At 39.6% G+C, this 288,358-nt stretch overlaps 1 protein-coding gene across 1 annotated transcript; it reads left to right on the forward strand.

Moving 5' to 3' along the window:
- Positions 1 to 90,370: 90,370 nt before the first annotated feature.
- SMAD9 (SMAD family member 9) lies at positions 90,371 to 234,868 on the forward strand. Its single transcript, XM_053708436.1, has 7 exons — positions 90,371 to 90,642; positions 173,026 to 173,581; positions 203,771 to 204,028; positions 220,129 to 220,236; positions 224,717 to 224,938; positions 229,273 to 229,529; positions 233,142 to 234,868. The coding sequence occupies exons 2-7, from the start codon at positions 173,170 to 173,172 to the stop codon at positions 233,283 to 233,285; spliced, it is 1,401 nt and encodes a 466-aa protein (XP_053564411.1). The 5' UTR covers positions 90,371 to 90,642; positions 173,026 to 173,169; the 3' UTR covers positions 233,286 to 234,868.
- Positions 234,869 to 288,358: the final 53,490 nt, after the last annotated feature.

Below are 288,358 nucleotides of genomic sequence, written 5' to 3' on the forward strand. Positions count from 1 at the left end.
TGAGGCCTCCTCTGCTCCGTTACCAGTTTCTGTTGGGGTACCGCAAGGCTCTGTCCTCGGTCCCCTTCTCTTCTCAATCTACATGTCATAATTAGGTTCCCTAAAAAAGTCCCACGGGGTTCCAATATCATTTTTATGCCGGCACCCAAATCTACTTCTCTGCACCAGACCTATCTCCTTCCTTGCTAACCCGTGTCACTAACTGTCTTTCTCACATCTCTTCCTGGATGTCCTCTCACTACCTCAAGCTAAATCTCTCCAAAACTGAGCTCCTTATTTTCCCTCCTAATTCCAAAATCTCCACCCCCAATATCTCTATAACTGTCGACAACTCCATCATTACCCCTACCCCGCATGCCCAATGTCTTGGGGTCACACTTGACTCAAATCTTTCACTCCTTTTTTTGGCTTTTGTTTTTGGCTAAATCCTCCCGCTTCCACCTTAAAAACACCTCTAAAATTAGACATTTCCTTACCTAAGACACAACTAAAGGCTCCATTACATATGCGGCGTCGCCCGCAAAAGCCGGCGACGCAGTTTTTTACGTGGTTTTGGTATCCAATATACAGCGCCGCATATAAATGCAGCACGTATATTTCACCCATTGCCACCAATTTTTACTCCCATAAACTAACATGGGACCGCATCACAAATCGGTATCACATATTCAGCGCAAGGAGAAATTTTACTCCATTTTCACCTCACCACACAAAGGCAGCCACAGCAAGCCTTGCGCTGAGTATGTGAGCACTGTAACTCCCGTAACTGCCTGAAAATATAAACTAACACCTAACGCAAGTGCAATATCTATCTACCTGTCAACCGCAATCCCCCACCACAATCACTAATAAAGTATATTAACCCCTATATACGCCATCAAAACCACACCGCAACTAATAATTAAAATATTATCCCCTAAATCTGCCCACTCCAACATTGCAAGCTACCTAATAAAACTATTAACCCCTAATCCACCATTAATTGATTTGATCAGTCAATAGGATTTCAGTAGCTCTCATCCTATCCTCATCCTTGAATTCACTATTCAGTGTATGGCGGAGATCGTATGAAGATGATCCTCCACGCTCCATGGCTCCGCGGTCGCCGGTCTTCAGTTCCAGGGTCGCCGGTCTTCAACTCCACGCCGGCCTGTTCCTGGAAGTAAAAAGAAGAGGTTGACACTTGGAATAAGACTTCACCTCCTGGAACTGGACCTTCTCCGCTGGACTTCAGCAACCGTGAGTACCAACCTGGGGGTTAGACTTTGAATTTTTAATTTTTTTTGGGGGGGTTGTTTTATTTAGATTAGGGATGGGCACTTCTTAAGAGAGCTAAATGCCCTTTTAAGGGCAGCAAAAGAGCTAAATGCCCTTTTAAGGGCAATGCCCATACAAATGCCCTTTTCAGGGCAATGGGTAGTTTAGGTTTTTTAGTGTTAAGTTTTTTATTTTGGGGGGTTTGGTGGGTAGGGGGTTTTAATGTTAGGGGGGAGTTTGTTTATTTTTAATATAAAAGAGCTGTTTAACTTAGGGTAATGCCCTGCAAAAAAGCCCTTTTAAGGCATTAGATTAGGGGGTGTTTTTATTTTGAGGGGCTTTTTTATTTTCATAGGGTTTAGGTTTACATTTTTATTTTTGATAATTTGTTTATTATTTTCTGTAATATTAGATTTTTTTATTTCTTTCATGTAAGTGGCAAGGGTCCATGAGCTAGTGACGTATGGGATATACATTCCTACCTGGAGGGGGCAAAATTTCCCAAACCTCAAAATGCCTATAAATATACCTCCCACCTCACTCATACTTCAGTTTTACAAACTTTGCCTTCGTTGGAGGTTGGTGAAGCAAGTTGTGCTTGATTTCTTCTGTGAAAGGCACTTCTAAGCATTTTGAAGTTCCTCTCAAAGTACGGTGTTTGTCTGAGGGATGTGAAGGGAGTATTTGCCTAATGATGCCATGTTTTCGCCTATGGGAAATCCATTTTAAGGCTCTCTGTAAATTCGGTCATGCAGATTCATCTGCCACCTCCCTTTACAGATCGACATTATACTCCTCTACCATTACCTCTGCTGATATGTTTCAGTACTGGTTTGGCTATCTGCTATATGTGGATGGGTATCTTCAGGTAAGTATATATCTTTTGTTATGACACTCTCAGCTATGTTTGGTACTTTATATTTTTAAAGTTTTAAATATATATTGCATATATTTGCCATGAGTCAGGTCTATGTTTATTTCCCTTTGCAGTCTAACAGTTTCAGCATGGAAAATTATGTTTGGGAGAAATCTAGTATATTTTTTACTAACCTGAGGTTTCAGCTAGTTGTAATTTGGTCTGTTTTTTCAAATTTTTGCGGGCAAATTAGGCTTGCGATGGCGCAAAATACTTCTATTTATTGCGTCATTTTTGGAGCGAAGGTTGTGTTTGTTGTGACGCGAGACACTTCATTTCTTGCGTCTTTGTTGACACCATTTTTTTGGGCACAAAGTCACGCCTGTTATGATGCGAATTGTGTCATTTCCTGTTAACCTTGGCGACAAAAGTTTTTTCTCAGCATTTGCGTCATCTTTGTTGGTGTCATTTTTGGCGCCAAAAATGTTGTTATATTAAGTCTCTCCCTCTTTTGCTCTCTGCTTTTATTTGTTACAGAGGGTTATGATATTTGCTTTTTTTTCATATAAGCATTTTTTTCCCATTCCTGAAACTGCTATTTTGAGAAAATTGGATATTTTGTTTAAATGTTATATTTTCTTTTTTGTTAAATTTTTCAAGATGTCTCAAACTGATCCTCCCTCTGATGTTACTGTAGGAACCAAGTTGCCTGAAAACAAATCTACCAAAGATAAGTGTGTATGTTGTAAATTGGCTGATCTTCCTTCTTCAGCTCAAGTATGTGGCACTTGTTATGAGAAATTGTTTCATGCTGATAAAGTTTCTAAATACATCTACTGTTAAACCTTCACAGTCTAATGTACATGATATTCCTGTAGATATAAAAGATTATATTGCTGCAGTCATAGAGAAGGCTATGACACTATTCTGCCTTCAAATAAACGTAAAAGGTCTCTTCCTACTTCGTCATAATTCTGATGAAGTTTGTATTGACTAACAGCATACTAAAGTATTGTCTGCTGATGAGGATTTCTCTGGCTCAGAGGATCCTACTTCAGACTCTGAAATTGATACATCTTCCTTTCTTTTTAAGATGGAATATATCTGTTCTTTGTTAAAGGAAGTATTGTTTACTTTGGGTATTGAGGAATCTAGTCCTCTTGATAACAAGAATAGCAAACGTTTGAATTCTGTTTTTAAAACTTCTGAGGTTACTCCTGAAGTTTTTCCAATTCCAGATACTATCTAATATGATTACTAAGGAATGGTCTAAGCCTGGTACTTCTTTTAATCCTTCTTCTAGGTTTAAAAAATGGTATCCTTTACCTGTGTCTAATTTAGAGCTTTGGGAGAAAGTCCCTAAAGTTGATGGCGCTATTTCTACTCTTGCCAAGCGTACTAATATTCCTATGGAAGATAGTACTTCTTTTAAAGATCCCTTAGATAAGAAGATTGAATCTTATCTTAGTAAAGCATATTTACATACTGGCTATATTCATAGACCTGCTATTTCTATAGCTGATGTTGCTGCTGCTTCAACTTTTTGGTTGGACAATTTAGCAGAGCAGCTATTGGATACTGATTTGTCTAACATTGTTGTTTTACTTCAACGTGCTAATCATTTCATGTGTGATGCTATATTTGATATTATTAAAATTAATATTAAATCTATCCGCTAGATTTGGAGTTTTGTCGGTAACGACCCGAAAAACTAACGCCGGCTTTTTTGTGGCCACACCATAAAAATAACTCTGGTATTGAGAGTCCACATAAAGGCTGCGTTAGGCTCCAAAAAAGGAGCGTAGAGCATTTTTAACGCAGCTTCAACTCTCAATACCAGAGTTGCTTACGGACGCGGCCAGCCTCAAAAACGTGCTCGTGCACGATTCCCCCATAGGAAACAATGGGGCTGTTTGAGCTGAAAAAAACCTAACACCTGCAAAAAAGCCGCGTTCATCTCCTAACGCAGCCCCATTGTTTGCTATGGGGAAACACTTCCTATGTCTGCACCTAACACCCTAACATGTACCCCGAGTCTAAACACCCCTAACCTTACACTTATTAACCCCTAATCTGCCACCCCCGCTATCGCTGACACCTGCATTTTATTTTTAACCCCTAATCTGCCGCTCCGTAAACCGCCGCTACTTACATTATCCCTATGTACCCCTAATCTGCTGCCCCTAACACCGCCGACCCCTATATTATATTTATAAACCCCTAATCTGCCCCCACAACGTCGCCTCCACCTGCCTACACTTATTAACCCCTAATCTGCCGACCGGAGCTCACCGCTATTCTAATAAATGTATTAACCCCTGAAGCTAAGTCTAACCCTAACACTAACACCCCCCTAAGTTAAATATAATTTACATCTAACGAAATTAATTAACTCTTATTAAATAAATTATTCCGATTTAAAGATAAATACTTACCTGTAAAATAAATCCTAACATAGCTACAATATAAATTATAATTATATTGTAGCTATTTTAGGATTAATATTTATTTTACAGGCAACTTTGTAATTATTTTAAACATGTACAATAGCTATTAAATAGTTAAGAAGTATTTAATAGCTAAAATAGTTAAAATAATTACAAAATTACCTGTAAAATAAATACTAACCTAAGTTACAATTAAACCTAACACTACACTATCAATAAATTAATTAAATACAATTCCTACAAATAAATACAATTAAATAAACTAGCTAAAGTACAAAAAATAAAAAAGAACTAAGTTACAAAAAATAAAAAAATATTTACAAACATAAGAAAAATATTACAACAATTTTAAACTAATTACACCTACTCTAAGCCCCCTAATAAAACAACAAAGCCCCCCAAAATAAAAAATGCCCTACCCTATTCTAAATTACTAAAGTTAAAAGCTCTTTTACCTTACCAGCCCTGAACAGGGCCCTTTGCGGGGCATGCCCCAAGAAGTTCAGCTCTTTTGCCTGTAAAAAAAAACATACAATACCCCCCCCCCAACATTACAACCCACCACCCACATACCCCTAATCTAACCCAAACCCCCCTTAAATAAACCTAACACTAAGCCCCTGAAGATCTTCCTACCTTGTCTTCACCTCACCGGGTATCACCGATCGGTCCTGGCTCCGATATCTTCATCCAACCCAAGCGGGGGCTAGACATCCACTGAAGAAGTCCAGAAGAGGGTCCAAAGTCTTCATCCTATCCGGGAAGAAGAGGCGATCCGGACCGGCAACCATCTTGATCCAAGCGGCATCTTCTATCTTCATCCGATGACGACCGGCTCCATCCTGAAGACCTCCAACGCGGACCCATCTTCTTCCGGCGACGTCCAACTGAAGAATGACGGTTCCTTTAAGGGACGTCATCCAAGATGGCGTCCCTCGAATTCCGATTGGCTGATAGGATTCTATCAGCCAATCGGAATTAAGGTAGGAATATTCTGATTGGCTGATGGAATCAGCCAATCAGAATCAAGTTCAATCCGATTGGCTGATCCAATCAGCCAATCAGATTGAGCTCGCATTCTATTGGCTGTTCCGATCAGCCAATAGAATGCGAGCTCAATCTGATTGGCTGATTGGATCAGCCAATCGGATTGAACTTGATTCTGATTGGCTGATTCCATCAGCCAATCAGAATATTCCTACCTTAATTCTGATTGGCTGATAGAATCCTATCAGCCAATCGGAATTCAAGGGACGCCATCTTGGATGACGTCCCTTAAAGGAACCGTCATTCTTCAGTTGGACGTCGCCGGAAGAAGATGGGTCCGCGGTGGAGGTCTTCAGGATGGAGCCGGTCGTCATCGGATGAAGATAGAAGATGCCGCTTGGATCAAGATGGTTGCCGGTCCGGATTGCCTCTTCTTCCCGGATAGGATGAAGACTTTGGACCCTCTTCTGGACTTCTTCAGTGGATGTCTAGCCCCCGCTTGGGTTGGATGAAGATATCGGAGCCAGGACCGATCGGTGATACCCGGTGAGGTGAAGACAAGGTAGGAAGATCTTCAGGGGCTTAGTGTTAGGTTTATTTAAGGGGGGTTTGGGTTAGATTAGAGGTATGTGGGTGGTGGGTTGTAATGTTGGGGGGGGTATTGTATGTTTTTTTTTACAGGCAAAAGAGCTGAACTTCTTGGGGCATGCCCCGCAAAGGGCCCTGTTCAGGGCTGGTAAGGTAAAAGAGCTTTTAACTTTAGTAATTTAGAATAGGGTAAGGCATTTTTTATTTTGGGGGGCTTTGTTGTTTTATTAGGGGGCTTAGAGTAGGTGTAATTAGTTTAAAATTGTTGTAATCATTTTCTTATGTTTGTAAATATTTTTTTATTTTTTGTAACTTAGTTCTTTTTTATTTTTTGTACTTTAGCTAGTTTATTTAATTGTATTTATTTGTAGGAATTGTATTTAATTAATTTATTGATAGTGTAGTGTTAGGTTAATTGTAGGTAATTGTAGGTAGTTTATTTAATTAATTTATTGATAGTGTAGTGTTAGGTTTAATTGTAACTTAGGTTAGTATTTATTTTACAGGTAATTTTGTAATTATTTTAACTATTTTAGCTATTAAATAGTTCTTAACTATTTAATAGCTATTGTACCTGTTTAAAATAATTACAAAGTTGCCTGTAAAATAAATATTAATCCTAAAATAGCTACAATATAATTATAATTTATATTGTAGCTATATTAGGATTTATTTTACAGGTAAGTATTTATCTTTAAATCAGAATAATTTATTTAATAAGAGTTAATTAATTTCGTTAGATGTAAATTATATTTAATTTAGGGGGGTGTTAGTGTTAGGGTTAGACTTAGCTTTAGGGGTTAATACATTTATTAGAATAGTGGTGAGTTCCGGTCGGCAGATTAGGGGTTAATAAGTGTAGGCAGGTGGAGGCGACTTTGTGGGGGGCAGATTAGGGGTTAATAAATATAATATAGGGGTCGGCGGTGTTAGGGGCAGCAGATTAGGGGTACATAGGGATAATGTAAGTAGCGGCGGTTTACGGAGCGGCAGATTAGGGGTTAATAATTGAAGTTAGGTGTCGGCGATGTTAGGGAGGGCAGATTAGGGGTTAATACTATTTATTATAGGGTTAGTGATGCGGATTAGGGGTTAATAACTTTATTATAGTAACGCTCAGGTCCGCTCGGCAGATTAGGGGTTAATAAGTGTAGGCAGGTGGAGGCGACGTTGTGGGGGGCAGATTAGGGGTTAATAAATATAATATAGGGGTCGGCGGTGTTAGGGGCAGCAGATTAGGGGTACATAAGGATAACTTTGTTGGCGGCGCTTTGCGGTCGGCAGATTAGGGGTTAATAAGTGTAGGCAGATGGAGGCGACGTTGAGGGGGGCAGATTAGGGGTTAATAAATATAATACAGGGGTCGGCGGTGTTAGGGGGAGCAGATTAGGAGTACATAAGGATAACGTAGGTGGCGGTCGGCAGATTAGGGCTTAAAAAAAATTATTCGAGTGTCGGCGATGTGGGGGGACCTCGGTTTAGGGGTACATAGGTAGTTTATGGGTGTTAGTGTACTTTAGAGTACAGTAGTTAAGAGCTTTAGAAACCGGCGTTAGCCCAGAAAGCTCTTAACTACTGACTTTTTTCCTGTGGCTGGAGTTTTGTCGTTAGATGTCTAACGCTCACTTCAGAAACGACTCTAAATACCGGAGTTATAAAAATCCCATTGAAAAGATAGGATACGCAATTTACGTAAGGGGATCTGCGGTATGGAAAAGTTGCGGCTGAAAAGTGAGCGTTAGACCCTATTTTGAGTGACTCCAAATACCGGCGGTAGCCTAAAACCAGCGTTAGGAGCCTCTAACGCTGGTTTTCACGGCTACCGACAAACTCCAAATCTAGGTCTATGTCTTTAGCTATTCTATCTAGAAGAGTTTTATGGCTTAAATCATGGAATGCAGATATGGTGTCTAAATCATTATCTTTTCAAGGTAATAATTTATTTGGTTCTCAATTGGATTATATTATCTACACTATCACTGGGGGTAAGGGAGTTTTTCTGCCCCAAGATAAGAAATCTAAGGGTAAATTTAAAGCTCCCAATCGTTTTCGTTCCTTTCGTCAGTCTAGGGAACAAAAAAAACACTCCTTCCCCTAAGGCCTCTGGTTCCAATTGGAGACCATCCGCAAATTGGAATAAGTCCAAGCCTTAAAAGAAACCAAATACAGCCCCTAAGACTGCATGAAGGTGCGGCCCTCAATCCAGTTCAACTGGTAGGGGGCAGACTAAAATTATTTCAAGACATTTGGGCAAATTATCTCAGTCATCAGACTTTACATCCGGGAGAGTGGTCTCTCCATCCAGATGTGTTTTTTCAAAGGTGATCTCCAAGATCATAATGGAACAATCATTTGTGTTTCTGATAGCTCCAGCTTGGCCTCTCAGGTTTTGGTATTAGGACCTTGTCAAGAATTCCAGTTTGCCAACCTTGGCCACTTCCTTTAAGGCCAGACCTTCTGTCTCAAGGGCCGTTTTTTCATCAGGATCTCAAATCTCTAAATTTGATGGCATGGGAATTGAATGCTTAGTGCTTAGTCATAGAGTTTTCAAGGTAATAATTTATTTGGTTCTCAATTGGATGATATTATCTCCACTATCACTGGGGGTAAGGGAGTTTTTCTGCCCCAAGATAAGAAATCTAAGGGTAAATTTAAAGCTCCCAATTGTTTTCGTTCCTTTCGTCAGTCTAGGGAACAAAAAAAAAACACTCCTTCCCCTAAGGCCTCTGGTTCCAATTGGAGACCATCCGCAAATTGGAATAAGTCCAAGCCTTAAAAGAAACCAAATACAGCCCCTAAGACTGCATGAAGGTGCGGCCCTCAATCCAGTTCAACTGGTAAAGGGCAGACTAAAATTATTTCAAGACATTTGGGCAAATTCTGTCCAAAATCAATGGATTCAGGATATTGTTTCTCAGGGGTATCGAATAGGTATCAGATTAAGACCTCCCATGGGAAGATTCTTTCTTTCCCATGTTCCAACAAACCCTGTGAAGGCTCAGGCTTTTCTGAAGTGTGTTTCAGACCTAGAGCTTTCAGGGGTGATTGTTCCAGTTCCTCTACAGGAACAGGGTTTGAGTTTTTATTCAAATCTGTTCATTGTTCCAAAAAAGGAGGATTAATTCACACCAATTCTGGATCTGAAAACTTTAAATTGTTTTGTAAGAGTCCCATCTTTCAAGATGGTGACTATAAGGACTATTCTGCCTTTTGTTCAGCAAGGTCATTTCATGTCCACAATAGACTTACAGGACGCTTTGATTCACCCAGACCACTCTCAGTTTCTGAGATTCTCTTTTCTAAACAAGCATTACCAATTTGTTGCTCTTCCTTTTGGTCTAGCGACAGCTCAGAGAGTCTTTTCAAAGGTTCTCAGTGCCCTTCTATCTGTAATCAGAAAGCAGGGTAATGCGGTGTTTCCTTATTTGGATGATATCTTGGTACTAGCTCAATCTTTTCATTTTAGCAGAATCTCACACAAAACAACTTGTGTTGTTTCTTCAAAGACATAATTAGAGGATCAATTTACAAAAGAGTTTCTTGATTCCTTAGACAAAGGTCACTTTTTTAAGTTTCCAGATAGATTCAGTGTCCATGACTCTTTCTTTGACAGAAAAGAGACGAATGAAGTTAGTGTTAGCTTGTCTAAACCTTCAGTCTCTATCATTCCCTTCAGTGGCTATGTGCATGGAAGTTTTAGGTCTCATGATTGCAGCATCAGATGCGACCTCCTTTGCGCGTTTTCATATGAGACCTCTTCAGCTTTGCATGTTGCACCAATGGTTCAGGGATTATACTCAGATATCGCAGTTGATATACTTAAGTCCCAAAAATTTCTGTCTTTGTGGTTAAACCATAACCTTATTGTTCAATGGGCCTCCTTTATTCGTCCTTCCTGGACTGTGATCACAATGAATGCAAGTCTTACAGGTTGGGGAGCTGTCGGGGGGTCTCTAACAGCACAAGGGAATTGGGATACCTCCAGAGGCGAGGTTACCAATCAATAGTTTAGAACTCTGTGCTATTTTCAGAGCTCTTCAGGATTGGCCTCTATTGAAGAGAGAACTTTATATTCAATTCCAGACAGACAATATCACTACAGTGGCATATGTCAATCATCAAGGGGGGACTTGCAGTCCTTTAGCAACAAACAAAGTATCTATGATACTTTCTTGTCAAATTTCTGCGATTCATATCCCAGGAGTAGACAATTGGGAAGCGGATTATCTCAGTCATCAGACTTTACATCCGGGAGAGTGGTCTCTCCATCCAGATGTGTTTTTTCAAAGGTGATCTCCAAGATCATAATGGAACAATCATTTGTGTTTCTGATAGCTCCAGCTTGGCCTCTCAGGTTTTGGTATTAGGACCTTGTCAAGATGTCCAGTTTGCCAACCTTGGCCACTTCCTTTAAGGCCAGACCTTCTGTCTCAAGGGCCGTTTTTTCATCAGGATCTCAAATCTCTAAATTTGATGGCATGGGAATTGAACGCTTAGTGCTTAGTCATAGAGTTTTTTCTGACTCAGTGATTAGCACTATGATACAAGCTCATAAGTCTGTTTCCAGGAACATTTATCATCGGGTTTGGAAAACCTATATTTCTTGGTGTTCCTCTCATAATTATTCTTGGCATTCTTTCAGAATCCCTAGGATTTTACAGTTTCTTCAGGATGGTTTGGATAAGGGTTTGTCTGCAAATACTTTGAAAGGACAAATTTCTGCTCTTTCTGTCTTATTTCAAAGAAAGATTGCTAAACTTCCTTATATTCACTGTTTTGTTCAGGCTTTGCTTTATATTAAACCTGTTATTAAATCTATTTCTCATCCTTGGAGTCTCAACTTGGTTTTGACAATTTTGCAGGCTCCTCCTTTTGAGCCTATGTATTCCTTGGATATTAAATTACTTTCTTGGAAAGTGTTATTTCTTTTAGCTATCTCTTCTGCTAGAAGAGTTTCTGAGTTGTCTGCTCTCTCTTGTGAGTCTCCTTATCTGATTTTCCATTTTGCAGACTTCATTTAAATGTTTGCCTAAAGTTGTGAATTCTAACAACATTAATAGAGAAATTGTTGTTCCCTCTTTGTGTCCTAATCCTAAGAATGCTCTTGAAAGGTCTTTACATTCTTTAGATGTGGTAAGTGCTTTGTATTATTATGTTGAGGCTACCCCTAGAAAGACTTCTAGGGGCCTATCTATCAAGCTCCAAAAGGAGCTTGATGGGCCCGTGTTTCTGGCGAGTCTTCAGACTCACCAGAAACAGAAGTTATGAAGCAGCGGTCACAAAGAGCAGGCGAACAGGAATCGCCAGAAATCTTCCCGATCGAGTACGATCTGGTTGATTGGCACCCCCTGCTGGCGGCCGATTGGCCACGAGTCTGCAGGGGGCGACGTTGCACCAGCAGCTCTTGTGAGCTGTTGGTACAATGCTGAATACGGAGAGCATATTGCTCTCCGCATTCAGCGAGGTCTTGCGGACCTAATCCGCACTGTCGGATCAGGTCCGCAAGACCTGTGAAAAATAGAGGCCCTAGTCTATTTGTTATTTTTTCTGGTTCTAGGAAAGGTCAGAAAGCCTCTGCCATTTCTTTGGCATCTTGGTTGAAACTTTTGATTCACAAAGCTTATTTGGAGGCGGGGCCGTCTCCACCTCAGAGAATTACAGCTCATTCTACTAGATCAGTTGCCACTTCTTGGGCTTTTAAGACTGAAGCTTTAGTTGATCAAATTTGCAAAGCAGCAACTTGGTCTTCTTGGCATACTTTTTCTAAATTTTACAATTTTGATGTGTTTGCTTCTTCGGATGCCGCCTTTGGTAGAAAGGTTCTTCAGGCAGTTGCCTCAGTTTGATTCTAATGCCTTTGTTTTGAGTTTTTCTGACATTTTTAAGAAAACTTAATTATTTTTGGGATTTAATTTCCCAGAGGATTTAGATGTTTTTATTTTATCCCTCCCTCTCTAGTGACTCGTGGACTTAAACATCTTGGGTATTATATCCCATACGTCAGTAGCTGATAGACTCTTGCCACTTACATGAAAGAAAACATAATTTATGTTACCTGATAAATTAATTTCTTTCATAGTGGCAAGAGTCCATGAGACCCACTCTTTTTTGTGGTTATGATTTTTTTTTGTATAAAGCACATTATTTTGTCCAGTTCCTCTTTTTTGTATGCTTTTTACTCCTTTTTTACACCTCACTTATTGGCTATACGTTAAACTGAAGTATGCAAGAAGGGAGGACTTCCTGTGGGAGGAGCGTGAGGAAAGACGTGCACGCTAGAGCTCTGTGAGAGAGAGCTGCTGTTATCACCATACCCCGCCAAAATTGCTCCTATTGCCGGAGGTGAGAGCTCTGCGTGGGGAGACACAGTTCCACCTAAAGGGGGAAGTCTAAACCTACTGAAGTTGAGGCCGGTTGGTCCCGGCCAGGGACTCGCATCACAGTGCTTTGAAGGCCATACCGGATGTCAGACCGCGGCTTGCCCAATGAGTTCTGAGTGAGACAGTCGCCCTGGTAGCGACGAAAAACTTACCGATAACCACCAATCAAGACAACAGTGACCGTTACTTGCTCACAAGACCCAGCGCGGATGGGAGGTGTCCTGACCGCAGTCGGGAAGGTCGTGCAGCAGAGAGGGAGTCAAGAAGCGCAAGTATTGTATATTCTGAGATATTGGCGGTCTAAGTTTTATGTGTCTGTAAAAGGGGCCATAACTATATGCACACTTTATGTTGGCTTGTAAAACAGCAAGATACAAGGGGTTGGGGATAAAACAAAGTCTCCTGTTTATCTCAGACAAACAAACCTTAAAGGCAGAGCTGTGCAGTGGCAGAATAAACTGTAACTTTGAATATTTTCCCTGCTAGGAGAAGAAAAGGGGAAAAGAAAAGAAAAGGGGCACAGAAAAGATAATAGAGGGGATTACCCCATTAACTGTATTAGACTATGCTAATTTAATAAATGTGCCCTAGGCTATTAAACCTTTGAAGCATAAAAAGCGGCTTATATCAGTGGAATAATCCTTAAAGGGTGTACTACGGCATAAGAAAACAAGCTGCAATCCTGGAAGTTTTTTGTTGCAAGGAGTTAAGCTATACAGAAAGGTTAAGAAAGTAGAATATCACATGAACTTTACTGGACTGTGGTAATCAATCGAATATGCTTTAAATTAATAAGTCTTTTTAAGAAGAAAAGCTGTACTGGAAAAAATGTGATACAAGTATTGACTTTAACACTTCGCTGATACCAGTTCCAGCCTCTTGGACGTATTAGAGATAAAAATCTGAACGATCCTGATTTGGTAGTTGCTTGTTTACCTTAACAGTAACTTACTTCAAGAGTGATATAAAAGTGGAGCAGCATTTCCTGGCTTTTGAACGCTATACTAATTAAGTTAGAAAGATAGCAAGCAACCTGCTGTTTTTTTTAATGTTATTTTTTTTGTGTTGTGATTGTCCACGATGGTGGGCAACAGATCAAGTGATTAATGGAAACAGTAAAGAATATTGTTTTCTTTTCTTGTATAGAGTAAGACAGCAACAACTAATAATATTGAGAAATAATATAGGGTATTAATTATCTATAATATATTTCAAATATTATCTTATCCTTCTATGTTCTGGTGAAAGTAGATACTTTAGTCATAGGCCAGAATTTTAGATGTATATCAGCACTAAATAGTGCCATACGTAAGGTAATCTGACAGACTGATACTATATAAACTATCTGAGAAGGTCTGGCTCTTTATTAAATCTAACAAAGTTTAATTTGTAGGATATCTAAAAATCTGCCAGACAAGTGGTATTTTCAGCCTATCAGACGATAACGTTTTTCAGAGGGCTTTGATTTGAGTAGCAATTACGTTTTTCAGAGGGCTTTGATTTGAGTAGCAATTACTTGGAGCCGATTGGTATTTTGACTCAGGGGGAATATAAGGTGGGAAAGAGACATACTATATAGAACACATCAGCACAGATAGGAGATATTTTTTTTTTTTTTTTTTTTTTTCCTATCGTCACACAAACAATACACGCTTTGGACACAGCTTCCTACAAGCCAAAAGCACTATTCCGGACTAATCCGGTAATTTACAAGGACACACTATCCTTAAAACACAGGGAGAAAGAGAGAGGGGATCTTGTCTCTCTGATCTTCTTCCCCCTTTTTTTTTTTTTTTTTTTTTTTTTATATGAGCTACATCACTTTTTGGACAAAGTCCATCACAAGATATAAAGCACTGTCCTAAATTAGTACGGCATTACTAGCACAGTCAGGAGTTGTCTTTTTTCAGCCACATTCTTTTTTCTCTCGCTACATAAGCTATATCTCATTCAAGACACAATCTATTATAAGCCATTAAACACTGCTCCGGAGTAGGCCGGTATTTAAAAAGGGTACACTATTTTTAAATCACATTTAGGACAATTAACACTAAACAAGTAGAGGCACTTGCAGGTTTTTTTCCCCCACTTCTAGCATTAACATCTGTATATGAGACCCGGTCAAGTAAGTCAAACTGGAACTGTTCTAATTTGACCATTTGTATGCGTACACATAGTCACACTTATGGAAAAATACATACCTAACCTAAAAACAAGGTCTCCAGCTATGCCAGCGAAGAGAGACAAAAAAAATAAGGCAGCACAAGAGACAGCATTAGAGGGATCGATGGAAGCCACAGCAGATATCACAGAAAAACAAATTTCGAATAATCAATTAGCTGAACTAATTTTACCACAATTCGACTCTATCAAAAAAGAGATTATTACACTATCAGCAGAAGTTAGAGCTTTTTCTAATAAAATATCTGAGGTGGAAGATAGGGTTTCCGACCTTGAGGATAGATTCAGCACATATGAAACAAACTGGTCAAATTATGAGGAAAAGATTAAATTGATGCAACTAAAAATTGATGACTTAGAGGATAGATCCCGCAGGAATAACATCCGCATAGTGGGACTGCCTGAAAGTCCGGATATGGAGGACTTAATGTTATTTGGCTCAGTGACTTTACCCGCCCTGCTAGGGATGCAGGAAACTTCTGATAAAATAAGAGTAGAAAGGGCTCACAGAGTTGGAAACATTAACAAACATGCAGATGGGTCTATACGTCCAAGAATGGTGTTGATAAAATATTTGGACTTTCAGGATAAGATGACCATAATGAGACAGTATAGGAAAATTAAGGTTTTCAAAGTAGGCACCAAGCAGGTGTTTTTATTCCAAGATTTTTCTGTAGAAACTTCTTCTAAAAGAAGGATGATGGAACCCTTTTGCTCGAGTTTGATAAAAGCAGGAGTAAAAGCTACATTAAGATATCCTGCAAAAATTATAATAACAAATGCAGAAGGTGACAATATCCTTCTAAAGTCAGCTGCAGAAGCTCAAATATACTGTACAGAGAAGGGTATAGAGGTAGCTAAGGATACAAGGTAAATAGACTGACCTTGTATGTACAGATATTTAGGCCAGCGGATATGCTTATGTATGTGTGCAGGTACATCTCACCCCCCTCCTTTAATCTTTCTTTTTTTTTTTTTTTCTTCTCCCTATCTCTCTCTCCCCCCTGATTCTGTGCCGGGCGTGGACCCCCCCCCAGTTGGTAGAATTTTAGAAAACAAAAATTTTAGTAAATTCATTTTTAAACATTAAATGCTGAAGTTCGCTTCATGGAATGTTGGAGGCATCACCTCCCCTATTAAAAGAAAAAATATTTTTAAATTACTTAAACAACATCATGCTGATATTATATTTTTACAAGAGTTACATTTAAGAGAATCAGAAATAGCTAAATTAAAGGTTAACTGGATTTCTGAAATATTTGCGACCCCCTGTAATAGCAGAAAATGTGGTGTCGCCATTTTATTCAATAATAATTTAGTCTATAAACTCATTAGGTCAGAGTTAGACCCCTCAGGGAGATTCATAATTATGCAAATAGAAATTGAACAGAGAGTATGGACACTTTGTACTATATATGGTCCTAATGGATTCGATAGTGGCTTCTGGGCCAAAATGGTGAATAAACTCACACCCTATCTGGGTCAAAACATAATTCTGGCTGGGGATTTAAATGCTACAATGTATCCACTGTTAGACAGGTTCCATTTTAAGGGTAATAAACAGCATTTAAGGGAGGCAAAAATGTTAAGAGAATTAGCCAAAAAACTTAAATTAAAAGATGTCTGGTGATTACAACATCCCGATGAATGTAGTTGCTCCTGTGAATCAAAGGGCTATAAAAAAAATTCACGTATAGACATGTTTTTGGTCGAGGAAAGTGTGCTCTCTTGCGATCTTGTCTCTCAGGTAGCAGAAATACTAATATCTGACCATGCTATAATTACATTAAAATTAGAAAGTAAGAGGAAGAGAAATACGGGTAATATGAATTCCTTTGTTTTCCCTAAGTATATGATATTCGATGAGAAATTTCATATTTGGCTTACAGAGAGATGGAAAGAGTACTATACATTTAATAAGGCATATTTATCCAGAATAGAAACTTTCTGTGAAGCAGGGAAGGCGGCCCTAAGAGGGGAGATTAAAGCATATATGATTGAAAGAAAACGCAAGTGGAAGTATAGAGAGATACAGCTAGCTAACCAACTTAAAAACTCCTATCGTAAATATATCAGTGATCCCAAGGCAGAGACATGGAAAAAGTATAGTCAAGCGAAAAATGAGAGGGAGTTATATCTGAAAGAATCTTGGGCACGAGAGGATATGAAAACTAGAGAATTCTGTCAGGGATATCAGGGCATATCCGCTAAGTATTTAGCAAAGATTATTAAATTTAGGAAAAAAAGGAACATAATTCCCACAATTAAGGAGGGTCCCATAGTCCATACACAATCATCTGAAATACGGGAGGCTTTTTTTAGGTTCTATGAAAAATTATATTCTAAGGAGGAAATTGATCAGAATGAGAAAGTTAAATTTTGGGAATCAGTTAAAATGCCAAAAATGACTAGCGAAGCACTTCAACACATTAACCAAGAAATTACTGAAGAAGAAATTAAGAACGCGATAGAGAAAACCAAAGCAAATAAAGCCTCAGGTCCTGATGACCTTCCAGCGGAATTTTATAAAATATTAAAGGAGGAGGTAACGGGAATATTAGCCAGGCTATACAATAATTATTTTTTGCATAATAAAATTGATTCACCTTATTTTACAGATTCAATAGTTTCCCTAATTCATAAAAAAGGTAAAAATCCGGTAGAGTTGGGGTCATATCGCCTCATATCATTACTTAATTTAGATTATAAAATTTTCACGTCAATTTTAGCTAACAGATTAAAAAGAACAATAGGGGAACTGATACATACTGATCAAACAGGTTTCATACCTGGGCGGAATCCTGTACGTAATATGCGCAGGGTTCTAGTTATGGTAGACCATTTTTATAATAGAAACATTGATTCTAAGAAAGAGACAGTAAAGGATTTAGCCATCCTATCCATAGATGCAGAAAAAGTATTTGACACAATTGTATGGGACCATTTATTTACTGCCCTCAACAAATTGGGTATAACAGGGAATATAGCAAATGTAATTAGCAAAATTTACAGTAAGCCTAGATCGCAACTCCTAGTAAATGAAGAATTGTCCAAATATATCACACTACAGAGAGGGACAAGGCAGGGCTGCCCATTATCCCCATTATTATTTGACATTGCGCTTGAACCATTGGCCGCCCTGTTAAGACAAGGAATGTCTGGAGTTCCGCTGGGGGGCCAGTGGGTAACTATTTCACTCTACGCGGACGATATTGTTCTATTTCTCGAAGACACTAATGTAAGCATCCCCAAATGTTTAGGAATTATTAAGAGCTTTAGTCAATTTTCGGGATACAGAATCAACTCTAAGAAATCGGAGTTACTTTGGATTAAGAAAACGAGGCAAAGTTACGTTCAACATACATTTAGAGAAGTGGATTGCATTAATTATTTAGGCATTAAAATCAGCAAAAACCCCAAAGAGTGGTACCACTTAAATTACGGTGAATTTTTCAATAATTTACAAGAGAGACTAGAAAGATGGAATATATACTATTTGTCTCTATCAGCAAAAATTATGCTGATAAAGACAATAGTATTCCCTCAGCTATTGTTTCTGATGCAAAATTTACCATTCCTTATCTCTAAACAAGATATGGGCAGATATAAAAAAGCATGTAATAGCTTTATATGGGGGAAGAAGAGACCTAGAATAGCCATTGAGAAACTTACACAAGGTAAGAAATATGGTGGTCTCGCACTGCCCAGTATTAGTCACTATAACATTGCCGCACTTATTAAATTCGGGATAGATTGGATTGTAGAGGCAAATTATGTCACTTACTATGAGATAGAGTCTGCAATAATAGATCCATTTGATCTTAAGGCAATTCTACATCATTCGTACCGTAGATTACCAAGTAAAATAAGTAATCTGATTACGTTTTCTAGTGTGGTACAGGCGTGTCAAACATTCTGTATTCTCAGGGGCCAAGATTTTCAATTGTCAAAGTATCTGCCTATTGTTGGGACCCCAGACTTTTCATTTACCAACAAATAACTTCTTTGCATACTTGCAAGTTAGAAGCATCCTATAAGAAATGCTACGGAAGTACAGATTGGTTTGGGACCCTGGAATTGAATCAGGACTTAAATTATATAAGGCGGATAAACACGCATTATCCTACTGGTATCAGGGAATTCAGGCAGTATCAGGGGAAACACATTTGGATAACCTAAAAGAGAAATTAACAAAGAACTTTGAACCAATACATAGGGAGCAAATTATACAGAGTTTTAAGCGGGCCAGAGAAGCAACATCATTAGTAAGTTGGAGGGAATCGCAGTTTAAATTGATGAACAATTTTTACCTGACACCTTATAGAATTGCCAAATGGCGGCAGGGAGGGCAGAAAGAGAATTGTTCAAAGTGTAATCTTGAGAAGGCGGGGTTAAAACACTGCCTTTGGGAATGCCCGAAGATTGGGCAGTTCTGGCGCAAAGTGCAATACTGGTTAAACAGATTTTTACAGGAAAGAGTTGAAATCCTTCCAAGTGATGTATTCTTTTTAAGGAAAGACTCCAGAGCAATAGGGGACAGGTTACTTATAAATACGGCCATTTTGGCCGCACAGAACTTAATTTTTAGGAGTTGGAGGTCACCAGGTCCCCTTAGATTCAGAGAATTCATAAGCAGCATGAAATTACAGATGATAGTAGAAAGACATGGTTTAACGCATGCTGCTGAAAAACAGTTCAGAAGGTTCTTTGAGAAATGGAAAGAGATAGTTTTATCATGGCCATGCGAAACTCAGAGGCAGTTTATTGCTCCATTAAGGAACTGGCCTTTGTTGATTACGCTGATTGTAGAGGAAGTGTTGCCCCATAACTGGCTATAAAAGTTAGGAGGGGGGGCCCCGGTCTGGCGTGGAGGTTTCAGGGGGGGGGGGGGAGAGAGATTTTCTTTTTTTTTCTTTTCTTTTCTTTTTCTTTTCTTTTATTATTATTTTATTTTTTGTGTGCCCCTGTTAAGAGTGTAGAGTGCTGTATACAGATATCGAGAAATATTTATGGTTTGGAGGTTATTTTTAATAAGTACATAGATCAAAAGGAAGAAAGGGATATAGAAAAAAAGGAGAAAAAATAGGAATGAATAGAATCCATTCTCAGGGATAGGGTGAGCAGGAACATGTCTCGTTTGTTTAAAGAAGGTACAAATTATGTATCAAGGTGCTGTTATTTGTTTTCTTTCTTTCTATATATAAGAAGGTACTATGTATATGACGTTATCTTTTGCTTTTCTTTTGTCATTTATCCCGTGCTATTTGATCATGAGATTTTCCTTTCTTTGTTGTTATTTGAAGGATTCTTAATAAAATTGATTTAAAAAAAAAATAAATGAAGTATGAGTGAAGTGGGAGGTATATTTATATGCATTTTGAGGTTTGGGAAACTTTGCCCCCTCCAGGTAGGAATGTATATCCCATACGTCACTAGCTCATGGACTCTTGCCACTTTGAAAGAAATGAATTTATCAGGTAATTTCTTACATAAATTATGTTTTTCTGTAATTGTAAGTGATAGCAAGTACTCAACCGGAGGGCCATCATACTGTGCATCCAAAAGAAGATGCTTTTTAACTGCCAACAATCCCACACCATGTGGAATAATGGTGTACAGACTGTTGACGTCCAAAGTAACAAGAATGTCACCCTCTCGAATAGCTACATCACTTAATAATCTAATGAGTTGATTAGTGTAAAGGGTCACCTACAGTTTAAGCAAGTTAACTTTAAAACTAATACCAGATTTGTTGCTCTTTTGAATATGAACCCAAAGTAACAAGGTTAGGTTAAAAGGAGTTAAATTGAATGAGCAAATTACTCAGATGGAGATAGAGACTGCATTCAATTAGAGTTTGTATATAGTAGTAACTCAAATAATGCAGAGCTAGATTGCTAGAGTGTTTCTGCAGTTCCTCTGAATAAATAACATAAATATGAGCTATGATTCGTAAACCAGTTCAATAAAACTTAGCATAGTATTAGATGACTGAGAAGGTCCCAAAATATTACTATGATTGCAGGAATGATGAATGAGCGAAAAACAGAATTTATGCTTACCTGATAAATTACTTTCTCCAACGGTGTGTCCGGACCACGGCGTCATCCTTACTTGTGGGATATTCTCTTCCCCAACAGGAAATGGCAAAGAGTCCCAGCAAAGCTGGTCACATGATCCCTCCTAGGCTCCGCCCACCCCAGTCATTCGACCGACGGACAGGAGGAAATATATATAGGAGAAACCATATGATACCGTGGTGACTGTAGTTAGAGAAAATAATTCATCAGACCTGATTAAAAAACCAGGGCGGGCCGTGGACCGGACACACCGTTGGAGAAAGTAATTTATCAGGTAAGCATAAATTCTGTTTTCTCCAACATTGGTGTGTCCGGTCCACGGCGTCATCCTTACTTGTGGGAACCAATACCAAAGCTTTAGGACACGGATGAAGGGAGGGAGCAAATCAGGTCACCTAAATGGAAGGCACCACGGCTTGCAAAACCTTTCTCCCAAAAATAGCCTCCGAAGAAGCAAAAGTATCAAATTTGTAAAATTTGGCAAAAGTGTGCAGTGAAGACCAAGTCGCTGCCTTACATATCTGGTCAACAGAAGCCTCGTTCTTGAAGGCCCATGTGGAAGCCACAGCCCTAGTGGAGTGAGCTGTGATTCTTTCAGGAGGCTGCCGTCCGGCAGTCTCATAAGCCAATCGGATAATGCTTTTAAGCCAAAAGGAAAGAGAGGTAGAAGTCGCTTTTTGACCTCTCCTTTTACCAGAATAAACAACAAACAAGGAAGATGTTTGTCTGAAATCTTTAGTAGCCTCTAAATAGAATTTTAGAGCACGGACTACGTCCAAATTGTGTAACAAACGTTCCTTCTTTGAAACTGGATTCGGACACAAAGAAGGTACAACTATCTCCTGGTTAATATTTTTGTTGGAAACAACTTTCGGAAGAAAACCAGGCTTAGTACGCAAAACCACCTTATCTGCATGGAACACCAGATAGGGCGGAGAACACTGCAGAGCAGATAACTCTGAAACTCTTCTAGCAGAAGAAATTGCAACCAAAAACAAAACTTTCCAAGATAATAACTTAATATCTACGGAATGTAAGGGTTCAAACGGAACCCCTTGAAGAACTGAAAGAACTAGATTTAGACTCCAGGGAGGAGTCAAAGGTCTGTAAACAGGCTTGATCCTAACCAGAGCCTGAACAAATGCTTGAACATCTGGCACAGCTGCCAGTCTTTTGTGAAGTAAAACAGATAAAGCAGAGATCTATCCCTTCAGAGAACTTGCAGATAATCCTTTCTCCAAACCTTCTTGTAGAAAGGATAGAATCTTAGGAATTTTTATCTTGTTCCATGGGAATCCTTTAGATTCACACCAACAGATATATTTTTTCCATATTTTATGGTAAATTTTTCTAGTTACAGGCTTTCTAGCCTGAATCAGAGTATCTATTACAGAATCTGAAAACCCACGCTTTGATAAAATCAAGCGTTCAATCTCCAAGCCGTCAGTTGGAGGGAAACCAGATTCGGATGTTCGAATGGACCCTGAACAAGAAGGTCCTGTCTCAAAGGTAGCTTCCATGGTGGAGCCGATGACATATTCACCAGGTCTGCATACCAAGTCCTGCATGGCCACCCAGGAGCTATCAAGATCACCGAGGCCCTCTCCTGATTGATCCTGGCTACCAGCCTGGGGATGAGAGGAAACGGTGGGAATACATAAGCTAGGTTGAAGGTCCAAGGTGCTACTAGTGCATCTACTAGGGTCGCCTTGTCATCCCTGGATCTGGACCCGTAGCAAGGAACCTTGAAGTTCTGACGAGACACCATCAGATCCATGTCTGGAATGCCACATAATTGAGTTATTTGGGCAAAGATTTCCGGATGGAGTTCCCACTCCCCCGGATGGAATGTCTGACGACTCAGAAAATCCGCTTCCCAATTTTCCACTCCTGGGATGTGGATCGCAGACAAGTGGCAGGAGTGATCCTCCGCCCATTGAATTATCTTGGTCACTTCTTTCATCGCCAGGGAAGTCCTTGTTCCCCCCTGATGATTGATATATGCAACGGTCGTCATGTTGTCTGACTGAAACCTTATGAATTTGGCCTTTGCTAGTTGAGGCCAAGCTCTGAGAGCATTGAATATCGCTCTCAGTTCCAGAATGTTTATCGGGAGAAGAGACTCTTCCCAAGACCATAGACCCTGAGCTTTCAGGGATTCCCAGACCGCGCCCCAGCCCACCAGGCTGGCGTCGGTCGTGACAATGACCCACTCTGGTCTGCGGAAGCTCATTCCCTGTGACAGATTGTCCAGGGTCAGCCACCAACGGAGTGAATCTCTGGTCTTTTGATCTACTTGAATCGTCGGAGACAAGTCTGTATAATCCCCATTCCACTGTCTGAGCATGCACAGTTGTAATGGTCTTAGATGAATTCGTGCAAAAGGAACTATGTCCATTGTTGCAACCATCAATCCTATTACTTCCATGCACTGCGCTATGGAAGGATGAGGAACAGAATGAAGTACTTGACAAGAGCTTAGAAGTTTTGATTTTCTGACCTCTGTCAGAAAAATCCTAATTTCTAAGGAATCTATTATTGTTCCCAAGAAGGGAACTCTTGTTGACGGGGACAGAGAACATTTTTCTTTGTTCACCTTCCATCCGTGAGATCTGAGAAAGGCTAGGACGATGTCCGTATGAGCCTTTGCTTTTGACAGGGACGACGCTTGAATCAGGATGTCGTCCAAGTAAGGTACTACTGCAATGCCCCTTGGTCTTAGAACCGCTAGAAGGGACCCTAGTACCTTTGTGAAAATCCTTGGAGCAGTGGCTAATCCAAATGGAAGTGCCATAAACTGGTAATGCTTGTCCAGAAAAGCGAACCTTAGGAACTGATGATGTTCCTTGTGGATAGGAATATGTAGGTATGCATCCTTTAAATCCACGGTAGTCATAAATTGATTTTCCTGGATAGTAGGTAGGATCGTTCGAATAGTTTCCATTTTGAACGATGGTACCCTGAGAAATTTGTTTAGGATCTTTAGATCCAAAATTGGTCTGAATGTTCCCTCTTTTTTGGGAACTATGAACAGATTGGAATAAAATCCCATTCCTTGTTCTGTTATTGGAACTGGATGTATCACTCCCATCTTTAACAGGTCTTCTACACAATGTAAGAATGCCTGTCTCTTTATTTGGTTTGAAGATAATTGAGACCTGTGGAACCTTCCCCTTGGGGGTAGTTCCTTGAATTCCAGGAGATAACCTTGAGAAACTATTTCTAGCGCCCAAGGATCCTGAACATCTCTTGCCCAAGCCTGAGCAAAGAGAGAAAGTCTGCCCCCCACTAGATCCGGTCCCGGATCGGGGGCTATCCCTTCATGCTGTTTTGGTAGCAGTGGTAGGCTTCTTGGCCTGCTTACCCTTGTTCCAGCCTTGCATTGGTTTCCAGGCTGGTTTGGGTTGTGAAGTATTACCCTCTTGCTTAGAGGATACAGAATTAGAGACTGCTCCTTTTCTGCGAAAGGGACGAAAATTAGGCTTATTATTAGCCTTAAAAGACCTATCCTGTGGGAGGGTGTGGCCCTTTCCCCCAGTGATGTCTGAAATAATCTCTTTCAAATCAGGTCCAAATAATGTTTTACCTTTGAAAGGAATGTTAAGCAATTTTGTCTTGGAAGACACATCCGCTGACCAAGACTTTAGCCAAAGCACTCTGCGCGCCACGACAGCAAACCCTGAATTTTTCGCCGCTAATCTAGCTAATTGCAAAGCGGCATCTAAAACAAAAGAGTTAGCCGATTTAAGTGCTTGAACTCTGTCCATAACCTCCTCATACGAAGATTCTTTACTGAGCGATTTTTCTAGTTCCTCGAACCAGAAACACGCTGCCGTAGTGACAGGAACAATGCATGAAATTGGTTGTAGAAGGTAACCTTGCTGTACAAAAATCTTTTTAAGCAAACCCTCTAATTTCTTATCCATAGGATCTTTGAAAGCACAACTATCTTCGATAGGAATAGTAGTGCGTTTGTTTAGAGTAGAAACCGCCCCCTCGACCTTGGGGACTGTCTGCCATAAGTCCTTTCTGGGGTCGACTATAGGAAATAATTTCTTAAATATAGGGGGGGGGGAACAAAAGGTATGCCGGGCCTTTCCCACTCTTTATTTACTATGTCCGCCACCCGCTTGGGTATAGGAAAAGCGTCGGGGGGCACCGGAACCTCTAGGAACTTGTCCATCTTACATAATTTCTCTGGAATGACCAAATTGTCACAATCATCCAGAGTAGATAACACCTCCTTAAGCAGTGCGCGGAGATGTTCTAATTTAAATTTAAATGTCACAACATCAGGTTCAGCTTGATGAGAAATTTTTCCTGAATCTGAAATTTCTCCATCAGACAAAACCTCCCTCATGGCCCCTTGAGATTGGTGTGAGGGTATGTCAGAACAGTTATCATCAGCGTCCTCTTGCTCTTCAGTGTTTAAAACAGAGCAATCACGCTTTCTCTGATAAGTAGGCATTTTGGATAAAAGATTTGCTATGGAGTTATCCATTACAGCCGTTAATTGTTGCATGGTAATAAGTATTGGCGCACTAGATGTACTAGGGGCCTCCTGTGTGGGCATAACTGGTGTAGACACAGTAGGGGATGATGTAGTATCATGTTTACTCCCCTCATTTGAGGAATCATCTTGGGCAATATCATTATCTGTTGCATTACTGTCCTTACTTTGTTTGGACACTATGGCACAATTATCACATAAATTTAAATGGGGAGACACATTGGCTTTCATACATATAGAACATAGCTTATCTGATGGTACAGACATGTTAAACAGGCTTAAACTTGTCAACAAAGCACAAAAAACGTTTTAAAATAAAACCGTTACTGTCACTTTAAATTTCAAACTGAAAACACTTTATTACTGAATATGTGAAAAAGTATGAAGGAATTGTTCAAAATTCACCAAAATTTCACCACAGTGTCTTAAAGCATTAAAAGTATTGCACACCAAATTTCAGAGCTTTAACCCTTAAATTAACGGAACCAGAGCCGTTTTTACATTTAACCCCTATACAGTCCCAGAATGAGGCTCTGTCTATAACTAGAAAGGCCCCCATCTGAAAAAGGTGTCCAACACAGTGCCTGCCGTTTCTCTAAATGTTCCCCAAGATTATAATACCAATAATTAGTTAGAATCTGCATAATATGCCTAGTAAAGCAATTGTTTTAGCCCAGAAAAATGTCTACCAGTTTTAAGCCCTTTTTGAAGCCCTTTATTCTTTTATGTTTAACTAAGAAAATGGCTTACCGGTCCCCATGAGGGGAAATGACAGCCTTCCAGCATTACATGGTCTTGTTAGAAATATGGCTAGTCATACCTTAAAGGGACAGTCTACACCAAAAATGTTCTTATTTAAAATGATAGATAATCCCTTTATTACCCATTCCCCGTTTTTGCATAACCAACACAGTTATATTAATACACTTTTTACCTCTGTGACTACCTTGTATCTAAGCCTTTGCAGACAGCCTCCTTATCTAAGTGCCTTTGACAGACATGCAGTGTAGTCAATCAGTGAAGACTCCTAAATAACTTCACGGGAGTGAGCACAATGTTATCTATATGACACATGTGAACTAGTACAGTCTAACTGTGAAAAACTTTCAAAATGCTCTGAGCTAGGAGGCGGTTTTCAACTGTTTAGATATCAGTTTGAGCCTAGCTAGGTTTAGCTTTTCAAAAATACCACCAAGGGAACAAAGCAAATTTGATGATAAAAGTAAATAGGAAAGTTGTTTAAAATTGCATGCCCTATCTGAATCATAAAAGTTTAGTTTTGACTAGACTGTCGCTTTAAGCAGAAAAGACTGCTAACTGTTTCCCCCAACTGAAGTTACTTCATCTCAACAGTCCTGTGTGGAAACAGCAATCGATTTTAGTTACTGTCTGCTAAAAATCATCTTCCTCTTACAAACAGAAATCTTCATCCTTTTCTGTTTCAGAGTAAATAGTACATACCAGCACTATTTTAAAGTAACAAACACTTGATAGAAGAATAAAACTACAAAAAACTCTTAACCATCTCCGTGGAGATGTTGCCTGTGCAACGGCAAAGAGAATGACTGGGGTGGGCGGAGCCTATGAGGGATCATGTGACCAGCTTTGCTGGGACTCTTTGCCATTTCTTGTTGGGGAAGAGAATATCCCACAAGTAAGGATGATGCCGTGGACCGGACACACCAATGTTGGAGAAATATATATTCGTAGAATCCTCCTAATTACTGTTTAGATACATAAATACTTCAATTTGTATGCAACTTAACAGAAACAATCTTGATAAGACTTAAGAGAACTCTAGTATGCAGTAGAAAACACAGTCAGCGTAAGTCACTTTACCTTTATGTTGTATACATTCTTATGAAGCTGGGAGTCGGTAAACAATCTCCAATCCTGGAAGGCAACCACCTTCCGATGTTTTGCTTGACTTGAAACAGTTAATCTCCAATCCTGGAAGGCAACCACCTTCCGATGGTTTGCTTGACTTGAAACAGTTTAAGGCAAGTGCAGGCCGTAGGTCCGGAAGTATGAGAAGGGAGACTGGAATATTTGAGATCCGAGGATTGCGGTAACTTGATAGGTAAGAAAGCAGACTTGCCTGCAGTCCTTACACAGACATCAGGTGGAATCCAGGATGTAATCTGGAAGCAGATCGTAGAGATCTGAAGGAGAGTGGAATCAGCTGAGCTGTAGTGGTCATAAAGGTGCTGAGGATCGGAGCTGTAATGACCTGGAATAAAGCTGTAGAGAGTATTCACAAAGGAAACATGTGAAATGAACTACCATAATCAGGCAACAAATCTAGTAGGAAGGATAGTTAAATAGCAATGGGAAGTAGGTAGGAGCTAATATATATCTTAAAGGTATATCACAATTAGTGTCCAGTAAAAAGGAGCAGATCCGTCTAACTACAGGTTGAAGAAGGAAATCTATGTCTCGTGCCACAGGCTGTAAGAGAGAATCCACCGTAGAAAGGATAGGATGCCCGGGGGTTTGTCCAAGGTCTTATGAATCTTTGGAATGGTGTAGAGTATTGGAATTCTAGGATATTGAGTGATGCAAAAAATATAAATCTGTTCTGGTATGAACCCTTGTTCATATCCAAAAGACAACAGTGAATCCAATTTCCTCTTAAAGGGCAATGTTGGATCAAAGGTAAGATTTTTGTATGTGGTGTGGTCTGCAGGTTGCTGCCGTATGTCCTCTTTATAGTCCTTATAGTCCAAAAGTACAATGGCTCCGCCCTTATCGGAGGGCCTAATCACTATGGAGGTATCCATTTGCAGTGACTTAATGGTCGCACGTTCCTCATTTGTTAAGTTCTGTTAACATCTTAGGTGTTGTGCATCCTGCTCTAAGTCTTGGGTAATAAGCCTAGTTTAGGTTTTTATACTAGGGCTGCAACTGGTGGATTCAAATGAACTAGCCTTCTTAAAAGTACTGGGTATACATTCAGAGAAAGGGAGGAAGAGTGGATCATTTTTGTTCCTGTTACATGATAGCGTTGCTGCACCCAGGTGACTAACCCAGGAGGGAGAATTCATTTTCTACAGCTATACTAAATTACAAACGAAGTGCCCCCACTGCTTTAACCTTTTACTTCTTCCTCCCTTGCTCTGAATGTGATGGGTAACACTGTTTGCCTCTTTAACCAGCTTGACTCTGCTTACTTCATTACAAGCATAACTCCACTTGCTTTGACTTAATTACCAGCATTAACTTTGCCTTATTATCAGCATTAACTTTGCCTTACTACCAGAATTATTTGTTTCCATTGCCAGCATGCACTAATTGGAAGATGAGTGTGATTACCCTGTCTTTTTTACCATTAGCAGTATCAGCATAATTAGGACATTTGTTTCAGTGACTATTATAAGGAACTGTTGTTTTGTCTTTAGTTATGAATATGGATCAAGCTACTATATCCACACAGCCAATACCTTTGGATGAAATGGAACCAGAGGGGCCTAATGTTCAGGCCCAACAAGCTCAGAAGGGCACAGCATCATACACCTTGGAAGATGCGGCACGGATATTGTTTGCACCCTTCCAGCACCAGACTGGTGAAACCCCTATTAGCATTTGCTATGCTTTATTAAAACGTAAGTAACGTGAGATAGATCTAGCTTTGCATGGTAGCTATTTATCTGAGTATCATCAGTTATATCAAATTCCAAGAGGCTTTAGGGTTAAAAATATGCCCATTATTGGGAGAGATAATCCAGAATTCAGGAAGAAATGGTGTTTCATACTTAACAAGTGCTCCCTAGATCTTGTATTATTAGTCATTGAGGAGGTGACAGTATTACTTACAAAGGTTAGAAGTGACATTAATGTTTTTGAGGAAACCAAAAATACTATTCTAATTAATGATACACAGGAGAACTGGCTTAGTAAATTGAACCTACAAATAGAGAAATACAGAAATGACCTTGTTAATTTTAAGAACAGGAAGTTAGAAACTGTCAGAAGTGATTACACACAGTGACGAATATATAAATGGTTAACTGTAACACAAGATAACACAATGAGGAGAAGGCAACATCCTAGACGTGTTAGATTTGATACTGTTGACACAAGTGGTGCGGACTCGTCTGAAATTGAAAGGGACATAGATACCAGGACACATATGACTGTTTCAACACCAGGTAAACCCCAAAATATCCAGACACAAATGTATAGAGGACAGCATGGATGTGGACATTTTTTAGGGGTAACCACAAGGTCCAAAGAGGGAGGCACACCAGACCCCATATTAGGAGGGCAGGGTATACGGCACAGACCCCCACTGTAAGGATCACAGTTAGCTAGATTGTGGATCTCAGCTGCGGAGCTAATAAGTTTGAATGTATGCCAGTGAAGGTTAAATACGAAGCTATCTGTTGCTAAGTATTCCCAACAAGGCAAAAGGGAGTTACTGTAAGTGTCTATCCTGATCAGTATTTCTGAATCAGGATAAGAATAAATAAGGAAGTTCCCAGAGCTTTAGCTTAACTTGAATCAAAATTATTAGCAGAGCGTTCTTGGCTTCTGATGCAAGGAAACAGGCACCTGTGCAAACTGAGTTCAGAGTAAGACTGTGTTAGTGGTGAGTCTGTTCTGCCAGTGCTGACAGGCGTCTGTGCTGCAGAGGAATGGACACGCTGTGAGTAGTGTGTGCAGCGTGTAGCAGCTGCGTTCTGAAAATGGCAGAGGTGATTTGGAGAGAGCAGGTAATGAGAGCTCAAGTGCAGGTTACTTGTTGAAAAGAATCAGGAGGCTTTTAATACAACCAGAGGTCACAAGGAGGTAGGAATACTCAGCAAGGAGATGAAGTATTTAGTTAATAGCTCCGGTCTTACTTGTTTGTAGCAGGTGCTGCTGTAAAAGGTATTGATTCCTGTAATGGTTAAACGTAGATCCAGTTGGGAATTGTCTTTAAACACAAACAATCCTGTTCTGTGGTTATTGGAGGTAATCCGTGTAAATATGGAGAGCCTGGAAAGTTTCTCCTGCAGAGTATAGGAACTTGAACTAGTGAGCTCAAACAATACTGAAGCAAGGTGGAAGGGGCGTGACCAGGTTAATATAAGCTTGGAATCTGACTGCAGAGAATCCTTAAAGGGACATAGGTGATGAGCGAGTATATCAGGATATCATCTAAATAGATGACTACACAGACGTCTAATAAGTCGCGGAAGATATCGTTAATGAGATACTGGAATGTGGCTGGAGCGTTGCAGAGTCCGAATGGCATCACCTTGTACTCATAGAGTCCGTATCTGGTTCTGAAGGCGGTGAGCCATTCGTCCCCTTGTCGGATTCTTACCAAATTATACGCTCCACGGAGATCCAATTTGGTATAGACAGTAGCATGACTGAGTCTTTCGATGAGTTCTGGTATTAACGGAAGTGGATAACGGTTTTTTACCGTGCGTTTATTTAGCTCTTTATAATCGATTATAGGACGGAGAGAATGGTCCTTATTCTTAACGAAAAATATTCCTGCACCTGCAGGTGAGGTTGAGGGTTGTATGAAACCTTTCCGTAGGTTTTCAGATAAATAGGTTTTTAAATGTTCCAATTCTGGTTGTGATAGAGGGTAGATGTGTCCGAATGGAATTGTGGCCCCAGGTAGAAGTTCAATGGGGCAATCATAAGGCCGATGAGGAGGGAGAGTCTCTGCTTCCTTTTCACTGAAAACGTCCTCAAAATCTTGGTAATCAGTAGGTAGTTGGTTTGTAATAGTGCAACACAATGTAGGATGAGGAAAACAAGTGGTTTTGCAATAGTCAGAAAGGAACTGTACTTCCAAGCTATCCCAGTGAATGGTAGGTTGATGAGTTTGCAACCATTGCAGACCAAGGACTACTGGGAACATAGGGGATGAAATAACATCAAAAGAAATGTATTCTACATGTGTTGAGAGACTAGATACCTTAATAGGAACTGTTTGATGTGTGACAGGTCCTGAGGTGATAAAATTACCATCAATAACTCTAATGGAGACAGGTTTTGCTTTGAACAAGGTGGGTATTTTATTTACGGTGACAAACTTGGCATCTATATAGGAATTTTGTGCTCCTGAGTCAATGATGGCATCACTGATCACCTGCTGACGATCCCACTGCAAATTAAGGGATAGAGAACAATAAGCCACATGTTTTATGCTAGTGGATAAACATGTTGTGTCCAAAAAACACTTACGTCTCTTTTGTCTTGAGAGAATGGGACAGTCCTTTACGGTGTGTGTCTTGGATGCACAGTACATGCATAAGTTATTCATGCGTCTGCGGTTCCTTTCTTCTGGCTGAAGTGGTCCCTTTGTGAACCCGATATCCATTGGTTCAGTGGTGTGACTAGTAGGTGGTTTGTGATAAGAGACTGAAGGCCTGCTGGAAGTCTCAGTGGCTAGCTTTTCTGTTTTACGTTCTCTTAATCTTCGGTCTATTTGGATGCTTAAAGTGATCAATCCTTCTAATGATCTTGGCAACTCGGTACGTGCTAATTCATCCTTTAGAGCATCATTCAAACCTAAACGGTATTGATTCCTTAGAGCGATCTCGCTCCACTCTGTATCCTTACTGTACTGCTTGAATTCGCTAAGGTACTCTTCAACAGGTTTTTTACCTTGCTTGAGAGACCTCATCTTAGTTTCAGCAGTCAGCTGAATATTGGTATCCTGGTATAATACAGCCATTTCTTGAGAGAATGGGACAGTCCTTTACGGTAGAGAACAATAAGCCACATGTTTTATGCTAGTGGATAAACATGTTGTGTCCAAAAAACACTTACGTCTCTTTTGTCTTGAGAGAATGGGACAGTCCTTTACGGTAGAGAACAATAAGCCACATGTTTTATGCTAGTGGATAAACATGTTGTGTCCAAAAAACACTTACGTCTCTTTTGTCTTGAGAGAATGGGACAGTCCTTTACGGTGTGTGTCTTGGATGCACAGTACATGCATAAGTTATTCATGCGTCTGCGGTTCCTTTCTTCTGGCTGAAGTGCTCCCTTTGTGAACCCGATATCCATTGGTTCAGTGGTGTGACTAGTAGGTGGTTTGTGATAAGAGACTGAAGGCCTGCTGGAAGTCTCAGTGGCTAGCTTTTCTGTTTTACGTTCTCTTAATCTTCGGTCTATTTGGATGCTTAAAGTGATCAATCCTTCTAATGATCTTGGCAACTCGGTACGTGCTAATTCATCCTTTAGAGCATCATTCAAACCTAAACAGTATTGATTCCTTAGAGCGATCTCGCTCCACTCTGTATCCTTACTGTACTGCTTGAATTCGCTAAGGTACTCTTCAACAGGTTTTTTACCTTGCTTGAGAGACCTCATCTTAGTTTCAGCAGTCAGCTGAATATTGGTATCCTGGTATAATACAGCCATTTCTTTGAAGAAATCCTGAAGAGAGGCTAAAATGGGGTGGTCTTGTTCAAAGAATGCGTCTGCCCATTTTCGGGGTTCACTTCTTAAGAAGGAAATGACTGTCAGAACTTTGACACGTTCTGTAGAATATGTCTTGGGTTTTAAGTTAAACAATAAATTACAGGAGTTCCTAAACTGAGTAAATTGAGCTCTATCCCCCGCAAAGGTATCTGGCATAGACACTTGGGGTTCTGGGGTCGCAACAGCAGCTGCGGATTTAGTTATTGAGTCTTTTATAATGTTACTCAAGCTGTTGTTTTGTACCTGTAATTCCCTGAGTCCCTGACTCAATTGATCCACCCTCTGTGATAGTGCGTACACTATTTGGGGTAGCTCCGTTGGATCCATATTTAGGGCTTCAGTATTATGTAAGGATCACAGTTAGCTAGATTGTGGATCTCAGCTGCGGAGCTAATAAGTTTGAATGTATGCCAGTGAAGGTTAAATACGAAGCTATCTGTTGCTAAGTATTCCCAACAAGGCAAAAGGGAGTTACTGTAAGTGTCTATCCTGATCAGTATTTCTGAATCAGGATAAGAATAAATAAGGAAGTTCCCAGAGCTTTAGCTTAACTTGAATCAAAATTATTAGCAGAGCGTTCTTGGCTTCTGATGCAAGGAAACAGGCACCTGTGTAAACTGAGTTCAGAGTAAGACTGTGTTAGTGGTGAGTCTGTTCTGCCAGTGCTGACAGGCGTCTGTGCTGCAGAGGAATGGACACGCTGTGAGTAGTGTGTGCAGCGTGTAGCAGCTACGTTCTGAAAATGGCAGAGGTGATTTGGAGAGAGCAGGTAATGAGAGCTCAAGTGCAGGTTATTTGTTGAAAAGAATCAGGAGGCTTTTAATACAACCAGAGGTCAGTCACAAGGAGGTAGGAATACTCAGCGAGGAGATGAAGTATTTAGTTAATAGCTCCGGTCTTACTTGTTTGTAGCAGGTGCTGCTGTAAAAGGTATTGATTCCTGTAACGGTTAAACGTAGATCCAGTAGGAATTGTCTTTAAACACAAACAATCCTGTTCTGTGGTTATTGGAGGTAATCCGTGTAAATATGGAGAGCCTGGAAAGTTTCTCCTGCAGAGTATAGGAACTTGAACTAGTGAGCTCAAACAATACTGAAGCAAGGTGGAAGGGGCGTGACCAGGTTAATATAAGCTTGGAATCTGACTGCAGAGAATCCTTAAAGGGACATAGGTGATGAGCGACAAGAAACCCTGACACCCACGCAGGGGCCGGTATATGACATTGTCATCAATTTAAGTACACATTCCCTCACTACTTCCGAAAAGTCTCTGCTAAATAAAGGTCTTCCGCTTGTACCGTGTAGCAGACTTACTGAATTAGACCTTAAGTTGGATGTATATAAATTCCATACAAATCTTAAAATCAAAGAGATTTTTCAAGACAACCCAAACCCAGTTAATGACACACAGGGTATACCCAGTACTTTTAAGAGGTGGTGGTGTGGGATGGAGACATGGAACTAGCTAAAGAATTTGTTAGCAAGATCAATAACAATAACATGAACCTAAAATTTACATCACAGCATAGTATTGACCACACAGAGTTCCTAGATTTGGATGTAACAGTGGACATGGAACAAAAAATTGTAAACACCTCTATTTTCAGAAAGCCCACAGGGGGAAATATAATACTGAACTTTAAATCGAGTCACCCCTTACATGTAAAGAAGGCTATCCCCAAAGGACAGTACATAAGAACCAAGAGAATCTGTTCAGACATACATACATTTGAAACACAGTGTCAGATATTGGAGGATAGGCTCGCACAAAGGAATTACCCCATATCGTTACTTAAGAAAACGAAAGAGGAGGTGGACAATATCCATAGGGAGAATTTGTTGAAGTACAAACATAAAATCAATAAACAAAGTCTTAATACACAAGCCTCCAAAAAGGAAAGTAAACTTGTATTCAGCACACCATATAGTTTGGAGTATCACAACATTTGTGATATTATAAAACAATGCTTACCAATTCTTGCCACAGATACCAATTTAGAACAAATAGCAACAGAAGGTTGCAGGTATGTCGCGAGAAAAAGCAAAACTATTGGCAACATAATAGCACCCTCAGATTTAGCCAGTATAGGTACCCGCACATGGCTCCCACAAAGGTTAGGTTTCTTTAAATGCAGAGCACAAAGATGCAAGACCTGTAGTCATGTAGTGGAAGGAGTGAATTTTACTTCCACAGTAACAAAATGTACATACAATATTAGACACAAACTAAATTGCAAATCCAATCACGTCATTTATTTATTGACCTGCAGGGGGTGTAACATCCAATATGTCGGGAAAACCAAACAACTTGTCAGGGATAGGGCTCAGGAGCATGTCAGGGACATCGAAGACCCTGACACATTTACACCTGTTGCTAGACATTTCAAGACAGAACATTCAGGCAATGCGGCCCTCATGTCCATACAGGCAATAGACCATGTGCCACCACACAGAAGGGGTGGGGACAGAATTCAAAGACTAGATTATAAGGAGGCTCAGTGGATATTCCTACTCAATACCAGAATTCAAAGACTAGATTATAAGGAGGCTCAGTGGATATTCCTACTCAATACCAGATGTCCACAAGGTATCAATAAAGAGAGTGACGTTAATCTTTTTATTTAATTCTATAATTAGTTACATATTAGTCACTTTCCTCACATCATACTGTAAATTCCTTATCAAAGTAGGACAGCTCAGTACTAGGTATAGTACATAAAAACAAGACAAAATTGTACTTATATTTCCATACATAATTATTGTTTTTTCCTCTAAGTAATTGTGTGTTAAACTTTTATTGTAACTTTCATTGTAACCTTAAATTTGACTCAGGTTTAAATTAACATCTTTATATCTATCTCTATTATAAGTATATCTTGTCTTCAGTTAGGTATAACCCGTATACTGTTATCTGTACATAAAAGCTCTCAAAGTAAAAATGATAACTAGGGGTTAATTTTGTTTGTTTTTAATCAAAGTGTAATGTTCCTTTAAATTGGAGTAACAATGGCGGCAAATACTTAGCAGTGAACAAGTGTGCGTGAGACACACGAAACATGTCTGCTGTTGCTGCACTGTTACCCCCTTTTTGTCAGTGTGTAGAGCTTCGGCTCTTTATGTTTTTAAGTGCACACAATAAAGCTTACTTTCTACGATACCGGACTGACCCCTGCCTCATTACTTGGAAACAGTAGGTTTGTAGCCCTGTAGCCGTAACAGTTTTTGCACAATTTACTTTTAAGAAGGCTAGTTCATTTGAACCCACTATTTGCAGCCCTAGCATAAAAACCTACACTAGGCTTATTACCCAAGACTTAGAGCAGGATGCACAACAGCTAAGATGGAAGCAGAACTTAACAAATGAGGAACGTGCGGCCATTAAGTCACTGCAAATGGATACCTCCATAGTGATTAGGCCCGACGATAAGGGCGGAGCCATTGTCCTTTTGGACTATAAGGACTATAAGAAGGACATACTGCAGCAACTTGCGGACCACATCACATACAAACAACTTACCTTTGATCCAACATTGCCCTTTAAGAGGAAATTGGATTCACTGTTGTCTTTTGGATATGAACAAGGGTTCATACCAGAACAGATTTATCATTTGTGCATCACTCAATATCCTAGAATTCCAATACTCTACACCATTCCAAAGATTCATAAGACCTTGCACAAACCCCGGGGCGTCCCATACTTTCTGCGGTGGATTCTCTCTTACAGCCTGTGGCACGGTACATAGATTTCCTCCTTCAACCTGTAGTTAGACGGATTTGCTCCTTTTTACTGGACACTAATCAACTCACCAGATTATTAAGTGATGTAGCTATTCGAGAGGGAGACATTCTTGTTACTTTGGACGTCAACAGTCTGTACACCATTGTTCCACATGGTGTGGGAATGTTGGCAGTTAAAAAGTATCTTCTTTTGGATGCACAGTATGATGGCCCTCCGGTTGAGTACTTGCTATCACTTATTGATTTCTGCCTTCATCAGAATTATTTTCGCTTTGAAGACGATTTTTACCTGCAGACAGAAACGGCAATGGGGTCAAATATGGCCCCATCCTATGCCAATATTTTCATGTCTGACTTTGAAGACAGATTTATCTGGGTGGGAGAGATGTCATCTCTGGTATTTTATCGTAGATACATAGATGACATCTTCCTCATCTAGTGAGGTGGTCTTGACAACTTATTGATATGGTTTGAAAATTTAAACCAGGCGGACACAACTGTACGCTTCAAGATAACACATGACAATGAAAGTATACATTTTTTAGGTCTGAACATCTTTAGGGATGGTGATAGGGTAGGCACTACACTTTTTAAAAAACCTACAGACCGCAGCTCAGTTTTAAGAGCAGACAGTTGCCATCCACCCACTTTACTGAGAGGGATTTTAAAATCCCAAATGGTCAGGACGATTCGGAATATCACTAGTCATGCTGTAGGGGTTTCCCAGTTAAAAGAAATGGGTGAGAAATTCCTCCAGAGGGGATATAAACCAAGGATCATTGATCAAATTCTGGACACTGTCCAAACATACACCCAAGAGGATTTGATTAACAAATAGAGGGAGGATAAAGATGCCAAGAGGATGATCATGGTCACAACCTTCGGTCCAGGTATGGCTAATACTGGTAAAATCCTCAAGAAACATTGGCCCATCCTGGCATCAGATCCTAAACTTACATTCTTGAAGCAATGCACACCAATGGTGGGTTTCAAAAGGGGTACGAACCTTCGTGACCTGACAGATCCAAAACAGTGTTACCAGGATCACACAAGGGTCAATGTCAAGGGAAGCTACAGATGGACAGGGTGTGTAACATGCAATGGGCTGGTATCCACCCAAAGATTTCACCACCCTGATACAAATAAAATATACACAATCCGACATTCGATAACATGCACAACCACGCATGTGATATATTTGCTGGTTTGTCCTTGTTCGAGATTCTACATGGGCAAGACGAAGGGCATGCTCAGGGAACGAATAGCCAATCACAGGCTAGCCATACGACAAGCATTGGAGAAAGGATATTCCGATCAACCAGTAGCATGTCATTGTGCTGAAAGTAGACACTGGCCTCTAGTTATCAAGCTCCAGACGTACCTGCCTTCACCGGCCCCAATACGCTCGCCTAAGCTCGCCTCACATCGCCGCCGAGGACCTGAATACGTTCGCCAAAGTTATCAAAAAAAGCTGTCAAAAAGCCGCGCACCAAGTACGGGGCGATGAGCAGCGGACTGTGATAGTTATCACTCATCTGATCTCGCTGCTCTTCTGCTTTTTTACAGCTTTATTGATAAGCTGTCACTAAGCACCCACACTAACTATACTGTTCTACCCCCTATACCGTCGCCCCCGCAACTAAATAAAGTTATTAACCCCTAAACCGCCACAACTATAAAAAATATATTAACCCCTAAACCGCCACCCCCGGATCCCGCCGCCACCTACATAATACCTATTAACCCCTATCCTGCCCCCCCTATACCACTGCCACCTATAATAAAGTTATTAACCCCTATCCTGCAGATCCAGGACCCCGCCGCAACGAAATAAATTGTTTAACTCCTAAACCGCCGCTCCCTGACCCCACCGCCACCTATATTAAAGTTATTAACCCCTAATCTGCCCCCCCTACACCGTCGCCACCTATAATAAATTTATTAACCCCTATCCTGCCCCCCCTACACCGCCGCAACCTATATTAAAATTATTAACCCCTAAACCTAAGTCTAACACTAACCCTAACACCCCCCTAACTTAAATATTAATTAACCCCTTAACGACCAAGGACGTACGCCACACGCCCTCAAAAAAAATACAGTTAATGACCGAGGACGTGTGGCGTACGTCCTTGGTCTGGAAAGCAGCTGGAAGCGATCCTGCTCGCTTCCAGTTGCTTTCCGGTTATTGCAGTGATGCCTCGATATCGAGGAATCCTGCAATAACCTTTTTTAGCAATCCGGTGCAGAGAGAGCCACTCTGTGGCCCTCTCTGCACCGGACATCACCGGCTAAATCCGTTGGTGGGTGGGAGCCGGTTCGGGAGGCGGGTGGCGGCCATCGATGGCCCTGATGATGTGGAGGGGGGCGGGATCGTGGGCGGGGGTGATCGGAGGCGCGCACCGGCGCGCGCGCGTGCACGGGAGGGCGGGCGCGTGCACAGGGAGGGAGCGGGTGGGAACCGCTACACTACAGAAAAGTTATGTATTAAAAGTTTTGAATAGTAGCATATTTATATAAAAATGCATTAGTCAGGGGGTGGGGGATTTGTCTGGGGGGGGGAAGCTACACTACAGAAAAAGAACATAGCAATAAAAAAAAAACATTTTTCTTGCAAACTGGGTACTGGCAGACAGCTGCCAGTACCCAAGATGGCCCCCAAAAAGGCAGAGGGGGGGTTAGAGAGCTGTTTGGGGGGGATCAGGGAGGTTGGGGGCGAAGGGGGGATCCTACAAAGTAGCATGTGTAAATATGCTAAAAATTTATTAAAAAAGCAAAAACAAAACTTTTATTTTAGTACTGGCAGATTTTCTCCCAGTACTTAAGATGGCGGGGACAATTGTGGTGTGGGGGAGGGAAGGGAGCTGTTTGGGAGGGATCAGGGGGTCTGATGTGTCAGGTGGGAGGCTGATCTCTACACTAAAGCTAAAATTAACCCTGCAAGATCCCTACAAACTACCTAATTAACCCCTTCCCTGCTAGCCATAATACACGTGTGATGCGCAGCAGCACTTAGCGGCCTTCTAATTACCAAAAAACAACGCCAAAGTCATATAAGTCTGCTATTTCTGAACAAAGGGGATCCCAGAGAAGCATTTACAACCATTTGTGCCATAATTGCACATGCTGTTTGTAAATAATTTCAACATTTTAAATTAGGGGGAGATAAAAGGTGAGTTTAAAATCCTCAACTACGCACAAAATATAGAAAAAATAACTCATTGTGCAGTTCATTAACAAATCTAGACAGGCCCAGAGGCTTGTTTATCCACAGAAAACCTCTGAATTACATTGTTTCCAGTGCAGCAAAGGATTCTGGGTAAGATATGCAAATTAAGTGCACAATGACACACCTTTTTACTTCAGTCTGCTTTTCAGCAGGTTCCCTTTACGCCAAAGTATCGCTGTTCACACAGCTTATAGACTTAGCTAGGGGTTAGTGCAGTGATTCATAACCATCCCAGGACAGCTGTTTCGTGGTTTTTGCCACTCATCAGCTGGGAGTAGATTAGAATCACTGCTGGGTGAAGTTGATTCCGGGCAGAAAACAACATTTTAAATTAGGGGGAGATAAAAGGTGAGTTTAAAATCCTCCACTACGCACAAAATATAGAAAAAATAACTCATTGTGCAGTTCATTAACAAATCTAGACAGGCCCAGAGGCTTGTTTATCCACAGAAAACCTCTGAATTACATTGTTTCCAGTGCAGCAAAGGATTCTGGGTAAGATATGCAAATTAAGTGCACAATGACACACCTTTTTACTTCAGTCTGCTTTTCAGCAGGTTCCCTTTACGCCAAAGTATCGCTGTTCACACAGCTTATAGACTTAGCTAGGGGTTAGTGCAGTGATTCATAACCATCCCAGGACAGCTGTTTCGTGGTTTTTGCCACTCATCAGCTGGGAGTAGATTAGAATCACTGCTGGGTGAAGTTGATTCCGGGCAGAAAACAACAACATTTTAAATTAGGGGGAGATAAAAGGTGAGTTTAAAATCCTCCACTACGCACAAAATATAGAAAAAATAACTCATTGTGCAGTTCATTAACAAATCTAGACAGGCCCAGAGGCTTGTTTATCCACAGAAAACCTCTGAATTACATTGTTTCCAATGAAGCAAAGGATTCTGGGTAAGATATGCAAAGTAAGTGCACAATGACACACCTTTTTACTTCAGTCTGCTTTTCAGCAGGTTCCCTTTACGCCAAAGTATCGCTGTTCACACAGCTTATAGACTTAGCTAGGGGTTAGTGCAGTGATTCATAACCATCCCAGGACAGCTGTTTCGTGGTTTTTGCCACTCATCAGCTGGGAGTAGATTTATTAAATAAAGATAAATATACTTCTATATATTATTTAATAATATTTCAAATACCTTGACATTATTATGTCAGTATATTTATAAGAATCTTAGTAGTGCTATCCAAATAATATATCAGTTTATGGCAGGGTTATAAACACAATACAAAAAAAAAATAGAAACCCTAATTAACCATGCATCTACTAGACCATACAATTAATATAAATATCTGAATTCTTTTATTTAGTTAATATCCATAAACATATTGAAGTATATTCGCAATAAAAGGAAATGAAACAAAATGTATATGCGTTAAAACCAACTCTTAAGATATGCTATCCTTCTTACAAAACCCAGAAAAATATACCTTCACAATTCAGCCTTATTTATTTAATACAATGGGACTAAAACCTTTAACATCCAAGCAATACAATTCTAAACTGTGCTCTTTCAACAATAGGATAATATATATATATATATATACTGCTATTTAACTGCAATTTATCTTAATACAGAATTAACTTACAATATCAGAACTTGCACAGATGATTTACTTAGCAAATCAGATACAGATTTAAACAATATATATATATATATATATATATATATATATATATATATGCTGTGAAATGCTAACTAAAACACACTGTTTCTTTAAATCTATTAAATACAAATTGACTATGCATATAACTTATCTTATAATAAAACGTTTATATACATCACCAAATAACAGCAATCCAGTTTCCAATTTTCGCAACGGATCCAATTTCACACCTCATATAAAATAAGTGTAATTGCAATGGAATAGGAGAAATATGGCCCACTTTGTTTTTGTAGTTTGACTGTGTCCCACGCAAAACAGTTTCAGTCAGTTCAAAAAAACTGTAGCCAGTCCCTCTTCTTCCTTCTGCATCCACTATATAGTTTAATCATTGGTGTGAAATATGGGTGGCCCTTCGAAACCTTGTCCCTCTATTGGATAACTGGATATCCCATTTCCAACAGCCAAAAATCTTTCTGGCTGTAGTTCTCTTGTGGCAACACCGGGTGGCAGCATTATGAACAGGCATAGTAACATTTGAAACAACTTAAATCAGTATTTCTATGAAATGGTTATTAATTTTATCATAATTTACTGCGACAACTATTCATAATATTTGTTTTGGATAAGTTATATCTTAATGAATTTTCTGATCATTTTGATATGAAACATCACATATATCTAACATTATATTAAAATAATTTATATTTCATTTAGCCTAACAGAAAATGTATATCTCATAGTCATATCACATCAAAGTAGCTTCCATATCTTCATCTCACTATATTTTAAGAGATGTATTTAAAACTTTATAAACATTTGTTTCACATCTATATGATATGACTTATTTCACCTCACGCAGGCACTCCATCTGAAATAAAGTAATAAGTGTCATTAATTATTTCTTTCCAGGTCCACAAATATTTATTTAAAAACACAGAGGTTAAGATATTCAATGCTTTCAAAATATACATATATATATATTCATATCTATCTATCTATCTATCTATCTATCTATCTATCTGAAGAAGGGGATATTGTCCTCGAAACGTCACAGCTTTTGTTCTAAGTAAAAGTTTTTCACAAAAAGACCAGTGAGTGCAAGCATTTTGTTCCGTATATCTAAGTTTCACTAGCACCCTGGCAGTTGACGATAAGTGAGAGTGCACATCTTTGCTATAAATATATATATATAACTATATATATATCTCATATCCACTAAAATATATACAGTTGTTTTGAAATCATAATGTAAGCCATTTGTCTTCACTGTGTGCTGTATGTTCTAACTGCCCTTTCAGTAACTTCAGACTCCCTGTCTCCCATTCACTACATGGGGTCCCCTGCACCAAAGGGCAAATGCTGAAAATCTCACACGACTTGTCACCTGAGCTAGATTCCTAGGTACATTGGGAGGGGTAAATAGATTTTATCTCACATTCCCAAGCAATCATACATATTGTTAAATAAACTGTGTTATATTTTAGTTCCTTGCTAAATTATACAATTGCATAATTTAACATATTGAGTGTGTGAGATCTCCCAGAGATAATCCTTTGTTCTCATTTCAGTCAAGAATGTCTCCTGTGCAATTGGAGTGGGGGACATCTCTTAGAAATAATCCTTTGTCCTACAGACCATGTGCACATCCACAGATTTATTAAATAAAGATAAATATACTTCTATAAATTATTTAATAATATTTCAAATACCTTGACATAAATCCCCCTTTCTAATTCAAAAATATGTAGGACACATGTATTTGAATTGGATCAAAGTTAGTGGTATTTGGTGAGGATGTTGACCGTACACATCATCGACAGTCTTCTATGTAGATAGTCTGTCAATTTTGAACCTTCATGTTTATCAGTTAGGCATCTTTAAACTACAGTATGTCTTTAGTTCATTTGGGGATATGACACTTCATTCTCCCTCTATGACTTGTAGTTGGGATCTGGGATGACACGCTCGCAATTGATTGATATGGACCCATTTATCTATGAAACTTTCATTTTTGGGGATCCGTATTTTATAGGCCACTGGAGATATTTTGTCAGTAATGACGAAAGGACCTTTCCATGAGGGAAGAAATTTCTTCTCCCTAACCTGATCTCTTCCAAAGTTATAAAGATAAACTTTATCATTTATTTCATATTCCTTTTTGGATGTTTTGAGATCATAATAGGTTTTAGTGGCAGTTGCGGCTCTTTCTAAATTCCTTTGAGCAAATGCAAAGGCATATTGCAGGTGCTTTCTTAGGTTTTCCACATATTGATGTGTATTGGCAGCGTTTATCAAGTTTTGGTCTGATGTACGGTACAGCAGATGCTGAGGTAGAACCATTCTTCTACCAGTCATCAGTTCAAAAGGTGACATCTTGGTAGCACTACTTGGAGTTGCTCTTAATGCCATTAAGACTAGAGGTAGTTTTACATCCCAGTCTTTACCTGTTTCACTCACAAACTTTTTGAGGATTTTAACAATAGACTGGTTGTAACGCTCTACACCACCACTTGAGGCAGCTCTATAAGCAATATGGAGCTTTCTTTTAACCCCTAGTATTTTCCACATTTTTGTCATCACTTCGCTAGTGAAGTGGGTCCCCTGATCTGATTCGATTCTTTGGGGCAAACCAAATCTGGAAAATACATGGTTGATGAGCAATGCTGCACATGTTTCAGCACTATTGTTAGGTGCACTAATGCACTCTACCCATTTAGTGAACAGGCATGTCACTGTTAACATGTACTTGTTACCTCTTGATGACCTTGTTACCGGACCAATAAAATCAATTTGTATATCTGACCATGGCATTACCATCCCCCTTTTCTGCAATGGCGCTCTATGCGTTGGTGCAGTGGGTTGGAACTGTGGGCAGATTAAACACCCTTGACAGTAGGTTTGAACATCTTTCAACATGTGTGGCCAAAAAGCGTAATCACGCAATATTTCATATGTGAGTTTGGCACCACGATGACCAGATGTGGGAGCATCATGGGCATGTTGAAGCATTAGACCTCGGAACTTGGTGGGTACTACCCACTGCTGGATGCCAGTTTTGGAGGTTCTAATTAACAAACCATCCTGTAATTTGAATTGTGATTTAGATTTTATTAAGATTCTAAGATCTTCCTTGCCAATACAATCATCTTTTGAGATGGGGTTGCTTTCAGGATCTTCTATGTGTTTATAGAAGATGCCTACAATGGGGTCTTCTTTTTGACTAGTGATCAGGTCCTCACTAGGAGAATCCTGACTCCATTGTACCAAGTTAGGCTCACTCTGTTGTTTTGCCTGGTTTCTGGTGATGGCTTCTACCTGAATTGCACCCAATAAGTGGTCAATATTAAGGAGTTCTCCAGTTATGGCTCCTTGTTTGGCTAATGAGTCCGCAAGGTCATTTCCTTCCTTATCAGGACCTAGAACTCTGGAATGACCCTTGGTCTTTTTCCAGTGTATGGTTAAATCATTGGATACTACCAGATTATCAATCTCGCAGAACAACTTGCCATGCTTGACTGGTTTGTTATTGCTTTTCTGCATGCCATTTCTTTTCCAAGTTGGCAGGTATTCAACAAAACTGTCACGCACATAATTTGAGTCAGTTATGATCACAAATTCATGAATACCATGTTCAATAACCATTTCAATGGTTTTGAAAACAGCAGTTAGTTCTGCAACCTGACTGGATCTTGGTCCAATGTTGAAACCTATAGATATATTTGGGAATCCATTTGTCCCAGTTATACCAATGCCAGCGACTAATCTGCGCTCATTACCAATAGTGGCATGGTAAGAACAACCATCAACATATACCCAAGGTAATGTTTGACAATTTTCCTCATTGTACATTTTATATGGAGAAAGCAATTGTTCTTCCAGAAAATCATCTTCTGATAATTCTTCCCCAGGATCTCTAGCAGTACAGTCGTGGAGCTCAGCAAGCCCTTGTGCGACTGGATTCTTTTTATTCTGCTTGTAGTGAATTTCTAATGGCCAGCCTTGCAAGGAAAGAGTCCACGCTGTTATGCGGCTATTAGACAAATTCCCATCTCTTATTCTCTCACTTTGCAAATATAGCAAAGGCTGGTGGGCCGTTTCTACAATAATTTTCTCCCCTGTATATAGCTGCGGAAATTTTGTAGAGCCCATACGGTAGATAAGAGGGCTTTTTCGCAATCGTTAAACTTTATTTCTACTGGGGATAGATTTTTGCTTGCATAAGCAATGGCTTTGTTCAAATTATCATGCTTTTGGTATAAAACAGCACTCATGCTTACATCTGTGTACCCTGTTTCTAAGTAGAAAGGTTTGCCACCTTCAGGGTACGCTAAGCAAGGTGCTTGAGTGAGTTTTCTCTTCAGCTCTCTGATGGCTGTCTCTTGAGACTCACTCCAGTGCCATTTCACCTCTTTCTTTAGGAGAAGTAGTAGTGGTTTAGCTAATTCCGCATAATTATCAATGAATTTGCGAGAATAATTTGTCATACCCAGGAATGATCTCAATTCCTTTAAGTTAGTTGGGTTTTTAGAATTCACTATCGCTTCCACCTTTTTCTTCTGGGGATTTAATCCGTCAGAGTTCATGTCCCAAGAAGTTTGCACGAGTGCGGCACCATTGAGCTTTTTGCAGGGATAATTTGACACCTGCCCTTTTAAGTTGGCTGAGGACGTGTTTAAGCTCTGCGATGTGCTTTTCAAAGTCTGTGCTTTTGATTAAAACATCATCAACATAAGATAAGGTCCCCCTTTCCAGTGCATCAGGCATAGCCTTATGCATGAATACAGCAAATTCATGTCCAGAATTTATGTATCCAAATGGAAGTCTCTGGAATGCATACTGAACCTTTTGGAAGGAGAATGCTAGCTTATATTGGTCCTCTTCATGTACCTTTATGGTCCAATATCCCTGTGCACAATCAATGGCAGTGAATATTTTGGATCCCTGCATTTGTGCTAGGCACTGGTCAATGTATGGTACAGGCCAGCCAGACATGTATACTCGTTTGTTTAGCTGTCTTAAGTCAGCACACAAACGCCATTGTCCATTGGGCTTAAGGACACCTAGAATAGGATTATTATAAGAGCTGTGCACCTGTCTGATAATACCTCTTTCTTCCAAATTCCTTATGATCTCTGCAAGAGAATCATATGAGGCTAAGGGAAGTCTGTATTGTTTGACAAATACAGGTGGCACATCGGGATCTGTTTGTATTCTTGCAATGTGCAAGTCTGTAGTACCACAGTCATAAGAATCCTTAGCAAAAATATCCTTGTACTCCATCAGGAGTTCTCGCAGCTGTTGGCGTTCATCATCGCTGGAACAGCCATTAGCTAAGGATATTTGCTCTTCGACTATTTGCTGAAATCCTGGAAAGATTTCAGGCTGTCCTATTTCATAGGCTTCTTCCAGTCTAGAGGTGAGATCCCCTTGATTATAATTTACATTGCTCCCATGACTCTGGGTATTGGGGTAATCTTGCTGTTTGATTGGCTGATCAAACACTAGAGAGGCTTCTTCAATTTTACAGATGCCTTCCTCTGAGCTAAAGGGATAAATAGATTGAACATTAAATAAACCCTCTGGCATGGATGCAAAGGATTGTTCTATTAATTGTTCTTCAGTTAAGTATCCTTCAGGTATTAGCCCAATTACATTATTCTGGAATCCAAAAGTGTAATAACTTGATTCCAGTGCATATCCTATGGTAGTTCCCTTGGATAATGTTATATCCTGTGGGTTCAGGTTATGCACTATAATATGTATTGGAATAGTTCCAATATTCACCATAGGAGTGTAGGTCACTGTGACACCCAGATTTTGTATTCTATGGGAGAGGCAAATCAGTGTTTCAGAAGTTTTTAATTTCTGACCTCTCTTTACCTGTAAGGGTAAGAGAAATTTATCAGCCCCAGCAGGAATTATGATATCGCTAGATACCTGCATATTCACAGCATATGGCAATTGCTGGTTTGATTTCAGGGCTGCATTTTCATCCTGAAATACTTCAGGGTCCCCCTTTAACCTGCTCCAGAGGCAAGAGTTAATCAAATCTATTTGTATGGCATATCTATGTAAGATATCATTGCCAATGTATATTTGATTATGGGGAGTATTTAAAACTAAAAACAGGTGCTTCACTGACTTATTACCAATAGAGATAGATAATAAGCACTTAGCTGTGATGTTATAGCTTTCAGACCTGTCATCCAGGCCGTTGACACAGTGGTCTTGGGGAGAAAGATATTTAATCACTTTAGGTTCAGCTATTTGCGCTAATAAACCTTTGCTTATATAGCTAGCTTCCTGTTTTAAGTTTATTTTAGCATACTTGGTTTTACCAAGGTCATGCACTTGTATAGGGATAAATAGATCCTCTTTAACTCTCTCAATCCCTGTGAGGTATTGAGTGTGGCCTCCCCCCTTAGGGATTTTATGATCCCCCTTGTGGAGTGATATGGTTAATACATCGCCATCTAGGGAAATATTCGCTATCTTTCCAGGCGATATTTTAAAAGTATTACCATCAGAGCCACTAAAAGGAGTCTGATCATCTATTTGTAGAATAGTGATTTCAGGTGCAGAGTTATTCCTGAAATGAACCTCCACAGCATCTGGTTTCTCTTCCACCACGTGACAGCTATGTCGGGTGCGAGATATACCAGATTTTTCATAATTGATAGGCCGTTTAACTTGTGACCAAATTACATTATTTATGCAATCAATTATGGTGCTTAATCTTTTCAGGAGATCACTACCAATAATTAAACGATCAGTTGGCAGATCCACTATAATGACAGGGTGTCTTATGACCCTGTTCCCCAATTTAAATTTTAACCATGCAGTACCGTAAACTTTTAGGGAGTCACCCCCAACACCTATTAAAGAACCATCAAATTCTTTTATTTTAGGTTTGTGGGGTGTTAGCTCATTTAGCTGTGTGTAGTACCTGTGACCCAGTGTCAATTAATCCCCTGATAGGGTTGGAGACTGAATCTTGCAGCTCAACTAATACATAATATCTTCCTGCAGTTTCTACCATTTCACACATAAAATTGGCATTATCATACATTTGTGGGCTTCGCCACGTGTTACCTGAGTTTGCCATGTCATTCGATGCAGAGGAACCTTCATACCTACCTGTTTCCTCTATGACAGGGTCGGTTGGATTCTTTTGTACTGCATCTGTGGAGATAAGGTTAGGAGAGAGCTGCAAGGGAAGAGATCTGTTAACTTTTCCCGGATAAGGTTGCTTGTCACCACAGCTAAATTGTCCGTTTTCGGTCTGTGGGGAGAGAACATGATTAGTATCATTGATATTTATTATTACATTTTGTATATCTCTCCCCTCCCCTTCAGGTGACACTGCAGTATTTATGACTGTGCCTGTGGTCCACTGCTGACCACTGGCTGTACCCCTAAAAAAGTATTGTTCGGTTGCTGAGCCGTAGATTTTTGACTCATATTAGCGATTTGTTCGCTCAACCGATTTAACTGGGTAAACAGCATATCTACCTGATTGTACAAGTTACCTCTACCCCTGGGCCTATCTCCTGGTGCCCCATTGTACTGATTCCTGGACCATTGGGTTCCCTCAGAATCAGGGCCGTTATTTCTATTCTGGCGTGGTTGCCCCTGGGGTTCAGCTTGTTCAGCATAAGTATTTTGGGGAGCATTATATACCTGGGGTGTCTGGTTACCCTGAGAATATCTTCGCCGTCTATTGTATCTACCCTTGCGCGGATACCAATTATTTGGTGGGTATTCTCTTTGTGAGTAATTATTCACCTGATGATGTCCCCCACTTTGGTTATAGTCTCCCTGCGCCTCAACCTGTGTAGGGGGAGGGGCGGAATTAAACCTCTGTGGAGATGGCCTTTTTTGACTGGCCACCTCTGCATAAGTTCTGTTTTTAGACTCCAAATTGAGGGGTTTAGGTGACACCCTAGTTTCTGCTACAATTTTGGGTTTTGATTCCTTTTTAACCCCCTGCTCACTGGACTGCTGAATAGAGCATAATTTTGTACTCTCTTTGATCAGCCATTCCAATGAGCAGTCCTCATCAAAATCTCTAGCTAAGTTAATTTTTATGGGTGTAGGCAGGGCTTCAAAAAATAAATTTACAAATTCTGAGCCGTCAAATTTGGGATTATCTTCAGCCATACTGTACGCATTTTTCAATACAGAAAGGAATTCGATTGGACTCTGATTCGCACGACACTTTAAACCATATACCGCTATCTTCGCGGCAGTTTTAGTGCGATATTGCCCGAATTCTTTTCTGCATTGTCGTTTTACCCCATTCCAGGAATGAATATTCATATCCTTTAGTGAAGCAAAGAATTTGTGATGTTTACTGTCAAATACCCAAGGCAGAAATTCAATTTTCAATTTCTCACTTGTAACATTCATTATAGCTAACGCATTTTCAAAAGCCTCTAAATGATCAATTACAGATGTTGTTCCCTTATTGGAGAATATGGGTACTGCGCGTTGTACGAAGGTGATTATTTTATGGGAATCATAGACTTTATCAGATTTATTTTGGGATTCTCTGTTAGAGTTTCCCTCCCCCGTGCCAGCTGCGCTACAGCAATCCTCTGGATTTCCATCCTGAGGGGATTGTCTATTTGGGAAATCTACTTCTGACCCATTAGGGGTCATTTGTCTATGTTGTTCTATATATTTTTGTACCTCGTCCCTGACGCGTTCACTAAAGGAGTTAGCATTATCTGTATTATTCTCATTGTTAACATAAGGGTTTTCATTATGGCGATATGACCTTTTTAAATCGCTTAATTCTCTCTGGCTTTGCGCAAGCTGTTTATTTAAATGTTGTATCTGCGCGATTAAGTCCATATTATGTTTATCTAAGGTGGCTAGGTTTTGGGCAAATTCATCCATTTTATTTTTGGCTATTTATAAACCCTCTTCGCGTCTGCGTGAGGAACGAATACTATTTTCTAGCTCCTGTATTTGCAATTGTTTGTCTGTGACACAAAACGACATTTCGTCAATTATGCATATTAAAAGGGGCCAGCATTTTAGTATTAGTTCGTCTCGCTTTTTGAGAGCCTTGCATTGATTAATCATTCATAATTCCTGGAAGAATTCAATCTCTTCATTCCACATATTATTATTAACAGTAATATTTTTAGCCCTAGTTTCAAGCATATCCACAAAATCATTTAATTCACCAGCAATATTTAACTTCCCTTTAATGTAACTTAAGATATCTTTCTTAAGGACCTGACCTTTAGTAATGGGTATTGTAATGGGACCAATTTAATCGCTATGTATAGAATTAAATGAGTCACTTCTGGCTACAGACATTATTGTATTGGTTTAGTATTTATTTAACTAAAACGCTAATACAATTTTTGCCAATAAAAGAGAGAAGAGAAAAAAAAATTATGTTTAAAAAAAAATATTATTAATTTTGAAATATGAAAAATTAATAATTTTGATTAATTTTGAAAATATGAAAAATTAATATTTTTGATTAATTTTGAAATATGAAAAATTAATATTTTTATTAATTTTTCAAAATTAATCTTTAATAATATTTCAAGATATTATTATCAATCTCGAAATATGAAAATCAATATTTCAACTTTTCAAAAATTATATCTTCAAAATATTAATATCGAAATATGAATTTTTTTTTATTTATTTTTTATAATAATTTCTATTTACCTACAAATATATTATATCCAATATGATGGAATATTAATAAATCCCAGCGGTGCCTCCAATTATTATGTCAGTATATTTATAAGAATCTTAGTAGTGCTATCCAAATAATATATCAGTTTATGGCAGGGTTATAAACACAATACAAAAAAAACATAGAAACCCTAATTAACCATGCATCTACTAGACCATACAATTAATATAAATATCTGAATTCTTTTATTTAGTTAATATCCATAAACATATTGAAGTATATTCGCAATAAAAGGAAATGAAACAAAATTTATATGCGTTAAAACCAACTCTTAAGATATGCTATCCTTCTTACAAAACCCAGAAAAATATACCTTCACAATTCAGCCTTATTTATTTAATACAATGGGACTAAAACCTTTAACATCCAAGCAATACAATTCTAAACTGTGCTCTTTCAACAATAGGATAATATATATATATTCTGCTATTTAACTGCAATTTATCTTAAAGGGACACTCAGGTTAAATTAAATTTTCATGATTCAGATACAGCATGTAATTTTAAACAACTTTCCAACTTACTTCCATTAAAAAAAATGGGCACAGTCTTTTATATTTACACTTTTTTGAGTCACCAGATCCTACTGAGCATGTGCAAGAATTCGCAGACTATACGTATATGCATCTGTGATTGGCTGATTGCTATCACATGGTACAAGGGGAGTGGAAATATACATAACTTTGAAATTTGTTATAAAAAAAAACTACTACTTATTTGAAGTTCAGACTAAGTGCTATTGCATTGTCTAGTTATCTTGCATTTGTTGATTATGCAAATCTAATGTGTTGATTGGTCCTTTAATACAGAATTAACTTACAATATCAGAACTTGCACAGATGATTTACTTAGCAAATCAGATACAGATTTAAACAATATATATATATATATATATATATATATATATATATATATATAGGCTGTGAAATGCTAACTAAAACACACTGTTTCTTTAAATCTATTAAATACAAATTGACTATGCATATAACTTATCTTATAATAAAACGTTTATATACATCACCAAATAACAGCAATCCAGTTTCCAATTTTCGCAACGGATCCAATTTCACACCTCATATAAAATAAGTGTAATTGCAATGGAATAGGAGAAATATGGCCCACTTTGTTTTTGTAGTTTGACTGTGTCCCACGCAAAACAGTTTCAGTCAGTTAAAAAAAAACTGTAGCTAGTCCCTCTTCTTCCTTCTGCATCCACTATATAGTTTAATCATTGGTGTGAAATATGGGTGGCCCTTCGAAACCTTGTCCCTCTATTGGATAACTGGATATCCCATTTCCAACAGCCAAAAATCTTTCTGGCTGTAGTTCTCTTGTGGCAACACCGGGTGGCAGCATTATGAATAGGCATAGTAACATTTGAAACAACTTAAATCAGTATTTCTATGAAATGATTATTAATTTTATCATAATTTACTGCGACAACTATTCATAATATTTGTTTTGGATAAGTTATATCTTAATGAATTTTCTGATCATTTTGATATGAAACATCACATATATCTAACATTATATTAAAATAATTTATATTTCATTTAGCCTAACAGAAAATTTATATCTCATAGTCATATCACATCAAAGTAGCTTCCATATCTTCATCTCACTATATTTTAAGAGATGTATTTAAAACTTAATAAACATTTGTTTCACATCTATATGATATGACTTATTTCACCTCACGCAGGCACTCCATCTGAAATAAAGTAATAAGTGTCATTAATTATTTCTTTCCAGGTCCACAAATATTTATTTAAAAACACAGAGGTTAAGATATTCAATGCTTTCAAAATATACATATATATATTCATATCTATCTATCTATCTATCTATCTATCTATCTATATATATATATATATAACTATATATATATCTCATATCCACTAAAATATATACAGTTGTTTTGAAATCATAATGTAAGCCATTTGTCTTCACTGTGTGCTGTATGTTCTAACTGCCCTTTCAGTAACTTCAGACTCCCTGTCTCCCATTCACTACATGGGGTCCCCTGCACCAAAGGGCAAATGCTGAAAATCTCACACGACTTGTCACCTGAGCTAGATTCCTAGGTACATTGGGAGGGGTAAATAGATTTTATCTCACATTCCCAAGCAATCATACATATGGTTAAATAAACTGTGTTATATTTTAGTTCCTTGCTAAATTATACAATTGCATAATTTAACATATTGAGTGTGTGAGATCTCCCAGAGATAATCCTTTGTTCTCATTTCAGCCAAGAATGTCTCCTGTGCAATTGGAGTGGGGGAGATCTCTTAGAAATAATCCTTTGTCCTACAGACCATGTGCACATCCACAGATTTATTAAATAAATCTAGATTTGTTAATGAACTGCACAATGAGTTATTTTTTCTATATTTTGTGCGTAGTGGAGGATTTTAAACTCACCTTTTATCTCCCCCTAATTTAAAATGTTGTTGTTTTCTGCCCGGAATCAACTTCACCCAGCAGTGATTCTAATCTACTCCCAGCTGATGAGTGGCAAAAACCACGAAACAGCTGTCTTGGGATGGTTATGAATCACTGCACTAACCCCTAGCTAAATCTATAAGCTGTGTGAACAGCGATACTTTGGCGTAAAGGGAACCTGCTGAAAAGCAGACTGAAGTAAAAAGGTGTGTCATTGTGCACTTAATTTGCATATCTTACCCAGAATCCTTTGCTGCATTGGAAACAATGTAATTCAGAGGTTTTCTGGGGATAAACAAGCCTCTGGGCCTGTCTAGATTTGTTAATGAACTGCACAATGAGTTATTTTTTTCTATATTTTGTGCGTAGTGGAGGATTTTAAACTCACCTTTTATCTCCCCCTAATTTAAAATGTTGTTGTTTTCTGCCCGGAATCAACTTCACCCAGCAGTGATTCTAATCTACTCCCAGCTGATGAGTGGCAAAAACCACGAAACAGCTGTCCTGGGATGGTTATGAATCACTGCACTAACTCCTAGCTAAGTCTATAAGCTGTGTGAACAGCGATACTTTGGCATAAAGGGAACCTGCTGAAAAGCAGACTGAAGTAAAAAGGTGTGTCATTGTGCACTTAATTTGCATATCTTACCCAGAATCCTTTGCTGCATTGGAAACAATGTAATTCAGAGGTTTTCTGTGGATAAACAAGCCTCTGGGCCTGTCTAGATTTGTTAATGAACTGAACAATGAGTTATTTTTTCTATATTTTGTGCGTAGTGGAGGATTTTAAACTCACCTTTTATCTCCCCCTAATTTAAAATGTTGTTGTTTTCTGCCCGGAATCAACTTCACCCAGCAGTGATTCTAATCTACTCCCAGCTGATGAGTGGCAAAAACCACGAAACAGCTGTCCTGGGATGGTTATGAATCACTGCACTAACCCCTAGCTAAGTCTATAAGCTGTGTGAACAGCGATACTTTGGCGTAAAGGGAACCTGCTGAAAAGCAGACTGAAGTAAAAAGGTGTGTCATTGTGCACTTAATTTGCATATCTTACCCAGAATCCTTTGCTGTATTGGAAACAATGTAATTCAGAGGTTTTCTATGGATAAACAAGCCTCTGGGCCTGTCTAGATTTGTTAATGAACTGCACAATGAGTTATTTTTTCTATAAATAATTTCAGTAAGAAACCTAAAATTGTTAAAAATTTAGCGTTTTTTTTAATTTGATTGCATTTGGCGGTGAAATGGTGGCATGAAATATACCAAAATGGGCCTAGATCAATACTTGGGGTTGTCTACTACACTACACTGAAGCTAAAATTAACCCTAGAAGCTCCCTACATGCTCCCTAATTAACCCCTTCACTGCTGGGCATAATACACGTGTGGTGCGCAGTCGCATTTAGCAGCCTTCTAATTAGTAAAAAGCAAAACCAAAGCCATATATGTCTGCTATTTATGAACAAAGGGGACCCCAGAGAAGCATTTACAACCATTTATGCTATAATTGCATAAGTTGTTTGTAAATAATTTCAGTGAGAAACCTAAAGTTTGTGAAAAAAATTGTGAAAAAGTGAACAATTTTTTTTATTTGATCGCATTTGGCGGTGAAATGGTGGCATGAAATATACCAAAATGGGCCTAGATCAATACTTTGGGATGTCTTCTAAAAAAAAATACATACATGTCAATGGATATTCAGGGATTCCTGAAAGATATCAGTGTCCCAATGTAACTATCGCTAATTTTGAAACAAAGTGGTTTGGAAATAGCAATGTGCTACTTGTATTTATGGCCCTATAACTTGCAAAAAAAGCAAAGAAGATGTAAACATTGGGTATTTCTAAACTCAGGACAAAATTTAGAAACTATTTAGCATGGGTGTTTTTTGGTGGTTGTAGATATGTAACAGATTTTGGGGGTCAAAGTTAGAAAAACATAATTTATGTAAGAACTTACCTGATAAATTCATTTCTTTCATATTAGCAAGAGTCCATGAGCTAGTGACGTATGGGATATGACGTATGGGATATACATTCCTACCAGGAGGGGCAAAGTTTCCCAAACCTTAAAATGCCTATAAATACACCCCTCACCACACCCACAATTCAGTTTAACGAATAGCCAAGAAGTGGGGTGATAAGAAAAAAGTGCAAAAGCATATAAAATAAGGAATTGGAATAATTGTGCTTTATACAAAAAATCAAAACCACCACAAAAAAGGGCGGGCCTCATGGACTCTTGCTAATATGAAAGAAATGAATTTATCAGGTAAGTTCTTACATAAATTATGTTTTCTTTCATGTAATTAGCAAGAGTCCATGAGCTAGTGACGTATGGGATAATGATTACCCAAGATGTGGATCTTTCCACGCAAGAGTCACTAGAGAGGGAGGGATAAAATAAAGACAGCCAATTCCTGCTGAAAATAATCCACACCCAGAATAAAATGTTAATGAAAAAACATAAGCAGAAGATTCAAACTGAAACCACTGCCTGAAATACGTTTCTACCAAAAACTGCTTCAGAAGAAGAAAATACATCAAAATGGTAGAATTTAGTAAAAATATGCAAAGAGGACCAAGTTGCTGCTTTGCAAATCTGATCAACCGAAGCTTCATTCCTAAACGCCCAGGAAGTAGAAACTGACCTAGTAGAATGAGCTGTAATCCTTTGAGGCGGAGTGTTACCCGACTCAACATAGGCATGATGAAATAAAGATTTCAACCAAGATGCCAAAGAAATGGCAGAAGCTTTCTGGCCTTTTCTAGAACCGGAAAACATGACAAATAGACTAGAAGTCTTTCGGAAAGACTTAGTAGCTTCAACATAATATTACAAAGCTCTAATAGCATCCAAAGAAAGCAATGATTTCTCCTTAGAATTCATAGGATTAGGACATAATGAAGGAACCACAATTTCTCTACTAATGTTGTTAGAATTCACAACCTTAGGTAAAAATTTCAAAAGAAGTTCGCAGCACCGCCTTATCCTGATGCAAAATCAGAAAAGGAGACTCACAAAAAGAGTAGATAATTCAGAGACTCTTCTGGCAGAAGAGATGGCCAAAGAAACAAAACTTTCCAAGAAAGTAATATAACGACCAAAGAATGCATGGGTTCAAAAGGAGGAGCTTGAAGAGCCCCCAGAACCAAATTCAAACTCCAAGGAGGAGAAATTGACTTAATGACAGGTTTTATACAAACCAAAGGTTGTACAAAACAATGAATATCAGGAAGATTAGCAATCCTTCTGTGAAAAAGAACAGAAAGAGCAGAGATTTGTCTTTCAAGGAATTTGCGGACAAACCTTTATCTAAACCATCCTGAAGAAACTGTAAAATTCTCGGTATTCAAAAAGAATGCCAAGAAAAAAGATGAGAAAGACACTAAGAAATATAAGTCTTCCAGACTCTATAATATATCTCTCTAGATACAGATTTACGAGCCTGTCACATAGTATCAATCACAGAGTCAGAGAAACCTCTTTGACCAAGAATCAAGCGTTCAAACTCCATACCTTAAAATTAAGGTAATGAGATCCTGATGGAAAAAAGAACCTTGAGACAGAAAGACTGGTCTTAACGGAAGAGTCCACAGATGGCAAGAGGCCATCCGGACAAGATCCGCATACCAAAACCTGTGAGACCATGCTGGAGCTACCAGCAGGACAAACGAGCATTCCTTTAGAATATTGGAAAATACCCTTGGAAGAAGAACTAGAGGCGGAAAGATATAGGCAGGATGACACTTGTAAGGAAGAGATAATGCATCCACTGCCTCCGCCCGAGGATCCCGGGATCCGGACAGATACCAGGGAAGTTTCTTGTTTAGATGAGAAGCCATCAGATCTATTTCTGGGAGTTCCCACATTTGAACAATCTGAGGAAATACCTCTGGGTGAAGAGACCATTCGCCCAGGTGCAACGTTTGGCGACTGAGATAATCCGCTTTCCAATTGTCCATACCTGGGATATGAACCGCAGAGATTAGACAGGAGCTGGATTCCGCCCAAACCAAAATTCGAGATACTTCTTTCATAGCCAGAGGACTGTGAGTCCCTCCTTGATGATTGATGTATGCCACAGTTGTGACATTGTCTATCTGAAAACAAATGAACAACTCTCTCTTCAGAAGAGACCAAGACTGAAGAGCTCTGAAAATTGCACGGAGTTCCAAAATATTGATCGGAAATCTCACCTCCTGAGATTCCCAAACCCCTTGTGCTTTCAGATACCCCCACACAGCTCCCCAACCTGTAAGACTTGCATCTGTTGAGATCATAGTCCAGGTCGGAAGAACAAAGAAGCCCCCTGAACTAAACGATGGTGATCTGTCCACCATGTCAGAGAGTGTCGTATAACCAGTTTAAAGATATTAATTGAGATATCTTTGAGTAATCCCTGCACCATTGGTTCAGCATACAGAGCTGAAGAGGTCGCATGTGAAAACGAGCAAAGGAGATCGCATCTGATGCGGCAGTCCTAAGACCTAAAATTTCCATGCATAAGGCTACCAAAAGGGAATGATTGTGACTGAAGGTTTTGACAAGCTGATATCAATGTTAAACTTCTCTTGTCTGACAAGGACAGAGTCATAGACACTGAATCTATCTAGAAACCTAAAAAAGTTACCCTTGTCTGAGGAATCAATGAACTGATTGGTAAATTGATCCTCCAACCATGAACTTGAAGAAACAACACAAGTCGATTCGTATAAGATTCTTCGAAAATGAGAAGACTGAGCAAGTACCAAGATATCGTCCAAATAAGGAAATACCAAAACCCTGTTCTCTGATTACAGAAAGAAGGGCACCGAGAACCTTTGAAAAAAATTCTTGGAACTGAGGCTAGGCCAAACGGTAGAGCCACAAACTGGTAATGCTTGTCTAAAAAGAGAATCTCAGACACTAAAAGTGATCTGGATGAATCGGAATATGCAGATACACATCCTGTAAATCTATTGAAGACATATAATGCCCTTGCTAAACAAAAGGCAGGATAGTCCTACAGTAACCATCTTAAATGTTGGTATCCTTACATAACGATTCAATATTGATAGATCCAGAACTGGTCTGAAGGAATTGACCTTCTTTGGTACAATGAAGAGATAAAATAAAACCCCAGCCCCTGTTCCAGAACTGGAACTGGCATAATTACTCCAGCCAACTCTAGATCTGAAACACATTTCAGAAATGCTGAGCCTTTGCTGTGTTAACTGGGACACGGGAAAGAAAAAAATCTCTTAGCAGGAGGCCTTAACTTGAAGCCAATTCTGTACCTTTCTGAAACAATGTTCTGAAACCAGAGAATGAGAACGGAATTGATCCAAATTTCTTTGAAGAAAACGTAATCTGCCCCATACCAGCTGAGCTGGAATAAGGTCCGCACCTACATGGGTACTTAGGAGCTGGCTATAGGTTTCTATAAGGCTTGGATATATTCCAAACTGGAAATAGTTTCCAAACTGATACCGCTCCTAACAGTTGAGATAATAATTTATTACCCTGGAAAGAAAGGGAAAGCAAAGTTGACTTAGAAGACATATCAGCATTCCAAGTTTAATCCATAAAGCTTTTCTAGCTAAAATAGCTAGAGACATATACCTGACATCAACTCTAATGACATCAAAAGATGGTATCACCAATAAAATTATTAGCATGTTATAGAATAATAATAATGCTATAAAATTATGATCTGTGACTTGTTGTGCTAAAGCTTCTTAACCAAAAAGTTGAAGCTGCAGCAACATCCACTAAAAATATAGCAGGTCTAAGAAGATTACCTGAACATAAGTAAGCTTTTCTTAGAAAGGATTCAATTTTCCTATCTAAAGGATCCTTAAATGAAGTACTATCTGCCGTAGAAATAGTAGTACATTTAGCAGGAGTAGAGACAACCCCATAACCTTAGGGATTTTGTCCCAAAAAACTCTAATCTGTCAGATGGCACAGGATATAATTGCTTAAACGTTTAGAAGGAGTAAAAGAATTACCCAAATTATTCCATTCCCTGGAAATTACTTCAGAAATAGCATCAGGGAGATTAAACACTTCTGGAATAACTACAGGAGATTTAAAAACCTTATTTAAACGTTTAGATTTAGTATCAAGAGGACCAGAATCCTCTATTTCTAATGCAATTAATACTTCTTAAAATAAAGAACGAATAAATTCCATCTTGAACAAATACAAAGATTTATCAGCATCAACCTCTGAGACAGAAACCTCTGAACCAGAAGAACCATTATCAGTATCAGAATGATGATGTTCATTTAAAAATTCATCTGAAAAAAGAGAAGTTTTAAAAGACTTTTATGTAAACTAGAAGGAGAAATAACAGACATAGCCTTCTTAATGGATTTAAAAAATAAAATCTCTTATGTTATCAGGAACACTCTGAAAATTAGATGTTGACGGAACAGCAACAGGTAATGTAACAGTACTAAAGGAAATTTTATCTGCATTAATAAGTTTGTCATGACATGCAATACAAACAACAGCTGGAGAAACAGATACCAAAAATTTATAGCAGATACACTTAGCTTGGTAGCTCCAGCACCGGGCAGTCATTTTCCTGAAGTATCTTCTGACTCAGTTGCAACGTGGAACATCTTGCAATATGTAAAAGAAAAAACAACATATAAAGCAAAATTGATCAAATTCCTTAAATGACAGTTTCAGGAATGGGAAAAAAATGCCAGTGAACAAGCTTCTAGCAACCAGAAGCAATAAATAATGAGACTTAAATAATGTGGAGACAAAAGCGACGCCCATATTTTTTTAGCGCCAAATAAGACGCCCACATTATTTGGCACCTAAATGCTTTTGGCGCCAAAAATGACGCCACATCCGGAACACCGACATTTTTGGCGCAAAAGAACGTCAAAAAAATGACGCAACTTCCGGCGACACGTATGACGCCGGAAACAGAAAAGATTTTTTTTTTTTTTTTTTTTGCGCCAAAAAAGTCTGCGCCAAGAATGACGCAATAAAATGAAGCATTTTCAGCCCCCGCGAGCCTAACAGCCCACAGGGAAAAAGTCAAATTTTTTAAGGTAAGAAAAAATGATTGGTTCAAATGCATTATCCCAAATATGAAACTGACTGTCTGAAAATAAGGAATGTTGAACATCCTGAGTCAAGGCAAATAAATGTTTGAATACATATATTTAGAACTTTATAAAAAAGTGCCCAACCATAGCTTAGAGTGTCACAGAAAATAAGACTTACTTACCCCAGGACACTCATCTACATGTTTGTAGAAAGCCAAACCAGTACTGAAACGAAAATCAGCAGAGGTAATGGTATATATATAAGAGTATATCGTCGATCTGAAAAGGGAGGTAAGAGATGAATCTCCACGACCGATAACAGAGAACCTATGAAATAGACCCCGTAGAAGGAGATCATTGAATTCAAATAGGCAATACTCTCCTCACATCCCTCTGACATTCACTGCACGCTGAGAGGAAAACCGGGCCCCAACTTGCTGCGGAGCGCATATCAACGTAGAATCTTGCACAAACTTACTTCACCACCTCCATAGGAGGCAAAGTTTGTAAAACTGAATTGTGGGTGTGGTGAGGGGTGTATTTATAGGCATTTTAAGGTTTGGGAAACTTTGCCCCTCCTGGTAGGAATGTATATCCCATACGTCATATTCCATACGTCACTAGCTCATGGACTCTTGCTAATTACATGAAAGAAAAGTGTGTTTTTTTCCATTTTTTCCTCATATTTTATTTATTTTTTTTATAGTAAATTATAAGATATGATTAAAATAATGGTATCTTTAGAAAGTCCTTTTAATGGCGAGAAAAACGGTATATAATATGTGTGGGTGCAGTAAATGAGTAAGGGGAAAATTACAGCTAAACACAAACACCGCAGAAATGTAAAAATAGCCTTGGTCCCAAACGGACAGAAAATGGAAAAGTGCTGTGGTCATTAAGGGGTTAAATAAATCTAAATAAATATGAATCTTATTAAATTAGTTATTCCTATTTAAAACTAAATACTTACCTATAAAATAAACCCTAATATAGCTACAATATTACTAATAATTATATTGTAGCTATTTTAGGATTTATATTTATTTTACATGCAAATTTAAATTTATTTTAACTAGGTACAATAGCTATTAAATAGCTACCTAGATAAAATAAAGTCAAATTTACCTGTAAAATAAAAACTAACCTAAGTTACAATTACACCTAACACTACACTATCATTAAATAAATTATTCCTATTTAAAACTAAATACTTACCTGTAAAATAAACCCTAAGATAGCTACAATGTAATTAATAATTACATTATAGCTATTTTAGGGTTTATATTTATTTTACAGGTAACTTGGTATTTATTTTAACTAGGTACAATAGCTATTAAATAGTTAATAACTATTTAATAACTACCTAGCTAAAAGAAATACAAAATTACCTGTAAAATAAATCCTAACCTAAGTTACAATTAAACCTAACACTACACTATCGTTAAATTAATTTAATAAATTACCTACAAGTAGCTACAATTAAATACAATTAAATAAACTAACTAAAGTACAAAAAACCCCCACTAAATTACAGAAAATAAAAAAAGATTACAAGAATTTTAAACTAATTACACCTAATCTAAGCCCCCTAATAAAATAAAATAAAAAATAATAATAAAAGTCCCTACCCTATACTAAATTACAAGGTAACCAGCTCTTTTACCAGCCCTTAAAAGGGCCTTTTGTGGGGCATGCCCCAAAGTAATCAGCTCTTTTGCATGTAAAAAAAAATTACAACCCCCACCGCAACATTAAAACCCACCACCCACATACCCCTACTCTAACCCAAACCCCCCTTAAATAAACCTAACACTACCCCCCTGAAGTTCTCCCTACCTTGAGTCGTGTTCACCCAGCCGGGCCGAAGTCATCATCCAAGGGGCGCTGAAGATGTCTTCCATCCGATAGAAGTCTTCATCCAAGGGGCGCTGAAGAGGTCTTCCATCCGATAGAAGTCTTCATCCAAGGGGCGCTGAAGAGGTCTTCCATCCGATAGAAGTCTTCATCCAGGCGGTGTCATCAATCTTCATCCATCCGGAGCCATCTTCAAAGCAGCCGACGCGGAGCCATCCTTCTTCACCGACGCCTACTCGCCGAATGAATATTCCTTTAAGTGACGTCATCCAAGATGGCGTCCCTCGATTTCCGATTGGCTGATAGGATTCTATCAGCCAATCGGAATTAAGGTAGGAAAAATCTGATTGGCTGACCCAATCAGCCAATCAGATTGAGCCCGCATTCTATTGGCTGTTCCGATCAGCCAATAGAATGCGAGCTCAATCTGATTGGCTGATTGGATCAGCCAATCAGATTGAACTTCAATCTGATTGGCTGATTGAATCAGCCAATCAGATTTTTCCTACCTTAATTCCGATTGGCTGATAGAATCCTATTAGCCAATCGGAATTTGAGGGACGCCATCTTGGATGACGTCACTTAAAGGAATATTCATTCGGCGAGTAGGCGTCGGTGAAGAAGGATGGCTCCGCGTCGGCTGCTTTGAAGATGGCTCCACTCCGCTCCGGATGGATGAAGATTGAAGACACCACCTGGATGAAGACTTCTATCGGATGGAAGACCTCTTCAGCGCCCCTTGGATGAAGACTTCTATCGGATGGAAGACCTCTTCAGCGCCCCTTGGATGAAGACTTCTATCGGATGGAAGACATCTTCAGCGCCCCTTGGATGATGACTTCGGCCTGGCTGGGTGAACACGACTCAAGGTAGGGAGAACTTCAGGGGGGTAGTGTTAGTTTTATTTAAGGGGGTTTGGGTTAGAGTAGGGGTATGTGGGTGGTGGGTTTTAATGTTGGGGGGGGTTGTATTTTTTTTTACATGCAAAAGAGCTGTTTACTTTGGGGCATGCCCCGCAAAAGGCCCTTTTAAGGGCTGGTAAAAGAGCTGGTTACCTTGTAATTTAGTATAGGGTAGGGACTTTTATTATTTTGTTTTTTTTTAATTTTATTAGGGGGCTTAGATTAAGTGTAATTAGTTTAAAATTCTTGTAATCTTTTTTATTTTCTGTAATTTAGTGGGGGGTTTTTGTACTTTAGTTAGTTTATTTAATTGTATTTAATTGTAGCTACTTGTAGGTAATTTATTTAATTAATTTAATTATAGTGTAGTGTTAGGTTTAATTGTAACTTAGGTTAGGATTTATTTTACAGGTAATTTTGTATTTCTTTTAGCTAGGTAGTTATTAAATAGTTAATAACTATTTAATAACTATTGTACCTAGTTAAAATAAATACAAAGTTGCCTGTAAAATAAATATAAATCCTAAAATAGCTACAATGTAACTATTAGTTATATTGTAGCTATAATAGGGTTTATTTTATAGGTAAGTATTTAGTTTTAAATAGGATTAATTTAGTTAATAAGAGTAATTTTTATTTAGATTTATTAAAATAATATTTAAGTTAGGGGGGTGTTAGGGTTAGCGTTAGACATAGGTTTAGAGGTTAATTAGTTTAATATAGATGGCGGCGGTATAAGGGGGGCAGGATTGGGGTTAATAAATTTATTATAGGTGGCGACGGTGTAGGGGGGCAGATTAGGGGTTAATAAGTTTAATATAGGTGGCAGCAGGGTCCGGGAGTGGCGGTTTAGGGGTTAAACAATTTATTTAGTTCATGGAGTAACGTAAGAATCGATCTGTGTCGGACTGAGTCCGGCGGATCGAAGCTTACATCACTATATTCTACTTTTGCCGGTCTGTAGGGCTTGATAACTAAGGCGAATCAGCCTTGCCACAAATACGCTGCGGAATTCCAGCGTATTTGAGGTTAACGGCTTGATAACTAGAGGCCTCTGTGTCCTCCATATGATATACCTTGATTGACCACATTCCAAAACAGGACAGAGGTGGCGACCGGGACAAACTCCTACTTATCAAGGAAGCAAAGTGGATTTACTATTTGGGCACTATCTTCCCGGGAGGGTTGAACTCTGTACCAGACTTTAAGTGGCTAACATAATCTGTTACAAACCAGGGGTGCAATATGAGTAGTGTGGAGCTGGCTGGCATTGTTGTGTTGGCGGCTTCTGTTGGGGCTGCCGGCACACTTAACATGCCAGGGGGAGGTACTTATTTGGCAGAGGAGATCTGCTAGCAGGGCACCCTGATTGCCCACTTGTTCTACTGAAATATCACTCACTCTTCTATCAGAGACAGCCACGTTTTTGAGATCTGGGAGATAAATACCAATGGTGTACTATGATTTAATGGTCCACAATGTGTGTGGTGTGGCATTTTGTTCATGTTGGATTTAAAGGGACAGCTTACCATAGAATTGTTATTGTTTTAAAAGATAGATAATCCCTTTATTACCCATTCCCCAGTTTTGCATAACCAACACAGTTATATTAATATACTTTTAACCTCTGTGATTACGTTGTATCTAGGAACCTTCTTCCAGCCCCCTGATCACATGACTGGGACTGCTTATTATCTATTGTCTTAAATTTAGCATTGTTTTGTGCTAAATCTTAAATAACCCTCTGTGCCTGAACACAGTGTTATCTATATGGCCCACGTGTACTTTCTGTCTCTTTGTGTCGAAAAGAGATTTAAAAAGCATATGATAAAGAGGCAGCATCAAAGGCTTAGAAATTAGCGTATGAGCCTACCTATGTTTAGTTTAAACTAAGAATACCAAGAGAAAAAAGCAAATTTGATGATAAAAGTAATTTGGAAAGTTGATTAAAATTAAAAGTCCTATCTGAATAATGAAAGTTTAATTTATACTAGACTGTCCCTTTAACAACCAAGACAGTATTTTTTTGAGTCAACATGGGATGGGTTCCATTACATCCCATATGTAACATTAATCTGGCATACTTGGATATGCAGAATCTAATATCCATTCAGGGCTTTGTACAATCTTGATTTTATTTTTTGAATATGTATGATGTAATATCACCCTATGAAACAAGTGGGGATGTTTGTCACATTTATTATGACACTAGGATATAATGCACTGGGATATGGTGTAGTTCTCCAGCCTGCAATAAGGGGCTTGGCAATACCGTTATCTTTCAGGGTGATGTATTGTGTGATGAACACAGAGGATGTATATATTAGATCCAGAAAGCGTGACTACACATATGAGTATGTTAGACAAGTGTTGACTGGTTACCATGGCAACCATTTTTAATTGTTTTTATATTAGCCTCAGGGCTCTAAGAGTAGCATATTTGGAAGCACCTTGAAGGGGTGATGAGTGTACCACTAAGTAACCTATTTGCACAAGTGTGTTGTGCGGTTTATAAACTTTGTACATGAATTATATATTGATAACGATGATATCGGAAGTGACCTCAGAGGGGACTTCCGGTTCACCGTAGTTCTGGAACGCACTGATGCATTCCATTGTGATGTTTGCTGCAATTTGTGAAGTGGATGAAGGTATATTTCTGTTTAAGCACTGATTGTGAGACACTATATATTTTGCGATATTTGTATCATTTACACTTTTTATCTGATAAAAGAGACAACTTGTCTCTGAAACATCATCCAATAAAGTTGACACTGTGGTGTGAAAATCCTGAGAGTGCTTTATTTTTGTTCCTGTTATTTATATATATATAAAAGAATCCATATAGTGAAGGGCACTCTCAGGTTTTATATAGAATCCAATTTATTTACTCTATCAATAGTATCAACAGAACATGGTCACAAGCCTTTTTTTCCAAATGGGAGAGTGTTACAGAAGCATTAGTTATTTTGTTGTGAAGAGCTTATTTCCCAGCAGCAATGCCTGAACCAGCCAAGCCAGCGCCTAAGAAGGGCTCCAAGAAAACCGTAACAAGTATCATTTCATAAAGAGTTAACTTTTTTCAGCTTTTAGAAACTATTGCCTAAATACACATTTGCTGGCTTCAGCTCTAAGTTTAGTGATAACAAATCCCATTGTCTAATCACCTCCGGAGCCAGACTGCTAATTGATAAGATGAACTTGTAAACTTGTTATCTTAAGTACTGTAATCCTATTGTGGCCTGTCAAAGGACAGTGCTCTCTATCTAAATGTGTGATGGGGGATTTTGTGCTTCCCCCCCCCCCTCTCCCCCTGGGAGTGCCCTGTGTGCATTTAACCTTAATAAAAAGCAGGCTGGGCATCCCAGTCCTGAGTTCTTGTTTGACCCTCAATCGCAGCGTTGACTCGTTTTTGTGGGCAGAAGGGTATCCTAGCTGTACTGCAGCTAAGGGAGATTATTCTATATTTGCGAGACTCATATAGAATACTATGGAAAGCAGCTTCTCCCCTCTTTAGCAATAGGGATCCAGGCTACTAAGCGGTCCATCTCTCAGCGAGACTAAGGGTAACCGTAACATTTGGCGGCAGCGGCGGGATTTTCCTGGATTTCCTAGGAGAGGTACAGAACGGATGGAGAGCGCTTACGAAAAATTGAAGCGTACAACCCTAAAGGATTTACTTGAAAGCAGAGGGGGGTACGCCAGCAACCGGCCGAGGAGAGAGCTGATCGCAGAATTGACCGAACTGGATCAGAGCTTCACAATGGTGGAAACACCGACCACGATTAGTGACGAAAAAACCAGGATTGTTCGGGAAAGGCTCTCATTATACGGGCCGAACCCCTCCATGGAATTGGTACAGCAGTTGATGGCGGAGGCGGATGAGGATATACGAGAGACTCGAGCCCACGAACTCAACCTAGCGAACGCACACCGCAATGCTGAAGCCCCGCAGGTAATCATCCCTGTCGAAAATGCTGGGAGGCCCAAGATACCCTATGCGGCATTTCGACCCTTCCTAGAGAGCGAGACAGGGATTGATGAATATTTGTCGGACTTCGAAAGGCAATGTGCCCTGCACCAGATTCCCAACAGAGAGTGGCCCACGATATTGTCTGGGAAACTATCCGGGCGAGCCCTGGAAGCCTTTCGTACTCTGGGTGCTGAGGAAGTGACACAGTATGAGCTAGTTAAGGAGACACTGTTGCGACGGTACGCTGTAACTCCGGACACGTATCGCCGACAGTTTCGGGGCATGAAAAAGAAGCCTAACGATACCCATATGGAATGGGCGCACCGAATGCGGAGAGCGGCAAATCACTGGCTGAGCGGAAGTAAAGCGGTGACTGGTGAGGAAATTTTACAATTGTTTCTCTTAGAACATTTTTATAATGGCATGGAACAGCAAGGGAAGGAATGGCTGCTAGACAGGCGGCCTTCTACCTTAGAAGAAGCAGCCAAATTGGCCGATGAACATTATGACTCCCGTCTTCACGAACCCATGAACTACCGAGCTCCAGCACGGGTCGAACCCAGAGAGGTTTACCGTGCACCCCCTCGTGCTGAATTTCGAGCCCCAGTGCCCACAGGGCCCGTCCGACACTCAGGACCACCCAAAACAGCTCTGAGCGTCCCAGACCGACTTGCCACCGATGCAAGCAACCAGGGCATTTCATGGCTAGCTGCCCCCTTAATACGCACCAGACACCCAGGAATTACAATTACCCCTCTGGGTCCTATCGTCCGGCCCGGGCCCTCTGTGTTAACCAAGAGGCCCCTATGGAGGGATATGTGGGGCCGCTTCACGAGGCAGACCCTGTATATGCTGCCTCAGATAACCGCCAGCACCATCGGCAGAGGGTATGGCTCGAGGGGCGATCTACCGAGGGATTGCGAGACACAGGGGCTACTATCACGCTGGTACAGAGTCATTTGGTGCCAGAGCACAAGCGATCCGGACAGACTGTGGCCGTTAGAGTGGCGGGGGGGGATGTGTACAAAATTCCAACAGCTAAGGTGCATCTTGATTGGGGAGCGGGAAAGGGGGCTGTGAACGTGGGCCTAATGGATAATTTACCTGCCGAAGTACTACTGGGCAACGATTTGGGCCCCATGACTTCTGCCTATGCTCCAGTATGCAACAACGAGGCGGACCCAGTGACTACACGGGCCCAAGCCCGGACGGAGCGAGAGCTCTCACCAGTGCGGGAGACACAGGTAAGACCTACCCCGACCTTGCCTGACAGGTTAGGCCCCATACCCTGGGACACCCCAGATGCTTTCGAGGCAGAGTCTAAGACTGACCCGACCTTACAAAAGTACCGGGAACGAGCAGAGACCGGAGGGGGCGGGGCAGATAACGAAACATTCTTATGGGAAAAAGGGAAACTATACCGCTGGACAGAGAAAAGGGGACAGCGTAGGCGACAGCTGGTAGTGCCCCACAAATACCGTCAAGAAATCCTCAAAATAGGCCACGACATCCCCTTAGCAGGCCACCTAGCCGTAACCCGTACCCTACACCGCATTACTCACACGTTCTTTTGGCCAGGAGTGCACGCTGACGTTAGAACTTACTGTAACACCTGCGATGTGTGTCAACGAGTAGGAAGGCGAGGCGATCACCCTAAAGCCCATCTAGTAAATATGCCCATTGTAGAGGAACCCTTCAGCCGGGTTGCTATTGACCTAGTGGGACCACTGGCTACCCCTAGTCCCTCCGGTAAGCGCTACATTCTTACCGTAGTGGACTACGCTACCAGGTACCCAGAGGCTGTCGCCCTATCCAACATACAAGCGGATACGGTAGCGAATGCACTAGTACAGGTGTTCTCCCGGGTAGGATTTCCAAAAGAAATCCTATCCGACCGAGGCACCCAATTTACAGCTGAATTGACCCAACAACTCTGGCAGGTTTGCAAAATTAAGTCCCTCCTGAGCTCCCCATACCACCCCCAGACGAACGGGCTGTGTGAGAGGTTCAATGGGACCCTCAAGCAAATGCTCAAGACGTTCACTCAGGAATACCGAGACTGGGAACGCTTCCTGCCGCACCTCCTATTTGCTTATCGGGAGGTGCCCCAGGAAACGACAGGGTTCTCTCCCTTCGAGTTGCTCTATGGAAGAAAGGTACGGGGACCCCTCAACCTGATCCGGGAGCACTGGGAGGGAGAGATGGAGGCTGACGGTGTCCCCATTGTGCCATACGTGCTGGAACTCAGGGACCGAATGGAGCAATTAGCCAAATCCGTGCGGGCTAATCTCCAGTTGGCCCAGAGAAGACAGAAAGTATGGTACGATCGGGGGGCCCGAAAGAGAATCTTCACCATAGGACAAAAGGTGCTAGTACTTAAGCCGGTGAAGACAGACAAATTGCAGGCGTCCTGGCAGGGTCCCTACCAGATCGTAGAGAAAAGGGGAGACACCACTTATGTGATAGCTAGCTGCCACAACAACAATCTTAGAAAGACATTCCATGTAAACATGCTCAAGGAATATTTTGAGCGACCAGAGAACGTGACGGCCGTATGTTGTTCCCCTCAGGAAGACCCAGACAGTCTACCCATTCCAGACCTATTAGAAAAGAGTCTCCCCACAGGTATAGTGGCTCAGGTTCAGATAGGAGACCGACTTAGCCCCACTGAAAGGGAGCAGCTCAGCCAACTCCTCCAGTCCAAACACCTCACCTTCTCCCCGAAGCCAGGGTACACTACTTTAACCACCCACCAGGTAGATACTCCGGGACAAGCTCCCTTGCGCCAGGCTCCGTACCGAATCCCCGAAGCAGTTAGGACAGGAATGAAGAAGGAGATCGATTAGATGCTCCAGCTCAGGGTAATTGAGCCCTCCGATAGTCCCTGGGCCTCCCCAGTTGTCTTGGTGCCCAAGAAAGATGGGACCACCCGGTTCTGCGTAGACTATCGGAGGCTCAATGAAAAAAACGTGACGGACGCTTACCCTATGCCCAGGGTAGACGAGCTACTCGATCGTATAGCCAGGGGAAATTACCTGACCACTATTGACCTCTGCAAAGGTTACTGGCAGATTCCCCTGGCCCCGGAGGCTATCCCCAAGTCGGCATTCGTCACCCCATTCGGCTTATATCAGTTTAGGGTAATGCCGTTTGGGATGAAGAATGCCCCAGCTACATTCCAGCGCTTGGTGGATAGGCTCCTGGATGGCTTCCAGAGTTTTGCTTGCGCCTACCTGGACGACATAGCGATCCACAGTGAGTCCTGGGAGGACCACTTAGCTCATGTAGGAATGGTTCTGGATCAGATCCGGGCTGCTGGCCTGACTCTGAAGCCAGAAAAATGTCACTTTGGGATGGCCGAGGTACAGTACCTGGGTCACCGGGTGGGGTGTGGAAAGCAGCGACCAGAGCCGGCCAAGATAGAAGCTGTCGCCAATTGGCCCACCCCCATCACTAAGACTCAGGTCCTAGCCTTCCTGGGCACGGCAGGGTACTATAGACGGTTCGTACCAGACTACAGCACACTTGCCAAACCCCTGACTGACTTGACCAAGAAGAACTTACCTCGACAGGTCCTGTGGTCTCCCCACTGTGAAACGGCTTTCCAGGCTCTCAAAAATGCTCTAATTAACGCTCCTGTCTTGGCGGCCCCAGCCCTTAACAAACGTTTTATCGTCCATACAGATGCTTCCATGTTTGGGCTGGGAGCCGTCCTCAGCCAAGTAGGCGAAGATGGACGGGAGCATCCAGTTGCCTACATCAGCCGGAAGCTCCTGCCCCGCGAAGTCAGCTATGCAGCGGTCGAAAAGGAGTGTTTGGCTTTGGTGTGGGCATTAAAGAAATTGACTCCCTATTTATATGGGCAGGAGTTCACTCTGGTCACCGACCATAACCCGTTGGTGTGGCTGAACCGGGTCTCTGGAGATAACGGCAGGCTATTACGTTGGAGCTTATCGTTGCAACCCTTCAATTTCACCATTACTTACAGACCTGGGAAACAGAATGGCAACGCCGACGGGTTGTCCAGACAAACCGACCTCAGCCCCGCATAACCAGCGGTCTGGACAGCCTTAGTCTGCCCCGAAAAGGGGTCAGACCGTGTCTGCCAGAGTGTTCCACAGAAAAGGAGCACTGTTACAGAAGCATTAGTTATTTTGTTGTGAAGAGCTTATTTCCCAGCAGCAATGCCTGAACCAGCCAAGCCAGCGCCTAAGAAGGGCTCCAAGAAAACCGTAACAAGTATCATTTCATAAAGAGTTAACTTTTTTCAGCTTTTAGAAACTATTGCCTAAATACACATTTGCTGGCTTCAGCTCTAAGTTTAGTGATAACAAATCCCATTGTCTAATCACCTCCGGAGCCAGACTGCTAATTGATAAGATGAACTTGTAAACTTGTTATCTTAAGTACTGTAATCCTATTGTGGCCTGTCAAAGGACAGTGCTCTCTATCTAAATGTGTGATGGGGGATTTTGTGCTTCCCCCCCCTCTCCCCCTGGGAGTGCCCTGTGTGCATTTAACCTTAATAAAAAGCAGGCTGGGCATCCCAGTCCTGAGTTCTTGTTTGACCCTCAATCGCAGCGTTGACTCGTTTTTGTGGGCAGAAGGGTATCCTAGCTGTACTGCAGCTAAGGGAGATTATTCTATATTTGCGAGACTCATATAGAATACTATGGAAAGCAGCTTCTCCCCTCTTTAGCAATAGGGATCCAGGCTACTAAGCGGTCCATCTCTCAGCGAGACTAAGGGTAACCGTAACAGAGAGATGCAGCACAGCTGATCACAGATTGTAACTGTCTTGATGAAGGCCCAACTGAGGGCCGAAATGTCGACCATGTTCTTTTGATACTATTGATAGAGTAACTAAATTGGATTCTATATAACACCTGAGAGTGCCCTTCACTATATGGATTTTTATACTTGCTTTCTTTGAGGATTGCACCCAGGTCATTGATACACCCCCCAGGCTGGAGTGCTGGGCCACAGGCTAATTGACAAGATATATATATATATATATATATATATATATATATATATATATATATATATATGATACAAGGACAAGTGCACTCTCATGAACGGTATCACAAATGCCAGGGTGCTAGAATGTGGATGATGATATAACGGATAGAAGACAGCACTCTCTGGTCTTGAATGCAGAAAAAGATTTATTTCAATGACGTTTCGGGGAATACTCCCCTTCCTCAGACCAATGGAGAATACAGTGAGCCAAACATTTATGCACATACATGGAACACTCCCACTGCATGTTCTGTCCCGAAAACTGATATTGCATATTTTTAGACCGTTCAATCACGGTCACACAGAGCCTGGAGTTATTGATTGTTATGTTTCATACGGCCCTAACAGGTTCCTACCACTGTATTGACCAGTCCGCTATATTTTCTAGTTTGATGTAGATAAGGGTCCATATATACGTGTATCTTAGCCTATGCAATCTTGATGTTAACAGTAAAGACATTTTGTATATAATGTATATATATATATATATATATATATATATTTTTTTTTATCTGCAAGTGTGTAGCTAGCTATTTGATTGTTTCACTTTGTACACTTTTCTTATTTAATTTTTTGTTTACTTGCCAAGTATGTGTTGCCTAGCAACTATTTTTGGCCGTTTTTCTCACAGGGGGAGGGGTCCATGTATGTGTATAAATGTTTGGCTCACTGTATTCTGCATTGGTCTGAGAAAGGGGAGTAATCCCCGAAACATCACTGCAATAAATCTTTTTTCTGCATTCAAGGCCAGAGAGTGCTGTCTTCTATACGTTATATAAAAATCTGTAGTTTTCAACCTGTAATAAAAATCTAAAAATTTGTTTATTGGCATCCTCTGATTCAGCTAAGACCAATCATGTATATATTTTTGATTATTTTTATTTTAAAGTTTTAATCTGCATCTATGTCTAAAATGACGCAAAGCTGCCCAAATTCTCAAAATTGACCCCCCAAAATGTTATATATTTTTAAACTAGGAAACACAAAGTATTGATCTAAACCAATCTTGATCTATTTTAATGCCACCATTTTAACCACCAAATGTCATCATAGTTAGTGACAGGGTTAGCACACATAAAACCGTAATAATCTTAAAGCAAATTAATGAAATAAATAATAAAATTATTAAAACATACTGTAAAATATTTTAAATAATCCATAGAATATATATATATATATATATGTAATATTTAAATAGCGTGCCTTAAAGGGAAGTCTACACCAGAATTTTTATTGTTTTAAATAAAAATTGTTTTAAAAGATAGATAATCCCTTTATTACCCATTCCCCAGTTTTGCATAACCAACACAGTTATATTTATATACTTTTTACCTCTGCGATTATCTTTTATCTAAGCCTCTGCAAACTACCCCTTTATTTCAGTTCTTTTGACAGACTTGCAGTTTAGCCAATCAGTGCTGGCTACCAGGTAACTTCACGTGCATGAGCACAGTGTTATCTATATGAAACACATGAACTAACACCCTCTAGTGGTGAAAAACTGTTAAAATGCAATCTGAAAAGAGGTGGCCTTCAAGGTCTAAGAAATTAGCATATGAACCTCCTAGGTTAAGCTTTCAACTAAGAATACAAAGAAACAAAGCAAAATTGGCGATAAAAGTAAATTGGAAAATTGTTTAAAATGACATGCCCTATCTGGATCATGAAAGTTTATTTTGGACTAGACTGTCCCTTTAAGAATACTAATTTTTCAACTGCGTTAACACTAACGCGTTAAGCTCTAAATTGAGGGGGGCTGAGCAAGGAACCGAGCTTGCAAGACGCATCTTGAGGGAGCTCTTTACCTAAATATGGTTTTCACTGCTTTTTTTAAATAGAACACGTAAAAAAAATCACAGTCCGGGGGGGCGGAGCCAGCTGCCAAGCTTACTGGACGCATTTGTCAGGAGCTCCGGCTCATGAGTATACAATTGGGGGATAATTGATTATATTTATTGCTCCTATAGTGTTTCCAGTCGACTCTTACAAGTTTATTTGGTGAACTGTACACGGATCCCGAAATTGGAAGCGCGGGAGAGGTTTTCTTGCCTCATATCACATCCTTTGATATCGCCACGTGGGCGCAAAGGTATGCTGCAGTGTCCGGACACTTAGAACCAGATTGGCATTTAAACTCTTTGGCCACTACTCTGCTTTATGGGCAAAATGGCCCCGCCACACATAGACGATCCTCATGTCATGGCACAGACCCTGCTGGAGGAATTAGCAAGGCGGATGGATGAGGACTTTGCCATGCTCGTGGCGCTCCTGCAGCCAGCTACTTGCGACTTACCCGGCAGGCCCACATCACTTGGTGAGCATCTATTTGTGCCTGTGCAAACTCCCGGGGCGGCAGCTACTCTGTCTGCCACGGGAGTTACTTCTGATGACTATCCGTCAGATGGATCCTTGCAGCATAAGCCTGACCCTATAAAATCTGCAAGGTGCCAGGAACCCGGAGACCCGAAGTGTCAGATTAACGGCTCCCTTGCTACTCTCTACGATGGTGCGAAACCCTTTCAATCAACAGTCCTACCCAAAGTTTTACCACTCTTGGGAGCACTGGTGACCGGCCACAATGCGGATCCGAGCCCAACACCGAAGTTCAGCGCCGGCCTGTCTGCAATGGCGGACGATGTCCTCGCTATGCAATATGACGGGTTGGGGTTGTCGGTCATTGACATTAGAAGCAAGCGCATCTTTAAGGTTTGCTTGTGGCGGACTGACTGCTCTTTGCTGTCGAGACCCACCGGCACAATCGTGGTGCAGATTCCAGGCCGTTATCTTGCTACTGAGGTGTCCCTGGACCTCACATACACAGGCATGGCTTTCTCTAGACTGGGTGTTGGATGAGTTGGACTCTGAATATCTGCCTGAACCCTTACTTTACGAAGCTGGGCAAATGACTGGTACAATTTCTTTTTACAGAGTCCACTGAACTTTTATTTGTTTTTCTTAGTTGATACAGCTTTTCCCTTAACCGTAATCTATGTTTGCCTGCTCTTAATCTTCATAACTAATGGTGGCAGATATGTTAGATGTTGCTTTAGCAGTGTTTGGGCTAACATAATCTAGTCTTAGTTAAGCGAGTCCTGTTAATTATCTTGTTGAGGTTAGAGAGCTGCGAGGTAGACTCATTTAACAAATGCACTAATTTATTCACTGTAATGTGTATTAATGCTCCAGTTCATTATGTGCATTTGCATATCTTCATTTATATTTAGAGTGGAGACGTTGGTGTAATACTTGCGATTAGAGTTCTTAGTTGTGTAGGTCTAAAATATTAAGTTACATGCCCCTTTGTATCTGTATAGATCTCCATATATTGCCACATCACTGGTTATGTATATTGTGATAACTCCATATCTCCTAGTAGCTTCAAACTCAGCTTATATGGTCTGACAATTTATGATATTATTAAGAGTTACACTACTGCTATCTGTAATGTTCACCATGTATATAAGTATCAAAATAAGTATGTCTGTTCAGAGGAATTTTTTTGCGGGAAAGGGTCATGCTATGCCTTTGAAATCTGTATAGTTTTTACATATATCTTGACAGTTCTATTTATGTATGCTTTGTACTTTGATATTACCTAGCACTGTGTTCATAACTGCTTATTTCACTCTACTCTACTAACTATAGGTCCTAATAATATATTCTGATACCCTTAACATAGTGATGTATGCTGCTATATTCGTTGCGAGCACGAGTCGACCTGCCTATTGATTCTCATTTCTATAAAAATGCCAGTGTTGTAGACCCTTGCTCATGAAACCTATATCTAGATCTAGATCTTTTCTAAAGACATCCTAGCTGTTTAGATGCAAATCCGGTATATACTTTCAAATCATTCTGAGTCAGAAAGTCCACTATAGACACACTAATTGGATGTCAGGATGCTGCTGTGTGTATGGATACTGTATGTTTACTTAGAAGGGTTCTGTATGCTAATCTAAGCATGTTCTACTGGTTGCAGCCGGGCCAGCGGAATTGGCATTATTCCCAAGGAACCCGCCCGGGGCTCCTCTCCTCCCTTTCCCGCCGGTACTTGTTGCCTGCGGGTCATACCCCTATTCCATTTTCCCTTGTCGCCGGTAGATGGCATCTCCCTAGGAGAGGAGCTCCTCTGGAAGCCCCTTATATCTTATCTTATACCATGTTTCATATCATCTATCTTATATCTCATGTTACATACATCCTGATACCCTGCTGTGAGAATAATTGCTCCAGAATGTAATCTGCTCCATATTATACATAAAAGTCTAGGGACTTTGGGCAAGTTTTTACTTAAGTATATGTATAGAGTTCAGCTATAATGATGACAGCCTGGGAAACTTGTAAACTCCAATGGGACCTATGGCTCCGTCCCCCACCCTCACCTTTAGCTACTGTCCACCCTTATTTTAGGTGGACAAATAAGCGGTATTAACCCGCCATAGATATCGCTTTGTTATAAGTTGCTCTCAGCCTTCTGTCTATAAAGAAAATGAGTCATTTTGCCCTCCGTTCACGTGTATCTAATAGGAGCAACTTGTTATGACTCCCTATAATTTGTCAATCTTCAAATAATAAATACACTTATTTTATAATTTATATACCATTCTATAGGAAGTATAACTTTCTTGGGTTGTTTAAATTCTATCATTTTCTTATGTGTTTATATAGGAAACAAAAGGAAAAAAGAGGTAATGCTTGATTATATGTATTTGACTTTGTACTTGCATACAATGTTTTCTATATTTTTATGTTCTTTTATTGAGATACATATATAATACTTGAATTAAGATCTTTTTATTCTCTTATATGTAAAGGTTCCAGTGTCCAATGGATAAACAATGTCTTGTATGCAAAAATTACCAAAGTGATGCAAAATGTACATTATGTTCATGTTCTTTCTTTTTCTTGCACTGCCTCAATAAAAACCTTTGATTAAAAAAAAAAAAATCACAGTCCTTAGGTAAGTAGTCAAACAGATGTTGTATATATCGACCTCTACACTGCATCATTCTCTCCTGACTTCTTTGATCCTAGATCAACAACTTTGTCGCTATTTTCACTACTTTTAACAAGGATTCTTCCTACTAAAATGGAATACAAGGCCACCAAAGATGTGCTGATATAAACTGACCCTAAGAGAAACTCCAAGACTGCAAGCTAAACATCTGCTGTTAAACTACGCCACAAGCTCATAGGCTGCAATCAACAGTATACCTCCTCCATAGACACCGGGATAATTGAGCAGGCTGACTTGTTAATCTTACCAAATAACAATGAGTGTAGAGGCACTTGAAGATGAGGTATGCAACTTACTGAGAGATCACCTATCTGGATTTCATACACTAATAACACAGTGGTTGGAAAAATTAGCCACATGGCGTATCTGCCAAGAGGGCACCAGATCCCCGCTAAACATCATTAACCCGATTGAATCTTGCAACGCGAGCGCTGACACCCAGATCTGGGAGGGATACGATGAGACCATAGACATCTTGAAAATACCGAAGACTTATCCACTTGGCAAGTATCAGCTACCCAGTCAGAACTGTCACTCAATGCTCACACAGCTAGACAACGCAGTACCTTCCCGATTCACTCAAAAACAGAAATGAGAAGTCAGCTCATATGGAAGGCAACACTATGGCAGCTGTTAGAGGACTTTAAATTCCCAAATATTCACCCGCTGCAATAGGTGAGAGGAAGATTGACAGATCTGGTCTTATGATGGTGGCGATGGAGAAAGCAAATACGGCAACAGATTGGCCTCTAAACAGCTTCATTTCAATCTTAAAGCCCCCTTTATTCTGGTATTCCTTCTACACTTGATACTAGCAGAAGATGAATAGGCTAACTGTTCCCTACACAGTGGAACTTGCTTTCGCAGGCTGCCGGACAAACTGTGCAGAATTTTAACTGCTGATTCCACCTTAACTACATCTTCCTAACAAGTAAAAAGGCTATTAGCTTGATCTAAAAGATGACAAGTTTGTAGACTACTCATATTGTACCCTCCCTATTATACGGTTCAGAACAGTTAACTTGCAGTTACATGTTAGTTAAAGGGACATTCAAGTCAAAATTAAACTTTCATGATTCAGATAGAGCATGCAATTTTAAACAACTTTCCAACTTACTTCAATTAACAAAATATGAACAGTCTTAATTTGTCAGAAAAAAATCTACTACTCATTTGAAGTTCAGAGTAAGTGCTATTGCATTGTCTTTTTTATCATGCATTTGTTGATTATGCAAATAAATTGTGTTTACTGGTCCTTTAATATTGTATGGTGTTTAATGTTGTGTATTGCTGTTATTTATTACAGTAGGGCCTAAGATAAGCATTCTGACAGGTTGACCTCCCAATACTATATTTGAAACTACTTTATATGTAACATATATATATATAATATATATATTAGAAAAATCTAAAGGAGTGAGCATATAGAATGGGTCATGGACTCTCAAATACTCAAGTTTGGTCCAGGGATCAATATATGTCCATCTTTGATCCCCTTGATAGACTCATCTGAGTTATAGGTCCCCTGGATTCACAGAAAACAATGCCAGTCCAAGCTGACATTGAGACCCCTCGGGCTTAGTGTATTCAACTTGTACATCCATTTAGATTCTAGTTGTAGTAATGTCCGATGTCTATCCCCTCCTCTTGGGGGTACAGGTACATGGTCAATGATCTTAAATCTTAAGTCCTGGACACTATGTCCACTGATTGCAAAATGGTGTGCTACAGGTTGGTCACTGCCCCCTTTCTTGATTGCAGCTCTAATCGCTGATCTATGGTTGGCCATGCGGGTGCGGGCGTCGTCAACCGTTTTTCCCACGTAGAACAGCCCACATGGGCAATTGTTGAGATAGACCACAAAGGGTGTAGTACAAGTGAGATAGTGATGTATCTTGTAGTTAATCTCCTATTTTAGTAATATAGTTTAATAGTAAGCAAAGGGATGTCTTTGAAAAACTTGGTTACTGGGGTTGAACCCTAATACGGTTTCTGCTGTGTAAAGGTATCTATGTCCATCCAGGTTGTCTTTATCACGAGTAAATAGTTGATACTACACGTATCACAGTTTTGTTTACAGTTCACTTTAACCAGGGTGTTAAATATATAACAGATATATAATAGATTTACACTTAATTTTGTTGTGTGGTATATTTTCACTTATGTATGATGACAATAGTTTGACGCCATTATAATGAGCACACTATTAGAATTAATGCATTTATATTTTATTGCTCACATCTATTTGCTCTATATAATGATGTATTTGATTTATTTTATGCATACAGAGCTCCTTTGTTGTGTATTTTACACTAGGCTTTGGATAGCCAGTACTTGTTTATTGAGGATCACCATGACAACTGTTTTTTTAATTTTGGCGCAATTTTCTCACTGGGGGAGGGGCTAGTTGTGTTTAAATTTTCAGTTGAATGCAATTTTTGTTTATCTGAGGAAGGGGAGTGTGTCCCCGAAACGTCACGCTTGAATTATTAAAAATTCTTCATTAAAAGACCAGAGAGTGCTTTCCATTATTCATATATTCATATCTGCTAGCACCCTGGCATCTAATATCCTGGAAGTGAGAGTGCTCTCATTAAAACAATATATATATATATATATATATATATATATATATACATATATTCCCTATAGGCTCATATTTTTACCAGATGCCCTAGGAAAATCTATATTAACATTGTATATTCTACAAAGTTCTACAAAGGGCAACTAGACAAGGATGCCCACTCTCCCCATTACTTTTTAATATTTCGTTAGAACCAATGGCGATCTTTCTTCGCCAAATATTGGAGGGTATTCGATTAGGTGGGCACAAGTTGGTCTTATTACTTTATGTCGATGACCTATCATTGTTTCTGAGTAACATTAAAAGGAATCTGCCACATCTACTTGACATCATTTAAATGTTTGGCCTAATTTCAGGCTATAAAATTAATTTGCCCAAATCAGAACTTTTATGGCTACATAAAAAGGACTATACTATTAACCACCCATTTACTGAGGCATCCCAGATTACTTATTTAGGTATTAGATTAAGTCCTAGCCCAGAAGAGTGGTATAATTTAATCTTTCTTAAATGTTTTAACAACTTTAAAAAAAAAATAGAGGACAGGTTAAATCTTCCTATATCATTAACAGTGTGTGTTCGCCTGATCAAAACCTTACTTTTCACTAAATTATTATATTTAATTCAGAATATTCCGGTCCCTATTCATAAAGCGGATATTCTAAGATATAATAAATACTGTTCTAACTTTATCTGGAAAGGGGCCAATGTACGTATAGCTGTACATCGTCTTATGAATTCTAAGTCTGCTGCGGGTTTGGCTTTGCCAAATATCCAATTCTATAGCCTAGCTGCGCGTTTTAAGATAAGTATAGATTGGATTACTGAAAAGGAACAGGTCACCTCCCTCCCATGTGAGTCATTTCTGGTTGCTCCCTTTCATTTGAATGCTATTTTGCACTGTCCAATAACCGCTTTTCCTCCGTCGGTCTTCTCGTTAATGACCATTAAAAACATTGTTATAACATGGCAGAAGTTCTGTTCTGAAGTGGGCTCTTCTCCATATGTTTTGAAATTTCTTCCTATTACAGGCAACCCACATTTTACGTCTGGCTTGTCAAACGACAATGGTCTAGTAAAGGTTTAAAGTGGGTTACCCAAATTCTAAGTCCAGATTTATCTCCTGTAGCATTCTCTGATCTATGTAATCAATTTGGGCTTTCTAAAAGAGACTTTTATGCATATTTACAGTTAAGACATTTCTGTTCCGAGTTGAAACAAAAATTTGGGTTAGATTGGTCGCATAGTGAAATACAGTGTAAGATCAACTCATATCAATTGGGTATATATTCTATTTCCTCCCTTTACTCCTTACTTAATCAACGCCCCTCTTTGGTGCAAATAGATTATATAGTAACCAAATGAATACAATTCTTCCCTGGTATTGATGCACAGGTAATAATTGATAGTTTCAAAATAATAGAGAAGCTTGGGTTCTGACAGTGTGATATCATAACACCAGATATCCTATCTAGATGGTACAAGACAAACACTGTATGTTCTAGATGTAGTGCGTCCTCTGCTGACCTATTTCATTGTTTTTGGGCTTGCCCGAAAATTATGCAATTCTGGGCTAAAGTGACATAATGGATGAACTCAACTCTATTGCTGGATTTTCATATTTAGCCACTTGAGGTATTCCTTTTAGCGAAATTTCAAGGAATTTACAAAATTCTTTAAGCTAATTAATATAATTCTATTTTTAGGGCGTAATCTTATTTTAAGGACATGGAAAGCATATTCTGCACCGAAATGTATAGAGCTTAAAAATCCTCTGACTACACAATTTATGTTAGAACAGTGCAATCTACAGAATCCTACAGATGAACAACTAGCAGTATTTTTTAAACAATGGAAAGTGTTTATTCTGTCATTGCCTGTGACGGCTCAAATTTTGCTAGTTAAACCACTGAATCCTCTTATGTGCAATTGAATATATACGCTGGGCATTTACCCAGCGCATGGCTTGGTCCTGAGAATGGGTGAGTGAGGTGTGCCAGAGGATGGTTTGTGTGTTTTTTTTTTGTTTTGCTTTTTCTCCTTTTTGTTTTTTTTTGTTTTTCTCTCTATAGGTAAAAATCCCAGTAATGGAGATATAAGATTTTTAGTTATGGCCTGTTTGGTTCTTTTGAATTTAAGATTGTTCTGGTCCTGTGTGACGCCATTTCTATATTTTGACTCTTTATGCTGTAATGTTGCCCCCTTATTGGGTGATAAATAAAAGATAAAAAAAACCATTGTATATTTTGCTTTAAAGATATGATGGGAAGCCGTACACCTGTTAATTACCAATATACAGAGAGGATAATGTCTAGCTACACTTTGCCAGTATAATTTAGGTTCTGGCAGTATTACTATTTGATGCAAACTACCGCTAGTCATATTCTTTATATACTTGGCATTGTGCTGCCAGCGGCCGAGGCAGTGTGAATTTCATTTAAGTCAAGGCTTATGTTCCTAGATATTATTAAAGTTAATCATATGAGAAATAGATTTTATTCCTGACAATCGACCCTACCCTCATTCATAGAAAATAGTGTTGATTTATTTTGTGTGCCAGCTAAGTACCATCTATATAGGAATAACCTCATCTATAAGGTGACAGTATATTGCTTTTACTAGCAAACAAGTACCCATTTTATACTTTTTAGAGTCCATCAGACATTCTCGGAGACCTAAAACTAGCCTCCAGACTAATACATGATAAGGAATACCGGAAAGAATAGTAATAGTGTTGTTATTGTTTGCACCCATTAATTGCAATAAGTTCAATGGGTTTACTCCTTTTACTATTTTTAAATATGCCTGAACTTACATTACTAACTTTGCCTCTCCCACCCCACACCTATATAGTTTACTTAGGCCTAGATTTGGAGTTTGGCGGTAGATGGGCTGTTAACGCTACGCAGGCTTTTTTCTGGCCGCACCATAAAATTAACTCTGGTATCGAGAGTCCAAAAAAATGCTGCGTTAGGCTCCAAAAAAGGAGCGTAGAGCATTTTTACCGCAAATGCAACTCTCGATACCAGAGTTGCTTACGGACGCGGCCAGCCTCAAAAACGTGCTCGTGCACGATTCTCCCATAGGAAACAATGGGGCTGTTTGAGCTGAAAAAAAACCTAACACCTGCAAAAAAGCCGCGTTCAGCTCCTAACGCAGCCCCATTGTTTTCTATGGGGAAACACTTTCTATGTCTGCACCTAACACCCTAACATGTACCCCGAGTCTAAACACCCCTACCCTTACACTTATTAACCCCTAATCTGCCGCCCCCGCTATCGCTGACCCCTGCATTATATTATTAACCCCTAATCTTCCGCTCCGTAAACCGCCGCAACTTACATTATCCCTATGTACCCCTAATCTGCTGCCCCTAACACCGCCGACCCCTATATTATATTTATTAACCCCTAACCTGCCCCCCACAACGTTGCCGCCAGCTACTTACAATAATTAACCCCTAATCTGCCGACCGCAAAGCGCCGCCACCTACGTTATCCTTATGTACCCCTAATCTGCTGCCCCTAACACCGCCGACCCCTATATTATATTTATTAACCCCTAATCTGCCCCCCTCAACGTCGCCGACACCTGCCTACACTTATTAACCCCTAATCTGCCGAGCGGACCTGAGCGCTACTATAATAAAGTTATTAACCCCTAATCCGCCTCACTAACCCTATCATAAATAGTATTAACCCCTAATCTGCCCTCCCTAACATCGCCGACACCTAACTTCAATTATTAACCCCTAATCTGACGACCGGAGCTCATCGCTACTATAATAAATGGATTAACCCCTAAAGCTAAGTCTAACCCTAACACTAACACCCCCCTAACTTAAATATAATTTACATCTAACGAAATTAATTAACTCTTATTAAATAAATTATTCCTATTTAAAGCTAAATACTTACCTGTAAAATAAATCCTAATATAGCTACAATTTAAATTATAATTATATTATAGCTATTTTAGGATTAATATTTATTTTACAGGCAACTTTGAAATTATTTTAACCAGGTACAATAGCTATTAAATAGTTAAGAACTATTTAATAGTTACCTAGTTAAAATAATAACAAAATTACCTGTAAAATAAATCCTAACCTAAGTTATAATTAAACCTAACACTACCCTATCAATAAATTAATTAAATAAAATACCTACAATTACCTACAATAAAACCTAACACTACACTATCAATAAATAAATTAAATACAATTTCTACAAATAACTACAATGAAATAAACTAACTAAAGTACAAAAAATAAAAAAGAACTAAGTTACAAAAAATAAAAAAATATTTACAAACATAAGAAAAATATTACAACAATTTTAAACTAATTACACCTACTCTAAGCCCCCTAATAAAATAACAAAGACCCCCAAAATAAAAAAATTCCCTACCCTATTCTAAATTAATAAATTTAAAAGCTCTTTTACCTTACCAGCCCTGAACAGGGCCCTTTGCGGGGCATGCCCCAAGAAAATCAGCTCTTTTGCCTGTAAAAAAAACCATACAATACCCCCCCCCCCAACATTACAACCCACCACCCACATACCCCTAATCTAACCCAAACCCCCCTTAAATAAACCTAACACTAAGCCCCTGAAGATCTTCCTACCTTGTCTTCACCTCAACAGGTATCACCGATCTGTCCTGGCATCCGGTGCTGAAGAGGTCCAGAAGAGGCTCCAAAGTCTTCCTCCTATCCGGCAAGAAGAGGACATCCGGACCGGCAAACATCTTCATCCAAGCGGCATCTTCGATCTTCTTCCATCCGGTGCGGAGCGGGTCCATGTTGAAGCAGCCGACGCGGATCCATCCTCTTCTTCCGGCGTCTCCCGACGAATGACGGTTCCTTTAAGGGACGTCATCCAAGATGGCGTCCCTCGAATTCCGATTGGCTGATAGGATTCTATCAGCCAATCGGAATTAAGGTAGGAATATTCTGATTGGCTGATGGAATCAGCCAATCAGAATCAAGTTCAATCCGATTGGCTGATCCAATCAGCCAATCAGATTGAGCTCGCATTCTATTGGCTGTTCCGATCAGCCAATAGAATGCGAGCTCTATCTGATTGGCTGATTGGATCAGCCAATCGGATTGAACTTGATTCTGATTGGCTGATTCCATCAGCCAATCAGAATATTCCTACCTTAATTCCGATTGGCTGATAGAATCCTATCAGCCAATCGGAATTCGAGGGACGCCATCTTGGATGACGTCCCTTAAAGGAACCGTCATTCGTCGGGAGACGCCGGAAGAAGAGGATGGATCCGCGTCGGCTGCTTCAACATGGAACCGCTCCGCACCGGATGGAAGAAGATCGAAGATGCCGCTTGGATGAAGATGTTTGCCGGTCCGGATGTCCTCTTCTTGCCGGATAGGAGGAAGACTTTGGAGCCTCTTCTGGACCTCTTCAGCACCGGATGCCAGGACAGATCGGTGATACCTGTTGAGGTGAAGACAAGGTAGGAAGATCTTCAGGGGCTTAGTGTTAGGTTTATTTAAGGGGGGTTTGGGTTAGATTAGGGGTATGTGGGTGGTGGGTTGTAATGTTGGGGGGGGGGTATTGTATGGTTTTTTTTACAGGCAAAAGAGCTGATTTTCTTGGGGCATGCCCCGCAAAGGGCCCTGTTCAGGGCTGGTAAGGTAAAAGAGCTTTTAAATTTATTAATTTAGAATAGGGTAGGGCATTTTTTTATTTTGGGGGTCTTTGTTATTTTATTAGGGGGCTTAGAGTAGGTGTAATTAGTTTAAAATTGTTGTAATATTTTTCTTATGTTTGTAAATATTTTTTTATTTTTTGTAACTTAGTTCTTTTTTATTTTTTGTACTTTAGTTAGTTTATGTAATTGTAGTTATTTGTAGAAATTGTATTTAATTTATTTATTGATAGTGTAGTGTTAGGTTTTATTGTAGGTAATTGTAGGTATTTTATTTAATTAATTTATTAATACGGTAGTGTTAGGTTTAATTATAACTTAGGTTAGGACTTATTTTACAGGTAATTTTGTTATTATTTTAACTAGGTAACTATTAAATAGTTCTTAACTATTTAATAGCTATTGTACCTGGTTAAAATAATTACAAAGTTGCCTGTAAAATAAATATTAATCCTAAAATAGCTACAATGTAATTATAATTTATATTGTAGCTATATTAGGATTAATTTTACAGGTAAGTATTTAGCTTTAAATAGGAATAATTTATTTAATAAGAGTTAATTAATTTCGTTAGATTTAAATTATATTTAAGTTAGGGGGGTGTTAGTGTTAGGGTTAGACTTAGCTTTAGGGGTTAATCCATTTATTATAGTAGCGATGAGCTCCGGTCGTCAGATTAGGGGTTAATAATTGAAGTTAGGTGTCGGCGATGTTAGGGAGGGCAGATTAGGGGTTAATACTATTTATGATAGGGTTAGTAAGGCGGATTAGGGGTTAATAACTTTATTATAGTAGCGCTCAGGTCTGCTCGGCAGATTAGGGGTTAATAAGTGTAGGCAGGTGTCGGCGACGTTGAGGGGGGCAGATTAGGGGTTAATAAATATAATATAGGGGTCGGCGGTGTTAGGGGCAGCAGATTAGGGGTACATAAGGATAACAAAGGTGGCGGCGCTTTGCGGTCGGCAGATTAGGGGTTAATTATTGTAAGTAGCTTGCGGCGACGTTGTGGGGGGCAGGTTAGGGGTTAATAAATATAATACAGGGGTCGGCGGGGTTAGGGGCAGCAGATTAGGGGTACATAAGTATAACGTAGGTGGCGGTCGGCAGATTAGGGGTTAAAAAAATGTAATCGAGTTGCGGCGATGTGGGGGGACCTCAGTTTAGGGGTGCATAGGTAGTTTATGGGTGTTAGTGTACTTTAGGGTACAGTAGTTAAGAGCTTTATGAACCGGCGTTAGCCCAGAAAGCTCTTAACTCCTGCTTTTTTCCTGCGGCTGGAGTTTTGTCGTTAGAGCTCTAACGCTCACTTCAGAAACGACTCTAAATACCGGCATTAGGAAGATCCCATTGAAAAGATAGGATACGCAATTGACGTAAGGGGATCTGCGGTATGGAAAAGTCGCGGCTGAAAAGTGAGCGTTAGACCCTATTTTGAGTGACTCCAAATACCGGCGGTAGCCTAAAACCAGCGTTAGGAGCCTCTAACGCTGGTTTTCACGGCTAACGCCGAACTCTAAATCTAGGCCTTAGTAAGCTAAGGAAAATATATCCTAAGACCTATACCCCTAAATTGTGATTGTCGACACTTTATACTAATATCTCATTTACAGTCCCTTTCCCCTATACGCTATATAACTATTATACCAATTTACATCTACCACTAGTACTTCATTCAGCTTCATTATATATAATAACATTACTAAGAATTGAAAGTCCATTTATTATTTTACTGCTATTGGATAAGCTTCCCTCTTATGTACAGTCATTATATGGTTTACTTAGACCCAAGATTGGCCTCACTATTTGGAAGAGGGAAATTTACATATGTATAATAACTATAAAGAAAAATAAGGTGTGGTATTAAGTGCTAGATTTATTAAGCCCCTACGGCAGCAAGTTCTCTCAAGAACTTGCTCGCCGTCATTTATCAAGCAGCGGTCACCAGACCGCTGCTTCCTTAGCCTCTTCGCCACCTCTAATCTGGCGAAATTCAATCTCCTCGGTCTAGTCAGACCAAGGAGATTGACAGCTCCTGCCCGCGCGTGATTGGCTGTGCGCGGGCAGGGGGCGGGATTGCACGCGAGTGCAAAATTGCGCTCGTGTGCAATGCCGAATACCTGCGGGTATTTTCGCCCCGCCACAGGCGAGCTGAGGCATACAGGGGCGCATATACGCGCCCCTGTACGCCTCAGCTTTAATAAATCTAGTCCTAAGTGTTACATTTCTATGGTGTAAAACATTACTTTCTGATATGCTCAGGATCTAGGTTTGCTTTGTCTTATGAATAATTTCTTTGAGCCATTCCAGAAGTTTGTCAAAAATAACTTATGTACTACATGTTTTCCTTTTTATGTACAATATATATGTAATGTTTGCTCTAACACCTTAATAAAAATTATTGGAAAAAAAAAGTTCTAAATTGAGAAACACTATGCATAAAACGCATATTTTACATTCCTATGTGCTTCACATAGAAAATAGTGTAGTCTTTATTATTAAATATATATTTATATCTATATATGATGCTGTTTATTTATATTACATATCTATACATATATATCTATATAAATAGATATGCAGGTATACGTATATACACACACACATATATATATATATATATATATATATATATATATATATATAACTCTGTGTAGTTCATTAATAAATCTAGACAGGCCAGAAGGCTTGTTTTTCCACACAGAAAACCTCTGGAATACATTGTTTCCAATGTAACAAAGAATTCTGGGTAAAATATTCAAATTAGGTTCACAATGACACACCTTTTTACTTCGAGAGATTTATATGTTTTTTACACAGCTCTGTAGCATTTCACTCTGATGCAAATAAAACCAAAATATTTGCGAGTCTAAAGGGATATGAAATTCTAAATTAAACTTGCGTGATTCAGATAGAGCATTCAATTTTAAGACACTTTTAATGTCACTTATTTTCCAATGTGCTTTGTTCGCTTGACATCCCTTGTTGAAAAAGAATACGCACTTACCCTCACTTGTGAGAACCAGCTGCTGATTAGTGCCTGCACATGGCTCTTGTGATTGGCTAACTAGCTGCCAGTAGTATAATGCTGTTCCTTCAGCAAAGGATAACAAGATAATGAAGCACATTTGATAATAGAAGTCAATTGGAAAGTTGTTTAAAATTTTATGTTGTCATAGAAACGGTGAGATATCATTGGAAGCTATGTGCACAGATATCATATTGATTATTTAATTCATATAGGAAGCTATTTATATCAATTTTTATCGCAGCATGATACAACATTGTAGACAACACTGAAATGGGTGATGTCGATCCCCCTTCCTGTTGTCAGAGACACATTACAAGCCTGGCATGTCCCAATACATATGGAAGAAAGTATGTTTACTCAGACCTCCTGCTGTTCAGAGCTTCACAAGACAGGACTTCTAAAGAACAAACATTTGTCCCAAACTACAAAGAGTCTGTGTTCAATACCTTTGCTGTGATCAAAATCTATGACTTAAAGAGACAGTCAAGTCCAAAAAAAACTTTCATGATTTAAATAGGGCATGCAATTTTAAACAACTTACCAATTTACTTTTATCACACATTTTGCTTTGTTCTCTTGGTATTCTTAGTTGAAAGCTAAAACTAGGAGGTTCATATGCTAATTTCTTAGACCGTGAAGACTGCCTCTAATCTGAATACATTTTGGCCACTAGAGGGCATTAGTTCACATGTTTCATATAGATAACATTGAGCTCATGCACGTAAAGTGACCTAGGAGTGAGCACTGATTGGCTAAACTGCATGTCTGTCAAAATAACTGAAATAAGGGGGAAGTCAGCAGAGGCTTAGATACAAGATAATTACAGAGGTAAAACGTGTATTATTATAACTGTGTTGGATATGCAAAACTGGGGAATGGGTAATAAAGGGATTATCTATCTTTTTAAACAACAAAAATTCTGGTGTTGACTGTCCCTTTAAAAAATTGCCCTAATAAAGGTCCAAATAGATAACCCCATGCAATGACAACAGTCGCTCAGTCTGAGATGACCTTTGAAGCTAGCTGAATCTCAGGGGATGTAGGAATTAGCAATTGTGTGATATACAAATGGGAGTTCCTCTGAAAATCCAATACACAAAATTATGTCTGAAAGAGACACTGCCAGTTGAATGGGTACTGGGGCTTAAAGTTCAATTTTAAATATAAAATATTTTTAAGCTGCAGAAATGTTTAATTTGTACCTCAGTATCATCAGTATGGTATCACATGGCATCATTCCTGCATGTGCACTTCAATAACAAAAATGAATTCTGCAGCTATTACAAAGCTAATACTAAAGCAATTCACAGACGTGCACAGTGAAGGACAGTGTGAATCTCAACACTGTAGCTTTCCATGCTTTAAAAACAAATAAGTAAGCTATACATTTTGTATTAAAAGTACGTTTTACTAAAAGTTCTGCTTTTTTCTATATGGTTTTATATCTTATAAATGGCTAATCAAAGAAAGGTGCCATACACAATTTAGCAGTTTGTTTGTGACACACTTCTATTGTTTTAACAATTCTTCTAAAAGTTATTTCAGCTTATTTTCATCTAAGTGACAGACAGCAGTGGGATGCAATATATATATATTATCATTTTGATGTTTCAGTTTCTCTTACAAAAAAAGACAAACGTCAGTGGCCAGACGTTTTTTAGTTTTACTTTCTAAATGAAATAGAACTGTCCTACAATATTTGATTCAGCGTATAGACTTTTGATGGGTTTAGAAGTCGTACAGGACACCACCCCTTGGTTGTCTGACACCGAGCACCACTACCTTTGTACAATGCGAGGGTGCCAGGGCTTTCTGCGAGCAGTGGGTGTGTAGGTGTGTGTGCACTGTGTGTGCGTATGTGTGTGGGGGAGACGTGTCCTGGGTCGGTTCCAGCACTGCGCAGTAATACTCACTGACAGAGCAGGCTGTGCGGCTCCAGCCTGACTGACGCCTCGCGCTGTGCCTGTGTTGTTGCCGCTTCTAAACCTACTGCAGCCCTCGCTCCTTCACATGAGCTCGGCTACCGGGGAGACCAGCTCCAGACAAGGAGGGCCAGTCAGCGCACAGGTAAGACAAACACACTCGCACCAGACTCTCTCTTACTTTATTAATGACTCCCAACTTTAGTTGGTAAGAAGCAGAAGTGGTATCCCCTGCTCACGGATGACCTCATCCTACGCTGCAGTCCAGTCAGTGATATTATGACTGCACTGTAAGTGCTACAGGTCATGACACATGTCTGCAGCCTGAACTCTGGTCCTAAATATAGACGGGACATTCTTTCCAGATGTGCATGTTTATGATAACTTCTGTACCATTAAAGAAAACCGGTATCATTGTCAGAAAATACAATTGGCCATCACAAATGTTGATCGATGCTCTTGTTAGGGTTATTTTGCTGTAAAGTGATAAAATATCAGTAACTTGCTTTTGTACAGACAACCAGTAGAGGAAAAAGCAATTATCCCTATAGGATCTAATAACCATTGATCAGCATAGATCTACTTTAAAAACACACAATTGGGTTAACTGATGTATTATTTTTGTAGAGTTTATATGTAACCCTTTGGCTACCAAACGTTAGCTACAGCCCTTTTCTGGCAGCCAAATGGTTACATTAAATTAAAAGTCACGGTATAAAGAGCATGAAGATTGTTTGACATATTTGTAGCTGTACAGTGTGATAGATATTGGCAATAGGGAGGAGGGAGGGATAGGGCAGAGGAGACAAACTGACGCCAGTATTGTGATCAGGAGAGTAAGGGAAGGAGGAGCTGTCCACTAAGGACGCATTTCTTTCAGTGGCTAATCTCTAAAAAAATATTCAGCATCATTACTATGGAAATATTAAACTGTGACGCAGGGCAGGTTATATTTCCTTAATGTAGAATGGAAACTGATATTACTCTTTGTCCTATAAATTATATTAGTTTTAATCGCAACAATAATAAACTATTTTCACCTGTATTGGTTAGACAATTTCATATTTTATTTATATTCACAAGTGTAATATTATCTTGCAGGTAAATAACATGTTTGAAAGGTGTAACCTTTCCCCCCCCCTAGTGTTTTCAAACTGTGTGTGTGTGTATATGTATGTGTGTGTGTGTGTGTGTGTCTGTGTGTGTGTGTGTGTGTCTGTGTGTGTGTGTATGTGTGTATGTATGTATGTGTGTCTGTGTGTGTGTGTATGTATGTGTGTGTGTCTGTGTGTGTGTGTATGTATGTGTATGTATGTCTGTGTGTGTGTCTGTGTGTGTGTGTATGTATGTATGTGTGTGTGTGTATATGTATGTGTGTGTGTCTGTGTGTCTGTGTGTGTGTGTGTGTCTGTGTGTATGTATGTGTGTGTGTGTGTCTGTGTGTGTGTATGTATGTATGTGTGTATGCGTGTGTGTCTGTGTGTGTGGGGGGGGGGAGGGGGTATTTGATTTATAGTAGAGCTAGAATTCATAATAATTTAATCAATTACTTTTTCAACCAAAAATGTGATTTAATCACATGTCATATCAAAACAAGTAATGTAGAAGAATATATATATATATATATATATATATATATAAAAGCACAATGCAGAAAATAACAGCAGATAATAATAAAAACGAAGGTGCCAATATGCTTTAATAATAAAAGATATTATAAGAATTAATATTTTTTTCCCAATTCAGTAAAAAAAAAAATGAAATTGTTTTTAGAGCATACACTGATATAATATAAATGTTGTTAAATATTAGATTTATATTTATAGTTAGGGATGTTAATTTAATTTTCATAAATACAAGTATATTGTATATATCAACAAATAGCAGTTATATCAGCAGTTAAAGTGCTAGACAAATTTGCTTAAAATTTAGGAGTCAGCCCCAAAATTTAGGAGCCAGAGTATTTTCTGCAAAAAAAATCATTTCATATGTATGTGTGTGTGTGTGTTATATTCAATATATATATATATATATATATATATATATATATATATATATATATATATATATATATATATATATCAGTGACGTGCAGTGAAGTCAGAGGTTGGTGAAGCACTTGCTATGATATGCCCGACAAACCCATATATGAACCTAATCGATGTAGCTTAAATATACAAATAATTTAGCAGGTTGCACAAGGGCAATTAGCACATTAATTACAACACACACTTTAACTATATTTTATTTGCTGTTTAGAGAGGTTAAATGACATATACATATTTGTGTCACTGGCTGTGTAATTGTATTAATGGTAAAAAGAAATCAAATAATTGCCTGAGAGTGACAGATGACAGGCAGACGGCATTTCTGCACTGTGGAAAGATTCTCCACAGTGCAGAAATGGCGTCTGACTGTCATCTGTCACTCTCAGGCAATTATTTTATTTCTTTTTACCATTAATACAATTACACAGCCAGTGACACAAATATTTATATGTCATTTAACCTCTCTAAACAGCAAATAAAATATAGTTAAAGGGACATGCTCTATTAGAATCATGCAAGTTTTATTTTGAATTTCCTATCCCTTTAAAGGAATATGAAACCCATATTTTTTCTGTCATGATTCAGAAAAAAGCAGCAGTTTTAAGCATCTTTCTAATGTACTCCTATTATAATTTTTTTGAGTAGTACATTAGAAATTTGCTTCAAATTGCATGCTGTATCTGAATTATGAAATAAAAAAATATTGGTTTCAAATCCCTTGAAAGTTTTAAAGACACAAATGCTGCTGAGCATATCTAGATATTTTTATTTCAACAAAAATTAACAAGTGATCAATACTGCAAACACTACTGCTGCCACTCAAGAAACGCACATGCTCTATCCCACTAGGTATGCTTTTCAACAAAGGATTAAAAAAGAGTTAATTAAATAATAATACAATTACATTAGAAAGTTTCCAATTTTTATCAGAATCATGGAAGTTTAATACTTTAGCCAAGACAGTTAGCAAGCACGTGGCATGCTAAGTTATGTAAACAGTGCTACTGTTAACCCAAAATGTACCAATGAATATCATTAATATGCAATGAATACAACATCTCTAAATTGGATTGTACATTCAAAATGCTATTCCTCATTTTCAGTCCCCTATTTCAGTGATATGGGTCTCTTTTATGCTGTTAGAGTCTGAGTTCAGGGGGTTAACATTAAACAGAAAATAAACACATAAAGGAAGTTGCATCTAAAAGGAAGATGTCTTTAAAATGACAATGTCCTTTACATTATAGATGCATGAGCCATAACTGGTCACATTTATATTACATAATTCACATAAATGCGTATAGAAAGATTATATAATCTATTAAAGGCAGTTAAATACAGTGATATATTATTTCTGCAGTGCACATTAATTTTATTATTCTATCCCTTGATCATCATATCAGTCAGGACTAGTCTCTCTGGACAACATGGTATATTAAAAAAAGAAAAGCAAAACGGACCAAAAGCATCATTACATAACTACTATTTGTGCACATTATTTTTTATTATAATATACCTTGATTCATGATCAAGGTATATTATAATAAAAATAATGTGGACAAATAGTAGTATAACTATGTATTTCATTAACTCCCCTGCTGCTGCATCATTACATAACTACTATTTGTGCACATTATTTTTTATTATAATATACCTTGATTCATGATCAAGGTATATTATAATAAAAATAATGTGGACAAATAGTACTAACTCCCCTGCTTCTGCCTAGATGCGCTCTCCCGCTTTAAAAATGAAAGCATTAGCATAGACCCTTTCTGTTGTGACTTACCCGTAACAAATTAAGTTTATGGCCAGGCTCCGGTGCTCCGTCCCTCCGTCCGCGTCCAAGTGAACCAGAAGGGATGAGCTGATCAGGTGGCAACACACAGCCCTTCCTTCACAGACTTTGCCGCCAGCCTACAAGTCTCCAGTACTTCTGCGCTGCGCTCTGGATTCTTTCTTGCGCATGCGCAGGGAGCCAATCAATAACGGTCACGTTCTCCTGGTGTTGTCAATCACAGAAGAACATGACCGTCTGATTGGCTCCCTCTCTAAGAGGCATTACGAGTCATGCCTCCGATTGGCCAATATTTTCCTGGCTGACAATCAGTCAGCCTGTGACAGCCAGTGGGTGGTGTTTTGATCCTTCGCCGGTTATTTGAAAAATGCCATGATGTTACGCAATGGAGAGGTACAAAAGTACAGTGCCTCTCCATAGCGTAACTTGGGGAAAAAAAGTGAATAGTTGTGTTATGCCAGCAGGTGTCGCTAATGTTCATAATATGCACCCATGTTGCGCTATGGAGTATGTCTGCTCTGCATCTCCATAGCGTAACATGGGGGAGAAATTAAAAAGTACATTTTTTTTTTTTAACACAATTTTTTAATTTTATTTATATTATACATTTAAATAAACTTTGGGCCCATATGGCAGGGTAAGCTCTGCCTACCCTGCCTCCTATGACTGCACGTCCTTGATATATATATATGTATATATATATATATATATATATATATATAACAATTTTGGGCAAATACACTATATATATATATATATATATATATATATATATATATATCGCATCTTGTCTATGGCACAGTTAGTAAACAAAAGGAGTATTTACAAATAGACTTTAAACAATTTTGTTGTCAGAGAATATACTGAACATCTGGTATACAATAAGATATATAATAATTATTAGTTACTGCTACAACTCACAGACCGACAGACATCAAAGTGACAGATTGTAGAACATCACTAACGTGCTAAGTGTAACATGCATTGTGCCTCTAGATAGCACATGACTTGTTTTGTTGGAAAGTATTATTCATGTTCCTCCCTGCACACCCTGCAGTATGTGTAACTCACAAATAAAAACATGGCGGTGTTGGCAAACCTAAACCCAACAATGCACAGCGAGGCAGTAACACCGGGTGCTCATCCACACGGTAGGGACCTGGCAGGGCACAGCTCTGCAGTTACTGGGTCCTCATGCACACAGACTAATCTAGGGGCTAATCAGACCGGCTCTGGAAATTTTTGAAGACCGGCCTAACCCCTGCTCCCCCGGCCCAGCCAACCCAGCCAACTGGTCCAGCTCTCCCCTCTCCGGCCCAACACCTCCTGCATGTTGCCTTTCAACTTCTAGGAGTATATTGGCATTGAATAGATGCGCTATGCTGTGCACAAGGCTCGCTCCGTGTCCTGGCTGTGAGACACCCTCTGCCCAGGAGGTAGCCCTGCAACGCTGGCAGCCCACTTGGAAATCTCCCCGGATCCTGTTGGGCCAATGCTGGCCCTGGGGGCTAATCCAAAGTGTTGACAGGCAATGAAGCAGCAGCACCAGTGAAATCTGTAACAACTTGCATCACTGCATTCAGTGTTTTTTTAAAAAGTAACCATTTACAAAGCAATGCATTAGCCCTGGATCTGTAATGAACAGTGGTTCTGGGGGCAATCTCCCTACTCCCCAGACTTACCCACACCTGTTGCAAAAAAATGTCTGTGTAAGTGATCCTCTGTCACACTACACAACCAGTAGCATTGCTTCCAAGTTTACAGTACTGCTGTCAGGTAGATAAATGAAAAGCTTTGGACCACATAAATAAGTGGCTGCCTGTTGCCCTTTAACTGCTAATGCAATGTTCTAGCCGATTTAAAGATGAGTTTAAAAGAAAGTAATTTAATGTGCAAGGTGCTCGCTCACTGGGATAGGGAGCAACTAAGGAGATCTTTAGGGACCTCCCTCTGCCACTGAAAGAACGCTGCAAGCTCCCTTACTTCCCCAAACAGCACTAGGAACAGGCTCCATGGCTGGTGAAAATTCCCTTTGAAATTGAACTCAGCAGGCGAGTGTCAGGTGTTGTCTTCATATCTTCCACCACTGCAATGACCAGTGTATATTATGCACTAATTTTGCAGACTGTATTGCTGATGTGAAAAGCCCTCTCTCCAGCACAGCATGTTTAAAACTCAGCAGGTCGTCAACCGACTGTCACTGCAGGGACTTGCTCACACTATCCAGAGGTTTCTATAGCTCACAAGGCTTGGATCTCTCCCTCATTGGCTGCGTGGCCTCACTGGCCTCAATAGGATTCAACTACACCAAGCTTTAAGGGACATTAAACTGCTGTGCACAACTGCAGAAGAATAGTAACTCACTATGTTATTGCATTTCATTCTGTTCCTGCTGCTCTTTTCAATTAGTTTTCCTGTTTTAATAGCTTAAAGGTGCCAGATACAGAGCTCCGCCTCTTTGTATTGGAGGCTGCCGTCTTGGAGCTCAGGTATTCCCACAGCCTGTGACAGAAGCTGTGTACACTCACAGATCAGTAATGTTGCCTATTTTGTTTTTACAGCTGTTTAATGTGCTTCAGGTTAGGGTGCATGATATAAAGCAGGAAAGTGCTTTACATTTTTACAATAGCTGTATTGCTTTATATTATTGTTGATTGCTTTTTTATATATATATATTTTGTGTAATGGTAACACTGTGTAAAAAATGCAAAAATGTAAATCTCCTGCTTTGTATCATGCACACTAACCTGAAGCACATTATACAGTTGTAAAAATAATAAATATTACTGATTTGTGAGTGTCCACAATTTACAGTACAAAGAGGCGGAGCTTCAGTATCTGGCACCTTTAAGCTATTAAAACAGGAGAGCAGATATGAAAAGAGCTACAGGAACAGAATGAAATGCAATAACAAAGTGAGTAGTAACTTTTGTTGTTGTGCACAGCAGTTTAATGTCCCTTTAATTTAAGATACTGCTTGCATTGCATTTCATTATTGCATTAATGTGTAAATCTAATTATGGGCCAGATTACGAGTGAAGCACTATTTAACCCTCCCGTTCGAGCATTAACTGCGCTAGAAGTAAGCTTTTTGTGCACATGGGTTTAGCTCGTATTATGAGTTGAAAGTAAACAGTTTTCAATTGCGTGCTAACCCGATGAGCCAAAGTTCACTTATTCCACCATAGAAGTCAATGGAGAAAAACAAGTGAAAAAAACCCCCCACCCTACTTGTATGCAAAGCCATCACATATTAATGTGGCCTAACCCAGCATGAAAATATAAATATTTCACTTTCCAATCTTCTTCACATAGCATAATATGTTCTATTTATTCATAAGTAAATATTTCTACATATATCTCATGGTATTTTGGTATTATATATATATATATATATATATATATATATATATATATATATATATATATATATATATATATATATATAGGTAAAATATATACAGATATATATATAGGAATATCTATTTATAAATACATAGGGCATATTCTGCTATGTGCAGAACATTGGAATGTGAAATATTTACAGTAGATACATAGTTAACACCTGTATTGAAAATAATATTGCATAAATATGTTCAGGGACAGTCTACACCAAAATTGTTATTGTTTAAAAAGATAGGTAACACCTTTAATACTCTAAGCCACTTAAAGGGACATAATACTCATATGCTAAATCACTTGAAACTGATGCAGTATAACTGTAAAAAGCTGACAGGAAAATATCACCTGAGCATCTCTATGTAAAAAAGGAAGATATTTTACCTCACAATTTCCTCAGCTCAGCAGAGTAAGTTCTGTGTAAAAAGTTATACTCAGCTGCTCCCAGCGGCAGGTAAAAAAAATAAAAAAAATGAAGAAATGAACAGCAGCCAATCAGCATCAGCAGTGCTGAGGTCATGAACTCTTACTGTGATCTCATGAGATTTGACTTAACTCTCATGAGATTTCATAGTAAGCTTCCTTTACCTGATTGGTGAAATAATATGAGAGTGCACGATGCTAGTCCCTTCAGATGTCCCAGGACAGACACACTAAAATGCTGCTTAGAAATCCTTTACAATGGGAGGTGGCTACTGAGGAACTTTTGAGGTAAAATATCTTTCTTTTTTACATAGAGACGTTCAGGTGATATTTTCTAATCAGCTTTTTACAGCTATGCTGCATCACTTTCAAGTGTTTAAACATTTGGGTATTATGGCCCTTTAAGACAGCCTTTTATCACATGCTTTTGTATTTGCTTTTCACAACAGGGGAGTGCTAGTTCTTGTGAGTGATATAGATAACATTGTGCTATCGCCCGTGGTTTGTGGCAGACACTGCACTAATTGGATGAAATGCAAGTCAATAGATAATAAATAAAAAAGTCGTGATCAGGGGCTGTCAGAAAATGCTTAGATACAAGGTAATCACAGAGGTAAAAAGTGTATTAATATAAACATGTTGGTTATGCAAAACTGGGGAATGGGTAATAAAGGCATTATCTATATTTTTAAACAATAACAATTTTGAAGTAGACTGTCCCTTTAACTGCAAAAGAAAAAACATTGTTGTGCCAAAGTATTGTCATTGTCTCTTGTAATGTATCCCTGATTAGTGCTATATTACATCTTGTGATATATAAATAATAATTATTAGTAAAAATCAATTATTAGTATACCAGAATGTCCTTATAAACATAGTAAGTTGGATAGATCACTAAACAATTGTACATATTTAGTTACTTGAGAGAAACTTTCCCCAGATTTATTTTCCACAAAACTCTTTATTGGTTTCTTGTAGAAATTTGAAGAAAAAAATTCCACAGGTTATAAAATAAGGCTTAAGATGTTTTATATCTCATTTAACCTAACTACATAGTCTTAATGTGTTATAAAAATGTTTAAAGCTCAGCAGTAAATCATAAAAAAATATAAAACAAACATATACAAAGTAGTGACATTGTAGTGTTAATAATAACAAATAAATGCAAGTTACAATTTATCCCTTTAAAAAATGTTAATGCAAAATGTAATTCATTTGAAAACAATATTTATGTTTGTTTTGTTCTCACACAGAAGAGCATATAACATAGTTGAAAGGATGATTGATTAAAGTAATAAATTCCCACTAGCTTTTTAAACAGAAAGGGGATTCAAAACTGCTTCAATAGACATAAAACCATACAGAATACAAATAGATCAAGGGTCAACCATGGGTGTAAATCAAATAGAAAAGTACAGACTAGCTTGACAAATTTATTTGCAGTTTTGTACACTCATATATTAGTGGATTGTAGCCCTCTCTAAAACGTACATGTCTCAATGACAAATCATTAAAGTCACACTAAAGTCAAAATTAAAGGGATAGGAAAGTCAAAATTACATTTCAAGAATCAGATAAAGCATGTAATTTTAAGACACTTATAAAATAACTTCTATTTTCAAATGTGCTTCATTCTCTATCTATTGTTGAAAAAGAATACGCACATATCCTACACGAGTGGAAGCTAGCTGCTGATTGGTGCCTGCATACATTTGTCTATTGTGATTGGCTAACTATATCTGTTCAGCTAGCTGCCAGTAGGGCAAAGCTGTTCCTACAGCAAAGGATAAAAAGAGAATTAAGCATATTTGATCATAAAAGTACATTTGAAAGTTGTTTAAAATTGTATGCTCTACCCGAATCATAGATAAAATTATTGGGGTTTACTGTCCCTTTAAAGTTTCATGATTCAGATAAAGCATGCAATTTAAAGAAAAACTTTCCAATACACTTCCATTATCAAAACGTGCACACTCTTTTTATATGCACACTTTCTGAGGCTCCAACTCCTACTGAGCATGTGCAAAAGTACACAGTATATATGTATATGCATTTGTGATTGGCTGATAGCTGTCACATGGTACATGTGGAGGGAAAATTGGATTAACTGAAATTTGCAAGAACATATTCAGTTATGTCAGTTATTAAATTCTACTGTATTTTCCTAGGGAAGAAGAAAAATAAGGAGAAAATTGTGTTGTTTCCCCAACCCTTTAAATCTCAGAGAGGGCATCTGCAATCTATTACAGCCCTCTGTAACAATGAATGGGTTAATATTTGTTTGGTTTTTATATGGCAGCGTATCATTTTAGCATATTAATTAACAACCTCATTTGTGATCCTTAAAGAGACATGAAAGTCAGAATTAAACTTTCATGATTCAGCTAAAACATGCATATTTAAGAGATTTTTCAATGTAATTACACCCTTACATGGCACAGTGATTTGTTAAAAAAAAAAAAAAAAAAAACCCCATTATTCAAGGTTTTTAAAGGGTTTGCTAATGGAGTGCAAAAAACAATGCATATTTTTCTAACAAAATTACTATTTTTTAATCCTTTTAAAACATTTTTTCTATGTGTGGATATTTTTCAATGCTATAAATGATTTCTGATGCATAGTTAAAAATCGTAACTGATGTACCTTTAAGACACCTGCAATGTAAAGTGTGTGAAGAGTTTGCTTTTTAACATTATGGGCCAGATTACAAGTAAGAGCAGTATTTAACGCTCTTGCTCGAGCATTAACTCCGCTATAAGTAATCTTATCGTCGAGTTGCAAGTGTGATAACGTATTGGCCCAAAGAAATCAATGGAGCAAAAAAAGTGGAAAAAAGCCTAACACCCTACTCGTGCTAACCCGATTTCAAATTCTCAAGTGCGCTAACCCTGCATGAAAATATGAATATGTCACATTCCATTGTACTTCGATAAAAGAATATGTTCTATTTATTCTTAAATAGATAGATATATATCTGTGCAGGGAGATCGTAATTTGTCTTGAAGAAGGCCCATGATGGGGTCGAAACGTCGACATTCAAATTAATGTTATAACGCATTTGGAAATAAAGTTATATGATTTGCTTTAGAAGTCCTGTGAGGGCCCTCCTGCACTTGAAAGATTTGATCTAATCCCCATGAGGATTGCACCCAGGCGTTGATAACACCAGAGTGGAAGGAGTGCTGGGCCACCGGCTAAATATGAAATATATGTATGTATATATATATATATATGTCAGTATTTCAAATTCCAATGTTCATCACATAGCAGAATATGTAATGTATTTTAAAATAGATATTCATATATATATATATATGGGTATAAATATATAGTTATGCAAAAAAAACCATTATTTATATATATATATATATATATATAAATAATGTTTTTTTTTGCATAACTATATATTTATACCCATATATATATATATATATATATATATATATATATATATATATATAAATATCTATTTTAAAATACATTACATATTCTGCTATGTGATGAACATTGGAATTTGAAATACTGACAGCACACACACACAGTATAACACTTTATTAAAAATGAATATTGCATAAATATGATTTTACATGTTTTTATCTACTTAACTGCAATGAGCTCCAATGCACTTATATATACACTCACTGGCCACTTTATTAGGTACACCTGTTCAATTACTTGGTGTAACACAAATTGCTAATCAGCCAATTACATGGCAGCAACTCAATGCATTTAGGCATCTAGACGTGAGGAAGACGACTTGCTGAAGTGGAAACCGAGCTTCAGAATGGGGAAGAAAGGGGATTTAAGTGACTTTGAACGTTGCATGGTTGTTGGTGCCAGAAGGGCTGGTCTGAGTATTTCAAAAACTACTGATATACTGGGATTTTCACGCACAACCATCTCTAGGGTTTACAGAAAATGGTCCGAAAAATTGAAAATATCCTGTGAGTGGCAGTTGTGTGGATTACAATGCCTTGTTGATGTCAGAGGAGAATGGGCAGACTGGTTAGAGATGATAGAAAGGCTACAGTAACTCAAATAACCACTCATTACAACTAAGGTATGCAGAGTACCATCTCTGAACGCACAACACGTCAAACCTTGAAGCAGATGGGCTACAGCAGCAGAAGACCACACCGGGTGCCACTCCTGTCAGCTAAGAACAGGAAACTGAGGCTACAATTCACACAGGCTCACCAAAATTGGACAATAGAAGATTGGGAAAATGTTGCCTGGTCTGATGTGTCTTGATTTAAGCTGCAACATGGTAGGGTCCGAATTTGGCATAACAACATGAAAGCATGGATCCATTCTGCCTTGTATCATTGGTTCAGGCTGGCGGTGGTGGTGTAATGATGTGGGGGATATTTACTTGGCACATGTTAGGCACCTTAGTACCAATTGAGCATTGTTTAAATGCCACGACCTACCTGAGTATTGTTGTTGTTCATGTCCATCCCTTTATGTATACAGTGTACCCATCTTCTGATGGCTACTTCCAGCAGGATAATGCACCATGTCACAAAGCTCAAATCATCTCAAACTGGTTTCTTGAACAAGACAATGAGTTCACTGTACTGCAATGGCCTCCACAGTCACCAGATCTCAATCCAATAGAGCACCTTTGGGATGTGGTGGAACGTGAGATTCGCATCATGGATGTGCAGCCGGCAAATCTGCAGCAACTGCATGATGCTATCATGTCAATATGGACCAAAATCTCTGAGGAATGTTTCCAACACCTTGTTGAATCTATGCCACGAAGAACTAAGGCAGTTCTGAAGGCGAGGCAGTCCAACCCGGTACTAGCAAAGTGTACATAATAAAGTGGCTGGTGAGTGTATGTCTATGTGTGTGTACATATGTATTTATGTGTATATATGTCTGTAAATACATGCACACATAAATACATATCTATGCACACACACATACACACACACATACATGTATATATATATATATATATATATATACTGTATATATATATATATATATATATATACACATCTTTAGGCATGTATATGTATGCATCTCTATGTTATTATTATTATTATTATCGGTTATTTGTAGAGCGCCAACAGATTCCACAGCGCTATAAACAAAGGCGGAGTACAACAAGACAATTATAGGGATCAAATGGGTAGAGGGCCCTGCCAAGAGTTGCACTGTTGTAGTCAGCTCATAAGAAGGTGATCTACAAACAGCTGGACTCTTAGGCTTACATGCTAAAGGGGTTCAGGGGATAGCAATGGAGGAGAGGAACTGGTATAAAGAAAGGTTAGCGTAGGTTGTAGCATCCCTGAACAGTAGAGTCTTTAGGGAGCACTTGAAGCTTTTAAAACTAGAAGAGAGTCTTGTGGAGCGAGGCAGAGAGTTCCACAAGATGGGAGCCAGTCTGTAAACGGGAGTGTGATGAGGTGACAAGAGAGGAGGAGAGTAGGAGGTCATGAGCAGAGCAAAGGGGACGGGAGGGAGAGTATCTGGAGACAAGGTCTGAGATATAGGGGGGAGCAGTGCAGTTGAGGGCTTTGTATGTCAGAATGAGAATTTTGTGTTTGATCCTAGAGGCAAGAGGAAGCCAGTGAAGGGATTGGCAGAGAGGTGCAGCAGATGAAGAGCGACGTGTAAGGAAGATGAGTCTGGCAGAGGCATTCATTATGGATTGTAAAGGAGCTAGGTGGCAGTAATCGAGGCGGGAAAGAATGAGAGAGTGGATTAAAATCTTAGTTGTGTCTTGTGTAAGGAAGTGTCTAATTTTAGAGATGTTTTTAAGCGGCAGGCTTTAGCCAATGACTGAATGTGAGGAGTGATAGAAAGATCTGAGTCAAATGTGACCCCGAGACATCGGGCATGCGGGGTAGGGGTAATGATGGAGTTGTCGACAGTTATAGAGAGATTGGGGGTGGAGAGTCTAGAAGAAGGGGGGAAAATAAGGAGCTCAGTTTTGGAGAGATTTAGCTTGAGCTAGTGAGAGGACATCCAGTTAGAGATGTGAGAAAGAAAATTAGTGACAGGGGTTATCAAGGAAGGAGATAGGTCTGGTGCAGAGATGTTAAAGGCCTTTGTCTGCCTTTTTTTTTTAGCACCTGAGACCTCCTGTCTTTGAGCCCTTAAACTTTTTTGTGCAATATGTTTTTAAATAATTTTTATTAGATAGTGTTATTACGAGTGTAATTGTACTTTGTAATGTATTTTCGATGTTTTGTGACACTTTTTTGTTTTGCGAAACAGTTAACCAAAGCTCTTTGAGATGGTGGTAATCATTCTACTTTCAACTTCTAATATGAGCGGTAAACCCAATGCGTGCAAACACCCGCAATAAACTCTTTCGCTCTTGCGTAAACTGTTAGCACTCCACTCGTAATCTGGCCCTATATTATTGGCACCACATGCACAGACCTAGTGCCAATCTTTGAGCTTAAAAGGGTGTTGATTGCTAAGTATGCAACGTGCATCTCAATCATCAAAGGGCACAAAGCACACCTAGCAATCAGAGGCTCAGAGATTAATCACAGAATAAAATAAAATTTAGAAGCCAGAAATTTAACAGCTCTTACGGCACTCTGTGATGTCAGTATAATGGACAAAGCTTTTAAATTACTTTGCGGCTAATGAAAACGGATCTGCAGCATTAGCTAAAAATATTACTTTATCTAACAAGTTATACACTTCTGTATGACTGCAAATTACATGAATATTTTGATGGATGAAAAACAATTATCTTCCCTTAAGGAGATATAAAAGTGAAATATTAATTCTCAGTGATTGGCACCCTTTGATGCTGATACAGAGCTGCTGATTGTATTGTGCACAAGCCTGATCGGCAGGTAAGTAGGCCTATGGTGTGTATACACCAATCAGTGGTTGCCTAAGACTAGCAGCATTTTTAATGCATATAACTTGTCTTGGATATCTGCCCAGCATATTGAGTATAATGTAATATGTCAGTTTATCATCCAATCATGTAATTTTGATCCTTTTCTTATTAAAGGGACATTTTTCTCTTTAAAGAGACAGTCAACACAAAAATTGTTAATGTTTAAAAAAGATAATTAGCTAGTTCATGTAAGCCATATAGATAACATTGTGCTGATGCCCGTGGATTATAACAACACAACACTAATTGGCTTAAATGCAAGTCAATAGATAAAGTCATGTGATCCGGGGGCAGTCCGAAGATAATTAGAAAAAAGGTAATCACAGAGGTAAAAAGTGTATTAAAGGACCAGTCAACACAGTAGATTTGCATAATCAACAAATGCAAGATAACAAGACAATGCAATAGCACTTAATCTGAACTTCAAATGAAAAGTAGATATTTATTCTGAAAATTTTAAAAGTTATGTCTATTTACACTTCCCCTGTACCATGTGACAGCCATCAGCCAATCACAAATGCATATACGCTTATTCTGTGAATTCTTGCACATGCTCAGTAGGAGCTGGTGACTCAAAAAGTTTAAATATAAAAAGACTGCACTTTTTTTTAATGGAAGTAAATTGAAAAGTTGTTTAAAATTGCATGCTCTATCTGAATAATGAAAGTTTAATTTTGACTTGAGTGTCCCTTTAATATAACCATGTTTTCTGTGAAACTGGTGAAACTGGGGAATGGGTAATAAAGGGATTATCTAACTTTTAAAACATAATTATTTTTGAGATGACTGTCCCTTGTTTCCATCGGTGCATTGAACCTGCAGGTTTGTATTTAAAGGGACACTCAAACAAAATTAAACTTTCATGATTCAGATAGCGCAGCCATTTTAAACAACTTTCCAATTTACTTCCATTAACAAAATGTGCACAGTCTTTTTATATTTAAACTTTTTGAGTCACCAGCTACTACTGAGCATGTGCAAGAATAAGTGTGTATGCATTTGTGAATGGCTGATGGCTGTCACATGGTACGTGTATGCATTTGTGATTGGCTGATGGCTGTCACATGGTACAGGGGGAGTGGAAAAAGACATAACTTTTAAAATTGTCAGAAAAAAAATCTACTACTCATTTGAAGTTAAGACTAAGTGCTATTGCATTGTCTTGTTATCTTGCATTTGTTGATTATGCAAATCTACAGTGTTGACTGGTCCAGACATTGCCTCCCCTTTAATGTGTCCCCAATAGTCCATTTTACCTGCTTGAGTCTATTTAATTGTTTGAAAGCAGCTCTTTTACCTTTATTTTGTTATTTGCTGTTTTTGCCTGTAGAAACTACCTTTAGAAGAGCTATGTGAACAGAGTACAATAGCACTAATTATTTTCCCAGTGTGTGGCAGCTAAGAGAGAAACATTTTGTATCTGAAGTAACTGATTGTGCCCAGACATAATTAGCATGTCAATACCTAACTGATTAAACATAGATAACATTACCTGCAGAATCAGTCCATTTTATGGAAATGCCTTTGATAACAGAAGGTGATGGTTTTAATGCGAAAAATCAACTATTTCAAATATAAAAATAAATACAAAAGGTTAATTGTCCTTACATTTAATGCTCTGAAGTAAGTTTAACAAGTGACTTGGAACACAGTAAGGGGAATCATATTTTCTCTAATATTTTTTAGAGATCGTTTTGGATCTCAAATAGCTGGTTGTGCTCATTCAACCTCCCCGGCCACAATTAGCATTTCAATGACTGTGTGTTTAGAAATAGATAAATACTGATTAATTTCTCTTAAGTTTTTAATTGCATGATCAGCATTCTTATATAAAACTTAACTTAGTTTCTAGATTTACATTTATTAGTTAATAATATTAAGGAAGACCTTTTTAATGGGATATTTCATAGTAAATAAATGCTAGATATCATGATGTAATCAAATCAACAGTTAGCCTGACAATAAAGTAACTATTAAACAGGGATCCCTTTAGTATTGCTATTTTTTACACACGTTTTGTTTGCACATTTTATTGGTCCCTAACAGTGGCAGTTTAATGGGGGTGCTGGGGGGTTGCAATGGGAATTGGAAAGCACATCATTTCCCTAGTTAAAGGGACACTGAACCCAAATTTTTTTGGTGATTCGGATAGAGCAGCGGTTCCCAACCTTTTTTCTCTCCTGTACCCCTTGATTAGGCTTTTCATTTATGAGTACCCCCTCTCTTCATTACCCCCACCCATCCCTCAAAATAAAGGAAGCACTTTTTTATAGGGGAGGTAAGCTATACCTGAATTGCATACGACTGTACGTGTATCAATAGGATTAAAGCTCAGATCTTATTCTCAGGAGTCCTGCTGTGTGGCTGGTGCCCCTGGCAGCTGCCTGGTTGCTCCTAAACAAGGCCCTGGGGGGGAATAATGATCATAAAAATAAATATTTAAATTAGTAACCACCCAGCCACTATGAACATTTTTAGTGGGAAGTGAAGCAGTCTGAATCAAGCAAGCACTAGAAGCAGTACTTTACTTAATTTAACCGACCAATAAACAAGTGCTGTCCAGTGTACTGAACCAAAAATAACTTAGATGCCTTCATTTTCAAATAAAGATAGCAAGAGAACGAAGAAACATTGATAATAGGAGTAAATTAGAAAGTTGTTTAAAACTGCATGTTCTATCTGAATCACAAAAGAAAAAAATTGGGTTCCGTGTCCCTTTAACCCCTTAACGACCAACGACGTATGGGGTACGTCCTGCAAAAAAATGCAGTTAATGACCAAGGACGTACCCCATACGTCGTTGGTCTTTGAAAGCAGTGGAAGCGATCCTGATAGCTTCCAGCTGCTTTCATGTTATTGCAGTGATGCCTCAATATTGAGGCATCCTGCAATAACTGTTTTTAGCCATCCGATGCAGAGAGAGAGACACTCTGTGGCCCTCTCTGCATCGGCTATCGATGGCCGTTATCGTTGGTGGGTGGGAGCTCTTCCAGGGAGGCGGGTGGGCAGTCATTGGTGGAGGAGGGGGGAGGGATCTAGTGCGGGTGCGTGCGAGTGCACGGGCGCGCGCGTGCACTTGAGGTCTATGAAAACAGCATCAATATGCTGTAGATCTGGAGGGTGGGAGAGAGGACTGGGGAGGGTGGGATTTTAAAATCAAGGCATCTGGGAGAGGGTGGGGGGTTGGATGTTGAGGGGGGGGGGGCAGCTACACTACAGAAATAAATAAAATATTTAATAAAATAAAAAAAATAAAATACATTATTATTTTTCAAACTGGGTACTGGCAGACAGCTGCTAGTACCCAATATGGTGCCCAATAAAGGCAGAGGTGGGGGGGTTAAAGAGCTGTTTGGGGGGATCAGGGAGGTTGAGGACTAAGGGGGGTCCTACACAGCAGAAGAATTATTTATTTATTTTTTTTTTAAAAAAAACCTAAAACCCCCCAAAAAACTAAAATTTTTAGTACTGGCAGACTTTCTGCCAGTACTTAAGATGGCGGGACAATTGTGGGGTGGGGGAGGGAAGGGAGCTGTTTGGGAGGGATCAGGGGGTGGGATGTGTCAGGTGGGAGGCTGATCTCTACACTAAAGCTAAAATTAACCCTGCAAACTCCCTACAAGCTACCTAATTAACTCCTTCACTGCTAGACATAATATACGTGTGATGCGCAGCGGGATTTAGCGACCTTCTAACTACCAAAAAGCAACGCCAAAGCCATATATGTCTGCTATTTCTGAACAAAGGGGATCCCAGAGAAGCATTTACAACAATATGTGCCATAATTGCACAAGCTGTTTGTAAATAATTTCAGTGAGAAACCTAAAATTGTGAAATATTTAAAGTTTTTTTAATTTGATCGCATTTGGCGGTGAAACGGTGGCATGAAATATACCAAAATGGGCCTAGATCAATACTTAGGGTTGTTTATTACACTACACTAAAGCTAAAATTAACCCTACAAGCTCCCTACATGCTCCATAATTAACCCCTTCACTGCTGCGCATAATACACGTGTGGTGCGCAGTGGCTTTTAGCGGCCTTCTAATTACCAAAAAGCAACGTAAAAGCCATATATGTCTGCTATTTCTGAACAAAGGGGATCCCAGAGAAGCATTTAAAACCATTTGTGCAATAATTGCACAAGCTGTTTGTAAATAATTTCAGTGAGAAACCTAAAGTTTGTGAAAAAATTTGTGAAAAAGTGAACATTTTTTTTTATTTGATCGCATTTGGCGGTGAAATGGTGGCATGAAATATACCAAAATGGGCCTAGATCAATACTTTGGGATGTCTTCTAAAAATATATATATACATGTTAAAGGATATTCAGGGATTCCTGACAGATATCAGTGTCCCAATGTAACTAGCGCTAATTTTGAAAAAAAGTGGTTTGGAAATAGCAAAGTGCTACTTTTATTTAGTGCCCTATAACTTGCAAAAAAGCAAAGAACATGTAAACATTGGGTATTTCTAAACTCAGGACAAAATTTAGAAACTATTTAGCATGGGTGTTTTTTGGTGGTTGTAGATGTGTAACAGATTTTGGGGGTCAAAGTTTGAAAAAAAATGTTTTTTTTCCATTTTTTCCTCATATTTTATAATTTTTTTAATAGTAAATTATAAGATATGATGAAAATAATGGTATCTTTAGAAAGTCCATTTAATGGCAAGAAAAACGGTATATAATATGTGTGGGTACAGTAAATGAGTAAGAGGAAAATTACAGCTAAACACAAACACCGCAGAAATGTAAAAATAGCCTTGGTCCCAAACGGTCAACAAATGGAAAAGTGCTCTGGTCACTAAGGGGTTAAATTACAGGGAAAATAGGGTGAAATAAGCAATGAAAGGATATTGCAAAGTTGCTTTGTTACACATATCTAAACATTTAATACAATAAAAATGTATTGCATAGATGTTACACATAGTTAAACATTTTATACCATCTCAAAGTAGTTAAAAGGACAGTCAAGTCAAAATGAAACTTTAAAGGGACACTGAAGTAAAAAAAAAATAACTTTTATAATTTAGATAGAACAATCAATTTTATACAACTTTCCAATTTACTTCTATTAACAAAATGTGAACATTCTTTTTATAGTTACACCTATTGAGTCACCAGCTAAGCATGTGCAAGAATTTACAGACTATACGTATATGCATTTGTGATTGGCTGTCACATAATAAAGGAGGAGCGGAAATAGACATAACTGAAATTTGTCAGAAAAAAAATCTAGGGCGCGATCCGATATAGATCGTAGTTTGCGGCGCAAGCGAGGGAACCCGCGTCGCCCGCAGTTTCAGCTCGCAACTCGAGCTATCCCATATATGTCGCCATCAGATGCTAACGTGCCGTAAGTCTGACAAACCAGCGATGTCCAGAAATCTGCGCAAGTACAAATTTCTGGCGTCGCCAGTGACTTGCGGCACATTAGAAACTGCCGGCGCCTACAAAACCTGACTAAAGTCTAAATCACCCGCACTGTCTAACACGCCTCCCTAACATAGCCCGACACGTCTAACCCTCTATCCGCTATCCCCCCTCACTAGCCTAACAATAAAATATGTATTAACCCCTAAACCGCAGCTCCCGGAGCCCGCCGCTACCTAATAAAGTTATTAACCCCTAAACCGCCGCCAGCTATATTAAATCTCTAACCCCCTAAAGTGAGCCCCTAACACCGCCGCTATCTACCTTACCTACCCCCTAAAGTGAGCCCCTACCCCGCCGCTATCTATTTTAAAATTATTAACCCCTAATCTAATCCCCCTACCCCGCCGCCATCTATATTAAATTATTTAACCCCTAAAATACTAAACTATCCCTACCACTAAACCTAAGTCTAACCCTACAAATAGCCCTGAAAAGGGCTTTTTGCGTGGCATTGCCCCAAAGTAACAGCTCTTTTGCCAGCCCTTAAAAGGGCTTTTGGCTGGGCTTTGTCACAAAGTAAACTGCTCTTTTGCCTACAATCTACATCCCCCTACACCGCGGCCACCTATAATAAATGTATTAACCCCTAATCTAATCCCCCTACACCGCCGCCAGCTATATTAACCCTAATTATATTAGGGTTAATATAGTTATTATATTATATATATTAACTATATTAACCCTAATTATATTAGGGTTAATATAGTTAATATCGTTATTATATTATATATATATTAAGTATAATAACCCTATCTAACTCTAACATCCTAACTAAACTCTTATTAAAATAAATCTAATATTAATATTATTAATTAAAATATTCCTATTTAAATCTAAATACTTACCTATAAAATAAACCCTAAGATAGCTACAATATAATTAATAATTACATTATAGCTATGTTAGGGTTTATATTTATTTTACAGGTAAATTGGTAATTATTTTAACTAGGTATAATAGCTATTAAATAGTTATGAACTATTTAATAGCTACCTAGTTAAAATAACCCATTTACCTGTGAAATATATATTACCCAATTACCTGTGAAATAAATCCTAACCTAAGTTACAAATACACCTACACTATCAATAAATTAAAGAAACTACAAATATGTATCTAAAAATACAATTAAATAAACTAAACTAAATTACAAAAAAAAACAAACACTAAATTACAAAAAATAAAAAAAAGATTACAAGATTTTTAAGCTAATTACACCTATTCTAAGCCCCCTAATAAAATAATAAAGCCCCCCAAAATAAAAAAATTCCCTACCCTATTCTAAATTAAAAAAAGTTCAAAGCTCTTTTACCTTACCAGCCCTTAAAAGGGCCTTTTGTGGGGGCATGCCCCAAAGAAAACTGCTCTTTTGCCTGCAAAAAAATACACAATACCACCCCCCAACATTAAAACCCACCACCCACATACCCCTAATCTAACCCAAACCCCCCTTAAATAAACCTTACACTACCCCCCTGAAGATCTCCCTACCTTGTCTTCACCACACCGGGCAGAACTCCTCATCCGATCCGGGCGATGTGTTCCAGCAAGCGGCAGTGAAGTCTTCTTCCATCCTGGCGATGTCTTGAAGCAAGCGGCAGAGAGTCTTCTTCCATCGGCGATGTCTTCAAGCAAATCGGCATCTTCAATCTTCTTCCATCGCTCCTCCGCCGCGGAGCATCCTTCCGGCACGACGACTTCCCGACGAATGAGGTTCCTTTAAATGACGTCATCCAAGATGGCGTCCGTCGAATTCCGATTGGCTGATAGGATTCTATCAGCCAATCGGAATTAAGGTAGAAAAATCTGATTGGCTGATTGAATCAGCCAATCAGATTCAAGTTCAATCCGATTGGCTGATTGGTTCAGCCAATCGGATTGAACTTGAATCTGATTGGCTGATTCTCTGCCGCTTGCTTCAAGACATCGCCCGGATGGAAGAAGACTTCACTGCCGCTTGCTGGAACACATCGCCCGGATCGGATGAGGAGTTCTGCCCGGTGTGGTGAAGACAAGGTAGGGAGATCTTCAGGGGGGTAGTGTAAGTTTTATTTAAGGGGGGTTTGGGTTAGATTAGGGGTATGTGGGTGGTGGGTTGTAATGTTGGGGGGTGGTATTGTGTATTTTTTTGCAGGCAAAAGAGCAGTTTTCTTTGGGGCATGCCCCCACAAAAGGCCCTTTTAAGGGCTGGTAAGGTAAAAGAGCTTTGAACTTTTTTTAATTTAGAATAGGGTAGGGGATTTTTTTATTTTGGGGGGCTTTATTATTTTATTAGGGGGCTTAGAATAGGTGTAATTAGCTTAAAAATCTTGTAATCTTTTTTTTATTTTTTGTAATTTAGTATTTGTTTTTTTTTGTAATTTAGTTTAGTTTATTTAATTGTATTTTTAGATAGATATTTGTAGTTTCTTTAATTTATTGATAGTGTAGGTGTATTTGTAACTTAGGTTAGGATTTATTTCACAGGTAATTGGGTAATTATTTTAACTAGGTAGCTATTAAATAGTTCATAACTATTTAATAGCTATTATACCTAGTTAAAATAATTAACAATTTACCTGTAAAATAAATATAAACCCTAACATAGCTATAATGTAATTATTAATTATATTGTAGCTATCTTAGGGTTTATTTTATAGGTAAGTATTTAGATTTAAATAGGAATATTTTAGTTTATAATATGAATTAGATTTATTTAATAAGAATTTAGTTAGGGGTGTTAGGGTTAGATAGAGTTAATATAGTTAATATAAATACTATAGTAACTATATTAACTATATTAACCCTAATATAATTAGGGTTAATATAGTTAATATATATAATGTAATAACTATATTAACTATAATATACTTAGGGTTAATATAGATAATATAGCTGGCGGCGGGGTAGGTGGATTAAATTAGGGGTTAATAATTTTAATATAGATGGCGGCGGTGTAAGGGGTTCACATTAGGGGATAGATCAGTTAGATGGTGGCGGTTTTAGGGGTTCACATTAGGGGATAGATCAGTTAGATGGTGGCGGTTTTAGGGGCTCACAGTAGGCGGTTAGTTTATGTAGATGGCGGCGGTTTAGGGGTTAAATACTTTATTAAGTATTGCGGCGGGGGATCGCGGTTGACAGGGAGATAGACATTGCGCATGCTTTAGGTGTTAGGTTTATTTTAGAAGATCGCGGTTGACAGGGAGATAGACATTGCGCATGCGTTAGGTGTTAGGTTTATTTTAGAAGATCGCGGTTGACAGGGAGATAGACATTGCGCATGCGTTAGGTGTTAGGTTTATTTTAGCAGCCAGTTTAGGGAGTTACGGGGCTCCAATAGTCAGCGTAAGGCTTCTTACGGCTGCTTTTTGTGGCGAGGTGAAAATGGAGTAAGATTTCTCCATTTTCGCCACGTAAGTCCTTACGCTGTATATTGGATACCAAATTGCGCGGGTTTGGTATACCTGCCTATGGCCCAAAAAACTACGGGCGACGGCAGAAATATACGCGCGTAACTTCTACGTTACGCCGTATATAGGATACCAAACCCGCGCAAATATTGGCGTCGCCGACTTTTGCGGGCGACGATTTTTATCGGATCGACCCCCTACTACTCATTTGGAGTTCAGACTAAGGGCGCCATCCGATATAGATCGTAGTTTGCGGCGCAAGCGAGGGAACCCGCGTCGCCCGCAGTTTCAGCTCGCAACTCGAGCTATCCCATATATGTCGCCGTCAGATGCTAACGTGCCGTAAGTCTGACAAACCAGCGATGTCCAGAAATCTGCGCAAGTACAAATTTCTGGCGTCGCCAGTGACTTGCGGCACGTTAGAAACTGCCGGCGCCTACAAAACCTGACTAAAGTCTAAATCACCCGCACTGTCTAACACGCCTCCCTAACATAGCCCGACACGTCTAACCCTCTATCCGCTATCCCCCCTCACTAGCCTAACAATAAAATATGTATTAACCCCTAAACCGCCGCTCCCGGAGCCCGCCGCTACCTAATAAAGTTATTAACCCCTAAACCGCCGCCAGCTATATTAAATCTCTAACCCCCTAAAGTGAGCCCCTAACACCGCCGCCATCTACCTTACCTACCCCTAAAGTGAGCCCCTACCCCGCCGCTATCTATTTTAAAATTATTAACCCCTAATCTAATCCCCCTACCCCGCCGCCATCTATATTAAATTATTTAACCCCTAAAATACTAAACTATCCCTACCACTAAACCTAAGTCTAACCCTACAAATAGCCCTGAAAAGGGCTTTTTGCGTGGCATTGCCCCAAAGTAACAGCTCTTTTGCCAGCCCTTAAAAGGGCTTTTGGCTGGGCTTTGTCACAAAGTAAACTGCTCTTTTGCCTACAATCTACATCCCCCTACACCGCGGCCACCTATAATAAATGTATTAACCCCTAATCTAATCCCCCTACACCGCCGCCAGCTATATTAACCCTAATTATATTAGGGTTAATATAGTTATTATATTATATATATTAACTATATTAACCCTAATTATATTAGGGTTAATATAGTTAATATCGTTATTATATTATATATATATTAAGTATAATAACCCTATCTAACTCTAACATCCTAACTAAACTCTTATTAAAATAAATCTAATATTAATATTATTAATTAAAATATTCCTATTTAAATCTAAATACTTACCTATAAAATAAACCCTAAGATAGCTACAATATAATTAATAATTACATTATAGCTATGTTAGGGTTTATATTTATTTTACAGGTAAATTGTTAATTATTTTAACTAGGTATAATAGCTATTAAATAGTTATGAACTATTTAATAGCTACCTAGTTAAAATAATTACCCAATTACCTGTGAAATAAATCCTAACCTAATTTACAAATACACCTACACTATCAATAAATTAAAGAAACTACAAATATCTATCTAAAAATACAATTAAATAAACTAAACTAAATTACAAAAAAAAACAAACACTAAATTACAAAAAATAAAAAAAAGATTACAAGATTTTTAAGCTAATTACACCTATTCTAAGCTCCCTAATAAAATAATAAAGCCCCCCAAAATAAAAAAATTCCCTACCTTATTCTAAATTAAAAAAAAGTTCAAAGCTCTTTTACCTTCCCAGCTCTTAAAAGGGCCTTTCTCCAACATTGGTGTGTCCGGTCCACGGCGTCATCCTTACTTGTGGGATATTCTCTTCCCCAACAGGAAATGGCAAAGAGTCCCAGCAAAGCTGGTCACATGATCCCTCCTAGGCTCCGCCCACCCCAGTTATTCTCTTTGCCGTTGCACAGGCAACATCTCCACGGAGATGGTTAAGAGTTTTTTGGTGTTTAAATGTAGTTTTTATTCTTCTATCAAGTGTTTGTTATTTTAAAATAGTGCTGGTATGTACTATTTACTCTGAAACAGAAAAAGGATGAAGATTTCTGTTTGTAAGAGGAAGATGATTTTAGCAGACAGTAACTAAAATCGATTGCTGTTTCCACACAGGACTGTTGAGATGAAGTAACTTCAGTTGGGGGAAACAGTTAGCAGACTTTTCTGCTTAAGGTATGACTAGCCATATTTCTAACAAGACCATGTAATGCTGGAAGGCTGTCATTTCCCCTCATGGGGACCGGTAAGCCATTTTCTTAGTTAAACATAAAAGAATAAAGGGCTTCAAAAAGGGCTTAAAAACTGGTAGACATTTTTCTGGGCTAAAACGATTGCTTTACTAGGCATATTATGCAGATTCTAACTAATAATTGGTATTATAATCTTGGGGAACGTTTAGAAAAACGGCAGGCACTGTGTTGGACACCTTTTTCAGATGGGGGCCTTTCTAGTTATAGACAGAGCCTCATTTTCGCGCCATTAATGCGCAGTTGTTTTTGGAGAGCAAGGCATGCAGATGCATGTGTGAGGAGCTAAGAATCACTGAAAAAGCTTATAGAAGGCGTCATTTGGTATCGTATTCCCCTCTGGGCTTGGTTGGGTCTCAGCAAAGCATATAGCTGGGACTGTATAGGGGTTAAATGTAAAAACGGCTCCGGTTCCGTTATTTTAAGGGTTAAAGCTCTGAAATTTGGTGTGCAATACTTTTAATGCTCTAAGACACTGTGGTGAAATTTTGGTAATTTTTGAACAATTCCTTCATACTTTTTCACATATTCAGTAATAAAGTGTTTTCAGTTTGAAATTTAAAGAGACAGTAACGGTTTTATTTTAAAATGTTTTTTGTGCTTGGTTGACAAGTTTAAGCCTGTTTAACATGTCTGTACCATCAGATAAGCTATGTTCTATATGTATGAAAGCCAATGTGTCTCCCCATTTAAATTTATGTGATAAGTGTGCCATAGTGTCCAAACAAAGTAAGGACAGTAATGCCACAGATGATGATATTGCCCAAGATGATTCCTCAAATGAGGGGAGTAAACATGATACTACATCATCCCCTAATGTGTCTACACCAGTTTTGCCCACACAGGAGGCCCCTAGTACATCTAGTGCGCCAATACTTATTACCATGCAACAATTAACGGCTGTAATGGATAACTCCATAGCAAATCTTTTATCCAAAATGCCTACTTATCAGAGAAAGCGCGATTGCTCTGTTTTAAACACTGAAGAGCAGGAGGGCGCTGATGATATTTGTTCTGACATACCCTCACACCAATCTCAAGGGGCCATGAGGGAGGTTTTGTCTGATGGAGAAATCTCAGATTCAGGAAAAATTTCTCATCAAGCTGAAACTGATGTTGTGACATTTAAATTTAAATTAGAACATCTCCGCGCACTGCTTAAGGAGGTGTTATCTACTCTGGATGATTGTGACAATTTGGTCATTCCAGAGAAATTATGTAAGATGGACAAGTTCCTAGAGGTTCCGGTGCCCCCCGACGCTTTTCCTATACCCAAGCGGGTGGCGGACATAGTAAATAAAGAGTGGGAAAGGCCCGGCATACCTTTTGTCCCCCCCCCCTATATTTAAGAAATTATTTCCTATAGTCGACCCTGAAAGGACTTATGGCAGACAGTCCCCAAGGTCGAGGGGGCGGTTTCTACTCTAAACAAACGCACTACTATTCCTATCGAAGACAGTTGTGCTTTTAAAGATCCTATGGATAAAAAATTAGAGGGTTTGCTTAAAAAGATTTTTGTACAGCAAGGGTTCCTTCTACAACCAATTTCATGCATTGTTCCTGTCACTACGGCAGCGTGCTTCTGGTTCGAGGAACTAGAAAAGTCGCTCAGTAGAGAATCTTCGTATGAGGAGGTTATGGACAGAGTTCAAGCACTTAAATTGGCTAACTCTTTTGTTTTAGATGCCGCTTTGCAATTAGCTAGATTAGCGGCGAAAAATTCAGGGTTTGCTATCGTGGCGCGCAGAGCGCTTTGGCTAAAGTCTTGGTCAGCGGATGTGTCATCCAAGACAAAATTGCTTAACATTCCTTTCAAAGGTAAAACATTATTTGGACCAGATTTGAAAGAGATTATTTCAGACATCACTGGAGGAAAGGGCCACGCCCTCCCACAGGATAGGTCTTTTAAGGCTAAAAATAAGCCTAATTTTAGTCCCTTTCGCAGAAACGGACCAGCCTCTAATTCTGCATCCTCTAAGCAAGAGGGTAATACTTCACAACCCAAACCAGCCTGGAAACCAATGCAAGGCTGGAACAAGGGTAAGCAGGCCAAGAAGCCTACCACTGCTACCAAAACAGCATGAAGGGATAGCCCCCGATCCGGAACCGGATCTAGTGGGGGGCAGACTCTCTCTCTTTGCTCTGGCTTGGGCAAGAGATGTTCAGGATCCTTGGGCGCTAGAAATAGTTTCTCAAGGTTATCTTCTGGAATTCAAGGAACTACCCCCAAGGGGAAGGTTCCACAGGTCTCAATTATCCTCAAACCAAATAAAGAGACAGGCATTCTTACATTGCGTAGAAGACCTGTTAAAGATGGGAGTGATACATCCAGTTCCAATAAAAGAACAAGGAATGGGATTTTACTCAAATCTGTTCGTAGTTCCCAAAAAAGAGGGAACATTCAGACCAATTTTGGATCTGAAGATCCTAAACAAATTTCTCAGGGTTCCATCGTTCAAAATGGAAACCATTCGAACGATCCTTCCCACCATCCAGGAAAGTCAATTTATGACCACCGTGGATTTAAAGGATGCGTACCTACATATTCCTATCCACAAGGAACATCATCAGTTCCTAAGGTTCGCTTTTCTGGACAAGCATTACCAGTTTGTGGCACTTCCATTCGGATTAGCCACTGCTCCAAGAATTTTCACAAAGGTACTAGGGTCCCTTCTAGCGGTTCTAAGACCAAGGGGCATTGCAGTAGTGCCTTACTTGGACGACATCCTAATTCAAGCGTCGTCCCTGTCAAAAGCAAAGGCTCATACGGACATCGTCCTAGCCTTTCTCAGATCTCACGGATGGAAGGTGAACAAAGAAAAAAGTTCTCTGTCCCCGTCAACAAGAGTTCCCTTCTTGGGAACAATAATAGATTCCTTAGAAATGAGGATTTTTCTGACAGAGGTCAGAAAATCAAAACTTCTAAGCTCTTGTCAAGTACTTCACTCTGTTCCTCGTCCTTCCATAGCGCAGTGCATGGAGGTAATAGGTTTGATGGTTGCAACAATGGACATAGTTCCTTTTGCACGAATTCATCTCAGACCATTACAACTGTGCATGCTCAAACAGTGGAATGGGGATTATACAGACTTGTCTCCGATGATTCAAGTAGATCAAAAGACCAGAGATTCACTCCGTTGGTGGCTGACCCTGGACAATCTGTCACAGGGAATGAGCTTCCGCAGACCAGAGTGGGTCATTGTCACGACCGACGCCAGTCTAGTGGGCTGGGGCGCGGTCTGGGAATCCCTGAAAGCTCAGGGTTTATGGTCTCGGGAAGAGTCTCTTCTCCCGATAAACATTCTGGAACTGAGAGCGATATTCAATGCTCTCAAAGCTTGGCCTCAACTAGCAAAGGCCAAATTCATAAGGTTTCAATCAGACAACATGACGACTGTTGCATATATCAATCATCAGGGGGGAACAAGGAGTTCCCTGGCGATGAAAGAATTGACCAAGATAATTCAATGGGCGGAGGATCACTCCTGCCACTTGTCTGCGATCCACATCCCAGGAGTGGAAAATTGGGAAGCGGATTTTCTGAGTCGTCAGACATTCCATCCGGGGGAGTGGGAACTCCATCCGGAAATCTTTGCCCAAATAACTCAATTATGGGGCATTCCAGACATGGATCTGATGGTGTCTCGTCAGAACTTCAAGGTTCCTTGCTACGGGTCCAGATCCAGGGATCCCAAGGCGACTCTAGTAGATGCACTAGTAGCACCTTGGACCTTCAACCTAGCTTATGTATTCCCACCGTTTCCTCTCATTCCCAGGCTGGTAGCCAGGATCAATCAGGAGAGGGCCTCGGTGATCTTGATAGCTCCTGCGTGGCCACGCAGGACTTGGTATGCAGACCTGGTGAATATGTCATCGGCTCCACCATGGAAGCTACCTTTGAGACAGGACCTTCTTGTTCAGGGTCCATTCGAACATCCGAATCTGGTTTCCCTCCAACTGACGGCTTGGAGATTGAACGCTTGATTTTATCAAAGCGTGGGTTTTCAGATTCTGTAATAGATACTCTGATTCAGGCTAGAAAGCCTGTAACTAGAAAAATTTACCATAAAATATGGAAAAAATATATCTGTTGGTGTGAATCCAAAGGATTGCCATGGAACAAGATACAAATTCCTAAGATTCTATCCTTTCTACAAGAAGGTTCGGAGAAAGGATTATCTGCAAGTTCTCTAAAGGGACAGATTTCTGCTTTATCTGTCTTACTACACAAACGACTGGCAGCTATGCCAGATGTTCAAGCATTTGTTCAGGCTCTGGTTAGGATCAAGCCTGTTTACAGACCTTTGACTCCTCCCTGGAGTTTAAATCTAGTTCTTTCAGTTCTTCAAGGGGTTCAGTTTGAACCCTTACATTCCGTAGATATTAAGTTACTATCTTGGAAAGTTTTGTTTTTGGTTGCAATCTCTTCTGCTAGAAGAGTTTCAGAGTTATCTGCTCTGCAGTGTTCTCCTCCTTATCTGGTGTTCCATGCAGATAAGGTGGTTTTGCGTACTAAGCCTGGTTTTCTTCCTAAAGTTGTTTCTAACAAAAATATTAACCAGGAGATAGTTGTACCTTCTTTGTGTCCGAATCCAGTTTCAAAGAAGGAGCGTTTGTTACACAATTTGGACGTTGTCCGTGCTCTAAAATTCTATTTAAAGGCTACTAAAGATTTCAGACAAACATCATCCTTGTTTGTTGTTTATTCTGGTAAAAGGAGAGGTCAAAAAGCGACTTCTACCTCTCTTTCCTTTTGGCTTAAAAGCATTATCCGTTTGGCTTATGAGACTGCCGGACGGCAGCCTCCTGAAAGAATCACAGCTCACTCCACTAGGGCTGTGGCTTCCACATGGGCCTTCAAGAACGAGGCTTCTGTTGACCAGATATGTAAGGCAGCGACTTGGTCTTCACTGCACACTTTTGCCAAATTTTACAAATTTGATACTTTTGCTTCTTCGGAGGCTATTTTTGGGAGAAAGGTTTTGCAAGCTGTGGTGCCTTCCGTTTAGGTGACCTGATTTGCTCCCTCCCTTCATCCGTGTCCTAAAGCTTTGGTATTGGTTCCCACAAGTAAGGATGACGCCGTGGACCGGACACACCAATGTTGGAGAAAACAGAATTTATGCTTACCTGATAAATTACTTTCTCCAACGGTGTGTCCGGTCCACGGCCCGCCCTGGTTTTTTAATCAGGTCTGATGAATTATTTTCTCTAACTACAGTCACCACGGTATCATATGATTTCTCCTATATATATTTCCTCCTGTCCGGTTGAATGACTGGGGTGGGCGGAGCCTAGGAGGGATCATGTGACCAGCTTTGCTGGGACTCTTTGCCATTTCCTGTTGGGGAAGAGAATATCCCACAAGTAAGGATGACGCCGTGGACCGGACACACCGTTGGAGAAAGTAATTTATCAGGTAAGCATAAATTCTGTTTTTGTGGGGGCATGCCCCAAAGAAAACTGCTCTTTTGCCTGCAAAAAAATACACAATACCACCCCCCAACATTACAACCCACCACCCACATACCCCTAATCTAACCCAAACCCCCCTTAAATAAACCTTACACTACCCCCCTGAAGATCTCCCTACCTTGTCTTCACCACACCGGGCAGAACTCCTCATCCAATCCGGGCGAAGTGTTCCAGCAAGCGGCAGTGAAGTCTTCTTCCATCCGGGCGATGTCTTGAAGCAAGCGGCAGAGAGTCTTCTTCCATCGGCGATGTCTTCAAGCAAATCGGTATCTTCAATCTTCTTCCATCGCTCCTCCGCCGCGGAGCATCCTTCCGGCACGACGACTTCCCGACGAATGAGGTTCCTTTAAATGACGTCATCCAAGATGGCGTCCGTCGAATTCCGATTGGCTGATAGGATTCTATCAGCCAATCGGAATTAAGGTAGAAAAATCTGATTGGCTGATTGAATCAGCCAATCAGATTCAAGTTCACTCCGATTGGCTGATTGGTTCAGCCAATCGGATTGAACTTGAATCTGATTGGCTGATTCAATCAGCCAATCAGATTTTTCAACCTTAATTCCGATTGGCTGATAGAATCCTATCAGCCAATCGGAATTCGGCGGACGCCATCTTGGATGACGTCATTTAAAGGAACCTCATTTGTCGGGAAGTCTTCGTGCCGGAAGGATGCTCCACGGCGGAGGAGCGATGGAAGAAGATTGAAGATGCCGATTTGCTTGAAGACATCGCCGATGGAAGAAGACTCTCTGCCGCTTGCTTCAAGACATCGCCCGGATGGAAGAAGACTTCACTGCCGCTTGCTGGAACACATCGCCCGGATCGGATGAGGAGTTCTGCCCGGTGTGGTGAAGACAAGGTAGGGAGATCTTCAGGGGGGTAGTGTAAGGTTTATTTAAGGGGGGTTTGGGTTAGATTAGGGGTATGTGGGTGGTGGGTTGTAATGTTGGGGGGTGGTATTGTGTATTTTTTTGCAGGCAAAAGAGCAGTTTTCTTTGGGGCATGCCCCCACAAAAGGCCCTTTTAAGGGCTGGTAAGGTAAAAGAGCTTTGAACTTTTTTTAATTTAGAATAGGGTAGGGAATTTTTTTATTTTGGGGGGCTTTATTATTTTATTAGGGGGCTTAGAATAGGTGTAATTAGCTTAAAAATCTTGTAATCTTTTTTTTATTTTTTGTAATTTAGTATTTGTTTTTTTTTGTAATTTAGTTTAGTTTATTTAATTGTATTTTTAGATAGATATTTGTAGTTTCTTTAATTTATTGATAGTGTAGGTGTATTTGTAACTTAGGTTAGGATTTATTTCACAGGTAATTGGGTAATTATTTTAACTAGGTAGCTATTAAATAGTTCATAACTATTTAATAGCTATTATACCTAGTTAAAATAATTAACAATTTACCTGTAAAATAAATATAAACCCTAACATAGCTATAATGTAATTATTAATTATATTGTAGCTATCTTAGGGTTTATTTTATAGGTAAGTATTTAGATTTAAATAGGAATATTTTAGTTTATAATATGAATTAGATTTATTTTATAAGAATTTAGTTAGGGGTGTTAGGGTTAGATAGAGTTAATATAGTTAATATAAATACTATAGTAACTATATTAACTATATTAACCCTAATATAATTAGGGTTAATATAGTTAATATATATATAATGTAATAACTATATTAACTATAATATACTTAGGGTTAATATAGATAATATAGCTGGCGGCGGGGTAGGTAGATTAAATTAGGGGTTAATAATTTTAATATAGATGGCGGCGGTGTAAGGGGTTCACATTAGGGGATAGATCAGTTAGATGGTGGCGGTTTTAGGGGTTCACATTAGGGGATAGATCAGTTAGATGGTGGCGGTTTTAGGGGCTCACAGTAGGCGGTTAGTTTATGTAGATGGCGGCGGTTTAGGGGTTAAATACTTTATTAGGTATTGCGGCGGGGGATCGCGGTTGACAGGGAGATAGACATTGCGCATGCTTTAGGTGTTAGGTTTATTTTAGAAGATCGCGGTTGACAGGGAGATAGACATTGCGCATGCGTTAGGTGTTAGGTTTATTTTAGAAGATCGCGGTTGACAGGGAGATAGACATTGCGCATGCGTTAGGTGTTAGGTTTATTTTAGCAGCCAGTTTAGGGAGTTACGGGGCTCCAATAGTCAGCGTAAGGCTTCTTACGGCTGCTTTTTGTGGCAAGGTGAAAATGGAGTAAGATTTCTCCATTTTCGCCACGTAAGTCCTTATGCTGTATATTGGATACCAAATTGCGCGGGTTTGGTATACTTGCCTATGGCCCAAAAAACTACGGGCGATGGCAGAAATATACGTGCGTAACTTCTAGGTTACGCCGTATATAGGATACCAAACCCGCGCAAATATTGGCGTCGCCGACTTTTGCGGGCGACGATTTTTATCGGATGGACCCCTAAGTGCTGGAAAACAAGATAGAACACAGATCGCAACCCACTCTAAGTGTAAAATCATTTAATATCAGACAATAAAAAACGTGTAAATCGCACGTACAGTGTAACAAAGTAAAAAGGCACAATAGACAAATCCCAGATTATATCACCAAATGTCAGGGGTGTGATGTCCGTCACCTCGAAGCTCAAAATCCCCAAAGCGGCTTCCGGATCGCCGTGTGCGAATTCAGCTTATGCCGAGGGATACTCCAAATGGCATTGGTAACAAAAAAGCTGGGAGAAGTTCCTTTTGTGCAGCCTCGACGCGTTTCCTCAGGCTACGACCTGACTTTCTCAAGAGGATGTTTGGAGTGACGTCACTTCAGTCTTTTAAGCAGTCCCGGTAAGGCATGCCTCTCAAAGGAGTCATATCATTGGTTATGACTCATCAATGATGTTTAGGTAAGTCTTGCACATTAATAATAAACACAAAGTCCTTTCTGAGTAGGCTATAAAAATATAAAAGGACTTAGTATCAATGCAGTAACACTTGACAATATAGTTATTAAATAAAAAATGCTATACTTAAAATCATGTATTAATACATTTTGAAACGAGTGATAAAAAAACTATTAAAATATACCATGGCAAAGTATAAAAAGTAGCGAGGAATGTAGATACTTTCAAACTAAATAGAATCCTAGTGGAGCCTTACGATTTAGACTAAATGACCAAAAGTTTTTTGACGGAATTTTTTTAGCTAATAAGGACACAATGTGAATTTAACACGGATAGCTTCAGAAGAAGTTGCCCATTTTTATGAGGAGTATCTAGTATTTTGTTACATGAATGCTTGTAAATCTAGGTCTATATTAAGACCCAGATTGCTTACAGTATTCAGAGATTGAAGTTCGTGGATCCAGTATGTTTCGCGTTGCCTTAAGCTCCTTAGTCTATTTTTACAACTATTAGGAGGGATCCAATCTAGGACCATAATGCGTAATCCAGAATTATTAGCATTATGGTAGTTTAAAAAGTGATATGGTACGCTGTGATTCTCAACTTTGTTTTTAATATTATTAAGATGTTCGCTGAACCTATTTTTGATGTGTCTTTTCGTGCGTCCTATATAAACGCATTTACAATCGCACATGAGGAGATATATCACATACGTTGATTTGCAAGTAAATTTATATTGTAGTTTGAAAGTTTTTGAGTTATTCGCATCCTTAAAAGTATCCCCTCTAATGATGCGGTTGCACATATTGCAGTTTTTGGTTCCACATGGCCAAGTAGAAACAATGGCACTTGGCCATGTGGAACCAAAAACTGCAATATGTGCAACCGCATAATTAGAGGGGATACTTTTAAGGATGCGAATAACTCAAAAACTTTCAAACTACAATATAAATTTACTTGCAAATCAACGTATGTGATATATCTCCTCATGTGCGATTGTAAATGCGTTTATATAGGACGCACGAAAAGACACATCAAAAATAGGTTCAGCGAACATCTTAATAATATTAAAAACAAAGTTGAGAATCACAGCGTACCATATCACTTTTTAAACTACCATAATGCTAATAATTCTGGATTACGCATTATGGTCATAGATTGGATCCCTCCTAATAGTTGTAAAAATAGACTAAGGAGCTTAAGGCAACGCGAAACATACTGGATCCACAAACTTCAATCTCTGAATACTGTAAGCAATCTGGGTCTTAATATAAACCTAGATTTACAAGCATTCATGTAACAAAATACTAAATACTCCTCATAAAAATGGGCAACTTCTTCTGAAGCTATCCGTGTTAAATTCACATTGTGTCCTTATTAGCTAAAAAAATTCTGTCAAAAAACTTTTGGTCATTTAGTCTAAATCGTAAGGCTCCACTAGGATTCTATTTAGTTTGAAAGTATCTACATTCCTCGCTACTTTTTATACTTTGCCATGGTATATTTTAATAGTTTTTTTATCACTCGTTTCAAAATGTATTAATACATGATTTTAAGTATAGCATTTTTTATTTAATAACTATATTGTCAAGTGTTACTGCATTGATACTAAGTCCTTTTATATTTTTATAGCCTACTCAGAAAGGACTTTGTGTTTATTATTAACGTGCAAGACTTACCTAAACATCATTGATGAGTCATAACCAATGATATGACTCCTTTGAGAGGCACGCCTTACCGGGACTGCTTAAAAGACTGAAGTGACGTCACTCCAAACATCCTCTTGAGAAAGTCAGGTCGTAGCCTGAGGAAACGCGTCGAGACGGCACAAAAGGAACTTCTCCCAGCTTTTTTGTTACCAATGCCATTTGGAGTATCCCTCGGCATAAGCTGAATTCGCACACGGCGATCCGGAAGCCGCTTTGGGGATTTTGAGCTTTGAGGTGACAGACATCACACCCCTGACATTTGGTGATATAATCTGGGATTTGTCTATTGTGCCTTTTTACTTTGTTACACTGTACGTGCGATTTACACGTTTTTTATTGTCTGATATTAAATGATTTTACACTTAGAGTGGGTTGCGCTCTGTGTTCTATCTTGTTTTCCAGCCACTTCCTAAGACCAGGATCGCAGCCCTGTGTCATCACTTGGAGCGGCACCCACCACTCTCAACACTATTGGGAAGTATTGTTATCTTCTCTAAACTTATTTTACGAATAGTGATTTGAGTTTTGTGTTATAACAGCAATTTACATTCCTCTGTATAGGACCATTGCTCTACTTAAAATATTTGTTTAAACCTTCCATCATTTTTAAACCATATCTCGATTGATTTACCATAATATATTATATATTGCTTTACCTATTAGGCAATTTCCACTTAGACTATTTACATAGCCTTTTTTGATTTACTATTTGCCTTTAATAGAGAAGCGCTGCTGATTTGGGTTTCACCTATCTCTGTTTGTAGACCCCTAAGTGCTATTGCATTGTCTCTTTATTGTGCATTTGTTGATTATGCAACTCTACTGTATTTACTGGTCCTTTAATGATTCAGATGGAGCACACAATTCTAAACAACTTTCCAATTCACTTCCATAAGATAAATGTGCACAATCTTTTTTTATATGCACACTTTCTTAAACACAAGCTCATACTGAGCATGTGCAATGTTCACAGGATATATATATATATATATATAGAAAACAAATCTACTTATTTGAAAGTCAAACTAAGTGTTTTTGCATTGTTTTTTTATTATGCATTTATTGATTATGTAATTCTACTGTTCTTTTGAAACTGTTGATCAAAACAGCTGAGTGGTCATAAATTATTTAGATTTTGTGACACTGCATTGCTTTGGTGTACACTTTTAAATGTCACTTATCTCCTCTTCTGATGCCAGTAAGAAAAAGCTATACATTAGACTGTAGCATGCTTAGGCTTGTGAAGTCTGGAGTATGCACTGCCAATTGTTATGGGAATTGCAAAACCTACCATTTTCAGATATAAAATTCCAGGAAAAGATGGCAAAATAAACAATAAAAGTATAACACTCTGTTTCTACTAAACTATGTATAATAAATATATTGTAATACATTTTATTTTACATTGTCCAAGATTATTCTGACTGCATTGCTGTTTTTCTAATACCCTGTATTCATTACACTTAAAGGGATACTAAACCCAAATGTTTTCTTTCATGATTCAGATAGAGCATGCAATTTTTTACCAACTTTCTAATTTACTCCTATTATTAAGAGCCGGCCCATTTTTAGTTCAGCACCTGGGTAGCGCTTGCTGATTGGTGACTAAATGTAACAAACCAATCAGCAAGCTCTACCCAGGTGTTGAGCCAAAAATGGGCCGCCTCTTAACCTTACATTCTTGCTTTTTCAAATAAAGATAGCAAGAGAACTAATAAAAATGGATAATAGGAATTCATTAGAAAGTTGTTTAAAATTGAATGCTCTATCTGAATCATGAAAGAAAAAAAATGGGTTTTGTATCCCTTTAAAGCTCAGGTTAATACATGAAAAATAGCCATGCTTTGTAAACTGATTTCGAATGTATATGAAGTGCAAAAGGCTTTGGTTTCAGAATGCTATTTATGGTAGATCTTTTTTAAAGTTGCAAGAAAAGAAACAAGAAAATTTGATTTACAAATTGTGCTAAAACATAAAGCTGAGATGTCCTAAACTGTGTAGCCCCTGTAGCACTAATAATATACATATACAGTTTGTGGATAAAAACATCTGGACACATCCACATATATATAAAGGGAGCAACTGGCAGACATATCAATCCACATACAAAGCAACTGTGCTGCAAAGAGATGAACTAGTGAACTTAGAAAGGTGCATGGTGGTTGGATGCCTCCTTAGTAAGCAACCAGTATGTAGCACTCTTCTGGGATTCCTAAAATCCACTTTCTCTTGTTAAGTGTAGTCAGTCCACGGGTCATCCATTACTTATGGAATATATCTCTTCCTAACAGGAAGCTGCAAGAGGATCACCCAGCAGAGCTTGCTACATAGCTCCTCCCCTCACATGTCATATTCAGTCATTCTCTTGCAGCCTAACTAGATAGGTCGCTGTGACAGGTCTGTGGTGTTTTTTAACTTAGTTTATTTCTACAATCAAAAGTTTGTTATTTTAAATGGCACCGGAGTGTGCTGTTTATTCTCAGGCAGCATTAGAAGAAGAATCTGCCTGCGTTTGCTATGATCTTAGCAGACGTAACTAAGATCCACTGATTGTTCTCATCTGAGGAGTGAGGTAACTTCAGAGAAGGGGAATCGCATGCAGGGCCCCCCTGCAAATGAGGTATGTGCAGTAATTATTTTTCTGAGGAATGGAATTGACTGAGAAAATACTGCTGACACCAATGTAAAGTAAGTTCAGCCTTAAATGCAGTGATAGCAACTGGTATTAGGCTGATGAGTGTGTGTACACTGAATGTATTTTTCTAAGGAATGGAATTGACTCTGAAAATACTGTTAATACTGAAATAATGTATGAGCCTTAACTGCAGTAAAAGCGACTGGTAGCAGGCTTATTAATAACAATTCATAACTTTTCAAATGTTTGTTTAAAACGTTTACTGGCTTGTTAATCGTTTTTTGTAAGGTACTTGGTGATAAAACTTATTGGGGCATGATTTTTACCACATGGCCATCTTTGTTTTCTGCATAGAAACAGTTTTCTGAGCTTCCCCACTGTTGTAATATGAGTGGGAGGGGCCTATTTTAGCGCTTTTTTGCGCAGTAAAAATTCAGTCACAATCTGTCTACTTCATCCTCCATGATCCAGATCGTCTCTAGAGAGCTCAGGGGTCTTCAAAATTCATTTTGAGGGAGGTAATCAGTCACAGAGACCTGTGACAGTGTGTTTTGACTGTGAGAAAAACGTTAATTATTATATTGTTAATCCGTTTTTGGGTATTAAGGGGTTAATCATCCATTTGCTGGTGGGTGCAATCCTTTGCTAACTTAATACATTTACTGTGAAAAATTGGTTGCTATAACTATTTTGGTTCATTGTTATTTCAACTGTGACAGCTTTTTGTGCTTCTTAAAGGCACAGTAGCGTTTTTTATATTGCTTGTAAATTTATTTAGAAAAGTATTTCCAAGCTTGCTAGTCTCATTGCTAGTCTGTTTAAACATGTCTGACACAGATGAATCTCTTTGTTCACTATGTTTAAAGGCCAATGTGGAGCCCAATAGAAATTTATGTACTAATTGCATTGATGCTACTTTAAATAAAAGTCAATCTTTACATGTAAAGAAATTATCACCAGACAACGAGGGGGAAGTTATGCCGACTAACTCTCCTCACGTGTCAGTACCTTCGCCTCCCGCTCAGGAGGTGCATGATTTTGTGGCGCCAAGTACATCAGGGAGGCCCTTACAAATCACTTTGCAAGACATGGCTACTGTTATGACAGAAGTATTATCTAAATTGCCAGAATTAAGAGGCAAGCGCGATAGCTCTGGGTTAAGGACAGAGCGCGCGGATGAGGTGAGAGCCATGTCAGATACTGCGTCACAGTTTGCAGAACGTGAAGACGGAGAGCTTCATTCTGTGGGTGACGGATCTGATCCAGGGAGACTGGATTCAGAGATTTCTAATTTTAAATTTAAGCTTGAGAACCTCCGCATATTGCTAGGGGAGGTATTAGCGGCTCTGAATGATTGTAACACGGTTGCAATTCCAGAAAAATTATGTAGGTTGGATAGATACTATGCGGTACCGGTGTGTACTGACGTGTTTCCTATACCTAAAAGGCTTACAGAGATTATTAGCAAGGAGTGGGATAGACCTGGTGTGCCCTTTTCCCCTCCTCCCATATTTAGGAAAATGTTTCCTATAGACGCCACCACACGAGACTTATGGCAGACGGTCCCTAAGGTGAAGGGAGCAGTTTCTACTTTAGCTAAGCGTACCACTATCCCGGTGGAGGATAGTTGTGCCTTTTCAGATCCAATGGATAAGAAATTAGAGGGTTACCTTAAGAAAATGTTTGTTCAACAAGGTTTTATCTTACAGCCCCTTGCATGCATTGCGCCTGTCACTGCTGCGGCGGCATTCTGGTTTGAGTCTCTGGAAGAGGCCATTCACACAGCTCCATTGGATGAAATTATGAACAAGCTTAAAGCACTTAAGCTAGCTAACGCATTTTTTTTTTGATGCCGTCGTACATTTAACCAAACTTACGGCTAAGAACTCCGGATTCGCCATCCAAGCGCGCAGAGCGCTATGGCTTAAATCCTGGTCAGCTGACGTGACTTCTAAATCTAAATTGCTTAATATTCCTTTCAAAGGGCAGACCTTATTCGGGCCCGGCTTGAAAGAAATTATAGCTGACATTACGGGAGGTAAGGGCCATGCTCTACCTCAGGACAGGGCCAAATCAAAGGCCAAACAGTCTAATTTTCGTGCCTTTCGTAACTTCAAGGCTGGAGCAGCATCAACTTCCTCCGCTCCAAAACAGGAAGGAGCTGTTGCTCGTTACAGGCAGGGCTGGAAAGTTAACCAGTCCTGGAACAAGGGCAAGCAGGCCAAGAAACCTGCTGCTGCCCCCAAGACAGTATGAAGAGAGGGCCCCCTATCCGGAAACGGATCTAGTGGGGGGCAGACTTTCTCTCTTCGCCCAGGCTTGGACAAGAGATGTCCAGGATCCCTGGGCGTTGGAGATCATATCTCAGGGATATCTCCTGGACTTCAAAACTTCTCCTCCACGAGGGAGATTTAATCTTTCAAGGTTATCAGCAAACCAAATAAAGAAAGAGGCGTTTCTACGCTGTGTACAAGACCTTTTACTAATGGGGGTGATCCACCCAGTTCCGCGGACGGAACACGGGCAGGGATTCTATTCAAATCTATTTGTGGTTCCCAAGAAAGAGGGAACCTTCAGACCAATCTTGGACTTAAAAATCCTAAACAAATTTCTAAGAGTTCCATCATTCAAAATGGAAACTATTCGAACCATCCTTCCCATGATCCAAGAGGGTCAGTACATGACCACAGTGGATTTAAAGGATGCCTACCTTCACATACCGATTCACAAGGATCATTATCGGTACCTAAGATTTGCTTTCCTAGACAGGCATTACCAGTTTGTAGCTCTTCCCTTCGGATTAGCTACGGCTCCAAGAATCTTTACAAAAGTTCTGGGCTCACTTCTGGCGGTACTAAGACCGCGAGGCATAGCGGTGACTCCGTACCTAGACGACATTCTGATACAAGCGTCAAGTTTTCAAACTGCCAAGTCTCATACAGAGATAGTTCTGGCATTTCTGAGGTCGCATGGGTGGAAGGTGAACGTGGAAAAAGAGTTCTCTATTACCACTTACAAGAGTTCCCTTTCTAGGGACTCTTATAGATTCTGTAGAGATGAAAATTTACCTGACAGAGGTCAGGTTATCAAAACTTCTAAATGCTTGCCGTGTCCTTCATTCCTTTCCACACCCGTCAGTAGCTCAGTGCATGGAAGTAATCGGCTTAATGGTAGCGGCAATGGACATAGTACCATTTGCGCGCCTGCATCTCAGACCGCTGCAATTGTGCATGCTAAGTCAGTGGAACGGGGATTACTCAGATTTGTCCCCCCTACTAAGTCTGGATCAAGAGACCAGATATTCTCTTCTATGGTGGCTCTCTCTGCCACATCTGTCCAAGGGGATGACCTTTCGCAGGCCAGATTGGACGATTGTAACAACAGACGCCAGCCTTCTAGGCTGGGGCGCAGTCTGGAACTCCCTGAAAGCTCAGGGATTATGGACTCAGGAGGAGAAACTCCTCCCAATAAATATTCTGGAATTAAGAGCAATATTCAATGCTCTCCTAGCTTGGCCTCAGTTAGCAACTCTGAGGTTCATCAGATTTCAGTCGGACAACATCACGACTGTGGCTTACATCAACCATCAAGGGGGAACCAGAAGTTCCCTAGCGATGTTGGAAGTCTCAAAGATAATTCGCTGGGCAGAGTCTCACTCTTGCCACCTGTCAGCGATTTACATCCCAGGCGTAGAGAACTGGGAGGCGGATTTTCTAAGTCGCCAGACTTTTCATCCGGGGGAGTGGGAACTTCATCCGGAGGTCTTTGCTCAACTGATTCTTCGTTGGGGCAAACCAGATCTGGATCTCATGGCGTCTCGCCAGAACGCCAAGCTTCCTTGTTACAGATCCAGGTCCAGGGACCCGGGAGGGGTGCTGATAGATGCTCTGACAGCCCCTTGGGTCTTCAACATGGCTTATGTGTTTCCACCATTCCCGATGCTTCCTCGTTTGATTGCCAAGATCAAACAGGAGAGAGCTTCGGTGATTCTGATAGCGCCTGGTATGCAGACCTAGTATGGACCTGGTATGCAGACCTAGTGGACATGTCGTCCTGTCCACCGTGGTCTCTACCTCTGAGACAGGACCTTCTAATTCAGGGTCCTTTCAAACATCCAAATCTAATTTCTCTGAGGCTGACTGCATGGAGATTGAACGCTTGATTCTATCAAAGCGTGGCTTCTCGGAGTCGGTTATTGATACCTTAATACAGGCTAGGAAGCCTGTTACCAGAAAAATTTACCATAAGATATGGCGTAAATATTTATATTGGTGCGAATCCAAGAGTTACTCATGGAGTAAGGTTAGGATTCCTAGGATATTGTCCTTTCTACAAGACGGTTTAGAAAAGGGCTTATCTGCTAGTTCGTTAAAGGGACAGATTTCTGCTCTGTCTATTCTTCTACACAAACGTCTGGCTGAAGTTCCAGACGTTCAGGTTTTTTGTCAGGCTTTAACTAGGATTAAGCCTGTGTTTAAGACTGTTGCTCCGCCGTGGAGCTTAAACTTAGTTCTTAATGTTCTTCAAGGCGTTCCATTTGAACCCCTTCATTCCATTGATATCAAGCTGTTATCCTGGAAGGTTTTGTTTTTGATGGCTATTTCCTCGGCTCGAAGAGTCTCTGAGTTATCTGCCTTACATTGTGATTCTCCTTATCTGATTTTTCATTCAGACAAGGTAGTTCTGCGTACTAAACCTGGGTTCTTACCTAAGGTAGTTACTAACAGGAATATCAATCAAGAGATTGTTGTTCCATCACTGTGTCCTAACCCTTCTTCAAAGAAGGAACGACTTTTGCATAATTTGGACGTAGTCCGTGCCCTGAAGTTCTATTTGCAGGCAACTAAAGATTTTCGTCAAACTTCTTCCCTGTTTGTCGTTTACTCTGGACAGAGAAGAGGCCAAAAGGCTTCGGCTTCCTCTCTCTCTTTTTGGCTTCGTAGCATAATACGTTTAGCCTATGAGACTGCTGGACAGCAGCCTCCTGAAAGGATTACAGCTCATTCTACTAGAGCTGTGGCTTCCACCTGGGCCTTTAAAAATGAGGCCTCTGTTGAACAAATTTGCAAGGCTGCGACTTGGTCTTCGCTTCACACCTTTTCAAAATTTTACAAATTTGACACTTTTGCTTCTTCGGAGGCTATTTTTGGGAGAAAGGTTCTTCAGGCAGTGGTTCCTTCTGTTTAATGTTCCTGCCTTGTCCCTCCCTTCATCCGTGTACTTTAGCTTTGGTATTGGTATTCCATAAGTAATGGATGACCCGTGGACTGACTACACTTAACAAGAGAAAACATAATTTATGCTTACCTGATAAATTTATTTCTCTTGTAGTGTAGTCAGTCCACGGCCCGCCCTGTCTTTAAGGCAGACCTAAATTTTAATTAAACTCCAGTCACCACTGCACCCTATGGTTTCTCCTTTCTCGTCTGCTTTGGTCGAATGACTGAATATGACATGTGAGGGGAGGAGCTATGTAGCAAGCTCTGCTGGGTGATCCTCTTGCAGCTTCCTGTTAGGAAGAGATATATTCCATAAGTAATGGATGACCCGTGGACTGACTACACTACAAGAGAAATAAATTTATCAGGTAAGCATAAATTATGTTTTTATTGATGTTCTCTATTAAACAATAGCAGATGGTGTCACTACAGTGACGCTGCACTATGGGAGGCGGTGCAAACTAATTGAGGTGCCAAACAAACCTTACTGTTTAATGTAAAGAACTCACCCACATTCTCGGCCATATACTTGGCTATGTTATACAAGCCACTGGAAAAGCTGTTTACACCAGGATGAGCTGCTGGGAACAGCACGCCTACGGTTACCTTGCTAGGTCAGCCCTACATCTTTCCATGGAAATTCAGATGAACACTGCATTTGTGTCTATTTTATTAATCTGTGGACTACTCATTTGATTTGAATATGGCAATTTTCTGTGGAGTAGGGAAGTTTCCATTGTGAACAGTCAGCCCTTTAGTTGTGGCACCTACCAGCCTTATGGTCAAAAGGTACCAAGAAATTTGGGTCTATTCTGCACTGCCTATGCAGATCCATACCTATTTTATCCTGACTGTATACCTTGCCAGATTGCAGGGCCTGTCCACAATGATTTTCAAGTGATAATTTGGCAGGTCCATAGTCCAGATCTTAATCTAAATCCAACAGAATATCTGTAAAACTAAATCTGATCACAGCCATTAAGATCTGACAGCATGTTTGAAGGAGGAATGGAGGAAAACTCTGATACAGACCTACTAGCATCTCCTGTGGAAAATATGCCTGGAAGGGTCACTTTAGTCATTATAACTGAAAGTGGGTCAACTGCGTTCTGATATTTGGCTAATAAATTCCCTTGTTTACGTTTGACCTATGTGTCTGAATACTTATGTTCCCATAATGTGTAATATATAATTGCTGGATTTTGTTTAGCAATATCACATATTTTCACTGCTATGTAAACCATAAATTATATATAAACTACATACAAAGTTAAAAAAAAAATGGCAGAAGTTATATACGGTCGTTACTTTATTCCACTGCCCCCTAAATTCTGGCTTAAAGTCATAAACTGTATGTCAGAGTTTATCTGGATTAACAAAATTAGTCAGACTATTACAAAAAGGCAAATAAAGGCAGCTCTTTATGTAATAAACTATGAGCTCATAGTGCTTTCAGAGGTGTAATTAATCAGCATTTGTCACAGGAGCAGTAATTTATACTTGACAAGGGAATTAGTGATTGAAAAGTACAAATAGATTTGCTGCACTATGAAGCAATTTAATGGTATGTTTATTCTACATCTTTTTTAAGTTTGCTTACAATTTACTACCATTTTATATTAACCCTCTACATACCAGTACAACAAACAAATGGTTAAATTGCTAATCTGCCCTAGCATGTATTCATTTTTCTGGTGAAATAGTTCGACAGCTGGTAGGCATTTTCTAGTACACACATAATGCTCTTTATTCATTTATTAGACTTTTTCATTTTTAATGAAGATAATTAACATATATGTCAGGAGGATGACAAATTTATACAAACAGAGGACCAGTAAAGGATTATACAAATAGCTATATGTAAAATAACCCAAATGTTCAAATTAGAAGTAACAGCTTAAGACCACAAATGCACAGGTTATGTGAAGCTGTGTTTTCTGGGGAAAAGAGATTCTAAGATGAAAATAAACTATTCAAATCAAAAGAAAAAAATATTAGGAGTTAAAGGGAAAGCAAACATATCTTGCATTTGTGAAAATTGCCTAAACCACACTAGTTTGTAAAACAGACTGTAGGGGGCGCTCTTTTCACAATACTAAACAAAAACAATGTTTCTTTCCAATGGCATGGAGAGTCTACACATATATTCAATAACTAGTAGGAGCTCAACTCCTGGCCACCAGGTGGAGGCAAAGAACACCCCAGCAAAGCTTCAAGTATCCTCCAATTACCCGCAATCCCCAGTCATTCTTTGCTGGTGTAACATTGTAGTGATGTGTGAAGGTGTCTGAAGAAATCAAGTTGTTGTTAATCCTTTAATGGATACTTTTCCCTGCAAGCAAGGATTGGGGTTATACTGTGTTTTTTATGTAATTCTCTTTAGTAAGAGTAATGGGGGCTTTTAGCAGTTAGAAGACGGCAAGGTGGTCTTTGCTTACCTTCCAACATTTTTGCTACCCCAATATAGAAAACCAGGGTTGGTTACTGTTTTTACTTTATCTACAGGTCTATGTCAGTGAGCATTCTGTCACACCTTTTTGCTGTACCTGCCCTACAGCAGATCCACAGGTAAGTGTTTTTTACCTTCTAGGTCAGAAAGATACTTCGAGAACAAGGTGGATCGTTATGGGACTGAATATCCCTTTCAAAGGTTGGGGATTTATTGGGCAGCAGTTCAGGGCAGTTCAAGGCACTGATCTGTCATATGAAGGCTTTTGATTTTGCCTATGGGGATTTGTTTATTTAGTTTGGGTTATATCTCTTTAAGAGAGTTGTTAGACCTCACCTTACTTTTGAATTTGTGATCATGTGACCGCTCTGTTACTTCCTGAGTGCTGAACAGTTTGTTTCTAGCCGGCTGTTTGGAAGCTGGATTTTCAAGGAGACAGACCGGATTCTCTGGCATTAGATCGTTTTTCCTGCCTGTCGCTTCTCTCTGATGTTTGCAGCTTTCTAGGATCTGCAGTTTAAACAGGACTTATCTGCTGGTGTGGATTGGATTCCTGGTTACCAGTTGGGTGAGTCCCTCCAGCATGGCTGGGGTGTAGAGGTGGCGGTTTTAATAACTATTTATCTATGCTTAGAATTTTATTCTAATTTTTTTTATATTGATATTAGAGTATAAGGGAAATAAAGGGTTTTTTTATTTACTATGGATGCCGATCCCAAGCTTTCTCTGTCATTTGATAAATGTCTTTATTGTGCAGATGCCCAGGTTATACCTCCTGTGCAATTTTGTTCCCCTTGCCTTAATAAAGTTTTATCTAAGGATAAGGATCCTTATCTGAGCCTTCTTTTTCTCAGGATAATGCTGTTCAGGGGTTGTCTCAGCCTTCTGCTAACATGTCCCAGTCTTTGACAGATTCACATGCAGTGACTTTATTTGGTCCTGGTCTGGCAGAGATCATTTCCATGGTTACTGGGGGAAGGGGTTACCACAGGATAAGTAGAATAGACCCAAGGGTCATCAAACTTCTAATTTTCATTCCTTTCGTAACTTTAAGGGACAGAGATCTTCCTCGTCTTCTAAATCTGAGCAAGCCAAGACTTCTTGGAGAGCTAGCCAGCCCTGGAACAAGGGTAAGCAATCCAGAAAGCCTTCCATTGAGGTTAAGTCAGCATGAAGGGGCCGCCCCTGAGGGTCAGTTTATGACCACCATAGACCTAAAGGATGCATATCTTTATGTTCCTATCCATAGGGAACATTTTAGGTTCCTGAGGTTCGCTTTTTTGGATCAACATTTCCAATTTGTAGCCCTTCCTTTTGTCCTCGCCACTGCTCCTCGAATCTTTATGAAGGTTCTAGGGGCTCTTTTGGCTGTGGCAAGATCTCTAGGGATTGCGGTGGCTCCTTTCCTGGATGATATCTTGGTCCAGACACTATCTTTTCAGTTAGCAAGGTCCCATACAGATTAGGTATTCTCCGCTCTCACGGGTGGAAGGTGAATGGTAAATGACAAGCGTCTACTTTGTTTATACATTTACCATTACTCCTATCAGAACAGACCTAGGATGTTGATGTAGCCCCAATCAAACATAGATACAAAGGAGGTGTGACACTACGTCATATGTAAACCTCCTATGGCCACTGGATACGTCATTCCTAGTGATACCAATAGGAGACAGCTAAGACGTTGTCCTTGGTAACACCTATGAAAATCGGACACGTCAGTGTGTAGTAAAAGTTTGATCAATCTAATGCACAACAATATAGTCATCGTATATTTTTATTTTACACAATGAAACTATGTTGAAACAAACTAACGAAACAATAGATGTATGACCCCAAAAAAACTTTGAGAGGGAAGTTATATTTTGATTTGAGACGCGTATCGCTTATAATTATGTAAATATCCATGAGAGCGCCATCACAGAGGATAATACTTTCTGACTAAGTGAGTTAAGAGAAAAAAGGTAGGATGTGGACTAATCTGATAATGGGGACCGGAACTGAATGTAAATATTGATTCTGTTTTTTACCGGTTATCAAATTAAGTGCTGGAACATTTCCAATGTATTTCTCAATATGCTATAAATTGTTTATGGAGAAATGTGTAAAGGGATATTGCTGTATATGATGTTTACTTGTGGGATCGTAGGAGTGCAGGAGATAGTATTGTATTAACTTAGATGTGACATGAATGTTATTTACAAACACCTGACAGTCATGTGATCAATTAAGAGAAACCAGGGTGTGTTTGTTAAACAGCCATTTTTATTGGTTAGTAGAGGGTATATTAAGTAGCAAGATTTGTATAGTTTTATTCAGCCTGAGGAAACAGTACATGATACTGAGAAACGCGTTGCTGTGTTTTTAATGTGTTTAAATAAACACTTTTATTGATACAAACTTGCTACATTGCTTCTTATTTGGATATCCCTGTTTGGATTAACTCTCCAATTGCTGGAGGAGTTATAGTGCCTTTCCTGACATCCATACACCTTAACGTTGCTACTATCCTGGCTGCTGGGAGCTTTAGCCTGAGAGGAGAGTTTACCGGACAACTCTGAGGTTCCGGTTTGCCCAGTCAGCACCACATCTTGGTGCTTTCTTACACGTGAGTGCATTTGAGCTACCACTTTTAATTTGGTATACCATACGGAATTATGCTATGTGGCGCCTTCTCTGTTTCTTTATAGATTAATTCGTTGTGGACGGCCTTATACATCGAGGAGAGCTGCCTTACACCCCCATAACCATTGGGGACTCTGATAGAACTTTTGGACTTTTGATTTGTCTATTGGGACATTATCATTTATACAGGTTCTTTTTTCTGTAACCTTTTATATATTTTATATGCTTGTATGCCTATACAAATGTGATACTACTTTCTGATAATAATTAATATATTAAGAACTGTGTTTATCATCATCCTTGTATATCTAGTTACTTGGCATATTTAGATAGCGCCCCTATTTTATATATAATATTGTATTGCATATACCTTTTAATTGGGTGTGTATATATATATATATATAATTTTCAATCGGACATCACTTCGGTGGCGTATATCAACCACCAAGGAGGAACTCGGAGCATGTTAGCTATGAAGGAGGTTACTTGCATTTTTCAGTGGGCAAAGTCTCACAATTGTCATCTCTCTACCATTCATATCCCAGGGGTGGACAACTGGGAAGCGGATTATCTAAGCAGGCAGACATTTCATCCAGGGGAATGGGCTCTCGATATTAACCCTCAAATGGGGAGTTCTGGAGCTGGATCTGATGGTATCTCGTCTAAACGTCAAGCTTCCGAGATACGGTGAGGATCTAGAGATCCTCAAGCAGCTCTGGTAGATGCCCTGGCAGTGCTATGGGATTTTGGTCTAATTTATCTGTTTCCTCCGATTGCCCTCCTTCCTCGGGTAATAGCTTGTATCAAACAGGAGCAGGTTTTGCGGACCTACCGAGGATGTCGTCATTTCCCCCGTGGAAATTGAATCTGAGGAAGGATCTTCTACTTCAGGGTCCCTTCCTCCATTCGAACTTAGTCTCTCTGAAGCTGACTGCTTGGAGATTGAACGCTTAGTCTTGTCCAGACATGATTTTTCTGTGAAGGTTATTGAGACTATGATTCAGGCTCGTAAGCCTGTTACTTGCAAGATTTATTATAAGGTATGGCGTAAATACCTACCTTCATTGGTGCGGATCTAGGGGTTTTTCTTGTAGTCAGATGAGAATTCCCCGTATTCTATCCTTTCTTCAGGAGGGCCTGGAGAAAGGTTTATCAGTCAGTACCCTAAGGGGTCAGATTTTGGCTCTGTCGATTCTTCTGAAAAAGCGTCTGGCAATTTTGCCAGATGTTAAATCTTTTGTCCAGGCTTTGGTTAGAATCAGGCCTGTGTTTTAGGTCAATTGCTCCTCTTTGGAGTCTTAATCTGGTTCTTAAAGTTCTGCAGCAGGCTCCATTTGAGCCTATGCTTTCTGTTGATATCAAGTTTTTGTCCTGGAAGGTTTTATTTCTGCTGGCAATTTCCTCTGCCCATAGAATTTTGGAGCTTTCGGCTCTACACTGTGATTCTCCTTATCTTATTCTTCATGCAGATAAGGCGGTTCTCCATACTAAATTAGGATTTTTACCTAAGGTGGTTTTCGAACGCAATATTAACCAAGAAATTGTTGTTCCTTCATTTTGTCCTAATCCTTCCTCTAAGAAGGAGCGGTTGTTGCACAATCTGGATGGTGTGCGTGGTTTAAAGTTCTATTTACAGGCTATGTAAGATTTTCATCAATCTTCTTTTTGTTGTCTTTTCTGGTAAACGGAGGGGTCAGGGCCACTTCTTCTACTCTCTCCTTCTGGTTCAGAAGTGTTATTCGATTGGCTTATGAGACAGCTGGAAAGTAGCCTCCAGATAAAATTACAGCTCATTCCACTAGGGCTTTCGCTTCCTCTTGGGCCTTTAGAAATGATGCTTCTATGGAACAGATTTGCAAGGAGGCCACTTGTTCATCATTGCATACTTTTTCCAAATTTTATGTTTTTGCCTTAGCTGAGGCTTCTTTTGGGAGGAAAGCTCTTCAAGCATTGGTGCCTTCTGTTTAGGTTCGCCTGTCTTTTGTATCTCTCCCTTCCATTCTGTGGACTATAGCTTTGGCATTGGCTCCCACTAGTAATTGAATGGATTTGTGGATTCTCCATGCCATTGGAAAGAAAACATAATTTATACTTACCTGATAAATTCTTTTCTTTCCTAGCATGGAGAGTCCACAGCCCGCCCTTATTTTTAAGATGGCTTTTGGTCATATTTCTAAACCTCAGGCAACTCTATACCCTTTGTGTCTTTTCTTTCCATAATTCCTCAGCTGAATGACTGGGGATTGTGGGTAATGGGAGGATACTTGAAGCTTTGCTGGGGTGTTCTTTGCCTCCACCTGGTGGCCAGGAGTTTAATTCCCACTAGTAATTGAATGGATGCGTGGACTCTCCATGCCAGGAGAACAGAATGTAATCATTAATATAATCTAGATACTTTAAAGAAATATCATAATAAAAACAGTTCTCAATAGGATTACATATTTTCAAGAATTGTTCAGTTAAAGATTCATCTTTATTATTGATATGGTATAATGTTTTAAGTGACTGTTGATAGAAATACTAATTGATCACAGAGAAAAATTGGAGACAAGGTAGGGAGGGAAATTTAGCAGATACAAAAAAATCTTAAGATCTTTCAGAATCATGAAAACTATGATCTAACTCATTCATGGTAAAGATAACAGACAATTTCTAACAAGAAATTATTAAAAGTAAGCAGAAAAAAATGCAGAGGGTTGATGAAGTTTTATCAAAAGGGTGAAGTATATAAATGTATTAGGACCAATAGACTTAGTAAGAATGATTATCAATGGTCAGCAGTGCAAAGCAAAAGGAGATTTAACTCTAGATTGAGTCATTCAATTTATCCAAGTAGGAATGGGGGGGGGGGGTTAAAGAAAACAAAGGTAAACATGAGTGGCTGTCTACTTAATCAGATTTGTTTAGAGAAAGCCACCAGCAATCTAGCACCATTATGGAGAAAGACCCCTTGCATAACCCATGTTCAAACACTAGAGGGAAGCAGAAGGCTCAACAGAAATGGGGTCGAAGAGAGTGAGGTAAAATCTCATAAAAGGAGAAATTAGAGAAGGGTAAATGTATCCTCTCTTCCCACACCCTTACAGATGATGAAGTAAGGGTGTTAGGAAATTATCCCTGCAAAGATATTTTGACTCCAGACAATTAAAAAATAAAAGGATATAAGGATTTCCTATTCTTATCAACTACTTGGATAGTAAGAAAGATCAAATGTTGATATATAGTAATCCTGATGTTCTAACAGAACAGTTGTTTGAGGGTTATATCCATAATGATGTCACTTTGCCTTCTAAATTCAATCAAATTAAAGAAGGGGGCCCCTATTTAAGAAAGGTCTTGCGGACCTGATCCGACACTGCGGATCAGGTCCGCAAGACCTTGCTGAATGTGGAGAACAATACGCTCTCCGTATTCAGCATTGCACCAGCAGCTCACAAGAGCTGCTGGTGCAACGCCGCCCCCTGCAGACTCGCGGCCAATCGTCCGCCAGCAGGGGGGTGTCTATCAACTCGATCGGGTTGATTTCTGGCGATTCCTGTCCACCTGCTCAGAGCAGGCGGACAGGTTTATGGAGCAGCGGTCTTTAGACCGCTGCTTCATAACTGCTGTTTCTGGCGAGTCTGAAGACTCGCCAGAAACACGGGCCCACAAGCTCCCTACGGAGCTTGTTAAATGGGCCCAGAGGTCTCTTATATAGATTTATTTCAGTCTTTATTTGTGAAAGACTTGAAATCAATTGCAAAACATTTTTTAGGTAGACAAAATATGAGGCCTAAAGAGAGGAAAACATTGTCCAATTTGATGAGTGATCCCTCCCTAGTCATCTGGCAAGCAGACAAGGGAGGAGGTATTGTTTTACAATATTGAAAAAGCTAATAACATTTTGTTTGATATTAATTATTACAAATAATCAAGACTATCAAATGTTATTTCAGTGATAATATATGTGCCAGAGAAACAAAATATATATCTGTTGGATACACTTATACAGGCAGATACACACACACTTATGCATGCAGATTCACACACACTACATAGCATACACTTACACATGCAGATACACACACAAACACTACATATCATACACTTATACAGGCAGATACACACACTACATAGCATACACTTATACATGCAGATACATACACACACTACATAGCTTACACCTATACATGCAGATACACACACACACACACACTACATAGTATACACTTACACATGTAGATACACACACACACACACTACATAGCATACACTTACACATGCAGATACACACACACACTACATAGCTTACACTTATACATGCAGATATACACACACACTACATAGTATACACTTACACAAGCAGATACACACACACACACTACAAAGCATAACTTACACATGCAGACACACACAAACACACTACATAGTATACACTTATACATGCAGATACACACACACTACATAGCATACACTTACACATGCAGACACACACACACTACATAGCATACACTTATACATGCAGATACACACACACACTTATACATACAGATACACACACACATACACTACATAGCTTACACTTATACATGCAGATACACACACACACTACATAGCTTACACTTATACATGCAGATACACACACACACTTATAGATACAGATAGACACACACACACTACATCATATATGGGTAGCTGTAATTCAGTGTATGGGGTCCTGGGGTTGGCAAGCACATTGGCTGGCAGTCTGAGGCTGCCACTGTTCGTCGTCACTACCAGAGGTTAGAGGTCACCATTACCTGAGGTCAGAGGGTATACAGCCTTCTTACTCCTGCTTAACCCACACACCATTCCTTTTCCACAGGGAATCTAACAGGTATATAATCCTGTGAGAGAAAAAAAATGCTGCTTCTGAGTATGGGCCCAATAGAATAAAAAAAAATGTTTTTTTTTTTAATGCATGGGGCAATGCGGGACAGATGGCTTGCAACCTGGGACAGCGGGACAGACCCCTAAAATCGGGACTGTCCCGCGAAAATCGGGACAGTTGGAGGTATGTGTGTGTATATGTGTGTGTATGTATATATATATAAAAAGATGGTAGTATGGGGATAGGTGTAGAGGGTGAGTAGCATGAGGCGTTCTAAAATATATTGTTCTGTAGGGAACCAACATCAAATGGTCTAAATGCTCCAAAAAGCCCAACTTTCACCTATTTCACTTTATATTATTTTTTTTCATAGTTTATATATCTGGCTCAGTTACTAACCAACAATATTTTTTTATTTTTTTTAAAGAAGTAGCTGGCATAAGAGCAGCTTATTTGCTCTCAATTGATATCGCATAACAAGTACTATGTTGGTTAAGCCCTACTTGGGCTCCATTCCCAATGACAACAATGGTATTCTAGTTCACATTGATGTCATTGGCGAGGTATTTTATTTGAGTGAAAGAGATAAATGTGCCAAAATAGTCTTCGACACAGAACAAAAAAAAAAGTTATAAAAAATAAAACATATTTTGTATAAAAAAGGTGTGTTAAAGACTTTCTTTAGCAGTATATAAAACTTTGAAAGAGTGTCTATGCTGTTACTACTAAATTGTGGTAAAAAAATTAAATTGTAAAATACACCATGAAGAGTTTAGTAATTGCAGTAACTATGGGCGCGATTACATAGCCGTTTTTTAGTCAGGTATTGCTATCAAATATACGGCGCCGCATATAAATGCAGCGTGTATATTTCACCCGTCGCCCGCTAATTTTAATCCCATAAACTAACATAAGACCGCGTTGCAAAACAGTATCACATATTTAGCGCAAGGACTTATGCTGCGAAAATGGAAACATTTAACTCCATTTTCACCTCGTCACACATAGGCAGGCACAGCAAGCCTTGCGCTGAAAATGTGAGCACCGTAAATCCCTGGAAGTTTTAACAAACACCTAACGGATGCCTAGTATCTATCTACCTGTCAACCACCATCCCCCACTGCAATAACTAATAAAGTATATTAACCCCTAATCCGCCAACCCCCACATCGCAATATAGCTAATAAACATATTAACCCCTAATCCGCCACCCCCCCACATCGCAATCTACCTATTAACCCCTAATCCGCCAAACTCCCACAACGCAATAAAACTAATAAATCTATAAACACCTAAAGCACCAACCCCCACCTCACTATTAATCTAACTAAGCTATTAACTCCTAAACTGCCAACCCCCCACTACGCAATTAACCTAATTAAGCTATTAACTCCTAAACCACAAAAACCCCACAACGCAATTAATCTAATTAAGCTAGTAACTCCTAAACTGCCAATCCCCCACAAAGCAAATAACATACAGCTAGAGATTTCAGCGCTATAGGGAAATTAACGACTGCCACAAAAGCGGCGTTATTTCACCTTCCTATAGCGCTGCTATTACAAGTTTTAAAAAAGCAGGCTTGTGCGGGGGATATGGTTGCGTTGAGCTCCATACCGCACCAAAAACAAGCGCTACTTTGACGTGCTCGTGCACGATTTCCCCATAGACGTCAATGGGGAGAGCCGGCAAAGAAAAAGCCTAACACCTGCGATCTCGGAAACAAAAGCTCCGTAACGCAGCCCTATTGATGTCTATGGGGAAAGAAAAAGTTATGTTTAAACCTAACACCCTAACATAAAAACCACATCTAAACACCACTAATCTGCTGCCCCCAACATCGCCGCAACCTGCATAATGTTATTAACCCCTAATCCGCCGCCCTTAACATCGCCGCCATATAAATAAAACTATTAACCCCTAATCTGCCGCTCCTGATATTGCCTCCACCTACATTACAGTTATTAACCCCTAATCTGCTGCCCCCAATGTCGCCGCCACTATACTAACGTTATTAACCCCTAAACATCTGGCCTCCAACATCACTAACACTAAATAAATATATTAACCCCTAAACCTAACCCTAAGCATAACCCTAACCCTAACACCCCCTAACTTAAATATAATTAAAATAAATCTAAATAAACCTTACAATTATCACCTAAATAATACCTATTTAAAACTAAATACATACTTACCTGTAAAATAAAACGTAAGCTAGCTACAATATAATTAATAGTTATATTGTAGCTATCTTAGGTTTTATTTTTATTTCACAGGTAAGTTTTTGTATTTATTTTAACTAGGTATACTAGTTAGTAAATAGTTATTAACTATTTACTAACTACCTAGTTAAAATAAATACAAAGTTACCTGTAAAATAAAACCTAACCTGCCTTACACTAAAAACTAACATTACAATAAAATAAATTAAATTATTAAAATACAATTTTCTAAATTACAAAAAAAAAATAAACACTAAATTACAAAAAATAAAAAACGAAATTTTCAAAAAATAAAAACGAATTACTCCTAATCTAATAGCCCTATAGAGGGTGCAAAACGAACACAACAATAGTTGCGTTATTTCACCCTCCATAGCGCTGCCATTACAAGTTTCTGAAAAGCCACCTTGTGCGTGCGATATGGTGGCGATAAGCTCCATCCTTCATAAAATCCAAGGGCTGCTTTGACGTGCTTGTGCGCGCTTTCCCCATAGACATCAATGGGGAGAGAGTGTTAGAAAAAAAACTAAAACCTGAAGTGCGGATTGGCGATCGCCGTAACGTAACCACATTGATGTCTATGGGGAAAAGAAAGTTACGTTTAAACCCTGACATAAACCCCAAGTCTAAACACCCCTAATTTGCTGCCCCCGATATCGCCAACACCGAAATAAAGTTATTAACCCCTAATCTGCCATTAAATAAAGTTATTAACCCGTAAACCTCTGGCCTCCCACATCACCGCCACTAAATAAACCTATTAACCCCTAAACCGCCAGCCCTCCCCTAAATTAAACTTTTAACTCCTAAACCTAACAACCCCCTAACTTTATATTAAAATTACAATATTCCTACCTTAAAATAAATAAAAACATACTTGTGAAATTAAAAAAAAACTAAGTTTAAACTAACAATGAACCCAACATAACTATTATACTAAAATTAAAATAACTACCAATTAAATAAACTAAATTATACATTAAAAAAACCAAAACTAACACTACTAAAAAAAATTACAAAAAATAAAAAATACTAAATTACGAAAAACAACAAACTAAATTATAAAAAATGAAAACAATTGGGGGCTGAGCTAACAGTCAAAGTGAGCAGAGGTGTCTTGGCTGAGCTCCGTTTGTAAATCACACATTTAAAGCTTATTCAGATAGTTTTTTGGGATCTTAACTCACAAACACCCTGCCTCATTGAGTGCCAGACCTGCTCAACATTGCCATATACACGGCGACTGGCAAATGCCAATTGTGCGGTTAGAGTAGAGAGCCGCAGATCGAGGACGAATCCATCACTGGACCAGCCTAACTGCAAAACCTCGTTGCGCAATTAGCATTACAGGGAGCAGAACCGGAGCTGTAGGTACACCTCTTAACTTTTTTTTTTTTTTTTTTTAAATATTTTTATTTTGAGCATACAAAAAAGAAAAAGTACAACAAACAGAGAGAGGGTACAGAGTCATGAACTTCTCCAGCTTAGACTTTTTAACACATTGTAAAAAGGAAAAAAACTGAAAAAAAATTACATTTACAAGTCTCTGTTCTCCCAGGACGAATAATAGTCCATATCTCTATCTCTCTCTCAAGATTTCCATGGCTCAGTTTTCCATTTTCTATTGTTTGAAATACCATATCATCGATACCAGATATACAAATACCAACAAAATTTACACCGCAATTAGTTTACCTTTACAATTTTGATGAACAGTGTATCTTAATATTTTTCCACTAATCGCATCCTATTCACCCAAGAATTGCAATACCTCAGTGAAAAATAAATCTTATCTTTCTTTACTCCCTTCTTTATTTCTTTTCTTCCCTTCTTTTTTGGAACTTCCCCAATCATAAAAATAGCCACACACAACAACAACGACAACAAAAGAAAAAAAAAAAAAATGTTTGCTACTCTCTCTCCCTCTCCCCATCCCCCCCGGGCCCCCCCCCCCTTCCACCCGCCTGCCTTATATTTCCATGATTATTCTGTTTAGTTTAGCCATTGTATAGGTAATACTTCTGCTGCAATTAATTCAATAAATGGAACCGTATTTCTAAGTGGCTCTGTAAATTGTATTTGTTGCTCTATTGGCCATGAACAAATATACTTCTTCCATTTCTTGAAAAATTTTATAAATGTTTTTCGGGCATCCACTCTCAAGTTGTGTCTTTCAATAATCATCTGTAACTTTATGTTGTTAACTAGTTCACTTAAACTGGGAGCTTGTTTATTTTTCCATGTCTTAAATATTACATTGCGTGCAAGTAAAATCACAATATTCAGTAGTTGCCTGTCCCCCACTTTCTCCTTGTGGCACAAAAAGAATATTGCTGTGGAGTCTAATACCACCTTGTCACTGAGATATTTATTAACCCAAAATTGTACCTTTAACCAGTATTGTTGTACCTTGGGGCAACTCCAAAGGCAATGTAATATATTAGCCCTATCTTCACTGCATTTATGGCACACATTTTGTTGTGTGGTTACCCATTTACTCATTCTTTCCGGTGTTAAGTAATAGTTATTTATTAACTTGCGTTGTGATTCTCTCAGATTGACCCTGTCTGTAGTCTCTTCTGCTCTTTTAATACTACTTGTTATGTCCTCTTCTTGTATATTACCAAAATATTTCATGAGTTGGTGTTTCAGTTTATTTATATGTTGTTGTCCTATATTTTTCAGTATCTGCTGGTACCAGTATGATATTGATCTAAAGCCTGCCTTATATAATTTTAAACCTGCCTCCGTAAACTCTTGCCCCCAGTCCGTCCCATGTTCACTGTTTTTTGTTTCTATGTAGTGGCGAGTTTGTAGGTATGCAAAAAAATTCTTCGCCGGGAGTCTATATTCTGTTGCTAAATTTTCATATGTTTTAATCCCGGTGTTATCCAACATCTTTAGTTGTACAAATTCTTTAATACCTTTTTCCTGCCATTCCTGGAATACTATATTCTGAAACCCTGGTTGAAAATCCACGCACCCGATTATTGGTAATATTTTAGAGACCTGGTAATTTTGTCTTAAGATTTTACAATACTTCTGCCATGCGAGCACTACATTTGAACATGTTAGTAAATTGCTGATATTACTTGGTAACTTCTTGTGTGGGCAGTGTAATATGGCTTTTAAATTGAATGGTTTAGCCATTTCTGCTTCCAACTTATAATATGTGACATAGTTTGATTCTGTGAGCCAGTCAAGGCCAAACTTTACTAGGGTAACAATATTGTAGTATTTGATACTTGGTAAGGCAAATCCCCCTACTTGCTTATTTTGTATTAATTTTTCCATTGACATACGCCCTTTCTTCTTCCCCCAAATAAACCTTCCACATGCCCTGTTATATTTATCCAGATCCTTTCTAGAAATAAAAATGGGAAGATTTTGCATCAAAAACAGTATTTTTGGAAAGAAGATTGTTTTTAACAGCATAACCCTAGCTGATAGGGATAGATAGTACATGTTCCATTTGTCTAAATCTAGTTGTATATTATCAAAAATATCTCTATAATTTAACTGGTACCATTCTCTGGGGTCCCTGCTTATTCTAATTCCCAGATAATTAATATAGTTTACTTCCTTGAATATGCAGTTTCGACTATATCTGTTTTTTTCCACCCACATGAGTTCTGATTTATTAGGGTTAATTTTGTATCCTGTAAAGGAACTAAAATTGCCTATAATTCCCAGCACCAACGGGATACTACTAACAGTATCTTTTAAAAACAATAATATGTCGTCAGCATATAAAGATATCGTCATTTTTTGGCTACCTATTTCTACCGCTTGTACTTTCTGCCTGATATAAATTGCTAGGGGCTCCAGCGCTAAGTCAAACAGCAAGGGTGATAGTGGACACCCCTGCCGCGTACCCTTTCCGAGCGTTATATACTGTGATAATTCCCCATTTACTAGTAATTGTGATCTTGGTTTGTTGTATATTGACTCTATCAGCTGTATAATATTTCCTGAAAACCCAAACTTTTCCAGGGCTGAAAACAGATGGTCCCATACGATGGAGTCAAAGGCCTTCTCGGCGTCAATTGTGATGACTGCAAGATCCCCAACTCCATCGCATGGGACCCGCCGTCCCCCCCCTTACCTATATAATTGTAGTAATCTAGCATTGTTAGGACTCTTCGCATATTTCGTACTGCGTTTCTCCCTGGTATGAAGCCTGCCTGATCGGGGTGTATTAGTTCCCCTATAATTCTTTTCAATCTCTCTGCGATAACCGCCGTTAAAATCTTATAATCTTGGTTTAACAATGAGATTGGACGATATGAGGCTAGGTCCTCTGGATCTTTACCTTTCTTGTGGATTAATGTGATAACTGAATCTGCAAAATATCGCGAGTTCATCCCCTTGTTCATATAATATTCATTATATAGCTTGATAAGTGTCGGGGTCACCAGTTCTACTGTTGACTTATAGAACTCTGCAGGAAGACCATCTGGCCCTGCCGCTTTCCCTACTTTGAGTTTTTTAATAATTTTTACAACTTCTGTCTCTGTGATTGGTGTATTTATTTTGAGCAGTGCCTCTCTTGTTATTTGGGGTAACTTAATCCCTTGCCAGAATTTCTCTTTCTCCTCCTGATTTATCTGCTGTTTGGAATAGAGATTTGAGTAATATATAAAAAATGCCTGCCTTATTTCTGAAGAGGAATTTAACACTCTGTCCCCTATCCTGATTGTTGTTATTATATTCTTCTTACTGCGAAATTTGATTAACTTAGCAAGATGTTTAGCATTTATACCTTGTTGTCCTTGATAGACCGCCCTTGCTTTTACGTCTTCTCTAACCCATTTTTCTTTGAGAAAGTTATCTCGCTCCGCTTTTTTAGATATATAACTGCCCCATGTATCTTCATTTGGGTTTCCTTTATACTGCTCAAATGCATTTCTGAGCTGGTTAGCCAGTTGCATCTCCCTAGCCTTATATTTGCGGGTCAGCAACACCATATGCGCCTTTACCTCCCCTCTGAGGACAGCCTTGCCTGCCTCCCACAGGATTTCCGTTCTATTCATATATTCCTTATTATTCGTAAGATATTCTTGCCACGTTTTCTGCAGCCAATTTACAAAATGTGGGTTGTTATACATAAACCCTGGGTAATGGAATGTGTTTTTATTTTTGCTGGGTCTAGATGTGGTTGAAATCTTGAGTGAAATTATTGCGTGATCTGACAATATTATGTCTGCTATGCTTGTTTTTAATTCTAGTTTGAGTAATTGTTCTTCTACTAAGAACATGTCAATACGTGAGAAGTTTCTGTGTGCCTTAGATTCACATGTGAATGTTCGTTCGTCCGGATGTTGCAGCCGCCAAATGTCATTTATTTTTAGTGTCTTAGCAAAATGTCTCAGATACTTTGCTTCCCTGTAATTTGCCTGTTTACTTCTGATTTTAAATTTATCTATACCAGGGTATAATGTCATGTTCATATCCCCTGCAATTATCAGATTTTGTCCCAGATATGGTGTTACTTTTTGTTTTATCTTTTGCCAGAAACCCTTATCTAGACCGTTAGGGCCGTATATATTACATATGGTCCATATCTCATTCCCTGACTTTATTTGTGCAATCAAATATCTCCCATCCGGGTCTACTTCTTGCTTTAATATACTGTAACTCAGATTTTTATTGAAGAGTATCGCTACCCCCCTTTTGCGTTTATTACACGGTGTGGCAATTATCTCCGTAATCCAATTTGTCTTTAATTTCTCTATCTCTGGTCTTTTCAGGTGTAATTCCTGTAGGCATATGATGTCAGGTTTACCCTTTTTAAGCATTTTTAAAACATTTTTACGTTTAGCCGGGGAGGTTATCCCTCCCACATTCCATGATAATAGACTTAGTGTATTAGGTGTAGCATTCATTCCTTACCTAAGTTGTATATTTTGACTTAAAAAAGGGGGCAGGAGACACCCGGACGGGTAAGAAGAGAGGAGAGAAGCCAACCCCGAGGGAGGAGGGGAGGAGCGTGAGAGGGGAGAGAACAGAAAAAAAAAAAAAAAAAAAAAGGGGGGGGGAAGTTCCCTCCTATACATACCCAAAACTTCTGTTATAATGTTATTTTTATACATTTAATTGATAATATTGTTTCAATCAGTATACTGTGCTGAATTAAATTTTACACTGCAATATTATTTTCCTCGCAAAAGGCTTTTGCTTCATTCACCGAGTTTAAAGCAATGTTACCCTCCATACTTAGCACCGTTATTTTGGCTGGATACCTCATGTTTGCCTTCAGCCCTGCTTTAATCAGTGCTGTACAGAAGGGCGCCATTGCCCTACGCCTGGTGGATGTCTCTTGGGAGAAATCTTGGAACAGGTGTACCTGTTTGTTCTCAATTATGAAAGGTTGTGCTCTTCTATAGTGACTCATCACATTAAACTTATCCTGAAAATTTAAATATTTGATCAATACCATTCGTGGGCGTACATTCCCATCTATGGACTCTTTGCTATTCCCTATTCTGTGTGCTCTTTCGACTTGTAATTTTGTATTGCCTAACTGTATCCCTAGCAGGCTAGGCAGAATTGTCTCCCCAAACCTTAATAGATCCGTATACTCCTTTGTTTCTGGGAGTCCCACTATTCGCACGTTGCTGCGCCGTGACCTGTCCTCAAGGTCATCTACCTTGGACTGCAACGTTTTAATTTTATCTGTGTATAGATTCATATTTGTTTCCTGATTGTACATTTTGTCCTCTAGGTCTGAGACCCTATCTTCAACTTCTCTCATTCTGACCGCAAATTGCTTCACCTCTTGAGAAAGATCCGCTATCTCTCTTTTGATTATCTCAAATTGCGGTAAAATTAAGTCAGCAAGTTGATTTATTGTTAACTGTGTCTCAATTTTTTTTCCTGGGCTCTCTGGATCTATTTCTGTGCTGCTTTCCTGCAGAGCTTTCAACTTTTTGTCTTTCTTGACCGGCATATTAGGGGATCTGTTTCTCATATTCGTGATGTACTTATCCATAAAAGGAAGTGTAAAAAAAAACGTGGATAAGAATGGGTATGTGCCAATACTATTTTCCTTCTACTTCTGTGATATTACTCCTTTACTATACTTTAACCTCACTTGACCTTAATATTACTTGGGGTAGAGAAAATGGTTTTGTCTCTTAACCTATATGCTTAAGTGCTTTGTGCCCCCAATTATCCCAACCCCTTCTGCGTGTCTTTGGCCCTACCCTTTAAGATTGTGCCTGAATTAGTGCTCTTTTCTTACTCAACGCCTCTGTGACTCAGAACCTTTAATACTTGTGTGCGCTTAATGGTTATCCCCTCCCTTTAGAGGGCTAACCTTATCATGTGTTATCTAGAATATGTAAAACCCACTTTTAGCCACTTAAGGGTTTTGCTCCTTTCTACTTTTCACCTGTATTTTTAAATATTCTAATTGTTAGATCTGCTTTCTGGCTTTATTGCCTTTGGCTACTGTTTTTCCTGTAGAAAAGCCAAAGATCAATTTTTAATCCACTTCTATCCTGTTATGGGAATAAAGTTTTTTATTTGCCTGGCTATACTACACGCCCCACATGATGTACATAATATTCCCTTGTACAACCATTCATATAAGGCCTTTTTGCAGACTGACATATTGCATTATTACCAACTTCATTCCCTGAGAAACAAAGAAAAGACAAAAAAAAAAAAAGAAAAGAGAAATAGAAAAAAAACTGACAGGTGAATATAAATAAATCACTTTTTAAACGTGTCCCCAAAAAGGGAAAAAAGAAAAAAGTCCATAAGTAGCGTCCACACTTTTTAAGCGTAATGTCCTGCTTTTACTGCTTTTACTTTTCCCTTTTCTTCCACCTTTAATATTGCGCAGTGCTGGTTCACAGGTCTCTGTGTAGCTACTATCTGGCCTTTACCAGACCTTCATGTTCTGCAAGAATTTGCGCCCGCTCTAGGGCGTAACTATTCGTTAGTTCCACATAGAAAGTTCAGTGTGTGCTGTGCCTATATATAAACATTCTTTCTGTACTGCACACTTTCACTTTAAATCCACCTTGTTTGCAATATTGTCGTATGAGACACGATCTGTCACAGTCAATAAACTTTTTGCTGTACCGAGTCCAAAGTGTCTCTCTTCACCACATACCCACACTGCTTTTCTGCCTCAAGCAACCAGACTGTATGTTTGCAATATTGTCTTGTGAGACACATCCTTTCTCAGTCAATAAACCATTTGCTGTACCGAGTCTATGGTATCTCTCTTCACCACTGACACACACTGCTTTTCTGCCTCAAGCAACACAACTTTATGTACCATTACACTTATCTTATGATACTTGCGATTTTGCAGCTCTGGTACTTGCGTGTCTGTCCCCGGCTTTTAATCCTCGACTCCGGACCACTTCACCGTTAGTTTATATCCTCCCCACATCAGGCACGATACCTCGCATCCGGTGTAGGGCTGCTCCGTCACACGGGTCATAGAAACGGAATTATGAAGATTTTTATGGTTTACCACTCAGAGTCGCGCCTGCAGACTGTTAACTTGCCAACCTTGCCTGTGCGTTGCGCCTTTTTTCCTTTTTCATGTGTCTGGCTCAGTGTGTGTCAGGGCCAGTACCGCCCGGCCTTTGTGCGGTTGTAATGGGGCTTCCGGCACCTCCGCTCGCCTGACTTCAAGCTGCTCCCTGTGCAGAGCTATAATGCCCCAAAATAGGAGTCTACGGTTTAGGCAGGATCTTCTCTGGCTAGTGTTTAGCTGTCGGTTCCTCCACGAGATGCTCCAGCGTCGTGCTTAGTGTTTGCCACGCCTACCGGAAGTCACACCTCTTAACTTTATATACATATATAGAAGCGGGCACCTATAAATCTACAGAAAGTGTGACGCCAATATGGAAGCGCTGGAGATATGGGAATGTTCAACCCAACAACTTGTTACTCAGCATCTCCAGAGCTTCTGCGTCTCTACAAGTACTATTCTCGCCACAAGGTACCGATATCTCTAATTCCATTCAGGGTGATAGAATTCACATGAAACCAATACCCACTGACCAGAAGGGCTATAGCAATCTGTCAGACAGTCCTATGCAGCCCACCACACGGCTCAAGTTTCGGCAAACTTCGGACATCAGCTGCTTGCTGCTTGCAAGCCTGGTGGCTAGTCTGATGCTGGGAGAGATGCTGGACCCTGGAAATCCACTGGTGCAAGCAAACAAACTGCCCATGGGACTATATGCCAATGGACATACTGCCCTCATCGAAATAGCTCAGCGTGAGACAGATGTAGACTCAACCACTCCTGAATATGAAGTTTCCTCTGGAACGTTCACGAATCTAGACTTAGTGGAATTGCGCTACACAAGGGCCTCTGTTAATCCCAAGGAGGGCATACAGCTTTACATGACTCAAGACTATGGGGCATATTTATCAATCTCCACATGGAGCTTGACGCCCTGTGTTTCTGGCGAGCCTTTAGGTCTAAAGACCGCTGCTCCATAACCTGTCCGCCTGCTCTGAATTGGGGGACAGACATCGGCGGAAATCAACCCAGTCGAATACGATTGGGTTGATTTACACCCCCTGCTAGCGGCTGATTGGCCACAAATCTGCAGGGGCGGCATTGCACCAGCAGTTCACAAGAACTGCTGGTGCAATGATAAATGCCGAGAGCGTATGCTGTCGGCATTTATCGATGTGCAGCGGACATGATCCGCAATATCGGATCATGTCCCCTCGCACAATGATAATTCGGCCCTTAAACCTTTACCAGAGGCAGACTTCCATACTCTAAAGTGATATATCCCTCTATATGTGTCATACAGGACTCTGGTGGAACTCAGTCCTTTAAAAAAAAATATTAACATGGGATGCACTGCATCTGAACTATTCTGATCCAGGATAAGTAAAAGATATCGCTTATGTAGTCAGCTCTGATACAGGTTCACACTTTAGGCTCTGGTGCTTGTTATGTTTGGTTTTGATTTATTGTACTCTCTTTCCACTCTCTGACTTTTTTTTACGTTTTTTAAATCTAGGGTGTCCTATATCTACAAGACTTTACTACTACAACTGAGAGAAGATATGTACTGCCTACACAAGCCCATACCAGATATACAGTCTAGTTGTGTTTCCCAGTCCACCTTTCACATCCCTATATGAGTAAAATGTATAGCTATATTATATGTTATTGAAAAGTTATTATAAAGGTATTTTTCAGGGCAATGGGTAGTTTAGGATTTTGTTAGAGTTAGGTCTTTTAATTTGGGGGGTTGGTTGGTCGGTGGGTTTCACTGTTGGGGGGTCTTTGTATTTTTTTTTTTACAGGTAAAAGAGTTTAATTCTTTAAGACAATGCCCTACAAAAGGCCCTTTTAAGGGCTATCGGTATTTTCTTGTAGGCTAGGGATTTTTTTTATTTTGGGGGGGCTTTTTTCTTTTTATAGGGCTATTAGATTAGGTGTAATTGTTTTTATTTTAGATAATTTCGTTTGTTATTTTTTGTAATTTTAGACGTAATTTTTTTAGTAGCGTTAGTTTTTTTTTTTTAATGTGTAATATAGTTTATTTAATTGGTAGTTATTTTAATTTTAGTATAATAGTTATGTTAGGTTAATTGTTAGTTTAACCTTAGTTTTTTTTAATTTCACAGGTAAGTTTTTATTTATTTTAAGATAGGGATATTTTAATTTGTATTTAAAGATACACGGTTGTTAGGTTTAGGGGTTAATAGTTTAATTTAGTTTGCGATGTGGGGGGCTGGCGGTTTAGGGGTTAATAGGTTTATTTAGTGGCGGTGATGTGGGAGGCAGAGTTTTAGGGGTTAATAACTTTATTTAGTGGTGGCGATGTCGGGGAGTGGTGGAATAGGGGTTAATAGGTTTATTATAGTGTCAGCGATGTCGAGGAGCGGTGGAATAGGGGTTAATAACTTTTATTAGTGGCAGCGATGTCGGGAGCGGCAGATTAGGGGTTAATACGTTTTAAATAGTGTTTGCGATGCGGGAGGACAGCGGAATAGGGTTTAATAGGTAGTTTATGGGTGTTAGTGTACTTTGTAACATTTTAGTTATGAGTTTTGTGAAACATTTTTGTTGTTTGCGCAAAACTCATAACTACTGGTCTTAGATAGCGGAACGGATCGTGTCGGTATAGGCTGGAACGCAACCTGTAATACTGGTACTATGGAAATCCCACGCAAAAACGTTATTTTTTTGAGTGCGGGATTGACGTTGCGTTACAGGCTTAAATGCTTGCAGTATAGCTATATCAACAAGACTCGTAATGGCTGTGTTACTATTTTTACGCTGAAATTGACATTTTTTCAGCGTTAAAACTGTAACGCAAAACTCGTAATCTAGGTGTTAGTTATTTGCGTTGTGGGGGGTTCCGGGTTTAGGAGTTAATAGCTTAATTAGGTTTATAGCGATGTGGGGTTTGGGGGTTTAGGGGTTAATAGTGTAATTAGCTTTATTGAATGACAGATAAGGGGTTAATAGTTTAATTAGGTATATTGCGTTGTGGGGGCTTGGCGGTTTAGGGGTTAATACTTTTATTATTAGTTGCTATGTGGGGGGATTGCAGATACAGGGGTTTTGAAGTCTCGGGTTTATTTTTGGGAGGCGTGTTAGACGTTTACGGGATATTTTTATTTTATGCGCCGGCAGTTGAAGCGCAATAAAACAGGTATGCCTGCATATAGATATGACTATTAAATAAGCCAGCAATCTTTTTCAGAAGGCACCACCTTGTTTTATTAACATCCCATGTTAATGTGAAGCCCTAAGTTACACTTGTGGGTTACCATGTGCTACCATGTCATGTATATTTGGAAGGTTAAGTAAACCTCAGCATATTGAAGGATTGTGCTATGATGACTTATGAAGCCATATTTCACAATGTGCTGTTATTTATTCATTCTTACTTTGGTGTGTTGCTGCCATGTTTTTTTGCTTGCTAGAGGCTGGGGACATTTTTAGACAAAAATCAGATAATTTACCTTAATTATTTAAATTCATATCTGTGTGTGTGAGTGTTTATGTGTGTGTGTGTGCGTGTGTGTGTGAATTTGTGTGTGTTTGTGTTTGTGTGAGAATGTGTTTGTGTGAGAATGTGTTTGTGTGAGAATGTGTGTGTGTTTGTGTGAGAATGTGTGTGTGTGTTTGTGTGAGAATGTGTTTGTGTGATAATGTGTTTGTGTGAGATTGTGTGTGTGTTTGTGTGAGAATGTGTGTGTGTGTTTGTGTGAGAATGTGTTTGTGTGATAATGTGTTTGTGTGAGATTGTGTGTGTGTTTGTGTGAGAATGTGTGTGTGTGTTTGTGTGATAATGTGTTTGTGTGAGAATGTGTGTGTTTGTGTGATAATGTGTTTGTATGAGAATGTGTGTGTGTGATAATGTGTTTGTGTGAGAATGTGTGTGTTTGTGTGATAATGTGTTTGTGTGAGAATGTGTGTGTTTGTGTGATAATGTGTTTGTGTGAGAATGTGTGTGTTTGTGTGATAATGTGTTTGTGTGAGAATGTGTGTGTGTGTTTGTGTGATAATGTGTTTGTGTGAGAATGTGTGTGTTTGTGTGATAATGTGTTTGTATGAGAATGTGTGTGTGTGATAATGTGTTTGTGTGAGAATGTGTGTGTTTGTGTGATAATGTGTTTGTGTGAGAATGTGTGTGTTTGTGTGATAATGTGTTTGTGTGAGAATGTGTGTGTTTGTGTGATAATGTGTTTGTGTTAGAATGTGTGTGTGTTTGTGTGATAATGTGTTTGTGTGAGAATGTGTGTGTGTTTGTGTGAGAATGTGTGTGTTTTTGTTTCATGTGTTTGTGTGAGAATATTTGTGTGATAATGTGTTTGTGTGAGAATGTGTGTGTGTTTGTGTGATAATGTGTTTGTGTGATAATGTGTATGTGTTTGTGTGATAATGTACGTGTGTTTGTGTGAGAATGTGTGTGTGTGAGAATGTGTGTGTGTGTGAGAATGTGTGTGTGTTTGTGTGAGAATGTGTATGCGTTTGTGTGAGAATGTGTGTGGCATATAAAGCCATGTTTCACAATGTACTGTTGTTTTTCATACTTATGCAAGACAAACAGGATTATTTTAGAGACCATCCTGGAGTCATTTGATGATCATCAAAATACTTTAGAAGTCATTTGCACATCATCAGACATCATCAGGCTTGTAAAGTCATCTAAGGTTAAAAAAAAATTCTGGGTGATGACTTCCGAATGATTAGCCGATTACTTTACTTTATGATTACTTCACAAACATGAACAGCGAGTGAATGACTCTTTAAATCTCCTTTAAATATTTCGGCCTGTAGGTATCACTGCTGCTGACTACTCCGGAGTCATTGGTTACTTCAGAATGACTCTAGGAAGATCATCCATTTTGACTAGGGTACTTTGTATTGCTGCAATATTTTATGATCACTTGCATGCAAGTGTCTGGGGAAAATTACCCAAATCAGATGATGGACTTTATATTTTTTAATTCAAGTGTGTGCTTGTATGAGAATGTGTGTGTGTGCGTGATATTTGTAGACATTAACCAAATTCGGACCTTGCTTTTTTAAATTCAAACCCGTGTGTTTATTTGTGAGTGTGTGTAAAAGAGCGTGTGTGTAAACATAAGTGTGTGTGTGTGTGAAAGAGAAAGAATGTGAGTGTGTAAGAGAATGTGTGTGTGTGTGAGAGAGTGCGTGAATGTTTATTTGCAAATTTATGTATATATATTACTACATTAACAATATTTTTAAAGGGACAATGTACACTAGATTTTTCTTTGCATAAATGTTTTGTAGATAAACCATTTATATAGCCCATTTTGGAGTGTTTTTGTAACAATGTATAGTTTTGCTTATTTTTAAATAACATTCGCCTAGATTACGAGTTTTGCGTTAGAAGCTGTGTGGCGCTATCGAGCAGTTTATGCTCACCGCTCACTTACAGACAGCGCTGATATTACGGGTTTTTACAAACCCGGCTTTAGCCACAAAAAAGTGAGCATAGAGCAAAATTTTGCTCCACATCTCACCTCAATACCAGCGCTGCTTACGTTAGCGGTGAGCTGGCTAAACATGCTCGTGCACGATTTGCCCATAGAAATTAATGGGGGGAGAGCAGGCTGAAAAAAAACCTAACACCTGCAAAAAAGTAGAGTAAAGCTCCTAGCGCAGCCCCATTGATTCCTATGGGGAAATAAAAGTTATGTCTACACCTAACACCCTAGCATGAACCCCGAGTCTAAACACCCCTAATCTTACACTTATTAACCCCTAATCTGCTGCCCCCGACATCGCCGACACCTACATTATATTAGTAACCCCTAATCTGCCGCTCCGGACACCGCCGCCACCTACATTATAGTTATGAACCCCTAATCTGCTGCCCCCAACATCGCCGAACCCTACATTATATTTATTAACCCCTAATCTTCCGCCCCCAATGTCGCTGCAACCTAACTACATTTATTAACCCCTAATCTGCCGCCCACAACGTCGCCACCACTATAATAAAGTTTTTAATCCCTAAACCTAAGTCTAACCCTAACACCCCCCTAACTTAAACATTTAAATAAATCTAAATAAAATTACTACAATTAACTAAATAATTCCTATTTAAAACTAAATACTTACCTATAAAATAAACCGTAAGATAGCTACAATTAAACTAATAGTTACATTGTAGCTAGCTTAGGGTTTATTTTTATTTTACAGGCAAGTTTGTATTTATTTTAACTAGGTAGAATAGTTATTAAATAGTTATTAACTATTTAATAACTACCTAGCTAAAATAAATACAAAGTTACCTGTAAAATAAAACCTAACCTAAGTTACAATTACACCTAACACTGCACTATAATTAAATTAATTCCCTAAATTAAATACGATTAATTACAATTAAATAAAATTATCTAAAGTACAAAACCCCCCCACTAAATTACAGAAAATAATAAACACAATAAACTAATTACACCTAGTCTAATCCCCCTAACAAAATAAAAAATCCCCCCCAAAATAAAAAAAACCCTACCCTACACTAAATTACAAATAGCCCTTAAAAGGGCCTTTTGCGGGGCATTGCCCCAAAGTAATCAGCTCTTTTACCTGAAAAAAAAGTACAATTCCCCCCCCAACATTAAAACCCACACAACCAAACCTACTCTAAAACCCACCCAATCCCCCCTTAAAAAAACCTAACACTAACCCCTTGAAGATCACCTTACCGGGAGACGTCTTCATCCAACCGGGCAGAAGTGGTCCTCCAGACGGGCAGAAGTCTTCATCCAACCGGGCAGAAGTGGTCCTCCAGACGGGCAGAAGTCTTCATCCAGACGGCATCTTCTATCTTCATCCATCCGGCGTGGAGCAGGTCCATCTTCAAGACATCCGACGCAGAGCATCCTCTTCTTTCCACGGCCGAGAAGATGGACCCGCTCCACGCCGGATGGATGAAGATAGAAGATGCTGTCTGGATGAAGACTTCTGCCCGTCTGGAGGACCACTTCTGCCCGGTTGGATGAAGACTTCTGCCCGTCTGGAGGACCACTTCTGCCCGGTTGGGTGAAGACGTCTCCCGGTAAGGTGATCTTCAAGGGGTTAGTGTTAGTTTTTTTTAAGGGGGGATTGGGTGGGTTTTAGAGTAGGGTTGGTTGTGTGGGTGGTGGGTTTTAATGTTGGGGGGGGAATTGTACTTACTTATATTGTAGCTATTTTAGGATTAATATTTATTTTACAGGCAACTTTGTATTTATTTTAACTAGGTATAATAGCTATTAAATAGTTAATAACTATTTAATAGCTACCTAGTTAAAATAATTACAAAATTACCTGTAAAATAAATCCTAGCCTAAGTTACAATTAAACCTAACACTACACTATCAATAAATTAATTAAATAAACTACCTACAATTATCTACAATTAAACCTAACACTACACTATCAATAAATAAATTAAATACAAATAAATACACTAACTAAAGTACAAAAAATAAAAAAAGAACTAAGTTACAAAAAATAAAAAAATATTTACAAACATTATAAAAATATTACAACAATTTTAAGCTAATTACACCTACTCTAAGCCCCCTAATAAAATAACAAAGCCTCCCAAAATAAAAAAAATGCCCTACCCTATTCTAAAATAAAAATAGAAAAGCTCTTTTACCTTACCAGCCCTTAAAAGGGCCTTTTGCGGGGCATGCCCCAAAGAATTCAGCTCTTTTGCCTGGAAAAAAAACATACAATACCCCCCCCCCAACATTACAACCCACCACCCACATACCCCTAATCTAACCCAAACCCCCCTTAAATAAACCTAACACTAAGCCCCTGAAGATCTTCCTACCTTGTCTTCACCACGCCGGGTATCACCGATCGGTCCAGAGGAGGCTCTGAAGTCTTCATCCAAGCCCAAGCGGGGGCTGAAGAGATCCATCATCGGGCTGAAGAGGTCCATCATCGGGCTGAAGTCTTGATCCAAGCGAGGCTGAAGAGGTCCATAATCGGGCTGAAGTCTTGATCCAAGCGGCGGCTGAAGAGGTCCATCATCGGGCTGAAGTCTTGATCCAAGCGAGGCTGAAGAGGTCCATAATCGGGCTGAAGTCTTGATCCAAGCGGCGGCTGAAGAGGTCCATAATCGGGCTGAAGTCTTGATCGAAGCGGCGGCTGAAGAGGTCCATCATCGGGCTGAAGTCTTCTATCAAGCGGCATCTTCAATCTTCTTTCTTCTGGATCCATCTTCATCCCGCTGACGCGGAACATCCATCCTGCCCGACGACTTCCCGACGAATGACGGTTCCTTTAAATGACGTCATCCAAGATGGCGTCCCTCGAATTCCGATTGGCTGATAGGATTCTATCAGCCAATCGGAATTAAGGTAGGAAAATTCTGATTGGCTGATGGAATCAGCCAATCAGATTGAGCTCGCATTCTATTGGCTGTTCCGATTAGCGGATTGAACTAAGGACTTGGATTACTGGAACCATGTCCTGTGCTCCCATGAGACCAAGATAAAATTATTTGGTTCAGATGGTGTCAAGTGTGTAGCGGCAACCCAGTAAGGAGTACAAAGACAAGTGTGTCTTGCCTACAAAAAAGCATGGTGGTAGGAGTGTCATTGTCTGGGCCTGCATGAGTGCTCCTGGCACTGGGGAGCTACAGTTCATTGAGGGAACCATAAATGCCAACATGTACTGTGACATACTGAAGCAGAGCATGATCCCCTCCCTTCGGAGACTGGGCCGCAGGGCAGTATTCCAACATGATAACAACCCTAAATACACCTCCAAGATGACCACTGCCTTGCTAAAGAAGCTGAGGGTAAAGGTGATGGACTGGCCAAGCATGTCTCCAGACCTAAACCCTATTGAGCATCTGTGGGGCATCCTCAAACAGAAGGTGGGGGAGAGCAAGGTGTCTAACATCCACAAGCTCTGTGATGTCATCATGGAAAAGTGGAAGAGGACTGCAGTGGCAACCTGTGAAGCTCTAGTGAACTCCATGCCCAAAAGGGTCAAGGCAGTGCTGGAAAATAATGTTGGCCACACAAAATATTGACACTTTGGGCCCAATTTGGACATTTCCACTTAGGGGTGTACTCACTTTTTGTTGCCAATGGTTTAGACATTAATGGCTGTGTGTTGAGTTATTTTGCAGGGACAGCAAATTTACACTGTTATACAGGCTGTACACTCACTACTTTACATTGTAGCAAAGTGTAATTTCTTCAGTGTTGTCACATGAAAAGATATAATAAAAGATTTACAAAAATGTGAGGGGTGTACTCACTTTTGTGGGATACTGTGTGTGTGTGTGTGTATATATATATATATATATATATATATATATATATATACAGGGAGTGCAGAATTATTAGGCAAATGAATATTTTGACCACATCATCCTCTTTATGCATGTTGTCTTACTCCAAGCTGTATAGGCTCGAAAGCCTACTACCAATTAAGCATATTAGGTGATGTGCATCTCTGTAATGAGAAGGGGTGTGGTCTAATGACATCAACACCCTATATCAGGTGTGCATAATTATTAGGCAACTTCCTTTCCTTTGGCAAAATGGGTCAAAAGAAGGACTTGACAGGATGCAGCACTCTTAAAATTGCAAAGCTTCTGAAGCGTGATCATCGAACAATCAAGCGTTTCATTCAAAATAGTCAACAGGGTCGCAAGAAGCGTGTGGAAAAACCAAGGCGCAAAATAACTGCCCATGAACTGAGAAAAGTCAAGCGTGCAGCTGCCAGGATGCCACTTGCCACCAGTTTGGCCATATTTCAGAGCTGCAACATCACTGGAGTGCCCAAAAGCACAAGGTGTGCAATACTCAGAGACATGGCCAAGGTAAGAAAGGCTGAAAGACGACCACCACTGAACAAGACACACAAGCTGAAACGTCAAGACTGGGCCAAGAAATATCTCAAGACTGATTTTTCTAAGGTTTTATGGACTGATGAAATGAGAGTGAGTCTTGATGGGCCAGATGGATGGGCCTGTGGCTGGATTGGTAAAGGGCAGAGAGCTCCAGTCCGACTCAGACGCCAGCAAGGTGGAGGTGGAGTACTGGTTTGGGCTGGTATCATCAAAGATGAGCTTGTGGGGCCTTTTCGGGTTGAGGATGGAGTCAAGCTCAACTCCCAGTCCTACTGCCAGTTTCTGGAAGACACCTTCTTCAAGCAGTGGTACAGGAAGAAGTCTGCATCCTTCAAGAAAAACATGATTTTCATGCAGGACAATGCTCCATCACACGCGTCCATGTACTCCACAGCGTGGCTGGCAAGAAAGGGTATAAAAAAATAAAATCTAATGACATGGCCTCCTTGTTCACCTGATCTGAACCCCATTGAGAACCTGTGGTCCATCATCAAATGTGAGATTTACAAGGAGGGAAAACAGTACACCTCTCTGAACAGTGTCTGGGAGGCTGTGGTTGCTGCTGCACGCAATGTTGATGGTGAACAGATCAAAACACTGACAGAATCCATGGATGGCAGGCTTTTGAGTGTCCTTGCAAAGAAAGGTGGCTATATTGGTCACGGATTTGTTTTTGTTTTGTTTTTGAATGTCAGAAATGTATATTTGTGAATTTTGAGATGTTATATTGGTTTCAATGGTAAAAATAAATAATTGAAATGGGTATATATTTGTTTTCTTCTGTTATGTGTGATCAGTCCACGGGTCATCATTACTTCTGGGATATAACTCCTCCCCAACAGGAAATGCAAGAGGATTCACCCAGCAGAGCTGCATATAGCTCCTCCCCTCCACGTCAGTCCCAGTCATTCTCTTGCACCCAACGACTAGATAGGATGTGTGAGAGGACTATGGTGATTATACTTAGTTTTTATGACTTCAATCAAAAGTTTGTTATTTTAAAATAGCACCGGAGCGTGTTATTACTTCTCTGGCAGAGTTTGAGGAAGAATCTGTCAGAGTTTTTTACTATGATTTTAACCGGAGTAGTTAAGATCATATTGCTGTTCTCGGCCATCTGAGGGAGGTAAAGGCTTCAGATCAGGGGACAGCGGGCAGATGAATCTGCATTGAGGTATGTAGCAGTTTTTTATTTTCTGAATGGAATTGATGAGAAAATCCTGCCATACCGTTAAAATGACATGTATGTATACACTTCAGTATTCTGGGGATGGTATTTCACCGGAACTACTCTGTTAAAGGTCACTAATCCTTTTTAATAACTATTTATCATGTTAAACGTTTTTGCTGGAATGTAGAATCGTTTACATTGCTGAGGTACTGTGTGAATAAATATTTGGGCATTATTTTCCACTTGGCAGTTTTTTTGCTTTAATTGTGACAGTTTCGTTTCTCTTCACTGCTGTGTGGGAGAGGGAGGGGCCGTTTTTGGCGCTCTTTGCTACGCATCAAAAAATACCAGTCAGTTACTTTTATATTTCCTGCATGATCCGGTTCATCTCTGATAGATCTCAGGGGTCTTCAAACTTCTTTGAAGGGAGGTAAATTCTCTCAGCAGAGCTGTGAGAATTCTTATAGTGACTGTGAATAAAAACGTTGCTTTGTATTTTTTATGTCAAATTTAATTATTGTTATTTTACTAATGGGAACAAACCTTTGCTAAAAGTTTTGTTGTTTTAAAGTTTGATGCTATAACTGTTTTTCAGTTCATTATTTCAACTGTCATTTAATCGTTAGTACCTCTTTGAGGCACAGTACGTTTTTTGCTAAAAAAGATTATAACCAAGTTGTAAGTTTTTTGCTAGTGTGTTAAACATGTCTGACTCAGAGGAAGATATCTGTGTCATTTGTTCCAATGCCAAGGTGGAGCCCAATAGAAATTTATGTACTAACTGTATTGATGCTACTTTAAATAAAAGTCAATCTGTACAATGTGAACAAATTTCACCAAACAGCGAGGGGAGAGTTATGCCGACTAACTCGCCTCACGCGGCAGTACCTGCATCTCCCGCCCGGGAGGTGCGTGATATTTTGGCGCCTAGTACATCTGGGCGGCCATTACAGATAACATTACAAGATATGGCTACTGTTATGACTGAAGTTTTGTCTAAATTACCAGAACTAAGAGGCAAGCGTGATCACTCTGGGGTGAGAACAGAGTGCGCTGACAATGCTAGGGCCATGTCTGATACTGCGTCACAGCTCGCAGAGCATGAGGACGGAGAGCTTCATTCTGTGGGTGACGGTTCTGATCCAAACAGATTGGACTCAGATATTTCAAATTTTAAATTTAAATTGGAGAACCTCCGTGTATTACTAGGGGAGGTCTTAGCAGCTCTCAACGATTGTAACACCGTTGCAATACCAGAGAAACTGTGTAGGTTGGATAAATACTTTGCGGTACCGGCGAGTACTGACGTTTTTCCTATACCTAAGAGACTAACTGAAATTGTTACTAAGGAGTGGGATAGACCCGGTGTGCCGTTCTCACCCCCTCCAATATTTAGAAAGATGTTTCCAATAGACGCCACCACTCGGGACTTATGGCAAACGGTCCCCAAGGTGGAGGGAGCAGTTTCTACTTTAGCTAAGCGTACCACTATCCCGGTGGAGGATAGCTGTGCTTTCTCAGATCCAATGGATAAAAAATTAGAGGGTTACCTTAAGAAAATGTTTGTTCAACAAGGTTTTATATTACAACCCCTTGCATGTATCGCGCCGATTACGGCTGCGGCAGCATTTTGGATTGAGTCGCTTGAAGAGAACCTTAGTTCATCTACGCTAGACGACATTACGGACAGGCTTAGAGTCCTTAAACTAGCTAATTCCTTCATTTCGGAGGCCGTAGTACATTTAACCAAACTTACGGCTAAGAACTCAGGATTCGCCATACAGGCACGTAGGGCGCTGTGGCTAAAATCCTGGTCAGCTGATGTTACTTCTAAGTCCAAATTACTTAATATACCTTTCAAGGGGCAGTCTTTATTTGGGCCCGGTTTGAAAGAGATTATCGCTGACATTACAGGAGGTAAGGGCCACGCCCTACCTCAAGACAAAGCCAAAGCTAAGGCTAGACAGTCTAATTTTCGTCCCTTTCGGAACTTCAAAACAGGAGCAGCATCAACCTCCACTGCACCAAAACAGGAAGGAGCTGTTGCTCGTTACAGGCAAGGCTGGAAGCCTAACCAGTCCTGGAACAAGAGCAAGCAGGCCAGGAAACCTGCTGCTGCCCCAAAGACAGCATGAACCGAGAGCCCCCGATCCGGGACCGGATCTAGTGGGGGGCAGACTCTCTCTCTTCGCCCAGGCCTGGGCAAGAGATGTTCAGGATCCCTGGGCACTAGAGATCATATCTCAGGGATACCTTCTAGACTTCAAATTATCTCCCCCAAGAGGGAGATTTCATCTGTCAAGGTTGTCAACAAACCAGATAAAGAAAGAAGCGTTTCTACGCTGCGTACAAGATCTGTTAATAATGGGAGTGATCCATCCGGTTCCGCGGTCGGAACAAGGACAAGGGTTCTACTCAAACCTGTTTGTGGTACCCAAAAAAGAGGGAACTTTCAGGCCAATCTTAGATTTAAAGATTCTAAACAAATTCCTAAGAGTTCCATCGTTCAAAATGGAAACTATTCGGACAATCTTACCCATGATCCAAGAGGGTCAGTACATGACCACAGTGGATTTAAAGGATGCTTACCTTCACATACCGATACACAAAGATCATCACCGGTATCTAAGGTTTGCCTTCTTAGACAGGCACTACCAGTTTGTAGCTCTTCCATTCGGATTGGCTACGGCTCCAAGAATCTTCACAAAGGTTCTGGGTGCCCTTCTGGCGGTACTAAGACCGCGAGGGATTTCGGTAGCTCCATACCTAGACGACATTCTAATACAAGCTTCAAGCTTTCAAACTGCCAAGTCTCATACAGAGTTAGTTCTGGCATTTCTAAGGTCGCATGGATGGAAAGTGAACGAAAAGAAGAGTTCTCTTTTTCCTCTCACAAGAGTTCCATTCTTGGGGACTCTTATAGATTCTGTAAAAATGAAGATTTACCTGACAGAGGACAGGTTAACAAAGCTTCAAAATGCATGCCGTGTCCTTCATTCCATTCAACACCCGTCAGTAGCTCAATGCATGGAGGTGATCGGCTTAATGGTAGCGGCAATGGACATAGTACCTTTTGCACGCCTACACCTCAGACCTCTGCAATTATGCATGCTAAGTCAGTGGAATGGGGATTACTCAGATTTGTCCCCTACTCTGAATCTGAATCAAGAGACCAGAAATTCTCTTCTATGGTGGCTTCATCGGCCACACCTGTCCAGGGGGATGCCATTCAGCAGGCCAGACTGGACAATTGTAACAACAGACGCCAGCCTACTAGGTTGGGGCGCTGTCTGGAATTCTCTGAAGGCTCAGGGACTATGGAATCAGGAGGAGAGTCTCCTTCCAATAAACATTCTGGAATTGAGGGCAGTTCTCAATGCCCTTCTAGCTTGGCCCCAATTGACAACTCGGGGGTTCATCAGGTTTCAGTCGGACAACATCACGACTGTAGCTTACATCAACCATCAGGGAGGGACAAGAAGCTCCCTAGCAATGGTGGAAGTATCAAAGATAATTCGCTGGGCAGAGTCTCACTCTTGCCACCTGTCAGCAATCCACATCCCGGGAGTGGAGAACTGGGAGGCGGATTTCTTGAGTCGCCAGACTTTTCATCCGGGGGAGTGGGAACTTCATCCGGAGGTCTTTGCCCAAATACTTCGACGTTGGGGCAAACCAGAGATAGATCTCATGGCGTCTCGCCAGAACGCCAAACTTCCTCGCTACGGGTCCAGATCCAGGGATCCGGGAGCGGTTCTGATAGATGCTTTGACAGCACCTTGGAACTTCGGGATGGCTTATGTGTTTCCACCCTTTCCGCTGCTTCCTCGATTGATTGCCAAAATCAAGCAGGAGAGAGCATCAGTGATTCTAATAGCGCCTGCATGGCCACGCAGGACTTGGTATGCAGATCTAGTGGACATGTCATCCTGTCCGCCTTGGTCTCTACCTCTAAGACAGGACCTTCTGATACAGGGTCCATTCAAACATCAAAATCTAACTTCTCTGAAGCTGACTGCTTGGAAATTGAACGTTTGATTTTATCAAAACGTGGTTTTTCTGAGTCGGTTATTGATACCCTGATACAGGCTAGGAAGCCTGTTACCAGAAAGATTTACCATAAAATATGGCGTAAATACCTATACTGGTGCGAATCCAAACATTACTCCTGGAGTAAGGTTAGGATCTCTAGGATATTGTCTTTTCTACAAGAAGGGTTAGAAAAGGGTTTATCAGCTAGTTCATTAAAGGGACAGATTTCAGCTCTGTCCATCTTGTTACACAGGCGTCTGTCAGAAAATCCAGACGTCCAGGCTTTTTGTCAGGCTTTGGCTAGGATCAAGCCTGTGTTTAAAGCTGTTGCTCCGCCATGGAGTTTAAACTTAGTTCTTAACGTTTTACAGGGTGTTCCATTTGAACCCCTTCATTCCATTGATATAAAATTGTTATCTTGGAAAGTTCTGTTTTTAATGGCTATTTCCTCGGCTCGAAGAGTCTCTGAGTTATCAGCCTTACATTGTGATTCTCCTTATCTGATTTTTCACTCAGACAAGGTAGTTCTGCGTACTAAACCTGGGTTCTTACCTAAGGTGGTCACTAACAGGAATATCAATCAAGAGATTGTTGTTCCATCCTTGTGTCCAAATCCTTCTTCAAAGAAGGAACGTCTTCTACACAATCTGGATGTAGTTCGTGCCCTCAAGTTCTACTTGCAGGCAACTAAAGATTTTCGCCAAACTTCTTCCCTGTTTGTCGTTTATTCTGGACAGAGGAGAGGTCAAAAAGCTTCTGCTACCTCTCTCTCTTTTTGGCTTCGTAGCATAATACGTTTAGCCTATGAGACTGCTGGTCAGCAGCCTCCTGAAAGAATTACAGCTCACTCCACTAGAGCTGTGGCTTCCACTTGGGCCTTTAAGAATGAGGCCTCTGTTGAACAGATTTGCAAGGCTGCAACTTGGTCTTCGCTTCATACTTTTTCCAAATTTTACAAATTTGACACTTTTGCTTCTTCGGAGGCTATTTTTGGGAGAAAGGTTCTTCAGGCAGTGGTTCCTTCTATATAATGAGCCTGCCTATCCCTCCCGTCATCCGTGTACTTTTGCTTTGGTATTGGTATCCCAGAAGTAATGATGACCCGTGGACTGATCACACATAACAGAAGAAAACATAATTTATGCTTACCTGATAAATTCCTTTCTTCTGTTGTGTGATCAGTCCACGGCCCGCCCTGTTTTATGGCAGGTAAATATCTTTTAAATTATACTCCAGTCACCACTTCACCCTTGGTTACTCCTTTCTCGTTGGTTCTTGGTCGAATGACTGGGACTGACGTGGAGGGGAGGAGCTATATGCAGCTCTGCTGGGTGAATCCTCTTGCATTTCCTGTTGGGGAGGAGTTATATCCCAGAAGTAATGATGACCCGTGGACTGATCACACAACAGAAGAAAGGAATTTATCAGGTAAGCATAAATTATGTTTTTTGTTAAGTTGCCTAATAATTATGCACAGTAATAGTCACCTGCACACACAGATATCCCCCTAAAATAGCTATAACTAAAAACAAACTAAAAACTACTTCCAAAACTATTCAGCTTTGATATTAATGAGTTTTTTGGGTTCATTGAGAACATGGTTGTTGTTCAATAATAAAATTAATCCTCAAAAATACAACTTGTCTAATAATTCTGCACTCCCTGTATATATATATATATAGATATAGATATTTGAGGAGAAATCTTGGATTTGTCAAGCCCTGTTCCCTTAAGTGGAAAAATTAATAAAGCTGTGCAATTTCTAGTAAATGGAATAAGGGTGGAAATTCAAATAAAAAGCAATGGAAAATGAAACACAAGGACATAGCTGGAAACTGTGATTGAAGGCTAAATACTGGACTGCACCTGCAAATTCATGTTTCTTTGAAACTATGGTGTAAGGCTTTTTTTTTTTTGAGGCAAGGTGCTGGAGCTATGAAAAATACTTTTGGGTTCTTAATTTTTAGCTGTCATATACACACACATACATATAGTGAAACTTGTGCATATACTTATATACTAATATACCATTTACTGGCTCCTAAAAATGTTAATTGCAGCTGCACACCACATTTCTGAAATTCCTGGCAGTGAAGTGGTTAATTAGTTAGGTGGCAAGGATAATAGTATTCTACTCTAAAGATTACCCTCCCATCTGACACCGCTTACCTCCCTGATCCCTACCTGTTCCCTCCCAAACAGTTTTCCCCACCCACACTTTTCACCATCATCTTAGTACTGGCAGTCAGTTTGCCAGTGTTGAGTTTTAGTTTTTTTTTAATTACTTTTATTTATTTTTAATTTTCTACATTGTTGGATCCCCCTTAACCTCCCACCTCTCTGATCCCTCAGCTTTTTAACCCTCCCCTCTCCCAGTTGTATCTACCATCTAAGGTACTGGCATCTGTCTAGCAGTACCCAGTTTTCTTAATCTCTTTATTATTTTGTTTTTCTATTAATAACTAAACTTTCTATAGTGTAGGGTTTCTCCATCTCCCTTCCCGTCTCCAAACGATCGCGTGCAGGGCCCCTTCCTCCTCTAACCTTCCCCTTCCTCCGCCTCCAACCCCCTTCTAGCAATGGGCCTTCCACCCACTTCCCTCTTTCCCTCCCACACCACACACAACACCACTGCAGCAGATACAGACAGTGACACTATCTGTGTCACCGTCTGTATTAGTGATTTGGCTTCATATGGAAAATTGCTCCCTTACCATATGAAGGCAGGTACCTTTTGCCCCGGCTGCAATCTCGGCTGTCTAAACTGACAGCCGGGACCACAGCATGTGCTACAAGGTTTGAAGGTAGTTACTACAGGGTAGGCTAGGCAAAGTACTCTATGATATAGTGAGTATATCCATATGGCTAAGGGTTTAAAATGCTTTAGTTAAATACTTTGGTTAAAATTCAATTTAATCAACAACTATTAATAGCCGATTGAGCGTTATTATTTGTGCAAGGCCAAGGTCAGAATAACCCGCTGTTTGTTATCGATTGCTCTTGCCTTCTAATATAGCCCTTTGTATTTCAAAGGTCTTTGCAGTAGTATGCTGCATGCTATGTGCCTGTATATCCCTTTAAAAGAAAGTTAGCTTTCTTCCATTGCAGCATATTATAAAATAAATCATGTTAAGTATTTTATATCTATTATTTCATTACATCAAATCTTCCCCTTCTAGCACAAAAAAAATGTTTTTGTCTCTTGTGCATATACAGTGAGTGCTGCTCACTGAACCTAATGTTCCTTTAATATTACAATAATTTGTTATTTATATTATAAAAAGGAAATGTCACATCTAATTGCATTTTTTTTTAAACAGGAAAACCAGCTTATTTCCAGAAACGCACTTGAAAAATCTACATTTTGATAAAGAAAAAAAAGGTTTAAGCGATATCTTCATACAGTTATTCTTCTGAGTATATTATAAGTAATCGTTGGATTTTGTCTGACATCTGCATCTCATATGCACTCCAACACTACAATCAGCTCCTTGTTTTCCTTCACAAGTCCTGCAGTTAAAAGGCTGCTAGGCTGGAAGCAAGGAGACGAAGAGGAAAAATGGGCAGAAAAAGCTGTGGATTCACTTGTAAAGAAACTCAAGAAAAAAAAGGGGGCAATGGAAGAACTAGAACGTGCCTTAAGTAGCCCCGGGCAGCCTAGTAAATGTGTCACAATCCCACGTTCGCTGGATGGGAGGCTACAGGTGTCACATCGCAAGGGTCTCCCTCATGTCATTTATTGCAGGGTATGGCGCTGGCCCGACCTGCAGTCTCACCATGAGCTAAAACCACTTGAGTGCTGTGAGTTCCCATTTGGATCAAAGCAAAAGGATGTGTGCATAAATCCTTACCATTACCGTCGTGTAGAAACTCCAGGTAAGATAATATATTCATCTGATGGTAGAAAATAATCTTTTACCCTATTTTTCACTAAAGCCATGTTTTGGTCTTGTTTATTGTTTTTAAATACTTTTATTCTTAAAGGGAGTTGAAATTTAAAACTAAACTTTCATGATTCATATACAGATTACAATTTAAATATACTTTTCAATTTACTTCCGTTATCAAATTAAATGAATTCAATTGTTATCCTTTGTTGAAAAGCATACCTTGTTTAAGAAGCAGCATTTCACTACTTGGATCTAGCTGGTTATTGGAGGCTACATATGTATGCTACTTTTCATTGGCTCAACAGATGTGTCCAGCTAGAAAACGTCACCTCTTAGCCAAATTTTTTTTTTTTTGCCGTGGGCTGCTGTACGAGATAAAAACAGCGATCGATTGAATCAAATAAAGGAGCTTTCTACATGAAGTATCTTATACTTCATGAATGAAAGTCCCCTTTATTTGTTTCAATAGTAAATCTTAGCGTTTGTAAAACGCTAGGATTTACTTTCACTTTAACTCACAATCACGTATGTTCACTCACGATTACAAGGTCTGTATGTGAAAGAGAGAGAAGCTCAGTATAATATAGTAATGTATGTCAACAGAGCTTGAATGTATTAAAGGGACAGTCTACACCAGAATTTTTATTGTTTAAAAAGATAGACAATCCCTTTATTACCCATTCCCTAGTTTTGCATAACCAACACAGTTATATAAATACACGTTTTACCTCTGTGATTACCTTGTATCTTAGCCTCTGCAAACTGCCCCTTATTTCAGTTCTTTTTACAGACATCCATTTTAGCCAATCAGAGCTGGCTCACTGGAACTCCACGTGCGTTAGCACAGTGTTATCTATATGACACACATGAACTAACACCCTCTAGTGGTGAAAAACTGTCAAAATGCCCTGAGAGAAGAGGGGGCCTTTAAGGGCTTAGAAATTAGCATATGAACCTCCTAGGTTTAGCTTTCAACTAAGAATACCAAGAGAACAAAGCAAAATTGGTGATAAAAGTAAATTGGAAAATTGTTTAAAATTACATTCTCTATCTGAATCATGAAAGTTTATTTTGGACTACGCTGTCCCTTTAAGCTTTGTGCTGTGTATTTTATATTACTTTATACTTCCTATTTTGCCTTAAAGGGATATGAACCCCAAAAATGTATTTTGTGATTTAGACAGTGTATAATCTTTAAAAAGCTTCCAGTTGACTTCTATTATCAAATGTTCTTTGTTCCCATGGCATTCTTTGTTGAAGAGATAGCTAAGTAGGTGTCTGGAGCACTATATGGCACCAAGTAGTGTTTTCATCTAGTGCCCTTGCAAAGGGATAACATTATTGCAAAACTGCTGCCATATATTGCTCCAGACACATGCATGCTCCTGAGTTTACCTCCCTGCCTTTCAACAAAAGATATCAAGAGAAGTAAATGTAATAATATTTAAAATCACATGCTCTATCTCAACTTTGTAATTTACTCATATAATCAAAGTTACTTGACTCCTGGCTGTAAGCAGGCTAGTTAGGGAGTGATTATTATGTATGCATTCATAAGCAGTGAAAAAAAGTTATTATAAAGAGCCTTAGCTGAAAAACTACATGTAATGCTTTATTTAAAAAGTACCCTTAGTTTATTATGTCCCTTTAAGGAAAGAAGTGGAGTAAAGTAAAGGGTAAAGAGAATGCAGGTATTTTGTGTGGGACTTTATACAACTGGGTCATGTATAAGTCGATGTTTCGGGCATGATTAAGGGCTAGATGCCTGAAATGTCACCTTATACATGACCCAGTTGTATTGGTAATAAAGGTTGTTTTTATCTTAAAAAGTGATGCTGTGTGTGGATAATTATCGAAGGCTGGACAGTGTGCACTACACAAGAGCTTATTGGTGTATGGTATTTAGTGTAGGGGTAAAAATGCGACAATATCTGTTTATGACATTTGAGTGTGTATGTTTTCTGCTTGGCATAGCAAAATATATGGAAGTTATATGCCTAATTTAGTTTCCATTAGCAGAACATATAGGGCCATGTTACAAGTGGAGCGCTATATATCTCTTTCATGAAAGTGATATTTGTGTTTCACTTTGTAATACCAGCAAGCTAATGTGCGCTGGTATCACAAGTTAACAGCAATGCAAATGCGAGCTCGTGTTCGTATTGCTGGGAAGCATCGCGCTTATGAGAGCGCACTTCCAGACGGCATCAGAACCTAAGCGCAGCAAAGAAGGAAAGTAGCGCAACAATGGCAGCATGTTTATAAATATATGTACAGTCATGGACACAAATATTGGCACCCCTGCTTTTCTGTAAGATAATGCACCACTTCACCCAGAAAATCTTGCAATTACAAATGTTTAGGCATTCTCACGTTTATTTTCGTTTTTATTGGTATGACACAAAAAAGTAGAGAGAAAAAATCCAAATCTGACACATTCCACGCAAAAATGGACTGGACAAAATTATTGGCAGCTTCTCAAAATTTTAAGAAATAATTGCATTCCAAGTTTGTGATGCTCCTGTAATTTGTAAATAAACTCACATGTTTCAATTAACAGGTGCTGACAATATAGAAATCACACTGGCAACTAGTTAAAATGGTGAAAAATTGACTCAACCTTTCTGTTGCGTGTCTCTGTGTGCCATACTGAGCACGGAGAAGAGAAAGAGCAGCAAAGAATTGTCTGAGGATTTGAGAACAAATATTGTGGAAAAAACATTGACAATTTCAAGGTTACAAGTCCATCTCCAGAGATATTAATGTTCCTGTGTCCACTGTGCGTAACATGATCAAGAAGTTTACAGCCCATAGCACTGTAGCTAATCTCCGTGGACGAAAGAGAAAAATGATCAAAGATTGCAACAAAGGATTGTTTGAATGGTGGATAAAGAACCTTGATCAACTTCCAGACAAATTCAAACTGACCTTCAGGCACACAGTACAAGTGTGTCAGCTCGCACTCTACGTCGCCATCTGAATGAAAAGGGACGCTATGGTAGGAGACCCAGGAGGAGCCCACTGCTGATACAGAAACATAAAAAAGCCAGATTGGAGTTTGCCAAAACTTACCCAAGGAAGCCAAAATCATTTGTGCTGTGGACAAACAAAACTAAATTACAGCTTTTTGGTAAAGCCCTTCATTCTACTGTTTTCAGAAAAAGATATGAGGCTTTTAAAGAAAAGAATACAGTCCCTACAGCCAAAAATGGTGGAGGTTCACTGATGTTTTGGGGTTGCTTTGCTGCTTCAGGCACTAGATGTCTTGACTGTGTGCCTGGCATTATGAAATCTGAAGACTACCAAAGAATTCTGTGGTGCAATGTAGGGACAAGTGTCAGAAAGTTGAATCTATGTCAGTGGTCATGGGTCTTACAGCAGGACAATGACCCAAAGCACACGTCAAAAAGTACCCAGAAATGGTTTAAGACAAATCACTGGAGAGTACTTAACTGGTCAGCAATGAATCCAGACCTCAATCCCATAGAGCACCCGTGGAGAGATCTCAAAGCAGCAGTTGGGAAAAGGAACCCTTCCAGTCTGAGTAGGGTGACCATATTGCCGCTTTAAAAAGGGACACATGAAAAAAACATAGGTCAGGGTTTTTATACAAAACATTTCTTTAAACAGGCCATAAAACAGCCCTGACATATGTATTTTTTCATATGTGTCCCTTTTTAAAGCGGCAATATGGTCATCCTGGAGCAGTTGGCGAAAGAAGAGTGGTCCAAAATTCCAGTAGAGAGGTGTAAGAAACTCATTGATGGTTACAGGAAGCGATTGATTATTTTTTCCCAAAGGGGGTGCTAAAAAATATTAAATTAAGAGTGCCAATAATTTTGTCCAGTCCATTTTTGGAGTTTTGCGTGGAATGTGCCAGATTTGTCTTTTTTTCTCCACTTTGTTTATGTCATTCCAATAGAAACAAAAGAAATAAGCATGAGAATGCCTAAACATTTGTAATTGCAACAATTTTCTGGGCGAAGTGGTGCATTATCTGACAGAAATGCAAGAGTGCCAATATTTTTGGCCATGACTGTATATGACTATATACATATATATTTATGTGTTATAACACACACATATATATATATATATATATGTATATAGTCATATAAATATATATTTACTGGTAAAACACAGTTCCCATAGACTGCAATATAAAGGCACTTTTCAGTGCCTTTTTTTTTACCCCACTATCACCAACTTTAGACCCCAAAAACTGACTAGTGCAGTTGTTTTTAATTTTTTTTTTTTTTTTTTAAAAAGCTACATTTTTTTTTTAAATTAAAAACTATAATGCCCTTTATTTCTCCAACATAGGTGTGTCCGGTCCACGGCGTCATCCTTACTTGTGGGATATTCTCTTCCCCAACAGGAAATGGCAAAGAGCCCAGCAAAGCTGGTCACATGATCCCTCCTAGGCTCCGCCTACCCCAGTCATTCTCTTTGCCGTTGTACAGGCAACATCTCCACGGAGATGGCTTAGAGTTTTTTAGTGTTTAACTGTAGTTTTTCATTATTCAATCAAGAGTTTGTTATTTTCAAATAGTGCTGGTACGTACTATTTACTCAGAAACAGAAAAGAGATGAAGAATTCTGTTTGTATGAGGAAAATGATTTTAGCAACCGTAACTAAAATCCATGGCTGTTCCACACAGGACTGTTGAGAGCAATTAACTTCAGTTGGGGGAACAGTTTGCAGTCCCTTGCTGCTTGAGGTATGACACATTCTAACAAGACGATGTAATGCTGGAAGCTGTCATTTTCCCCATGGGATCCGGTAAGCCATGTTTATTACGATTGTAAATAAGGGCTTCACAAGGGCTTATTTAAACTGTAGACTTTTTCTGGGCTAAATCGATTGATTATTAACACATATTTAGCCTTGAGGAATCATTTTATCTGGGTATTTTGATATAATAATATCGGCAGGCACTGTTTTAGACACCTTATTCTTTAGGGGCTTTCCCAAAGCATAGGCAGAGTCTCATTTTCGCGCCGGTGTTGCGCACTTGTTTTTGAGAGGCATGGCATGCAGTCGCATGTGAGAGGAGCTCTGATACTTATAAAAGACTTCTGAAGGCGTCATTTGGTATCGTATTCCCCTTTGGGTTTGGTTGGGTCTCAGCAAAGCAGATACCAGGGACTGTAAAGGGGTTTAAAGCTTAAAACGGCTCCGGTTCCGTTATTTTAAGGGTTAAAGCTTCCAAAATTGGTGTGCAATATTTTCAAGGCTTTAAGACGCTGTGGTGAAAATTTGGTGAATTTTGAACAATTCCTTCATGTTTTTTCGCAATTGCAGTAATAAAGTGTGTTCAGTTTAAAATTTAAAGTGACAGTAACGGTTTTATTTTAAAACGTTTTTTGTACTTTCTGATCAAGTTTATGCCTGTTTAACATGTCTGAACTACCAGATAGACTGTGTTCTGAATGTGGGGAAGCCAGAATTCCTATTCATTTAAATAAATGTGATTTATGTGATAATGACAATGATGCCCAAGATGATTCCTCAAGTGAGGGGAGTAAGCATGGTACTGCATCATTCCCTCCTTCGTCTACACGAGTCTTGCCCACTCAGGAGGCCCCTAGTACATCTAGCGCGCCAATACTCCTTACTATGCAACAATTAACGGCTGTAATGGATAATTCTGTCAAAAACATTTTAGCCAAAATGAACCCTTGTCAGCGTAAGCGTGGCTGCTCTGTTTTAGTTACTGAAGAGCATGACGACGCTGATATTAATATCTCTGAAGGGCCCCTAACCCAATCTGAGGGGGCCAGGGAGGTTTTGTCTGAGGGAGAAATTACTGATTTAGGGAACATTTCTCAGCAGGCTGAATCTGATGTGATTACATTTAAATTTAAATTGGAACATCTCCGCATTTTGCTTAAGGAGGTATTATCCACTCTGGATGATTGTGAAAATTTAGTCATCCCAGAGAAACTATGTAAAATGGACAAGTTCCTAGAGGTGCCGGGGCTCCCAGAAGCTTTTCCTATACCCAAGCGGGTGGCGGACATTGTTAATAAAGAATGGGAAAGGCCCGGTATTCCTTTCGTCCCTCCCCCCATATTTAAAAAATTGTTTCCTATGGTCGACCCCAGAAAGGACTTATGGCAGTCAGTCCCCAAGGTCGAGGGAGCGGTTTCTACTTTAAACAAACGCACCACTATTCCCATAGAGGATAGTTGTGCTTTCAAAGATCCTATGGATAAAAAATTAGAAGGTTTGCTTAAAAAGATGTTTGTTCAGCAGGGTTACCTTCTACAACCCATTTCATGCATTGTCCCTGTCACTACTGCCGCATATTTCTGGTTTGATGAACTGCTTAAGGTGCTCGATAGTGACTCTCCTCCTTATGAGGAGATTATGGACAGAATCAATGCTCTCAAATTGGCCAATTCTTTCACTCTAGACGCCTCTTTGCAATTGGCTAAGTTAGCGGCTAAGAACTCTGGGTTTGCTATTGTGGCGCGCAGAGCGCTTTGGTTGAAATCTTGGTCGGCTGATGCGTCTTCCAAGAACAAGCTACTAAACATTCCTTTCAAGGGGAAAACGTTGTTTGGTCCTGACTTGAAAGAGATTATCTCTGATATCACTGGGGGTAAGGGCCACGCCCTTCCTCAGGATCGGCCTTTCAAGGCAAAAAATAGACCTAATTTTCGTCCCTTTCGTAAAAACGGACCAGCCCAAGGTGCTACGTCCTCTAAGCAAGAGGGTAATACTTCTCAGGCCAAGCCAGCTTGGAGACCAATGCAAGGCTGGAACAAGGGAAAGCAGGCCAAGAAACCTGCCACTGCTACCAAGACAGCATGAAATATTGGCCCCCGATCCGGGACCGGATCTGGTGGGGGGCAGACTCTCTCTCTTCGCTCAGGCTTGGGCAAGAGATGTTCTGGATCCTTGGGCGCTAGAAATAGTCTCCCAGGGTTATCTTCTGGAATTCAAGGGACTTCCCCCAAGGGGGAGGTTCCACAGGTCGCAGTTGTCTTCAGACCACATAAAAAGACAGGCGTTCTTACATTGTGTAGAAGACCTGTTAAAAATGGGAGTGATTCATCCTGTTCCATTAAGAGAACAAGGGATGGGGTTCTACTCCAATCTGTTCATAGTTCCCAAAAAAGAGGGAACGTTCAGACCAATCCTAGATCTCAAGATCTTAAACAAATTTCTCAAGGTCCCATCGTTCAAGATGGAAACCATTCGAACTATCCTTCCTTCCATCCAGGAAGGTCAATTCATGACCACGGTGGATTTAAAGGATGCGTATCTACATATTCCTATCCACAAGGAACATCATCGGTTCCTAAGGTTTGCATTCCTGGACAAACATTACCAGTTCGTGGCGCTTCCTTTCGGATTAGCCACTGCTCCAAGGATTTTCACAAAGGTACTAGGGTCCCTTCTAGCGGTGCTAAGACCAAGGGGCATTGCAGTAGTACCTTACCTGGACGACATTCTGATTCAAGCGTCGTCCCTTCCTCAAGCAAAGGCTCACACGGACATTGTCCTGGCCTTTCTCAGATCTCACGGCTGGAAAGTGAACGTGGAAAAGAGTTCTCTATCCCCGTCAACAAGGGTTCCCTTCTTGGGAACAATTATAGACTCCTTAGAAATGAGGATCTTTCTAACAGAGGCCAGAAAAACAAAGCTTCTGGACTCTTGTCGGATACTTCATTCCGTTCCTCTTCCTTCCATAGCTCAGTGCATGGAAGTGATCGGGTTGATGGTGGCGGCGATGGACATAGTTCCTTTTGCGCGCATTCATCTAAGACCATTACAACTGTGCATGCTCAGTCAGTGGAATGGGGACTATACAGACTTGTCTCCGAAGATACAAGTAAATCAGAGGACCAGAGACTCACTCCGTTGGTGGCTGTCCCTGGACAATCTGTCTCAAGGGATGATGTTCCACAGACCAGAGTGGGTCATTGTCACGACCGACGCCAGTCTGATAGGCTGGGGCGCGGTCTGGGGATCCCTGAAAGCTCAGGGTCTTTGGTCTCGGGAAGAATCTCTTCTACCGATAAATATTCTGGAACTGAGAGCGATATTCAATGCTCTCCAGGCCTGGCCCCAGCTTGCGAGGACCAGGTTCATACGGTTTCAATCAGACAACATGACGACTGTTGCGTACATCAACCATCAGGGGGGAACAAGGAGTTCCCTAGCGATGGAAGAAGTAACCAAAATTATTCTTTGGGCGGAGTCTCACTCCTGCCACCTGTCTGCTATCCACATCCCAGGAGTGGAAAATTGGGAAGCGGATTTTCTGAGTCGGCAGACATTGCATCTGGGGGAGTGGGAACTCCATCCGGAAATCTTTGCCCAAGTCACTCACCTGTGGGGCATTCCAGACATGGATCTGATGGCCTCTCGTCAGAACTTCAAAGTTCCTTGCTACGGGGCCAGATCCAGGGATCCCAAGGCGGCTCTAGTGGATGCACTAGTAGCACCTTGGACCTTCAAACTAGCTTATGTGTTCCCGCCATTTCCTCTCATCCCCAGGCTGATAGCCAGGATCAAGCAGGAGAGGGCGTCGGTGATCTTGATAGCTCCTGCGTGGCCACGCAGGACTTGGTATGCAGATCTGGTGAATATGTCATCGGCTCCACCTTGGAAGCTACCTTTGAGACGAGACCTTCTTGTTCAGGGTCCGTTCGAACATCCGAATCTGGTTTCACTCCAGCTGACTGCTTGGAGATTGAACGCTTGATTTTATCGAAGCGAGGATTCTCAGATTCTGTTATCGATACTCTTGTTCAGGCCAGAAAGCCTGTGACTAGAAAGATTTACCACAAAATTTGGAAAAAATATATCTGTTGGTGTGAATCTAAAGGATTCCCTTGGGACAAGGTTAAGATTCCTAGGATTCTATCCTTCCTTCAAGAAGGATTGGAAAAAGGATTATCTGCAAGTTCCCTGAAGGGACAGATTTCTGCCTTGTCGGTATTACTTCACAAAAAGCTGGCAGCTGTGCCAGATGTTCAAGCCTTTGTTCAGGCTCTGGTTAGAATCAAGCCTGTTTACAAACCTTTGACTCCTCCTTGGAGTCTCAATTTAGTTCTTTCAGTTCTTCAGGGGGTTCCGTTTGAACCCTTACATTCCGTTGATATTAAGTTATTATCTTGGAAAGTTTTGTTTTTAGTTGCGATTTCTTCTGCTAGAAGAGTCTCAGAATTATCTGCTCTGCAGTGTTCTCCTCCTTATCTGGTGTTCCATGCAGATAAGGTGGTTTTACGTACTAAACCTGGTTTTCTTCCAAAAACATTAACCAGGAGATTATCGTACCTTCTCTGTGTCCAAAACCAGTTTCAAAGAAGGAACGTTTGTTGCACAATTTGGATGTTGTTCGCGCTCTAAAATTCTATTTAGATGCTACAAAGGATTTTAGACAAACATCTTCCTTGTTTGTTGTTTATTCAGGTAAAAGGAGAGGTCAAAAAGCAACTTCTACCTCTCTCTCTTTTTGGATTAAAAGCATCATCAGATTGGCTTACGAGACTGCCGGACGGCAGCCTCCCGAAAGAATCACAGCTCATTCCACTAGGGCTGTGGCTTCCACATGGGCCTTCAAGAACGAGGCTTCTGTTGATCAGATATGTAGGGCAGCGACTTGGTCTTCACTGCACACTTTTACCAAATTTTACAAGTTTGATACTTTTGCTTCTTCTGAGGCTATTTTTGGGAGAAAGGTTTTGCAAGCCGTGGTGCCTTCCATTTAGGTGACCTGATTTGCTCCCTCCCTTCATCCGTGTCCTAAAGCTTTGGTATTGGTTCCCACAAGTAAGGATGACGCCGTGGACCGGACACACCTATGTTGGAGAAAACAGAATTTATGTTTACCTGATAAATTTCTTTCTCCAACGGTGTGTCCGGTCCACGGCCCGCCCTGGTTTTTTTAATCAGGTCTGATATTTTATTTTCTTTAACTACAGTCACCACGGTACCATATGGTTTCTCCTATGCAAATATTCCTCCTTAGCGTCGGTCGAATGACTGGGGTAGGCGGAGCCTAGGAGGGATCATGTGACCAGCTTTGCTGGGCTCTTTGCCATTTCCTGTTGGGGAAGAGAATATCCCACAAGTAAGGATGACGCCGTGGACCGGACACACCGTTGGAGAAAGAAATTTATCAGGTAAACATAAATTCTGTTTTTGAGGGAATTTGCAGACTTTTAGAAAACAAACCAGAAATCGGATCTATGGTCAATTTTCTGAGTGCTAATTGCTATCGCAAGCTTGTGGTAGCAATAACCAGTCACTTGTAATTTGTAATTGGGGGGCTCATTTTAATTTAGTACTTAATTTGTAATCTAACCCTTACTGTTTTCAGGGAAGTCTAAAGATTCATCCACATTGTCTCCCTTACACAGGCAGCATGATAATGAGCTCTAAATTGCTGTTAGTTTGCTGAAATGTTAGCACTTATATTGCTGTTTTCCTTCTTGCATTTCCTTTAAAAGACGTTAAATGCATGTGTGTAGCTGGGGATCTGACCTAAGTTCAATGTAGCAATTACCTTCCATGAGCTGTCAGGACATCAGTGGTATTGTATTTTGTTAATTCTAAGGTAATAACGGGTTACAATAAAGAGTATATATATATATATGCTGAAATATGCTGGCGTTTGTCTTGTCAGTAGGGATAGTATCTGTCTAGCAATCAGCTGGCATGTCTATCTGAGACATTACTTCATTTTAAATAGTGCAGTGACAACAAAATACAAAGTGGCAACATTTCATCTACATTGAATGACTTCACCATACATTAGTGACACCATATAAGTTATCATTTTAAATTTATAGTATTACCTAAATTAAGTTGGTGTTAATTATAACTACATACAAAAGTATTTTTTACTTATAATTTTGCAGTATTTTTCTGTATTGTAACATATTTAAAGGGACATGAAACCCATACTTTTCTCCAACATAGGTGTGTCCGGTCCACGGCGTCATCCTTACTTGTGGGGATATTCTCTTCCCCAACAGGAAATGGCAAAGAGCCCAGCAAAGCTGGTCACATGATCCCTCCTAGGCTCCGCCTACCCCAGTCATTCTCTTTGCCGTTGCACAGGCAACATCTCCACGGAGATGGCTAAGAGTTTTTTGGTGTTTAAATGTAGTTTTTATCCTTCAATCAAGTGTTTGTTATTTTAAAATAGTGCTGGTATGTACTATTTACTCTGAAACAGAAAAGAGATGAAGATTTCTGTTTGTAAGAGGAAGATGATTTTAGCAAACGTTACTAAAATCGATTGCTGTTTCCACACAGGACTGTTGAGATGAAGTAACTTCAGTTGGGGGAAACAGTTTGCAGACTCTTCTGCTTGAGGTATGACTGGCCACATTTCTAACAAGACTTTGTAATGCTGGAAGGCTGTCATTTTCCCTATGGGGACCGGTAAGCCATTTTCTTAGTTTAAGTAAAAGAATAAAGGGCTTTATAAGGGCTTAAAAAACTGGTAGACATTTTTCTGGGCTAAAACGATTACTTTACTAAACATATTTGGTAGATTATAACTCTTATAGTTATTATAATCTTGGAGATTGTTTTAAGAAAAACGGCAGGCACTGTATTGGACACCTTTTTCAGATGGGGGCCTTTCTAGTCATAGGCAGAGCCTCATTTTCGCGCCACTAATGCGCAGTTGTTTTTGGAGAGCAAGGCATGCAGATGCATGTGTGAGGAGCTAAGAACCACTGAAAAAGCTTATAGAAGGCGTCATTTGGTATCGTATTCCCCTCTGGGCTTGGTTGGGTCTCAGCAAAGCAGATACCTGGGACTGTATAGGGGTTAAATGTAAAAACGGCTCCGGTTCCGTTATTTTAAGGGTTAAAGCTTTCAAATTTGGTGTGCAATACTTTTAAGGCTTTATGACACTGTGGTGAAAATTTGGTGAATTTTGAACAATTCCTTCATACTTTTTCACATATTCAGTAATAAAGTGTGTTCAGTTTAAAATTTAAAGTGATAGTAACGGTTTTATTTTAAAACGTTTTTTGTGCTTTGTTGACAAGTTTAAGCCTGTTTAACATGTCTGAACCATCAGATAAGCGATGTTCTATATGTATGAAAGCCAAGGTTTCTCCCCATTTAAATATATGTGATGATTGTGACATAGTGTCCAAAAAAAGTAGGGACAATGATGCCACAGATAATGATATTGCCCAAGATGATTCCTCAAATGAGGGGAGTAAGCATGGTACTGCATCATCCCCTTCTGTGTCTACACCAGTTTTGCCCACACAAGAGGCCCCTAGTACATCTAGTGCGCCAATTCTTATTACCATGCAACAATTAACGGCTGTTATGGATAATTCTATTGCAAACATTTTATCTAAAATGCCTACTTATCAGAGAAAGCGCGATTGCTCTGTTTTAAACACTGAAGAGCAAGAGGACGCTGATGATAACGGTTCTGACATACCGTCACACCAATCTGAAGGGGCCAGGAGGGAGGTTTTGTCTGAGGGAGAAATTTCAGATTCAGGAAAAATTTCTCAACAAGCTGAACCTGATGTTGTAACATTTAAATTTAAATTAGAACATCTCCGTGCACTGCTTAAGGAGGTATTATCTACTCTGGATGATTGTGACAATTTGGTCATTCCAGAGAAATTATGTAAGATGGACAAGTTCCTAGAGGTTCCGGTGCCCCCCGATGCTTTTCCTATACCCAAGCGGGTGGCGGACATAGTAAATAAGGAGTGGGAAAGGCCCGGCATACCTTTTGTTCCTCCCCCTATATTTAAGAAATTATTTCCTATAGTCGACCCCAGAAAGGACTTATGGCAGACAGTCCCCAAGGTCGAGGGGGCGGTCTCTACTCTAAACAAACGCACTACTATTCCCATAGAAGATAGTTGTGCTTTCAAAGATCCTATGGATAAAAAATTAGAGGGTTTGCTTAAAAAGATGTTTGTTCAGCAGGGTTACCTTCTACAACCAATTTCATGCATTGTTCCTGTCACTACGGCAGCGTGTTTCTGGTTTGAAGAACTAGAAAAGTCGCTCAATAAAGAATCTTCGTATGAGGAGGTTATGGACAGAGTTCAAGCACTTAAATTGGCTAACTCTTTTATTTTAGATGCCGCTTTGCAATTAACTAGATTAGCGGCGAAAAACTCAGGGTTTGCTATCGTGGCGCGCAGAGCGCTTTGGCTAAAGTCTTGGTCAGCGGATGTGTCTTCCAAGACAAAATTGCTTAACATCCCTTTCAAGGGTAAAACACTGTTTGGTCCTGATTTGAAAGAGATTATTTCAGACATCACCGGAGGAAAGGGCCACGCCCTTCCTCAGGATAGGTCTTTTAAGGCTAAAAATAAGCCTAATTTTCTTCCCTTTCGCAGAAACGGACCAACCTCTAATTCTACATCCTCTAAGCAAGAGGGTAATACTTCTCAACCCAAACCAGCCTGGAGACCGGTGCAAGGCTGGAACAAGGGTAAGCAGGCCAAGAAGCCTGCCACTGCTACCAAAACAGCATGAAGGGATGGCCCCCGATCCGGGACCGGATCTGGTGGGGGGCAGACTTTCTCTCTTTGCTCAGGCTTGGGCAAGAGATGTTCAGGATCCTTGGGCACTAGAAATAGTGTCTCAGGGTTATCTCCTGGAATTCAAGGAACTACCCCCAAGGGGAAGGTTCCACAGGTCTCAATTATCTTCAAACCAAACAAAAAGACAGGCATTCTTACATTGTGTAGAAGACCTGTTAAAGATGGGAGTAATTCATCCAGTTCCAATAGGAGAACAAGGGATGGGGTTTTACTCCAAGCTGTTCATAGTTCCCAAAAAAGAGGGAACATTCAGACCAATTTTAGATCTCAAGATCCTAAACATATTTCTCAGGGTTCCATCGTTCAAAATGGAAACCATTCGAACGATCCTTCCTACCATCCAGGAAGGTCAATTTATGACCACGGGGGATTTAAAGGATGCGTACCTACATATTCCTATCCACAGGGAACATCATCAGTTCCTAAGGTTCGCTTTTCTGGACAAGCATTACCAGTTTGTGGCACTTCCATTCGGATTAGCCACTGCTCCGAGAATTTTCACAAAGGTACTAGGGTCCCTTCTAGCAGTTCTAAGACCAAGGGGCATTGCAGTAGTACCTTACTTGGACGACATCCTGATTCAAGCGTCGTCTCTGTCAAATGCAAAGGCTCATACGGACATCGTTCTAGCCTTTCTCAGATCTCACGGATGGAAAGTGAACATAGAAAAAAGTTCTCTGTCCCCGTCAACAAGAGTTCCCTTCTTGGGAACAATAATAGATTCCTTAGAAATGAGGATTTTTCTGACAGAGGTCAGAAAATCAAAACTTCTAAGCTCTTGTCAAGTACTTCATTCTGTTCTTCATCCTTCCATAGCGCAGTGCATGGAAGTAATAGGATTGATGGTTGCAGCAATGGACATAGTTCCTTTTGCACGAATTCATCTAAGACCATTACAACTGTGCATGCTCAGACAGTGGAATGGGGATTATACAGACTTGTCTCCGACGATTCAAGTAGATCAAAGGACCAGATATTCACTCCGTTGGTGGCTGATCCTGGACAACCTGTCACAGGGAATGAGCTTCCGCAGACCAGAGTGGGTCATTGTCACGACCGACGCCAGTCTGGTGGGCTGGGGCGCGGTCTGGGAACCCCTGAAAGCTCAGGGTCTATGATCTCGGGAAGAATCTCTTCTCCCGATAAACATTCTGGAACTGAGAGCGATATTCAATGCTCTCAAAGCTTGGCCTCATCTAGCAAAGGCCAAATTCATAAGGTTTCAATCAGACAACATGACGACTGTTGCATATATCAACCATCAGGGGGGAACAAGGAGTTCCCTGGCGATGGAGGAAGTGACCAAGATAATTCAATGGGCGGAGGATCACTCCTGCCACTTGTCTGCAATCCACATCCCAGGAGTGGAAAATTGGGAAGCGGATTTTCTGAGTCGTCAGACCTTCCATCCGGGGGAGTGGGAACTCCATCCGGAAATCTTTGCCCAAATAACTCAATTATGGGGCATTCCAGACATGGATCTGATGGCCTCTCGTCAGAACTTCAAGGTTCCTTGTTACGGGTCCAGATCCAGGGATCCCAAGGCGACTCTAGTGGATGCACTAGTAGCACCTTGGACCTTCAACCTAGCTTATGTATTCCCACCGTTTCCTCTCATTCCCAGGCTGGTAGCCAGGATCAATCAGGAGAGGGCTTCGGTGATCTTGATAGCTCCTGCGTGGCCACGCAGGACTTGGTATGCAGACCTGGTGAATATGTCATCGGCTCCACCATGGAAGCTACCTTTGATACAGGACCTTCTTGTTCAAGGTCCATTCCAACATCCGAATCTGGTTTCCCTCCAACTGACTGCTTGGAGATTGAACGCTTGATTTTATCAAAGCGTGGGTTTTCAGATTCTGTAATAGATACTCTTATTCAGGCTAGAAAGCCTGTAACTAGAAAGATTTACCATAAAATATGGAAAAAATATATCTGTTGGTGTGAATCTAAAGGATTCCCATGGAACAAGATAAAAATTCCTAAGATTCTATCCTTTCTACAAGAAGGTTTGGAGAAAGGATTATCTGCAAGTTCTCTGAAGGGACAGATTTCTGCTTTATCTGTTTTACTTCACAAAAGGCTGGCAGCTGTGCCAGACGTTCAAGCGTTTGTTCAGGCTCTGGTTAGAATCAAGCCTGTTTACAGACCTTTGACTCCTCCCTGGAGTCTTAATCTAGTTCTTTCAGTTCTTCAAGGGGTTCCGTTTGAACCCTTACATTCCGTAGATATTAAGTTATTATCTTGGAAAGTTTTGTTTTTGGTTGCAATTTCTTCTGCTAGAAGAGTTTCTGAGTTATCTGCTCTGCAGTGTTCTCCGCCCTATCTGGTGTTCCACGCAGATAAGGTGGTTTTGCGTACTAAGCCTGGTTTTCTTCCGAAAGTTGTTTCCAACAAAAATATTAACCAGGAGATTGTTGTACCTTCTTTGTGTCCGAATCCAGTTTCAAAGAAGGAACGTTTGTTACACAATTTGGACGTAGTCCGTGCTCTAAAATTCTATTTAGAGGCTACTAAGACAGACATCTTCTTTGTTTGTTGTTTATTCTGGTAAAAGGAGAGGTCAAAAAGCAACTTCTACCTCTCTTTCTCTTTGGCTTAAAAGCATTATCCGATTGGCTTATGAGAATGCCGGACGGCAGCCTCCTGAAAGAATCACAGCTCATTCCACTAGGGCTGTGGCTTCCACATGGGCCTTCAAGAACAAGGCTTCTGTTGACCAGATATGTAAGGCAGCGACTTGGTCTTCACTGCACACTTTTGCCAAATTTTACAAATTTGATACTTTTGCTTCTTCAGAGGCTATTTTTGGGAGAAAGGTTTTGCAAGCCGTGGTGCCTTCCATTTAGGTGACCTGATTTGCTCCCTCCCTTCATCCGTGTCCTAAAGCTTTGGTATTGGTTCCCACAAGTAAGGATGATGCCGTGGACCGGACACACCTATGTTGGAGAAAACAGAATTTATGCTTACCTGATAAATTACTTTCTCCAACGGTGTGTCCGGTCCACGGCCCGCCCTGGTTTTTTTTAATCAGGTCTGATGAATTATTTTCTCTAACTACAGTCACCACGGTATCATATGGTTTCTCCTATGCATATTTCCTCCTGTACGTCGGTCGAATGACTGGGGTAGGCGGAGCCTAGGAGGGATCATGTGACCAGCTTTGCTGGGCTCTTTGCCATTTCCTGTTGGGGAAGAGAATATCCCCACAAGTAAGGATGACGCCGTGGACCGGACACACCGTTGGAGAAAGTAATTTATCAGGTAAGCATAAATTCTGTTTTTCTTTCATGATTCTGACAGCATATCATTGTAAAAATGTTTCCAATTTAGGTCTAGGACCACATTTCTTTGTTGAAGAGCATACCTAGGTAGGTAGTGTGCATGTGTCTGGTGCACTATATGACAGCAAACATTGCTGCCATCAAGAGCCTTTGCAAACATATAACATTGTTAAAAGTATTCTTGCAAAGCTGCCACCATATACTATTGCAGACACATGCACACTCCTTATCCTACCTACTTGCTTTCCAACAAACAATACCAAGAGAATGAAGTACATTTGGTTTAAAACAAATATGCTAGAAAGTTTTTTGTTTAAGTTTTACATGCTATCATGTCCCTTTAAGAATGCATTACAGGGAAACAAACACCTGTGCCTATAAAGCTTGCAAATGTGCAGTTTTCCTATAATTAATTAGTAATTTAAACTGTAGTAACACTAAAATAAAGGCTTAAATAAAAATAAGATTTTTATATCCTGGACATATATATTTAAGGAGGATATGCCATGCATCATATTTTTATTTTATTATTTAGGGGAACCACAATTGTTAAAGTGAATGTCAATTTTCAGCAATGAGTGCCCGGTTTTTAAAAATACTTTTCATTGATGAAAGTTTACATTGCACCGGATTTGTAGAAATACTACCTTTTTCTTCTGCAAAGCCGGATCGATGATTCCCTGCCTTCTTCATCCTGCTGTACAACCACAGCAATGACGAAACTGGCTTCCTCCAATCACAGCCGGGCATCACAAGATGGACGCTCTGGGGTGCAAGCCATGATTGGAGGAAGCCAGTTTTGTCATTTCTGACGTCAGTACAGAGGAACTGAAGCTGGGATCGGCGATCCGGCTTTGCAGAAGTAAAAGGTAAGTATTTCTACAAATCTGGTGCAATGTAAATTTCCCCAGTTTTGCACAACCAACATTGTTATATTAAAGGGATAGTAAACCCACATTTTTTCTTTCATGATTCAGATAGAGCAGGCAATTTTAAGCAACTTTCTAATTTAGTAGGAAAAAGTAGGAATATAAGCTAAGGAGCCGGCCCCTTTTTGGTTTCAGCACCCTGGCTAGCACTTGTGATTGATGGCTGCATTTAGCAAACCAATAAGCAAGTGTAACCCAGGTTCTGAACCAAAAATGGCCTGGCTCTTACATTCCTGCTTTTCAAATAAAGATACAAAGAGAACGAAGAAAATTGATAGTAGGAATAAATTAGAAAATTGCTTAAAATTGCATGCTCTATCTGAATCATGTAAATAGCGTTGAGTGGTGAGCTAATTACTCTAATACTATTATAGGGGGCGCTTGACTTGAATAGATATGACAATATGCCCTGTACTAAACAAGGCCTATATCTTACACAGTATCAGTTAACTTGTGAGAATATAATAACGATATTAGACTGAACACCGGTTAGTAAATTGGCACAACATGTATATGCAAATACGTTTAGATAGAGTTCATTATGTATACGGTAAATACCAATCCCAAAAAGGTCTTTATAAAATAAAGTCTCTTCAGGAGCTTCAATGGTAGTAAGAACGAGTAGCACAGAAGGGACTCTATGGCTGCTCTCTGAAAAAGCTTGTTAGATTCATAGAAGTTTCCTGGAAAAATTCAAAAATATTTACAGAGGCTCCTCTAAATGCAGTATCACCAAACAGGATTCAACCAGCAACAAAGATATACGTAAATGTACTCACATTTAGCAAAGCACACAGAAGTGCAATTGGGGCAGACCGAGACTTCTGAGCCGCTCGGCTGACTCTGGAACAATGGCTCTCACAGAAGGATATTGCTCCGTATTCTCCCTGTAATCATCCAAATTTTCACTGCCCAAAGGTAGCTTTGTAAGCAGACTCTTATTTTGCGGGGATGTCGGTACAAGGTGCAGTGACTTTTAAGAAAGTCAAATAAGGCAGCAGTAGTATGTTTAAAATACTTTTTAATTTAAAACATCTCAAACAGTGACGCGTTTCTCGGCATGCAACACCGTTTCCTCAGACTGAGGTGGAAATTTGGATGATTACAGAGAGAACACGGAGCAATATCCTCCTGTGAGAGCCATTGTTCCAGAGTCAGCCGAGCGGCTAAGAAGTCTCGGTCTGCCCCAATTGCACTACTGTGTGCTTTGCTAAATGTGAGTACATTTACATATATCTTTGTTGCTGGTTGGATCCTGTCTGGTGATACTGCACTTAGAGGCGCCTCTGTATTTTTTTTCTTTTTCCAGGAAACTTCTATCTATCTGAATCATGAAAGAAAAAAAAATATCACACTTGTAAAAAAAAAAAAAACAAGGTGACATGTTCATTTATATCTTACGCTCTCCAAATTTGTGCTAGCAATACCTGCAGCTCCTTATTAGATGCACCAAGGGTGTACTTTCCAAAACTGTGTACCTTGTATACTGAGGTGGCTACAGCTGTCTAATTGTAGGCATCACCCCAAATGTTTAACCCCTTAACGACGCAAGTCGTACAGGGTACGTCGCACACAACCTGGTCTTAAAAGACCAGCGACGTACCCTGTACGACATTAGGGGTTTAAAGCGGCTGGAAGCGATCCTGCTCGCTTCCAGCCGATTTCCGGTTATTGCAGTGATGCCTCGATATCGAGGCATCCTGCAATAACACCCCTTGGCCATCCGATGCAGAGAGAGCCACTCTGTGGCCCTCTCTGCACCGGACATCGATGGCCGGTATCGTTTGTGGGTGGGAGGCGGTTGGGCGGCCATCGATGGGCCGGGTAATGTAGAGGGGGTGGGGCCGATGGGGGCGCGCACGGGGCGGGAACGGGTGGGAACCGATACACTACAGAAAATCTATAAAAAATAAATAAATCCAAGCTATCTAGGAGGGGGTGGGGGGGAGCTACACTACAGAAAAGGGGAAAAAAAAATAAAAAAAGCTACTATTTTATTCTAAACTGGGTACTGGCAGACAGCTGCCAGTACCCAAGATGGCGCCCATTAGGGCAGAGGGGGAGGGTTAGAGAGCTGTTTGGTGGGGGATCAGTCAGGTTGGGGGCTAAGGGGGGATCCTACACAGCAGCATATTTAAATATGCTTTAAAAAAAAAAAAAGCCTAAATATACCTTTTATTTTAGTACTGGCAGAGTTGCTGCCAGTACTTAAGATGGTGGGGACAATTGTGGGGTGGGGGAGGGAAGAGAGCTGTTTGGGAGGGATCAGGGGGTCTGATGTTTCAGGTGGGAGGCTGAGCTCTACACTAAAGCTAAAATTAACCCTGCAAGCTCCCTACAAGCTACCTAATTAACCCCTTCACTGCTAGCCATAATACACGTGTGATGCGCAGCGGCATTTAGCGGCCTTCTAAGTACCAAAAAGCAACGCCAAAGCCATATATGTCTGCTATTTCTGAACAAAGGGGATCCCAGAGAAGCATTTACAACCATTTGTGCCATAATTGCACAAGCTGTTTGTAAATTATTTCAGTGAGAAACCTAAAATTGTGAAAAATTTTACGTTTTTTTTAATTTGATCGCATTTGGTGGTGAAATGGTGGCATGAAATATACCAAAATGGGCCTAGATCAATACTTGGGGTTGTCTACTACACTACACTAAAGCTAAAATTACCCCAAAAAGCTCCCTACATGCTCCCTAATTAACCCCTTCACTGCTGGGCATAATACATGTGTGGTGCACAGTGACATTTAGCGGCCTTCTAATTTCCAAAAAGCAACGCTAAAGCCATATATGTCTGCTATTTCTGAACAAAGGGGATCCCAGAGAAAAATTTATGCCATAATTGCACAAGCTGTTTGTAAATAATTTCAGTGAGAAACTGAAAGTTTGTGAAAAAATTTGTGAAAAAGTGAACTATTTTTTGTATTTGATCGCATTTGGCGGTGAAATGGTGGCATGAAATATACCAAAATTGGCCTAGATCAATACTTTGGGATGTCTACTAAAAAAAAATATATACATGTCAATGGATATTCAGGGATTCCTGACAGATATCAGTGTTACAATGTAACTATCACTAATTTTGAAAAAAAAAATGGTTTGGAAATAGCAAAGTGCTACTTGTATTTATTGCCCTATAACTTGCAAAAATAGCAAAGAACATGTAAACATTGGGTATTTCTAAACTCAGGACAAAATTTAGAAACTATTTAGCATCAGTGTTTTTTGGTGGTTGTAGATGTGTAACAGATTTTGGGGGTCAAAGTTAGAAAAAGTGTGTTTTTTTTCCATTTTTTCCTCATATTTTATATTTTTTTTATAGTAAATTATAAGATATGATGAAAATAATGGTATCTTTAGAAAGTCCATTTAATGGCGAGAAAAACGGTATATAATATGTGTGGATACAGTAATTGAGTAAGAGGAAAATTACTGCTAAACACAAACACTGCAAAAATGTAAAAATAGCCTTGGTCCCAAACGGACAGAAAATGGAAAAGTGCTGTGGTCATTAAGGGGTTAAAGACAATTTTTAAATAAGATTATCAAGGTTGCCATTTCTGCACATAAACAGCTCTAACCACATGGGAAGTTAAATTAGGGTACATAAAGTACACATTTGTAGAAAGTACACCCCCTGATGCAGCAAATGAGGGGCTATATGTACTTCTAGCACAAAAGTGGAGTGCACAAATATTCATGGAACATGGTGTTTTGCTTAGAAAATATTTTTTTTCTAAGCAAAGTGACATGTTCATTTATGTCTTACGCACTCCAAATTTGTGCTAGAAATACATGCAGCCCATCATTATATGCGCCAAGGGATTTACTTTTCAAAACTGGCTGCCTTGTATACTGTTTCTTAAATTCCCAGGTGGCTACAGCTGTCTAATTGTAGACTTTACCCCTAAATGTTTAAAGTCAATTTTAAATAAGATTTTCAAGATTGTCATATCTGCAGTTAAACAGCTCTAGCCACCTGGGAAGTTAAATTAGGGTACATAAAGTACACATTTGTAGAAAGTACACCCCCTGACGCATCAAATGAGGGGCTATATATACTTCTAGCACAAAAGTGGAGTGTCAAATATTCATGGAATATGGTGTTCTGCTTAGAAAATATTTTTTTCTAAACAAAGTGACATGTTCATTTATGTCTTATGCACTCCAAATTTGTGCTAACAATACATGCAGCCCCTCATTATATGCGCCAAGGGGTGTACTTTCCAAAACTGTGTACCTTGTATATTGTATCTCTAATTCCTAGGTGGCTACAGCTGTTAAATTGCAGACATGGCTACCTTGAAACACTTTAACTGTATAGGGGTTATATCTGCAATTAAACAGTTTTATCTACCTCATTAATTGACTAACCTAATTCTAAATTATTTTATTTTATGTTTAAAAATAAAACATTGCATTACCCACACAAGCATTACAGGAACTCCCACTGGTTGAATTAGCACATGGATACCCATATGAGCAGTAATGCCACGTCAAGATTTCAACCCTTGCTACTGACCATTAACACACCTTTCATGTCTGATTCACTCACAGAAGCACCCAGCCCCTACATACATTAAGACTTTCATCCCAACTACTTACCATACACACACCTTTCGTATCTTTATTCACTCACAGAAACACAACCCTTACCACTGGCCAGTCACACACCTTTCATATCTCCCTTTATACGTACCTTTTGCTAGGGGCAACTCAACCAGGGCACTAAGCTGGTCAGGCGTAAGTCTCAACCAGGGCCATGTATCTGAATTTCAGAATCTTGAGCCTCCTGGGGTTGTGAGAGTATGTTTCAATGGTATGATAAATACGGAAGCATTCTGGCATGCATAGCCCTGGTTTAGAGGGGCAGTCTGGACAGTAGTAACGGGTGTCTTTATGACATCCATGCTGACTGCACACTCTACACCTTCTACTTTTTTTTCTCAGTAGCTGGTATATACTCATCAAAGTAAAGGCCATGCAACCTTACATTCTCCTCACTTGGCCCAGTTACTGGAATATCCCCTGATGATGATGATGAGAGAAGGCTTTTATTAACAGATTCCTGAAATTTCAGGAAACGTAGCCCTCTTCCTTGGGTAGCCTGATACAGGACAAATGCATTAAGCATTGACAAATTAATCAAGTGGACTGCCAGTTTCTTGTACCATGTAGATGCTTTGCAAGAAGCAGAGTATGGTTCAAGCATCTGGTCAGTCCTATCTACCCCTCCCATATGCCGATTGCAATCCAGGACACATACGGGTTTCATAGTTGGCGTGTTCTGCCCCCTGACAGGTGATGTGCTCTCATCATGTATAGTTGTGAGAAGATGCACATCCTTTTTGTCTGTGAATTTAACAGCTAGCAGCTCATCAGAGTGCAAAGCTGTAGTCTCTCCTCTCTTTTGCTTTCTGAACATGTGAGTCGGAAAGCCTTTGCGATTGGCATGGATTGTGCCGCATGCAACAGTGCCCTTGCTATATAGCAAATAAAATAATGGCATACCAGTGTAAAAGTTATCCACATATACATGGTAACCTTTATTAAATAATGGGTGGAGTAAGTCCCACATATTTTTTTTTCACTGGCAGCAAGGGAGGAGGGACAGTCAGGGGGTGCTATAACAGAATCCTTGCCAGTGTATACCCTAATACGATAGGTGTATCCACTAGAACTCTCGCACCGCTTATACAGCTTGATTCCATATCAAGCTCTCTTAGAAGGAATGTATTGTATCAAGGATTCATCGACCGATATGTTCTGGCCTGGAGTATTGACAATAAATGGTCAAGAACAGGTCTTATTTTAAACAATCAGTCATGTTCTGGGTTGTCCCATGGCAGAGCATTTTCATTATTATAATGCAAAAACTTGAACAGTAACATATATCTGTCCATGCTCATTGTAGCAGGGAAGATAGGGGTCATCTGAGTAAACTGCTTTGACCAATATGAGACTATGCTTGGCTTTTGCAAAATCCCCATTAGCAGAGTGAGGCCCCAGAATATATTTATCTCTTGCAAATTGGTCGCAGTCCACCAATGTGCTCTGGCATGGCGGCTCAATTCTGCGCCAGTATTTTGAAAAAATTGCTCAGCATACAGATTTGTCTGCTGAACAATACATTCTAAGAACTCATTATCCACAAACAACTGAAAGTAGTTGATGGGTTAAAAATTTGCAGTGCCCACCAAGAGGCCAGAATTGCCAGTAAATGGAGGCAAAACTGGCTGAACCATATAAGGGGAGGTGCAGTTGTAGCTTGGACAGGCCTGCTGTCACCTGGGAATGCAACGTCTCATGCCCATGACTCCCACAGTATGCTGTGTGGCCACTGCAAATGTTGTTGCAACATCCCCCATGCCCAGATCCCCCATGCCCAGGACTCCCACAGTTTGCTGTGTGGCCACTGCAGATTTTGTTGCAACATCTCCAGTGACTCCAACAGTATGCTGTGGGGCCACTGTGGATGTTGTTGCCATCCCTCTGCCACAAGAACTGACAGCTCTGAACTGTCTGCGGCCACGCCGTGGCTTAGTTGGTTCATCTGTCTTACTTGAACTGTCACTATATGATGACAGCCCATGGAAAAAGTTGCTGTCAAAATCTTCTGCAGCAGATGTGTCATCAGAGAAGGAATCAGAGTCTAAGTTCATAAGAATCTCAGCTGCTTCCTCAGCACTCATCGGACGCTTAGCCATAATTCTCTTAACAAAAATAAAGATATTTTCAAAGAAATTATGCTGCTAGAAATAAAAGATATCAATTTTACTACAAAAAATACGTTTTTTGCAGCAAAAATGAAAGGATTTTAGACTGAGCAAAGAGGATGCTTACTCACCTAACACAGAGGCCAAAAGGCTGATAATAAAAATATTATTAATTTTTCATAAAAAGCATCCCTCTACCATTGGTAATTTGTAGCCACATGTTCTAGGTGATCATGGGATTACAAATATAATATCATGAGCCATATTGGAAAAGGGAATGTGACATTTGATAGCTAAGTGATTACTGCATTTACACAGATTCCTACAGTGATCATTTAGCTAGAATACATAAACCAATATTTTTTTAAAAATATATGTTAGTTTATTTTTAGAAAATATATTTTGGGGGTCTCTAGGTAATTTTTATCTTTACATATAAGCCTTTGGAGACCCCCAAATAATTTTGTAAACTTTTTTTAATATATATTTTTTAACTTTTTAATTTTTTTTTAAAGTTACACACACCATATACCGTTGTAAAGGTTAGGCGATTACCTTTCCAACGATGAGTATTGGGGGTCTGTAGCTGCTTAAATGCCTGAGATACAGGCTTCTAAGCAGCATGCCCCTATCTCCCTATAACTGACAATTGTCAGTTATCAATAAAGTTGTGCAATTACATCATCACGTCATTGCGTGTGATGTCACAGCGCGAATCGTGAAGCCCCAGCGATGCCTCTCACTATTCAGGCCAGATCGGGAGTAGGTGGGAGCCCCCAGATTGCCCTCAAGGTGGATGAGTGCTAGCGACAGCTCTGAGCCATCATCAGCACTCAAGGGGTTAATATACTTTATAACCTCTAAGTTTGATTATTTCTAAGCCCCAGGAAGCTGCCTGTTATCTCAGTACTTTTGAAATCTTGAAGCTAAAAAGTGCTAGTTTATGTGTGCCATATAGATAACGTTGTGCTCACTCCCGTCAAGAATGATAATGGTTATGCAAGAACCATACAATCATACAATAGTAATAAGGATATTACTATAATAACCCTTGGCGCTAACGTGTAGCTAAAATTGGTAATGCAAAGGTTCTAATTATTGTATACTATAAACAATAAATTACCTTAGTACGATGGAAATGATAATTCCTTACAAATATGTGAAAACTGGGTAGTTGATTAAGGGATGTGCTTAAGGATGAACCAGAGTAATGGTGCAAGTAAAAAATAAACAAATTTTATTACAATCTTAATCGTGCACAGAAATACTTTTAAAACCAAATTTAAAAAACACTCTGATCAGGCGTTTGACAATGTAGTATCAATAAAATCCCTAAAAACCTCAAAATAAAATTGCATAAATAAAATAACAATAAAACAACAATGAGACAATCACTATCACAAATGGTTAATTCGAGATAGAGAACAAAGATCCCATTGGAGACCAAGGAAGATCCACGTCAGCTGGAAGTTAGTGATATTTTAACCGGAGCTGTAACGAGATGAGATCCAAATGAACAGACAGGAAGAGAGCCAAAATTTAAGGTGTTCACTTATTACTTACACCGAAAATGCTCTATGAAGTCCCAGCTGTCTCTCTATAGCGGTCCTGGATTAGATCACTGCTGGATGGATCCCCGAAATGAAGGAAACCTCTTGTCTTTTATAATCCGTATCAGCACTCACGCCAGATAGACCAAACTGTGCTCTGGGTCTCTGTGCAGTCTCGGCGCTGGTAATTAGTTCCAGTCACCTGTGTGTTAGAAAAGTGGGCGGAGCAACGCGTTTCAGCCCGGTCTGGGCCTTTGTCAAGCTCCTGATAGATGGGAGGTCAGGTCTTTTATACCGTCACCCCTGCATATGATTGGTTAGGCATTAATTCAAAACAAAGAGAACTGCGATACAGATACAAAATGATACATTTTTTCTATTGTTACTTTCTGCTCTTATTCATAATACATTTAAAGATGCACAATTTGCCCTTCAAATTTCAGCTTATTTGATGATCAATTTTAGATTCTTTTAAGATTAACAATCATTTTTATTTATAATGGATTCGTAGAGACATACAGAAAGGGGAAATTTATTTTCATTTTTCACTTGCACCCCCTATATTATCCCGTCCAAAGCACATCCCGCAGGGAAAAACAGGTTTTTTAAAAGTTTTTTAAAAAACAACTCTCTATGTCAATTATATTGTCCCAGTATCAATTTATATTGTTTAAGTATAATCTAATAGAGAACCATACAGTAATCTAAACGGATATATTCAACAAATATAATTTTAAGTCCGCAATATAAATAAAAAAGTTAAGATAATTTACAAAACAAGCAAAACTAAAGGGAAAGGAACAAATAGGATTTATTCTCTAAGGAAACACCCTATATCGAAATCTAAGTTTAGGCCGTTCGGTTTAAGCGATTTTAGATCAAAAATCCATTTGGTCTCTTTTTTAAGTAATTCTGACTGTGCATTTCCCCCTCTCCAGTTCTTTTTCAACTTGTCTATACCCATATATGAAAAACACTTCATATCTCCCCCATTGCAGGTAATGAAGTGTTTTGGTATAGGGAGATCTTTGTTCCTATCTAAATCGTGATTTTCAATCGACCAGATATGTTCACGAATTCGGTCTCGTAGGGGTCTTTCTGATTCCCCTATATATTGCTTGCCACATTTACACTGTATTAGATAGATAACCGATTTGTCTGAGCACCTTATGGTGTCTCTAATTTTATAGGATTTTCCTGTGACAGTTGATTTGAATTCCTTTTCCTTTTTGGAGTGTTTACACGCCTTACAGGTTAGGCATGGAAAAAAACCTTCTAAGGTGTTACCTTTTAAATCCATTTGTTTTTCTTTATTCATAATCTTATGTCTATTTTTATTTTTATTTTCAGTTGGTGCTAGAATGGACTTTAGGTTTCGAGCCTTCTTATAAATAATTTGTGGTTTTTTAGGGAGTAGAGAGCCTATGAGCTCATCGTTCTTTAGTATTCCCCAATGTTTTTTTAGTATTTTTTCTATCAGAAATTTATTATTACTATAATTTGTGATAAATGGAATAAATAAGTTATCCTCTGCAGCTTGTTGAATTCTTTTAGGGTTTTTTTTATTTTTAAATCCATTTTTATTTACCAAATCACATCTATTTACTTGTCTTATTTCTTGTCTTATTTCCTCTATCTTTTTATCATTATAGCCCCTATCTACAAATTTCTGTTTTAATTTTTCAGACTGACTGTCAAAATCGGTTATATTTGTACAATTTTTCTTTATACGTAGGAACTGTCCTTTGGGAATATTGTCAATCCATCTTGGATGGTGACAGCTCGTGTGGTGGATATAGCTATTTGCATCCACATTTTTAAAATGTGTTTTTGAATGTATTTGATTGTTCACAGGGAATAGTTCTAGATCTAAGAAATTCACACTTTTTTTGCTTTTTTCACAAGTAAAACGGAGATTCATCTCATTATTATTCATACTTTCAATAAACTCATTTAACCTAACTTCATCACCCCTCCAAATAATAAGGATGTCATCTATATAACGCTTGTAAGACACCAGGTTTGCTCCAAAGTTGGTATTGCTGAGAAAAAAATGTTCCCAAAAACCCATAAATAAATTTGCATAACTTGGAGCAAACCTGGTGCCCATTGCTGGATCTCCCTATACCAAAACACTTCATTACCCAAAGATCTCCCTATACCAAAACACTTCATTACCTGCAATGGGGGAGATATGAAGTGTTTTTCATATATGGGTATAGACAAGTTGAAAAAGAACTGGAGAGGGGGAAATGCACAGTCAGAATTACTTAAAAAAGAGACCAAATGGATTTTTGATCTAAAATCGCTTAAACCGAACGGCCTAAACTTAGATTTCGATATAGGGTGTTTCCTTAGAGAATAAATCCTATTTGTTCCTTTCCCTTTAGTTTTGCTTGTTTTGTAAATTATCTTAACTTTTTTATTTATATTGCGGACTTAAAATTATATTTGTTGAATATATCCGTTTAGATTACTGTATGGTTCTCTATTAGATTATACTTAAACAATATAAATTGATACTGGGACAATATAATTGACATAGAGAGTTGTTTTTTAAAAAACTTTTAAAAAACCTGTTTTTCCCTGCGGGATGTGCTTTGGACGGGATAATATAGGGGGTGCAAGTGAAAAATGAAAATAAATTTCCCCTTTCTGTATGTCTCTACGAATCCATTATAAATAAAAATGATTGTTAATCTTAAAAGAATCTAAAATTGATCATCAAATAAGCTGAAATTTGAAGGGCAAATTGTGCATCTTTAAATGTATTATGAATAAGAGCAGAAAGTAACAATAGAAAAAATGTATCATTTTGTATCTGTATCGCAGTTCTCTTTGTTTTGAATTAATGCCTAACCAATCATATGCAGGGGTGACGGTATAAAAGACCTGACCTCCCATCTATCAGGAGCTTGACAAAGGCCCAGACCGGGCTGAAACGCGTTGCTCCGCCCACTTTTCTAACACACAGGTGACTGGAACTAATTACCAGCGCCGAGACTGCACAGAGACCCAGAGCACAGTTTGGTCTATCTGGCGTGAGTGCTGATACGGATTATAAAAGACAAGAGGTTTCCTTCATTTCGGGGATCCATCCAGCAGTGATCTAATCCAGGACCGCTATAGAGAGACAGCTGGGACTTCATAGAGCATTTTCGGTGTAAGTAATAAGTGAACACCTTAAATTTTGGCTCTCTTCCTGTCTGTTCATTTGGATCTCATCTCGTTACAGCTCCGGTTAAAATATCACTAACTTCCAGCTGACGTGGATCTTCCTTGGTCTCCAATGGGATCTTTGTTCTCTATCTCGAATTAACCATTTGTGATAGTGATTGTCTCATTGTTGTTTTATTGTTATTTTATTTATGCAATTTTATTTTGAGGTTTTTAGGGATTTTATTGATACTACATTGTCAAACGCCTGATCAGAGTGTTTTTTAAATTTGGTTTTAAAAGTATTTCTGTGCACGATTAAGATTGTAATAAAATTTGTTTATTTTTTACTTGCACCATTACTCTGGTTCATCCTTAAGCACATCCCTTAATCAACTACCCAGTTTTCACATATTTGTAAGGAATTATCATTTCCATCGTACTAAGGTAATTTATTGTTTATAGTATACAATAATTAGAACCTTTGCATTACCAATTTTAGCTACACGTTAGCGCCAAGGGTTATTATAGTAATATCCTTATTACTATTGTATGATTGTATTTTTCTCTGTGGAGTTTGAGGATACTCCATTTACCCAGTGGTTTATTGGTAACTTTCCCAGCGCAGGTTGATCACACCCCTCAGTACACTTATGCAAGAACCAGCACTGTATGGTGAAAATGCAAGATTGTAAAAAGCTCTAAGATAAGGGGGCAGTCTTCAGAGGTTTACATACAAGGTAATCACAGAGGTAAAATGTATAATAATATAATAGTGCTGATTATGCACAATAATCATTTTTAAGTAGACTGACCCTTTTTCTCCTGGAAAAGTGTATATATTGCAGATCTTGATAAACCCCAGCTAAAGGTCACCTAATTGCTTAGAAACTTTAATCGTAATTTAGAGTGCAAAATATGGTTCCACTGTCCTTTTGAAATTAAAATAAATTATTATTCTGTTTTAGTGTTACCACCAGTACTTGTTCCAAGACACAGTGAGTTCAACCCACAGCTAAGCCTTCTAGCCAAGTTTCGGAATACATCCCTCAACAGTGAACCATTAATGCCTCATAATGCAACTTACCCAGAGTCTTTCCAGCAACCAACATGCACTCCATTTTCTTCCTCTACAAACAACATATTTCCTCAGTCACCAACTATAATCGGCTATCCGGACTCTCCAAGAAGCTCTTCAGAACCAGGAAGTCCATATCAGATCACAGGTTAGTAATTCAATGTTGGTTGTTTGTCTACTAGCTTCTTGGTATTTGTTTGCATTGAGCATGAACAATTTGATTAAAGAAACACACATGAGCACATTTTAATGGACTATACATTATATTAAAATCCAAATTTTCACAAATTGTGCATTAAAATAGGGGAAGAGTCTCTAGTCTGGTGAAATGCTTGTGCAATGCTGCAACCTGCTCATTCGGCCAATCGGCCGCTAGCAGGGGATGTCAATCATCCCAATCATATCCGAGCTGGATGATTGCTGTCCTCCACCTCAGAGGTGGTGGATGAGTTAAGTCTTACGATCGCTGCTTCTTAACTTTTGTTTCCGGCAAGCCAGAAGGTTTGCGCGGAAACTGCTGCATTCGCAGCTTCATAAATCAGCCCCTTGGTATTTAGCTTTTTGGTCATCTTTGTTAATCACTCAAAGACAGTTCCCTGCATATAAAAAGTCCCTTTAGACAAACAGGAGCAAGCTGTGTAGGTATACATCAGTATACATCTAAAACGTTTGGACTTGGTTAGGAGTCTGAAAATCAGCAAAATGTTATTTAAAAAAAGCAAAACTAAACATTGTTACAAAAACACCTCCAGCTGGGCTATATAAATGGATCATCTACAAAACATTTATGCAAAGAAAAATCTAGTGTACAATGTCCCTTTAATGTAGATCTTAATGAAATGGAGACATGAGGAAATGGGGGACTATATCAATTAACATGTTTATCTTCAAGATTTATTAGGTAAAACCAATTACCATCATGAGCATAATAAACAGAGCATACTATAATCACAATAATGAATGACCTGCTCCTAATGTAATTGAAGCTTTGGTAATGAAATGGAACAGTAAATTCATGTGTCTGTGTAGGTAAAAGACAAATATATAGATGTTCTATATGCTACATCTGAAACTAATAGAACTGTGTGTCAAAAAGACTTTTTATATTTACCTATCAGAACAAAATTGATGTGCACATATTCTGGTAAAACATTGTTTCTCTTGTTAAGTGTATCCAGTCCACGGATCATCCATTACTTGTGGGATATTCTCCTTCCCAACAGGAAGTTGCAAGAGGATCACCCACAGCAGAGCTGCTATATAGCTCCTCCCCTAACTGTCATACCCAGTCATTCTCTTGCAAGCCTCAACCAAGATGGAGGTCGTAAGAGGAGTGTGGTGTTTTATACTTAGTTTATTCTTCAATCAAAAGTTTGTTATTTTTAAATGGTGCCGGAGTGTACTGTTTATCTCAGGCAGTATTTAGAAGAAGAATCTGTCTGCGTTTTCTATGATCTTAGCAGAAGTAACTAAGATCCATGGCTGTTCTCACATATTCTGAGGAGTGAGGTAACTTCAGAGAGGGAATGGCGTGCAGGTTTTCCTGCAATAAGGTATGTGCAGTTAATATTTTTCTAGGGATGGAATTTGCTAGAAAATGCTGCTGATACCGAACTAATGTAAGTAAAGCCTTAAATGCAGTTATAGCGACTGGTATCAGGCTTATTAATAGAGATACATACTCTTATAAAAGTGTATTTTAAAACGTTTGCTGGCATGTTTAATCGTTTTTTATATATGTTTGGTGATAAAACTTATTGGGGCCTAGTTTTTTTCCACATGGCATTTTTGCCTAGTAACAGTTTCCTTAGGCTTTCCACTGTTGCAATATGATGCCAGGACAGATCGGTGATACCTGTTGAGGTGAAGACAAGGTAGGAAGATCTTCAGGGGCTTAGTGTTAGGTTTATTTAAGGGGGGTTTGGGTTAGATTAGGGGTATGTGGGTAGTGGGTTGTAATGTTGGGGGGGGGGGGTATTGTATGTTTTTTTTTACAGGCAAAAGAGCTGAATTTCTTGGGGCATGCCCCGCAAAGGGCCCTGTTCAGGGTTGGTAAGGTAAAAGAGCTTTTACATTTATTAATTTAGAATAGGGTAGGGAATTTTTTTATTTTGGGGGTCTTTGTTATTTTATTAGGGGGCTTAGAGTAGGTGTAATTAGTTTAAAATTGTTGTAATATTTTTCTTATGTTTGTAAATATTTTTTTATTTTTTGTAACTTAGTTCTTTTTTATTTTTTGTACTTTAGTTAGTTTATGTAATTGTAGTTATTTGTAGAAATTGTATTTAATTTATTTATTGATAGTGTAGTGTTAGGTTTTATTGTAGGTAATTGTAGGTATTTTATTTAATTAATTTATTGATAGGGTAGTGTTAGGTTTAATTATAACTTAGGTTAGGACTTATTTTACAGGTAATTTTGTTATTATTTTAACTAGGTAACTATTAAATAGTTCTTAACTATTTAATAGCTATTGTACCTGGTTAAAATAATTACAAAGTTGCCTGTAAAATAAATATTAATCCTAAAATAGCTACAATGTAATTATAATTTATATTGTAGCTATATTAGGATTTATTTTACAGGTAAGTGTTTAGCTTTAAATAGGAATAATTTATTTAATAAGAGTTAATTAATTTCGTTAGATTTAAATTATATTTAACTTAGGTGGGTGTTAGTGTTAGGGTTAGACTTAGCTTTAGGGGTTAATACATTTATTAGAATAGCGGCGAGATTCGGTCGTCAGATTAGGGGTTAATGTTTGAAGTTAGGTGTCGGCGATGTTAGGGAGGGCAGATTAGGGGTTAATACTATTTATGATAGGGTTAGTGAGGCGGATTAGGGGTTAATAACTTTATTATAGTAGCGCTCAGGTCCGCTCGGCAGATTAGGGGTTAATAAGTGTAGGCAGGTGTCGGCGACGTTGAGGGGGGCAGATTAGGGGTTAATAAATATAATATAGGGGTCGGCGGTGTTAGGGGCAGCAGATTAGGGGTACATAAGGATAACGTAGGTGGCGGCGCTTTGCGGTCGGCAGATTAGGGGTTAATTATTGTAAGTAGCTGGCGGCGACGTTGTGGGGGGCAGGTTAGGGGTTAATAAATATAATATAGGGGTCGGCGGTGTTAGGGACAGCAGATTAGGGGTACATAGGGATAATGTAAGTTGCGGCGGTTTACGGAGCGGCAGATTAGGGGTTAATAATAATATGCAGGGGTCAGCGATAGCGGGGGGCGGCAGAATAGGGGTTAATAAGTGTAAGGTTAGGGGTGTTTAGACTCGGGGTACATGTTAGAGTGTTAGGTGCAGACGTAGGAAGTGTTTCCCCATAGGAAACAATGGGGCTGCGTTAGGAGCTGAACGCTGCTTTTTTGCAGGTGTTAGGTTTTTTTTTCAGCTCAAACAGCCCCATTGTTTCCTATGGGAGAATCGTGCACGAGCACGTTTTTGAGGCTGGCCGCGTCCGTAAGCAACTCTGGTATCGAGAGTTGCATTTGCGGTAAAAATGCTCTACGCTCCTTTTTTGGAGCCTAACGCAGCATTTTTTTGGACTCTCGATACCAGAGTTAATTTTATGGTGCGGCCAGAAAAAAGCCTGCGTCGCGTTAACAGCCCATCTACCGCCAAACTCCAAATCTAGGCCTTAGTGTTTTTCTGTGCAGCTAAAAATACTGACAGAGACATTCAGCTTCTTCCTGCATGATCCAGGACATCTCTGGAGGGCTCAAAAGGCTTCACAGTCGTTTTTGAGGGAGGTAAAAAGCCACAGTAGAGCTGTGGCAGTTGTTGTGACTGTTTGAAAAAAAAACAAAAAAAAAAAAAAACGTTTTTGTCTTTTATTATTCAGTTTTGGGTATTAAGGGGTTAATCATCCATTTGCAAGTGGGTGCAATGCTCTGCTAACTTGTTACATACACTGTAAAAATTTTGTTAGTGTAACTGCCTTTTTTCACTGTTATTTCAAATTTTGACAAAATTTGTGTTTCTTAAAGGTGCAGTAACGTTTTTTATATTGCTTGTAAACTTGTTTAAAGTGTTTTCCAAGCTTGCTAGTCTGTTTAAACATGTCTGACACAGAGGAAACTACTTGTTCATTATGTTTGAAAGCCATGGTGGAGCCCCATAGGAGAATGTGTACTAAATGTATTGATTTCACCTTAAACAGTAAAGATCAGTCTTTAACTATAAAAGAAATATCACCAGAAGATTCTGACGAGGGGGAAGTTATGCCGACTAACTCTCCCCACGTGTCAGACCCTTCGCCTCCCGCTCAGGGGATGCACGCTAATATGGCGCCAATTACATCAGGGACGCCCATAGCGATTACCTTGCAGGACATGGCTGCAATCATGAATAATACCCTGTCAGAGGTATTATCCAGGTTGCCTGAATTAAGAGGCAAGCGCGATTGCTCTGGGGTTAGGAGAAATACAGAGCGCACAGATGCTGTAAGGGCCATGTCTGATACTGTGTCACAATATGCAGATCATGAGGACGGAGAGCTTCAGTCTGTGGGTGACATCTCTGATTCGGGGAAACCTGATTCAGAGATTTCTAATTTTAAATTTAAGCTTGAGAACCTCTGTGTGTTGCTTGGGGAGGTATTAGCTGCTCTGAATGACTGTAACACAGTTGCAGTACCAGAGAAATTGTGTAGGCTGGATAAATACTATGCAGTACCGGTGTGTACTGATGTTTTTCCTATACCTAAAAGGCTTACAGAAATTATTAGCAAGGAGTGGGATAGACCAGGGGTGCCTTTTTCCCCACCTCCTATATTTAGAAAAATGTTTCCAATAGACGCCACTACACAGGACTTATGGCAGACGGTCCCTAAGGTGGAGGGAGCAGTTTCTACTTTAGCAAAGCGTACTACTATCCCGGTTGAGGACAGTTGTGCTTTTTCAGATCCAATGGATAAAAAATTGGAGGGTTACCTTAAGAAAATGTTTATTCAACAAGGTTTTATTTTACAGCCCCTTGCATGCATTGCGCCTGTCACGGCCGCCGCGGCATTCTGGTTTGAGGCCCTGGAAGAGGCCATCCATACAGCTCCATTGACTGAAATTATTGAAAAGCTTAGAACACTTAAGCTAGCTAACTCATTTGTTTCTTTTTTTTTTTTTTTTTTTTTTCTTTTTATTTAATTCCAGAAAAATATAACAAAAACCAAATCAACAGATGAAAACAAAAACATAAATTAAGACTTTCTCATATTATATTTTGCACCACGCAGGGTCAAAACACATTTTTTTTTCCTTTTTCTTCTTTTGTTTTTGAGTCATACAATATTATATTAACAAAAAATGACAAAATTCCAGACTAAATAATTTCCTCAAAAATCAATTTCGAAGCTGGATTTTAGATTCTTCCTTCCCCCAGAAAGGGGAAGACGACACAGGTACAAAAGAATAAAGAAACAAGTACCACAGTAAGAGCAAGAGAAAAAAGAAAAGAAAAGTAGAGAAAGAAAAGGAGAGAGGGAAAAAAAAAAAAAAAAAGGGAAACCCCATCCCCACCCCCCGATACCCAACCAGCACACTTTTCTCAAAGATCCTCAATCCATGAGTGAGGAAACACATTTAATATTGTCAATTCAGCAAAACTAATTGACTGCAAGTAAGGATAAAGAATCCGCTTTTGGAGTGGTCTTGAATAAGTCAAAATAACTGGGGCCCATTTCCATAAGAAATTCTTAATCCTAATTTCTGACGCGTTCTTAAGATGATATGATTCATAAACTATTTGTTCCTGAATAGCTTTAAATATCACAGTTAGCCCTGGTATATGATTAGCCTTCCAATTTTTAAGCAGGCAACCTCTAACCAGGAGTATAATAGTGTTAAGACTATTTCTAGAACTATTGCTAAGAGCATCTTGTGAGGAGACTAAGAGCAGGATTTCCTCTAGGGAAAGTCCTATCGATACTTTATATAGTTTATTAAACCAAAAAATTATCTTTAGCCAGAGCTGTCTCACTCTAGGACAGCTCCAGAACATGTGAGCTATATCCGCTGAATTAAAATAACAGCGTGGACATCTACTAGTCCTTATTATATAAAACTTGGATAACCTAAGTGGAGATAGATAGAAATTATTAATCAGCTTCATGTGGGATTCCTTTATAGCCATTGATACTTTACACTTATGGAGAGAATCAAAACTCTGTTTTATTTTTTTGTGATCCAATGTAGGCATTAATGAGGACCAGACATTACAGATATTATCCAGATATAGCAAGCTTTGTTTATTCAACATAATGTCGTATAGCAGTGAGATCGAGAGTCTGATATCTGACCATGCAGTTGATAGGGGAAACAGCCAATTTTGTGCGAAAACAAAATGGCGTAATTGAAAATATGCAAACAGGTTCGTCTTGGGCAGCTCATATTTATTAAACAATAATCGATACGTATGTATTAGCCCGTTTCCGTCTAATAATTGATTCACGAAAATTAGCCCTTTTTGAGCCCATTCTCTAAATACTTCCTGATACATCCCTGGTAAAAAATTAGGATTCCCAATAATCGGTAAAAATTCAGAGATTGTATAATCTATATCCAGGGATTTGTACACAGATGTTCTGAGGTAACTTGCGTACCGGAAGATGCAAAATAGCCTTTAAAGAAAATGGCGTAATTAAAAAAGTTTCCAAATCTCCTGAAGAGATAATATCAGTTCCTGCAAGCCAATCTACTGCTGTTTTAACCATAGCCACTATATTATATAGTTTGAAGTTAGGGAGGGCCAGACCAGCAGATTCAACTTTTTGCATTAATCTATAGAGTGAAATACGGGGTTTTTTATTATTCCAGATAAATCTTGAAAACTGTGTATAGATCTTCTTTAGCTCTTTATTAAGGATAAATAACGGAAGATTCTGAAGAGGATAAAGAAGACGAGGAAATATGATAGATTTTATTAAGTTAATCTTGGCTGTAATTGAGAGTGGAAATACCGCCCATATCTGAAGATCTCTTTCAATTTTTTGGAATAAGATTTCGAAATTAGCTTTATACCACTGAGTCGGATTTTTGTGTAAAACTAAACCCAGGTACTTAATAGTATCGACCACTTTAAATGGTATACTGGATATAGGAGGAACATTACCTACGCACATTAACTCGCTTTTTTCTAAGTTGATCTTATACCCTGAAAAGGAACTAAAGTCATTGACAGCTTCTAAAAGGGCCGGTATAGATTGCTGGTAATCGGCTAAGAAAATCAGCACGTCATCGGCATAAAGTAACGTTTTGAGTTTCTGCGGGTCCATCTGGACTCCAGTCAAGATATCCCTACAGAGAATTGCCAGGGGCTCAAGCGCAATATTAAATAATAATGGCGATAGAGGACAGCCCTGTCTGGTACCTCTCTGCAGAACAATCCCAGGAGACAAGTGACCATTAATAAGAAGAAAAGATATTGGTTTTGAATAAAGTTTAGAAATAAATTGTACAAAGTTACCTTTAAATCCGAAATTATCTAATGCCCTGAATAGGTACTGCCATACAATTGAGTCAAATGCTTTGACTGCGTCCAAAGATAGAATAGCAACATCTCGAAACAGGGGTTTCTTCCTGTTTTGATCTATATTCCAAGCATAATCTAGGAAATTTATAAGCTTGCGAATATTTTTTGTGGAATTTCTAGCTGCCATAAATCCTGTCTGATCAGGATGAATAATTTTATGAAGATTCTTTGAGAGTCTAGCAGAGATAATAGTCATCAAAATCTTGTAATCTGAATTGAGCACAGAGATTGGCCTGTACGATGCTGGGTCTTCCGCATTCTTGCCTTTCTTTAATATCAAAGAAATATTAGCTGCAGAAAAAAGACTTGAAATAGTGCCCTTAGCCGAGAAATATTGATTAAACAACTTTTCCAAGAGTAGCAAGAGGTCTTCACCAAGACATTTATAGAACTCTGCTGGGAGCCCATCTGGCCCTGCCGCTTTATTTGATTTAAGATTATTTATAGCATCTCTTATTTCCTCTATAGAAATGGGAGCATTAATTGACGTTAGATCATCAATATGCATTTGGGGCATCTTAATCTTAGTCCAGAATACTTCCTGATTCAACTCATTTGATTCTATTCTGGAATATAGTTGTTGATAGTAGGAGAAAAAAACCTCAGAGATTTCTCTAGATTCAATAAAGCGATCATTACCTGTCTGAATAGCAAGAATCAAATTTTTTTTCTTTCTGGTTTTAGTTAACCTTGCAAGATGTTTAGCTGAACAGCCATGGAAGCCTTTAAATTGTAAGCTAATTTTAGCTTCCTCCTCTAGTGTTCTTTTCTTTAAAAATAAGTCTCTTTCCTTCCTATTATCTAAATACTTCTTCCAATTAAGTTCTGTACAATCTGAACAATATTTTCTAAAAGAATTCCTCACTTTATTGGTGATCTGCACTTCCCATGCTCTATTTTTTCTCTTAACCAGACTCATATAAACCTGTATCTCTCCTCTAATCACCGTTTTAAACGCTTCCCAAAATATTTCAGGTTTTCCAAAATAATTCATATTATGTGAACAATATTCCTGCCAGACAGACTTCAATTTATTGATGAATCTAAGATTATCGCAAAGGTACCTTGGAAAAAAGAATCCGGGTATACGAGCCCTACTTTCAGCTATTGGAAGAGATAGTGCGATAATCGCATGGTCAGATATTATAATTTCTCCAATCTCCACCTCTAATTTCTGTACTGCTAGAATTTCAGATATTAAAAAAAAATCTATTCGGGAAAATGTTCTGTGAACTTTTGACTCACATGAAAAAGCCTGTATATCTGGGTTCCTGATCCTCCAAATATCTACCAATTTTAACATTTGACAGAATTGTTTCAAGCATTTTGCATTTCTATTATATTGTGATCTATTTTTCTTAGTTAACCTATCAAGTATCGGACATAATGTTGCATTAAAGTCCCCTCCTAAAATAATAGCTTCTGATATAAAAGGAGTTAGCCGTGCTCCTAGCTCCTCCCAAAACACTCTAGAAAAGACGTTAGGTGCATAGATATTACATAGGATGAAATTAAGACTCTTTATTTGAATTTGCATCAAAATAAACCTAGCTGTTGGATCTATTTCTACATTAAGAACCTTATATTCTAAATCTCTATGTAGAAGAATCACTACCCCACACTTTCTAGTACTCCCGGTTGTAGAGATAACTTCCCCCACCCATTTAATTCTCAATTTAGCCGCTTCTTGTTCATTAATATGTGTCTCCTGAAGAAACACAATATCGGGTTTATTCCTGGCTAATGTTTTGATAATCAATTTACGCTTGCTAGGAGAGGAGATACCCCCTACATTTCATGACAAAAATCTAATACTTTCAGTCATTAGGCGTCTTTACAGAAAAAACTGTAGCAAATATTATAGATACAATTGTGTACTGGTATGTGCGCTCGGGGGTGGGGGGTGAAAGGCGAGGGGAAAAAGAAAGAGAAGAGGGAGAAATAAAAAAAAATAAAAAAAAGGTGGGGGGGGGGGGGGGAAACATAGCAAATTCAACCTAACACTGGCATCCATGTAAAGGATGCTATTCTTTATATAGATTAGATATAGCTTCACTAGCAGTTATTATCAGTAGTTATTCAGTACCAAGGTACTTCTTAATTTCAGTAACTTCATTAAACATTAGTTTCCTCGACTAATATACACGCCGGGTATAAGAGATAGGCTTTGATACCTTTTTTAATTAATTGTGTACAGTATGGCGCCATTAATCTCCTTTTAGAGGACGTCTCAGATGAGAAATCTTGAAATAATAAAATTTTGTTATTTCCAAGAACCGGGGGATCACTTTTTTTATAAAATTTTAGCAATTCTATTTTGTCTTGGAATTTTAAAAATTTGACTATACACAATCTATTTTTTATAGTGCCATCTGGGCCTGGTCTCTTAGGGCCGAGCCTATGTGCTCTCTCAATTATAAGCGGTAGCATATGAGAGGGCATCCCTAGTGTTTGAGGTAGTGTGTAAGAAAAGAATTTTATTAAATCCTCATATTCAGCATTTTCAGGGAGACCTACTAACCTAACATTATTACGCCTGGAGCGGTCTTCAAGATCTTCCAGGCGCAACTGCATATTTTTAATTTTGGAATCTTGTTTATGTATTATAGATTCTTGTACATTCATTTGATCCTCTAAGTCAGAGATTCTGGTTTCAGCCTCATGCAACCTAGTTGCAAACTGTCTGACTTCAGTGGATAATGTAGTTATTTCCATTGATATAGTACCTAGCTCCTTTTTAATGGATTCAAATTGTGGCGAGAATAAGTCAGTTAACTTAGAGAGCAACACTTGATGATCCATTGAGACCCCAGTGGAGTCATTTAGACTATCAGTACTGGAATCAGTTATTCTATTTTTTTTATCTTTAGCTTTCACTGGCATTTTAGGCGATTTACTTTTCGCCTGAGTGCAAAATTTTTCCATTAACAAAAGCAAGAGAAAAGAGTGATACGTGAAAAAAGAAAACAACAAAAAAAGAAAAAAGAAAACATAGGACAAATAGGAGACACAGTTGTGAATAGTGTAAGGAAATAATTTACATATATTCTAACATAGGGAAGCTTGGACTGCTTCAATGTTACTCAAGGAACCTCAGTTTATGCCCATCCAGGGCGTGAATGTGTTTTTTTGTTTTGTTTTTTTTTTGTTTTTTTTAAAGTGTGGTGAACAAAACAAAAGGAAGAGCCAGTGATCTCTAAATAAATAAATCTGCCCAGTTAATTAATATGATACTACAGTATACTGAAATTCATTCCTCTCTAGGCAGAATACCACAAATTCAATTAAGCTATAGGTAGAATCATAATCTATGGGTCAATAGAAAATTCCTATATATATATTATACAATTTAAATGTGTGGTTAGCATATAAGGATCTAGCAGAATAATTTTCAGGATTAGTACAACCTTAAGTATACCAACATGGTTTTCACCAATTTATGAGCCAGAGATAAGAAACGAGAAAAAAAAAGGCTAAAACATATCCAGCAATATTTTCCTCTTTAAGCAGCCTAGAGAATACACCCTTCTAAGACAAAAAAATAATAAAGCAAGATTAAACAAAATAACTTAACAGGGCCTATAAATGCCCCATTGACGCTTTAACAGGGGAAACAGCACCAAGGAATAATTTGCATGATGAGACAATGTCTACATTCCCTTCTTTCCCTTTTGCAAATGAATAAGTCTCAATGTTGACACACAAATTATATGTAGCAAGCAACTGCGAAAAAAGTTTCACACTGAGCAGCTGGGAGAAACAACAGCTACCATTTTTAAATGCTTCTTCAAACTTGGAGCAGAATACAGTTATACCCTAGGGGGCATTATTATCCCACAGCTGCTGGAAGAAACAACAGCTACCCTTCTTAAATGATTCTTCAAACTTGGAGCAGAATACAGTTATACCCTAGGGGGCATTATTACCCCACAACGGGCATTGTGAAGAGCCCTGTGTGACAGACATCAGTCTCAGCCGCAGTACTACACCTGCTCCGCACTTCTTTTTCTGGTCAGCTCTCCACGCTGTAAAGTGTTGTAGCGGCCGGTGATTCAAACAGGCAAGGCGCTCTTTCTGTTCTGGCGGAATGCCATTTATTCGTTCCTGGCCACAGGATTTTTAAGCAGATCTTACTTTCGATACGGCACCGTAGCCCTTCAGCTTTAACAGATACGGCGGATTACAGCTCCCAACACGGCACTGCTCCCAGCACGGCACTCACATATCTCCACTCTAGAGAACAGCCTCAGTATGTTGCACTCTCCCGACTGCTGCTGGAAGGTATCCCAGCCGGGGCAATATCTTGAGACGCTAATTTAACAGCTTTAGTAGGTTGCCGCTCTGGCAAACAAGCCGAGAATTCAGCCTCTGTAGACTTCCACCTGCGCAGGCGATAGATTTAGCCCAGCTCCCTAGGGTGCAACGGCACCAACAGCGGTAGCGACGGCAGGGGGTTTGGTGAGGAAACAGGTTGCTGCTACTCCATCAAGCACGCCGTTCTCAGCGTGCTCTGGTCTCCACAGCTCCTCCCATCCGGAAGTCGTTCAACTCATTTGTTTCTGATGCCATTGTTCATTTGACTAAACTAACGGCTAAGAATTCTGGATTCGCCATCCAAGCGCGTAGGGCGCTATGGCTTAAATCCTGGTCAGCTGACGTGACTTCGAAGTCTAAATTACTCAACATTCCTTTCAAGGGGCAGACCTTATTCGGGCCTGGTTTGAAGGAAATTATTGCTGACATTACTGGAGGTAAGGGTCACACCCTTCCTCAGGACAGGGCCAAAGCAAAGGCCAAACAGTCTAATTTTCGTGCCTTTCGAAATTTCAAGGCAGGTGCAGCATCAACTTCCTCCGCTTCAAAACAAGAGGGAACTTTTGCTCAATCTAAGCAGGCCTGGAAACCTAACCAGTCCTGGAACAAAGGCAAGCAGACCAGAAAGCCTGCTGCTGCCTCTAAGACAGAATGAAGGAACGGCCCCCTATCCGGCGACGGATCTAGTAGGGGGTAGACTTTCTCTCTTCGCCCAGGCATGGGCAAGAGATGTTCAGGATCCCTGGGCGTTGGAGATCATATCTCAGGGATATCTTCTGGACTTCAAAGCTTCCCCTCCACAAGGGAGATTTCATCTTTCAAGGCTATCTGCAAATCAGATAAAGAAAGAGGCATTCCTACGCTTTGTGCAAGACCTCCTAGTTATGGGAGTGATCCATCCAGTTCCACGGACGGAACAAGGACAGGGTTTTTATTCAAATCTGTTTGTGGTTCCCAAAAAAGAGGGATCCTTCAGACCAATTTTGGATCTAAAGATCTTAAACAAATTCCTCAGAGTTCCATCTTTCAAAATGGAAACTATTCGGACCATCCTACCCATGATCCAAGAAGGTCAGTACATGACCACAGTGGACTTAAAGGATGCCTACCTTCACATACCGATTCACAAAGATCATCATCGCTTTCTAAGGTTTGCCTTTCTAGACAGGCATTACCAATTTGTAGCTCTTCCCTTCGGGTTGGCTACAGCCCCGAGAATCTTTACAAAGGTTCTGGGCTCACTTCTGGCGGTTCTAAGACCGCGAGGCATAGCGGTGGCTCCGTATCTAGACGACATCCTGATACAGGCGTCAAGCTTTCAAGTTGCCAAGTCTCATACAGAGATAGTTCTGGCATTTCTGAGGTCGCACGGGTGGAAAGTGAACGAGGAAAAGAGTTCTCTATCCCCACTCACAAGAGTCTCCTTCTTAGGGACTCTTATAGATTCTGTAGAAATGAAAGTTTACCTGACGGAGTCCAGGTTATCAAAACTTCTAAATGCTTGCCGTGTTCTTCACTCCATTCCGCGCCCTTCGGTAGCTCAGTGTATGGAGGTAATCAGCTTAATGGTAGCGGCAATGGACATAGTGCCATTTGCGCGCCTTCATCTCAGACCGCTGCAATTATGCATGCTGAGTCAGTGGAATGGGGATTAAATATTCTGGAGTTAAGAGCGATATTCAATGCTCTTCTGGCTTGGCCTCAGTTAGCAACACTGAGGTTCATCAGATTTCAGTCGGACAACATCACGACTGTGGCTTACATCAACCATCAAGGGGGAACCAGGAGTTCCCTAGCGATGTTAGAAGTCTCAAAAATAATTCGCTGGGCAGAGTACCACTCTTGCCACCTGTCAGCAATCCATATCCCAGGCGTGGAGAACTGGGAGGCGGATTTTCTAAGTCGTCAGACTTTCCATCCGGGGGAGTGGGAACTCCATCCGGAGGTGTTTGCTCAGTTGATTCATCGTTGGGGCAAACCAGAGTTGGATCTCATGGCGTCTCACCAGAACGCCAAGCTTCCTTGTTACGGATCCAGGTCCAGGGACCCAGAAGCGACGCTGATAGATGCGCTAGCAGCGCCTTGGTTCTTCAACCTGGCTTATGTGTTTCCACCGTTTCCTCTGCTCCCTCGACTGATTGCCAAAATCAAACAGCAGAGAGCATCGGTGATTCTGATAGCACCTGCGTGGCCACGCAGGACTTGGTATGCAGACCTAGTGGACATGTCATCCTTTCCACCATGGACTCTGCCTCTAAGACAGGACCTTCTGATACAAGGTCCTTTCAATCATCCAAATCTAATTTCTCTGAGACTGACTGCATGGAGATTGAACGCTTGATTCTATCAAAGCGTGGCTTCTCCGAGTCAGTCATTGATACTTTAATACAGGCACGAAAGCCTGTTACCAGGAAAATCTACCACAAGATATGGAGTAAATATCTTTATTGGTGTGAATCCAAGACTTACTCATGGAGTAAAGTTAGGATTCCTAGAATATTGTCTTTTCTCCAAGAGGGCTTGGACAAAGGATTATCAGCTAGTTCCTTAAAGGGACAGATTTCTGCTCTGTCTATTCTTTTGCACAAGCGTCTGGCAGAGGTTCCAGACGTCCAGGCATTTTGCCAGGCTTTGGTTAGATTTAAGCCTGTGTTTAAACCTGTTGCTCCCCCGTGGAGCTTAAACTTGGTTCTTAAGGTTCTTCAAGGAGTTCCGTTTGAACCCCTTCATTCCATTGATATTAAACTTTTATCTTGGAAAGTTCTGTTTTTGATGGCTATTTCCTCGGCTCGGAGAGTCTCTGAGCTATCTGCCTTACAATGTGATTCTCCCTATCTGATTTTTCATGCAGATAAGGTAGTTCTGCGTACCAAACCTGGGTTTTTACCTAAGGTGGTTTCTAACAAGAATATCAATTAACAGATTGTTGTTCCATCGTTGTGCCCTAATCCTTCTTCAAAGAAGGAAAGTCTTTTACATAATCTGGACGTAGTCCGTGCCTTGAAGTTTTACTTACAAGCTACTAAGGATTTTCGTCAAACATCTTTCCTGTTTGTCGTTTACTCTGGACAGAGAAGAGGTCAAAAAGCTTCGGCAACCTCTCTTTCCTTTTGGCTTCGGAGCGTAATAAGCCTAGCCTATGAGACTGCTGGACAGCAGCCCCCTGAAAGGATTACAGCTCATTCTACTAGAGCTGTGGCTTCCACCTGGGCCTTTAAAAATGAGGCCTCTGTTGAACAGATTTGCAAGGCTGCGACTTGGTCTTTGCTTCACACTTTTTCAAAATTTTACAAATTTGATACTTTTGCTTCTTCGGAGGCTGTGTTTGGGAGAAAGGTTCTTCAGGCAGTGGTTCCTTCCGCTTAATCCTGCCTTGTCCCTCCCATCATCCGTGTACTTTAGCTTTGGTATTGGTATCCCACAAGTAATGGATGATCCGTGGACTGGATACACTTAACAAGAGAAAACATAATTTATGCTTACCTGATAAATTTATTTCTCTTGTAGTGTATCCAGTCCACGGCCCGCCCTGTCCTTTTAAGGCAGGTCTAAATTTTAATGAAACTACAGTCACCACTGCACCCTATGGTTTCTCCTTTCTCTGTTTGTTTTCGGTCGAATGACTGGATATGACAGTTAGGGGAGGAGCTATATAGCAGCTCTGCTGTGGGTGATCCTCTTGCAACTTCCTGTTGGGAAGGAGAATATCCCACAAGTAATGGATGATCTGTGGACTGGATACACTACAAGAGAAATAAATTTATCAGGTAAGCATAAATTATGTTTTTTAGGGACAGTACAATAAATGAAACAAACGGATTGGATAAAACATGACAGTTTAAACATCTATCCAATTTACTGTTATCAATTTTAATTAATTTTCTTGGTATCCTTTGTTACCGAGTAATCCTAGGTGAACTCACAAGTGTGTACATGTCTTTACCAAACTGGCAGCATTCATTGCAACAATGTTTAAACCAATGTTATACATTATTGCAAATTCTGCTGTCGTAGACTGTTAAATACATGTACATGCCCCTAATAACCTTTGCATAACAAACTACTGTTCATTAATCATTTCTTTTTTTATGCTTTATTTAAAATAATTAAACAACATTACATTTATAAATAAAGCCATACAAGTATAGAATTTGTGAAGCTTACAGGAGTGTTTTTGTTTCTTATCTATCTAAAGCTTCAGTGTTGCTTTATCTGTTTTGTTGTCTCTTGAAGTTTAACAAGTTATTGTAGGACTCATAAAACAGAAAACACTGCCAAATGATTATCAGCAGCCTAAGTGTTAAATATTGTAAATATTGAAAAACAGTAGCAAGATAATGAACAAACCCTGGAAAGATTCTAATTACATTACAAATAACAAAAATATTCTTCCTTTGGCTCCAGATACACCTCCTCCTCCTCCATATAATGCACCTGATATCAATGAAAACCAGAATACACACCCTGTGGACTCACCTTCATGCCAGTTAGTGTTATCGGCACTTAACAGAGGTAGGTATAACTGGACTAAGAATACTCTTTTATATTTGACATTTTCAAGAAGAGGGTTGATGACTCAAGGAAATTGTAGACCATAAAAAAAGAGGATAAATGTGTTTAGACTGTGACTCATAGAATTCCATTATAGGTTAGTAACTGTGAAATTGTAATTAACCCTTGATTAATATGCAATGTGGTGTTCCTTGACAATTCTTGTGAACTAGGAAGTCGTAGCTCCTTAAATGTTTACTTGTTTTTTTTATTTATTATTATTACATATATATGTATATTCCTATCCTGACCCCCAAAATATGTGTGGCTGTCTCCTCTAAGTATTCTGGCTCCTGAGTTTAGATAATCAACTTCTGAAGTATTTGCAGTGAGTTAAACATCTCTTATATTATGCTTAAAGGAAGAGACACTCACAATGTTAACAGTGGTTAATATATTCAGTGATATAAGGTAAAACGTTGCAACTGTATTTACATCAGAAGCAAAATTAGATTGAATTGAGCAAATTTATTATAGGTTACCAATATATTTGTGGGACAGTATAAATTGTTAGTATCCAAAGCTCAGCTGTGGACATTGTTTAGAAAGCCGCTGTGCACCCATTAAAGTGAATGTAAATTTTGATGCTAAAGTGCCCGGTTTTTAAAAATTCAATTAAAAACAGGGGCACTCTAATTCATCAAAATTTACATTTCACTGTTGTGAAAAAATACTTACCTTTTAAACTTGACAGCCGATCCAGCTTCCTCCACTCGTCGCAAAGCCTCTTCCTGGGTCTAAAATGAGGAATCTGGCTTCCTCCAATCACGGCGTTGAATCAGACCCTGATTCCCCTGGGGGGGAACCCGTGATTGGAGGATGATCTATCCATCATTTCTGACGTCAGAAATGGCTTGCAACGACTGGAGGAAGCTGGAGCTGCTGTCAAGTTTAAAAGGTAAGTTTTTTTTTCACAACAGGAGTGAAATGTAAATTTTGAAGAATTAACCCATTGAGTGCTAATGCCGGCTCTGAGCCGTCACAAATTGTCTCAGACAGGTGCTAATGACAGCTCAGAGCCGTCACTAGCACTCTCCCACTTTGAGGGAGATCTGGGGGCTCCCACCAGCTCCTACCCCGGCGATCTGACCTCCATAGTGACAGGCATCGCCGGGGCTTCACGTTATGCACAGTGACGTCACGCGTAATGACGTGATGATGTTACCACGCAACTTTATTTAACATGAATTATAGGAGCAGGGGGCATGTTGCTTAGAAGCCTGTATCTCAGGCATCTAAGCAGCTACAGACCCCTAAGACCCACCGTTGGAAAGGTAATCGCCTAACCTTTCCACCAGTGTAAGTCTTGTGGATCTGGAAAAAAAAAAAAAAAAAGTTTAAAAAAAAAAATATTTTAAAAAATATAAAATAAAAAACTCCCTTAAAAAACATTAGCACCCAGGTGGGAAAGTGCTTAGCACTCAAAGGGTTAAAGTGCCCCTGTTTTTAATCAAATTTTTAAAAAACGGGCACTTTAGCATCAAAATGTACATTCACTTTAAAGGGACACTGAACTCAAATTGTTTCAGATAGAGCATGCAATTTTAAGCAACTTTGTAATTTACTCCTGTTATCAATTTTTCTTCGTTCTCTTGCTATCTTTATTTGAAAAAGAATTCATTTAAGCTTTTTTTTGGTTCAGACCTCTGGACAGCACTTTTTATTGGTGGATGAATTTATCCACCAATGATCAAGAACAACCCAGGTTGTTCACCAAAAATGGGCCTGCATCTAAACTTACATTCTTGCATTTCAAATAAAGATACCAAGAGAAGAAAATTTGATAATAGGAGTAAATTTGAAAGTTGCTTAAAATTTCATGCTCTATCTGAATCACAAAAGAAAAAATTTGGGTTCAGTGTCCCTTTAAGTGAACAAATAAACACAATACATTAGCAGCACTAATAAGTCAAAATAGACATTTAGTTAATCTCTCCAGATCTTACATCACAATACAAAGGTTCTGGAAATCGTGCCCTTAGTTTACCAGTTAGTACAACTATATCATGAATAGCAGATTTTTTTTTTTTAAATTAAAACACATTAGAATTTTAAATATACTCTTTTAGGTGAACATACAGTATGGCTACAATATTATTTCAATTGGCTTATAGGGGTAGATTTATCAAGCAGAGGATGCTGCAATCTACCCCCGAAGTTTTAAGTCCATCTGAAACTTAACTCATCCAACACCTCTGAGGTGCGGACAGCAATCATACCCATCAGATACAATTGTGAGGATTGACACCCCCTGCTAGCGGCCGATTGGCTGTGAATGTGCAGAGGGGGCATTGCACAAGCATTTTCCCCATGCTGTCGGCATGTCCGCCCAACATTTGATAAATCTACCCCAGAGGGTCAAGTATTGCTACTGTACTGGTAAACTGCTAGACAGAAAGAAAGAACTATGACAGTTTAAAATACCATCTTTTAAATGCAGCAAAAATAAGCTGTTTTTTATGTCCATTTAAGACATCTACTATAGAGACATTAACCCCTTAAGGACAGCAATATACCCTGTAAATCGTTGGTTGTTAAGGGCTTGTCTGGGTGTAATAGTGCAGGTCTTGTCGCGAGCGGCAAGACAGTGCTATTAGACTCGCTTTCCCTTCTGCAGGATTGCTAAAATAGCACAGTGTCGCTGCTGGCAAAAACACACAATACCAGTGACATACAGGGTACGTCACCAGTCGTAAAGGGGTTAAACTGCTGGGTACAATTACATTAGCACGGCTACTGTACTATTGTTTCCTTACTGTACCTGCACTTCTCTTTAAATCCATTCTCTTATTTTGCCTCATTACGGAATCCAATTGGTAAAACTCTGCATCTTTTCACTGGGTGCCGCCATCTTGTAGCGCACATATTGCTGCATCCTGTGATAGGAGCAGTGCACTCTCACAAATCTGTGATGTTACTGACTTTTTAAACAGCTGTACCTTTCACTTTAGTTTAGCTCACATACTAGAGAGCAGAAGTGTTACATTGTTGCAGTATTTTGCACAGCTTAAAAGTTAAAGGGACAGTCTAGTCAGAATTAAACTATAATGCTTCAGATAGAGCATGCCGTTTTTAAACAACTTTTTATTTGCTTTTATCATCATATTTGCTTTGTTCTCTTGGTATTCTTAATTGAAAGCTAAACCTTGGTAGGCTCATATGCTAATTTCTAAGCCCTCTTATCTCAGTGCATTTTGACAGTTTTTCACATCTAGGCAGAGCTAGTTCATGTGTACCATAAAGATAACATTGTGCTCACTCACGTGGAGTTATTTATGAGTCAGCACTGATTGGCTAAAATGCAAGTCTGTCACAAGAAATTAAATAAGGGGGCAGTCTGCGGAGGCTTAGATACAAGGTAATCACAGAGCTAAAAAGTATATTAATATAACTGTGTTATTTTATGCAAAACTGGGGAATGGGTAATAAAGGGATTATTTATCTTTTTAAACAATAGCATTTCTGGAGTAGACTGTCCCTTTAAATAACAAATATAAGCTCCAAGATGGCGGCACTCAGTGTGAAGATGCAGAACTTCCCTAATACTTGTAAGGGATTAAAGCTGCAGCCACATAAGAAAAAAATACCACAGCGAGTAGTAACCATTCAGTAACCATTCTATTGTAGTTGTACTATTCAGTTTAATGTCCCTTTAAATTTAACAAGAAAACATCTGTCACTGATCAAGAAATACAGAGGTACTGATTTAAAGTAAGATGGTAGTTAACTTAGAAAAGCATTTTGCAAACTAATGGGCAGCTCAGTGAATTTATGTGTTTCCGTTTGCTGACAAAATCCATGTTTCTGTAAAATGGATAGGAAACCCATTTTTTTTTCTTTCATGATTTAGATAGAGCATGCAATTTTAAGCAACTTTCTAATTTACTCCTATTATCAAATTTATTCATTTTCTTGGTATCTTTATTTGAAAAGGCAAGAATGTAAGCTTAGGAGCCGGACCATTTTTGGTTAAGCACCTGCTGATTGGTGTCTAAATGTATCCACCATTCAGCAAGCACAAACCAGGGTGCTGAACCAAAAAATGCTCCGGCTCCTAAGCTTACATTCCAGCTTTTTCAAATAAAGATACCAAGAGAAGGAAGAAAAAAATGATACTAGGATTAAATTAGAAAGTTGCTTAAAATTGCATGCTCTATCTAAATCATGAAAGAAAAAGAAAAAAATGGGTTTCCTATCTCTTTAAGTTTACATTATAGTATGTTTTTTACTAAGGTTTCACTGTGCATATGTAACTCTCTGGTTGATAGTAATGCACATACAATTTTCACTTTTTTTTAGAAATAAATGCGTCTATTAGAGGCGTTAAAACAAAAAAATATTATGCATATGTGCTCAGCTTATTTAAATGAACAAAATTATTTGGAAGCTGGATGCAATTTGAATGTGTGCCAAAAAAATATGTTTTTTTATTTTTTCTCAGAGTTTCGGCCTGTTTGCTATGAAGAGCCTTTGCACTGGTGCTCTGTGGCTTACTATGAACTTAACAATCGGGTGGGAGAGACTTTCCAGGCTTCATCCCGCAGTGTGCTCATTGATGGATTCACAGATCCCTCCAATAACAAGAATCGATTCTGCCTAGGGCTTCTTTCTAATGTGAACAGGAACTCTACCATAGAAAACACACGTCGGCATATTGGAAAAGGTAAAATCAACATTGAGAAACTTATTTTACAGAAATAACAAATTATGAATTACTAAAAGATCTTAGACAATAGTGGAGCCTTGTTTTTTTACCAAGGCTAGCAATTATGTCAGTACAGAAAAAGAATTAATTATGTCACAGCTGTATGCTATGCGCTGGCCTGTAGGGTGTTTTCTGACTTCCCGGTCTAATTAATTAATTAAATAATTAACTTTATTTACACAAGTGTACTAAAAAAATAATAAAAATAAATAAATATCCCACTGCACTAAAAGTCGAACATTACTAAACTATTTTATACTATATATTTAAATATTTTTATAACTATAACATCCTATTCCAAAAACATGGGCATTAATATGGAGTTGTCCCCCATAACAGCTGCACCTCTTCTGGGAAGTCTTTCATCAAGATTTTGTAGTGTGTCTTTGGGAATTTCTGCCCATTGAGCCAAAAGAAAATTTTTGTGGTCAGGCACAGTTGTAGTACAATAGAATGAGAGCAACTCTAATCCTATTGGCTGATTGAACTCTTTCAGCCAATAGGAATGCAAGGGACACCATCTTGGATAACGTCACTTGCATTGAAGTTCCAGTTTATGGCGGCGACCATATGAAGAGGATGCTCCGCGCCGGAAGTCTTCAGGATGGACCCGCTCCACGCCGGATGGATGAAGATAGAAGATGCCATCTGGATGAAGACTTCTTGCTGCCTGGATGAGGACTTTGTGGCCTGAATGAAGATCAAAGAGGCCGCCTGGATGAAGTCTTCTTGCCGCATGTAAGATGACTTCGCCAGCTGGATGGATCCTTCAAGCGGGACTTCAAGAACTGTAAGTGGGGGTTAGTGTTAGTTTTTTTTTTAAGGGTTTTTGGGTGGGTTTTATTTTAAGTTTAGGGTCTGTGCATGTAAAAGAGCTAAATGCCCTTTTAAGGGCAATGCCCATACAAATTCCCTTTTAAGGGCAATGGGGAGCTTGTTTTTTTTTAGATAGTTATTTTTTTTGGGGGGTTGGTTTTTTGAGGTAGTGGGTTTTACTGTTTACTGTTTGTATTTTTTTTACAGGTAAAAGAGCTGATTCTTTGGGGCAATGCTCCACAAAAGGCCCTTTTGTTTTTTATTTTGGGGGGGCTTTTTTATTTTGATAGGGCTATTAGATTAGGTGTAATTCTTTTTTATTTTTGATAATTTGTTTCTTATTTTTTGTAATTTAGTGTTTGTTTTTTATATAATTTAGTTATTTTTATTTTTAGTAATTTTATTTAGTGTTTATTTTTTGTAATTTTAGGTTTTAGTGTAAGGCAGCTTAGGTTTTATTTCACAGGTAAGTTTGTATTTATTTTAACTAGGTAGTTATTAAATAGTTAATAACTATTTACTAACTAGTCTACCTAGTTAAAATAAATACAAACTTACCTGTGAAATAAAAATAAAACCTAAGCTAGCTACAGTATAACTATTAATTATATTGTAGCTAGCTTAGCTTTTATTTCACAGGTAAGTATGTAGTTAGTTTTAAATAGATATTATTTAGTTAATAATTGTAACTTTAGTTTCACTCTATTTTAATTGTGTTAAAGTTAGGGGGGTTTAGGTTTAGGGGATAATATAGTTTACTTTAGCTTGTTGCTATGTGGGGGGCTGGCGGTTTAGGGGTTAAAAGGTTTATTTAGTTAAAAATTGTAAATTTAATTTAGCTATATTTTTATTATGTTAAAGTTAGTGGGTGTTAGGGTTAGGCTTAGGGTTATGTTAGGGTTAGGTTTATGGGTTAATGGATTTATTTAGTGGTAGTGATGTGGGAGGCCAGAGGTTTAGGGGTTAATAACTTTAGTATAGTGGCGGCGACATCGGGAGCGGCAGATTAGGGGTTAATAGTTTTAGGTAGGTGGCGGCAATGTTGGGGCAGCAGATTAGGGGTTAATAATATGTAGGTGGTGGCGATGTTGGGGGCGGCAGATTTGGGGTTAATAACATTATGTAGGTGGCGGCGATGTTGGGGGCGGCAGATTAGGGGTTAATAACTGTATGTATGAAGCTGTTTTTTGGTTAGTTTTTCCAGCTTTTCCAATATTTTTTTTTCCCTCCTCGCTGATTGAAAGTTTTTTATTGCGAGTTTTTGGTTCAAAGTATGCTCCAAGTTTTATCTTTCTGTAGTAGATGCTGCAGTAGTGCTGTAGGGTAACCCCTCTCAAGGGTGGTAGTATATGGGATTAAATGTAGAATGTGAGCCTGCGCTCCTATGTGTATGATTGGAAAAAGGCTGTTACAGACAAATATGATATGATTTAAAATTACCCCTAGTGGGAGATTCTATATTGTATCTAGAAATGTAGATGAAAGATAGTGAGAAGCGCCAGTACAATCCAAAAAAAACCCAATGTTTGTTGCAGACGCCACAGACACTGGCGGTCTTTTCAAAGGCTAAAGCTGTTCTTTTGCTTCACCAACTGGTAAAATTTGTTCCGGACCTGGATTGAACTGGGACTAAGTGAATTGACAACACAGATAAGTTGCTGCTAAACACAAATGACATTATGTGTGCCGACTACTATCTTGGGAAATATGTCAAAGAATTTGATATTTCTCTACGCTATGCCGCAATGTGGAGGGTCGTATAATTTGTGACCTGCTTTTGTAGAGACTGCTAATTCATACATCTACGGATGATTGTGACTTTACTTATGTCTACATATCTGGTGTTTAGCAATATTGTAACAGCAAAACTCTAAATGACTACTGTATCTGTTTATATTGTAGCCTGATGTATGCACAGTCAATCGTTGCAACCTAAAAGGTATCACGCTCCACTTAGATCCCTATATCGAACCTGCCCAGGTTCTTTCCTCCCTGATTGTTTACACAGGGGGGTCCTGTGTGCAGCTGGGGTGTAGTGATAGCGAAGTACCGCATAAGGTTTGGCTACTTTCCTAAGTTATGTCTATAAACTATAACTGTACTAGATCATGGGTTTGTCAGTCACGTGACTTAGCAATGTGATTGTATTATTGTACTGCATTTTATTTTGTGTACATATTAATTTACGACTTATGAGATAGATGTATATATCCCACACTTGACCTTTTTCTTGGACATCTCGATAATGAGACAGTAATAAATATCTTTATAGAGTGCTTGATTATAATGTACCATTCTTTCTTCTTGTAGTCTTACATTTTAAATATTTTTTATAGGGTCTGCACCACTAGCATTGCTCTTGGTATATTAATTATTTACCCATTTAGATTCTCATATATATCGACCATTTGTCCTCTATATCCTATATTATATATATATTTATATATATATATCTGTCTATATCTATCTATATATATATATATATATATAGGAACATTTATTTAAAAATAATTAGAACATATTTCCTTATGTGAAGAACATTGGAATGTGGAATGTGAAATATTTACAGTAAATACACAGTTAAACACTTTGTTAAATATAAATATTGCATAATTATGTTTTTTCATGTTTTCAACTGCATGACTGCCAAGGGCTCCATATGTTTATACATATGTATTTATGTATTTATTAATGTATATATGTCCGTAAATACATATAAACATGCATATATATTTATATCTATAAAATCAATCTCAATCTCTCTCTTTCTCTCTTTCTCTTTCTCTCTCCTCTCTCCATATTTAGACATGTATGTATCTCCATGTTAATCCCTTAACGACCGCAATCTCCGTTAAGGATTTTTCAGGTCATAGTAGCATGGGTCTTGCCGCTAGCGGCAGGACCGCTATTATGACCTCGCTTCTGTCTGCAAACATCCAGGGATAGCGCGGTCTCGCCTCTGACAGTGAGGGTTAAGAGGCTAAAGCCCTTTGCATTCCTCAACACTTGAGACCTCATATCTTTGAGCCCTTATAACATTTTAATGCATTTTTTTTAAATAATTTTATTAGATTGTGCTCATTGTGTTATTATGAGTGTAACTGTACTTTTTTATGTATCTTTGATGTGTTTTGTGCAACCTTTAATTCAAGTGTAACAATTAACCAGTACTCTGAGGCCACGATAACCTGATATGCATTAAATTCAATTGCGCCCGAGCGAATGCTTTTACTTTCAACTTGTAATACTCACAATACCTCCAATGTGTGCAAACACCCACTATAAACCTGATATCGCTCAAGCACAACAGTTAGTGCTCCACTCGTAATCTGTCTGTCTATCTTTTGATCATATATAATAATTTTCTTTGGCTGGGTGTTTTATGACTTTCTTCTGTGCTGTGTGTGTAGTTAGCTGTTAACATCATCAAGCCTTCAGTTATGCAATTTACTAACTGTATCTTTTATTCCCCCCAGGAGTTCATCTATATTATGTTGGTGGTGAAGTTTATGCGGAGTGTGTGAGCGACAGCAGCATTTTTGTACAGAGCCGAAACTGCAATTACCAACATGGCTTTCACCCAGCCACTGTCTGTAAGATACCCAGTGGTTGCAGCCTCAAGATATTTAATAACCAGCTGTTTGCCCAGCTCCTTTCTCAGTCAGTTAACCAAGGTTTTGAGGTGGTTTATGAACTGACTAAAATGTGCACAATTCGAATGAGTTTTGTTAAAGTAAGTGTTATTTCTTTATATCTGGAAACACATATTCTGTCCTCATATTTTTACATTTTTCTAGAATTCTAAATAACTTTGAAATATATCTATTAAGTAGGTTAAACCATTTATGCAAAAGCCAATTTTTTCTCTCTCATATCATCTACTGGTAAATCATTAGACACAACAAGGCCTTCCCATTAATTGAATATGATGTAATAAACAAAATATGACTGAATTCATATCACATGTGAAAGGGTGTTTTAATTAAACTATTAATGAATAAGGTAATTGAAAAAAATAACCAATTTGTGATATATTCATAATTTGGATATAGAACTACATTAAAAAACTCCTTTAGGTGTAATTTATCGGTGCCTTTTACATTTGCTTGGTGCCAATGTTTCATCATAGACAAAAACTGGTGCATACGCTAGACTCTCTGAGATAAGCTACTGGGGGTATGCAGGAAGTTAGTAAGTAAATTACAATTGTATGCTGGGCCTGTATATTTAACTTTTGTCTACTTTTAATGTTTCAAAATAATTAGTGATATAATAGTGATCATATATATATACAAGAATACAGTGCAATCAATGTTTAACTGAGAAATCTTTAGCTTTGGTAATCCAGCAGTTTATATTCTTTCTAATTAGTACAAATTACTAACATGCAGGATTATAATAAAATATAGTTAATCTTATTTCTATATGTGGGCTGTGTGCAGTGAAACTCTTTGTGCCAAGCTACATTAGCCCTTTATTCTTGTTGCTTGTAACTAGACACAAATATTAGTCTAGATTCATAGATGTGAGATTTCCGTGGTACCTCATGATCAAGGCAAGGAAGTCATGTTCGAAGTTCAACTGATGAACTGTTTCCACACAAGCCTTCAGTCTTGCTGGAAACAGCAGTTATGAAGCAGGGGTCTAAAGACCACTGCTCCATAACTGGTCCGCTGCCACTAAGGCTGATTGACACCCCCTGCTAGCAGCCGATTGGCAGCAAATCTGCAGGGGGCGGCATTACACAAGCATTTCACAAGAACTTCTTGTGCAATGATAAATGCCGACAGTGTATGCTGTTGGCATTCATTGATGTCTGTCGGACATGATCCGCTGAGCGGATCATGACGGACAGACCGATGATAAATCGGCCCCTCAGTTATCACTTTATAAAAAAGGGTGGTAAACTTACCCTTTCTGTTCCGCGGCCTCCTCGCTAAACTCAGTGGCTCTGGCTCCCCATACCACAGCGGTCTGAGGTGACGTTTCCACTTCTAAACCAATAGCCGTGCTAGCATACAGAACAGTGCCATATGACTAACATGGCTATTGGTTTAGAGGTGGAAACGTCACCTCATTGAAAAAAGAGCGCTGTGCGGTGGTAAGTTTAGCACCTTTTTTATAAAGTGATGACTGAAAGTCCTATTTATTTCTAGTGATGGGAAATCCAAATGTTTTTGAAACATTAGGATTAACCATCACTTTCACTTCACCTATCTTTCTGAGCATCTCTATACTGTGTTCCTTCCATTAACATATACAATTGGATTACGTGCCTAGTACAAAAAGTCTCACACATGAAACAATGACTTATTGATAAGTGGTTAAAACATATATGTTAGAGAAAAGTCTCGCTGGTTAGAACAAGAGAAGTCTTACTTCATAAAGACACTTTTTCCCATGTCTTCTGTTTTTATTGAAAAAAATCACATAAACTGAGTATACAAAAATGTCTCTTTAGCATAAATAAATAACAGTAATATATCTACAATAATTTATTCATTTTAATTTTATGAAATAATATTAACTGTGTTTTGGGTACGGTCTATCGCTAAACCATCTATTCGGCAAGATATATTAAACTTCACTTATAGCTATTTTAAAATAATTATATTACTGTATTTTCCATGCTTCCATTTCAAATGAAAGATTAATCTTTGTTTAGAAAATGTCTTTCGTTTAATTATATTATTTTTTTTGTGTTACATTTTTCAATGTCACCATAAACTGGGCAGTAGCTGGAATAGGTTGTGCTGATTATATATTAATCACTGGTGATAACATAATCTCTAGGAAAACTGAGAGTTCATGGCCCTTGCCTAGTAAGAGTTATTTTTTTTTCGGATGGAAGTTTGTACATCACATTAAGATGTATTATTTGTCTAAGACTTGCATAGCAATTGACTAATAAATGTACGCCAATATGATTGCTAAAAAAAAAAAAACGATTTTAAAGACCATGAAAAAAATGGATGTAGGTGTGACAAAGAAACACACAACAATGTGGCTTGTTTTCGGCAGATAACGATTTCTGAATGTTGGCCAATATTGGGCCAGATTACAAGTGTTATCACGTTCCTACAAACTGGCAAATGTGGTCTCTGGTTAATTTTATAAATGTGCCCCAAATGCCCCCAAAATCAAGTGTTAGTTTTCTTTTTCTTTTAAATGTAGCTTTTTTTAAAAAAAAAAAAAGAAAGGAAAACTGCATTTAGCAGTTTTTGGGGGATAAAATCGGCGGCTGTGGGATGTTAGAAAAAAAACGGCACTGAAAACACATAAATATATATGGATATAGTCATATAAATTTGCAATATGTTGCCATCCCTATATTATTAACCCCGTTTCTGTGCCGTGTTTGACGGCATGAGAGTGAAGCTCCCATTGCAGCTCTTGTGAGCGCAATGTTTCCCAGCAAATTTTTATTGCTGTCAACTTGTAATACCAGCGTTACCAAAGCGATATTTAGCACTCCACTTATAATTTGGCCATAAGTCAGTGTGTTTTCACAATCCTTAAATGCTTCTGCTGTTAAAACTAGGGATGGGCGAATGTTTTTATATCCGAATTCGAATGTTAGAATGAATGTTATTGTAGAAATTCGATTTACATAATAGGATGTTGATAAGAACGAATATTCTTAAAAATTCTATTATCGAATGTTATTTACAGTTTTCTAATGTCACATTCGAATCAGAACATTACATTTCTAAAACGCAGTATTAGACTGGAAATACTATTTTGAATTTGAATGTGACATTACCCAAAAACAACATAATAATCTTCTGATCTTGTGATCCAAAAAAACAAATCTGCAGGATTAAGGACAAACAAAATTATTTGGGGATTTAATGATTAAATCATGGTTAAATGGACTGTGAGATCTTTTAATAGTGAGCAGTAATGCTAATAGGTGAGGTGTGTAATTACCCTGCTGTGCTCCAAACCATAGAGGTATGTCTCTCTAAGGGTCCGATGATCTAACGCTCTCTGCTCAGGTGAGGTGATCTAAGGTGTCTCGTCAGTATGGTGAGGTCCCTCAAAGTTTAATTTTGACTTCCCTGTCCATTTAAGCAGGGATGAGGGACCTTGGCCCTCCAGATGTTCAGAACTACATTTCCCATTATGCTCATCTGGACCTCAGAGTGTCTAAGCATCATGGGTAATGTAGTTCTGAAACATCAAGAGTACCAAGGTTCCCCATCCCTGCTGTAAAGGGATATTGCACAAGATTAAAGGGATATTTTGTTTTATGAAAACAGATGATGCATACAATGTAAACTTGCTGTGGTTAGCTGGTATAGAATGTTTGTTTTTATTGATTTGTTAAATTGCTCTTACTTAGGGATGGGGAGCTGAATATCATCGGCAGGATGTGACAAGCACTCCTTGTTGGATAGAGATCCATCTTCATGGTCCTCTTCAATGGCTCGACAAGGTTTTGACTCAGATGGGCTCACCGCATAACCCAATCTCTTCAGTATCCTAAGCAGTGGCTTAAATAATGTCATTTTTACATTCAAAAACTGTTTGTACTTTGTATATGTATAAATATTTCTGTATATATAATGTGGCTTCTAGAAAACATGAAAACAAATGCTGAGAGTTTATGTTGTTTTTTTGTTACACTATTTGTATTGTGAAAGCACTTCCTGTATTCAGTAAGGGGTATTAAAAATGGCAGAATATATCTCCACGTATTACTCTTCCTAGAGCTCTAAGGGAGAAAAGATAAATATTCAGCCTTGAAGCACTTGAATACGGTACATTACCTAAGTATTTTAACAATTCAGACAATTTATTTTTTATAAATAATGTTTTTGTTTTATGTTAAGACTCCAGTCATTCACGTCCTTTCTCTCTCTTTTTTTTTTTTTTAATTTGAGAAGTATGACATTTTTATATTTGTGTTTTGTATATAGCCGTAAATAAAATTGTTATTTCAAAGTATTTTAGAAATCATTGCTGCTTTTGCCATATATTTGTGAACATTTGTCTTATAAGGAGTGGTGATTTATGGGAAACTGCCCTTTCTTCTTTACAAGAGAGAGACATTTGGGTAGATTTAACAAGCAGTGGATGCTGCTGTCTACACCCGAAGTTTCAGGCTCACCTGAAACATAAGTTAAGAAGCAGAGGTCGTAGGACTGCTGCTCCTTAACTTCTACGTCACCTTTTAGGTGGCGGACTGAAATCATCCCAATGCGATCAGGATGATTCACATCCCTGCTAGCAGCAGATTGGCCGCGAATGTGCAGGGGGCGGCATTGCACAAGCATTTAACAAGAAATGCTTGTGCAATGTTAAATGCAGATAGTGTATGCTGTCACCATTTAGCGATGTCGGGCAGACATGATTTGCTACAGTGAATCATGTCCACCCGGTACTTGTTAAATTTACCCCATTATGTCCAATGTAGATGAAGTTCTAAATATTGGTGAGTTGTAACATTACACTGTGTGTTGCTAAAGATTTAGTAGACACTTATGTTGTATTTTTTGTTCCATTTTAACATTGCACCATCTTTACTTTCTTCTGGTTTATGGCCCCGATGTTAAAAGCATTCTCAATGGCGATATTTGTAAAAGGGATCCGTTGTGCGATCAAGATTGCCGGTGAAATTATAAAAAAGGGCTGATATCAGTATCTGAAGGCAGTCTCGCGGAGAGGCATATTACTATAACTCTCCATGGGTGGCAATGCTTTTCTAATACTGGCAACATTTTAAAAGCAGCACCCTACATTGAAGGTGTAATGTAAATAATCTCTTTAGATGGTATTGTATATCAATACCATTTACATGTGTCAACCTAAACTCAACCCCATTTGTTACAATACAATATTGAAACTAGGACATCATTAAAGGGATACTAAACCCAAATGTTGTCTTTCATGATTCAGATAGAGCGTGCAATTTTGTTCTCTTGCTATCTTTATTTGAAAAACAAGAATGTAAGCTTAGGAGCCAGCCCATTTTTGGTTCAGCACCTGAGTTGTGCTTGCTGAATGGTGGCTAAATATAGCCACCAATCAGCAAGTGCTATCCATGGTGCTGAATAAAAAATCGGTTGCCTCCTTAGCTTAGATTACTGCTTTTTCAAATAAAGATAATAGGAGTAAATTAAAAAGTTGCTTACAATGCCATGCTCTATCTGAATCATGAAAGAAAAAAATTGGGTTATAATATATAATTACTAGTATTTATATAGCGCCAAATAGTCAAAATTAAACTTTCATGAATCAGATAGAGTATGCCATTTTAAACAAAGTTCCAATTTACTTCTATTATTAGTTCTCCTGGTATCCGTTGTTAAAGAGTTATCCTAAGTTATCTCAAAAGTGTGCACGTGCCCTGAGCCATCAGACAAGTTTTTGCAAAAATGCTTAAAATAATGTTTTATATAGTTACAAACTCTGTTGTCACAGAGTGTCTGTAGCATTCTATGGAAGCAGTATTTGTAACTATGTATAACATTGCTATAAACATTGTTGCAAACACTGATGCTAGATGGCTCAAGACAGGTGCACGCTCCTGAGCTCACCTATCACTCTTTAAAAATGGATACAAAGAAAACTAAGCAAAATTGGTAATAGAAGTAAGTTGGAAAGTTCTTTAAAATGCCATGCTCTATCAAATCCATATAAGTTTAATTCTGACTTTACTGTCCCTTTAACCCCTTAATGAACACGGGCGTACGTCACTCAAAAATTGTCACTTAATGACAGTGGACGTACCTGGTACGTCCGCCGGTAAAACAAGCGCTGGAAGCGATCCTGATCGCTTCCAGCCGCTTTCCTGTTATTGCAGTGATGCCTCGATGCCGAGGCGGGTGGGCGGCCATCGATGCGATCTAGTGTCAAGAGGTAGGTGGGGCTGCCGGACAAGGGCACGGACGCACGCGCAAGCACGGGGGCGGCGGGCGCGTGCACGTGGCAGGAGCGGGTGGGAACCACTACACTATGGAAAATTGTGTCCATATTAAGTGGGAGAAAGGGGGGTGGGAATTGGAAATATAAAACATCTAAGGGATCTGGGAAGGGGTGGGGTGTTGGTATTTAGGGGGGGAAGCTACACTACAGAAAAAAGTAAAAAAAACAAATAAACAATTTTATTGTAAACTGGGTACTGGCAGACAGCTGCCAGTACCCAAGATGGCTCCCAATAAGGTAGAGGGGGAGGGTTAGAGAGCTGTTTGGGGGGGATCAGGGAGGTTGGGAGCTAAGGGGGGATCCTACACAGCAGAATAATTTAAAAACAAAACAAAAAAAAACCTTTTATTTTAGTACTGGCAGACTTTCTGCCAGTACTTAAGATGGCGGGGACAATTGTGGAGTGGGGGAGGGAAGAGAGCTGTTTGGGAGGGTTCAGGGGGTCTGATGTGTCAGGTGAGAGGCTGATCTCTACACTAAAGCTAAAATTAACCCTACAAGCTCCCTAATTAACCCCTTCACTGCTAGACATAATACACGTGTGATGCGCAGCGGCATTAGCAGCCTTCTAATTACCAAAAAGCAATGCCAAAGCCATATATGTCTGCTATTTCTGAACAAAGGGGATCCCAGAGAAGCATTTACAACCATTTGTGCCATAATTGCACAAGCGGTTTGTAAATAATTTCAGTTAGAAACCTAAAATTGTTAAAAAACTTTTTTTTAATTTGATCTCATTTGGCGGTGAAATGGTGGCATGAAATATACCAAAATGGGCCTAGATCAATACTTGGGGTTGTCTACTACACTACACTAAAGCTAAAATTAACCCTACAAGCTCCCTACATGCTCCCTAATTTACCCCTTCACTGCTGGGCATAATACACGTGTGGTGCGCAGTGGCATTTAGACGTCTTCTAATTACCAAGAAGCAATGCCAAAGCCATATATGTCTGCTATTTCTGAACAAAGGGGATCCCAGAGAAGCATTTACAACCATTTATGCCATACTTGCACAAGTTGTTTATAAATAATTTCAGTGAGAAACCTAAAGTTTGTGAATTTTTTTTTTTGATCGCATTTGGCGGTGAAATGGTGGCATGAAATATACCACAATGGGCGTAGATCTATACTTTGGTATGTCTTCTAAATATATATATATATACATGTCAAGGGATATTCAGGGATTCCTGAAAGATATCAGTGTTTCAATGTAACTAGCGCTAATTTTGAAAAAAAGTGGTTTGGAAATAGCAAAGTGCTACTTGTATTTATTGCCCTATAACTTGCAAAAAAAGCAAAGAACCTGTAAACATTGGGTATTTCTAAACTCAGGACAACATTTAGAAACTATTTAGTATGGGTGTTTTTGGTGGTTGTGTAACGGATTTTGGGGGTCAAAGTTAGAAAAAGTGTGTTTTTTTCCATTTTTTCCTCATGTTTTATAACATTTTTTTATAGTAAATTATAAGATATGATGAAAATAATGGTATCTTTAGAAAGTCCATTTAATGGCAGGAAAAATATATAATATCTGTGCGTATAGTAAATGAGTAAGAGGAAAATACAACTAAACACAAACGCTGCAGAAATGTAAAATAGCCCTTATCCTTAAGGGTAAGAAAATTGAAAAATGGTCTGGTCATTAAGGGGTTAATATAACTTATAATATTGCAACAGCACTGTAACAACATGTTATTAATATAGAACACAATTGTTACAGTGTTATTAATATAGAACACGTTTGTTACAGTGATATTAATATAGAACACGTTTGTTACAGTGATATTAGTATAGAACACGCTTGTTCTATATTAATTGCTATCACAATATGATAACACGTTCACATCAGTGAGAACTTATATTGGCAGTAAATAAATAAAACTAGAAAGTTGCGGCTACTGTCCTTCCTAAAAAAAAAAGAAAAAAACACCCCCAAAGCAAAATACACAATTTTTAAAATAACGACAATAATTAACATAATATTATAGCATTATACCATAAAATACCTATGAATAAAACATATTATATACATGTATAATATCCCCACATCCCCACAGCTCCTATAGGTTTTTGTTGTTGGTCTTTATTAACAATGGAGATCACAAATATAATTAATATATAGGCGTTCATAGTAAGCTTCATGGGAATAAATTGTATATTAATGGAGAAACATTGCTGTGAGTTTCTCATTTTGAAAGCACTGTCCTCCATGTTGGATGCACCTTTTCAGTCATATCAGTCTTGCCAGCTTTTCAGTGGCGAGAATTTCCATTGTATTCCCCCCCCCTGCCAAGATTAGAGATAAGCTCTGCTGTTGACAGACTTTTGCGATCCGTATTATTTCCTATGGGAGACACATCACCACAGAGAGGGTCAGCCCGCTTTCTTTTAAAATATCGAATTGCGAGACTGGCAATGCTAAAAAGCTCATTTCTTGTGGGTCTAACAATGCTGTTATCATCAGGGCCTATGAAACATGTTTTGTAAAATAATAGAGAAAATACAGAGACGTTTAAACCTTTTTATATAGATTTATAATTTTCATCTTTTGCATCTAATCTGATTAGATTGTCACCTTCAGAAAATATTGTCTAGAATCATTTATTGTGTCTGCTGTATGCACTGTATAAATAAATAAAATATCAGATACATATTATTATGTCTTTATTTTACACACTAAAGAATCTCAACCTGCTTGCAACTTGTTTCCTGTTAAAAAGTAATAGATTTAATGATACATCAATATAACATCCTATTTGAAGCAAATACATTTCAAATGGTGATGACAATTATTAAAGTCTTATTTCACATATGCATCAGAATTACACAAGATCTACAAAACAGATGTTTTTAAAGCATGTGATTTTGTTAGACAAATTTGCATTGGGACAATAGAAAAAATCTAGGCCTAAATTACAAGTGGAGCATATAAATAGCAGAGCTACAGTGCACTAACATCGCTAGAGCGCAATCCATAGCGCTCCCTGCTTTACTTCCATATTACAAGTGGAAAGTAAAATGTTAGCACTCGAGAGCAAGCCTTGGGCACGCTAAAATCTGGAGGTCGGGTAGCGCAAGCATGCTGAATACAGATTTCTATGGGGCGTGCTATAAATCGTAGGTCCTGGCTTTCACTTGAGAGCTAACCCGAAGGTGTGCGAAAAAAAAAAGAAATAGTGGATTCCTTCACAAAGTCTTAATATATATATATATATATATATATATATACAGTGTGTATATATATATATATATATATATATAATAAAAGTGTTAATAACAGTAATTTAAAGAGATATGACAAGGTGTTGGACTGGGAAGAACTCAATATCAATGTGCATTCATATATACATACATATGTATGCACACACACATATACATACAAACACACACATATGATTTCACACACCCCTGGATTTCTGTCAGATAATGCACCACTTTGTCCAGAAAATTGTTGTAACAACGAAGCTTGATGGCCTGTGTTTCTGGCGAGCCTTCAGGCTCGCCGGAAACACAAGTTTTGAAGCAGCGATCTAAAGACCGATGCTCCATTAACTGTCCGCCTGCTCTGAGGAGGTGGACAGACATCGCCGGAAATCAACCCGATCAAATACGATCGGGTTGATTGACACCCCCTGCTAGCGGCTGATTGGCCACAAATCTGCAGGGGGCGGAATTGCACCAGCAGTTTACAAGAACTGCTGGTACAATGATAAATGCAGAGAGCGTATGCTGTTGGCATTTATCGATGCAGCGGACATGATCCGCAATATCGGATCATGTCCGTTCGCACCTTTTTAAATATGCCCCAATGACACAAAAAGGGGAGAAAAAAAAACAAATCTGCCACATTCCACGCAAAACTCCAAAAATGGACTGGACAAAATATTGGCACCCTCAATTTAATAATTGGTAGCACACCCCTTGAAAAAAATAACTGAAATAAATCGCTTCCTGTAACCATCGATGAGTTTCTTAACCTCTCTACGGGAATTTTAGACCACTCTTCTTTCACCAACTGCTCCAGGTCTCTCAGATTGGATGGGTTCCTTTTCCCAACTGCTGTTTTGAGATCTCTCCACAGGTGCTCTATGGGATTGAGATCTGGAATCATTGCTTGCCAGTTCAGTAATCTCCAGCGCTTTGTCTTAAACCATTTCTGGGTGCTTTTTTACGTGTGCTTTTGGTCATTGTCCTGCTGTAAGACCCATGATCTCTGACGGAGACCCAACTTTCTAACACGGGGCCCTACATTGCACCACATAATTCTTTGGTAGTCTTCAGATGTCATAATGCCATGCACACAGTCAAGACATCCAGTGCCTGAAGCAGCAAAGCAACCTAAAAACATCAGCAAATCTCCACAATGTTTGACTGTAGGGCCTGTATTCTTTTCTTTAAAAGCATCATTTCTTTTTCTGAAAACAGTAGAATGATGGGCTTTACCAAAAAGCTGTAATTTTGTTTAATCTGTCCACTGCAGGTTCTCCCAAAAGGATTTTGGCTTTTTCAGGTAAGTTTTGGCAAACTCCAATCTGGCTTTTTTATGTTTCTGTGTCAGCAGTGGAGTCCTCTTGGGTCTCCTACCATAGCGTCCCTTTACATTCAGATGGTGACGTATAGTGCAAACTGACACACTTGTACCTGTGCCTGAAGGTCAGTTTGAATTTGTCTGGAAGTTGATTGAGGTTCTTTATCCACCATTCGAACAATCCTTCATTGCAATCTTTGATCAATTTTTCTCTTTCGTCCACGTCCAGGGAGATTAGCTACAGTGCTATGGGCTGTAAACTTCTTGACAGTGTTGTGCACAGTGGACACAGGAACATTAGGATCTCTGGAGATGGACTTGTAACATTCAGATTGTCAATGTTTTTCTAAAATGTTTGTTCTCAAATCCTCAGATAATTCTTTGCTGCTCTTTCTCTTCTCCATTGTTTCCTATATCCAGCACTAGTAACCCAATGTAGTGTGCATGCTGTGAAATGGCTACTCCAAAACCCCACATAATAGTAATATACAGGAACACAGCAGCACCACTTGTAATCTTCAAAACTCTTTATTCCATCATAACATGGGAGCAAAAAAGCAAGCAAAAGGAACAATGTTTCAGGTTACACACCCTTATTCATGTTCATGTATTATATATCCACATAGGCTTACTTAAAGGGACAGTCTAGTCAAAATTAATTTTTCATTATTCAGATAGATGTCATTTTAATCAACTTTCCAATTTACTTTTAATATGAAATTTTGCTTTGTTTTCTTGTTATTCTCAGTTGAAACTAAACCTAGGTAGGCTCATATGCTAATTTCTAAACCCTTGAGATCTGCTTCTCATGTTTTTTTAAATTGCTTTTAACAACAAGAGACTGTGGGCCATATAGATAACACTGTGTTCAGGCACAGGGAGTTATTTAAGAGTTTGCACAACACAATGCTAAATGCAACTCAATAGATTTTATATAGTCACAGTCATGTGATCAGGGGGCTGTCAGAAGGTTCTTAGATACAAGGTAATCACAGAGTTAAAAAGTGTATTAATATAACAGTGTTGGTTATGCAAAACTGGGGGATGGGTAATAAAGGTATTATCTGTCTTTTAAAACAATAACAATTCTATTGTAGACTGTCCCTTTAAATACCTGCAGGCAGGTAAGACCACACCTCTTCAATTAACACTTTAGATACTTTAATTGCACCTTGGTCTTCAATCTTATACACACTGCCCTCTAGTGGTCTACACCTACATATATATTAATAAAATCACCTTAAAAGTACAATTAAAATACATCTACACAGATGTTGATAGTACTAGTTCTGAAACACAGGTTACTCAAAGACAATGAAAAATACTAAGATTCTAAAATTCTAAATCACATAACCTTAGTGTACTCACTCTGGATCTCAATATTTACATAAATATACTAAAATCCAGTTCCCTATTCATACTTTTTGGGATTAGTGAGTCCAGTTTATTAATCCAGAAAGCTTCACGCTTTTTAAGAAGTAATTATCTACCGCTCCCCCCCATCTAGAAATAGGTATATAATCTATAACCTTTCTCTTCTCCATGCTCAGTGTGGCACACAGAGACACACAACAGAAAGGTTGAGTCAATTTTTCACCATTTTAACTGGTTGCCGGTGTGATTTCTATATTGTCAGCACCTGTTTATTGATACAGGTGAGTTTAATTACAAATTACAGGAGCATCACAAACTTGGAATGCAATTATTTCTAACAGTTTTAAGAAGATGCCAATAATGTCCAGTGCATTTTTGGAGTTTTTTTTTTTTTTTTTTTCCTCCTCCAGTTTGTTTTTGTCTGTATTTGAAATATGTTTAATTTTATTTTGTGTGATTATTTAAGTTTAATGTTTGCATTTAAAAAAATTTCTGATGACAAAAATTTGGGTCAATATTTCAGTTTTGTAACAAGAGATATTTTGTTTGCATTTGTTATTATGATTTTATTTTGTATATATGCATATATGATTATTTTTCTAATAAAAGAATTACGAAACGATCGTCTGGGGTTGCCTTTTCCTTGCTCAAAGGAGAATTGCCTGGTATTTTGGGGCTGGACTGACCATGTCGGCGTGATCAGACTGATATACTACAGGAAAGTTTTCCTCTGTGAAAAGCACAATTGGGCAGAAAGAAGCTACTTCCAGGTGGTAACCGGGCCATAGAACAAGCTATTGATGCTGCTGTTCGTTCCTGGCAGACTGCTTCTCTTTCTGTTTTGCATATGTAAATATGACTCTGGGGATAGTCTCCCTATGGGTGATGGGGGAAACTAGATGTGGACTCCTTGCCCAATGTGCTTAAAGGAATATGGCTGCACCTCACTGACGAGGCCCACAGAAGGCCGAAACAACCAGCTGAGGTTGCTTCTCGGGCCTTTGGCTTGGATCAAGTGCAGTTTTCTGTGCTTGGTCTTGGTTGAATGATTTGCTGCCTGGAGACCTGCTCCTTCGGCCTGGGGTCCTTTCCCTTTGGGGTTTGGGCTCCTGCTGCTATTGGGGGGGTGGCTACTCCTTAGGCGTAGAGCAACTGGGTAGTAGGGCCGTCCCCTTGGCCTTGTGGCATCGTCCCTGGACTTCAGCCACATGCTGCTTTTGGGGGGGCGCTCTGAAATCCAGCCTAAAGAGGCAATAGGGCAAATATGGCTACCAATGTGCCAAATGTTCCCCATACACTTCGGGTGTTGATTTCTCAGGACTTTCGAGAGAAGATTGGTTTGGCTCATGTTCAGCAGGTGGTTTTGGAGGGTGTTTTGAAGATGCCAAGAGCAAGTTTGCATTGTGTTCAGTCATTCCCTTCAAGAGGGATTTTTGATGTGGCTTTCACCGATGAGCATTATTTACAGACCTGCTATCAACGCACTATTGATATGGCTGCTGCTCCAGAGTTGGTTGGCATGAAATTTGACAGTACATATGTACAACCCTTGGGTCACTGATGTGGAAATTCGTCTGTTTCTTTGTCGCTACTTTGATGATGTTCAAGGAGGTAGCAAGCTGAAGAATCAGTTTGGGACTTACAATGGAAAGCGCAGGTTCTGGGTGCGGTTTGTGCCAGATGAATTAGGTATTGGTGGAAAGAAACACCCTCCACAGACTTTCGCCATTGGTGGAAATAGAGGTTTCCTCTACTATGATGACATGCCTCTTTTTTGCCGTAGTTGCAACCTGTTTGGTCACATTGCTGAAAATTACCCAGGTGCCAGATGTCGAAATTGCGGTGAGGAGGATCATCTTGTTGCCCACTGTAGTAAACGCTGGACCTGTGTGGTTCTTCAAGTCATCTGTGCAGGATGTGTCCTTTGATGATGTTTCAGGGGCTTGATAGAGTGAAGCCTTCTTATGCTGATGTTGCAAAAAAAACATCTTCAGTTGCAGTTGAGCCATCTGTGAATGAGGAGGAGGTCTCTGATGAGGCATTGAACTCTATATTACCTCTTTTGTGTAAGAAATCTGCAGTTCGGGTCCTTGTCGGAGAGGTGTCTGATGCTTCTGTGGTGGTTCCTGTGGCTGAGAAGGTAGAGGAAGCCCAATCTCATCTTCAGGAGGTGGATCTTGCTACATCTAATATGATAGCTGCTTCAGATGTTCTTGAAGCCCTGTTGCCCAATTCAGTGGATGATACTGTTGCTGTTCCTGGGACAGAGAATTTTTCCTTCACTGAGTCATCTTGTGATGCTGCTCCTGATGCTGTTCTTCGTGAAGGGGAGAACATTGATTGTCTGCTGTTGTGTCCTCTAGTTCTGAGGAGGATATGGACACTGAAGGGAAAAAATCTGCCTCCAAGTGAAAAATAGATGTGGATTCTGATGGATGGGAGAGTCCTGATTTGAATCTTCCAGTAGTTAAGGGTGCAGATCCATATACTACAAGTGATGCTGACTCTTTAATTTCAGAGTTTCCTTCTGTCTCTACTAAAGACGTTCCTTCTGACTCAAGCCAGTGTATAGGTGACTTTTCTGATGCCTCTTCTGTTGGTTATCTAGATAAAAGAGATGTTAACCAACTTGCTGAAGTTACTGGTTATGAGGCTGGCAAGGGGGAGCCTAGGAGGTCGGAACGTCACAGAGGCAGATTTAAAGGATCTCCTTTGAGTCCTAAGAAAAAGAAAGGAAAGAAGAAGTCCTGATGTTATTTCTTTTTTGTTTTTCTTTAATTTATTTTTGTGATGTTTCTGACCATTTCTTCCCTTAATGTCAAGTGTATGACAACTATAGCAAGGAGAGCTGCAATTTTGAAATTATCTGTATGTTCTGCTAATATTTTTTGCTTGCAGGAATGTGGTCTCTCTGAACATCCTAAATGTGCTGACTGGGAATATGGTCCTAAAGTATGGTCTTGTTCTTCTGATAGGAATGGGGGGGGGGGAGTTTTGTTTAATGGGTTTAGTTTTTCTATCCTTAATGTAGTTCATATTGTCCCAGGTCGGGTACTTTTGGTTAGTTTTAGTTTTTGTGGGACTGTTTTTCGTTTGTTTAATGTATATGCTTCTCCAAATAGGGTAGAACGTTTGCTTAAATTTGAAACTTTAAAGTTTTTTCTGCCAGGTCGAGAGCCAACTTTTTTGGTTGGGGATTTTAATTGTATTATTAAGAATGGGACAGAGAGGGTGGGAGTGATTGTAGGGTGGATAGCTCAGGGAAGTTTTTACTTGATTTGCTTAAATCTTTCGGTTTGAAGGATGCCTTCGGGTCTGTTTCTTTTTCAGGGGAGGGTTTTACTTTCTTTAGTGATAGTGGTGGGATAAAATCTCGAATTGATTTTTGTTTTTTATCTAAATTTTTATGTGTTGATGATTTTTCTTTAAAGCGGATGCCCTTTACAGATCATGCCCTTTTGATGTGTAAGGTGAATTGTGATTTGAAGATCAAGTATGGTAAGGGTATTTGGAAACTGAATGTGGATTTGTTAGAAGATGAGAAGTTTAAGCGTCAGTTTGTTTGGATGTATGAAAGGTGGCGTGAAAGAAAATGTGATTTTAGTAATGTGCTTATGTGGTGGGAATGGTTGAAGGTGGAAATAAAGAGGTTTTTTATTAAGAAAGGCTGTGAGAAAGCTAGAATGGAAAGGGAGTTGTATGATAAATGGTATCTGAGGTTGTTGTATTTGTATGAATTGAGAAATTGTGGTATTGATGTGCATGAGGAAATTGCTGAAGCAAGAAAGATAATTAAAAAGTGTATGCATGAAAAAGGAAAGAAAATTGTTTTTATGGCAAGATTGGAGAAAATGGAAAAGGATGAGTCTTGTAGTAAATATTTTTTTAAGAAAGCTTTTGAAGGAAAGACTGGTTTTGTTAGTGTTTTTGATAAGGTTGAGTGTGAAGTTAATGGTACGGATGGTGTTTTGCGTGAAGTTCATGAGTTTTACAGTGAGCTGTATAAAGAAAAAACAAGAGATGTTTTATTGGAAAATGAGTTGTTGGAAAACATTGAGGTTAAGTTGGAAAAATATGATAATGATTTGTTAGAAAGGGATCTAAGTTCAGATGAGATTGCAGAGGTTGTTAGGAGTTTTAAGAATGGGAAGGTACCTGGTTGTGATGGTTTGCTTGTTGAATTTTATACTTGTTTTTGGAATTTGATTGGGGTTGATATGTTGGATGTTTGTAAGTTTGTTTTTAGAATGAATGTTTTGCCTGTTTCAATGAGGAAAGGTTTGATTGTTTTGTTATTTAAAAAGGGTGATAAGAGAGATTTGAGGAATTGGAGGTCGATTACGTTGAATGTTGACTATAAGAATATTGCAAAGGTGTTGGCAAATAGAATGCGTGGAGTGATTGGTAAGGTTGTGGGTGAAGAGCAAGTGTGTGCTGTTCCTGGGCGTCAGATTTCTGAAAGTTTGTTGTTACTACGTGATGTACTGTGGTATGTGAGGGAGAGGATGAGGTCTGTTGCTGTTGCTATTGTGGATTTTGAAAAAGCGTATGATAGGGTAGTGCATGATTTTATGTTTCATGTTTTAGAATGTTTAGGTTTTTCTGGTAAGATTATTGGATGTTTTAAATGTTTGTATAGTGATATTGTGAGTCAAGTCCAGGTTAATGGTTTTTTGACTGAGGAATTTTGTGTAAAATCTGGAGTGCGTCAAGGATGTCCTTTGTCTCCTGTGTTATTTGTATGTGTCATTGAGCCATTATTAACTAGTTTGAGGAAGGATAAATTAGTTAGAGGTGTGAGTGTTCCTGGTAGTAATGGAAGGTGTTTAAAAGTGATTGGGTATATGGATGATGTGAGTGTGGTATGTGAGACTCAGGCTGGTTTGAGGAGAGTGAAAACTTTAGTTGAATGTTTTTGTATGGCAAGTGGTTTCAGAGTTAATTGGAATAAGTGTAAAGTTAATGTTTTTGGTAATGATAGGGAGATTGATTCCTGTGGATGGCCTGTGACTGAAGGTGCAATTGAGGTGTTGGGTGTGAAATTTGATGTGGATTTGAAAGGCTTGGAAAGTTGGGAGAATGTTTTTGATAAAGTGAGTAGAAAACTTCAGTTTTGATCTTTAAGGACTTTATCTTTGGAAGGAAAAATGTTAGTTATTAAATCGGTTTTGATCCCTATTATGTTATATTTGGCGTTAGTTTTTCCACCACCTGAGAGGATTTTTCGGAGAATTTTGAGAGTGTTGTTTTCTTTTTTCTGGAGTTCTGGTATGGAGCGTTTGAAAAGAGATGTTGTTGTTAAGAGTAAGAATGTTGGTGGTAAGGGTTTTCCAAATGTGGAGAGATTTTTGGCTGTGAAATATGTTAGTAGGTGTGTGGTTCTGAGTGGTAAGGATAGCATGGCTGGTTGTATGGTAAAGTATGCTTGTGGAAATGTTTTAAGACGATATGGTTTATTTGAGATTGATAGAAAGAAACCGGTATGTTTTGCTGTTCCATGGTTTTATGTAAGGGTGGAATGTTGGATTAAAAAATATGGTTTGGAGAATGTTAGTAGGGAGATGTGGTGTGCAAACAGAATGGTGTTGAAAATGTTGGAGAAGAAGGAAGGTCTTGAGTTGATTGGGGGTTTGAATGAAAATGAATGTGTGTTGGTATGGAAAAATGTGTGTAATAAGTATTTGATGAATAGGCAGAAAGATATTAGTTAGATGAGTGTGCATAAGTGTTTGCCAACAAGGGATTTTCAGAGAATGCGTCGTTTAGTGGCTTCAGAAGTCTGTCCTAGAGATGGTTGTTTTCAAAGCGAGAGTGTTATTCATTTGTTTTGGAATTGTGAGTATGCTAGGGATGTTTGGAGAAGTTTGAAAAGGATGATTAAGGGTTTGACTGGAGTGCAGTTTTTTACTTTTAATATGATGATGTATGGTTTGTGTGGAAGTGGTGTGGAAAAGGAGAAAGCAAGATTGATATGGTTGTTGGCATGTTGTGTGAAGGAGGTGTTGTGGGATGTGCGTAATATTTTGATTTTTAAGAAAGAGGTAGTTACTGTAGGTAATTGTGTGGGTATGATCCGTGGGAAGTTGTTTTTGTATTTTTCTTTTGATAGGAGGCGATATGGGGAATTAGAATCTGAAGGCATTTAGGTGTCTTTTTTTTTTTATTTTTTCCTCCTCCAGTTTGTTTTTGTCTGTATTTGAAATATGTTTAATTTTATTTTGTGTGATTATTTAAGTTTAATGTTTGCATTTAAAAAAAATTCTGATGACAAAAATTTGGGTCAATATTTCAGTTTTGTAACAAGAGATATTTTGTTTGCATTTGTTATTATGATTTTATTTTGTATATATGCATGTATGATTATTTTTCTAATAAAAGAATTACGAAACGATCGTCTGGGGTTGCCTTTTCCTTGTTCAAAGGAGAATTGCCTGGTATTTTGGGGCTGGACTGACCATGTCGGCGGGATCAGACTGATATACTACAGGAAAGCACAATTGGGCAGAAAGAAGCTACTTCCAGGTGGTAACTGGGCCATAGAACAAGCTATTGATGCTGTTGTTCATTCCTGGTAGACTGCTTCTCTTTCTGTTTTGCATATGTATATATAAGGTGTATATATATATATATATATATATATATATATATATACACAAATACAAAATTAGTTTTTTTAGCACACCTTACAAAAAGTTTAAATCCACATCTGGGAGTGCTGCCAATATGACCCAGTAATTACACAAACAAAGAGGTATCAGCGCGCATCCATTTTCCAAAGCACAACATATTTTTTACTGCTGCAAAAAAATGCCTGCAAATACATCAAGAGACAACTATTCTTTTTTAAATAATATTGGGAACTTAGTCACACAATATGGCCATATTCTGCTTAGCCAGTCACCACTTTCAAGGTGCCCCAATTCGACTGGTCCTATTCTACAGTCCTTTTTGCCACAGAGGGCTGAAACATTCCTGCTTTTACTCTTCATAATAGAATGAGACTCCCTGGCTTTTTATTCACAACTCTATAACACTGTTATGAGCACACCTGAACTTGGGTGGGGTGCTTAAACCAATGGGAGATGGTCAGTCTCCCTGGTAATTTTAAATTCAAATACAAAATTTGTTTTTTTAGCACACCTTACAAAAAGTTTAAATCCACATCTGGGAGTGCTGCCAATATGACCCAGTAATTACACAAACAAAGAAATATCAGCGCACATCCATTTTCCAAAGCACAACATATTTTTTACTGCTGCAAAAAATTGCCTGCAAATATATCAAGAGACAACTATTCTTTTTTAAATAATATTGGGAACTTAGTCACACAATATGGCCATATTCTGCTTAGCCAGTCACCACTTTCAAGGTGCCCCAATTCGACTGGTCCTACTCTACAGTCCTTTTTGCCACAAAGGCCTGAAACATTCCTGCTTTTACTCTTCATAATAGAATGAGACTCCCTGGCTTTTTATTCACAACTCTATAACTCTAAAGGGAGTGCAGAATTATTAGGCAAATGAGTATTTTGACCACATCATCCTCTTTATGCATGTTGTCTTACTCCAAGCTGTATAGGCTCGAAAGCCTACTACCAATTAAGCATATTAGGTGATGTGCATCTCTGTAATGAGAAGGGGTGTGGTCTAATGACATCAACACCCTATATCAGGTGTGCATAATTATTAGGCAACTTCCTTTCCTTTGGCAAAATGGGTCAAAAGAAGGACTTGACAGGCTCAGAAAAGTCAAAAATAGTGAGATATCTTGCAGAGGGATGCAGCACTCTTAAAATTGCAAAGCTTCTGAAGCGTGATCATCGAACAATCAAGCGTTTCATTCAAAATAGTCAACAGGGTCGCAAGAAGCGTGTGGAAAAACCAAGGCGCAAAATAACTGCCCATGAACTGAGAAAAGTCAAGCGTGCAGCTGCCAAGATGCCACTTGCCACCAGTTTGGCCATATTTCAGAGCTGCAACATCACTGGAGTGCCCAAAAGCACAAGGTGTGCAATACTCAGAGACATGGCCAAGGTAAGAAAGGCTGAAAGACGACCACCACTGAACAAGACACACAAGCTGAAACGTCAAGACTGGGCCAAGAAATATCTCAAGACTGATTTTTCTAAGGTTTTATGGACTGATGAAATGAGAGTGAGTCTTGATGGGCCAGATGGATGGGCCCGTGGCTGGATTGGTAAAGGGCAGAGAGCTCCAGTCCGACTCAGACGCCAGCAAGGTGGAGGTGGAGTACTGGTTTGGGCTGGTATCATCAAAGATGAGCTTATGGGGCCTTTTTGGGTTGAGGATGGAGTCAAGCTCAACTCCCAGTCCTACTGCCAGTTTCTGGAAGACACCTTCTTCAAGCAGTGGTACAGGAAGAAGTCTGCATCCTTCAAGAAAAACATGATTTTCATGCAGGACAATGCTCCATCACACGCGTCCAAGTACTGCACAGCGTGGCTGGCAAGAAAGGGTATAAAAGAAGAAAATCTAATGACATGGCCTCCTTGTTCACCTGATCTGAACCCCATTGAGAACCTGTGGTCCATCATCAAATGTGAGATTTACAAGGAGGGAAAACAGTACACCTCTCTGAACAGTGTCTGGGAGGCTGTGGTTGCTGCTGCACGCAATGTTGATGGTGAACAGATCAAAACACTGACAGAATCCATGGATGGCAGGCTTTTGAGTGTCCTTGCAAAGAAAGGTGGCTATATTGGTCACTGATTTGTTTTTGAATGTCAGAAATGTATATTTGTGAATGTTGAGATGTTATATTGGTTTCACTGGTAAAAATAAATAATTGAAATGGGTATATATTTGTTTTTTGTTAAGTTGCCTAATAATTATGCACAGTAATAGTCACCTGCACACACAGATATCCCCCTAAAATAGCTATAACTAAAAACAAACTAAAAACTACTTCCAAAACTATTCAGCTTTGATATTAATGAGTTTTTTGGGTTCATTGAGAACATGGTTGTTGTTCAATAATAAAATTAATCCTCAAAAATACAACTTGCCTAATAATTCTGCACTCCCTGTATTATGAAGAGTAAAAATTAAACTTTCATGATTCAGATAGGGCAGACAGTTTTAAAAAACTTTTCAATTCACTTCCATTATCTAAAAGTTTGAGGCACCAAATGCTACTGAGCATGTGCAAGATTCATAGGATATTCATTTTGTAATTGGATGATGGCTGTCACATGATACATTAGGAAAGAAAAAGTGAATAACTTTGACATTTGTCACTTGAAATTCAAACCAAGTGCTTTTGCATTGTCTTTTTATTATGTATTTATTGATTAGGCTATTCTATTGTGTTAAGTGCTCCTTTAAGGTGTATGGGTTTGCTTTTACAATATGTCTGCAGGTTTTCCAAGATGCCCAACTTGCTAAAAAACATGCTACCATATTTGTACAAGACTGCTACCATATTTGTACAAGACTGCTACCATATTTATACAAGACTGCTACCATATTTGTACAAGACTGCTACCATATTTGTACAAGACTGCTACCATATTTGTACAAGACTGCTACCATATTTGTACAAGAAGGCTGCGCTAGTTCATATCCGCTGACACAGGTTAATCAAGGGGTAGGATGTCTCACAGCAACAGAGAAGCAGCTCCTGTCAATCCAATGTGGCTGCCGACTCAGCTTCTGCTGACTGCAAACAGCCAGAAAAAAGGGGGAGTTTAACTGTATTGATGACAGCAACTTTTGCCCTAGGGCCCTGTTAAGCACCGGCCTTTTAGTCTATGGGGAGGTTTAAGTTCAAAGCAAAATAGTTGTGCAACAAAGGTTCTATAATAGTCTTATTAAATGAAGCAGTCATGAGCGTCCACAGAAATATTTCCGGGGTGGTGCAATAAAGTCAGATATGCCCAGACAATAAACACACTTACACACACACATACATATATACAATTATTTATAAAGCGCTATACAAAGGTACATTACATTCATTAAAGTACAAATTGTATTAGAGTTACAGTAAGTTATACAAGGGTATATTACATACATTGCACAAACATCTTTAGCAAACAATACAAAAAGTCCCTTAAAACACTTGAGGGTAGATTTACCAAGCAGCGGATGCTGCAATCTACCCTCCGAAGTTTCCGGTGGCGGACTGCAATCATCCCGATCCAATCGGGATGATTGACACCCCCTGCTAGCGGACGATTGGCCGAGAATGTGCAGGGGATGGCATTGCACAAGCATTTCACCAGAAATGCTTGTGCAATGTTAAATGCCGACGGTGTATGCTGTCGGCATTTAGCAATGCAGGGCGGACATGATTCAATATAGCGAATCATGTCTGTCCTGGTATGATAAATCTACCCCTTACTGTGAAGTCTACCAAAAGAGTTAAGGAGAGTCCTGCCCTTGAGCACAATCAGTAGTATACAAAGTGAGCTACAGTTTGAAAGGCTCTCAAGTTTACGCTTTAACTCTGCTAGCAGTAAGTTTTTTACGTGCGTCGGGTAGCGAACGTATTACAAGTTAAAATTAAAAAGTTTTCGCACAAGTGCTAACCCAACACGTGAAAAAAGTAAAAGTTCAAATATCGTGACCACATTGATGTATTACTCCATAGGGGGATATTTATCAAAGCGTCAATCTCGGTGCATTCGCCGTCACCAATATGCTCGCCAGACATCGCTCCCGTAGACCCACATAAGATGCCCTTATTTATAAAAAAAAAAATGTCAAAAACATGCGCGTCAAGTACGGCTCGATGAGCATCGAACTGTTGTTAACTAACATTCATCAATGTTGTGGTTATTCGGGTTGTTTTGAACAACCACATTTCTCTAGAGATAATCTTTTATTTTTCATCTGTTAATGTCCAAGAAATAGCTAGATTTATACCTCAACAAACAATATCTCATAGAAAGTTATTTTTATATTTATTTGTTATATGATACTTTTACATAAATTACTGTGTATTTGTATTTTTAGTAGTCATGATATGCTTTTATCTCATTTTGTTTTTATAAATGATTATTAATGTAAGAATTTGTACATATATCTTTGCACATACTTGTATATATATATATATATATATATATATATATATATATATAGTAATCAAAGAAGAAGCGCACATAAATCCAGGACTCAGTAAACTCCCAAGCAATGCAACTCCACGCAGACGCGTTTCGTGCGCATGCGCACGAAACGTGTTTGCGTGGAGTTCTGTTCAGTGACCTGTTGAATTAGCTTTTCTGGCTTTTTCATGCTTTCCTTAGTATTCCATCTACGGTTTTGCTTGGAATATTTTTTATCTATTTTTGAATAAATATGGATGTTTTATATATATATATCTACGTGCTTGGGAGTTTACTGAGACCTGGATTTATGTGCGCTTCTTCTTTGATTACTACATACTGCTCCTGGAGCTGTTTGGGGCGTGTGAGGCAGTCCCGCTCGTGGTAGCAGCTTAACCATTGGACTTTCTTCTGAGGATTCGTCCTTAGCCACTCTCCATAGTGCCGGCTCAGAGTTTGTGTCTCCTCTCAGGTGAGCGCTGTATACAGCATTTTTGGGATCATATATATATATATATATATATATATATATATATATGTACATAATAAGTCCCAAAGAATTGCACTCTCCGTTTACAACCTCTTTAATAGTTAACGTTTTGACCCCGAAAATTAAAGAGCTTGTAAATGGAGAGTGCAATTCTTTGGGACTTATTGTGAATATCTTTTGTTGAATGGCACCCCGGCAGATCATGTATGGACTGTTAAAGTGAGTGCTGGATCCCACAATGGAGATTATGTACGTATATATGTACATATATATATGTATCTATATACATGTAAATATATATGTATCTATATACATGTAAATATATATGTATCTATGTATATATATATATATGTAAATATATATGTATATATGTGTGTAAATATATATGTAAATATATATGTGTATATATATACATATATATATATATATATATATATATATATATATACAGGGAGTGCAGAATTATTAGGCAAGTTGTATTTTTGAGGATTAATTTTATTATTGAACAACAACCATGTTCTCAATGAACCCAAAAAACTCATTAATATCAAAGCTGAATAGTTTTGGAAGTAGTTTTTAGTTTGTTTTTAGTTATAGCTATTTTAGGGGGATATCTGTGTGTGCAGGTTACTAGTACTGCGCATAATTATTAGGCAACTTAACAAAAAACAAATATATACCCATTTCAATTATTTATTTTTACCAGTGAAACCAATATAACATCTCAACATTCACAAATATACATTTCTGACATTCAAAAACAAATCAGTGACCAATATAGCCACCTTTCTTTGCAAGGACACTCAAAAGCCTGCCATCCATGGATTCTGTCAGTGTTTTGATCTGTTCACCATCAACATTGCGTGCAGCAGCAACCACAGCCTCCCAGACACTGTTCAGAGAGGTGTACTGTTTTCCCTCCTTGTAAATCTCACATTTGATGATGGACCACAGGTTCTCAATGGGGTTCAGATCAGGTGAACAAGGAGGCCATGTCATTAGATTTTCTTCTTTTATACCCTTTCTTGCCAGCCACGCTGTGGAGTACTTGTACGCGTGTGATGGAGCATTGTCCTGCATGAAAATAATGTTTTTCTTGAAGGATGCAGACTTCTTCCTGTACCACTGCTTGAAGAAGGTGTCTTCCAGAAACTGGCAGTAGGACTGGGAGTTGAGCTTGACTCCATCCTCAACCCGAAAAGGCCCCACAAGCTCATCTTTGATGATACCAACCCAAACCAGTACTCCACCTCCACCTTGCTGGCGTCTGAGTCGGACTGGAGCGCTCTTCCCTTTACCAATCCAGCCACTGGCCCATCAAGACTCACTCTCATTTCATCAGTCCATAAAACCTTATAAAAATCAGTCTTGAGATATTTCTTGGCCCAGTCTTGACGTTTCAGCTTGTGTGTCTTGTTCAGTGGTGGTCGTCTTTCAGCCTTTCTTACCTTGGCCATGTCTCTGAGTATTGCACACCTTGTGCTTTTGGGCACTCCAGTGATGTTGCAGCTCTGAAATATGGCCAAACTGGTGGCAAGTGGCTTCTTGCGACCCTGTTGACTATTTTTTTTTTTTTTTAATATATTTTATTTTTATTGAGGTGTAAATAACATTTACAAAATAGTCACAGTACACAGATTACAGATTCTACAAAAATCAAAGTAACATGACAATTCGTTGCAGACACCTCATTTTTTTGCTATAGATATATAGTGTCCCCTAGACAAACAGGTCCAGGCGTGGGACCAGACACTGTATTGAACCAGTGAGGACATATTGAGAAAATTAATAATATAAAAACTGGTTTCAGTGTGCATGAAATTGAGGCAAACTTTGGATTAAGGACACATTCCCAGCAGATAAAAGAGTAAAAAGGGCGTCAGAGCTACTCTGCAAGTTGAGAATAGGAATGTACCAAAATAAAGCTCAGTTGCCACTGTAAACTTAATTAACTATAAACACTGAATCTTTATAAAAACATGAACATCAACCATACTATTATTTTTAATAAACTTCAACAAAGAAGAGTTTTCCAGTTTTAGGGCCCAAAGAGCCTTCTCTCATGAATGCAGGGGAAAACTTAGCCATGGCTCTTCGGGCTGAGCAGAGGCTGCTTAACTCTGCCAAAGGAGATGGGGAGGAGAAAGTATTCATCCCTACCCCACCGAGGTGGTGGGGGGGGGGGGAGGATAGGCCAGCAACACTATACCCTAATATTGCTGCTAGATACCAGAACCAACAAGTGAATAAACTCTAACATTAATGAGAGAAAAGCAAAGGAGTTTCAGATATTACCAGTTCCCAAGAGTCCACATATTGAATGGTATTTTATATGCGCTGCATGTTGATAGTTATGAACAAGTGTATAATTCAATCATAATTTTATAAATAGGAAGCTAATTAACAGTACTAACTTATTACCTGGGATAGTGCACTGTAATGTGGGTAATGTCCTCTGAGTTTACTATTAGGGACTTAAGATTGGGACAGTAGCGATATATGGCATATGTACAGTACATCAACAGTCATAAGAAGCAATCTACTATTTAGAACAGGATAAGCAATAGCAGCTCACAAATCTCTAAATTGCACTTATAATGTAGAGGTCCAATCAACCACAAAGAAGCAACACACAAACCCACATGTACCCTCTGATGGCATTTATACGTTTATGATTTGCTAAGGGTTCGCTAAAAAAAAAAAAAAAGTGGAACATTCAGATATCTGTTCACATCACCAAGTCACTGCCATCAGTAAATACACTCAAACTTTAACAGATATTCGTGAGAGGCAACATATGAGTAGGGAAAAAGTAAATAACTTCTCACAGCAGGTAACTTAATAGGAGTAGGAACAGTTAGCAATGTATAGGACAACAGGAGGGTTCAGGTGCAAATCCCCACACCCTCAGACGGTAGTCATAAATGCAAGATCCTCAGTCATAGCTATAGTAAGATCATTGGGAGAGTCCGGTAAAATGTCTTATCTGTGGGAGCTTCTGCTAATGCAGGTCTGTCCCTATGGAGAAGTCACTGAGTTCATCCGATGCCAGACCGGGGACCACCAGAGGCATGACAGCTCATTTCTGAAGCCCGGTGTATGAACAGATTACACCAGCTTCTCTCACCAACCTGCCTAGGCAAATGCACAGTGTCCCACCCCAGTGCAGGGTTTTGTTGTGTACTCTCACTGTCCCTCTGTAAACCTGCGGCAATTAGCGGCAGCAAGGAGAAGCGCTCCTGAGAGTGTGCAGACATCATACCACGTTGCGGCGCTTGTTTCTCCATATGGTCCGCTCTGTGGTTCTCAGCCGCATCTGTGCACTCAGCTGGTAGAGGCAAGTAGCTCCCATATGAGAGATCTTCCGCCCTGGGGCTCAATGGTGGCAATAGAGAGAGGCATGCATAGTATGCTGTAGAGGCTCTAGCATTCTGCGGCTCCTGTATTCCATTATGATCTCCCTCAATCTCATTGCTCCGTGTGCGTGCTGATCTGATCATGCAGAGTAGAGCGTCGAGCCTCTCACATAGCCTCTTCTCATGGTCCTCCAACAATTCTTTTACCGTGTTGACGGTTATTTGTGTATTCATGTTAGTGGGTGCTGTAAAACACAGTAGACGATGCAGTATAACAAGGCCCAATATTCAATAGGTGCCTTTAATTTCAGAAGTCGTAGTCCTTGCTGAGTAAATTAACAGTCCAAAATGGCGCCTCAGTGCGTGGTAATCAGCTCCGGTTTAACTGCTCACTTCAACATAAATCTGTCAGTATCTCAGACGTTTGTAGCATGCCCGGGGTTCCTCCCTGCAGCATCACCCTTCAATATAGATATCTTTTCGGTCTCTTATTGTTAATAAGACTTTCTCGGGTGCTGCTTACATGGAGCTCCCAGATCATGCGACCATTTCTGTTGCTGGCCAGCTCCGCCCCCCCCCCCCTGTTGACTATTTTGAATGAAACGCTTGATTAATCGATGATCACGCTTCAGAAGCTTTGCAATTTTAAGAGTGCTGCATCCCTCTGCAAGATATCTCACTATTTTTGACTTTTCTGAGCCTGTCAAGTCCTTCTTTTGACCCATTTTGCCAAAGGAAAGGAAGTTGCCTAATAATTATGCACACCTGATATAGGGTGTTGATGTCATTAGACCACACCCCTTCTCATTACAGAGATGCACATCACCTAATATGCTTAATTGGTAGTAGGCTTTCGAGCCTATACAGCTTGGAGTAAGACAACATGCATAAAGAGGATGATGTGGTCAAAATACTCATTTGCCTAATAATTCTGCACTCCCTGTATATATATAAATATAAATATATCCAAAGAAAAAAGCAGGCACTCTCCGTGTTTTTAACATCAATGTTTTTAATCCATATGTTAAAAACACAGAGAGTGCCTGCTTTTTTCTTTGGATGTCTACTTTTACTGCTGAGCACCCTGGACACTAGAATACTCGTGAGTGCTAAACCCTCTGGAACTTTATATATATATATATATATATATATATATATATATATATATATATATATATATATGTATCTATGTATATCTATGTAAATATATATGTATATATATATGTGTGTAAATATATATATGTATATATATATATATATATATATAATTATTATTCTTTTTATTTTATTTCTAAATAATGTTATTTCTGATCTTAAAGGGGCATCAAACTCATATCAGAAATATTATTATGAAGATATAGAAGACCATCTCAAGCAACATTACAACCTTTGTACTTGTATTATTCCTCAGATATCATTTTTAGTAGAAATAGCAATGCACATGTGCAAGCCAATCATATGAGTCATCTATGTGCAGTCATCAATCAGTAGCTACATAGTTTATCTGCATATGCTCTTCATCAAAGGATATTTAAAAAATGAAGAGAAATAAAATATATATAAAAATATATATAAAACCAAAGAATAATTTACCACATTGCATGCTATTTATACATCATTCAAAATATATTTTGCTTTTCATGTCCCTTCAAAATAATATTTTAATTTTGATTAAATACATATTTTTATTTTTTTATTTTTCCCCCCACAAACTTAAAACTTTTTTAGAAAGAAATGTGTATGGCCTCTTGTATCCCCCGCACTGCAGTGGCGACAAGCTGGAGCTCCTCCGCCTGTTGTTTGAAAAAATCTTGCAGGAAGGGCTCGGTCTGTGTCCCCTGATCGCGAGCTATAAAAAGACAAAATAAAATATGTTCTACAAATTCATTATCAAGATACAATTGTTAAAACATAATATTAAGTTTTCTTACATTCTCCACCAGCCACCTCTTCCTCAGCCAGCGCTGGTAAGATGGCAGGAGCAGCACCCGGGAATGGATTCCAGGTCAGCTGTCAAAAATCAAGCACAAACACAAATCATTTTTAGTATGAGGAATATGTGACAAGGCCTATATTATACACAACATTGTTAAAAAACACAAAATTAAAAAATATGTTCTACCAATTATTCATCAAGTGTTAAAACATAATATATTTTTTTACATAGTGTTACAGCCACCTCCTCATCTGCCAGCGCCGGAGAGATGGCTGGGGCAGGATCCTCCCCCGGTACTTGGACTTCTGTCAGAGATGAAGCACAAACACAAATCATTGTTAGTATGAGGAATATGTGGCAAGACCTATATTATACACAACATTGTTGTAGACATGATGAAAAACTTGTGCAAACACTTTAATTCTAAAACACAATCCATTACATTAACCTGCATCCTGAATGAACCTGTAGAAAAATCCCTTTTTAATGTTAAATACGGCAAACATAGTATTATACTTGAAAATTACCTTGGATATCAGGGACGTCCACATCTGTCCCTGACTCATCCTCTGGACGACCCTCAAGCAGTGTCATTGGCAGCGGGGGAGAAGAGCGGTTGCTCCTTGGTGTTGCCATTGACATTGGCCTGACGTGCCGAGGGATTCTGTCTCTTGGCCGTCTGAGATCTGTGAACATATAAAGTTGTATGTCAACATAAGATCCATGTGATATTTTTATTTTGTGTAATGTATCTGCAGCTGTAATGCATGTAATCTTTATTTCCGCTGATGAAAATAACAACCTATTTAAAATAATATATATATAGCTGTGTACAATTTACACAGTGCACCATAAATGCCCCACATGGAACTCATGTTTTGAGACACTAAGGAGACAGCAGGGATGTTATTTAGACATGTAGGATAGGAGCATGTGCAATATAACTCCTCTGCCACAACACTCCTTTTGCTGCACTGCATTTTGAAACATGTAGTCCCCAGGCAAACAGTAATCAGACACAGAGCTCACAGGAACTTCCTATGCTTCTATGTCAACTAGTCCACAGTTTTTTCTAACTCGTCCACATGCCACATGACCTAAGTTATATGATTCATGGCAACGTTTATTAGGTACTGTTAGCATAGCATTCTTACTTAAAAATAAAAACCACATATATAACTCAAAGACAGTAAGAAAGATGCTCAATAGTGTCTCTAATTTGTATTGTTGGGGACAGTATAATAAGGTTTGAAATGATCAGTTAAAACCCATGGCTGTAGCCTGTATCTTTTCTTCAATACCCAGCAGGAAGGGCATTCTTCCAAATGTCCAATCCAAAGGCAGTGGCTGCTATCTGTTTTATGACCTGGCAATAAGCCAAATATATCTTTAGATATAGGGGTTGAGTTATCAAAGGCTTTCGCCGGCCTTTGAGCCCCTACGGCTGAAGGTTCTCATACAAGAACCTGCACGCTGTATTTAACAAGCAGCGGTCATCAGACCACTGCTTTGCTAACCTCTTCACCACCTCTTGTTTGGTGAAATTCAATCTTCCCGGTCTTTTCTGACCGGGGAGATTGACAGCTCCTGCCCGTGCGTGATTAGCTTTGCGCGGGCTGGGGGCGGGATTGAACGCGAGCGCAAAATAGCGCTCATGTGCAATGCTGAAATCCTCCAAGAGAATTCAGGCCGCCAGAGGCGAGCTGCGGCGAACAGGTGCGCGTATATGCACCCCTGTCCGCCTCAGCTTGATAAATCGCCCCCTAAATATAGTAAATCACACATTACATAAAAAAATCATCATCTGCTTTTCATGTGCCTCCTATGCCAAGAGCAATAAAATGGGACTTCTGGTCCTTAAAACATAGTAGTTTTGATTTTGATATCCATGAATAAAAAAACTCCACATATTGTTTACAATACTTTGAAATACTGACATCTAGTGGACTAAAATGCACATTACAATACAAAATAATATTTCAGTGTTCATACTTCTGATATCACTTTAAATAGCCATATTGTAACCAAATGCATTTATTCATAATAATAAAAAATACATACACAAATTATTTACAGTAATAAATGTCAATCATAATGTCTGTTCCGACTTCTCTATAATACTTAACTCTACTAATGTGATGGCTGTTAAGATCAGTAGTGTGATAGAAAACAGCAACACAGAGAGCTATACGGTAGAAAAAGAAGATAGGATGAACATCAAATGAATGGTATTGAAAGGAATGGGAAGTAGGAATATAGTGGAAGGTGCAGTGTGAGGGCAGATGAATGCCTAATCCACTCCCTGGTCTGTCTCCAGAGACCTATAAAGGAGATATTTTTGAACAGAGAGAAGGACCTCACATTAAAATAAAATGTTCTCCCTTTACCCGGTGAACAACTTTTCAGTGGCCTTTCATTGTTTACTGTCTGTTTCTTCTTTAATTGAAATGTAATTAAACTCTAAAAAATGTGGACCTGCAGGATTATACACCCTGACATTGAACATTCTACACAGTGACCCAGAAAAACTAGAGTGCATTCCATGAAAACCAGAACAGTGACCCTCTTACATGTTGCTTTGCAAAGGTTTTTTTTTGCTGGACTGATGAATGCAAATTCTGGTAAATGCTTGAAATGCAGCGACTGATTTTTGTTTCATATACCAAAATGTCTTTAATGTCTTTAATGTTCCCTTTACATTCTGAGAATAGGTTTCTACAAAAGAATATAGTTCAGAAGATAGCCTTATGCTTATAACAGTCTAGATAAGAAGATAGATGGTAAAGAGCACACAGATCTGAAACCCTTCTTGCTTCATATTATGTTGGAAAATGATTCTAAGATACATTCATATTATAGGGACATGAAACCCCCCAAAAAATCTTTCATGATTCAGATAGAACATACAATTTTAAAAAACATTCCAATTTACTTCTGTTATCTAATTTGCTTAATTATTTAGGTATCCTTTGTTGAAGAAATGGCAATGCATATGAGTTAGCCAATCACACAAGGCATCTATGTGCAGCCAGCCAATCAGCAGATACTGAGCCTATTTAGAAATGAAGCAAATTAGATAATAGAAGTAAAATGGTACGTTCTTTAAAATGGCATGCTTTTTCTGAATCATGAAAGAAAAAAATCTGTGTTTCATGTCCCTTTAACATCAATACAATTGTTTGAGGATCCATATAAGGCACAAAAACAAGACAACTCCTTATTATGAGTCAAAAAGGGGGTCAGATAGAGTAAAAATAAAATATAACTTTTATTAATAGTATTAAAAACAATCTAAACATGCAAAACACATACAATTAAAACTACGAATTGGGGGTGGTCAGCGTGTGTATAAGAGTGGATGCTAGGGTAATAGCACCACTGGGGTCCAAATAGTATTGCTATTACCCTAGCATCCACTCTTATACACACGCTGACCACCCCCAATTCATAGTTTTAATTGTATGTGTTTTGCATGTTTAGGTTGTTTTTAATACTATTAATAAAAGTTATATTTTATTTTTACTCTATCTGACCCCTTTTTTGACTCATAATAAGGAGTTGTCTTGTTTTTGTGCCTTATATTGATCAGGACTTTGGAGTGCTATCTAGTGTATACTTTCTGTTGGATAGTTTATCTATCCAACTGCTGTCTCTACTCAGTATTCTTTCTATACACAGCACCATCCCTGGAACTCACCAGCATTACACTGGAGTATCCTACTAATAGGCAATAGTCCGCCCTAATATTCAGTAGTGCCATTGGTCTTTTTCTTTTGGTATCTGTGATGAGAGCAGGATGTGATGTCACTAGTTGGGGGCAGCTTAGGTCCCATAGTCTGTGTTGCAGTTAGTTGGAAAGTGGAGGGCTGATTAAGCACGCAGCAACTTAAGGGTTAACTTTTGACTTAGTTGCTACGTGCATTATTGCATGTGTGTGTGTGTAGCTGGTCTGACAGCTAGAGGGAGTTGTTGCACAACCTATATTAAGGGCTGTAGGCAGGAAGTAGGGTCACTAACCTGTTTTCTGTCTTGCAGGTGGAAGCATGGTGAAGCCTCGTCGCACTTCCAGGCCTCCAAGGCGTTTTTGTGAAGAGCAGGATTCACCTGAAAAGAGAAGGAGGACATTAGCCTATACTATGGGTGATATCATTCCTCCCTCTCCCTCTGTTCCCTCAGCTATGCCTTTTCCTCATGCTACTTATGCTCTCCTGTCCTCTTCTCTCCCTGCTCCCCCTCCTCCCTCCCCCTCTTTTCTCCCTGCCTATTCTATACCTCTTCCTTCTTCTTCTGTCTCTTCTTCTGTAATTTTTTCCTCCCCTTCTTCTGTTCCTGTGGTTTCTTTTTCTTCTTCTCTTGCTGTGCCTATTTTCTCTTCCTCCCCTTCTTTCTTCCCTGCACTGACTAGGGCCTCTTATTTCCCCTTGGGCAACCCCCCTCAAACATCCATCCTGCCTAGCAGCTTGCCGTTTGCAGCCCCTGCATCTTGCATGCATGGGGGGACCGGTCCTGCTGCTCCTTCTGCTCCGGATCCTCACATGGTGGAGGGGGACCCTATGTCCCCCTTGCTTCTGAGTGAGACCGGTCTGTCCGATGGATCCGACTCTCCTCCTCTGACTGCCGGTCAGAGGGTAGTCGGTGGTGGAGAGGCGGATCCAGGGCCTTCTAGTGCAGGGCCGTCTGCGCCGCATGGTCTAGGAGCCATGCGGTCTTCCTCCCAGGTGCGCGCGCGCGTTACGTCGCCGACTCCGCCCCCGGTGACGTCACGCGCCCTCCGGGTCTCGGCGCCATCTTGCTCAGAGAGAGCCCGCACGCAGAGACCGGAGGCTGCGCATCACACAGCAATCAACAGGCCAGGCAGCAATCGGATACCCTCCCAGGTAAGTGGGGTATCCGGTCCTGGCAATAGGGCTCAGGGTGAGGCTGGGAGTTATAGAAAGGGCCAGGGGGCAGGCAAAAAGGGAAAAGGTCCTCTCAAAAAGGCTGCAGGGGTCAGTAAGCCACAACGCACGAGACAAGGGGCAGTTAAGAAGGGACATCAAGCAGTAGATTTAACCCCCACTGGGAAACGCATAAATAAATCAGGGGGGTACATGAATATTTTGGCCAGCTTAAAAAAGAGACTTTTAGCCAGGGGCCCAGGCAGTTTGCAGGGGGTAGGTGTATCACAGAGTCAGGGACAGGGGGCACAGAACCTTATTGTCGATTCCGGTGATACCCCCACTTGCCCTATTGTATTACAGGTTGCGATGGCATCGACAGCATCTACATCGACCGCGGCTGAGGCTGCGGCAGCAACACCAAGTCAAGCCGGGACGTCAGCTGCAGTGGTGATCCCCGCAGCACGACAGACACCTCGACCTACGCCTTTGGTGTCGGTTCCTGCGTCATCAGGAGCAGAAGCAGCTACTGGAGCTGGTGAGTCCTTGATTGCACCACACTGTAGGGGGGAGGATGGTTTCTCCACAGGGGACTCTGATAGTTCATCAGGTTTCAAGGACAAAGGTCAGCGCAAGCTGTTTAGGTACATTAGGAAGATAGCGGACGCAAAGGGGGCCAGCGTTGTAGGCTCAGTTAGCTTAGGGGCGCCGGGTGGATCCCAGGGACTGTCAGTCCTGGGTTCCCAGCCGGGTAGTCAGGCTTGCTCATCAAAGTCGCTAGTGGCCAGCACGTCGGATACTTATCCGTGCATCGTGCATTCGCTCCATTCACATCTCAAACCGCGCGTTGCTAGGCGTATTAAGGAAGGGAGGTACGTTAAGATCTTTGAGCTGTCTAGGCTAGCGCAGGATCTGAAAGAGAGAGTTGAGGAGGGGTCTGGCGATAAGAAAGCCAAGAGACCTGAGACATACGAGGAATGGATGCGGTGCTTCCGAGTATTGGCTTCTTGTTATTTGGAAGCTAACCCTCAACATAACCTGAATATCCTCAAGTATATGGAAGTCATCGATGACATTCATACAAGAGGTAAAGGGACAGCATGGCGTCAATACGACGCCGAGTTCCGGCGCAGGTTGGAATCTAATCCGATTCTTCATTTTGGAATGAAGGAAATGGATTTGTTCTCGGGCCTGGAGCTATCAGACAGCGCAGTCGTTACTCCCACGAGGCCGGCGTTGCCTGGCATGCCGAATAGGCAGTTTAGACGGCGGGGGGGGAGAGAGTGTTGGAAGTTCCAAGAGAAGCAGTGTGATAAAGGAACCCAGTGTCTCTTTCGTCACATCTGCATCTACTGCAGTGGGGCCCACGCGGGCTCTGAGTGCTCCAGGCGTCGTGATTCAAGCGGGGGGAGGCCCCCATTTAGACCGCAAGCTGCGGGAAAGGGCGCATACACCCCTGAGGCTAGGGGAAATTTGTAGCTTGCTTAGGGAATATCCGGATCAGGTAGCGGCTGGCTTCCTTAGATCCGGTTTGTCATATGGTTTTTACATTCCAGTTAAGCGCCCCGTTTTCTCCTCCCCTATAGTTCGCAACCTGAAATCTGTTGCGCAACATCCACAGGCCGTGGCGGATAAGATAGCCAAGGAAGTAGAGTTAGGGCGCATGGCCGGCCCTTATTTAAGTCCCCCTTTGGGGAACTTAGTTGTCTCCCCTCTAGGCGTAGTGCCAAAGAAAGAGCCCGGGAAGTTCAGGCTGATACAGCATTTGTCTCACCCTGAGGGTGCGTCCGTGAACGACGCGCTCGATGAGGGAGACACGTCTGTTTCTTACCAATCCTTTGAATCCGCGTTGGCGGTTATTCAAGGTTTGGGGCAAGGGACGGAGATGGCGAAGGTCGACATTGAATCTGCCTTTCGCCTCCTGCCTATCCATCCGGGGAGTTTCTATCTGATGGGGTGCAGGTTTCAGGATCGGTACTACGTGGACCGCTGCTTACCAATGGGTTGCGCCATTTCGTGCGCTTACTTTGAATTATTCAGTTCCTTTTTGCATTGGGCAGTGGTTCGCGAGTCCGGGCTGGAACATGTAGCGCATTATTTAGATGACTTCTTGTTGATGGGTAGGGCAGGATCTGGGGATTGCGCAAGGTTGCTTGCTAGTATGATTCATCTTTCTTCGCGCCTAGGTGTTCCTTTGGCAGCGGAAAAGACGGAAGGACCTGGTACGCGTATTGTCTTCCTGGGTATCGAAATCGATACCACGAAGGGAGAATGTAGGTTGCCTAGGGCTAAGATTGATGCTGCATTGGCAGCTATTCTAGCCATCAGAGAGGCTGGGAGGTCCACGTTGCGTGACTTTCAGTCTCTGCTTGGCCTCTTGAATTTCGCGTCTAGGGTGATCCCTATGGGCAAGATTTTTAATCGCAGAATGGAGGCGGCAACCAGGGGACTTAGATTACCTAGGGCCCCGGTTAGGATTTCTGCAGATATCTTGAGTGACCTGTCAGTCTGGGCCTCATTTCTGCGCGACTTCAATGGCGTAAGGATTTGGTTACCCAAACCAGTCAGCAGCCAACAGCTGCACCTATACACCGACGCCGCTGGGGGTCATGGTTTAGGTGCCTATTTTGAAGGTTCGTGGTGCGCGGCGCCGTGGCCGGCCGCATGGGGCAGCACAGGGTTGTTAAAAAACTTGACACTGCTGGAGCTTTTCCCCATCTTAGTAGCTGTTGAGCTGTGGCACGGGCGCTTACGGAACCGGGCGGTTACTTTCTGGTGCGATAACCTGAGCGTGGTGCACGCTATCAACAGGCTATCGGCTTCCTCCCCCCCAGTAGTTAACGTGTTGCGTCAGCTTGTCCTGCTCTGTCTGCGACATAACATTATGTTCACGGCGAGACATGTCCCCGGGGTCCGCAACGTGATAGCGGATTCGCTGTCCAGGGGTCAGTGGGATAGGTTTAGGGAATCTGCGCCTGCAGCTGAGGCGCGGGGTGACGTTTGTCCTGCTTATCTCTGGCAGGTGGTGAGTTCTGGGGAACTGCGCTAAAGTTGCTGCAAGGGTCGCTGGCGGCGAGAACATGGCATTCATACCGCAGGTATTGGGCCGAATGGGAGGACTTTCTGTCCATGCAGGGTTTATCCTGGAGCACGCCAGGCGTGCATAGTTTTTTGCAGTGGGTGGCGTGTTTACATGAGAAAGGAGTGGCGCCGGGCGCCATAGGCAGCAGGGCAGCGGCCGTTTCTTTCTTTTCCAAGTTATATGGAGTCCCAGATATGTCAAAGTCTTTTCTGGCCAGGGCAGCCATCAAAGGGGCACATAGGGTTACAGTGGTTAAAAAGGATATCAGAGAACCAGTAACTAGGGATAGGCTGTTGAGTATGATGCAGGTCCTCCCGATTGTCTGCAGTTCAGAGTATGAGGTTGTCCTCTTTTCAGCTGCATTTTCGCTGGCTTACTTCGCTGCGCTGCGTGTCAGCGAATTAGTGGCTCCATCCAAGGGCGCTAGGGGGTATGCGCTGCTGATGGAGCATGTTAGGCTTGAGAGGGACGTGGTCCTGGTATTTGTGGCTCGATCCAAGACGGATCAGTTGGGGAAAGGAAAATGGCTCAATTTGCTATCGCAGGTGGAGCCATTAATTTGCCCGGTTCAGTGCTGTAAAAAGTATACAGACGTCAGGCCAAAGGTTGAGGGTGCGTTTTTGGTCCACGCGAACGGTTCCTTCTTATCTGTTTTTCAATTTAGAGTGGTTCTGAGGAAGGTAGTCTTGAGTTTAGGATGGGACCCCTCGGTGGTGGCCCCGCATTCGTTTAGGATCGGGGCTGCCACTGACGCGGCCATGGCGGGGTCGTCAGAGAAGGAAATCAAGGTCTTAGGGCGGTGGGCGTCAGACAAGTTTAAAAAATATATAAGACCGCTAAAGCGTGATGTTGTTGTTTAATACGTTAGATAAGTTCCAGTTGTTATTGTTGGTTAGGTTTGAGGAAGCCAGGTTGGTTCTATTTCTTTATTGTTACAGGTGGAGGGCGCCCGTGCATGAGAGTGTGGATTGTGGGGCATTCGTATGTCCATTGGGCTGCCTTGCGTGCAGTGGCAGGCGCAGGAGGTTTACAGTTGGGGTTGCCAGCGAGGAGGATAGGAATCCGGTGGCTTGGCAAGCGAGGGATGATGTGGTCGGAGTTGCCGACACAAGTGGCAGAGGCCAGAAGGCGCTGGGGGCGCCCTCATGTGATTGTTTTACATTTGGGGGGAAATGATGTTGGGACCATGCCCATGGGGGATTTGGCGAGTATGATGATAGCAGACATCAAATGGTTGGCGACCCAGTTTCCTGAGGTCAGGATTGTGTGGTCCCAGATTATCTCCAGGAATGTTTGGAGGCATATGAGCTCTCGCAAGGCAGGCTTTAGAGTAAAGAGGAAGCTCAATAGAGACATCAGCAAGGCTGTGTTAGCAGGTGGGGGTAAGGTCATCACTCACGATGGAGGGCTGATTAAGCACGCAGCAACTTAAGGGTTAACTTTTGACTTAGTTGCTACGTGCATTATTGCATGTGTGTGTGTGTAGCTGGTCTGACAGCTAGAGGGAGTTGTTGCACAACCTATATTAAGGGCTGTAGGCAGGAAGTAGGGTCACTAACCTGTTTTCTGTCTTCCCTCCCTTCCCTCCCAAGTTACAGATTTCGGTTCCAGTTATGGCGGGTGTGTTCCAGTTGACGGCGTGCAGGCGATGCTGGCAATAGTAACACTTTGGCTGGGGGCTGAATAGTCACTCGGACCTTTGTAAGTCCAAAGTGCTTTAATTTTCTGTTTCAGGGACCCCCCTTCGGAACTAACAGTCTTTTGGCTGAGGAACCGTTGTCTGCAGAGTTCGGGGGTCCCTCAACTTCAGTTGGCTAGGAACATGGCGTCATGTTCCTGTTGCGGCGGCAGAAGGGGTGCGACAAACATCCAGTAGGGACAGCCTGGGGGGTAATAAGAGGAGGGGGACAGGCGAGCACATATAACGAAAGCCGCAAGGGCCGACGCCTGGTGGCTCCCTGCACGATCCCTCCTAAAAAATCCCCTAGGCTGTCGGGTTTGGGGGGCGCCCCCCGTTCCCTTAGGGCGGTCGCACCCCTTGCTTTGGAGTTGTAGGACAGGGGTGCCTTTTTTCTTGCCAGCCAACGTTATTTGTTTATTAGGTTATTTAATTAAGTTATTTGTTTAATAAATACAACCCCTCTCCCCAGACGGGGGAAGGGGTTTTTTGCTCCCATAACTGGTGTCTGTGTCTTTTATTGGGTTATTGGGGTTAATAGTGGGTGTTTTTCCACGTAGCAGGTAAAGAACTAGAAAGTTTTACCCTTAAGTGAAATCAACCTGACTAGATGTATGTTTCTGTGCTCTGTAATAAAATAGAGTTGTACCATCATTGCTGTGTCCTGCATCTCATGACATGGTGTCAGAAGTTCTGGACTGCGCTTCTGTTCCTGATCGATTGCAATGTCAAAGTTTACCCCACCTGAGCCTTTTGACTTCTCTCAGCCTGCAGCTTGGCCCACATGGCGTCAGCGGTTTCAGTGCTTCAGGATTGCTTCCAAACTGAACAAGGAGAGTGGTGATGTACAAGTTAATTCTCTTTTATACTCTATGGGGAAAGATGTGGAGCCAGTGTTAAATGATTTTACTTTCCAAGAAGGGGAAGAAGTTAACTTTGATATAGTTATGGATAAACTCAGTGCCCACTTTGTGCCCAAAAGAAATGTGATTCATGAGAGAGCTTGTTTTCACAAACGTGATCAGCGTGTGGGAGAATCTGTGGAGTCATTTGTGCGCAGCCTGTATGAACTAGCTGAATTCTGTGAGTTTGGTGTTGCTAAAGAAGAGCAAATCAGAGACAGAATAGTTATTGGAATTGCAGATGCTGAAGTCTCACTGAAGCTGCAGTTAGAGCCTGATTTAACATTAGATGGGGCTATTAGGATGGCCTGCCAGAGTGAACTGGTGAAAAAGCAGAGTGCTGATCTGAGGTCTGAGAGTATTGTGGATTAAGTGCAACAGTCCAGGAAAACTGCTAGTGAAAGGCACAGTGTGAGCGGTAGATCTAAAGTAATGGAAAGGCCTAGAAGTGGATGGGCGCAACATGCCCGATGCACACGGTGCTACCGTGCCCATGATCAGAGTGTTATATGCCCGGCCAGAGATAAAAGATACAGAAAATCTAACAGAATGGGCCATTTTGAAGTGGTGTGTAAAACTGAATACATTAAGGAGATGCAGGTGGACAGTGACCAGGAGGGTCAGGAAGTGTCTTTTGTGGGGTCCGTTGTGGAACGGCCAAGCTCAGAGGAAGATTGGAAAGTTACTTTTACTGTAATGGGAGCCAAAGTTGATTTTAAGATTGACACAGGAGCAGATATAACTGTAATGTCTTTTGCTGAATTTATGAAACTGCCTCGACAGCCCCAGCTGGCGAAGGTTACTACAAATGTCCATAGTCCTGGTGGCCGCATTGATTGTGCGGGGAAATTTCTTGCCAGCTGTGAGTACAAGCAAAGAAAGTTCACCATGTGGGTGCATGTGATTCGAGGTCAGTGTGTTAACAATTTATTGAGCAGAAAAGCAGCCTGTGACTTGGGCCTCGTGGCCAGAGTGAATGAGATTTCCGAAGATATGTTTGGCGAGATGGGCCTACTGAATTGCAAACCAGTCCGTATAGCACTTAAAAGTGACGCAGTCCCATACAGTATTTCTACTCCCCGTAGAATTCCGTTCCCGCTCATGCCTCAAGTGGAGAAAGAGCTTATGCGCATGAAGTCCATGGGGGTTATTGAAGAGGTTGTTGAAGCGACTGATTGGTGTGCCCCCATTGTTCCAGTTGCAAAGAAAAATGGAAAGGTGCGCATCTGTGTGGACCTGAAAAGGTTGAATGAGGCAGTGAAGAGAGATTTGTGCTGCCGACATTAGAAGATATAGCTCCAAAGTTGGCTGGGGCGAAGTTCTTTTCCACATTAGACGCTTCTAGCGGCTTTTCGCAGATCCCCCTGGATCCAAAGTGCCGCAAACTGACTACCTTTATCACACCGGTAGGTCGGTTCTGCTTCTGCAGACTCCCCTTTGGGATATCCTCCGCTCCTGAAATCTTTCAAAGGGAAATTAGTTCTCTCCTGAGTGACCACGTGGGCACAGCGGTCATCATGGACGACATTCTAGTGTATGGGTCTACAGTGGAGGAGCATGATCATCGTTTAAGTTGTGTGCTACAGGCTATCAAAGAGTCTGCGCTGAAGCTGAATAAAGAAAAATGTCATTTTAGGAAAACTGAATTATGTTACTTTGGGCATATCATCAAGGGGGATGGCATCAAGCCAGACCCCGAGAAAATTTGTGCTATTGAACAGATGAAAAGTCCTTCTGATGTACATGAGCTGAGACAGATATTGGGCCTTGTAAATTACGTGGGCAAGTTTCTTCCAGATTTATCAACAGTTTTACACCCTATCACAGAGTTGCTTAAGAAAGACGTTGCCTGGGTCTGGGGACCTTCACAAGAAAAAGCTTTTCTGCAGGCCAAGTCCCTGCTGGGGTCTGCCCCAGTGCTGGGGTTCTATGACCCATCAAAAAAGACTGTGGTTAGTGCCGATACAAGCAGTTATGGGTTGGGGGCTGCACTCCTGCAGTTAAATGAAAATAAACTACAGCCCCATCGCCTACTGTTCCCGCACACTGACGGCTACGGAGTCAAAATACGCTCAAATTGAGAAAGAGTGCCTGGCTGCAGTTTGGGCCTGTGAGCGCTTTCAGCTTTATCTAGTGGGTTTGGAGAAATTTAGTCTGGAAACTGACCACAAACCGCTAGTCCCTCTAATCAACTCTTATGACACTGACAAAACACCCTTGAGATGCCAGAGACTTTTAATGAGACTGCTCAGGTTCAATGTTCAGGCAGTGCATGTGCCGGGGAAACAACTGGTTGTGGCGGATACACTATACAGGCTCCCGCTGGCTGCTGCTGAAGAATCCTCCACAGAATCTGATGTGAAAGTGTATGTTGATTCAGTTCTGGCCTCTAAGTCCATTTCTTCAAGGAAACTGGAGGAAATAAAGAAAGAGACATATTTGGACACAGATCTGCAAGAGGTTATAAAGTACATAAAAGAAGGCTGGCCTGAGAGCCGGGCAGCCTGGATGTCTTTAAGTGCTTACCAGCCAGAGAGGTCGCAGCTCACGGAGCTGGAGGGGTTGGTGCTGTTCCAAGACCGCATTGTAATTCCTGTCAGCATGAGGAAGGAGATGTTAACCTCTTAAGGACATATGACGGAATTTTTCCGTCATAAAACAATTGAGCAAACTGAAAGCTGTATCCTTAAAGGGTTAAACAGGATTCACGATGGCCACTTAGGCATTACAAAGTGCAGAGAAAGGGCAGCTACAGCTGTGTGGTGGCCTGGGATCAGCTCCAACATTGCAAATCACGTGTCTAAATGTGCCTTTTGCCGGGAACGCCGGCCTACTCAGAGAAGGGAGCCCTTGATTTCTACTCCGCTGCCTGCAGGGCCGTGGCAGAAAATAGCTGCTGATTTGTGTTAACTGCACGGAAAAAAGTTCCTTGTTGTGATCGACTACTATTCCAGGTATTTGGAAATTGCATCCCTGAATGATATCACAAGTCAAGCCGTTATCATTCGCCTGAAGAGCTTGTTCGCCCGGTGGGGCATTCCAATGGAGCTGGTGAGTGATAATGGTATGCAGTTCGCTTTTACAGAGTTCAGTGCTTTCAGCAGGGAATATGACTTTGTACATTCCACGTCAAGTCCACATTATCCGCAGGCCAACGGAATGGCTGAAAGGGCAGTTCAAACAACAAAATTCATTCTAAAGCAATCTGAGCCGTACCTGGCCCTCTTGTCATACAGGGCGACGCCCATTCAAGTTATCGGGTTTAGCCCGGCACAGCTGATGCTAGGATGCCAGATTTGCACCACTTTACCCTCAGTGGGTGTCTTCAAGCCGCCTGGCCCTGTTCCTCGGGACGAAGTTCTTAGGAGGGATGAAGAGGCCAGAAAGGGTTATCGTTTCTTCTACGACAGGTGACATTCTGTCAGGCCCTTACAGGAACTGAATGCGGGGCAAACTGTCAGAATTAAACTGGATGATGAGAAGAAATGGAAGACGCCTGCTTCGGTAGTTGGCCGCTCTCCAGAACCAAGGTCTTATACAGTCCTTACTCAGGGCCGGACTGGGAATAAAAAGCAGCCCTGGAAAAATTTTAGAAGACCAGCCCATCAGCCCAATAATCTGTGAAAGCCATAATTATATATATATATATATATATATATATATATATATATAAATATCCAAAAAAGAGAGCACTCACCAGGACTTATACTTTAAAGCATTTACAGCTTTATTTTAACAAAGTGACGTTTCGAGGATTTTAACCTCGTCCTCAGACTTTACAACAGTGTACATACCTCAATGCTTTTAAACCCTCCACCGACTATCACCGCAATACCGGAAGTCACCCGGCGTCCTGTGCGCCAGACTGCGCATGTCAGAGCGTCGGCATGGCAACCGGCCGCGGTGTACACTAAAAACAAAAATGTGAATACAAATGGTTACAATACAGAGCTGTTCAATTGTTACAATATTCTAAATGCCCTTAACATTCTAACAATATCTATTATAAGAGCTAGATGGTTACAACACTTAACATCCCTACGATGCGTGTAGATTAATGTGCCAAATTTACCTAACTATTTCAAAAACTGGGAATTGGTATAGACATGATTTTGTATAAAACCTACCACCACGTATAGCTATACTGGCTATCATAATACCAATTATTGCTAACCTCAGGATAATACTCCCTAGACTTATGGTATCACAGATAACAGTGCCAGTCCAGGTTGGTATTCAACCCTCCGGGCACTAAAGTGCCCAGATTGAAGATCCACCTGGACTCGCACTGTAATAGGAGTCTATCTCTATCTCCCCCTCTAGTTGGGGGTGGAATGTGATCTGTGATCACATATCTCAGGTCAGCAACCGTATGGCCAGTCAGCGCAAAATGTCGTGCCACGGGTTGATCTGACCCCTTGTTTTTTATAGCCAATCGAATGGCTGCACGATGATTGGCCATACGGGTGCGCAAGTCGTCGATAGTCTTTCCGACATAGAATAACCCACACGGACAGTGTAATAAATACACTATATGTGTCGTCGTGCAGGTTACTCTATGTCGGATCGTGTATCTGCGATTGGTGGTTGGATGAACAAAGAATTTTGCGTTAGACAAACCACTACATGTAGTGCATCCCGCACACTTATAACATCCAGGTTTTTTAGTCTGTAGCCAGTTCGATTTTTCGTAGCACAGTACAGGGTCAACCTTCACCAGAATGTCCCGTAGAGAGCGCGATCTTCTGAAGCCTACTTGTGGGTATCTAGAACCCCTAAATGGCAGATTTTTATCACTTTCCACGATATTCCAGTTCTTTTTTACCAATTTTTGTAAGTTCTGCTTGTCTGAGGTGTAAGTGGTCGTAAGTATCATCCTTCTCTCTTTGTCCCCTTTTGGCACAGTCCTTAAAGCTGTATCCTGATCCATAGAGGTAAATTTCTGGAAGTGTTGGTTAATCTGTTTCTCTTGATAGCCCCTCTGTAAGAATCGTGCTTTCATTTCTATCAGCTGTTGTTGGGCATTACTCTGTTTGCTGTTGTTTCGCATAACCCGCTTAAATTGAGAGATAGGTAAAGCCTTCTTAAGTGATGGAGGATGACAGCTAGTAGCCTCCAACAATGAGTTCCTATCTGTCTCCTTTTTGTACAAGGTTGTGCCCAACACACCGTCTTCCATAGATATTCGCAGGTCGAGGAAATCTACTGATGTAGAACTTTTGGTCATCTTAAATTGTAGCTTTGGATTAATGGTGTTTAATATCCTATGCCAATCATCTAATTCTTCCTCCGTACCTGACCATAGAATGATCAAATCATCTATGTAGCGTTTGAAATATTTAATGTGTTGGTGTAGAAATAGATCCGTATCACGTTCTTCAAATTCTGCCATAAATAAATTGGCGTACGATGGGGCCAATTTCTCAGCTGACTGATACGGCTACGTACAAACAACTGACCTACAACCCTACCATATTGTTCAAGAAACAGGTAGATGAAGTTTTGGATCGAGCATTTAGGAATGGATGGGTGACGAAACAAGAAAGGAACTTTATGGAAGTAAAGTTCCCAAGAGTTCCGGCTTTCTACACACTGCCGAAGATCCATAAGCACCCAAATTGCCCACCGGGCAGACCTATCGTGTCCTCCATAGGATCCCTCTTACAACCGTTAGCAGTATTTCTGGATAGTATACTCCAACCATGTGTCCGCAATATGCCTTCGTTTCTGTTGGACTCGATTAGTCTGATTAAAGAGATCAAATCATTCCCAACAATCAAGCAACCCACCTTATTAGCAACATTGGATGTGGTTAGGCTTTATACTTCCATACCACACGAACAGGGGATGATGGCAGTTCGCAAACAATTGAACCGATACCCATACGTGGGACCACCAGTAGAGCTAATCCTGGAATTACTGGATCTTTGCCTCAGCAGAAACTACTTCAAGTTCGAGAAATCGTTCTTTTTGCAACTACAAGGGACGGCGATGGGGTCCAATATGGCCCCATCGTACGCCAATTTATTTATGGCAGAATTTGAAGAACGTGATACGGATCTATTTCTACACCAACACATTAAATATTTCAAACGCTACATAGATGATTTGATCATTCTATGGTCAGGTACGGAGGAAGAATTAGATGATTGGCATAGGATATTAAACACCATTAATCCAAAGCTACAATTTAAGATGACCAAAAGTTCTACATCAGTAGATTTCCTCGACCTGCGAATATCTATGGAAGACGGTGTGTTGGGCACAACCTTGTACAAAAAGGAGACAGATAGGAACTCATTGTTGGAGGCTACTAGCTGTCATCCTCCATCACTTAAGAAGGCTTTACCTATCTCTCAATTTAAGCGGGTTATGCGAAACAACAGCAAACAGAGTAATGCCCAACAACAGCTGATAGAAATGAAAGCACGATTCTTACAGAGGGGCTATCAAGAGAAACAGATTAACCAACACTTCCAGAAATTTACCTCTATGGATCAGGATACAGCTTTAAGGACTGTGCCAAAAGGGGACAAAGAGAGAAGGATGATACTTACGACCACTTACACCTCAGACAAGCAGAACTTACAAAAATTGGTAAAAAAGAACTGGAATATCGTGGAAAGTGATAAAAATCTGCCATTTAGGGGTTCTAGATACCCACAAGTAGGCTTCAGAAGATCGCGCTCTCTACGGGACATTCTGGTGAAGGTTGACCCTGTACTGTGCTACGAAAAATCGAACTGGCTACAGACTAAAAAACCTGGATGTTATAAGTGTGCGGGATGCACTACATGTAGTGGTTTGTCTAACGCAAAATTCTTTGTTCATCCAACCACCAATCGCAGATACACGATCCGACATAGAGTAACCTGCACGACGACACATATAGTGTATTTATTACACTGTCCGTGTGGGTTATTCTATGTCGGAAAGACTATCGACGACTTGCGCACCCGTATGGCCAATCATCGTGCAGCCATTCGATTGGCTATAAAAAACAAGGGGTCAGATCAACCCGTGGCACGACATTTTGCGCTGACTGGCCATACGGTTGCTGACCTGAGATATGTGATCATAGATCACATTCCACCCCCAACTAGAGGGGGAGATAGAGATAGACTCCTATTACAGTGCGAGTCCAGGTGGATCTTCAATCTGGGCACTTTAGTGCCCGGAGGGTTGAATACCAACCTGGACTGGCACTGTTATCTGTGATACCATAAGTCTAGGGAGTATTATCCTGAGGTTAGCAATAATTGGTATTATGATAGCCAGTATAGCTATACGTGGTGGTAGGTTTTATACAAAATCATGTCTATACCAATTCCCAGTTTTTGAAATAGTTAGGTAAATTTGGCACATTAATCTACACGCATCGTAGGGATGTTAAGTGTTGTAACCATCTAGCTCTTATAATAGATATTGTTAGAATGTTAAGGGCATTTAGAATATTGTAACAATTGAACAGCTCTGTATTGTAACCATTTGTATTCACATTTTTGTTTTTAGTGTACACCGCGGCCGGTTGCCATGCCGACGCTCTGACATGCGCAGTCTGGCGCACAGGACGCCGGGTGACTTCCGGTATCGCGGTGATAGTCGGTGGAGGGTTTAAAAGCATTGAGGTATGTACACTGTTGTAAAGTCTGAGGACGAGGTTAAAATCCTCGAAACGTCACTTTGTTAAAATAAAGCTGTAAATGCTTTAAAGTATAAGTCCTGGTGAGTGCTCTCTTTTTTGGATATTTGTGAAGGCACACTGCGGCATTGGATGCACCCTGGGCAGTTGAACAGCGGAGTGAGTGCAGAGTTCATTTGGGATTTTATATATATATATATATATACATACACACACACACACACACATATATACATATATATATATATATATATATACACATATATATACATATACACACACACACACACACACACACACAGAGAGACACACTAACAGACATATATATACACACACATATATACACACACACAGACAGTGCACACACACACACACATACACACAGACAGTGCACACACACACATACAGTGCACACACACACACACATACATACATACATACATAGGTACACACACACATACATAGATACACACACATACATAGATACACACACACACACACACATAGATACACACACACACACACATAGATACACACACATACATAGATACACACACAGACATACATAGATACACACACAGACATATACAAACACACACATAGATACACACACACAGATACATACACACATACATAGATACACACATACATAGATACACACACACATACATAGATACACACACACAGACATATACAAACACACACATATACACATAGATACACACACACACACACACACATACATAGATACACACATACATACATAGATACACACAGACATATACAAACACACACATACGCACATATTTGAATTATGCTTTTATATGTGACATTTCTGCAGCAGATTTGCATACAACTTGAGAAAATTAAAAGCAAAATTCTCTGCTTGTGCCCTGTGGTGTGGTGTCTGTATAAATCACTATATGTCCAGTCAGTTGTTCCTCCTTTAAATAACAGCACTGCCCTATACACATAATACAGCTCAGCTGTCACAAGCAGCAGCAGTAACCAGCAGCCTTATCTTACCTTCTGTATCTCTCTAGCAGACAGACATTATAGAAGGTGAAATTCACAAGGCTGTCCACTGCTCTCCCGTAGTAAACTATCAGCAATAGTCCCACCCCTCCCCCACATGTCACACTCGTTACCGGAGATCTTCTGTGTCTAGGGTGGGGGAGTTTACAACACTGGCACTGCTGATATAGCACGGAGCTAAAGTGGTTCTGGATTCCCAAACATTTTCCTCTGTGTTTTTGTTTGCAGTCACAGCCCTGCCAGCACTGTGCTAATGCACAAAACGGTCTTTGATGAGAAGCACATCATGGAGGTAAATGTTTGGGAATCCAGAACCACATTGTTTATTAAAAAAAGGAGAAGTACAGTGCTGGAGTCTAAATGCAAAAATGTAAGCTCCCAAGTAAATCAAATAGTACTAGCAAATCATTCTTTTATTACCTCACTGCTGTGTTATTATTCGGTCCCTCTGCGCACCACTCAGACACAACAAGTGCAGACACTGAAAAAACTTGACTTCCTGTCCCTGACACCTGATTCTCCCGCTCTCTAGCACAGTTTAGCGATCCTCATTCCCTGGCTGGTGTCCTTTTAAATGGGGGCTGAAATGCACTTGTTACTGTTAGTGCAGCCCTGGACCTCCTGCACTTTCATTTTGGTTGCTGCTTGCCTAAGTTGCCTTCAGTAGTAGCGTGCCGCGCTCTGCATGCTGTGTGAGCCTGTGCGGCACTGTTGTTCTCCAGAGTCCAGAAAGTCCACACTATGAGTCAGACTGTGCAGCTGCCGGCCGGCCCAGGCTCAGCCCGGCCCACCGGGATTTTCCCCGGTATCCCGGTGGCCCAATCCGGCCCTGTCCTTACTGATCGAGGGACGGTTACACGCCGTAACCGAAGACATCTTCAGCCTGTACCTGAAAGTCTGGAACTGGATGCCTCAGTACCACCGCCGGTGGGATCCCCTGTTCTAAGAGAGGTGCCTTCCCCTCAGCAAGATCACAGCGGGGATATATCTTTGCCTCCAGCGGACTCTAATTCACCATCTTCTGTATCAGAGGACAGTTCATGCAAAGTTACATCAAGCGGAAGAGTGGTGAGACTTCCGGCCCGATATAGGGACTGACTTTAGCTAGAACAGTGACCGGAAGTATGGGCAGAATAATCCCATGGTCACTGTGGACTAGGGTAGTCTACCCCGATGTCCAAGTCAGGATGTAATTTATGTGTTTATATTTTCTGAACCTATTTGTTTATATATTGTTCGGAAAAAAAAATGTTGTTGTATACTCTGTTCGTATACCTTGTTATTTGTTATATTCAAATGTATGCTTCGCCTTTGAAAAAGGGGAAGATGTGATGAGAGCAGGATGTGATGTCACTAGTTGGGGGCGGGGCTTAGGTCCAGTAGTCTGTGTCGCAGTTAGTTAGTGAAATCAACCTGACTAGATGTATGTTTCTGCGCTCTGTAATAAAATAGAGTTGTACCATCATTGCTGTGTCCTGCATATGTCCTGCATCTCATGACAGTATCAAATTGTTTAAGAATGTATACAATTATGGTTTGTGGGCTTATTTTTAATGCAGTAGTCATGCAGTGTCCATAGGAATGAGGACTGTAGCCATGGAAGGTGAAGCTGGTCATCTAGTTGGGACAGAAGCCTCTGGTGAATTAGATTAAAAACATAAAATGTGTGATTCATCACAGCAAATGAAACAATAGCACTTTTAGCATTTTTGCAATATTCAAATATATCAAAGATGTCCTTATGGCACTAGAGGAGAAAAATCACAGTTGGTCATTGTTTTTAACTTAAAAATTACATGTGGAAAACATCACTCGCAGTTTGATCAGGCAGAACAAACTTTAACTTAAAGGGACAATCTACACCAGAATTGTTATTGTTTTAAAAGATAGATAATCCCTTTATTACCCATTCCCCAGTTTTGCATAACCAACACAGTTATATTTATATATGTTTTACCTCTGTGATTATCTTGTATATAAGCCTCTGCAAACTGCCCCTTTAGTTTAGCCAATCAGTGCTGGCTCCCAGGTAACTTCACATGCACGAGCACAGTGTTATCTATATGAAATACATGAACTAATACCCTCTAGTGGTGAAAAACTGTTAAAATGCATTCTGAAAAGAGGTGGCCTTCAAGGTCTAAGAAATTAGCATATGAACCTCCTAGGTTAAGTTTTCAACTAAGTATACCAAGAGAACAAAATTGGTGATAAAAGTAAATTGGAAAATTGTTTAAAATGACATGCCCTATCTGAATCATGAAAGTTTATTTTGGACTAGACTGTCCCTTTAAAAAGCTGGAATTGATCCTTCTACGTTTCATATTGCTGCCTCACTTGCAGGTTATTTAAAGGAAGTATGAGTCCTATAATTTGTTTTCACAAGTTAAATTTAAACTATATAATGCTGTTCTGCTTGTATTCTATCTTTCACTAGATAATGTGGTATGGATAGAATTAAAAACATTTAATTAAACTCAAAATTGAATTCTTTGTAGAATGTTTAACTCTGTGTAGTGACACATTGTTAAAACACACTTTCATTTTATTATTTTGCTGTAATTTAAATCTGAACAAATTGTTTTTTTCTACTGCCCCAGAAAAGCTAGAGTGCATTCTGTGCAAATCAAAAACCCCAACCCTACTTGAAAGTGGTTAAACTTCTGGGTTGGCATTGTTTGCTCAGACTGCCAATGTGGCTGACACTGAAGTATCTAGTTATTGGCCAGGAAATTTGTAGTAGCCACAAGCTGTATTATTAGACCTCACTAGTCCTGTGGGCAAAGGGTGTGGCAGGGCCCCCCATTTCTACAGTGCCCTTTCTTGCTATTTGTAAACAGCAGAATATGAGCCAGCAGCCACATATGAGAAAAAAAAGCTGTTTTTCTGTGACTGTGATGCATCTTTCCCTATGGGTTAGTCTGTGCCAGAGGATATGCACTTACATTAAACATTTGTTTGCAGATTTTCTGTACAGCAACACTCTGGTAGCCATCTTGGAAGACCTACCGCCATATTGCAAAGGCAAATCCTTTAGTTTACTTACATTGGGAACACTGGTTTTCAGGGGGGCACATAGGACCTGACAAGAAACAGGTGGAGCCTGGAACCCACAAACTACCCCCTAACAACATTGTTACTAATTGTAGAGCAGGATGGGCACCCTTGTTTTGAGGGCCCAGTCTCAGTTCGGACCTATGAGACCCCTATAGTTCTGTCCCTGGCAGCCATATATACTGACAGTTCTAGAGAATGCCTGTTTTTCTTTTTTACTCTAAATATTCAGAAGGGAATTCTTCATCCCCATTATTGTCAGCTACTAACTTACAGGGAAATACAGTATTTAGTGATTAGCTATTTTTTGTATACTTTTTGTAAATAATCTTTTAGTGTGAAGTTAATAAAATATGAATTATTATTTTTTGTGCACCATAATCCCCTTTTCATCTTTCTTTTTAAAGGGACACTGAACCCAAATTTTTTCTTTCGTGATTCAGATAGAGCATGCAATTTTAAGCAACTTTCTAATTTACTCCTATTAGCAAATTTTCTCTATTCTCTTGGTATGTTTATTTGAAAATCAAGAATGTAAGTTTAGATGCCGGCCCATTTTTGGTGAACAACCTGGGTTGTCCTTGCTGATTGGACTGCACCAATACACAAGTGCTGTCCATGGTTCTAAACCAAAAAAATTCTGGCCCCTTAGCTTAGATGCCTTCTTTTTCAAATAAAGATAGCAAGAGAACAAAGAAAAATTGATAATAGGAGTAAATTAGAAAGTTGCTTAAAATTGCATGCTCTATCTAAATCACAAAAGAAAGAAAAAATTGGGTTCAGTGTCTCTTTAATCCTTTTTCATTAATTGTTTGATAGAACTAACAGGTAATAACAGAATCTAATGAACTAGGCAATCAGTCAGAATTCTATGTTTACAACTATTACAGACTGCTATTTGGCAACATCTTTTATCCCTTCTCTGGGTCATAAGAGAAAACATATACACATTTCATATAAAGGAAATACCAGTCTTAAGGAAGGCTCTTTTGGACACACGTTCCTGCGTGCACCTCTCTGGTGTTTGCCAAATCATTGATGGGAACAACCCTTTCCCAACAGAAAACTTAAAAAATGAGTTTGTATATAGGTTATTTGACATATAACAAAACATTTATTTCCAGATTTTCTTTATATCTTTAGTAAACATCTTTTCAAAATATTCCCCCTCTATGCTGCTGACATTTGCAATCATTAGCAAAAATGTCCTATAGAAACAGCATTGCTAATCGTCCTTACTGCAAGAGACTTTTTTTTCTAACATTTCACCTGGCCTAATCATTGCAAGACTAACGAGACGGAAATTAAAATTTTTCCCAGAACGCAGCGTTCCTTTGAACATCTGGAACTTAGGTTCTGTCAAATTTAAATGGACATGTTACCTGTATGTTAAATAACTTCAAAGAGATACAGCATATCTTTAAAAAGCTGACTAAAATTATCACATGAATACCTCTATGTAAAAAAGAAGATAATTTACCTCAATTTTCACCTCACTAGCATCATCTCTGCTTCTTTCTCCTTTGCTTTACTGTGATCTTGTGGGATTTCACCATAATCGTGGCAGGTTTCAGAGTAAATTTCCTTAAACTGAGGAGGGAAATAATGAGCATATCAGATACACACTCCCTTTCAAGTCCCAGGACTAGCATCTTGATTGGCTGTTTAAAGCCCCTTTACAATGGAATGTGAAGTAAAATATCTTCATTTTTTTACATAAAGATGCTCATGTGATATGTTCAAGTCATCATTTTACAGATACTACATCACTTTCAAGTGATTCTGCATTTGGGCAATATGTTCTTTTTAATTAGAAACTAAAAAGAATCCCCTGGCTAATAAACACACAAGTCATTTAAAGGGATACTAAACCCCACTTTTTTTTCTTTCAATTATTCAGATAAAGCATGACATTTTAAGCAACTTTCTAATTTATTCCTATTATTTTATCTGCGTTCTCTTGGTATCTTTATTTGAAAAAGCAGGAATGAAAGCTTAGGTGCCAGCCCATTTTAGGTTGAGCACCTGTGCTTGCGCATGCTGATTGGATGGCTATATGTAGCTACCAATCAGCATGCGCTATCCAGGGGTCTGAACCAAAAATGGACTGGCTTGTAAGCATTCTTTTCTGCTTTTTCAAATAAACATACCAAGAGAACGAAAAAAAAAAATATAATAGGAGTAAATTAGAAAGTTGTTTAAAATGTCATGCTCTATATAAATCCAGACAGGGAACAAAATGGGTTTAGTATCCCTTAAATATTCAACCAGGAAGTACTGAAAATCATTTGCTTTAGTTCAATAAAACCCATGTGTCCTTCACTCTGTCTCACTCTAATGTCCTTATTGCTGAATTTGCCTATTATTTATTGTGATATTTTACAAGTTAATATAAAATACATTGTTGCCTCTAAATTACATTAGAAGCTTCCAAGGAAAAAATAAATAAACTTTTTTCTATATGTATTAATCCCTAATCTGCCGCCCCCAACTATATTAAATGTATTAACCCCTAAATCTAAGTCTAACCTTAACCCCCCTAACTTAAATATAATTTAAATAAATCTAAATAAAATTACTACAATTCACTAAATTATTCCAATTTAAAACTAAATACCTTCCTATAAAATAAACCATAAGATAGCTACAATATAACTAATAGTTACATTGTAGCTAGTTTAGGATTTATTTTTATTTTACAGGCAAGTTTGTATTTATTTTAACTAGGTACAATAGTTATTAAATAGTTATTAACTATTTAATAGCTACCTAATTAAAATAAAGACAAATTTACCTGTAAAATAAATCCTAATCTAAGTTACAATTACACCTAACACTACACTATAATTAAATTAATTACCTAAACTAAATACAATTAAAAAAAATATCTAAAGTACCAAAAACCCCCCACTAAATTACAGAAAATAATAAAATAATTCTAAATTACAAATAGCCCTTAAAAGGGCCTTTTGCGGGGCATTGCCCCAAAGTAATCAGCTCTATTACCTGTAAAAAAAAAAAGTACAATACCCCCCCAACATTAAAACCCACCACCCACATACCCAACCCTACTCTAAAACCCACCCAATCCCCCCTTAATAAAACCTTAGAAAGCAAAGAATTGCACAAGCACCAAGGGTATAAATCAGCTTGTTTGCAGGTGTGCCAACTATTGGACCTGCACCAAGGTCCCAAGAAGTCAGTCCAAAAATAATGATATAGCTGCACCACCAACTGTATTAAAACATCATTATTTTATTGTGCCACTTAAAACAGACAGTCTGTTTTAAGTGGCACAATAAAATAATGATGTTTTAATACAGTTGGTGGTGCAGCTATATCATTATTTTTTGCCCTTAATAAAACCTAACACTAACCCCTTGAAGATCACCCTACCTTGAGAAGTCTTCACCCTGCCGGGCCGAAGTCATCAACGAAGCCGGGCGAAGTGGTCCTCCAGACGGGCAGAAGTCTTCATCGAAGCCGGGAAGAAGAGGTCCTCCAGACGGGCTGAAGTCTTCATCCAGACGGCAATGCGGCATCTTCTATGTTCATCCATCCGGCGCGGAGCGGCTCCATCTTCAAGACATCCGACGCGAAGCATCCTCTTCCAACGAAGTCCAACTGAAGAATGAAGGTTCCTTTAAATGACGTCATCCAAGATGGCGTCCCTTGAATTCCGATTGGCTGATAGAATTCTATCAGCCAATCGGAATTAAGGTAGAAAAAATCCTATTGGCTGATGCAATCAGCCAATAGGATTGAAGTTCAATCTTATTGGCTGATCCAATCAGACAATAGGATTGAGCTGGCATTCTATTGGCTGATTGAATCAGCGAATAGAATGTGAGCTCAATCCAATTGGATGATTGCATCAGCCAATAGGATTTTTTTCTACCTTAATTCCGATTGGCTGATAGAATTCTATCAGCCAATCGGAATTCAAGGGACGCCATCTTGGATGACATCATTTAAAGGAACCTTCATTCTTCAGTTGGACTTCGTTGGAAGAGGATGTTCCGCGTCGGATGTCTTGAAGATGGAGCTACTCTGCGCCGGATGCATGAAGATAGAAAATGCCGCCTGGATGTAGACTTCTGCCCATCTGGAGGACCTCTTCTGGCCAGCTTCGATGAAGACTTCTGCCCGTCTGGAGGACCACTTCGCCCGGCTTCGTTGAGGACTTCGGCCCGGCTGGGTGAAGACTTCTCAAGGTAGGGTGATCTTCAAGGGGTTAGTGTTAGGTTTTATTAAGGGGGGATTGGGTGGGTTTTAGAGTAGGGTTGGGTGTGTGAGTGGTGGGTTTTAATGTTGTATTGTACTTTTTTTTACAGGTAATAGAGCTGATTACTTTGGGGCAATGCCCCGCAAAGGGCCCTTTTAAGGGCTATTTGTAATTTAGTATAGGGTAGGGCTTTTTATTATTTTGGGGGGCTTTTTTATTTTATTAGTTTAGTGGGTTTTTTTTCGTACTTTAGATAATTTTTAAAATTGTATTTAATTGTATTTAATTTAGGTAATTAATTTAATTATAGTGTAGTGTTAGGTGTAATTGTAACTTAGGTTAGGATTTATTTTACTGTTAAATTTGTCTTTATTTTAACTAGGTAGTTATTAAATAGTTAATAACTATTTAATAACTATTGTACCTAGTTAAAATAAATACAAAGTCGCCTGTAAAATAATAATAAACCCTAAGATAGCTATAATGTAACTATTAGTTATATTGTAGCTAGCTTAGGGTTTATTTTATAGGTAAGTGTTTAGTTTTAAATAGGAATAATTTAGTGAATTATAGTAATTTTATTTAATTTATTTAAATTATATTTAAGTTAGGGGGGTGTTAGGGTTAGACTTAGGTTTAGGGGTTAATAACTTTAGTTATGTTGTGGCAGATTAGGGGTTAATAAATATAATGTAGGTGTCTGCGATGTTGGGGGCGGCAGATTAGGGGTTGATAAGTATAATGTAGGTTGCGGCGGTGTCCGGAGCAGCAGATTAGGGGTTAATAATATAATGTAGGTGTCAGCGATGTCAGGGGCAGCGGATTAGTGGTTAATAAGTGTAAGATTAGGGGTGCTTAGACTCAGGGTTCATGTTAGGGTGTTAGGTGTAGACATTAAAAGTATTTCCCCATAGGAATCAATGGGGTTGCGTTAGGAGCTTTACGCTGCTTTTTTGCAGGTGTTAGGTTTTTTGTCAGCCGGCTCTCCCCCATTGATTCCTATGGGGAAATCGTGCACAAGCACGTTTTTCCAGCTCACCGCTAACATAAGCAGCGCTGGTATTGAGGTGAGATGTGGAGCTAAATTTTGCTCTCCGCTCACTTTTCTGCGGCTAACGCCAGGTTTGTAAAACCCTGTAATACCAGCGTTGTCTGTAGGTGAGCGGTGAGGGAAAACTGCTCGTTAGCACCGCACCCCTGTTAATGCAAAACTCGTAATCTAGGTGCATGTTATTTCAATTTTGTATGGTTATGGTCTAGAAACAAGTTTAAAGGGACATAATACTCATATGCTAAATCACTTGAAACTGATGCAGTATAACTGTAAAAAGCTGACAGGAAAATATCACCTGAGCATCTCTATGTAAAAAAGGAAGATATTTTACCTCACAATTTCCTCAGCTCAGCAGAGTAAGTTCTGTGTAAAAAGTTATACTGTACTCAGCTTCAGCCCAGCTGCAGGTAAAAAAAAAAAAAAAATGAAGAAAAATGAACAGCAGCCAATCAGCATCAACAGTGCTGAGGTCATGAAATCTTTTACTGTGATCTCATGAGATTTAACTTAACTCTCATGAGATTTCATTGTAAACTTCCTTACACTGAATAGGGAAATAAGATGAGTGTGCACAAAAGCTCACTCCTTCCGCTGTCCCGGGACAGACATACTGATTTGTTGCTTAGAATTCCTTTACAATGGGATGTGGCTACTGAGGAACTTTGAGGTAAAATATCTTTCTTTTTTACATAGAGATGTTCAGGTGATATTTTCTAGTCAGCTTTTTACAGCTATGCTGCATCACTTTCAAGTGTTTCAACATTTGGGTATTATGGCTCTTTAAGATATTAATATCTTGCAGAAGAAAGTGGACACAAGTTTTCCATTTACAATAGTATGCTTTGCAAAGTTTGCACACTTTAAAATTAGTTTTTTTTAAAAAATAGCAAAATTTCCAGCATTGAAACTACTGAGTCGTTTTAGGTACTTAGACTGTAAGCTCTTGTACTATTCTTGTACGTAAACCCCATGTACAATATACCCATAAGCTCAAATAGATTATTCATTTACACGTTTTGCTATTGTTTTGGAACTAAAGAGATAAAGTCATTACACCCTGTACAAAAAGATCAGTTACACTGACTTTCACTGGACATGGCGAGGCTGTAGTATTGAACGTTCTACAAATGGAAGAAAACCCTTGCATCACACAGTGAAGTGTAGTAAAATACCTCTTTGCAAGAATAGCTTCAAGCAATAATACAATCAATTTAGAAAATTTTGCAAACTCTTTCGATTTGCGGGTACCTTACATTTACAATATAGCAATATTTCAACGAGTTTTAGAGACCATTGGGCCCGTTGATTTGCACCTAAATTTAAAGTAATTTAAAGACAGTCAGTTCCTCTCAGAGTTTAAATGTCGCTTTCATGAATTTTAAATAATCAGTGTTTTCTACTCTTTTTTTTCCTATTCAAAACATCTTTCTAGATATATGTATATATTTCTGTGAATATATGCTAAATGGATACACATACACAACCTGCAACATGCTTGCTTTTATATATATATATATATATATATATGTGTGTGTGTGTGTATATATATACTGTATATATCTATATGTGTGTGTGTATATATACAGGTGAAACTCGAAAAATTAGAATATCGTGCAAAAGTTCATTTATTTTACTAATGCAACCTAAAAGGTGAAACTAATATTTGAGATAGACTCATTGCATGCAAAGCAAGTTAGTTCAAGCCGTGATTTGTCACAATTGTGATGATAATGTCTTACAGCTCATGAAAACCCCAAATCCACAATCTCAGAAAATTAGGATATTACATGAAATCAATAAAATAAGGATTGTACATACCTGTAGAACAATATCGGACCTCTGAAAAGTATAAGCATGCATACTGTATGTACTCAGTACTTGGTTTTGGCCCCTTTTGCAGCAATTACTGCCTCAATGCGGCGTGGCATGGAAGCTATCAGCCTGTGGCACTGCTGAGGTATTATTGAAGACCAGGATGCTTCAATAGCGGCCTTCAGCTCTTCTGCATTGTTCGGTCTCATGTCTCTCATCTTTCTCTTGGCAATGCCCCATAGATTCTCTATGGGGTTCAGGTCAGGCGAGTTTGCTGGCCAATCAAGCACAGTAATCCCACGGTTATTGAACCAGGTTTTGGTGATTTTGGCAGTGTGCGCAGGTGCCAAGTCCTGCTGGGAAATGAAGTCAGCATCCCCATAGAGCTCGTCTGCGGAAGGAAGCATGAAGTGCCCCAAAATCTCCTGGTAGACGGCTGCGTTGACCCTGGACTTAATGAAGCATAGTGGAGCAACACCAGCAGATGACATGGCTCCCCAAATCAACACAGACTGTGGA

Source organism: Bombina bombina, chromosome 3 (assembly GCF_027579735.1).
Source record: "Bombina bombina isolate aBomBom1 chromosome 3, aBomBom1.pri, whole genome shotgun sequence".
Lineage (NCBI taxonomy): Eukaryota > Metazoa > Chordata > Amphibia > Anura > Bombinatoridae > Bombina > Bombina bombina.

Excerpts from the sequence above, each read along its gene's own strand:
- SMAD9 (XM_053708436.1), top strand. The coding sequence starts at position 173,170 with ATGCACTCCAACACTACAATCAGCTCCTTGTTTTCCTTCACAAGTCCT. Across the intron at positions 220,237-224,716 it reads GTTATCGGCACTTAACAGAG|AGTTTCGGCCTGTTTGCTAT; the intron begins GTAGGTATAACT and ends ATTTTTTCTCAG. Across the intron at positions 229,530-233,141 it reads TTCGAATGAGTTTTGTTAAA|GGATGGGGAGCTGAATATCA; the intron begins GTAAGTGTTATT and ends GCTCTTACTTAG.